We start from the raw sequence: 287,995 nt of genomic DNA, 5'->3' as shown, positions 1-287,995 counted from the left end.
TAGATAGATAGATAGATAGATAGATAGATAGATAGATAGATAGATAGATAGATAGATAGATAGAATGATGGACAGAACAATAGAATGAAAAACAGATAGATAGATGGATGATGGATAGAACGATAGAATGATAGAATGATAGAACGATAGAATGATAGAATGAAAGAATGATAGATAGATAGATAGATGGAAAATAGATAGAACAATAGATAGATAGATACATAGATGGATGATAGATAGAACGATTGAACGATAGAACAGAACGAAACAGATAGATAGATAGATACATAGATAGACAGATAGATAGATAGATAGATAGATAGAACGATAGAACAGAACAAAACAGATAAAAATAGATAGATAGATAGATAGATAGATAGATAGATAGAATAACAATTGTGAAAAACAATTTTTTAGTTACAAAAAATCAAGAAAGAGCAGCTACGGGCTGAAGAGTTTTCTAGAGATGTGAAGGTAAAGACGGAGCTGATAAGAGTGACTCTCAAAGACAAACCAATGTCAAATGAGAGCAGACTGGAACATCTGCACCTCAGACAGCAACTAATGAAAGCACTGTTTCTTCTCCCTACTTTGCTTTGCACTATCACCAACACACAGAGTGAGACAGAGAGAGAGCGCTCGACCTTTACTGTAGACAGCCAGAGTAAGTGCAAATTACAGCGGAATGATTTATGTTAGCTCCTCTCCCAAATCCCACAACATCAGCAAGTGCTCAACGTCCAGATGCAGCCGTACCTCTCCCTCCCTCTCGCTCGCTTCCTTCCACCGTTCCACCCAAGATGTCACAAGGACACATCGGCAGAGACATCCTCATTTCGTTCTGCTGGAGAATTGTGTCTCCTGGGTACCTATTTAATTACTTTGCGCTGTTTGATGACAAGAAACACGCACACACACCCACTACCTGATTGCAAGGTGATGACCTCTGTAAATGTTGAAGGTAATGGCAGAGACGGAGGGGAAACAGATAAAAAAACAATGCTCATGTAATTTATTCAACCTCAACCCCTTATTAATTCATTATTATAAGCTAGACACAACTATTTTCTCTATTTTTGTGACACACTGGGACACACTATGAGGCCAGAAACGTGTTCAGCATACTTTTACAAAAGCTACTCCTTCTCAGTGCTATACTCCAGTCTTAAGTGTCACATGATCCTTCAGAAATCATTCTAATATGCTGATTTGCTGTTCAAGAAACATTTTTTGTTATTATTATTATCAATATTTAAACCAGTTGCGCACATTTCTTTCACGATTCTTTGATGAATAGGAAAGATCCAAAGATCAGCATTTATATGAAATAAAAAGGTTTTGTAACATTATACACCATTCAAAAGCTTGGAGTCAGTGTAATTTTTGGGGAGGAGAAATTATAGAAATTAATAATTTTATTTAGCAAGGATGCTTTAAATTGATCAAAAGCGATGATAAAGACATTTACAGTATAACGATTTCTATTTCAGATAAATACTGTTCTGAACTTTCTATTCACAAAAAACCTGAAAAAACTATACTCAGCTGTTTTCAACGTAATAATAATAATAAATGTTTTTTGAGCAGCAAATCAGAATACTAAAATGATTTCTGAAGGATCATGAGACTGGAGGAATGATGCTAAAAATTCAGCTTTGAAATCACAGAAATAAATTATATTTTAAAATATATTCAAATAAAAAAGTTATTTTAAAAAGTAAAACTATTTCAAAAATGTAAAACATTAAAAATCTTACTGTTCAAAAACTTTTGACTGGTAGTGTATTTTTATTTGTTAATTTTTTTTTTTTTTTTAATTAAGCTTAGTAATTTAGTTTTGTATGTTTGTCATTTTTATTATTATTTTATGATTTTATTATTTAATTATTTGTAAATTTCTGTATAACATGATTTTTTAAAATTTAGTTTTAGTAGTTTTAGTATTTCAATTTAAACTTATTTCAGTTAATAGTCTAGTGAACATTTCCTACTTTTAAGTTTTCTAAGTTTTTTAAAAATGTTATTTCAGCTTTGAGATTTCAATTAACAATAACATTGTTATTACAGCAATACAGCAAATTCTATTACAGCAATACAGCAAATTCTGTATTTGTATACTCAATAGGCAATTTTTTGTCTATATTTTTCAATATTTACTACAATGTGTAGTTTATAACATGCAGGCTATGTGAAATAATCTATCCCTTCATACTTTCCAACGGAACCAATAATATCTACAATTTTTAAAATCTCTTCCTAGACTTATTACTGAAATAACCATTTTAAATGCCATTTGCTGAATTATAAATGCACGTAATGAGGTCATGTGACAGCCATGTAGTATGCTAATATTAATATGTTGCATCATGCAAACTGTTGTACATAGCATTTTTAAAACTGATTGAGTGCTATTTAGTGTATACTATGCAATATGTGGTAAGCAACAGGCAATTTAATTTTGAACATAATATACTAGCATACTCTATTTCTGACATATAAGATATGGCAGAAATAGTAATGGTATGCTATCCTCAATTCATGAAAAGCACTGAAATTCAACAAAACATATGGTACTTTCCAATTCTGAGTCTTGAATCTAAATTTACAGATCCAAAGTTCAAACGCAACATGAGAGTGAAGTTATTTTTTCACCTGACTTCACAAATGTGTTATCCACAGGAAGTGAGTAGCTGCTGCTGTCCTGCGGCGCAGTGGATCTCAGCGAGAGGCGCGCTGATTGCACATGTAAACACACACAGGTGGTCTGAGCCTATTTGGGAGCGACTCACATTAGAGCTTGATAAAGACTGATTTTGCTCAGCATTATGGCAGAACACTTCTGAACATTTCCAGACAGATCCACTCATATTACTACAGCAGTCCCAAAAATGAAACCTCTGTCATATTTTACTCACCCTCATGTCATTCTAAACCTGCATGACTTTGTTTTTTCTTGATATGTTTTAACTTTTGCAAACCAGATTTATTTTTTCAAGATGCATGGCTGGGCAGTTATCAGTTTTGTTGCACACACAAATGCACTCTCTGACTAACTTCCAGATGTGTTGTGTAACCCAGTCTTGAGTTCAGTGTAGGACGTGTTTAAATAGGCCGACACGAAGGGGACTCTCTCGTGTGTCTCTTGTGTGCCAACCGAAGGTAGTGTCCTAAAACCGGGAACGTTTTTAGAGCAGGAGCTGCTACACATTCACATCGAGTAAATCAACGCCTTTTATGACATGCCCAGCATTCAGACCATCAGTACCCTTGGAAACCACACAATAACAGACAGCAGAAGTAAACGGGCGAGATTACATCTGTGCGTGTTGCTCAACTCGCACAGCCATCAACATAACAAGATTAGAGAATTACCGTAAAAAATCAGGGTGAAGCCAACAGGATTGCGGATTAAGCAGTGTTTCGATAACTGAAATGATGCGGGTCTAAACAAAAAGCTGTTACATAATAAGCATTTGGCAAAGGATTTGATGGAATAACTGAATAGAACAACTAAAAAAGAACGATAAAGAACAATCTACGGATTTCAACTTTAACATTTTTTTATATGAAGTCGCATTTAACAGTTTAGTTTAGTTTTAGTTCATCATTTATATTTGCTCATTTTTAAATGTACATTTTATTTATTTATTTATTATTCTTGATCCAAACCCTTATAATCTTAAACTGAAAATCCATAATAAAAATATTAATACATGTCAAAAAATATATGATTATTTATTTATTTATTCCTAAAAAGAAAAGATACACACACACACACACACATACACATTTATTTTACTTAAATTTAAGTTTCAATACTTCTTATTTACATTTAGTGTATTTGTACTTTCATTTAATATTTGTATTTTTATTGATATTTTATTACATTTTTAAATTACATTTTTTTTTACAGTTTTAGTTTAAGTTAAAAAATAACATTTAAAGGTTTTCATCTAATATTTGTATTTTTATTTTCTCAGCTTTATTTTAAATAATAAAAACGTTTTAGTTTTAGTTCATCATTGCTCATTTTATAGTTTTTTGTTAATTAATTAATTTATTACTCTTGATCCAAACCCTTTCAATCTTAAACTTAAAATCCATAATAAAAATATTAATGCATGTTATAAAAATAAGATTTATTATTATGTATATATTTATTCACATTATTTGTAATTACTCATATTTTCTTCCTTTAAAAAAATTTTAAAATTAAAAAGATAGATAGATAGACAGATAGACAGATAGATAGATTTTTCATTTTAATTTATTTCATTTATTTTAATTCGTATTTTACTTAAACTCAATATTTTAATGTATTTGTACTTTCATTTAATATTTGTATTTTTATTGATATTTTATCAGCTTTATGTTTAATTTTTTAATTAATTCTTTTAAATAGTTTTAATTTAAGTTAAAAAATTATCAACATTTAAAGGTTTTCATCTAATATTTGTATTTTTTTTATATTTTCTCAGCTTTATTTTAAATAACAAAAACGTTTTAGTTTTAGTTCATCATTTATATTTGCAAATTTTTTTGTTTATATATTTATTACTCTTGATCCAAACCCTTTCAATCTTAAACTTAAAATCCATAATAAAAATATTAATGCATGTTAAAAAAATATGATTATTATTATTTATATATTTATTCAAAATATTTGTAATTACTCATACAATTTTTTCTTTAAAAAAAATTCTTAAAATTAGATAAATAGATAGATAGATAGATAGATAGATAGATAGATAGATAGATAGATAGATAGATAGATATTTCATTTTAATTTGTTAATTAGTATTTTACTTAAGTTTCAATACATTTAAAGCTTTTTATTTAATATTTGTATTTTTAATGGTATTTTATCAGCTTTATTTTACATTTTTAAACTAACAAAAATGTTTTAAATAGTTTAACATAACAGTAGTAAAAAATTTCATCCACAATAAAGGTATGAAAACATAAACTTGCTTATTTACTAAAAAGTTTCAGTAAATACCTTGAGATGAAACAAACAAAGAAAAATTCTCCTGTGAACACAATATTCTTATTTTTTTAAATCTTTATTTATTTATTCTACTTTTATTTAGAAGTCTGTGGCATAGACAACTAAGTAGTATTTATAACTGACAGCTTAAGAGGGTTTTATCTTTTAAGACTTTGGGATGCTGACAGCACAAAAAGGATTTTTATTTTAATGGCATGCCATTTACAAAAGAGCAGGTAATTTAAATGGAACCTGTCAAAATGTATCAGATTTGGTTTGATTTGGATTTTCGGGTCGTCAGAAAAACATCTTGGCATTTGGAAACTTTTTGAACTAAAATAACAGGACCTGGAGCTGCCATATGTTCAGTAGGCAGACTGGCTAAGAATAGCTGCAAATTTGGAAAATTTAGAAACCACGAATTGAGAACTGGTTCAGTTTGGCATCTCGAATGAGCTGATCTGTGACATTACACCTCCTGCCGAGCGCATATACATTAAACACCTGAAATTACTCGTGACTCATTGAACTAAACAGCTCTAAATGCCACACAGCCTGAGACTGTCTATCGGGGTTGGCCTCTTGCATCCACTTCCTGTGGAGAGCGCCCGTCTGTTTCATGTTTACGGGCATCAGTCAGCCACGGTCGTGATGGTGCGTTTATGTCTATCAAATCAACAGTTTCAGTTCATCAAAGTCTTTTTTTAGACAAACATGACTAATGCAAGTTTGGCTCACAAATATTTGGATTGAATCAATGATATTATAGTGATTCTATGTTGTGTGGGACACAAGGATGAATAAATGACAACAAAAAAGTCATTTTTTTGGACGAACTATCCCTTTAAGGTGGCAAATGCAGGCTCCCCATGCAGGGAATAACATAAATCTGTGGAATTAATCCCTGATCTTTCCTCAGCACTTGCATTTTCATGCATTTGTAAATCTGAAATTTTGTGGCGACCCACATGACTTTACAACAAACATGCTCTAATTGAAGTTAAACGCTAAAACGAGGAGCTTAAGTAACGGGAAGTTAGGAAAACAAGAGAAAGGGAGATAAACGTGTAGCACTATGTTGATATTAAAAGCTGTTAGAGGGATTGGCCCGTGGACACGGTGCTTCGTAAATCCGGTAAGTGGATTTTGCAATACTGCGATAGACTGAGCGCTTTTGCTTGGTTGGTAAAATGATGTGATCAAGCAAAGCTTCAATACGACACGCCCCCCGAAAAGAACCAGACCATCACTTGGGTTTGTGTGTGTGGCGCTTTTAACAGCGAGGGCCACTTTTTTAATCAAATAACCGTATATTTACTGTAATTACCTTTACTGAAGCACTATTAAGTAATTAAAGTATGAAAAGCTTTGGCAAACCGCGGGCAGCCGCTCTGAACGGAGATGCTGGTGGCTGAAAATGAGTCTGCAAATTTGAAAGTGTTTCCTGGCCCACATCAGCTTGACCTGGATGTCAGTTGAGCTCCACTTTCTCAAGTTGTTCTCAGAATAAGACAGTATGTTAATAAAAAATGCAGACAATTGGATCAGAAAATATAGGCCATCCACACTACGCTGCTCCACAGAGAAGAAATATCACAAATTAGATTTTTTTTTTACATCTCAGTTGTTTCTCTCAGGCAGCGATGAGGTTAAATAGCAGTCAAAGTTTCTGTATGTGGCCTGATTTTCTTCTTTTCTTTTCTTCTCTTTTTTCTTTTCTTTTCTTTTCTTTTTTCTTTTCTTTTTTTACTTTTTTACACACCAGTAATCTCAAATGTGTCTCAACAATAGATATCTCAACAACTTAACAATGTGCTCAAATTTACCAAGATACTAGTCTGCAATTAAAAGACTATGGAAACTTATTTCCACCACAGAATAAAAATATAACATGCTCTTCTTTTATATATCGCAACTTCTTATGTCACAATTCTGACTTTTTTCCCTCACAATTGGGAGTTTATATCTATATTAACTCATTATTTTGAGTTTACATCTCGTAATTCTGACATTTCTCCAAATTTATGAGTCTATATTATGCAATTCTTAGTTTATATCTTGCAATTCTGGTCTTTTTGAGTTTATATCTCGTAATTTTTAATTTATATTTTGCAGTTCCGTAATCTTGCAGTTCTGAACTTCTTCTTGTAATTTTGAGTTTATATTTCATAATTTTCACTTTCACCTTAAATCTTGCAATTCAGACTTTTTTTCTGAAATTCTAAATTTATATCTCACAATTTTGAGATTATATCTCGTAATTTTCTATTTATATTTTGCAATTCTGAGGTTATTTTTCACAATTCTGAATTTTTCTCACAATTTTGTCATTTGTATCTTGCAATTTTGAGTTTATATCTTGCAATTGACTTTTTTTTTTTTCACAGTTCCATAATTCATATCTTACAATTCTGACTTTATATTTTGCAATTTTGAGTTTATATCTTGCGATTCTCGCTTTTTCTCACAATTCCATAATTTATATCTTGCAATTCTGACCTTTTTCTTGCAATTTTGAGTGTATATCTTAAAAATTTCAGTATATATTTCACAATTCTGAGTTTATATTATAATTCAGACCTTTTATAGCTCATATATTTCGCAATTCTGAGTTTACATCTCATAATTCTCAAATTATATTTTATAATACTGAGTTTAAATCTTGCAGTTCTGACTTTATAGCTCACAATTTAGACTTATTTCTTGAAATTCTAAGTTTCTATTGTGCAATTCTGACATTTTTTTTTGTGCAATTTTGAGATTATATCGTAATTTTCAATTGCAATTCTGAGTTTATATCTTGCAATTCTGACCTTTTTGTTGCAATTCTGAGTTTATATCTCGTAAATTTCAGTATATATTTCGCAATTCTGAGTTTATATTATAATTCAGACCTTTTATAGCTCATAATTGTAAGAAAAAAGTCAGAATTGTAAGATATAAACAGAATTGCAATAAAAACATCTGAACTGTGAGATAAAAATTCACAACTATGTTTTACATATTTTTCTTCTGTGTCTGAAATCGGCTTCCATAATATAAACTGAAATATTTCTCATTAAATTCTTTTAAGACCAAATGATCTGACACGATATCTATACTCACATATTGCAAAGAGCTGCATGAAGCTTCTCCTTTCAGTTCCACAGAAAAATAAGAGCATACGGGTTTGGAAAGACATGAGGGTGAGTACATATTTTTTGGGTGAACTGTTGCTTTAATAGCATCAAACAATGCTTTCTGAGCCTTCACAAATGGACACTAAAACCTAAAAGTGTTGCCCTCTCATTCTCCACCATGCAACCCATAATTTCAATGCAGCTCATGTACGTGGAGCAACACATCCTCAACACGTGTGTCCGCATCTGTATCTCAGGCAGTCACGTGTTCAAACATCTCCCTGATGCAATGCAGTCACCTGAAATGATCCGTTCTGCAGCCCCACATCAAAGTTACCGCTGCTAGTAGAAAATCCAGGGCCTTGCAAATGGAAGATTATTTTGATTGTGACATTTCTCTACAGATTTTATTTCATTCATGGATTTGCTATATGAGTCACCTACTATTTCTTATTTTTGAGCTAAAAAAATATGTAAAAGTTCCAGATATATATTTCTATTTTACAGAGAGGATAATAGTGGAGGATGTGTTTGTACAGGAAGCCACTCAGATGAAAAAAATAAACCTGCGGTTGTCACCTGCTGTTATGTCTCTAATCCCATAGTGTGTGCTCTGCTAGCAGGAAAAGCTGTTGCTTCCACATGGATTGTGCAGACAGACATCAGCTGAAGAAAATAAAAACATATAAATATAATATATTGTGATCATGGCATCAAACGTCAACAATATTCCTGACCAGGTTAAAACATGTTCCTGAAAGAAACGTACTGCTGCTTTTTTTAGCCATATTAATACAAAATTAAAATAGACACAATTTTTACGCTCTCTACTGTTTAGATAATCAACATACCAACCGTCTATCTATATGTTAGGCTATATTCATCAGAAAGCAATGACAACTTGATTCAGCTCACGGATTCATCAGACTGATTCAAACGGTAACGTCTGAGTTCGTGAATCTTCTAAAGTCATTCATCCGGGTCATTTTCTCTTTTTTTGATCACATCACGTGACTCGTTCTGTTTGAATCTTGATTCAAAACTAAAGATTCATAAAGATTTTGAAGCTTCAAGCAGCCGTTGTAACATACCTCACTAGTAAACAGGTCGATTTTGGGATTTTTAAAAGCATAATTTCATCAGAATGTTCAACATAAGTTTACATTTATCATTTAAGGCACGTTTTTTGTAAGTGTATTATTTGGAATAGTTTTATTTAACTTATATAGTCGAAATTGAAATGAAATGAGGCTAAATTTGAAAGGTTTTAAACTACTGATCTTAAATGTTGTCTGTCATATAATAGTGTCAGAGGGTTTCTGGGCATCACAGAAAAGCATTACAATGTTCTTACCCTCTTTTGGAATATTTACAGCATGTATGGGTTTCTGCCATGGGCTTTGAACAGAAGGGGTGTCAACTGTTGCAAGTACATGTTGTTTGTTTCCAGAAGGGAGAGAAAAATCCTGCCCTAATTTGACCGTCTTTCTTCCTCCTGTATGTTCTCTCTTTCACACACACACCCAAAAACTTGTCTTCACTTTTACTCTCAGCATCTGTCAGGTTTCATTGGTGTCTCGCACTTAAGATGTCATCACCGTGAGACGGCCCCTTCCCCAGGGTCCCGCTGGTAGATGGAACGACATGGTAAAAGGTCAGTGAAGCAGTGAACAAGAACCAGCACATCTGCCATTGGCTACAGTGCAGTGAACAAGCCAACTTTAATACACACACACAATTTAAATAGACACCTTTATTGTTTTACTATTACAAACAACCACTCGGAACACCTTTGCAACCGCATAGCAATGTGCACTACTCAGATTCCTTCCAAGAATGTAAAAATCTAGTTAATCCTTTTTAAAAACGTGCATACAACCAAAGTGAGGGTTAGCATACAATTATGATGAACTCTGGTAAACCTGCTAAGGTTAAACTACATACAAAGACTAAATCTATACAAAAACTGACAGGATGCACTTTGAGAGAGACCGAGATTGTCAGCATCGGTTATGAGGCGTTCATAACTATGAGTGATGCTCCTGCGTTTGTTATTTGCAGTAGAGTTGTGATTGTTCATTGAGGTGGCACAGGTGACATTTTCAGCCCTCTCAGACATGCACACACACTCTCAGTCTCTCCTGCCAGACACACAGAAGACAAAATGCGTCTTTAACAGAAGATGACTGTTCTCAGCTAGAAGTGTCATTCTTTTATTCCGCTTCTTAAAGAAATATTGTGGGTTAAATACAGCTGAAGCCCACAGGTGCTGTCAATGGCTGTGTTTAAATTGCCAGTCATCAGAGATTATTCACTAAGAATGTGGTTTTACTGTCTTTTTGTTGCTCTTTACTTGTACTTTAATTCACAACATACAATGTTCGAATCAATTGCAATAGGCATGTTTGTTGATGCTGTTTCTATCTTTTCTCAGATTGAAAAAAAAAACATATAAATGTACATATAAAACAGGTAAACCTGGTAAATTCAATATGGTATATATCAAAGATACTAGAATGTGACATTAATATCCATAGGTTCATCTATTTTTATATTTTCAGTTTTCATATTAATTTAATTAAGATTTAATGTTCATTTTTTATTTAAAGTTTTCATCTAATATGTTCATTTTTTACATAATTTCAGCTTTATTTCACTTAACAAATCTTAATTTAAATTTGATTAAACAATTTTTAATAGTTTTAGTTAACAATAACAACACTATACAAATTACTTTAAAAAAAAGAAACACAAAAATACAGATTTCTTAGTTTAAGATTTATTTTGTATGCATTTTATCTTTATTATTTAGCTTTAGCTATATTAGCTTTATTTATGTATTTATTCATTTTTATGTATGTTAGAACTTCAACTTATTTTATTTCAGTTAATTGTGAACAACATTTCTGATTTAAATGTTTTGTCTAATATGTTAATTGTTTACATAATTTCAGCTTTATTTCACATAACAAATTTTGTATTTAAATTAAAATTTTATTAAACCATTTTTAATAGTTTTAGTTAACAATAACAACACTTTACAAACTACTTTAAAAAATGAAACAAAAATACAGGTTTCTTAGTTTAAGATGTATTGTTCATGCACTTGTATCATATTATTGAGCTTTAGCTATATTAGCTTTATTTAGTTTTATTTTTATTTTTAGTTAGTACTTCAGCTTATTTTATTTCAGTTAATTGTGGACAACATTTTTTATTTACATTTTTTTGTCTAATATTTTAATTTTTACGTCATTTCAGCTTTATTTCACTTAAATTTTTAATAAACAATTTTAATAGTTTTAGTTAACAATAACAACACTTTACAAATTACTTTTTAGCGTTAAAAAATGAAACACAAAAATACAGATTTCACGTTTATATTTCTAAAATTTATGAAATATCTTGCTTTATTTTTATTTAATTACTATATCATTTGTTCATTTATTTATTTATTTATTTTTTACAAACTGGTGCACAAGTTAAAATTTATCATTATTATTATTAATAAAAATACATTCAAAGGAAGTATTCACTAAAAGAAATGATTATAATTTAATTGAGAAAATTCTCTAAATCCTTTTTTTGGACGTGAGATGTCTAGTCTTTGTGATTGAGCTGATTAAATTAACTGATATGAACATTCACAACATTATTGATTTGATAGGTCTTAATATATAGCCAACTGTTGCAGTTTCTGGTGAATGTGTGTGATTTATTGTTACAATAATCAGGTTTGATTGCACAGAGAGAGGCAAAAACATACAGCAATCAAACCATGTCTGAAATCTATCAGCTTCCCAACGTTTCAAGATTCCCACTTCACCGTGTTAGCGGAGAGAGAGCGAGACGGTCGATGTCTGTGAAGGATGAAAGATATTCACAGCTATTGTGCCTGTAGACAGTGGCCACGCCCACATCCTGACATCCGGCCTTTGATTGGATAGTATCCTGAATCCCAGCAACAGCTCTCGGCTGTCTCCTCCCACTTTTTGTCTCCACAAAGAGCTCAGCGCTGAATGAAGTGAATCAGCCTCAGACTGCTAGAATAGTAAGAACCTTTTCTCCCCGTCTCTGTCTCTCTCTCTCTCTCCGTCTGTCTCTTCAATCCCATCTCTCCTCCTCTCTCCATTTCTCTTCTCACACACACACAGACAATCGGCATTATATACTGTCCGTCCATCCATCCATCTGTCCATCCATCCATCCCGGTGAGGGAACAGCTAGACAGGGGAAAGCAACAGATCATGTTCTCTGAAGCAGATCCAGCACAGCTTTGAGACATCAGCCTCTGAGATGAGACTCCATCCATCCTAATTTTCTGTCCTGAAGACCTGGATAGAAACAAGAAGACTTTGCAGACACCAAAAGAACTCTGGACATAAGGATTCTCGAACCCAAACCAGGTCCACCGGGACTTACGAGGGTGCTTTGGCGTTTGTTTTTCTGTCTTGTACGGGGCTGGCGAAGGGGCCGGTGAAAGTTAGCCAAGACGCCGCGTGCCGTGCTCCGCGTGAAGAATGCCCAGGCGCGCCTGCCCAAGCCGGCGGACACGGCGCCGGCACCTACGCCGGGCCTTTACATGGAGCGCTCGCAGAGTCGCATCAGCTTGTCCGCGTCTTTCGAGGCCCTGGCCATCTACTTCCCCTGCATGAACTCCTTCGATGAGGACGATGGCGGTGAGTGGACGCTTGGAGGTTAAGCTTGGTGACGTTTGGAAGTTAGAGTAGAAATAAGAGTTAGGGTTAAGAGGTTATTGGTGCTGGTTACCAAAATGTGGATTTGTGGGTCAAGATCTGGGCTGGAAGCCAAAAGGTTATGGGTTCGAGTCCCATAAGATGTATATGATGATGATAATGACAATTTCAGTTGTACAGAAACATACAAGCTGTGTCTCATTTCATAGGCTGCGCCCTCCAGAGGTTGCATACGAAGATCAAGGAGGTGTCATTTGAGAAAAGTAACCATTATAAAATGGTAAATCATTGTAATTTCTTTCTTACTTTGGAATTTGATGGTTACTGAAACGACATACGGTCATTAAGTGCGACCTACAGAAGGCGCAGCCTTTAAAAAGAGACACGGCAACAGTCTTTAGGGAAAAAGTAAGCATGAAGGTCCCTTAAAATAACCATTAGTCGGGCAGATTGTAAGATTACAAATTAGCCACCAATTGCGAATTGCCATGAGATTCGATGGTTGTCCCAAAAACTGCATATCTCGTCATCATTTTCTCACCCTTGTGTCATAATGACCCAAGTGGGTCCCAAACCCACAGGACAACCATTATTGTCTATGATATCTGAGTGAGAGACGCTTTTATCAAATGCAACTCCCTGGAGTAACCCAGGTGCTTTAAGAGATATTTTGCCTAAAATTGCATGTCATTTCAATCCTGTATGACTTCAAATAAGCTATGTTGCACCTGTTTTTCTCTATGCAATCAAAGCCAATTGGGTCCAAAGCAACACTGGACACTTTCACTGTATTGACAAATGACAGTTTGCGTGTGTTTAACAGAAGAAAGAAAGTCAAACAGGTTTGAAATTGCATCTATCTCTTTAGGCAAGTTACTCCAAGGAATATGCATTTGATAAAAGCATCTTACACTCAGATATCATAGATAATAATGGTTATCCTGTGGGTTTGGGACTCACTTGGGTCATTATTGCAGCAATTAATTGGTGCAAAATGATGCCTAGCTCCTTTCCCAGTCTTGGGGTTTTTGCAAGCCCCCAAACTCTTGAAAAATGGTGCCATGTGCGTGGCTCGGATGTAAAGGCCATGTCATACTGTTCATTTTGATGTGCGATAAAGAAAATGGTGTTAGAATGCATATCTGCAATTTAAAATGGTAAAACAATTGATCTTTATGATGAATACGTGCAGCCGGCATTCTAATCAGACAGACGTTTTTATTAATGAAGGCTTTTAATCACAGCGTTGACACTCAAATGCTAATATAGCTGTGATTTTCTCCAGGTACGGCTGTGGCTCATTTCAAACAACGTCTGATTGCAGGTTAATGTCTGTCTCGAATCCATCAGCAGACATCATGGCGTTAATTTAGCGCTCATTAGAAATATTCCGACCGCTCGGCGCGCTACTTGCTGAGTGTTTTCGAGCTGCAATTTTGCATAATTTCCCGAGTGCTTTTAGTCTAGGCATGCTATAAATCTCTCTCTCTGTCCCTGTGTGCTCTCTTCCTTTCTTGATCGGCCTCGTTTCCTTTTTTTCCCTGTCCACTCACCCAAAAAAACCTTTTACACAGCCACGTCTATCCGAGACATCCACACACCCGCCCACGCTCACACACACTCTCTCTACCCTTGGCCTGATTACAGACTTCTCTGCAGGAGAGAGACTAGTATTGAGAGGAAAAGATTGTGCCTGGCTGGTGATCTTCTTCGTTCAACATGTGTGCATCACAAACAAACATGCACTCGTAACAAAAACGATGCACACTTATACTACCTCATATGCATTTTTAATTTTCACTCTACTATTTAGTCTAGAAAATATTGCATATATTTGCATGACCATGCATTATTGCATGGTAATTAAGAATGTGGATGTGCATTCAAATATGTGCATTCGTACGGCCTGTGTTTGAATTTATAGCGCACGCAACTGCTTTTTAGACTTATAGGCCTGTCATTTAACTGATCAGCTCATCGCATCTTCTTTCTATGCTGATACATACTTGCATAAATCAACTTAATCAATGCAAATCACACTAATGAATATGCTAATTACTGGAACACAAACGAACACATCGCAAGTGCTTTAGTTAACACCTATTGCTGACTGTCAGATGACTGCAAATGCATTGGTGATTTAATAGCAAATATATTGTGCAAATTACAGTTTGCTTTCTTGGTTTTGATATTTGACTTAGTCTTTGAGATGGTTTGCAGCCATTTAAACCTGTCGTATGTGCACATGGACGAAAAGATTTTCTGCTGAACAACGCAGTAATAAATGAACTCGCCAGTGATTTCGTAATAACACCCATTACTCACTGCTCAAACCCCGGGACATTTCTGACCACAAATATAGAAGCAAAATTATCTCGTGGAAAAAAAATGAACTCCTGCATGATATTAATGCTTTTCGGACGGATCCATTCATCAGAAGAACGAGGGGAGTTAATGATGTCTTTGTCAGTCTATTTCAGACAAGAACTGCTGAATGTGAAGGTCCTTAGGTTGTGTTGTATGCACATCGCTAGGCACCTGCAACCGATCTGGTATTTTATTAGAAATGCTTGGGTGATATTGCAATGCATAGACATTATGTTTCTCAGAAGGCTCATACTGAAACAGAAGTATGAAATTGAAGCTTTCAGAGAGGCAACTGCAGCAGTCTGCAGGCTAATAGATGTATTAAATAAAGAGCCATTAATGGCTACAATTCACTTTTTAACAAGACAGCTGTGTTCTCATCTTTGTTCAAACATGATCTTTCTGGACGAACACATGTCCTAACCAGGCGCAACATAACAGATATTTTTTTGACATTACTGAAAGCGAAAATGTGAGCATGAATTTTATTTATTTATTTTTTTTTTGATATATATTTTATCAGCATTTTTTATGTATTTATTTATTTAGTATTAAATTATTTTATTTATATTTTTTATATTTGCATTTATCAAGATTATTATTTCTTAAATATTTTATTATTTTTATTTGTTTATTCATTATCATTAAATTATTTTATTTTATTTAGATTTTTTTATATTTATATTTTTCACGATTTTTAAATATTTTAAAATTATTTTTATAAATATTTTCATATATTTTATATATTTGTTTATTTACCATTAATTTGTTTTATTTATATTTTTCATAATTATATTTTTTTCACAATTCTTTTTTAAATATTTGATTTTTAAAAATTTTTTTTTTTTTAAATATTTGTAAATATTTGTATTTATTTATCATTAAATTACTCAATTTATATTTTTATATTTATATTTTTTTCAAGATTTTTATTTTAAAATATTTTATTTTTAAATCTATTTTTTATTTTTAAATATTTTATTTATTTATTTCATTTTATTTTATTTACATTTTTTTTTTTATTAAAACCCTGAAGGCTTTCTGGTATTTGATTTGTTGAATTTTGTGGTAGTCTATCTTACCATATTTCTCTTCACTGTTAATAAAATACTAGACCACTATTAAATGCAGTTCAATACATGGCATATAGGTGGCGCTTTTGAGTTATAAAGTGACAAACGATGACCCTACAGTTTCTGGCCTTAATGTTGTCATTTTACAGCTTTCATTGAGGGCAGAAAAACTTGCTGGAAACTTGTTGCATCCCATCTGGTTAGGAAATGGCGTCAAACGGCACTCATCTTGAAGAAATTATGCAGAACAACCTGTATATAAAAAAAACAAAACATATTTTTAGCCATATTTTTAATGCACTGAAAAAATCGTAACATCTAAGCTGACTGGTTTATTCAAGTCAAAAATATTGTTTAATATCACTGAATCAACCTAAATAAATCAATTTAAATCAACAAAACAAAATCTGATGGGCTCAATCGAGTAAATGCAACAGTTGCAGGTTATCATGTTTTACAGTGTTAAAAATACTAAATAAAAGCTAGAAAGACACATTTTGGGTGCTTAGTTAAAATACAAATATTAATGCTCTTTTATGACAGAAATAACTGAGAAACGACTTAATCCGGTACGTTTATTTTGCATATAGTCTTTTTGATTAGCGTCCTCTCAATTTTTAACAACTGAGTTAAGTTTCTCTGTTCAGACTGCTTTCATCCATTGCTTTTCCCTTCATTCTGTGTTAAGATTTAATCTAACAGCCACACAAGGGGTTTCAACACCTATATAACACACTCGCTCCCCAGCCACGTTGACGCGAAGGGCCCGGAGCCTTTGCGACACGCTTCAGACCCAACGTCGCCTCCCACCGCTTGTCTTGGCGCATTCAGACTTCATCTTTCATATCCTGTTTGCTGTTAGCGCTGTTTGATGCAACGTGTACTAAGAATCCCAAAGCACAACATGTCTCGGCTCCCCCCTCCACCGGCACAGGAACAAATCTCTGCCGAAGAAAAGCGAACGCTCTGAAGTCTCGAGGCTTATTAACCCTCCTACACTGACAGGTCCTGCATTGATGCTGCTGCTCAAAATAACTCGCAAACAAACACACGCACGGCATCAGTGAGATGTCATATGGCGGCAGGCGCGCATTCTGTGTTGCATAAGAGCGTAGTGAATCAAGGACAGAGGAAAAGATAGAAGGAGGTCAGGATGATTGATACTCGTAGCATCAGTGCGTCTGTGTGAGTGCATGTGTGTCTGTGTGCATCAGATTTAATGCTGACACTGATTATCAGCATGTGTTTATGGATATGGTTTTAAAAAGCTGCTGAAGAATGATGGGTGATGATATTTTTATTTTAATATCAGCTGCAAAAAATGTTCTGAAAAATCCTCGACTCGCCTTTTACATTTTCACCCTTTTATATAAAACTTACATTGTGTTGAATTAGTAATAAAATGTTGATAACCAGGAATCAACATCTCAAAATTACAATGCAGTATGAAGACTTTACATTCAGAGAATGTGTCTTGGAATCAATATTGTTTTTCCTTGAGTAACGTAAAGTGTTTTTTGTGAAAGAAATATGGTTGGGTGAATATCAACATAATATTTAATTAGAATTTTTTTTTAAAAAGACAGTTTTGATTAGTTGATTACATAAAAAAGTGATGCTGAAAATCAGCAAGATGTCACACATCGATTAAAAAAACATCTTCAGTGTCACATGATCCTTCAGAAATCATTCTAATATGCTGATTTGCTGTTTTGCAATTTTTTTGCAATTATAGAAATTAATACTTTATTAATTATTAAATAATACTATTTATATAAATCATTTATAATAAAATATTTACATTTACATTTATAATAAAAAAAATAATCTATTTCAGATAAATGCTGTTCTTCTGAACCTTCTATTCATCAATGAAACCTGAAAAATTATCCTCGGCTGTTTTCAACATAATAACAATAGTAAATGTTTTTTTGAGCAGCAAATCAGAATATAATTTCTGAAGGTTCACGTGATGATGCTAAAAATTCAGCTTTGAAATCACAGGAATAAAATATTTATTCCTATAAAATATTTCAAAATTGTACTGTTTTTTGCAGTCAAATAAACGCAGGCTTGGTGAACAGAAGAGACGTTAAAAATCTTACTGTTCGAAAACTTTTGCCTGTTAATATATACATGAATTGTTGGTGTCTGAACTTGAAAGTTTCCTCAGCAAAAATCCAAGTGATTAATTAGTATATCATGAAATCCATATAATTAAAATGTTTGCTCAAATGACAGCCCTGATTTTTCATTTAATTTCTTGTTTAAACATCAAAATATGCTTAATATGGGAAATCTGTTCAAAACACTCAACTTTTAAAACATAAAGACAAAATCGGTGATAAAATGACTATATTAGTTTGATTCAGATCTGTTAAAAAAAGTTATATATGTGTTTATTTTGGAAATCACCAGGTTTACAAATTTGCAAAATACTAAAACAACTCAAAATCTTTTCTAGCAAAGCGTTGTCAAATCTGTGCCTTAAATTTTTTATACTTCTTTCATTACAAAAAACAAATTTTAATTTAAAAAACAAAAACAGACAAAAATAGGTATACTACTAATAATGCTTATTTCATAAAGGACTTGTTTTAAAGTACACAATTTTGATGTATTATACATTACTGTAAAAAATCAATGTCACATTTGCAGTCGTGCTGGTGCTTGGTCGTGCGACGTTGCTTAACTATATCATATGTTATATAGAATATTTATCTTTTTTTTTGTACTGCAGCAGCCTATGTTGTTCATGTTTAGTTTTTTGCGTGTGCTGTTGCGCCTTTTAGTTTTGATTTTTCCATGCGTCAGATGATGCAACATTGATACTGTCCGTTATCAGTCACTGTTTACGCTAAAAGGAAAAAAATCTGAATTATTCTCACCAAAGTTTCAGTGCTGCCCTAGTTATTATTTGATATTGATGTTTTAATCAGGTTACTTGTCCGGTCAGGCAAGTGAAATTCTCCGGACAAGCATACAAGCGTTAATGTCCCTGCAATAGGTTCTAACTCAATCTGAATATTCACATCATTATTTATGTGGTGGAGCTGATTGGTTTCTTTTCACATCAGCAGCCAAAGAGCTTGCTACTCAACAGTCAAATACTTGGCTAGTGTTTGCTGTAGCAGTTGCACTGCGCTTCAGAAACCCTCCTCCCTCCCCAGCTCCACCTTTATAGATTTGGTTATTTCATATATGTTACATTTGCAGCAGCATGTCTGTGGATGCATTGGCAGCAGCAAGTCTCTTGCTCTTCCGTAGCAACGTACCAGATCTACTCGCCAACACTAAACACATTAACATATTACAATACTAAAACTTTTAGAGCGTTGCCATGACAGAACAACAAATTACACAGCTTATTAAACAGAGGTGTGCTATTAGTAGTGTTCCAATGTGTTTTCTGACAATTTTTTCTAAATGAAGGAGACAGAAAACCATAGAAATCACAGAGACTTGTGATAGAGCTGTTTTTCTTTTTATCTTAGCTAAGCATTACAAACCACCCTGAACACTTTAGCATCAGGGTGGCTAGTTTGGCACGCTCAAGCACCATTCACATTTCTTCATAAAATGTAAAAGTCAGGTTTATTTCTTATTTTCGACTGGCAAACATATCATCGGACTCAATCGGGACTCATTCAAATAGGTCTGGTTATGAAGTCCTATCATGAAAGACAACCTGAAGTGGCATCGCTTTATCAAATGTTACATTCTTTTGAAAATGTCACGAAACCATATTTTATCGTAGAGATTGCATATCTGTTTCCATTGCACAAGTTCCATTATTTAGAAAATGTCAGTGTGATAAGTGTGCAGTGGTCGATTCTCATCGGGCCGTATGAGCCGCTGTGTGTCTGTGTGCTGATCCTGAATCGATGGCCCCTCAAGTGCTGTTCGATTCCCAGCCATCAGGCACAGGTGAGAAAGCAATCTGTTGGGTTTTTTTCCCAAGTGGAAAAGAAAAAAAGTCAGCCAGGGTGAGAAATCTATCACATGATGCCAATGTGAAGACAACAGTCTGTCCAATCAGATAATGAAATTTCCTGTTTCACACTGATGCATAGTCTGACTCATCACATAATCATCATTCATTGTTCCTGTTAGAAGCATCTCTAAAATACAACATTTTTGTTCTAATACTGAACCTACATGGTGAAATGTTCAGTAGCACTACATAAAAGTATTTCATTGCATTAATTAAAAATAGCATTCATTTTGGAAATCACCAGGTTTACAAATTAGCAACAAATACTCAAACAACTCAAAATGTTTTTGAGCAAAGTGATGCCAGATCTGTGCCTTAAACTTCGCCTTAAATTTTTTATACTTCTTTTTTACATGAACAAACTATAATTGAAAAAAAAAGACAAAAATAACGCTTATTTCATGAATGACTTGTTTGTTCAATAGCACTTTATAGTGTTTTAAGTGTTTTAATGCATTAATTATGCCTTGTAATGCACCTTATAATGCATTATATGATCTCATGAATATTTTTAACCACAGTTACAATATATAACAATACTTAACTATTCATTTTTACACCTTTATAAAGTATGCTGCATTAAAAACACACTGTAAACAACCAATTTCAAATGTAACACAGAATATGCATTTTAACTTTGGCTACAATTAGTTCTGAAAAGATATATATATATATATATATATATATATATATATATATACATATTGCATTATGTTGTGCATTACAAATACCTTTATATGTTTTTATACACATAAAAGTATGAATTAAAATAATTTCAGCATATAAACAGAATAGTATAGACATAGAATGTATATAGAAATAGAATGTTTTTTTATTTTTAAAGGTTTTAATAAAGAAAATACTGTAGCATGTACCTGTATATATACATACAATATATATAATATATAAATGTTAATTAATCATATCTTTAGATTATTGTTTTATAACAAAATACTATTTCATACTTCATACTACTTTTTGTTTAATTCAATATATTTAATTCTGTAATGTTTTGTGAAATGTACTAGCAATTTCTGAGAAATTTTGTTCTACTTTTTTTATTGTAGAAAGAACATTTAAAGCATTGAAAAATTAGTGTATTTAATTAAAAATTACATTAAAAATGACATTAATTACATTTAATTTAAAAATTACAATATGTTTTTGAATAAATATAAATAGAATTTCATTACTGTGATACAGTATTTTGTAGGCTTAATTTTCCTTATGCAAAGTATAACCAACATATTTGTAAATATAATTTTAAATATAATATTATGTAATACAAATATATAAAAAATAACTAATTTACAACATTGACCTTTTTTACAGTCCATTATGTTTTTTTTTTTTTGCAATCTTGACATTTTAACTAGTCTGAATAATAAATAAAATTAACATCTTATTACTGTAATACAATAGTCTTAAGCTTAATTTTCTTTATACAAAAATAAAATAAAATTGTACATATTATTATATTATATTATTATATATTATTATATATTTATTGTACATATTTAAATATAAATAATGTTAGATATAAATATAAAACATTTTTACAAATATTAAGTTTCATTTGTCAGCGTTTAATATTAAAAAAATCTTTGAAACAGGGTCAACATTTTAAGATTGCACACAAATTGGCTGTTAGAAAATATAAAAGAAAAGTATAATCTGCAAATGCAACAAGACCAAATACACACTCTTCATTCTCTGAAAACATAATAGATGCCATTTCAGGTAAATTGATTGGATTTTAAGGACGCAAAAAGGACAGACAAAAAGATACTGACCAAGAATACTGATTTTATCACAGTGTAAAAGTATTTGCAAAAATGTGCCTTGTGCCTCAGATTAATGCACACACAAGACTGGCAAATGCAGCTCTGATTGATCTCTCTTTTCTGTCCCAGCGTGACCTCTGGTAGTGTAGCGTGCAGGTGCATTTGGTCTGCACCCTTTGTGTTGGCAAATGCAGTCGGAAAGCACAGCGATACAGTGACGCGCGGGAGCAAGAACAGATGGTTCTGCACAAATGCTCAGATTTACCTGCTGTCATGTCCTTTACTACAGTCTGGAAGTGAAAATAATGCCCTGGACTTTTATTTTGATCATCAATAATCATTACGGTTGTGAGTGAATGTCAAGGCCATATTTCACCCAAAAATAAAAAAGTAAAAGTAAAAAAAAAAAAAAAAAGAGAGAGAGAGAGAAACAATGAAGCCTACACATAAATTAAAAAAATAATAATATTTTGAAGACTATTTAAAAAATAAAAAATATTTCTAATTAATAAAAATAGAATAAATTCTTCTAAATAAGTATTTTAAAAAAATGTAGCCTATTTATTAATTTTTAGATTTATGAATTGTGATCAAATTGAGCATCAAACCTCAAAATGTGAACTTTACAGGATAAAATTTTTTTAATATTTTGAAGACTATTCTAATTTGACAGCAATATAAAAAGCTGACAGGGAATTGAGCATCAAACCTAAAAACCTTACAGGACAAAAACATAAAATAAAATAATATAAAATAAAATAAAATGAAATTTTTAAAGCAGAAAGACTGAAATAGTATGAAATAGACTGAAATAGTATTTTCTTGTAAAACATACTCATACTTACAACATTGAAAAATACTTTTTACAGTGCATAGTAACATTATTTTCTTCACATTTGAACTATTATGTATAATAAATGCAATTAAAATCTTACTAATGCAATACAGTATTTTTAGGCTTATTTTTTTTCTTTGTGCAAAATATAACTGAAATGTTTAGAAATAATTTTCAACATAATATAAAAGATATAAAAATAATATAACATTTTTTTTTTTCTTAAGCTTGGGGTGAAATATGATCCAGTTCTTGACAGTTTTTCATGAAATTCACCATCATTTATCTCTGGAACAAAATGATGATATTATGTACTAGCAGGGAGTGCATCCAATAACTTTAAGCCTTCATAATTAATTTATTCATTTAGAAGTGTGGTTAAATTGAAGAGTCAATACAATATTACAATGACAATTATATCTGCATAATGATGAAATAATGAAATAACAGGTGTGCACTAATGCTAATCATCCATTGTAACAAATTAAGATCATAATTGAAAATCCTAAGCAAACATGCATTTGTTTTTAATATGCCGCTTGGCAGAAGTGTTCAGCGGGCACATCAGTTTAAGCAGCAGTTGACTTGTGTAGTAAATCACAGCGTGGTTCATCTGTTTTATAGCATTTATATAAGCCACTCTGAGCAGATCTGCACAACGAGACTGTTTGAAGCTTCACACAATGTCGACACTCACTCGCTCAATTATTCCCGCCTACACGTTATGACTGAAGTAGTTGAAACAGCATCCGCTGGCACACATTTTGAATGGACGCATTGTTCTGAAAGGAAATCAATTCAGAGCTGTGACTTAGTGGTATAGCGGTGATCATGCAGGGAATATGAGTTTGAGGCTGGCTTGTGTGACTTTCTGATCTTGTTTACCTTGTCTCTACTCTCTTATATCATTTTCAATGTACTTTATTGTCATGATTGTTTTATATATTGATTCAGACAAGATGACTTTTTTCTCTGCAGAAAGCAATATTACATATATAGGACTTGTTTTTTTAGACAGATGCACTGATTTGAAGTGAAAAAGTCTTAATGATGGATTTGAACATCTTTTCACTTTACCAGATATTAACTGATGGACAAAAACATAAAATAAACTATATAGACTATTACAGAACAAAAACACAAAATTAAATAAATAAAAAAAAAAAAAAAAAAAAAAAATCAAAATAAGTATTTTGAAAAAAAAAAAAAAAAAAAAAAAAAAAAAAGGAGCCTATTTATTAATTTTAGTTTTTTTTATTATTAATTTTTGTAAATTACATTTGTAATCTTTTTTTTTTTTTTTTTCAATTTTTTTCAGTAGTTGTTCTCATTACTGAGAAAATAGTATAAAGGAGTATAAAATAAAATAAAATAAAATAAATAATTCTTCTAAATAAGTATTTTTGAAAAAAAGGAGTCTATTTATTAATTTTAGTTTGATTAAGATTTTTGAATTGTGATTGAATTGAGGGTTTTTTAAATTAAGTCTTGTAAATTACATTTGTAATCTTTTTTCTTTTCTTTTCTTTTTATTATTATTTTCAGTAGTTCGCATTACTGAGAAAATAGTAATAAAAAATAAAATAAAATAAATAATTCTTCTAAATAAGTACTTTGAAAAAAAATGGAGTCTATTTATTCATTTTAGTTTGATTAAGATTTTTGTCCATGTTATAAAAAAAATTAAAATATTTTGAAGACTATTTCTTGATTTTAATTAGACAATGTAATGTTGTATTGTCCATAATGCATATTTCTCATAATGCATCCGTAAATTACAGCTTTAAATTAATTTTTGAAAATTAAATTTGTCTTTTTTTATTATTATTATTTTCAGTAGTTGTTCTCATTACTGAGAAAATAGTATGGAGCCTATTTATAAATTTTAGTGATTTCTGAGATTTCTGAATTGTGACTGAATTTAGCATCAAACTTCAAAATGTGAACTTTATATGATAAAAACATGCCCAGGTTATACACAAAAAAAAAAAAAAAAAAAAAAAACTGTTTATTAATTTTAATTTGACAACATAATGCCCTGTTGTCCATAATATATTTTCCTCATAATGCTTAATTTAGCAAATTTTGCAAAATTTTTAATGCAATTTTTCTATTTTCTTTTCTTTTCTTTTTTTTTTTATTCCAGTAATTCAAATGTTAACTGATGGACTGGAGTGGTGTGGATTACTTGTGGATTATTGTGACGTTTTTATCAGCTGTTTGGACCCTCATTCTGATGGCACCCATTCACTGCAGAGGATCCATTTTGTGCATTTACTGCTAATTAAATAAGGAAAATATATAAATTATATGAATATAGATCAATTTAAACTAAAACAATTATAAAACACTCAAATTATAAGTCACAAGACAAATGTTTTAATCTCATCTCCGCCGTCTGCAGCTACTGAAGCGCCATTATGAAAAATCAAACTCATAAAAATCCCAGAAATATCTCAGGTATATTAATATAACTCTCGTATATTTGCTTCTGATAAATGACCTTCTGAGGTCATTTTTCCCCCTTGCATCCATTTATAGCTCAGATCAAAGCTTTGTTCTCTGTCTCCTGACTCCTGAAGCTCACTTCTCATTTAGCCTGTACGCAAAACATAGGAGCTGAATTAGGGCAGTATATGTGTAAATATTTGGCATGATTTTTGGCTGGGAACGATGCATCTGTGTATGATCAGATCCTCCACTGTGATTAAACAGATGGGCACTCATCTAACAACCAGCACATGCTAAACGCTTCTGTATTTGGGGTTTTTTAAAGGATTTTAACACATTCATATGTGGAGCTGACAGGGAACTGAGCATCAAATAAGTATCTTCTAAGTAAGTATTTTGAAAAAAAACTGGAGACTATTTATTAATTTTAGGTTGATTAAGATTTTTAAATTGTGATCGAATGGAGCATAAAACCTCAAAATGTGAACTTTACAGGATGAAAACATGTTATTTAAAAAAAGCCCTATTGTCCATAATGTATATTTCTCATAATGCATCTTAAATGAATTTTTGTAAATACATTTTTACATTCTTATCTTTATAATTCCAATTATTTTCAGTAGTGGTTCTCATTACTGAGAAAATAATATAAAGGAGCTGACAGGGAACTGAGCATCAAACCTCAAAACCTTACAGGACAAAAACATAAATAAAATAAAATAAATTCTTCTAAATAAGTATCTTGAAAAAAATTGAGCCTACTTATTAATTTTAGTTTAGTTTGAACTTGAGGATAAAAACATGTCCAGGTAAAAAAAAAAAAAAAAAAAAAAAGCATATTTTGAAGACTACTTATTAATTTTAATTAGAAAATGTAATGTTGTATTGTCCATAATGTAATGTAATAATGTAATTATTTTCCATAATTGTCCATAATTTCTCATAATGCATCTGTAAGTTCTAGCTTTGAGGGTTTTTGTAATAAATTTCTTTTAATTAAATGTGTAATTTTTTTTTTTTTCAATCATTTTCAGTAGTTGTTTTCATTACTGAGAAAATAGTATAAAGGAGCTGACAGGGAATTAAGCATCAAACCTAAAAACCTTACTGGACAAAAACATAACCAGGAAATTAAAATAAATAAATTAATTAATTAATTAAAATAAATTAAAATAAAATATTCTAAGTGAGTATTTTGAAAAATTGGAACCTATTTATAAGTTTTAGTTTAAGATTTCTAAATTGTGATTCGAATATAGCATCAAACCTTAAAACCATCAAACATGTCTAGGTTATAAAAATATATATATATATTTTGAAGACTATTTCTTAATTTTAATTTGACAAAATAATGACCTACTGTCAGTAATATATATTTTTTATAATGCTTCTGTTAGTTTTAAGTTGTTGTTTTTTAATTGTTGTAAATATTTTTTCTATATATAATTTTCCTTTTTTTAAAAAAATTCCAATAATTCATTTTTTTCAGTAGTGGTTCTCATTAAAAATAGTATAAAAAGGCTGACAAAAAGCTGATCAAACCTAAAAACCTTAAATCAAGCACAAAAATCAAATCAAATCAAATACTATTTTTGTACAATGAAGGCAATTAAAAAAAATATTATATGATGTACAAATAATAAAAAAAAAAGTTTTGCATTATAGTAATGAGAAGAAAATAAGACATTGACATGATTTGAGTATCAGCCACTAACAAGTGGTTATAGTAAAAGTTATTATAAAAACAGTGCTTTGTTTGGAAATATGGCAAGAAAGAAAGGTCTGGATATTTACTTCAAAAGCTCTAGCGGCGTTGGGTTTGGCATCTGATTAGGGAGCGCAGAGGTTATAGCCTCCAACCAGGCATCAATCAACATCACTGTAGATCAATAGGCCTCTAGTGCTACTGATTTATCAAAGAGTTAATAGGTAATTAAGGCAGGCTGGGGTAATGAGAGGTAATGGCATGATCGATAGCATGGACAAAACAGAAAACTGACATGCTCATTTAGATGACAATCAATGACCGGCCTAATGATCTTCAGCAAGCTATGTTTAAATCAGACCCAAGTTAAGAGCATCCTATTCCTGTTAACCTGGGATGTGCGCAGTCCATTAACGACACATCAAACACTGTGTTCTTAAAGAGGCAGTTCACACAAAAATTAAAATTATGTCGTTCATTTCTGCTGTGCATCACAAAAGAAAATGTTCTGGGTGCTTTTTTTACAGCTTTAAGCTCCAGAAGGAGATAAAAGTAGCACATAAATAGCATTTCCTGTCCTTTTTTGGAGCTTGAAAGCTCTTGATGGAAAAGACTTTCTCCTATTGTTAAATAAAATTAAATAAAATAGGTTTAGAACAACATGACGGATAGTAAATGACAAAAAAATTTATGGATGAAGCATTTAATTAAGTGAATTATGCATCTATTTGCATTTAAATTCATATAGGTCTTGTAGTCTTAAGTCTTATAATAGGTTTTTCTATAAGCCTCTTTGTTCTTGTAATCAAACTGATAGGAAATAAATTTGAACACCCTGACAAGTGACAAGCGTGGGTCATAAACCACAAACCAGATGAGATGGCAACTAAAAGGGCTTGTTAGAAAAGCCTCTCATTTCTTTCTTGTTCGTCGTAAATTCATGAATGTCACTTTGATTAATGAGTGTTGGCCATACTGATAAAATGAGATGCTTTATCTGTTGTCAAGGGATCTGCTTGGTGAGACCTATACTTGTGGTTGCACAATACTTGACAGAACAGAAACGCCGGTGAGATGTCCAGGGAACGGAGACATCACACTTACACAAGATATAATTACTGTCAAAATGGAGTATTTATAGAGCAAAATCATTATTGCTCAAAAAAAAAACAAAAAAACCAACAACTCTCTAGCAACCACTCAAGTAACTTGAGTAAAAATACAGATATCCTAATAAAATATTAGCCTACTCCAAGCAAGTATTATTTTTTATTTTTAATCAAGTACAAAAGTTTCAGATTTTTAATGTACTTAAGTATTACAAGTAAAAAGTACTGATCGATGAATGTTTATTTTGTAATTTATTAATTTTACATTATATATTTTATATAATCCTACTGCTTAAAATATCTGGGGAAAGAAGGCTTGTCATACACTATCAAAACAATAAACACCTGCAAAAATGTTAATTTTTAACAAGAATCAGCATTTTTTTTATGTATTTAAACCGCTCCAATGATGACTGTATGATTTTGACATCCATCTTTTAACATTGAGGACAACTGAGGGACTTATTCAACTATTACAGAAGGTTCAAATGCTCACTGATGCTACAGAAGGAAAAATTGTGCATTTAGAACCGGGGGGGTGAAAACTTTTTTAATTTAAAGATCAGGGTAAACTGAACTTATTTTGTCTTCTGGGAAGCATGTAAGTATCTTCTGTAGCTTCTGAAGCACAGTACTAAATATGAAAAAAATATTATGTTTAGGCAAAATAAGAAGAATGTACACATCTTCATTCTATTCAAAAATTTTCACCCCCGGCTCTTAATGCTTCGTTTTTCCTTCTGGAGCATCAGTGAGTGTTTGAACCTTCTGTAATAGTTGCATATGAGTCCCTCAGTTGTCCTCAGTGTGAACAGATGGATCTCAAAATCATAGTCATTGCTGGAAAGGTTTCAAATACACAAAAATGATGAAAAACCAAAGAATTTGTGGGACCTGAAGGATTTTTCTGAAGAACAGCAGGCAGTTTAACTGTTCAGGACAAACAAGGGACTCATGAACAACTAACTATAACTAAACAAACAACAGCTGTGTATAATAACAACACAGTATTGAGAATCAAGTGTATGTAAACTTTTGAACGGGGTAATTTTTATAAATTTAACTATTATTTTCTCTTGTGGACCATATGTATTCATCTTTTCTGTGAAATATCTCACTCAGGTCAGTACTAAAAAAAAAAATAACCATTTTGTATGATCCCTCTTATGTTGATAAAATAATAAACATTTTGCAGATTCTGCAAGGTGTACGTAAACTTTTGGCTAGTATTTGGATATATTTTAAACTGCTTCGGCAAAGGGGAAGATAAATGAGCATTAATTTGCGTTATTTTTAATAAGGTATTATGTTTTATTTTGACCAAAAACCTACCCTGTTGAGACGGTGACACACAAATGTGGACATGTTCGAATTCAAGCCCTTTTACAGCTGATTTAGTTCACAAACAACCCACAGTCATGACCTAAATTTTCATTTACAATAATAAATCCTAAAAGTCAACATTAGTAACTTACTTTTCATTCCCACTCCCGTTCTCCGCTCATTTTGAGTCAGACTTGTGAATTGACTGAATTATTTACTAGAGACTTGCTATGACTGAATCATTTGAATCACTGAGTTGCTGACTCGAGAACGGCTGCAATTCGGTCAAAATGGAGTATTTATAGAGCAAAGTCATTATTGCTCAAAAAAAAAAAAAAAAACAACAACTCTCTAACAACCACTCAAGTAACTTGAGTAAAAAGTTCAGTTCAGTTCGTGAATGAATCATTCAGTGCAGTTTGCAAACCGATTTAAAACGTTGATTCAAAAGAATTGGACTTGTTCGCGAATCGGGCACCACTAGCGTGCCTGGGAGCGAATGGCGATTTCTCCAGTAGAAAATAACGAGGTACGACATGTTTTTAAGAAATGCAGTGGAGTAAAAAGTACAATATTATCCTTTGGAATGTAGTGAAGTATAAGTTTCTCAAAATAATAATACTTCGATAACGTTTTGGCGCTCTAGTGGTTAATAAACAGAACTGCTTACATCTTGCGGAACAACATTGTAGCTGGAACTACTTCTCCCTGTTTATGACGAATCACGCAGGTACTGGTCTACTCCGCGACGATTCCTACCAGAACTTGTCGGAAATAGTCTGAATATAAAAACGTATTATAGATGTCCCATAGTGATTCACGATATCCTAAAACCTGGTTTGTAAAATGGATTATTATGTAAATTTTGTACATTTTGAACACAAAAAAGTTACGGACTGCAGTGCAGGCCTACTTAAGTACAGTATAACGAAGTGAAAATACTTAATACAATATGTCAACAAAATAAAATATGTCAGCAACCAATCAGAACATTTTATGAAAAACACATGGCAACACTCTGGAGAGAGACATGTAAAATTGAGCTTTTGCTGGGAATTTTTTTTTTTTTTTTTTTTTTTTTTGTGAAAAGGTTGAAATCACTTTTTCCGGCATGTTCACCCAACATAAAAAGGCCAAAGAGAGAGAGATGCAGTGAAGCACACACTGCTCTTGTCTCCCATGGCAACCCTGGCATTTCTAGTGCATTTCCTGATACATGATGTTCTGTTTTGGAAGGTTACACTGACATGCTAGTTAGCATGTGCCGAGTACACCAGAAAGGCAGGAAAAAACAAAAGAGGACTGTATTTTTAGTAATGGCCTAACTAGGTCATGTGCTTCACGGCCAGGAGAAAGCTGTGAAAATGGCTGCATTCCCATCACTGCAGAGAGCGTGGGCTTTTCATGTGGATCGGACGCATTTCAGTGGATAACGTGCAGCTTTCAGAAATGAAAATACGTATCAATCTTACTTGCTGTTGCATTATTAAAAAATGCAATTTTTTACATTAAGAAATGTATTGATTAGTCATAATAGAAAAAAGAATGATGATCAATGAATAAATAAAAATGTTTTTCCTTAATGAAGATTTCAAATCAATACGAAATCAAAGGTAACTTAATATATAAAATATTAATAATAATTATGATTAAAAAATAAAAAGAAATGTTTCTTGAGCAGCAAATCAGCATATTAAGAATGATTTCTGAAAGATCATGTAACACTAAAATCTGGAGTGATGATGCTGAAAAATTCAGCTTTGCATCACAGAAATAAATTACTTTTTAAAATATTTTCATATGGAAAACATTTATTTTAAATTGTAATAATATTTCACAATTTTACAGATTCTACTGTATTTTTTATCAGATACATGCAGCTTTGGTGAGCATAAGAAACTTTAAAGCAAACTTTTGCATCGTAGGATAGATATGTTAGTCTGTGGAAGCAAAATGGGTTGTGAACACTGTTATATGTTGATTTACATAAAGTCTGTGCAAAACCATTATGAGATAACATCCAGCTTTGAAATGACTGTGAAACTCATTCTCTGAATAGAAATTTATTCATGAGGTCATGGGCTAGTAAAGCGATCAGGCAGCGGCTGATCCCCTTCACCTTTACTAGGAAAAGTCCAGGCTTTGTGAATCTGTCCTCTAAGCCTTCTGAGTTCAGTAAGGCACCACTACATACTTGAATTATACAAGAAGATTATATTTTTCAAAGGATTTATTTTTAATACAACCAGTGCTCTACCTGGCGGCAATGTTATCGCAACTTTTTTATTCAGTCTGATATGGAGAGGATTTGATAGAACTTGCTTTTCCACTGCCTTGGCGCTCAGACAGAAATACAAGAGTAACACGGACATTCACAATAACCCTTCCAACACAGTTTGTGCTACAGACATGAATGATATCTTAAATCATGTGGCTTATAAAGAGATGTGTGAACATTCCCACAAAATTACACTGAAGTAAGGACTAAAATCAGAGGCTTGGTTCCAGTAAGAACCACCTAGCAAACATTTTATGAATTAAATGTTGGTTTGGTGAACTTAATTTTCTTTTTTTGTTTCAGACCCAGAGGGCCGCAGGTTAAAGGGCATCCAGAGGAGTACAGAGACAGGGCTGGCCGTAGAGATGCCCAGCCGTACGGTTCGGCAGGCGAGCCACGAGTCCATAGAGGACAGCATGAACAGCTACGGCTCGGAGGGAAAGTGAGTATTATAAATCTCAAAATGCTAATTCCTTTTAAAGAAAAAGTTCATCCAAAAATGAACATTTCCTTAAAATTTACTCACCCTCAGCCCATCTGAGATGTGGATGAGTTTGTTTCTTCATCAAAAGAGATTTGAAGAAATGTAACATCACTTGCTCACCAATGGATACTCTGCAGTGAATGGGTGCCGTCAGATTGAGAGTCCAAACAGCTGATAAAAACATCACAATGATTAACAAGTAATCCACACCATTCCAGTCCATCAATTAATGTCTTGTAAAGCAAAAAGCTGCATGTTTTTAATAAACTAATTAATCATTAAGACATTTTTAACTCTGAATTCTAAGTCCATAATCTATAATAAGCTTCCTTCAGTGAAAAAGTCCTTTTCAACATATTGTTTACAACTGTTTTGGACTGTTTCGCTTGGTGCTTGATCTGTGTATATTTCTCTCCTGATTCAGATGAGATTACTTTTTCACTGGAAAAAGCAATATTATGAATAGAAGACTTTTATTTTAGCTGGAAGTGATGGTTTGAAGTTAAAAACATCCTAATAATGAATTTGTTTCTTACAAACACAAAGCTTTTTATGTCATTAAAATGTTAATTTATGGTCTGGCGTCACGTAGATTACTTATGATGTTTTTATCAGCTGTTTAGACTCTCATTCTGATGGCACCCATTCACTTATATTATAAAAATAACCATTATGACAATGATGACTCACTTTAAACCTACAACAATCAATACTGATGGTGTAAAACAGACTGCTTCCTCTCAAACTGAAGAAATCTGACAAATATAGAATCTGTTATTTTGCAGCGACACTTAGTTTGTTATCAGGTTGATCGAGTGATATATTTGATGGGATAAATATAGGAAAGAGTGTTGCATTACTGTGGAAAAGTGCAGGTGAGAAGAGAAAATAGATTGAGAAATCTAACCTTAAGATATATTCAGCTACAAGTTTCATCCGGATAAATCTTCCTTTTTCTTTTTCTTCCTTTCCAACAAATCTACAAAAAACGAAGAGATATCTTTTGACAGGCTTGGTGTTTTAATTAAAAAATCATAGTTTTGGTATTATCAGTATAACAAAGCAAAATTAAAATTTGAAATCTACTTAAATACCCTCGGGTGCGAATCAAGGTTATATATGAATCACAGGTCTTCATTCCCATTTTATTGGTTTGGGATACATTGTATGTTATTGCATTACATTTCTCTAGAAACAGGGATGTTCATCCAATAACTCTCAGGAGATTGTGCTTATATCTCATATCAAGCAATAAATAAAAAGTGTTTGAGGTATTCCCATAAGTTACATAACCAACAAAATAAACCCCTCTTCTCAGTAATAAACCTTTTCTCTGTCTGCTCCATTTCTGAATGAAATCCAGGGTTCAGACCTTCTGTGTTGATGAACTGTAAACTCATTTCACATCTGGACACTGTCTCGTGTGTCACATCAAAGGGGCAGGTTTTGGGTTTTGCGTGTTGTAGACTTATTTTAGCTCTGTGGAGGACAAATACTGTTTAGCTTCAATTCCAATGTGCCAGAAAGTTGTGAAAGTTTGTATACATAAATGGAGAAGATATTTGCTGGTTTGGGCTAGTTGGAACCACGGCTATTATCATTATCTAAAACATGTTTTTAATGTTTAAACATTAACCCCAAAAAAATTATATAAATATATATATATATATATATATATATATTTTTCAGGTCAACAATTGTCATTTACAATTAGTCTGAAGCTGAGAAGTAAGCTAAAATAACTAAAACTAAATAAAATTTAAATAAAAAATAACTATAAATAGTATAATAGAAATTATTATATTAATATAAATTATTTATTTATTAGTATCAATTACTTATTTATTTTTATTTATAATAGAAATAAAAATAATAAATAAGAAAATAATAATTAGTAAATATAATATAGACGTTTAAAAAAGAAAACTGAATACAAATGAATAAAAATACACACAAAATTACTAAAACTACAAATTACTGTGAAAAACTAAATCTAATTTAAAATATTATTGAAAAAGATAATAGTATATCAATAACTAGCACAATATTGTAATTAATATTGCTCTTTTTTTATTGAACAAATTATTTTTTTTAATTATCAACCATTATTAGACATACTGTGGCCCAAAACTATTTGGACATGTAAGACACACTTAAAATGTATGAATGTCATTGTATTAGATAAGTAAGACCAAACGTATTGGAACAAAACCGGAAGAGAGGATGCAAGATGATATAAACTTTAAATAGATTCATCAAGATTTTTCAGGCAAAGCCATTAAAACAAGAACCACTCATTAACGACAAAACTTCTGAAATGTGCTTGCACTTCACTTCAAAACAGTATGTTCAGTTACATAATTATAACGATATGTTGTGCTCAACCGCCGGTCTATTCTGCATATATTTCCGCTCGAACTCTTTGTCCAATTCCCAGAGCTCCATTAGAAATTCACGAACAGACAAAAACTCCCCGCAAAACCTTACGTAATATAGTTGGATGTTCTTCCTGCGCAGATCCATCATGGGAGTAAAATCCAGCCCAATTCAGCGGGATTACTGCGCAGTTTATGGTGCACGGGGATTACAGTTTTGGCTGCCACCGCTGAGGATATTTTACCATATTACATTGCATCTTATGCATCTCATGAATACATAACGGAGTAAAACATATTTTACATAAACGCTCACTGCCAGTCTGGGCTTTGACAAACAACTGTGATAGAAAGTCATAACAAGGCTGATCTGATGCAGTGCCATTTCTTAGATATACTTGTTTTGGAAGTTTTTGTATAATATTTATTCAGTATCTAGTATTTATTTTATCTGTTTACATTGGATATTGTTTGTAACTTGCTGTTTAGGCAGGATAAAGTTGGGCCTTTTGCCTTTAGATACTTTAAATGTGTAAAACATTATGTAAAAAGTTATAAAACATTAATATATACACCACCAGCCAGGATTTTTTATGTTTTTAAAGAAGTCTCTTCTGCTCACCAAGCCTGCATTTATTTGATCCCAAGTACAACAAAAACATAAAAATTTGAAATATTTTTACTTTTTTAAATAACTGTTGAATTTTCTATTTGAATATATTTTAATATAAATGTAATTTATTCCTGTAATCAAAGCTAGATTTTCAGCATCATTACTCCAGTCTTTATTGTCAAACGATCCTTCAGAAATAATTCTAATATTCTAGATTTGCTGTTTAAGAAAAATGATTTTATTATTATCATCAATATTTTAAAAAGTAAAGTGATTTTTTTTGGATTCTCTGCTGTGATGAATAGAAAGATAGAAAGGGAAAAAATATAGAAATGAATACTTTTATTTAGCAGGGATGCTTTGAATTGTTCTTCTGAGCTTTCTATTCATCAAATAAACCTGAAAAAATTCTACTCAGCTGTTTTCAGCATAATAATAATTTTTTGAGCAGCAAATCAGATCATGTGACACTGAAGACTGGAGTAATGATGCTAAATATTCAGCTTTGAAATCACAGTAATAAATTACATTTGCAAATATATTCAAATAGAAAACAGTTATTTTAAATAGTGAAAATTTTACTGTTTTTGTTTTTCTTTCTACAGTACTTTGAACTTATGTATACTTATTTATTTACACAGCATTACAAGGAGCATTATTAAAACATTTACAAAAAATTAGGACTAAACATTATATAGAAAGTTATAAAATATTCTGAAGAGTACAATAAAAAAAAAAAACTGAACATTACAAGAATCATTATTATTCTTAATAAGAACATTATTTCTTCACAGTTGTCTCCTGCAAAACCTTGCATTTAAATTTAACTTATAGGCTACTAAGTCCAAAACAAATTGCAAATCTTATAAAGATTAATATACATCCTAAAATACGCAGTAGCATCATCTTGCTGCAGCTGTTATACAGATATATAAGCATAGAATTGTTTTATAGGTGCTTTTACAGTTTTAAAACAAAAATAGAATGAGTCTATCATTAAAGACCGATGCACTTTTTCCATTACATTTACAAAGATCTTGCATCTCTGATGGGCAGAACTCACACGCTTATTTGGGGAGCAAGAAGTACGAAAGAGGTCACATTAGTGATATTTATGTAATGGACCTGTCAAAATGCCCTAGAAAACGGAAAGCAGCAATCTAACGCCCTAATTATAACTCCAAAAGCAGAACTGCTCATGGTGCATGGACCAAAAATGTGATCATATTAGATGTCCTGAATAAAAATCATATTTCATTTTTTTTGAAAACTGCCAGGAATTGAAATGCACTGAAGTAAATATGTGCAAAAGTAAATGCCCTCAAGTTCACACAGTTGTCCTTGCAAAAAATAACCACGGGTTTGACATTTGATACCCAAAAGTGTCCAAATGAAACACGAAACAATGCAGTCAATGAATTTTTATGCAATGAAATTCATACATTTTTAAGTCCTGAAATACCCCCCAGGCCTCTGTAAAAAAAAAAAAAAATTATGACTCTAATGTTGAGATCTGTGTTCAATAAATTGATTAAAAAAAAATCTAGCTAAACTGAAAGATAGAAATCTAATTGAACAGCAGATCATCTTCATTTAAGGTTATTATAGTTAACTAAAATTAAAACCATAAAAAATATTTTCATTACTTCAAATTAAATATATAAATAAAATAAAACATTTAAAAACCCATTAAACTTATTTTATCTCAGCTAGATGCTGGGGCAACATCTCTCATTTTCATTATTTAACTTCAAATTAAAATCAATAAAAATTAGACACATTTAAAAACAGCAAAAACTAATAAAAAGACAAAAACACAACAAAATGATTAAAACTTTACCTTTAAAAAATAAAAATAAAAACTAATTCAAAATATTGATCAACCTAGGGCAGTATCTCACTGATACTAAAATAACACTGTCTCCGCCACATTTAAAAATAAGTCTGCACTCTATTTCAGACGTATAAACATTTCCTACATACCTTTCACTTTTTCCAGAAAACAATAACTCTTGTGCTTGCATGCAGGAATGGAGCATCTGTTTAAAAAAGTTTGCATGCAATGAATACCAAAACGGCAAAAGAACAGCACGGAGACAGTGATATATAAAGCAATTGAGAGCAGTGCGCTGAGACGCCATGATTAACACATAACACAGACAAATGTTTATTCGAGTGACATCAAGAATGTGGCGTGTAATATGTGGAGCAGTGATAGGTGTATTTGTCACTCTGCGAAGCGTTTGTAGTAATGCGTGTGTGTTTACTGATGGCTGCTGCTGACGCCAGTGCACGCAGGGGCCGGTGACTAATAATCACTCTCCGGTTTGCCAGATAGAATGATGAAACGTCACATGAGAGAGAGGAAGAGGTTGGAAGGAATAGTTTGTCCAAAAATGAACATTCTGTCATCATCTATACTCAAACCCAACCGTCATTCTTCTGGGGAACACAAACGGAGATGTTGTGAAGGAACTTCACGCAGCTCGTTCCACAAATGGCCGTTCATAGTGACCACAGCTGTCAAGTTTTGGTCCTAATGATGAAAAAACACAAAAAACCCTTAAAAGTCGTCTGACTTGTGTGCTTCATTTCCTTCTGAAGTCATGTGACATAACTTCTTGAGATGAACAGATTGAAAGTTGTTTTCAAAATCACTTGGCTGCCATCTTTCAGGAGCTATTTGTCATTGAAGTACAGCTCATTGTCTACTTGAATGGAAAAAAATCAAAACTTATGTCAAGATTATGATTCAAGAACACATTTTAAATCAGCAATAAAACCAGACAACAATAGTATCAGCCATTTTGCTTTTACAACAAATGTTTCAAATAAAAATGAGACAAACAAATATTGTATTTTTTTATTTATTTGTTTGTCTCATTTTTATTTAAAACATTTGGTGTCGGTAAGATGTTTTTGAACGTCTCAAGGCTTCATTTATTTGAAAATATACAATATATTTTACAATATATAAATACAACAAAAACAGTAATAATATTGTATTATTTTAATATATGTGTATTATATTATTATAATATTATTATTAAATGCCAATATATTATTCTGAAATATTAAAATAACATTTTTCTTTTTTAATATGTATATTTTTATTTATTTATTATTATATTTAATACATATTTTGTGAAAAATATTTAAAAGAAATTCATTTAAAGCATTTATTGAAATATAAAACATTTTTAATTTTATAAATGACTTTTCTCGTGCTTTAAAAGAAACTGTAGTTTTGGTTTAAAAAAATAATAAAAATAAAAAATATAAAAATATATAGTGTGGACATATATGTAGTATATCGAAACTATCAAAACATGTAAAAACTACAATAAAAACTATAATATTATTACTATAATGAAGTGTTATCGCAATTTAAAATACCCTTTTTCTATTTTAATGCTTAAACATTTTTTTTCAGGATTACTATGAAAAATGTTTTTTAAAAAGCATTTATTTGAAATATAAATCTTTTTTAACATTATAAATGACTTTTAATGCACCCTTTCTATATAAAAGTATTAGACCGTAGTGTATATATTGACGTCTAGAAATATTCAAAACAAGCTAAATTTATTAAAGATGCAGCACTGCATAAAATATTAAGTCTGCTTTTCAACATTGTTATTCAAATCATGAGAAAAAATGTCTTAATATCCTATGCAGTTTTGCACATCAAGAAAATGATTTGTTCCGATTTTAGCTGAAAAAAATGGAAAAGGCTTGGAAATAAGTTATATGAAGCTCTTTTCCGATTCTTCTGTGTTGATGCGGTTATATGGACTGTGTGACGATTCTCCGTTTGTGTTCCAAAAGGCTTCAGAATGACATCTTGGGAGAAAATAATGACTGTTCCTTGAAGAACAGAGAGACAAGCGGATAGAGACACCAGATGAGAGACTAAATGATGAACTAGATATTGACGTGGGACAAAGAGACAGGACGGAGTGAAAAACGAGCAAAAGAACGAGAAGGCGATGAAAATGGCATCTCTTGGGATGGCCAGTCTGAGTATTAGGCATCAGGATTGTCTGGACCCTCCCAAAAGCATTTTAAAAATAGACCTGTGTGGAGACGCCAAGCGAAAGAGACAGAACGGGGAACGGGTGGAGGAGCGCTGGAGAGAATCGAGGTCAGACCGCAGAAAGAAAATTAATTATGAATCCGTCCACATTAGTGTGGAGGATTATTGAGAACAAACACAGAGGAACGGGAGAGGAGAAAGGAGAAAGGAGAGATGGGTTTGAAAGGAGGACTGAAGGTGAATACTAGGAGAACGGACAGTCAAGGGTAGCTTTTTAAAATAAATATGCATTTTAAAAATGTATTAATAAAGCAGGAATGCAAAAATAATGACTATTTTCAAACAGGTTTCTTGAGCATTCACACCATCTGACATTGGTCAGTCGAAACAGATAATCCCGCCCCAAACTCACACCATTGGTTGAGCCAATGTTGATGTGTAGGAATGCTCAAATTAAACTTTTTTTCGGGGTAATCAACCTACAAATAGCTCGGAAGTAAAGAAGTTAAAATGAGTAGCATTTCTTATACAACAAGCCTCATTTGAACTTTTATGCACTGCATCTTCACACATGATGTAAAAATACCTTATGTCTGGATGGTTACGCTGGCTCAAACAAGCACCCGTTTGCCCTCTTTGGCCCCCTTTTTTGCTTGCAGAAACACACTTTTTTCCACCACCATCTGTTTCTGTATCTAAAATAAATCTCTTGTTACAAAAAAAAATTAGACCTAATTAATCTCATCCGAGCACAAGTGACTGCCTTCTGTTTGCTGAAAAAAAGTGAAATTGCTCACGATAAGCAATATGGGCTTCTTCACCTCTGTAGATAGCTGAAATTACATCAGTTTCCTTAAGAAGATCTACCTAAAGAGTACAAAAGAAATTATGTATAAAAAGAAAAATAAGAGGTTGCTAATGGAGCATTGCATCATAAGTGAGACAAGCTAGTAAATGGATAATATAATAAAAATGCATTATATTCATTATAATATACATTATAATATATATTTCAAAAGTATATTTTGCAGTCTATTTGCTTTAAATAGTTTAGATCATAATATTGGGATTAGCATTTAAGCTTTAATATAATATAATATAACGGCATAGATGAATATAATTAAGTAGGAATACTTAAACATGCCTTATACTATTAAAATATATTATATTTAACGTGAAATTATATTTTGGAGTCTTTTTTTCTTTAAACAGTTTAGTTTATAATATTGTGATTAGTATTTAAGCTTCAAAATATATAATGTAATGTAATATAATATAATAGATTAATGTAATTAATTAGTATTTAAAAATGCATTATACTATGAACATAAACTTGTATACATTATAATATATAATTTAAAAGTATATTTTGCAGTCTATTTGCTTTAAATAGTTTAGTTTATAATATTGTGATTAGCATTTAAACTTCAAAATATAATATAATATAATGGCACAGATTAATATAATTAATTAGGAATACTTAAACATGCATTATACTATTAAAATAAAATGATATAAATTATAATATATACTTTGAATAGTTTAGTTTATAATATAATGGCATAGATTAATATAATTAATTAGGAATACTTAAAATGCATTATACTATTAAAATCAAATGATACACATTTGAAAATATATTTTGCAGCCTTTTTGTTTTAAAGAGTTTTATTAATAATATTGTGATTAGTATGTAAGCTTCAAAATATATAATACTATATATGTATATATATAATTATTAATATATTAATATATATACTTAATACTAATTAAAATTAATACTCATTTGGTTTTATTAAAATTGGTACTCTTAATTTTGGTTCTTAAGTAAAGAGTTGTTTATTTTAATCACTCAGTCATAAAATACATCAAGCACACATTTTTTTTTTTATTTTCTGTCTTTTTGCTTTACGTTATATATAACTCACAATATTGTGATTAGTATTGGAGCTTCAAAATGATTATACAAAATGTAAGCTTATATATAACATATTAATATAATTATGAATGCTTAAGTGATATATAGTATTGTAAAAGTAATTTTATATATATACTGTAAAAATATATTTTATAGGCTAATATGTAATACTTTGACAGTATATATTACAATCAATGGTATACATTAAAATCAGTGGTTCTTAATAGTTTATTCGATCATAAAATACATAAAGAATACATTAGTCATGTAGGCTACCTTTGTGTTTTTGCTTTAAATATTGTTTATAATGTTATGTTAGTTTAGTTTAAAGCTTAGAATTCTGTATCGAAGATGTTTTAGGAGAAAATTACTCTGAAAAATATTTCCGGTACGCTGATGAAAAAGTGGGCAGTCACTGTTGTGCTATTAGATGAAGGCCAGACGTCCTATTTGAATAGGTCATGAGGGTGAATACGGAGCATGCGGTTCATCTCCTACAAACATATACTGAAGTAATGAATTTTTCGGCCGGATATGTCTCAAATCTGCCTATAGGAGCAGGAAAGCAGTGTGCTTATGTGTGTGTGTGCGTTGGCTTCGCTCCAGCGGAGCACTCGGCACTATCAAAGCTGAGCTTCACTGTCAGGCTTAAAGCTGTCTATCTTCATTACATAAAAGAGAAGTGCTTTCCGCCCATCGATCCCGTCTCATCACAGAGCCGTGCCGTTATCAGTCCAGCCATCGCGGAATAAAAGAAACCATCATAAAATCTGTCATACGTGCTCATCTAATGTGACTCTTCAAAGCCATCACAAGCAACACCCACATGCTTAGTTCAGACCGGCAGTACTCAAAACAATGAAATACATACTCGAAAACAATATTTTAATATGGCACTGTATATATTGTGTCCAGCAAATAAAAATGTGGTGGACAGAAAACAGCACTCAAACTGTATGAATAAGACGAATGCAAATTTTCACAGTAACACTGCCTGTTTTCTTCCCTTTAGTCTGAACTACAGTGGAATGTGTTTGGCATCAGACGCCCAGTTTAGTGACTTTCTGGATGGGATGGGACCTGCTCAGTTCGTGGGCAGACAGACATTAGCTACAACTTCAATGGGTGAGTGCACTTACAGTATATACATCAGACAACTGATGCTGTCTCTTAATGTAGTGCAAGTGAACAGACTAAATGATGTTTGTATTTTGTTGTAAATGATAATGAAAATCATGCATTATATTTTTAGATATGTATGTGTAACTAAAATGATGGAGATTTGGCAGAAACTGACATCCTTTTATATGCACAATAACTGGTTGGTAATTGTTAGAGCTGCTTGTCAGTTTGTATGACAAAATATTGAGAGTTGGTATGCATGAAAATAGATATGTTTCTATTTTGATGCTTTCAAAAATGATAATGAAAAATAATTTTCAAAAACCTGAATCAATGATATAATTACAGAAGCAAAATATGAAAAATAGGTTAATGAAACAACATATTGTGCAGAATTTAATTTAAAAGAAATGGACACTGAAAGTAGGAGCCTATGAAATGTGTTTTATTTTTTCCCAAATTTCGTTTTATTTTTTCATTAATTAAGTAATTTTTTCCATTTAATTTTTTCTAGACTCTGTTTTAATAGTTAAATAAAAATATTAAACAATATTAAACAAAAAGCATGTCTAATTAATGGAAATCATGAAACTTACACAATTTAACAGCAATTTATTAAACATTTAACAAAAAAAAAAAAAAAAAAAAAAAACATTTTTTAATTTTATTTTATAGGTTTATGAAACAACATATTGTGCAGAATTTAATTTTAAGAAATGGAGACTGCAAGTAGGGACCAATTAAATTTTTTAGGTTTTTTCCCTACATTTCTTTTTTTTTTTTTGAACATAAGATTAATAAATGTTGTAGTATTGTTCATTTTTAGTTCATGTTAACTAATGAACCTTATTGTAATGTGGGACCCAACTGTTAATTTAGTTCATGTTATCGCATGTCCATTAAATAATAAACAGATACAACATTTGATTTCAATAATGTATTAGTAAATATATTTTTCATTGTTAGTTCATGTTAACTAATGTAATTATCTAATGTTAACAAAGGGAACCTTATTTCCAAAATATTACCAACACAGTGCTATTAAAAAAGAAAGAAATAATGTCACTCACCTACACGTCACTTGACGCTCATTACCGTGTGTATTGATGTCTGCAGGAGATGTTGAGATCGGTCTGATGGAGAGGAACGGACAGCTGGAGGTGGAGATCATTCAGGCTCGAGGACTCATCATGAAGCCTGGATCTAAGGGCCCTCCAGGTGATTCTTCATCAGACAGAGGGATGAGCCTGACAGAGCGATTAGATTCATTTAGCCAGAGGACAAAACTGACTGCGAATGTTTATAGATTGGTTCTCAAATACACAAGTTTCTCTTAGATTGTTCCCCTCTTCTTATCTGAGCATTCATTATCCAAAAGCAAGCATTCGTGTGTGTTTTGAAAAAAGAGAGATTATTATATGTTTTTTGTTTCCTTCTTCCCTTTCAGCGGCCTACATTAAAGTCTACCTTCTGGAAAACGGCATCTGCATTGCCAAAAAGAAGACGAAGTCTGTTCGGAAATCATTAGATCCCCTTTACAATCAAGTCCTTGTGTTTTCAGAGAGCCCGCAGGGAAAGGTTGTACAGGTAAACACGATTTTTACTTTTTCTGAAGAAAATGAAGGCACTTGTGCAAAACTCGCTGCAATTATGCTACGGTCCATCATTGCTGTGCATTTGCATGGGTGGTTTCTCTCTCTTTTTTTTTTTTTTTTTTTTGACTTATTTGGTTGTTAGAAATGCCTTAAATTTTATTGTCCATCATGCAAAAGAAACTGTTGCTTTCTTTATAAAACTGCATCAAACTAGCAAACTAACTCAAGAATATTTGAATTTCTTGATGCATTTAACATCTGGATGTCAAGCACTTCAGATGCATCTGTTTGGTTATTTAAATGACAAAGAAAATAGGCTCTAATTCACAGCAAAGTTTGTCCACGTCTTTTCCAATTTGGTGTAATTTCTCTGTAGGTGAGGTGATGTCAGTGAATGATCATTTCTTATGCATATGCCCTCCATCATTTAGTTCGACTGCAGAGAGAACTGGCGGAGAAACAGCAATGCAGCGAGCGCTTTATTTTTAGCACCGGCAAAGGAATGGGGGAAACATTACATATCTCTCCGAATTATACATTTTTCTAAGAATAACATTTATGAAAGCCTGTCACAACAAACATTAAAGGTTAGAACAGACTGCAGGATGTTCAGGAACGTCGGGTGGAGGGAAAAACATCATTTGCATGTGTTTATTCGCTGATGCACGGTGTCCCTCCATCCAAACATCCGTCATTATTGTGTAATCATTCTAAGGGAACTTTCAGATTGATTTGTACTAAATTATTCTTCAAAATTTTCACACTTTCATTATCATTTGGAAATTTAAGTTATGCAGTTCGTGCTGTAAATGACGGATGAATCACACAAAACCTGTCAAGAACATGTCCGCATCATATTACATCAAAAAAAGGAAGAAATGAGAAATTTGTTTTGCTTAAAGCAAATGTAGTTTATTTTAAAGACCTTTTGCATTGTAACATTATTTTCATGACAATAAAGCACATTTCTCAAGACTGTAATGCAAAAACATTACATTTCCATTACTCTAATGCAGACAAAATTATGATATACTATTTAAATTGTAAAAAGAATGATGCATCATGAAAGAATTTATTGTGCTGGATTCAAAGCAGGATTTTTCACCAAAAAAAGCTCCCTTAATGCTCCTAAAATAAGTTTTTTTTTTTTTTATTTTTTTTTTTTATTTTGGGGTTATCTAGACAGGAAATTCATCCAGAATAATGAAACTTAAAAAAAAAATGAATTACTGTAAATTAAAAATTAAGAATTATGACTTTATGAATTATGAGGATGCCAGCAACATTATGAATTATGATCAGTTCAAAATATTGAATTATGAATGAATTAAATTCAAGGATTAGATGCACTGTGTGTGATTCACCCAGATTAAAGGAATTAACAGAGAACATTATGAATTATGGTAAATTCAAAATTGAGAATTATGAATTTAGGAATTACAAGTAATATATGCATTTCAAGTTGTGAGATTTATGCAGATTAATGGAACTAGCGAAAAACATTATGAATTATGATACATTTAAAATGGACAATTTTGAATTTAAAAATTAGAAGGATCATATACATTTCAAATTCCATTCTGAGATTTACCCAAAATAATGGAATTAACGAAAAAAATCGTTAGGGAAAAAATTGATCAAAATCGAGAATTCTGAAAATAATTATGAGGATTATATATATTATATAGATGATATAAAAATGTAAACTAGTATAATCAAAAGTACTTTTCATTATTCCATATTAACAATTTCCATTGTTAACATTTCCATTTTTATGAACAGGTCATTGTAAAATTATTGTTTTTTAAAAAACCCTAATAATTTGAAAATTGAGATTATGAATTATGATCAGTTCAAAATGCTGAATTATAAATTAATTTATTACAAGGATTATATGCATTTCAAATTGTGTGATTCACCCAGATTAATGTTATTAACACAAACATTATGAATTATGGTAAATTCAAAATTGAGAATTACTAATCTAGGAATTACAAGGAATATATTAATTTCAAATTGTTAGATTTATCCAGATTAATGGAACTAACAAAAAAATCATTATGAATTATGATACATTTAAAATAGACAATTTAAAATTTCAATTTATGAATTAGGAGGACTATATACATTTCAAATTCCATTCTGAGATTTACCCAAAATAATGGCAAATCATGGCAAAAGAAATATTAAAACTGAGAATTCTAAAACGAATTCTGGTTAAAAATGTAAAATACTATAGTCAAAAGTACTTTTGGTTATTTCATAGAAATAATAATTCCATTTTTCATGAACAGGTCATCGTTTGGGGAAACTACGGCCGGATGGATCGTAAATGCTTCATGGGCGTGGCCCGCATCCTTTTGGAGGAGCTGGATTTGACAAACATGGTGATTGGCTGGTACAAGCTTTTCCCCACCTCTTCCATGGTGGATCCCACGATGGCGCCGCTGATCCGCCACTCGTCGCAGCTCTCTCTGGAGAGCACCGTGGGGCCGTGCTGTGAACGCTCATAAGACATACAACTCCACTAGATTTATTTTTCTCTGGAAGGGCTCTCACAGCCCCCCGATCCTAAGAGCGCTGGTTGTGCATGACTGCTGCACCGGAACCCTCTGGAATGTTCTAGAATTTCTTCAGAACAAAAGACCTTTCTGCAATATTCCAGAATTGAGGAAATGCTCTTTTTCAGCCTCTGAGACAAAGAACGCAGACAAGACGTCTGGGCTTTATTTAGCTTTCAACACATTAGCTTGTATGAGGAAACGTCCTCGATTTAGAACCAACGTTTGTGCAGTCATCACGTTGGATGCTGCGACGGATCGGATGAAGCGGATGGGTTCGTGCAATATGACGTACAATAGAAAGAAGAATGTATCGGTAATAAAAGTGCGGGTTTGCATTCATTTTCTGGTGTAATTAACAATACAGGAATAGATATATGTCTTAAAAAGATTCAATATGTGTAGTTTTGAAAAGAGTCGATGTTTGTAGTTCACGATTTCGTTCGCACACGGATCTTTTTCTGTTCGTGTCTCTTCCGTTTCGTCTTTCTCATTACTGAACAGTGCCAATGCTGCCAGCAAGTGGCTTTATTTGTGGCTAGTGTCTATATTCAGTGACGACAAGCTTTATGAATCAATAATCTAAGCAGAAACATATTTTAAAAGACTAGTTTTCCCAAACTATGACAAATTCCAGATGAGGAATTTTTAATGTCATTTTACGTTTTCCCCACTAACAGTGTATGGAAAAAAAAACGATGCAAGATGCTGATGTAAAACAGATTATGACATAAATGTGAGTAAATGATACACAGATGAGGTTTTTAATGGTAGAAACCAATGTGTAGAGAGCAGAGTGATATAAACAGACATATATAATACAAATTTATGATAACAAATGACTTGTACATAAAATTAATGAATATACATTTAAATGAAATATTGAAAAAACAGCCAGCAGGCAGAATGACCACTTGTGTAAATCAAAAAAAAAATTGTCAAATATTGGTCAAATGAGTCGCCATGGCCAATATTTAAGTCTGTAATATTAAAAGATAATTTAGTTTTGCACTTTATAATCTTAAATGTCTTTCTTATAAGCAACTTCTAGTTTGGCATAAGCCAAAGGTCATTTTCTTCTTTACATTATGATATTATTTGTGACTTCGGGATGCAGAAACTTTAGTAGCAATGATAAGGTTGTAGCATTAGATAGTAGCATACGCATGAAAGGCATCTTAGTTTGCCACCATCTAATGAGATTTTGCATGGAATCGATTGATATGGGATTACAGAACGTTTTGGCTGGCGGTCGAGCAAACATGTAGCAGCGGACGAACAAACGAATACTGTTACTAGGGGTCGACCGATATGTGCTTTTCAGTGCCGATACCGATTATTACAGATCAAGTAAACCGATAACCGATATTTTTAACCGATACAGATAAGTCAAAACTTTACATACACCTTGCAGAATCAGCAAAATGTTAATTATTTTACCAAAATAAGAGGGATCATACAAAATGCACGTTATTTTTTATTTAGTACTGACCTTAATAAGATATTTCAGATACATTTCAGATTAGATATGGTCCATAAGAGAAAATAATAGTTGAATTTTTAAAATCGACCCTGTTTAAAAGTTTACATACACTTGATTCTTAATACTGTTTTGTTACCTGAATGATCCACAGCTGTGTTTTTTTTTTTTTTTTTGTTTAGTGGTAGTTGTTCAATTCTTTGGTTTTCAGCATTTTTGTGCATTTTACCCCTTTTTTCAACAATGACTATGATTTTGAGATCCATCTTTTCACACTGAGGTCAACTGAGGGACTCATATGCAACTATTACAGAAGGTTCAAACACTCACTGATGCTCCAGAAGGAAACACAAAGCATTAAGAGCCAGGGGGTGAAAACTTTTAAACAGGATGAAGATTCTACATTTTTCTTATTTTGCCTAAATATCATATTTTTTTCATTTATTACTGCTCTTAAGAAGCTACAGAAGATACTTACATGTTTCCCAGAAGACATAAGTTAAATTAACCCTGATCTTCAAATTCCAAAAGTTTTCACCCCCTGGCTCTTAATGCATTGTGTTTCCTTCAGGAGCATCGGTGAGCGTTTGAACCTTCTGTAATAGTTGCATATGAGTCCCTCAGTTGTCCTCAGGGGTAAAAAGATGGATCTCATCATACAGTCAAAATCATACATACAAAAAGGCTGAAAAATCAAAGAATTTGTGGGACCTGAAGGATTTTTCTGCAGTTTAACTGTTCAGGACAAAACAAGGGACTCATGAACAAATATCACTAAACAAAAAAGAACAGCTGTGTCAGGTAACAACACAGTATTAAGAATCAAGTGTACGTAAACTTATGAACGTGGTAATTTTTCACGATTAATTATGATATACTGTAAATGTCTTTTATGTGAAATATCTTATTAAGGTCAGTACTAAATAAAAAATAACATGCATTTTGTATGATCCCTCTTATTTTGGTAAACCAATAAACATTTAGCAAATTCTGCAAGGTGTATGTAAACTTTTGACTTCAACTGTATGTCTGGTGTAAAAATGAAAATGAATGTTAAAATTAAGAATAACAAGGGCTGTAATAAAAAAACTTTCTTTAAATGCTTTTAAATTATTTTATCGGCAAATCGGTTTTGAAAATGGCCGATACCGATATTCGGTCGACCCCTAACCGTGTGCCGTCCTGACGTGAGAATCAGCGTCTGGGATTAATAAATACCAGTACAAATGTTTTCATACATCCTGAAATGACGAAAAGCAAAACATTTCTACACGCTAGCACAGAACGGGAAGAAAACAGCATTCTGCATAGCCAAGAATTTTACAAATACGACTATTTGTGAAAATAGAAAAAACACTAGTTACCACTAGACAAACAGATTTTTTAAAGATATATTCCTCTTTGAGACGTTCAGGAGTGATTATTTCAATTAACGCTGAAAAACGTACCTCAAACACCCTCAACATGATCATGTTGTTAAGGCCATATAAAGCACTGCCACATTCTTTTTGAATACCTAAGTGTTCATTGTCTTAAAAAGCAATAACTAAATGAATTTTTGCTCACTTTATTTGTTACAGGGAGTAAAGCCAGATTGTCTCTGCATTACATTAGAAACTTCTGCATCCATGTAGCAATAGATACTCGGTTTTAAGCGCTGAATGTCTGAGATCCTCAAGAATTTAGTGCCATTTTAAAGGTGTTGATGGGTTAAAAAATAAAACGTGATTTAGAAAAACCTTTTTGAGCAATGATTAGCGTTGTATATTAATATAGACGATATATATTAATATACATCAATTTAATACATAACTTCAATGTTAAATCACTGTCTGAAGAACTACATATGATTCCTGTTTCATCTTTTTCAGTCTGTTTATTGTAAATAGACACCTTGGATTTAGTGGGCAAAACAATAAATCATCAAGGTTTTATTTTCTGACATTTCTCCTGTTTATATCAGCATGATGTTATTGCTGATATTTTAAAATGAATTGAATTGCTTTTAAACTCCAAATAAATTCCTGATGTTATAAAAGAATGTGATTTATAGAGTTTAAAATGAAATATCTCCATTCGACAGTAGTTTTTGTAAAGCCTTAACTTGTAAACCAGAGGTCTTAACACAATTCCAGTTGTGTGGCGGAGAAACGAGCATGCGAGAATGTCATTCTTAATTTTCTGTCTTTCTCTTTCTTTTTTGTATTTGCTATTACTTTAATCTGGTAAATAGTCATGGCCTTTTGTCATTGCATTTTTCACCAAACAATTTTGTAACTAATCTACCATATCAACTGTACTTGTTGAAGTTGATAGGGGCAAAATAATCAACCTATTCCTGAAAAATTGGATGCTGTGATATTTTTCTTTGTGGAGATACTTGTTTAAATCCTTATTACTATTCATTATATGTAAATCTGAATTCGTAAAAATAACGTCACTGTTGATTAATGCACAATTTAGTGTATTGTTACTCTGTTGAAAATGGTTATACAGAATAAAATAGCTCACTCTGATTTACAAAACATGCGTTTGGCTGATGATTGCCTGATGCTTCTTAGGTTTAGGAGGAGATTTACCCTGAAACCATCTGATAACCTTTGACAACTAATGTATAACGTTGAGCTTATTGCGCACGTCAGAGAGAATCAGATATTGAGTGTTATAGTTAGCCGGTCTGTCGACTGCACTCAAGTCTTTATCAGGAGACGAAATGGCTTTTTAAGAGTTAGATCAAGGAAAATTAGATCAAGCACTCTTGATTTGGGAATTGAGCTAGATGTTGGTATTTTGGGGATACGGTTTAGTTTTATTGTGTGTGTGTGTGTGTGTGTGGCCACTGCCACTAACAAAGGAACAGATGAATAATCTTGTCCCTGTTTGATGTAATTACAAAGAAAATAAGATCCCTCTTATACACATCATACAGTATGGATCCCACACACATATATATATTTTGAAAATATAGCTTTTTTTGCATTTTTCTAATAAAAAAAATCAATAGATAGATAGGTATCATATAATTATAAACTATACAAAGTATTATTAATATAGTCCCAATATTATTTATAACATACAAAGTATTTATATATATATATATATATATATATATATATATATATATACACACACACACACACATATACATTTATTTAATTATTATTTATATTTAATTATTTATAATATTTTAAAAAACTTTTTTTTAATTTGTATATAAATAATTTATATTTAATATAAAGTATTAATAGTCTCTATAATTATACTAATAAAATCTTTATAAATTATGCAAATATATATATATAGTTTTATTTAATTATAATTTCAAAATTATTCATAATATTTTAAAAAACTGTATTGTATTAAATGTTTATTTAAATGATTTATATTTAATAATTTATAATATATATATATATATATATATATATATATATACACACACATATATATGTGTGTGTATGTATATATACAATTATTTAATTATTTTGAAATGATTTATAATATTTTTAAAAACGCTATTAAATTTTTTTAAACAATTTATATTTAATAATTTATATATATATATATATATATATATATATATATATATATATATAGATCCACAGTGTATATATATATATATATATATGAATTTATAACGTTCATTGCTTCATTTATAACATTCATTGCTAATATAGTATTAATATTATATATTGTATATTTATATAGATTATTACTTTAAATATTATTTACATAATTATTTCAATATTACAATTTATTTAAATAGAGTTTAAAAATTTATTAGAATAGTATTTATATTTATATAACAATATTAATAGTATTAAAAGTTATTATTGTTATTAATATAATATCAATATTATATATAACATACATATTATATATATATATATATATAATATGTAATTTTCATTTTAGTAATAACTTTCTTTTAAATAATACAATTATATAATTTTTAAATATAAGAAATATTATTTTAAATATTATTTATATACTTAATAAAATATTAAATTATTTATTTATTTCAAATGTATTACTAATAACGCAAAATGTTTCATGTAATTAAATACTTCTTAGAAATATTCAAATTATATAATATTGTCATACTATATTCATATTACTACTATTAAAATTACTACTAATTACTATTAATATGTTTTGTCCCCAGCGGAAAGTAAACACAAAAATATTAGCCAAATTCAAACCTTTTACCTTCAAACGATCTACAAATAGTTTTGAAAAAGTGAGACTCTCATAAGGACAATGTTGTATTTTCTGACAAAATAGTGGTTTTATTTCATCCTTTTTTTAATTCACAGGAAAATAATTCCACATCAAATAAATAAATTTGTTTTTTTCTTACTACATATGATTATATATCTTCAAATATTTACAACAAATGCTTCTGTAAGAAGACTATCATGCTTTCATTTTGAAAGAGGATATTAAAATGATCCAAAAACACTGAACAATAAAACAAGAGCTAGTGTCTAAAACTAGATGCAAATTAACAAAACGTTCAGATGGGAAATGAATGAAACAGACCCTCCCCTATAATCTCACAAGACCGAACTGATTTGTCATTGAATTTCAAGCACGAAACATGAGATGATTTCCAAAACATGTCTAGACATCAAGGCTGGTGTGCTAAGCATTCAAAGGATGCCTGATGTTGGATGCGTGAGGAGACAAACATGAGATCCGTGTATATTCCCTTGTGTAAACTGTGAGTGAAGAGTCACCCTTTCACCATCTCAAATATGAAGCTCCACACTAAAACGAAATCCGCTTTCAAAACACATCACGCACACAGAAGAGCACATGTTCGTCTCAGAGAGTTCATGGGTTTTCTGGAACGTTCTCAAGGTTCTAACATTTCATGTTGCCAAATGAAATATAAATAGAGGGCTAATTTGAAACTAGATATCTAGAACCTAATTTAAAGTCGTTTAACTACACTCATGTTGAATGTAGCTAGTTTCTAGTGCAAAAAAGCATCAAAACATTTTTTTTTTATTTGTAATGTGTAAAAAACAGCAATGCACCATTTTGACCACTACTTTTTGGAAAAAAACGTTTTTTAATGAAAAAGCTACAGATTTATAAAGGTAAAATAAGTTAAATCAAATAAGTTAATTACTTCTTTTACATTGCAAGTTAGCTACTTTTCATAATGTTAAACTAGTAATGTGATTATAACATCATCATCCTGGCCTTTCCAGAGCATCTCGCCCTCAAAGTCCACCATTTTGTGTTTGCGACAGCGCAACAAAATTCCCACAACTTTATCTGAGATTTTAACGTAGCGGTCGAACAGGCGGCCGAAGGTGACGCGGATACGTCCCTCTTTATCCCGCTGGCCCATGTCGCGTATAATGAAGCACATCTCATCCATCTCGCGGTGGATGTGTTTCTGGGCCCGATCGGCACGCTGGGCTGTTTTGGATCCCTCTTTGGGTCGTCCGTATCCCGCGTCGCCCTTGTGGAGTCGAATAGCCATGGCATGACCATAGTCAAACTCTTCGCTGAAAGGGTTGAGCTTCTGACCTTCAATGTGGTCTTCAGCGAACCGCTGCCACTTGCTCCTCAGGTCGTTCATCGTGGCTATTTTAATCTGAAAGAACAAGATGCATGTGTTATTCAGGATCACATAGTCAAATGCATGTTTTAAAGTATTATATGCAAAAGGTGCTGCAATATAAGAAAGGAAGGATGGATTTGGTTCATGCATTTTGATGCAATAACATATATATTTATATATTTATGTGCATGCAAAAAAAAAAAAAAAGAAATATTGTAAAAAAAAAATATATATTTATATTTTTATACCTATATACATACATATACATATATATATATACATAAAATAAATAATAAATCAATTAATTAAATATTTATATAATTAAATATATATATATATATATATATATATATATATGCAAAGAAAGGAATGTCTATTAGGAAAGAAATATTTTAAAATTGGATTTTTTTGTTGATTTTAAAGTGTTTTTGTTTGCAATAATATATTATTCAGATCTTGTTTAAGGTGTAGACAAGCTGGCTTGTCATCGGACAGTCACATTACACTACTGTCTGTCTGACATGCCTGTGCATTACTGTTGAATATTTCTCATGATGTCTTCAAGGGGCATTTATTTCACATGGGTGCCATCTGAACCCGTGCAAATGCGTCCTGTGAAACGCGAGCGAGTGAATCAAATACCACGGTGACACAGCTGTGATGGATCTCACTCATCAAGTTGAGGGTGAGCATGCTGGTTTTTGAAGGTCAGATGTAAATGATCCATCACTGTTTTTATTTACATATATTCCATTGCGGCAGAACATGGAACATTGTGCTGCTGTGACAGTATAGTTGGACTGTAACTTGACCAAAGGTTCTAAAGCTTGGCTTGCCATTATTATTATTTATAGGAAAAAATCTAAATTAAAATAACACTCTTATATGGGCAAGAATTAATTTTGATCGTTTTGACTGAAGTCTGGAATGAAGAGTCCGTTCAGTTGCAGATTTTGTGAGTATTTTCAGTGTGGCAACCATTTTTAAACTAATCTTGCCTCCATCCAATCAACAATTGGTGGCTAGAACCAAGTCCCTGCCCTATTTTTTTTTACTGTTATTATTTTTCATTTTGATAATCCATTGCACATCACAATATGGAAGTGAAAATGTGACTGTCACTACCTAAACTTTTTAAGAGTGAATTCAGTTTTCACTCCCATAACAACTGAATTCAGTGTGAACAGAACAAGATTCTCTTATAAAAGGAGTGACAACTGAATTACATTCAAAATAAAACATATGGCTGTGCCTATTTACACTAGTGTAAAAAAAGTACTGTATTTTCTGGAATATGTCACCGATTTTTTGTTCTCTAAAACTTGCTACGAATTAAATTCCAAAGCAACTTATATAATGCATTTAACGGTGCAAGTTTGTCTGTATAGCGCATTTGCCACACAGAGGTAGTTTTGCTTTAAATAAATTAGTTTTCCATTTATAATAAACGCTGTTTATAATGAATGCCACTGTAATTTATTTTTGTTTTAAGCTGGTGTTGTCAAATCGATTAATCACAATTAATCGCATTCAAAATAAAAGTTTTTGTTTACATAATATATGTTTGTGTACGGTGTATATGTATAAATAAATACACACAAATACATGTATATATTTAAGAAATATTTATACACACATATATAAAATATTCAAATGTATTATATAAATAAACTTATTTTGGATGCGATTAATCGCGATTAATCGTTTTGAATACACTATTTTTAAACTTATATTTCTATTCTGTTATTTTCTGAATAATGTTAAATTTTGATAGATTTGTTGTGCAGAACTAAAACATGTTTATAGAATTTATGTTTGTAAATGTTTCATTGTGTGACTTCTATGTGTGATTTTTTTTTCTCTCGGCAATGCAATTTTCATCTGATCAACTAATAGTCAGTATAAAAATATCTAAAATAGTTGTTCACATTATTTTCTTATACGCTATATAAACTGAAGCTACAATTTCTAAGCAGTTGTGGGCGGAGTTAGCAAAAATAGCTTTAGCCAATAAGTCATTTGCACTCAATACATAGTTTGAATTGTACAGATAAACATACCTTGTGTCTGTTGACATGTTTCTTCGGTTCACTCTCATTCTGATCGCTGTTGTCGCTCAATGACGCTTCCTCCCCAAGACCACTGTCCTCAGCATCTGAACTGCTACCTCGAGATCCCGTAATTTTTTCATCCTTCTGTATGAGCGCCTTTGCCAAAGTCCCTGCTTTTCCACCACAGTAACGTCTCCTGGTAGGAGATTCATTGCCGAGAAAGTTTTTGGTGTCCTCTGATGTGAGCTGATTGGTGTTGATCTTCTCCTTGATGACGCTCACTAGGTCTTTTCCGTATTCGTTACATTTCGGCGTGATGGCTTTAGTCACCGTTACCGTCTTGATCTGGTTGTCCGCGCCGTCTTCGTTATTCACCGAAACTACGCGAGGCATAACCAAGAGTTTCATCTCACTCTTCTCCTTCTGCTTTTCTTTTGCATCCTCAATGATGGTGTCAGGCATCCATCCGCTCGGAATCGTGTCTTGTTTTTCAGTGTTTTTATTCGCCCAGCTTTGCCAGCTTTTGGCGAGGCTGTTGACCGTAGAAGCCACCTTGATCTTTCTGACGGCTCTGCTGAAAGGCCGGTTTTGCTGGACGGCAGCAGTGCTCATGGCTCTTGTTGTGTTTTTCCTGGTTGGCGAGGTTCAAATCTCAAGGTTCGTAATCCGTTTGGACGCTGCTGGTGGTCACCAAGGTCTTTTATATGAATGGAAAGAGGAAGTGTCCTCTAAAGTGGGCGGTGTGACATTCCTATGGATGCACATGGTGTCCACTGTGACCCCAAACATGCTAATGGAATTTCCCCAGTGAAATAACAGGTGGCCACGTAATGACCGCTTCGGTCCAACCATGCAACCATGCAAAAATCACCCCTGACATCACACCTGACTGCGTCTCTTGTTTTAGATGCACCCATGATCTCACCAGACCCTAAAACCACTCAAGGACGCCTATAGATTCTGATGAAACAGCTACAAATGCATGCTCTTCTCCACTGCCGTGGCATATTTTTGTACAACGTGCCAGAACTCAGTGTGATGATCTATTTTTGCAGACTGGGTGTTGAATTGTGCATGTGCGCGCTTCTGTTGATTGATACACAGGCCTGTTCTTAAACCGCAAGCCAAGCTATTTTAAGCAGGAGTCGTGCTGAGGGAAAACTTAGGATGAGCCTCGGATTTGCACATTGACTATGCTGCTTTGCTGATAAAATGGTGATTAGGCTTATTAGAGCATTAATCTGCTAGACATTTTCATAAGGCTAACCATTAAACAACTAGGTTACTGCAGAGATAATGCGTAAAGCAGTGGTTCATAACCGCTGTGCGACAACCCGAAAAATGGCTTGCAGATTTGTTCTAAGGTCACCTGCAGCTATGCTAAATTAAAATTATAAAATGCAACTAGCCATATAACAGCTAGTGCATAGGCAGAATAGTAAAATAAATGCTCTTCTTGACATTTAAATGGGGGGATAAAACCCTTCCCATATTTTTAATGTTGTTGGCTGTGCATTCAATCAAACTCTGCAATATTTTCCAGACAGAAATGGAAAGATAGGAAAGATTACTTGACATTTCCTCATGATTGTCAAAGAAAATGAACAAAACCACACTACCAGTCAAAAACAGTAAGATTTTTAATGTTTTTAAAGAAATCTCTTCTGCTCACCAAGCCTGCATTTATCTGATCCAAAATACAGCAAAAGCAGCATTATTATGAAATATTTTTATTAATTAAAATAAATGCTTTCTATTTGAATATATTTTAAAATATAATTTATACCTGTAATCAAAGCTAAATTTTCAGCATCATTACTCCAGTCTTGACATGTCACATGACCCTTCAGAAATATGCTGATTTGCTGTTCAAGAAACAATAGAATAGAAATTCACACTTATGTAGCAAGGATGCTTTAAATTGATCAAAAGTGATGATAAAGACATTTATAATGTTACAAAAGATTTGTATTTCAGATAAATGCTGTTCTTCTGAACTTTCTATTCATCAAAGAAACCTAAAAAAAAAAAAATAATACTCAACCTTTTTCAACATAATAATAATAATAATAATAATAATAAATGTTTTTTGAGCAGCAAATCAGAATATTACAAAGATTTCTGAAGGATCACGTGACTGGAGTAATAATGCTAAAAATTCAGCTTTGAAATAAACAGGAATAAATTACATTTAAAAATTTATTCCAATAGAAAACAGTTATTTTAAATAGTAAAAATATAATATATAATTATAAATAACACATTAAAAACTTTAACTGGTAGCATATGCGAAAAAACAAAACAAAATAATATCAAAATAGGTTCATTTGCAGCAAGAATAAACAATGTGTGTAAAAATCAAAAGTACATTTCTCTTATTCAGCCTTGCGATGTTAACAATTGTGCATACTGTTAGACCTATATGATGCAAAACAAATAGAGAACCACTGACTTATTCTTGATATTCTTGAAGGTCTGAATGAGTTAAGACAAAAACGAGTTCAAAAACAGTTCTTAACTTGTGCGCTGCAACGTTAATATTAAAACAATAAATAATGTTTCTAAAATCAAGATACATTTGCAAACCACAACTGACAATTTTCTTATTCAGCCTTGGTCATTATAACAATTTTGCATAATTCAAGGTAATGTTAAAAGTCTGATTTTAAACACACTTTTGTACAATAATTTTGGTCACCATTTGTAAAAATTCATGCAAACATCTTTTGCAATGCAAATCCAGTTACAAACCAGTTTAAGACTGCAGGTTGCACACAGATTATGTAACTAGTTGTTTTGTGTGTTGCAACCTTGATATGACCTGATAGGAGCTAAAATTAAACAGTAATAAAATACAACTAGCCATTTAGTCATGCATAGTTATAATAGCAATATTAAGATTTAAACATAACAACTGACTATTTTTAGCCAGCCTTGGTTATGATAATAACTTGGCATGATTTCTGATTTCTAAAGATATTTCTATTGACTTTGGTAACTTTGTTGGGTTGCCATTTGTATGCAACGTAAAAATCTAGGTTGTGACGCAAAACCACCCAAGACCTAGTTTGCACTGCCTTATACAACTTGCAAACATGAATCCTGCCCTACATAAGTGATGCTATACCTTAATTGCTCAAGGATTATCAGGAATCTGTGTGCGATAAATATATGTCCGCCTCTTAAATGTCTTTGCTTGTTTTTAGCTCCCACACAAGATCCCTGAATCTTTGGGGACAAAAATAAAACGACTGTCATTTTGGATGTTGTTCTCGTCTCTTCCTGCTTCCTCTGGCTTTCGGTGACTCACATACGGAGGAGTGTACCGAGGAAAGAAACCGTCACTTATATCACCGCTAACACCACCAGCTGGATGCACTTACCAGCTCACAATGCAGCTCAACACACTCACATTAATGCTCATTAAAAGCTTCACTGACTGGCCAATGCAGCATACTGTATCTGTAAAGGCAAGACATTCACAACCTCAGACAATTCACATTTAACTCGTTCAGAGATGAAAATGTCTTTCCTAGGAAGAACAAAGGAGATATATTGATCTCTCAATAATAGCTTTAATATTGCAAACGTTAATCTCAGAAATAAAATTATAAGGAGAACAAATGAGGACTTTTGTCTGTCTACTGTTTCAGATGACACGTTTCTTGCTCTTCCAAAGCTAAACGATCAGAAAATGTACAATAACATTGTTATTGAACAAAAATCTTGCCTTCCACTCAAAACTCATTTGTATCTTTGCATATTTACATATTTAAATACATAACTGAGAACTCTATTAAGACTCAATTGTCCTAGGCGCATACAACTCACACAACACCAAATGATTAAGCTATTAGCATCGGAAAACACATTACAGTAAACGTGCTTTATAATAAATGCAACGAGCTGACATTCAACTCTAATAACCTGAATGCATGTCTAATCTCAAGTTGGTCATTAGTGCAAAGATTGAACTGCATATAGAATCATTTCTTCTTTCACGCGGTCGTCTCATTAACAGACCATGAGTAATGAGCTAATCAACACTGTGCTAGGCTATGACGTTAGCGCGGCACAGTAGTCAGTCGTTTCATTGACAGTGCTACATGTCAGCGCGACTAGCTTTAGCGCACACAGCAGTAGTGGTTTGACAGCTTGGGTATCATTAGAAACCAGCTTGGATGAGACAATTAGTGTCCTCGCACTCCGTTTGGCCCTCGTAAACAAGCCAACCCTGCATTTTAGCACAGAGTTAGCACACAGCTGTATCGCTAATTGTCTCTGCTTATGCTAACCAGCAAAAACATGCTTGATTTTGTAGTATTTCATAAATGTAGGACAGCCTTTTGAAATGTTATTTATGTTCACACACTGTAATTAGCACTGGCTTACAAAAAAAGTGCCATGACATTACCACATTTTTTTTTTGGTCGTGGTCTCATCATAAGCCATTCCTGTCAGGATAGTTTTTCTTGTGGAAAGATGATGAATGGACTCTAATAATAATGGGTTACAACCTAGCAATGATATTAGAATGACATAAACCTGCTGAAGTCACTTTGTAGCTCGGTCTCTGTTCTATTAACAGACAAGCTGACCCACTAAGTACCCTTGAACTATATATATTCACCACTATATTTTTACCGTGCTTTGTCAGTAGCTTTGGTATGACATGCTTGTCGTGCTCTCACCATAACAGCTGAATTACTTATATTAATTCCTTCTTTATCTCTCTCAGTCGCCAACTATACCGTTTTTGCATATGACACACTGAATAGATTAACTGTAGTTTCACTAACAAAAAAAATATACCATGTAGTTTTGGTCAATGATATCAATGCAATGCAAATTGTAAATAAATAAATAATACTATATTATTAATACAGAACTCCAATGTCTTTCCAGAAAGTGGTATTCTTTATTTGCATGGCTACTCATTTTGTGGCATGATAAATTAAAGTATTGTGCTTTGATATGCTTACCTTTTTTAAAATACATACTGATATATATACAGTTGAGGTCAAAGATTTACATACACCTTGCAGAATCTGCAAAATGTTAATTATTTTAACAAAATAAGAGGGATCATACAAAATGCATGTTATTTTTATTTAGTACTGACCTGAATAAGATATTTCACATAAAAGATGTTTACATATAGTCCACAAGAGAAAATAATAGTTATAATAACATTTATAAAAATTACTGTTCAAAAGTTTCCATACATTTGATTCTTAATACTGTGTTGTTACCTGAATGATCCACAGCTAGTTGTTCATGAGTCCCTTGTTTGTCCTGAACAGTTAAACTGTGTGCTGTTCTTCAGAAAAATCCTTCAGGTCCCACAAATTCTTTGGTTTTTCAGCATTTTTGAACCCTTTCCAACAATGACTGTTGATTTTGAGATCCATCTTTTCACACTGAGGACAACTGAGGGACTCATATGCAACTATTACAGAAGGTTCAAACGCCCACTGATGCTTCAGAAGGAAAAACTATGCATTAAGAGCCGGGGGGGTGAAAACTTTTTGAATTTCAATATCAGGATAAATTTAACTTATTTAGTCTTCTGGGAAACATGTAAGCATCTTCTGTGACCTCTGAAGGGCAGTACTAAATAAAAAATATGATATTTAGGCAAAGTAAGAAAAATGTACACATCTTCATTCTGTTCAAAAGTTTTCACCCCCTGGCTCATAACGCATTGTTTTTCCTTCTGAAGCATCAGTGAGTGTTTGAACCTTCTGTAATAGTTGCATATGAGTCCCTCAGTTGTCCTCAGTGTGAAAAGATGGATCTCAAAACCATACAGTCATTGTTGGAGAGGGTTCAAATACACAACAATGCTGAAAAATCTAAGAATTTGTAGGACCTGAAGGATTTTTCTGAAGAACAGCAGGCAGTTTAACTGTTCAGGACAAGTAAGCAACTCATATTAACTATCACTAAACCAAAAAAAACACAGCTGTGGGTCATTCAGGTAACAACGAAGTATGAAGAATCAAGCATATGTAAACTTTTGAACTGGCTAATTTTTATAAATTAAACTTTTATTTTCTCTTGTGGACTATATGTAAACATCTTTTAAGTGAAAAAAATCTTATTCATGTCAGTACTACATAAAAAAATAACATGCATTTTGTATGATCCCTCTTATTTTGGTAAAATAATTAACAATCAATTTTGTAGATTCTGCAAGATTCTATCAACTTTTTTTGACTTCAACTGTTTGTGGCATTACTAATTTGTTCTGTAGTTTTTGTCCTATTGCTTGTAATTACTCTAATTCTTTTTAATCGCTGATTGTTTGTTTGTCTTTAGTGAATTCTTTTTTATTTAGGCTAGTATTAGTTATATATATATATATATATATATATATATATATATATATATATATATATATATATATATACACTGACACTGGTGAAAAGAAAAATTTTTGATATCATAACAGTACAAAGTAGATAGTGCCATCTGATATTGTTATTAAGTAAGGCTTGGCGTTTTGAATTACAGTTATATTATTAAAACAGAACTTCATTCTCAGAACGCTCAAGAAGTAGATGCCATTTTACCACATGGAGCACTTAATTTAGCCATCCAATAATTCTGAATGAACAAACCAGAAATACAAAGCTTACATAAGAGTCACCAGGTACTGAGAAAGGTGTCGAAAGACACCAAGACGTCCCTCCTCCCTGTCTCTCTCTTTCTATGTATGTTGATGAGGACTGGTGTGGTTTGTGAGTCATTTCTGTGTATGACTCAGATCAGATACTCAAACTGTCCTCAGACACTCTCAGCATGCAGCCAGCACCTGCTCAAGACGCACATGCTCTAAAATAAACCCTCCCTCTCCATTTTTCCTTCTTACCTCCCCATCTTCCCCCCCTCTGGTTTTGAATCTCAAATCCGTTTTCGTCTATTGCTTTCCTGCTTTTCTTTCTCATATCAATAGATGCAATCAGGTCTGAATCGCAAGCGTGTCGCGACCCCCGACCGTATGCAGACTGAAGTCACTGATTGTGCTTTGTTGAATACGTCTGATGAGATTTGACAGATTATCACGCATGCCATTTTTCTTTTTCACATACAGATTTATCCTTTTGCAACCAGTGCTTCCTGTGTAAAACTGAAGAAATTCTCTTGCGGAAAATCTGCAGTGTGCTGATCAGAAGCAATGTGTAGGAAAGAAAAAACAGGAGAACGCTACAAATAATTTGTCTTTTTAATGAACTACATCTAATGTCATGCTATATTTTATATGTTGGTGTTTTCATTTTCCTGAAGATCATCTAGAATAACATCCCGTTTAATAGCACAGCCATGTGAAGGAAACTCTATCGCCCCCATGAGGAGGGAGGTTTGTTACCGCCACACTTCCCAAGTGTTGGATTAAATATTATCAATTCACAAGCCAGATTTTACTTTCACTCATTTTCACAAAACAAAAATCACTTATTATACACAGAATAAAAATCTATTATTTTTTCATTTTTATGAAATGAAAAAAAAAAAATACACTTATGACTTATGAATACACTCAGGTCATTTTATTGTGTGATTTGGTCATTTTTATGTCTATATAGTTTTTATTAATTTTTTTGTTTTAGGTTTTGTTATTTTAGTACATCAACTAATTGTTGAAAAAAAGTTGCTAGTTGAAATATTTAATATTTTATTGTATTTCAGTTAATATTTGTTTTATTTCTAATAATGAAAATGTTTAATTCTATATACACTACCAGTCAAAAGTTTTTTAATGTTTTTTTAAGAAGTCTCTTCTGCTCACCAAGCCTGCATTTATTTGATCCAAAACACCAGTAATATTTTCAAAATGTTTTTACTATTTAAAATAATTTTTACTATCTGAATACATTTTAAAATGTAATTTATTCCTGTGATCAGAGCTACATTTACAGCATCATTACTCCAGTCTTCAGTGTCACATGATCCTACAGAAATCATTGTAATATGCTGATTTGCTGCTCAAAAAACATTTTTTATTATTATTTGTATCAATATTTAAAACCATTGAGTACTTTTTTTCAGGATTCTTTGATGAATAGAAAGATTCAAAGATCAACATTTATCTGAAATAAAAAGTAAAATTATACACTATACCATTTAAAAACTTGGAGTTAATATCATTTTTTATTATTTTTATTTTTTTTAGAAAGTAATACTAGCAAGGATGCTTTAAATTGATCAAAAGTGATGATTAAGACATTAATAATATTACAAAAGATTTCTATTTCAGATAAATGCTGTTCTTTTGAACTTTTTATTCAGCTGTTTTCAACAACAACAACAACAATAATAATAATAATAATAATAATACATGTTTTTTAGCAGCAACTCAGAATATTAGATTGATTTGAATATATTTAATATATTTTAATAAATTACATTTACAATATATTCAAAAAGAAAACAGTTATTTTTAATAATACAAAAAGTAAACATTTTACTGTTTTTGCTTTTGCTATTTTAGATCAAATAAATGCAGGCTTGGTGTGCAAAAGAGACTTTTTTAAAAAGATTAAAAATCTTACTGTTTAAAAACTTTTGACTTGTAGTGTATATATATACAAACAAACAAACAAACAAACAAACAAACAAATCTCATACAGCAGTGACTATGTTTTGTTTTTTTTTTTGTTATTTTTCACAGCAAGGTAATGATAATTTCACAACGTAAAAAAAAAAATAAAATAAAAAATAACTGACCTAAAAATAGGCTTAATTTTCTGTAAAATATACGTTGTTTTGATCAAACATGTTTTTGTCAGACGTGAGATTCACCTGTGTGTGAAATCACAAGGTCTGTGTTTGCATGACACGCTGTGAGTCTGTCACGTCAACCCACACAGGCCTCCACATAATCCGAATGATTTATCGATCTGCCTGTAATAGCCCCTGCATATATTTACTTTATAACCCTTTGGACAGCAGATTGGAAACATGTAATGAAAGGTGAGGTGGACAAATGCTAAATTTAAAAATAGCGTCATGTCTAGTATTACATCAGAAAACGTACAGACACTACTACAAAAATACAGTACAGTGTGAAATAATTTAATTAAAAAAAATCATTTGCTATTCATAACATATGTTTAATTCATCATGTTTAATTATATGTGTGCTCTCTTGCGCTATTTTCATTATCAAACAGTATGTACCAAGGTTATTAACATTACAACACTGTGTTTCAAATCAACACAGCCATTGCAAAATACAAATCTGCATGTTTGTTTGACCACATAAGTAAATATATGCAGAACGCATCTCTGTAATGTACACATCGTTCTGTCACTGTCATGGGGTTTGCATGCTTTAGACATCAGCACTATTTTTAATGCTTCTATTTATTCACCGTAGCATGCCATATAGTGTATATTCACTGGGAAATGAATTAGATTTTCCTATTCAGTTCTGAAGAAATCTGAAGACAGATAATGGCAAAAAATGTATTCAAATAACAGTGAGATATTCAACACTTTCATAATGACATTCGCCTGCATGGCTCATGTATAATCTAACCCTAATGAATCAGTTCGACAGTATTAAAGTACTAACAAATTATTGATTATAGACTGCAGTGACATCATAAACACAGTCTGATGGGTCAGTAACATCCATTTTTAAGAAAAAGTACATTTGTGGTATATTAGGCATGTACACATGTATTTCCAATCTATACTTTTTTTCTATAAAAAAAAAAAAAAGCACCATAATTCTACCATTTTATTTAGACATGATAGTGCCATGGTATTCTTTGGACCTTTTTATATAGGCTCAACATTACATTGCAAGCAAGATAAAAATATATGTACACATCATGCGTTAAATACTAAAATGAACGCATTTACATAAGCAGACAGTATACTAGACTTCAATTCAAAAATTATGCTTCAGCATGCTCGTGTGAATGCCTAAAAACAGATTAACATCAAAGCAGCTATGATACATTAAACCACACAGAAATAGATCCAAACAGCAGCATAGTCTCGGTATCTTCAGCCTCCCCTGAGTTAGAATGTTTACGATCAATCCAGAATAGCTAAAGCCGAGTGCATGTACAGACCCCCTGCGATAAGAATGATGGGACGGGACAGCTGCATTACCAACCACTGTTTTGGAAAAGTGTTTAGCATGCCAGCATTGCAGACAGTTTTCCATGTTAATGGCATATGGGACATCAGCGACAAGGTGCCCGGGGTGAATTGTGCCTACATTCATTTGCTAGTTGCTACCTGACTAAATTAAGGTTAAAGAAATATTCATCAGTCAATACCAGTTAAGCTCTATTAGCGGCAGGAAATCATTTACACTGGCTCCACAGTATGTAAACAAACAAGCATGATTCAAGTTTAAAGTTTGGCATCTAAAATAGAAGTTTATAGGAAAAATATTGCGCTGGCTTACATTTTAATATACAATAAATATTGAAAGTGTAGTCACAAAATTCAAACATGTAGGCCTAACTTAGAAAAGGTAAAACTGACTTATATAATCACTTACTTATATTTCCACCCCCACTATGACCATGTGAACCTCACAGCTCAAATAACACAATATTGTACGGAAGAATTAATATAAACACTTTAAGTACATATTTGAGCTGCACAAACCTATAATGTTATGCTATACAGAAGTTCTTTATGGCTTTCTTCGCTGCAAATTATCAAAATTATTGTACAATCTACTTAAGCTTTATTATTGAAACTTGATACACACACAATAGCAATAATAATAATAATTAATTTTGAAATTATCAACCTGATTTCTGTAATTTAATCAAACAGCATGGGATGTATTAGAGTGAAACAAAATAACTAACACCACTAAAAATCACAGAACTCATCAAATCAATCGCTAATACTCACTGTTTGCACTGTTGGTTTCCCTCCAAAATGATGTCACTTCCTGGAGGATGATGTCATTAGGAAATAGCTTTTGCTATTGAAAGAGATATTTAAAAAGACCATCAGGATGCGGAGAACAAAGGGAAAAAATATATTAAATAATTAGCAATTAAAAGAGTATTCACAGTGAAACAAGTTTTCCTTGAACAAGTTTGAGTAAAGAGAAAAACAAATGAAGAAACCTCTATTATTTTGGAAATATTGGAATTAGGGCTGCACAATTAATCAAATTTCTGAAACATTTCATGATTACAATTACAGATGCCACAATTATGTAATCGTTCAAAGGCACAATTACAAAAAAAAAAATCCACTTACATTATTCTGCTTTCTTAAGATTTTTGTCATAATTGTGCACCCCTAATTGGAATCGAGTGTTTTCACAATGCGTCATCAACTGGCCATATTGGCGGCACTGAACGTAAAACAGTGCCACTGAACTGAACTCAAATTTTGCTGTTGAAAATGGTCAGTTATTGTCATGTTTTGGGCTGTACTAATCAGCCGGGCAGTAGTACATCAGTATTCAGTAGTACATCAACCGTGCAATCCATGCTGTTGTTTACATCCGAGTATCTCCAATATGGCCAATATATCTAGAGGGTTTGCACTTACATCACGATTTGCTCAGTTACCCAGATGTGTGGCCATAGTGGAGATACTCGTATAGAGTAAATCATATAGAGAAGGACTTAGTAAGCAGGAAAGGGCGCAATATTTTGTCAAACTAAAGTTAATAGGTGGTAAAGATACTTACGAACAGTAGTAAGACATTAGCCTAATATTTCACCTACCTGACTGGAAATGATAAGAACGAACATGAATGTTGTCAAGATTCTCGCCCTGGAAATCCTGGTTCAGTTTGACCAAACACAAATGCCTTTTATTCCTTAAATAGTTTTTTTGCACTCTTCTCCTTGATTTGTTATAACTTTTGGCAGTCTATAGTACTTCATATGTTTTTCCCGGTCCGACCGATTAGTACAGCCCAAAACACAACAGTAACTGAACATTTTCAGCAGCAATAATCAGCAAAATATGCAAGTTTCGTTCAGTTCAGTGGCATTATTTACCTTCAGTGCCGCCCATATGGCCTACTGATGAAAATTAATTTGAAATTAATAACCTGATTTCTGCAACTTTATCAAACATCATGGGATGTATTGAAATGAAACAAAATAACAAAGACCACAAAACATCAATCAATCGCTAATACTCACTGATGTTTGCACTGCTGGTTTCCCTCCAAAATGATGTCACTTCCTGGAGAATGATGTCATTAGAAATTTTTTTTAAAAGACCTTCAGGATGTAAAGTAATCCTGAGAACACAGGAAAAAAAAAATATATATAATATAATTAGCAATTAAAACAATATTCACATTCAACATGTTTATTTTTTTGTTTAACCAGTTTGAGCAAAGAGGGAAACAAATATTATCTGCTCAAACTGACTGCTCAAGATTTAAAAAGTACATTGAAAGTTCATCCATGTTTAATCAGAAGTAAATCATATGATTTTCTATCTTTAACACTTGCATGTTTATGCATATTTTATTCTTTTCATTAAGACATATGATGGGCATATGAAAATGTATCTCATAACACCAGTGACCCGGGTAATCTTTGGTCATTTCACCTTTACTAATCAACCACTGTCACCATCTGCCCTCTACTGGTGAAATCTGACCGTCTGAACGTCATAACAGAATATCTTGATATCTTGTAAAATATATGTATTGTAAAGATAAATATTAGTCAAACACAACAGAAATGAACTGTGACTGTCTGCAGTAACCAAAGTTTCTGTTGTTTAGACATCATAACCTAGATTTCCCTCTAGCTTCTCCAGAGGAACAAGAGCCGGAGGGGCAGAGCAAAAAAAGAGACAGAATCGAGGTCGGAGCAGGAAGGGAGGGCGAGAAGGAGAGAGAAAAGGAACGAGAGAGAGAGAGTGAATGACATAAAAGAGCAAAGAAGGTTTTGAACAAAGCCAGTTTCAGTTCACATACAGTTCTGCTTTGACCTGAATGTGCAACCTACACATCTCTTCAACCAAAAAACAGTTGAAACTCATAGAAATATTTGTAAACATTTATTATAATCCATTATAGAGGTCATGCAGTAGTTCTGAGGCTTTCGAAGTGGCAGACGACGTGCTAAATTGATAACATACAATATTAATGCGACTGGTCTGGTCAGCAGATGGAGCTAGAGAATAACTGCTCATGAAAATAACAGCCAGCTTTGCTACCATACGTGTTTTAATGCTGTTGGCAAGGTTGAAGAAAGTCTAACATTTCCAGTTATTGTTTTGGTAGTACAGTGTGGGTTTTTTTGGACTGAATATAACATATTTTTATAGGCTTTCCCTGGTGAAAAAACCAGCATATGCTGGTAGGTATGTTTTGATGCTGGTTTAAGCTGGTCCTTTGCTGGTTTATGCTGGTCCTGTGCTGGTTTATGCTGGTCCTTTGCTGGTTCATGCTGGTCCTTTACCAGCAACATGACCAGCAAAAAGCAGCTTGATATTGCAAAATGGTGTGTCTTACCATATTATTTTAATATATTATCTTAATTCTGAACACACTGGTTTGTAATGCAAACAGTTTTACTGTTTTCTGCAACTTTGTTTTTCTTCTCATTATTTCGCATTGGCGGCGACTAATGAACCGGAAGTCTCGCTCATAGGCTTATTTCCGCGTTGAGGAATAAGGTGGTATTTTTGGTGGTAAATTTATTAATTTAACATAAATGTTCTAAGAGTGTTATGTAATAATAAATACTTTTTCAGACATGTTCCATGAATTACTTTATTTGTGAATAATGATTTTGTGATAATGTTTTTGATAACATTATTATTAAAGACCAGATAACTTCAAATTAATTTTCTATTAATGTTACCTTACAACGTTTTATTAATAACGAGAGAACCTTGTCAAAGCTGTTAGCATTTGACCTCTATGCTGTCTGATTGTTAATTAAAGATCAATCTTTATAGTGTATGCAATAAATACACTAATTGTCATGTATGTTACCAGGTTGGCTTCAGTGAAATATCAGATATGTTGCAGTATAAAACCCATTAAGACGCATGTGACCAAGAAATGCACCAAATATCTATATAGGAAGCACTTTATTGCTCATGTAGACCTCTTAAAACCAAAAAAAAAAAAAAAAAAAAAAATTGACATTTTTACAATCTGAATAAAGACTGATCAAGAGGGAATGTCTTCCATATGCCCCTGCTGTTCTTGGCAGAAAACTGGAATTCAGTTAAATAAAAACACTGTATGAACTAGGAAGCTCGAACCACAAAAATACAGGAAAGCCTTTGGCGTCTTCAACTTTTAGTTCAGGATAGTAAAATAAACCTCGACCTGTTGAAAAGCTGTTATCCAGTTTGACTCCAGAACTGATCTGCAGGGTTTACTATCAAACAGTCATGATATGTGATGAAAGGTTCTTGGTCAGAAAGTAATAATGCATGTTGAAAGGTTCACGGTCTAAGTATTAATGCATATACCGCAGCAGCAAATTATAGCATTGCTCATGCTGTACAACTGTAGGAACAGTCAGATCTAATCAGCGTATCTGCTGTATAACCACATGACCATCACACTGTGCTCCTTAAAGTGCATCCTCCTAAAAAAACATGACATGGGAACAACAGGTCACAAAGAACACATTTAAAAACATTAGTAAACAAAATATAGTATTTTTCTCTTTCATACAAAACACACAAATCTCACGGGTACAATTATGAGGCCAGAAACATACTTTATGCAAGTAGGCAAATGCAACTTTAAGAAGCATTTGCATTTGCTTCTGTAGCTTGCTCAGCAAGATTTTATTTCAAATGTTGCTCCATCAAGACCATAAACATGATAGTGTATGCAAAAGCCTGCTAAATAGCGCCCTACGGCAATGCTAAGAATGTGACACATTAAATGAACAGTATTTAGTCTCATTAAATGAATTTTGACACGTTGAAGTTAAAAGCATTTGCATTCACATACTTGTGCAGAGTACGTTTCGGGCCTAAAAAGGACTAAAGAAAGAAAGAGATGCAAAATATAAAAAAATATCCAGTTATTAAAAATATACATACAATTATGCAATATCTCAGTCTACTCAGCTGACTTGGTAAGCTACCATTCAAAAATGGGGTCAGTAAAAATTTCTGAAAGAAATGAATACTTTTATTCAGCAAAGATGCATTAAATTGATTAAAAGTCACAGTAAATATATTTATAATGCTATAAAAAAAAGCTGTTGGTCTACATATTTATTAAAGTATCCTAAAAAAATGCATTATGATTTCCACAAAAATATCAAGCAGCACAACTGTTTTCAGCAATGATAATAATAAGAAATGTTTCTTGAGCAGCAAATTGACATATTAGAATTATTTCTCAAGAATCATGTGACACTGAAGACTGAAGTAATGATGCTGAAAATTCAGCTTTTAAATGACATTTTCAAATATATTCAAATAGAAAACTGTTTTTTTAAATAATAATAATAATAATAATAATAATTCGGTTTTTACAGTATTTTTGATAACATAAATGCAGACTTGGTGTTAAGAATATAAAAAACTTCCAACCTCAGGTTTTTGAATGGTAGTGTAACTAGTCAGCTGCTTTGCTAAGTAGTTAACAGCTATTACATTTTACACAAGAGTATAAAACCTCAGACATGAAGGTTATTTCTGGAACATCCAGAACAGTTCTGGAATCTTGGAATCATTAAGTTCAAAAGGTTTTTCTTTGGAATTATTTCATGCTACATCGATCGCCTACATTCTGACACCATGAGAGTTGCCATCACTGAGAATGTTTTAGGTTGTAAGCCACACATGAACTCAGATGAAAGTAGTTGTGAAGGTAAAGCATGTTTGCATGTGTAAAAAAGAAAATTGTGGCATAGAAATGAATCTGAATGTTCGATCAGTCTGACGGATTTGTCCACTCCAGCTCTTGGATTTGCAGTAAAACTTTAGCGTTCATCCATTAAATGAAATCTTTATTTGTCTTCACCTCGTTGCTTCTATGTCCCAAAGCAAGGGCTTTAAGTCCTGTCATTGTCAGTGTGACAAGCTTGGGCAATGCTAATTTATTCAAGTCAGAAATCAGCTGGACGGATCATCATGGAAGTGGACTGGAGCGAATAGCTGGGTCCTCGGAAGTGATGCCACTTAATGCCATTGAGCTTGCGGATGTTGTGACCCACGGTGTAGTAGATTCCATTGAGGTTGGACAGACCGCAAGCATCAAACCACCAGCCTGAAAGAATGACAGATGAGAAGAGACTGAGATAAATGTGTTTATTTTGGGCCTTGAATAAGATTATTACTAATAACTAAAACCAAAACTATTAAAACATAATTGTAAAATAAAATAAAATATTAAAAATAAGAAATAAAATAAATAAAATAAATATTAGATGATATGAAAATAATAAATTTTGGCTTGGCAACTAACTGAAATAAGTGGAAGCACAAAAATTACTAACCCTAACTGGAAATAAATAAAAATTAAAACTGAACTGAAACAAAAATTAAACCTAAAAAGTAAAATAAAAAATTAAATTATATATAAAAATAACGAAAAAACACAAATATACTAAAAATTAAACTTAAATTTAAATAAAAAATGTAAAACATAAAGCTAATTCAAAATACTAATGAAAATATAACAGTATATAAATAACACTAAAATAACATTGATTTTGCATGCTTTTCTAATTAGAACTGAAACTAAAATAACAACAATATATATATATATATATATATATAGAAAATTACAAAAGCACATAAAATGACTAAAAATTACACTAAAATTAGAATAAATAAATGAACACATAAAGCTAATTCAAAATACCACTAAAACTATAATAGTAAATAAATAACACTAAAATAACATTGATTTTGAATTCATGTTGTTCTCATTAGAACTGAAACTAAAATAAAAGGAAATTAAACCTAAACAGTAAAATAAAAAAATATATAAAATATACAAATAAGAAAGCACATAATACTAAAATTAAAATAAAAATAAAACACTTACATAATTTTTTTTTTATAAAAATAACAAAAGCACATAAAATTACTAAAAATTAAACCAAAAATAAAATAAATAACTGAAAACATAAAGCTAATCTAAAATACCAATTAAAAACAATAATGGTATATAAATAACACTAAAATAACATTGATTTTGCATTTTTTCATTAGAACTGAAACTAAAATAAAAGTAAATTAAACCTAGTAAAATAAAAAATAATATTTATAAACAACAAAAGCACCTAAATTACTAACTAAATTATACTAAATAAAAATAAAAACATAAAATGAGCCAAAATTTTGTTATATTTTTCACATAAATAATATTGCTTTAGAAAACCTGTTGATATAGTGCATAATTTATATGGACTACTTTTATAGTGCTTCTTGGAGCTTGACAGACTTAAGTTACAACACACTTTCATTGAAAGAAAAAAAAAACTGAAAATGACACAAAATATTTTATTTTGCATTCCACGAAATAAAGTCATACTGGCTTTGGAAAGACATGAGGGTGAGCAAATGATGGCAGGCTTAAAAATTACATCTCCTCAAAACAATCAAAGCCCTTGATCCTTCTCTTTGCTCTATATTGTGTCTTTTTATTTTTCTCTCCGCAGTCCGTCAGTGTTTCAAAGGGTAAGTTATTCCCACTGTGCAGTCGATGTCTCAGCAAGAGCTGTCAAAGCAAACTGCGAATCTTCAATAAGAACCAGACTTTAACTCTTCCGAGAGGACACCGTCTATCTGACCCTGATTAAATCAGTATCACCTCCCTCAACGCGTGTTTAGTTTGGACAGGCCGCACAGATGGATCCATCTTTCCATCTTTTGATTACCATTTGAAATGCAAACACAAAGGGCACTCGAAGGTCTCCAGCCGGTTCGGCGGTAATTAACTAGAACAACTTTCAAAATCAATCGCAATGCATGCTATTAAAAGCTGTTTATCTTGGACCCCAGAGGTGTGTGATCTGCAGTCGAGTGCAGCCATAGAGTAAATTGTTTGCATAGCGGGCGCTGAACGTGCGTCTGAACTCTGGATGTTTTACATAATTCTGTGATTGGGTTGCGTTTTCTTCGATTAGAAGGGGATCAGAGGGATTTTATATGACCGTTTCGGCTTCACGTCCAGGCCACAGTCTGAGAGGACAAGAATGTAGATGGCTTGTGTTCAATAAGCGCTGGTGAGTGTCTATCTACAATTAGATTAGTCTTTACGTAACAAGTATTTTATGTCAAATGATCACAGATGTGACAAAACTGTTTATAATCTAATAATCTAAGGTCTTTGTTCGGTTCTGATGTTGAAATGAAAATTAAAGATGCAAAAAAGTATCTTAATTGACGGATGTTCATCTGTGTGAACAGCAGTATTTGAGTAAACACATTATTTTGCCAAATTATTGCAATAAATACTGTTCACCAATGGATCCTGAATGGGTGCCGTCAGAATGAGAGTCTAAACAGCTGATAAAAATAATGGTGTGGATTATTTGTGGATTATTGTGATGTTTTTATCAGATGTTTGGACTCTCCTGACGGCACCCATTCACTACAGAGGATTTATTGATGAGCAAGTGATAATGCTAAATTTCTCCAAATCTGTTCCTGTGAAGAAACAAACTCATCTACAATCAGATTAGTCTTTATGTAACAAGTATTTTATGTCAACTGATCACAGATGTTACAAGAATGTTTTTAATCTAAAATCAAGGTCTTTGTTCGATTCTGATGTTGGTTTAGTTAAAAGTATTAATGACAAATTAAATCTTAATTGACGGACATTCATCTGTGTGAATAGCCGTATTTGATTAAATGCATTATTTCTCAAAATGACTGCAATAAATATTGTTTACCAATGGATCCTGAATGGGTGCTGTCAGAATGAGAGTCCAAACAGATGATGAAAACATCACAAGAATCCACAAATAATCCACACCACTCCAGTCCATCAGTTAACATCTTGTCAAGCAACAAATCTACCATTAAGATGTTTTTAACTATTGTTTAACCATTTCTAATCATTCAAACAAGTCCTCTATCTATAATATTGCTTTCTCCAGTGAAAAAGACATTTTGTTGTGAGAGGACAACAAGGGATGAATTTTTTCTCTGGAAGAAGCATTATTATGGATTATGGACTGGTATTTTATTTCTTGTGAAAAGAAAAGGCTGGTATTAAGTAGGGGTCGACTAGTCATCGGCACCGATATTAAGCATTTTTATGGTTATTGATATCAGTCATTTTAAAAACAGATTTGCAGATGCAATAATTGAAAAGCATTTAAAGAAAGTATTTTGTCAATTTTGACATTAATTTTCATTTTTACACCAGACATATATAACAGTTCTAAATATCGGTTATTGGTCTACTTGATCTGTAATAATCATGATCAGCCCTGAAAAAAACACATATCGGTCAACCCCTAGTATTAGGCATGCAGCTTTTTCAGTTAACAAGATGTTAATTTATGGACTGAAGAGGTGTGGATTACTTGTGGATTATTGTAATGTTTTTATGAGCTGTTCGGACTCTATTTCTGATGGCACCTATTTATTGCAGAGGATTTATTGGTGAGCAATTGATATAATGCTAAATTTCTCCAAATCTGTTCCTATGAAGAAACAAATTAATCTACTTATGTATAGTAAAAAGTATTTTATGTCAAATAATCACAGATGTTACAAGAATGTTTTTAATCTAAGATCAAGGTCTTTGTTCGATTCTGATGATCTTGTTGTTAACAGGATTAATGAAAATTAAATCTTAATTGACAGAAATTCATTTGTGGGAACAGCAGTATTTGAGTAAATACATTTATTTTGCTAAATTATTGCAATAAATAATGTTTACCGATGGATCCTTAATGGGTGCCGTCAGAATGAGTGTCCAAACAGCTGATAAAAACATCACAATAATCCACAATGTCAAGTAACAAATGCAACATTTAGATATTTTTATCTATCGTTTTTAATCATTGAAACAAGTCCTCTATCCATAATATTGCTTTCTCCAGTGAAAAAGTTGTCTCATCTGAATCATTTTGATGTGAGAGCACAACAGGGGTGGACTTTTTCTCTGGTGGAAACATTATTATGGACTATGGACTGGTATAATGTTTCATGTGAAGAGAAAAAGCTAGTATTAAGTAGGGGTCGACTGATTATCGGCGCCGATATTGAGCATTTTTATGGTTATTGGTCTTTTCTGATAAAATAATTGAAAAGCATTTCAAGATTAAAATTAAAAGATAAAAGTTTTTGTCAAAGCCCTTGTCGTTCTTAATTTTGACATTGATTTTTATTTTTACACCAGACATAATTCAAAATATCGGTTATTGGTCTATTTGATCTGTAATAATTGGCCCTGAAAAACACATATCGGTCAACCCCTAGTATTAGACATGCAGCTTTTTTTGTTTACAAGATGTTAACTGATGGACTGGAGTGGTGTGGATTACAGGTGGATTACTGTGATGTTTTTATCAGCTGTTTGGACTCTCATTCTGACGGCACCCATTCACTGCAGAGGATCCATTGGTGAGCATGTAATGCTAAAATTCTCAAATCTATTCAGATTAAGAAACAAACTCCATATTGGATGGCATGAGTGTGAGTCCACTTTCAGTAAATTTTCATTTTTGAATGAACTATTGCAATGAGTAACTCACCTCCGGTCATCATGAGGGCGCACTTGCAAACGCACTTGTCATTGTCGGCGTCGCGAGTACTGAACCCAGTGCCGTTTGAAGCTAAGCTACTTTGCTGTCCTGCTGTTCCGCTGTAGCTCCCTAGCAAAAGTCTGGAGAAAGAGAAAACAAGAAGACGTTGCAAAATTCTGATAGACATATTGTTGAACATCGTTAATATCAGTCTTGGTCTTTACATTAACACTGATGATACCTGTACTGCTGTTTTTCACCAGCCAGCTGGAATTTGTCATACAAAGCATAGGCGCCGTTCTCCTCCCAGTCCTTAAGTTCAACTCGGAGAGAGTACTGGGCTTGATTGGTGAGCAGGTGAACTGCCTCATTACCCAACCAGTGCTCTCCACTAGGATCACCAAATCCCTGAGGAAAACATGTAATGAAACCAATGTTGCATTCCATTCATCTTGTGAAGTTGGGAACTCAAACTCCCTCTTTGGGAAAGCAATAAAACAGCACTTGAAGTTGAACTTTAAAACTTGGGTGGAAATCTTCAAACATAAGATTGTATATTTCTGATTATAAACACTTTAAAGGAGAAGTTCAATCCCAGAATGAAAATTTCCTGATCATTTACTCACCCCCACGTCATCCAAGATGTCTTTCTTTCTTTAGACGAAAAGAAATGAAGATTTTTGAGTAAAACATTCCAGGATTTTTCTACTTATAATGGACTTGTGATGGCCAACAGGTTGAAGGTCCAAATTGCAGCTTCAAAAAACTCAGTCCCGGCCGAGGAATAAGGGTCTTACCTAGCAAAATGATCTGTCATTTTCTTAAAAAAATATAAATTTATATACTTTTTAACCACAGATGCATCTTCACACATTAAGTAATCACATTGCAAAAGTCACACGCAGTTAATTCTTTGTCTGTGTACTCTCAAAAGGGTAGGGTGAATAACTCTCATTTTCTCCTCCCACTTCAAAATTGTTCAACATTGTTGTTTTACCTTTTTTTTGTTAAGGGCGTTTGACTTTCTTTGTAAACACTGGGTCGGTACTTCCGTGTTTATGTAATGCATGAGGTCAAGCTAGTGCGAGATGAGCATTTGTGGTTAAAAAGTATATAAATTTGTATTTTTCTTACCTATCGTTTTGCTAGATAAGACTCTTATTCCTCAGCTGGGATTGAGCCTTTTGAAGCCGCACGGAAACTGCAATTTGGACCTTCAACCCATTGGCCACCATTAAGGTCCATTATATGAAGAAAAATCCTGGACTGTTTTACTCAAAAACCTTAATTTCTTTTCGACTGAAGAAAGAAAGACATGAACATCTTAGATGACAAGGGGATGAGTAAAGGGATTTTCATTCTGGAAGTGAACTAATCCGTTAATTCAAATAAAAGTGAGTCAAATACAACACCTTAGATATCAAGCAGGAATACTGCATATCCAATTTTTAATGAAACTCAGTACAGACGCAAGACAGCTGTTTTGTTTCCTTGAATTACATAGGTACATTGTCTGTCTTTTGTTTTCCAGAAAAGAGACTCATCCTTTTCAGCTTTTTATAGAAAGGAAGGCTCACAATGACATTTGGCAAGATTATCAAAATGTAGAAAATTGCAGTATTGATTTTCACGGCTGCAGTTTCACAGAACTGCCAGTTTTCAATCTACTTCAGCATATTTAAGCACTTAAAATATCAGCAGAATGTGCCGCTATTAAATACAGAATGTACCAAACGGTTCATCTACTGCCAATGACGCCAATCTGTCACGTACAATTTTAGCCGCCGTGCTTCACATCCTGCTTTGGCTGGTTTTTAAATCTATGTCATCAGAATAATGCCAAACTTTTAATCACGTCTTCCCAGCACAGGCAGAAAAACAAATCTCACCGTTTTCTTTAAACACATTCAATAGGGATTTTTATCATTGTCTGCAAATGTAACTAGTTCTCTTTGTCTGATGCTAGAGTGGTTGCTGTATTCAAGTTCTGCAATTTTAAGCAATCTTGCAATGTTTATGCACACTCACCAGTTTGTATTCGTTCCAGCTTTTCTGGAAGTTCACACTTCCATTGGCCCTGCGCTGGAACACCGTCCAGCCACCTCCGCTTGTCACCATATCACAAAAGACCTGTCAGAAGCATATGAAACATCTCAGTCTCACCCTCTTACATTTGCGCTATTCCTCGTTCTGTATGTCACAGCCAAGATATATCACACTGATTCCTCATACTTGTGAAAGAACGCATCCCACACCTTGGTTGGCTCGGTCATGTCTCCGATGTAAATGTGGTAGACTCCGCTGGTGTTGTGACCGGATTTATAGGCCTCGGCACAGTCTCTGAAATGCTGCTCATTTGATGAGATGCCTGTAAGGGAAAAATACAGTAGATCTGGGGTTCAGAATTGATATGAATGCAAGGTAAAAAAAGATAATCAGTCAACAAAAGACCATTGCGGCATAGCCATTATATTAAAAACTTATTTTATTCAGCAAGTTGCCAAATGGAATGACTAAAACTGAAATAAACATTGATGAAAATAATATAAATAAAATAGAAACAGAAATAAAATGAAACTTGAAATGGAAAAAAATAAATAAATAAACTTTAACTGAAATAAAAAAAGAATAAATTATTTTTAAAAAAGTTTTATTTCAGCCAGTTGCCAAGACATTTAAAACTGAAATACAAATGAATAAAAACAATATAGACATAATTTAAAAAATAATATTAAAAACCTATTTTATTTCAGCTAGTTGCCAAACAGAATGACTAAAACTGAAATAAACATTAATAAAAATAATAGAAATAAAATTAACAAAATGAAAATAAATAGAAAATAAATAGAAATAAAATGAATCTTGAAATGGAAAATATATATAAAAAATATATTAAAATAAAAAACCCTTAACTGGAATTAAAAAATTACTGAAAAAATAAATAAATAAATAAATAATTTAAAGAATGTTTTATTTCAGTCAGTTGCCAAGATATTTAAAACTGAAATACAAATGAATAAAAACTATATAGACATAATTTAAAAATAGTATTAAAAACATATTTCAGCTAGTTGCCAAATAGAATGACTAAAACTGAAATAAACATTGATAAAAATAATAGAAATAAAATGAAAAAATGAAAATAAATAGAAATAAAATGAAACTTGAAATGGAAAATATAAATATATATATATAAAAAATTAAAAAAACTCTTGCCTGAAATAAGAAAAAAAAAAAAAAAATTTAAAAATGTTTTATTTCAGCCAGTTGCTAAGACATTTAAAACTACAAATGAATAAAAACTATACTGACATAATTAAAAAATAACATGAAAAACATATTTTATTTCAGCTAGTTGCCAAATATAATGACTAAAACTGAAATAAACATTAATAAAAATTAAATAGATATTACTAAAAACTGTAAATTAACAAAATTACTTAAACTTGAAATAGAAAATAAATAAAAATGTATGACAACAAAATAAACTTTAACTGAAATAAAATATAAAATAGTTTTAAAAATGTTTTATTTCAGCCAGTTGCCAAGACAACTAAATCTGAAATAATTAAACAAACTAAATAAAAAAAATTATGAAAACAAAATAATCTTTAACTAAAATCAGATATATAATAAAATATTTTTAGAAATGTTTTATTTCAGTCAGTTACTAAAACTGACACACAAATGAATAAAAACTATACAGACATAAATAAAAAATAAAAACTTATTTCAACTAGTTGCCAAATATAATGACTAAAACTGAAATAAACATTAATAAAAATTAAATAGACATTTAAAAAACCCTAAAAGTGACAAAATAACAAAATTACTTGAACTTGAAATAGAAAAGAAATAGAAAAGAAATAAATAAAAACTTTAACTAAAATAAAATATAATAAAATATATTTTTTAATATTTTATTTCAGATAGTTACCAAGACAACTAAAACTGAAATACAAATTTAATAAAAACTACATAGACATAATAATTAAAGAAGAACAAAATCACTAAAATGTCAACTTAATGTCAACCAGAAAACAAAAACTAATTCTAAATAAATTAGAAAAAAAAAAAAAACGCAATACTATCTGAATGATACTAAAATTACACTGATACATATGATGCAGGTTTTTGTGCTGAAACATCACATAAAGTCATTTTATAGATTTGCCACACAATGTGACAAAATATAACCATGTGGTTTCTGTTGTCAAAAGAGCAAGATTTATAATCTTTACATGGCCTCAACTTTCCAAATATAAAGTCCATAGTGGTCTAGTTTTGGGATGAGTCATTTAAACATTAAACACCACGTGTTTGTTTGTCAAACATCTGAAAGTTTATTTAGAAAATTTGGTACATTTAGTTCTTCGAGTGAACCTCCACGCAGACATTTATAAACTGACATGTCTTCTGTCCGTATAAAATGCTGCAGTCTTGATTTAGCTTATCAGTGCGTGTTGTGACGCATGTGAACTTCATCCAAGACACGAGAGCACGCTGCCAAAGACATCACTAGCAAGAGCTTATCCCCTCTCTCTCCATGAATCACGGCTGCTCAATTTATCATTAGTGTCACAGTTAATTAACCAGAACTTTCAGGTCATGTTAAGAATCTGCCACCAGATTTAAAAGCTGTTGCAAGCCCAAGAATCAGACATGTCTGTCATTCTCAGACAAGTAACCTTACATCGTACTCTAACCGGGCGTTGAGACATTTTTCTGTCCTCACAGACAGTGAAATGCTGCAGAGATGCAACAAATCTAATTGAAACATTGAAATGGCATTCGAAATGAATTTTTGCTTTCATAATATGATACTTTCAAGTAAAACAGGCCAACAGTATTTAACATCATGCACTTCTATGGTATGATAGTTAATCTAAGTTGTTGTACACTAATATTCAAAGCTAATATTCCACAATGAAGATAGATGATAATCAAAAAAAAAAAAAAAAAAAAAAAATCAGTTTGTGGATGTGTTTATCTAACAGTCCATGCAAAAATTAAAAACATGCTGAAAACTTGCTTAACCTCAGGCCCTCCAGATGTAATGTGAGTTTGTTTCTTCATCCGAACAGATTTGGAGATAAGTAGCGTTACATCACTTGCTCACCAACGGATCCTTTGAAGTGAATGGGTTCCGTCAGAGTCCAAACAGCTGATAAAAACATCACAAGTAATCCACACTCCAGTCCATCATAAACATCTTGTGAAATGAAAAGTTGCATGTTTGTAAGAAACAAGTCCATCATTGAAACATTTTTAACTTCAAACCTTTGATTCCAGCTAAAATACTATTCATAATATCACTTTCTCTAGTAAAATATGAATCAGGAGAGAAATATGCACAGGTCAAGTTCTGTTTATGAGCAAAAACCATTCTAAACAAATATTTCGGTGGATTTTGATGTGAAAGGTTTACAGAGGATGGACTTTTCTGCTTAGATTATGGACTCGTATTTTGGCAAAAGGGTTAAGGTTTGAAGTTAAAACATCTTAATGATGGATTTGTTTCTTACAAACATGCAGCATTCCACTTCACAAGATATTTATTGATGGACTGGAGTTGTGTGGATTACTTGTGATGTTTTTATCAGCTGTTTGGACTCTCAATCTTACGGCACCCATTCACCGCAGAGGATCCATTGGTGAGCAAGTGATTTAATGCTACATTTCTCCAAATCTGATGAAGAAACAAACTCATCTACATCTGGTCTGGCCTGAGTAAATTTGTAGCAAATTGTCATTTTTGGGTGAACTGTCACTTTAAAGGTGTGTATTCTTACCTGTCCCAGAAGACACCATGCCAATAAGCGTGTTTACGGACTTCATGAGCTGCTGATGTTGTCTCTGCAGGGCTGTGTTGTTGCTGCTGGCCGCTCTCAACTGTCTCTCCAGAGCCGTAATGGCGGCTGTCTGTCTCTTCACCAGGTCCTGCAGTCGCTCTTTCTCCTCCTTTATGTCCTCCAGCTCCGTCCGCTGCTTTGACTCCAGGACTAAGACTTTATTCTCCAAACGACTGGTGAAAACAATGTATAATGCAATAATTAAAGTCAAAAAGAAGCTTTTTGAAAACATCTCCAGATGTTTCTGAGAAATTCCTAGATAGAGCAGGAATGAATGGCAAATAGAGACCTGGGTCTCTACCTTGAGACTTTACAATAAGGTGAATAATGGTTAACTTATAAGGGTTTATTTTAAACATTTAGCCCTAAATATTAGGGACGCACAACATTATCAGACCAGTATCGGAATTGGCCAATAATGGCTTTAAGTGTAAATATCGGCATCTGCCTGATATGAAAAATTATGCCGATACGCATGTGCTCAGGGTGAGCAACAAATTATGAACTCTGGAAGAGTTTTTGCTTTAGACCATCTACAAATGTTAAATCTTAAAATAAAATGTTAAGGTTATCACTGCATTTATTTGAAAAAAGAAAAAAGCAGCAGCGATTGATATATAGTTTATTTATAGTTATTGTCAAACCTTCCATGTACTGTCATTATAAAATAACTTCATTATTGTTTATTTAATATTAACAAATAAGTTCTTGTTAAAAACTAACCAAAATTAAATATAATTTGCTTATAATTTCCACACAGGAGAGACTTGGTGTTGTTTCCAAACAAAAGGAAATATATCAATATAGACATCAGCCAAAATGAGTAGAAAAATATTGGCATATCTGCAAAAATACAATATTGTGCATCCATACCAAACATTAAACTTTGGCTCTTAAAGGCATTGGGAAGAAATTGTTGAATAAAGTCGTTATTTTTGTTTTCTTTGCGCATAAAAAGTATCCTCGTAGCTTTGTAGCACTAAGGTTGAACCGCTGATGTCACATGGACTATTTTATCACGTTCTTACTACCTTTCTGGGCCTTGAACGTGGTAGTACTGTTGCTGGGTCAGAAAGCTCTCGGATTTCATCAAAAATATCTTAATTTGTGTTCTGAAGATAAACAAAGGTCTTACAGGTTTGGAACACCATGAAGGTGAGTAATTAAAGACAGAAAGTTCATTTTTTGGGCGAACTTGCCGTTTAACCCACCTTAGAAATCTAAAAATGTAATACATGTCTTCAGTTTCTTAACCAACAACTTTTTGAGCATCTATTGTTAGATTGTTACTGCTAGGCTACAGTCTAGTGGCTTGCTGTGTCATGTGAAATAAGTCTGAACTCTGGGCCTTTAGGAAATAGAGATACAGTATTTCCATCAGCGCTATTCATGTAGGTTCACGATTTAGTGTCTGGATCAGAGGAGATGGCACTGAATCAGTCAAGCCTGCTGTCAAAACAATTTACAGCCCCACAACAATGAGCCACTGGTACAAAAACGAGTTTCTGAGGAGCTCCGCAAAATCCTGCCGGCTTCAATCTGTGTGTGATTTAGTGAGCGAGTGTGTGTGAGCGCTGAAAAATAACACCCCCCGAGGGTTTGAGGCCGAAAATAACTGGAAAGCGAATCAAAACTCCATCGAGCCATGTAACTGAACGCTTACTTTGTTAAATTACAGTAGATAGTCATTAAACATGCTTTGGTTGCTGGTGTGTTCTCGATGCTTATGTTTATAAGTTGTACATGATTGATTACACAAATAGTTTTCGCACAATCGATTGGCAAGGACTGTTGGAATCCCTTGCCAGAGTTTGCAATGTGTACGCAATGCTAAGCAATTGTTTGCTGCTATTATACTATGAAGCTGACCCTCGCTAAACCCACATCAATTCTGGGAGCAATTACGAACACTTTCGCTTGCACCGTTGTAAATCGTCTTGGAAAGGTCGAAAACTCTCTGTTCTCACTCATACGTGAAACATGAAATATTGAATCGTCTGTAACACGGCGGTCTTTTATAATTACATCTGATGCCCCCATGCAGCTACCAAAACATCTCTAGCAACACAGTTCAATTGGTCGTCAAAGTTGAATGACAACAAGCGTTATCTGTTTAATCTAGCGAGGGCTAAGTACAAAGCTTTCTGGGAAATCCTTTGTCCGGCTTTGTAAGTGTGCAAAGGAAACTTGCCTGGGGTCTGCTTTGTGTGCTGTGCTTACTCCGTAGTTATTAAACATTACAAACAATCAATTAAGTGGCTGATTATTTCCCTTTACAAAGCCTTTACCCCTGCTGTGCTCTCCGACTGGACGAGTATGGGAAAATAACACTTTGAGAATGACGAGACAGACAAAAGTTGCTGTGCACTGTGCAAACGGGCAGTTGTGGACACGATCTGACCCCCAAAAATGACTTGCACGGATCTTATTGCTCAGCGGTTGTTCAGAGTCGTAATGAGCACAATTACATAATGCAGTTCTGAGTTATGACTCATTTTAAGCATCTTTTTGACGGATGTTTCTCCTACAATATCATTGGAGAAATAAAACTGACACAAAAATACATTATGATTAACAGAGCTGTGAAATAAATTCAGAAGATGAAATGAATCTCATTGCTTCCTATGACAAACAATTAAGATGTTTTGTCATGTTTAGGTTGATACAGTCACATTGAATAATCCGTTTGACAGTTTTCTACTGATGTTAACATAGAAAGTACATTTAAGTTACCAGACGAAACACTATAGTGTAGGCTGCGTTTGAAACAGAATGAAATGTAAGAAATAAAGATTCATTTAAAAGTCTCACCTGTTCTTGTCTCGAAGTTTGGAGATTTCTGAAATCTGCGTTATAAGCTCCTTCTCCAGTTTGTTTGTTGACAATGAATTCTCTAATAACTGAATTGCAATTCTTGATGTCTGGTTTATAACCTTTTAAATGGAATACAATAAAATTAAGAATGGAATTCAGAAAACTATCATAAAAGTGTTATTATTTAATTTAAAATGTACCATTTTATTACAGATTATGTAATCAGCACAACATTTTTATATACAAACATGATTATACATTTTTAATTTTGTTTTAATGAAAACTAAATCAGCTATGAACAAAACATGATGTTTCCAAGAATTATTTAAAATCTTCCAAAAAACATCTCGAGCTTCAATGGAAGAAAGAAAATCTGACAGGCAAGCTAGTTTCTGCCACTCAATAAAAAAAAGGTCATTGCAACTTTTTATCTCACAATTCTGACTATTTTCTCAGGATTGTGAGATATAAACTTGTAATTGCAAGTTACAAAGTCAGAATTGTGAGATATAAACTTTCAATTTTGACTTTTTTTCTGTGAATTGCGTGACATAAACTCACAATAGCGAGTTTTAAAGAATTGCGAGATAAAAAAAATTCTGACTTTTTTCTCAGAAATGCATCATATAAACTCAGTTTTGACTTTTCTCTGAGAATTGTATGATATAGACAATCACAAGAAATAAAGTCAGAATTACAAATTAAAAACTTGCATTTCTGACCTGTTTTCTCGCAAATGCAAGTTTCCTTTTTCTCAGAAATGCGTGATATTAACACTCAATTTTGACTTTTTTTCTCAGAAATGCATGATATAAACTTAATTTTGACTTTTTTTCAGAGAATTGCATGATATAAACTCACAAAAAAGTCAGAATTGCAAAATAAAAACAATTCTGCCTTTTTTGGACAAATGCAAATTTGTATATCACAATTCTGACTCTTTTCTCGGAGTTGGGAGTTTATATCTTGCAATTCTGACTTTTTGTCTCAAAATTGTAAAATATAAATATATTTAGTTATAAAGTCCAATTTTGAGGGAAAAAAAAAACTTTGTTTTTATGTTTTCAGAATTGTGAGTTTGTATTCTACAATTTTAAGAAAAAAAGTCACATTGCGAGATAAAAAGTCACAATTACATTTTTTATATTTTACTCAGTGGCAGAAACTGGCTTCGATAGATTAGCGACCTAGATATTGCAGAATATCCCCCAAAAAAACAAAAAAAAAAAAACAAAACAAAACAAGAATTTCCTTTTATCCTTTTATTCCTTAATAACATTTCTATGTTTTAAATATTAAAGCATTCAACTACTTTGTTTATTCCAAATATAATATAAGGGTCTGTTTTTCAAAAATGAGATTTATACATCATCTGAAAGCTTCCCATTGATGTATGGTTTGTTAGGAAAGGACAATATTTGGCCCGAGACACAACTATTTGAAAATCTGGAATCTGACGGTGCAAAAAATCTCAGTATTGAGAAAATCACCTTTAAAGTTGTCCAAAAGAAGGTCTTAGCATATTTCTAATCAAAAATTAAGTTTTGATATTTTTACGGTAGGAAATTTACAAAATATCTTAATGGAACATGATCTTTACTTAATATCCTAAAGATTTCTGGCACAAAATAAAAATCAATCATTTTGACCCATTCAATGTATTGTTGGCTACTGCTACACATATGCTGTCACATATGCTGATTTGCAGCTCTAGAAATGTTTCCTATTCTTACCAACGAAAACAGCTGTGCTGCTTGATATTCTCATATTTAAAAACCCTGATGATGTATGCATTCATGCATTTCTATGATGTGAAATGAGATTACCTTGGCTTCAACCACATTGAGTTTCCTGGTTTGCTCTGCGGTTTGGGTGAGCAGGTTAGTACCGATCTCCAGCATAGTGGCTGTCTGGTTATGAACAGCATCAGCTTGAAAATGCACCATCCCCGTCTTCTGATTAATGTAGTTTTCTAACTGTTGAGCAAAGGAAAGAGGATTCTGATTTTAGTGATTAGCATTTGCATAATGTTGGATTGACACTCAAAGCACAATACATGACAGAAGGTCTTTTAGAAGAACCATTTTGGTTTCCCAAAGAACTTTCATTAATACATTCTTATCTTTGTGGTGAAATATATTATAAAAATCTGAAGACTCTTCTTTGACTTCCATGTATGTTAAAGCTTGTTCATGGAATTTACGTTTTTTAAGAATGTATGATAGTCATAATTAAAAGACGATGGTTGGTTTAGCAGTCCCATTTGTCATTTCACAATTCAGAAGGGTGTTTACGAGGGCCCCTTTTGCGGCTGTGATGTGTCCTCAGTGCTCCCTTCTGTGAGCACTCAACAGTATGGACTCAAGAGCTGGAAGGTTTATCAAACACAGTGTTTTTTTCCCTAGCCAATAGATTTGAAATCCACTGGGAGAAGATCCAGTGCCAGGCAAAGGTGCGGTATAGTGACCCCCTCAGTCTCAAAAGACTCTGAGCTCTGCAAAAATAAATATAGCATCACCAAGATCGCATGGACGCTGAGAGAAGGACTAATGAAGGATAATTTTATCACAATGGAAATAAACATGTTAAACCCTGAGGGAAAGCAATACACTTGATGTGGTCTGTCAGAACTTAGATGGAAAATGAAGACGCTTTTTGATGTAGAGACTGTGTGTTAGAAATATATAATAGTGATATTTCAATAGCAATCACGCTGAAATGCACTCAGTGTCCTGGCATTCGGATTAAACTCTTAAAAATTGTTCTAAAGTTCCAAAAAGTTCCAAAGAACCTTTTAAGAATTATTTCTTTCTTTGTGTAAAGAACATTTTCAAAATCGGAAGAACCATATTTGGAATGGAAGGAAGTTCTTTATGGAACCACAGATACCAATAAAGAACCTTAACTTTTAAGATAGTCATAATTAAAACATGATGGTTGGTTTACAAAAATTAATTAACATAAACAAGAATGCAAAGGTTGGCTTTTCTTCTGTTGTTGTTGATTCCCTAAAGACGCAGCGTGCCCTGACCGATTAATTGACCCGAGCTTCCTGCCTTGGATTAAAATCACATAGGACGAGTCCAGCTTGGGAACGCTGATCTGGATTCAGTTGGATCAGTTTTACGAGCACTAACCAAAACCAGATGTTTCATTTCATTTTGACTGGAGCTTCCTGGGACATCTCCTTACAGAATGTACTGTAAAACACCACGAATGTGAAGGTAATGCTCTTCCGAGATGTTTTCTGCTGAGTCACGGTAGAGTTTATAAGAGATCATGTCTGAACGGTTGTGTTGGGTTGTTCGCTTCCACGAAGATTCATGCAGATTACATCAGGTTCAAAAACGGCAGCATGAATGGCAGTTTCGTGATGGCCTCTCACAATGACAATCAATCATGGTTTTGTTTTAAAACTAGTTACTCTTGTGTCATTTAGCTGACAAAGTGATTAATACGACACTTACGGAGCAACCTGGGGTTAAGTGTTTAGCTCAAGGGAACATTGGTAATAGTTCATGGATCAACCCTTGGGGTTAAAACCTATAACTTTTCTGTTAACAACCCAGATTCTGAGAAGCTAGAATATATTTTCAACATTGTAAGGGTTAAATGAGGACAAATGGTTTTAAATCGACTATAGCTGTGTACCGAGTAAGATTTCCATTCGAAATGAAAGATTAAATCTATAGGCGCCGTTGGTTTAGAGCAAAACGTAAAAATATTCACTGACGTGCTTTAAAACTGACGACACATGTACTTACTTCCTGGAAACTCGCCAAAATAAAAGCCTAATGATTTTAGGTTTGAAAATATTCATATAAAAAAATAAAAAATTCAATAAATAAAATCAGTAAATGAAAAATAAATGAAATATTAGCATTGTATTTTTAACTGTACTATAAAATAATTATAAAAATATAATATAATATAATTATAATTTAATACTCACTTGTATGTATATATGTATGTATACAGACATATATATAAATCTCAAAAACATAACTGCTTAAATTTCAATAAGTGTTTACTGACGGCTTCTTATACTGAAAATCATTTTATTTTAAAACTAGTTACTGTTTTTTAAAAAAGGGGGATTTGGAGACTATATTATGTATATATATATATATATATGGAGTATCTATATTCTAAATATTATTATTTCGAATAATTTTATGAATAAATAAAAAAATAAAAGCTTGAGGGTTTTAGGTTTGAAAATATTCATATAAATAATTTTAAATAAAATAAATAAAATGTAATAAATAAAAAATAAATACTAGCATTGTATTTTAACTGTACTATTAAATAATTATAAAAATATAAATATTTTTAATTTAATACTCACTTTTTTATTACACATATATAAATTTCAAAAACATAACTGCTTGAAAATCATTTTATTTTAAAACTAGTTACTGTTTTTAAAAAGGGGGATTTGGAGTATATATATATATATACATATATATATATATATATATATATATATATATATATATATATATATATATTATTTTTCTAATAATTTTCTGAATAAATAAAAACAATGATTTTAGGTTTAAAAAAATATTCATATAAATTTTAAAATTAAATAAATAAAACTTAATAAATGAAAATGTAAATATTAGAATTGTCTTTTTAACTACTATAAAATAATTATAAAATATCTAAATATTTTTACTTAATACTCACTTTTTTATTTTATTTGAAATAGTATTATCACACTTTATTATTCTATAATATATATATATTAGAAATACGATTAATATCTAATAATTTTATGAATAAATAAAAAAATAATTCATAATAAATTCATAATAAAATTAATAACAATAATAACAATCACTAACAAAGTAAAAAAAAAACGCTACACTCTAAAGTCAACATGAAATCAAAATGGACTCTAATATTACATTCTTTAAACATGTTCCTGGTCTTATTGCATAAGATTCATCAGTGCATGTTATTTTAAAGAAAAAACTGTTTGTCTTCCTAATCTTTCATCAAAATGTAATAACTTGCCCTGACTCTGAAACAACTTTTTTATATCGGGTGACGTCAAAGTCCTACACACTCACATTCAGGCCTGGCTGGCACCACTTTTCATGATGCAAACCATTCCCAGTGGATAAAACAAAGTCCTGTATAACATTTTGTTATCGTTAAGAAAGTAAAATGGGTTGAGTGCCATTTTCTGTTGTCTTTCTAAACAAAAGAACCAGTTTAAGTCTATCTCTACGAGTAGAACTTCTCCAAAAAAGCCAGGGAGATTACTTGATTAACCTTCTCATTAAACCGGTAGCAAAGCAAATTCAAAAGCAAACATCCGAGCGTGTAGATCTTTCCCTGCAGGACGTCTACATCTCCACATCCACTAAATCTCCTCTAATCCAGATTCCGTCTCTGGGGTGCTCTGCCATCTCGGTCCCCTCATCCGACATCTACCGCACACCACGAGAAACTATCCAACCTACAAAACAATCAGTAGCTTCCTGCCGCCCGTTCTCTGATTTCGGCCCAGTGTAATGTTTAGTTTTTAATCTACTCTTCTTTTCTCATTTCTAGACACACTTAGCGAAGCCTCCCAAGATTTGTTTATGGCTGTCTGCTGGAATGCGGTGGATTATTGGAAAGGTTTCCCGTAGCTACAGCAAGGTATTCATTTCCTAACGAGGATTATTGAGCATAATAGATGAGAGGATTCTCAAATCTCTTTCTAAACACAGAGGGAGATATGCTAAGAAAAATGTTTGGTTAAAACTAATGGACTGTGGAATTTTGCTCAAAAGATACTGTAGAAACCCTCAAAAGCCAAGACAAATGTGATTAAAAGCAGAAAAATGTACATTTTTTAATAGATGCAGCCAAAACTCTGTCATCATTTACTCACTATGTCATTTTCAAACCTGTATAAATTTCTTTCTTCCATGGAATATGAAAAAAGCACTGTTATTTTAGTATCACTGAGACAGTATGTTAGTTTTTATTAAGATTTTGAACCAGTGTTTATTTTTATAGGCATATTTCTTTATTTTTATTTTTGCTGAAGTTTAAGTATTTTGTGTTAGGTCATTTTTTATTACTTTTTGAATATTATATATAGTTTTGTATATCATTTTTTATGCATTTATTTTTATTTTTAGTATTTTAGCTTTTATTAAGATTTTAAATGAATAATTATTTTTATATTTTCCATTTTAACTTTAATTTCAAGTTTAAGTATTTTGTGTTATTGTTGTTTTAGTAGTTTTTGGTTTATTATATATAAAGTTTTATATATATATATATTTTTAGTATTCTAGTTTTTATTAAGATTTTGAATCAGTGTTTATTTTTATAGGCCTATTTTCTTTATTTTCGTTTCCATGAAGTTTAAGTATTTTGTGTAATTTCTATTAATTTGTGTATATTATATATAATTCTGTGTATTATTTTTTATTCATTTTTTAGTATTTTTAGTATTTTTTAGTAAATCAATAATTATTTTTCCATTTTCCATTTTAATTTTTAATTTTAATTTAAAGTAATTTAAAGTATTTTGTGTTGTTGTTTTAGTAGTTTTTGGTTTATTATATATAAAGTTTTTTATATATATTTTTTAGTATTCTATTTTTTATTAAGAATTTGAATCAGAAATTATTTTTATATTTTTCATTTTTATTTTAATTTTTGCTAAAGCATTTTGTGTTATTGTTGTTTTAGTAGTTTTTGGTTTATTATATATAAAGTTTTTTATATATATTTTTTAGTATTCTATTTTTTATTAAGAATTTGAATCAGAAATTATTTTTATATTTTTCATTTTTATTTAAATTTTTGCTAAAGCATTTTGTGTTATTGTTGTTTTAGTAGTTTTTGTTTATTATGTATAGGTTTATATATAGTTTATTTTTGTAGTATTTTAGTTTTTATTAAGATTTTGAATCTGTATTTATTTTATATTTTCAGTATTTTGTGTTATTGTCATTTTTATAATTATTATTTGTATATTATATATAGTTTCATTTATTGTTTTTATTAAGTTTTTAGTATTTTGGTTTTTATTAAGATTTTTTCAGTATTTTTCCATTTTCATTTTTGCTAAAGTTGAAGTATTTTGTGTTATTGTTGTTTTAATAGTTTTTTGTATGTTATATATAGTTTTATATAAGGTTTTTTATTTTATTTTTATTCAAATTTTTATTTATTTATTTTATAGTTTCTATTTTCATTAAAATTTTTGCTAAGTTTGTTTTTTTTTATTATATATAGTTTATTTTTTTGTATTTTAGTTTTTATTAAAATTTTGAATCAGTACTTATTTTATATTTTAAGTTTCCATTTTCATTTTTGCTAAATTTACATATTTTGTGTTACTGCCATTTTTATTATCATTATTTTGTATATTATATATAGTTTTATATATAGTTTTTATTAATTTTTTAGTATTTTGGTTTTTATTAAGATTTTGAATCAGTTTTCATTTTTATATCTTCCGTTTTCATTTTAATTTTTGCTAAAGTATTTTGTGTCATTATCATTGTTATTAGCTTTTTTAAAAAAATAGCTTTATATATAGTTTTTATTCAGTTTTACTTTTAGTTTTGTTTACTTTAGTATATCAAGTTAAACTAAATTTACTCAATATAATGTCATTTTTAAAAACATTTTTTTCTTCTGTTAAACATAAAAGTTTTGAAGAATGTTCACGCTGCTCTTTACCATACAATGAATGAGAATGGCCACTAGGGGCTGACAAACTTCAAAAAGCATCATAAAAACATCATAAAATTAATCCGTATGATGTGTGCACTATATTTTAAGTCTATTTGAAGTCATACGACAGCTTCGTGTGAGGAACAGACTGACATTTTTCAATGAAAATCTTGCTTGACAGATGCGGTCAGCTTTCACTTTCACTAGCTGAACATTGTGCTATAAATTTCAGCTTTTTTATAGTCTTATGGGTTCGGAATGACAAGACAGTGAGTAAATGACAACATAATTTTCGTTTTTGCGAGAACTATCCCTTTTATGTAACTATAGCAGAGTAAAACAACTCAAATGTTTAGCCTTCTTAACACATTTGATTGTGTTCGCTCATCAAACCGTCTTGGAATCTGAGATTCGCATGTTTACATTACAAGAAAGTGGTTTGCGGTGTAGACAACTTCATGAATTATAATGGCAATGTTATAGTTTTATTGTGTCATGTTTCTCACTCTCATTATAAACAAAGTTTACAAATGTCAGAAATAGTCTGTGTCATTCTGCACGATCGGATTTTAGTGTCTGTGTAACTCGAGTTTTGTTTTCCCTCCTGTCAGGATTTGCTTGGACATCCACTGCTATAGGCCCGGAAACCCTAAAGATTATTTTTAATTCTAAGACCTCTGGAGACTTTAGTCTTAATACTATCTGTAATTAATTACAGACAATGGAGGGACATTACTGACAGGTTTCTGAACACAGGACTGGGAAGAAAGTTTGGCTCCAGATCAGCGTTCTGTTCAGAAAGTCGGGAATTCATCATACACTGAACAAAGTGTCAATCAAAGTGATATTGCCCAGTTTATCATCTGCAAGTAACAAATACTAGACCTGGTCGCTTTGAATGGAACCAATGATTTTTTTTGTGTTAGCAGTCATGTTCATAGAGCAAATGGTGCAAGACGGGCTGCACACTCAAGTTTAATACTTAAGGTACGACTCTGCCACAAGTCAATTATTTTGACTGTCTTTTGCTTTATTTATCTTGGCAGCTTTAGGATACGAGTTTTGAGAAAGGAAGAGCCATATTCATCCTTAACTGTAGTGCAAACGATTCACTTTTCAGTGCTTTTCAGGGTCACCGCACCAGATTTTACAACAAATCATGTCAAATTAGGTCTGACGGGGTAGACGACCGGCAGTGGAAAGCTGTTTTTCTTTATGAGGGTGAACGGGAACGTGTATCTTGGTTATTTTCATATTTTACATGATAATAGTGATACTGATCTTCTGTATTTGCTTTAGCAGGATATTCGGTTGAACGTGTCATAGAAATATTTCTGATGAGGGAAGCACCGGTTCTGTCTCGGGTCCTTCAGGAATCTTTTCCATAAAATCTGTGTGGTCTAAACAAGAAGGGTTTCCGCGCTTATAAAAAATATGTAAACTTACTGTTGTTTTGACAAGCTGAAAAACCCTGATTTAAGCACAGGTGGTCAGGGGTCTCTCTTCAGCTGTGACCTCACACATGCAGTACTGTAAATACTTGCGACCTACAGTATGCTAGCATATTAATATGCTACTTCTGCAGTGTATATACAGTATTGCGCACAATATGCAATATTTCAACAAAAAATACAATATGCATTTTTTCCATTTCCTGCATGGAATTCATGCATGCTGGCCACATTTAATGTGTAGAATGTGAAAAGTAGTGTAAACTTAATGCATACTTATTATACAGTACGCTATATACTACATACTTTATACGCTATATACTATATTTTCACTCTAAAAAATGCTGGGTTAAAAACAACCCAGCACTAGGTGAAATATGGACAAACCCAGTGATTGGGTTGTTTTGACCCAGCAGTTGGGTTAAAAGTTTAACCAACCTTTTGGGTGGTTTTATTTAACTCAACTATTGCTTAAAATTTTGTATATATCTTGCTTTAAATGAACCCAAAATAGGTTGGAAATTAACATATCTTCAAACACCAGTTGAATAAATAATAATTCATATATATATATATATATATATATTAACTGCTTATTAATAAATAAACATTTAACCCAAACGCTGGGTAAAAACAACCCAGTCACTGATTTGTTTATATTTTACCCAGGACTGGGTTGTATTTAACCCAGCATATTTTAGTGTTTATTATTATTTAATGTATTTTATTTTTTATTATATATGTATATTTTTACTAAATGTTAAACAGAAATGCAGTATGCAAGAAAAAATAATTTATCAGCTAAATGAGTCAAATTAATTTTCAGTGAAATAAGTAAATTAATCAAATTAATTTAATGAATAAATAAAAAATCGAGTTAATTAATAAAATAAATGAAATATTTAGCTTTTTAAAATTTTAGTTTGTGGTATCAATATAAAAATAAATATGGTTATTTTGCATTTTTAATACAATTTTACGTAAAAAGTTAATGAATAAGTAATAAAATTGCTGGTATAACTGTAGTTCTTTATTATTTATAAACCAACACATTGCTATGGAAGCCTGCTTCGACCACTGAATAAAAAACAATCAATAAATAAATAAATAAAAATGTATTTGCAAGTTTTTATCTGACAATTCTCACTGTTTTCTCACAATTCTGTTCAGGGGTCCACTGATATATGTTTTTCACAACCGATACAGATTATTATAGACCGATAACCGATATTTTGAACCAATGTATTTGTCTGGTGTAAAAATAAAAATGAATGTCAAAATTAAGAATAACAATGCCTCTGATAAAAGCTTTATTTAAATGCTTTTAAATTTTACCTGTAAAAATTGGTTTTGAAAACGACCGATACCGATAACCATAAAAATACTTAATGTTGGTGCCAATATTTTCCCTAATTGTGACTTTTCATATCACAAATCTGACTTTTTTCTCCCAATTTTGACTTTTCCTTACAATTCGGATATAAAACCACAATTTTGAGAAAAAAGTCTGACTTGAAAGAAGTAAACTTGCATTGTGAAGAAAAGTACAATGAGCTTTTTGTTTTTTAATCTGGGGTAGAAACAAGCTTCTGTACATTGCATTGTGAGATTCATTATATTTTGTGAAATTTAATTCAGATATTCTACACATACAGAAAATGTGCATACTATACAAACTTAGAAACTGGGGTCACTGGGTTGGATCCCTTTCAAAAGAGACTAATATGTATAATGGGGGTTAATAAGACACATTTTAGCTTTTGTAGCCTAGGGTACTAGAATAATGAGAGCTCCAGTCCTTTTTTCTGAGAGTGACAGTAAAAGTAATGTAATAATATGCGATTTCAAACTTAAGGTCAAAAATTGGATCTAAAAATGCAAAATAACCATTTTTATTTCCAAAATGATAACTGGAGGCCTTTCACTGAACATAATCTGGTCATGTGACAACTAGCATTCTAATGCAATAATCAGTATTCCATTCGGAACATAGCTAACGAAACTAAGCATTCAAATTTGCCATTGTTTTTAGCATTGCTCAACTTTACAACATCCCGTAACAAAAATGTGTTTATCCTGCGTCACTGCTATGTCTTCACAAATATAGCATCATTCTAAAAACATTTATTCCCCAAATATTATTTCATTCTGTTTATAATGTAGTGTTTAATGTTTGCAAATAAAGTCTGCTAGTTTTTACTGGCAAAAAAACTGAAAATATTCCAGCTACATAGGCTTTTTTTTCCTTTTACTTATTAATATTCTGGGATATTAAGTTTTGAACATCCTTTTATGGTTTTAATTTTGTGAATCTGTAGGTGTGAGAAATACGGCTCAGAAGACGAGATATTTATACAGACCCCTGTATGCTGCCTAGTTCAGTTTTATCTTGTTATCTTTCCACTTTAATACCCCAGCATGCTCCACTGCTGACCGGACAAACGTGACCTCTCATGCCTCAGCGTGACACTGTGTGCTAAGAAAGAAACTCTGGGTCAAAGAGCACAACAAATAACATGACTAACATGATTAACATGACTAGATTTGAGCTCAATTTAGCAGGTCTGCTTTAGTCACAAATACTTCCTGAGTTGAAGGTTTGTGTTAATACTTGGACCAACTGTACTAAACTGTGGCTTGAACAAGCCACAGCGAGCAGAAACAGGGCCGACCCATGGGGAATCATTCCTGCAATAATCATCTCACACATCTCGCTTTTAAACTAAAAGCAGATGGATAAAGTCTATGGTGTTGAGTCTATACTCGCTCTTCACAATTGTTCCATTTTTCTAAAGGCATATTGATTTTTCCACCTGCCTTTTTGCTTTGTCCACCCATTCATCATACACAAAGCAAAATTAAGTCATAAATGTCAGTCATTGATTATCTAAACAGATATAGAATGCGTACGCACTTTGTGTCCCATTCAATGCCAGGTGGAGTTTAGGCCTATATAAAAGATGATTATTGTGAGAATGGTTCACTTGACTTCACTCTTGCTTCTAAACTATCTACAAATGACGCTTGTATTACAGTATGTCAACTGTAGGCACAGACAGCTTGCACCTGCTCTGAATGCAGCTGAAATTGCACATACACAAGAACACTCATATGCAATTATTAGTAAATGAGACCCAATGGATTGTCACAGATCAGGACATAAAACAAAGGTCATGATGGGTACATCTGAGCATTCAGCTCACATTAGGTCTGTTACTGGGGAGCTATCAGTTAATTTTACTCACAGATCTCTGAGAAACATCTTAAATAGAAGGACAGGAATGTTTATTAAAGGAATTTCTAACCGAACGAGTACAGCATTCCTTTTGGAATTTCCATGATCCTAATCCTAAAGGAGCAGAATAAGATAAAATAGGAATCCTCTAAAAATGAAAGAAATTTGCTCTTCTTGTAGGTCAACTTGCAGACCATGACACTAAAAAAAAACCTAGATCATAGGTTCAATTCTGAGGAAATACATAAGTTAAATAAATATATTTATTTTATTTATTTATATAGATTTATTTTTATTTTTCATATTTTTAAAAAATATTTTTTGGATTTTTTTAAAAACAATTTTTATATTTAAAAAATATATAAATAACAGTTTTCAGTTAGAACATAATAAATTGATCAAAAGTGATAAAGACTTGAAATTTCTATTTCAATTTTACTTGTTTATTAAAAAATCCTCCACAAATATTAAGCAAAAATTTTCAACATTGATAATAAAAAGAAATGTTTCTTTGCTATCAGCGTATTACAATGATTTCTGAAGGATCATGTGACACTGAAGACTACACTGTAAAAAACATTTTGTTGAGTCAACTTAAAATAATTTGTAACCTGGCTGCCTTAAAATTTTAAGTTCAGTCAACTCAAAAAAGGTTTATTCAACTTGAAATGTTAAATTATACTAAGCGACAACTTAGATATTTGAGTTGAATCTTAAAACTTAAAATTTTAAGGCAGCTGGGTTACTTACCCATCTGTTAAGTTTAGCAAACACAAATATCTAAGTTGTTACCTAGTACAACTTAACATTTCAAGTTGACTAAACTTATCTTAGTTGACTGAACTTAAAATTTTAAGGCAGCAGGGTAACAAATTATTTTAAGCGGACGCAACAAATTGATTTTGAAAATTGAAATTTTTTTTATTTTTTACAGTGAAGACTAATGATGCTGAAAATTCAGCTTTGCATTACAAAAATAAATTACATTTTAAAATATATTCAAACAGAAAGCAGTTATTTTAAATTGTAATAATATTTAACAATATTTCCATTTTTACTGTAGCTTTAATAAAACAAATGCAGCCTTGGTGAGCAAAAGAGACTTCTTTCTAAAATAACACAGTAGTGCATAAACAAAAAGACTTTATTCAGAACCTTACAAAAATATTTCACCCCAAAATGTAAAAACTGTCATCATTTATTCTCCCTCATTTTAGGTTAAACCCTACTAGTACTGCGAAGTGTAGTTTAAAGTACTAGAATAAAGCTACAAGAAGTTTAAAGAAAAATACACAGGGTAAATGGGTTTAAAAATACAAAAACATTGCTTTCTAATTGTTCTACGGGAATATTTGATTCTATTCAGAAATCTAATACTCCTATTGGGAACTATGTGTCCAAAACAATCTAGTTTAGTTTTGTGCTACATTGAAACTCTTCAAGCAAAGTTCCTTTAGGATTAGTTCCAATTTATGATAAAAATCTCAACAGGCATCCTTGACTAGATCTTTTCAAAAGGGTCTCAAAATGTCAGCTTATTGTAAATGGGAAATTAACAGTGCATAAAAATGACTGTGTTGATGGTTGGGCTGTTTATGGTGGCATTGAGCCACTAATCCATTATGACAGTGTGCCGTTGACGGGACAGGAATGTGCACATAGAAAACAGACTGGACACAGGGATATTTCCAGCTTCATATGCTAAATTAATTTGTGAATAGCAATTAGATACTCATTTGTCATCAGTAATGCATCATGTGTTTTTGCACTATGATTAACATTCATCACACAGGCTGTGTCCAGAGAGAGTCCGGATACTCAGAAAAGGAAAGAGTGGGATGTTATGTGTTCCTCACTGGCTAAAGTGTTTAGCCTTATGTCAAAGGGAAAACCCTGTGTGTATGTTGTGGAGTCTGGAATATCTCCAGCGTTCTCTTTACGCTACAACCCAGTTGCTCAAACATGGGGGAGGTCAAACAGAATCTACACACACAAAAAACCCTGCAGAGAACACAAAGATCTAGTCTCTATTCTCTCGTACTGAATGCCCCAAAAATAGCCCCTGGTCTGAGAACATCCTATTGCTAATTCTATCAGCATGGTTACAGAGAGACGCCCCACTGTCACAGCCACTGGAGACTTCAGCAACACTGACGTTTGCATGCATTCTTCCCACTGACACACACTAAACCAGATACTGATGACTACAACAAAATTTCCAGACTGACACTATGTAAAGAGACTGGGGCTAGTTGTCACATGGAGAACAACCATATGTAACTGTGACTTATTAACATAGTAAATCTAGCAAACTTTTTCATATTTTTTACTTTTCCTAATGTAAAATTATAACAGTGAAGCTTGTGTCCTTACTTTTACACTAAATGACATAGAGCTAGTTAAGGATATAGGGTATTTCTAATGCAGCACCTTAGGGAGCGTCTACAAAATTGTAATCAATTTGTATTTTTTTCCCTCTTTTGGATAGGAACATAAAATTAGATTTGTATATTATATTTTACTTTAAGTTTAAGTTTACCCAACTGTGATGAGTTCTGCTTCTGAGAACTCTGTAAATGTTAATTCATTGTGTTAAGTGCATTTTTACTGTTTTCCTTTTTACCACACAAGCAGTGCACAAGTCCTGCATTTCTAAATAACAGTGTGTCAAAAATAAACCTGGCAATGTTTCTATAACGTTTTTGACCTTTGACCACAAAACGATTCTCAAGAAACAAAGGTATATTTGTGGCAATAGCCAAAAATACACTGAATGGGTCAAAATTATCATTTTTTTCATTAGGATATTAAGTAAAGATCATGTTCCATGAAGATATTTTGTAAATTTTCTACCGTAAATATATAAAACCTAAATTTTTGATTAGTAATTACTAAGAACTTCATTTGGACAACTTTAAAGTCGATTTTCTCAATATTTTGATTTTTTTTCACCCTCAGATTCCAGATTTTCAGATAGTGGTATCTCGGCCAAATATTGTCAAATAATTTTCAAAAATTTACCCTTATGACTGGTTTTGTGGTCCAGGGTCACATTTTAATATACTAGTAAGTTAAATTAAGTATCTTACATTTTTAGACAAAATACTTCTAATTAATTGTCTAATTTTTTGCGCCAAAAATCGGAATCGTTATGCGTCTCCGATCAACACGTAGTAGCAGCATTTTGTTCCTGACTCATTTGGAATGAATCGGCTCAATGAATGATTCAATGACTCACTCATAGCAACACTTTTTCGCTTATGAATGAATCATTGTTTTTGAACTAATCGAATTCAAAGATTCATTTACACCGTAATTTTTCGCCACCTGCCGGCGTATCATGTTGAAAGAAAGAAATAAATAAAAAGCCACACAAACTGTGACAAATTGTGGAAGCTCATGTGGCTTTGAAAAAGTAAACAAAATTTAAAAATAAATTGCGTCTTTCCTAAACCATAGCAATCGATATGAGCTTTTTTTGTAGTCAATATTTCATGTGCATGTGACAACTAGTGTGACGTGTCTTCTGTATAAATTCTTATAAAATGTCACGGTTCATCATTATATTTTAGAAATGACAGTTTTTTCCTATGAAACTGCCATTTTTATTGTGCGCTGTTGTAAATTGTTCCCTGATGGATTAGATACCAGAATTAGCTTCCGTCCGTAGTACTCATAAATAAGCCAAAGAGGATTGTGGTGAGTCAAATTTACGATTATACTGGGCTTTTGGTTATGGCTTTATCATCTGCAAACCCATCACAGCTGATGGAGCTTCAAAGATTACGGAAAACAAATATAAAATCCACAGCTGTGCTAAAAGATGTGAAATATATGGTTTGCCTGTCAAAGTAAATGTACGTTTTACAGCCAAATCTGATAATGCGATCTGCCAAACAGACCTTAAGGGAAGAAAGCAATCCATCATACTCACCAGAACATAAGCAGGGGAAATAGTGGATATCATATCATGTCATATTTTACACTTTTATTGTACAAAGTCACCATTTCTGGTAATGCTATCAGATAAGGTTGAAAATGATCCGCAGCTGGCACTAGAGATAACATCAGCGGAGTGACTTGAGAACGGCCGACTTGGGAATGAATCATTCGGCTTTCTGAACTGAATCAGCTGATTCACTGAGAAGATTAAACTCATTAAATTGGGATGTCACAGTTGATTATGATGCAATGCAGACTTAGCTCATTGTTAATTCTTGTTATTAGTTTTTAAATTACGTTGTGCAACTGTTTCTGTTATATTCAGGGGTGTATTTTCAATTTACAAGTTTGTTTGTGTAATGTCAAAGAATTGTTAGTGTTTTACTCGTTAATGTTAGTTAGTACTGATGAGAACCTTGTTTGTTTTAATAGCTTGAGGGTTGTTCCATTCATCATGTGAGTGTGAAGTGTATGATGTTCAGCTAAACAAATAAAACTTTGTTTGTGCAAAAGCTGACGCATCTTCATGGACCCAAGACTTGCACAGTATAATGGACTATTTTAGTAATATTTATTTATTGTTTTAGTTTTTTTTATTGATATTAAGAATTAGCTTTATTTTCATATATATATATATATATATATATGTTTTAACTTAAATTTGTTTCAAATTAACACATTAATTTACTGCATTTATATATATATATGTCAATTAAGTTGAACATAAATTATCTGACCATCAGACTATAAGCATATTACATAATTCTATTAAAATACCTAATGCCAGACTAGAGAAATCAAACAAACCACTCCAAAAACTGCAGCTTAATTAGTATTTTCTAATCTTGGGCCTATGATTATTCAGAGGTGGAAGGGTTAGGACTATATTTGATTGAGCCAGACTCTCCCATCAATTATGATTATCAAAGTTACTGCTCCTCTGGAAGACAACCATGTTTTCTTTGCAATTGAGATGGAGCTGCAGCCAATCAGAGAGTGGCTGTTGACCCTGTGGCGGACGGGAGTGCAGCTGTGCAGCGAGAACTGCGGTTCCTCTCTAACATAAACAAACAAACTGTGGGCTAACGCTCAGGGCCGAGGAACATCCACTGCCACGGACGACACGAGACAGAAGGCCGATTGGGTAATAAACGAGGCACTTACAGTCTTTTCCTTTGTGTAAACAGTTGAGATTAAAGGATTAAGAAATGGTGTTCAGTTATACACCAAATATTGTGCCAGGTACCCAAAAATGTGCTTTATGTGGTCTAAACATCTAGACCAACTGGATTTACTGAATGATGGAAATAAAGTGGTAGATGGACCTGAAAGTTATATGATGAGGAGCTTGAAGTGGATGTTTAGACAATTTCCTATTATCGATTTCTGTAATGTAATGAAACCGGTTGGATGTTTTACAGTGTCTAATATCACAAAACTGAAATTTTCAGCATCTTACTCCAGTCTTCAGTGTCACATGATCCTTCAGAAATCATTCTAATATGCTGATTTATTATCAATATTAAGTTGGAACCTGTGATACTTTTTTCAGGATTCTTTAATAAATAAGTTCAAAAGAACAGCATTTATTTAGAACAGAAATCTTTTGTAACAGTACAAACTACCATTTAAAAGTTTGTGGTCATGTAAATTTTTATTCTTTCTTTCTTTTGAAAGAAATTAATAGTTCTATTCACCAGTGATATATTAAATTGATAAGAAAGTGATAGCAAAGACATATATTGTTAGAAAAGATTTATATTTTGAATAAATGCTGTCCATTTTAACTTCTTATTCATCATAGAATCCTGAAGAAATAACCACAGGTTCCAAAAAAATATTAAGCAGCACAACTGTTTCCAACACTGATAATAAAAGTAATAAATCAGCATATTAGAATGATTTCTAAAGGATAATGTGACACTGAAAACTGGAGAAAATTCAGCTTTGTATCACAGGAATAATTTGATTTTAAAATATATTAAAATAGAAAAACAATATTTTAAACTGTAATAATATTACTGTTTTTCTGTATTTTTGATCAAGTAAATGCAGCCTTGATGAGCATAAGACAATTCTTTAAAAATATTACAAATCTTACTGAACAAATCCAAACTTTTGAATGACAATGTATGTCACTTACAGCATAATTAAAAAAAATCCATTTAAATGATCCTAAAGCTGTTTATTTGAAGGTTCAAAGATTTAAAATGCAAGATTAAGTGGTCTCATACTTTTAAACCAAACTTTACTTGATATAAAAACCTACTGCAGAGCTGAAGCTACCCTTTTAAGATAGATAGATAATGGGTAAGAGGTAATAGATGGAAAATCCATCTTACAGATGTGTTTATTATTGATGTGTAGCCATGGAAACGCATGAGTTTTAGAATGTTTGGAGAAAGTAAGTGTCCCATCTGTAGCATCTCTTGTAAAAGCATCACTTTTATTCCATATAATGGATTATTGCAATTGTGCAATGCGCCGTTGAAAATTCTGGCTGAGTCTGGCCAAACTGAAATTTTATACGAAAGTCCTTCATATCAGCAAGAAAAAAAGATCAGAAGTGTAAGACGACGCTGTAACTCAGCACAAGGAAAAGCACAACAGATGGTCCAGTACTTGAGGGTTTTCCTTTTTTGTGCTTGTTGAGGGTTGCAACACTAATGGCTTCTCAAGTGGGGACAGCATAGGTTGAACGCATCTATTTCCATGTGATCTCCATATCTGACCATAAAACAGGACGCACGTTTATTATATTGTGCTTTTTTTATTATTAGACAGCCTTTTTAAAGGAAATTGAGGAAGACGGTTAACACAGTTTTTAAAGACGTACTGCAAGCACGTGGTGGTGGTGGGGGTAAATTGCTGCTACCAGTTAGTATGACTTGACTTAGAAAAATGCCTTTGATCAACCCAAGACAAAACCCTGTGCCTCATAAGAACAAACAGCAAACCTCAAGACTCTAATCACTCATCTGTAATCTGCACAACTCAACTGGAGGAAGAACAATGAGCCAATCGTCTGGAATTAGATTCAGCAATAGTTCCAGGTGTGGGATCAGTCTTCAGTCTCACTGGAGGTTTTAACTTGAACTTGAACATATTAAAACATTTTCAAAACATTTTCATTCACTGCTCAATGCTGGTGAAATGAACTTCCTTACATGGTTGTCCAACTTAAATTTGAAGCGTGCAATTTCTGTGCAGTGTTTCCAACTGAAATTCCAAAAAAGTTTTTTTTTTTTTTTTTTTTTTTTTTTTTTTTAGCTTTTACATAAGGAGCATGATGTTGAACGTAGATGCATACACAAAACCAAAGAATTAGAAGTGCTGACTCAAGTGCTGACGCACATGCCTCGGGACACTTGTGATACTAGACAAAGAACAGAGTTTGGGTCTCTAAATCACTAAATGCAACCCATGCTTACTTGAACCATGTTTGCTTTTGGTCCCTTATCGTTACTATGACAAACTCCAGGATATAAGCAAGATTAGAACCTAGGATTATGATATTGTAGCATGTGTAATCAAATGCATGTCAAAAAACTCTGTAAATTAGAATAACATCAATACTTGCATAGCAAAATCAATGCGATACTGCATTTATCAAACATGTGGAAGGAAAAAGCTGCTAGAAGTCAACTAAAAAGAAGGTTAACAGGACAAAAGATGAATCATGGTTTAAAAAATGAGTTTTGTATTTGATGAAGGGCTTGTTTTGTTATTAAAGGCATCTGCTGTGCAAAAGGGAACTGTAAAAGTCAGGGTACATTCAAGGACGGACAAATGAAATCCTCTTGGCCAAGCCAAGAACACTGTGTTTTCAATTCTACAAAATGCTGTCGTTTGCATCCACATTCCATAATTGTTCCTAAAATCTTATATTGAGTCTGGAGACACACACTAGTTCAAACCATACACACACATTTACAAATGCAACACAAAATGGACTATATTTATATGACTTCCTTCTTTCAGACGAATCCAATCAGAGTTGCAAAAAAAATTATCCTGGCATTTCCAAGCTTTATCATTGCATGGGTGGGTGTTTCTCTTCATCAGTCCAAAACAAGTCCAATAACGTGCATTCATCCATAATAAGAAGTGCCTCACATGGCTGTGGGGGGTGAATAAAGGTCTCTTATAGCAAATCAATGTGTTTTTGTAACAAAAAAAATCCATGTTGACACAAGCTACATTAAAGTGATTCTTACGTTTTAAATATGGATATTTTTCTTACAAAAACACATGGATTCACTACAGGAGGCCTTTATTCTCTTTTTATGGATGGATGCACTTTATTGGACTTGTTTTGGACTGATGAGGAGTTTGGAAATGCCAGAATGATTTTTAATATAACTCTTAAATTATGGCTCGTAAACTCGTAATTATGGGCTAATTTTCATTTTTGGGTGAACTAACCCTTTAAAGGGATAGATAGTTCACATAAAAAAGAAAATTCTGTTTCAACATATTAACATCAAATGATAACTGCAAATCCATGTTTCGCTGCCTGGAGACCATTTGTTTCTTTGAATTGGAGCAATTAATTTGCTTCTCTTTTCAGTAGCTTTTGAGCAGTCTATAAAAACATACCTCAGGTTTCTTGTCAAAAATGTACAGTCAATCGCAAAGCTTGTTCTGGTTTTAGAGGTGTTTTGTGTGTTCTGTCGCAGCATTCACATTGAAACCAATGCTGCCACTCATCAGTCTTTTTGCCACTCAGTGGGCGGAGCCACAGCCACTTCAGCTGACGGTGAGGTCACATGCATACCCTCTATTCTCTTAATTAGTTGTGGGTGTGTTGTGGGCGTAACGTGCATTAAACCAGTCTCATCTCCCATTCCTTTTAAGAGCCAGTTGCACTTGCGCCATGGCGGATTCGTTATTTACATGGCGGAATTTGCGAGAACAAAGGCTGAACGATTGTCCAGAGAGCAGGGCCGGCTCAAAGGAGGGCATTCACAGGCCAAGCCCACTTAATTGAGTTACTGTTCACCCCCTTTCAAAACTCTCCCCTCCTTGCTGAACGTGATCATTTTCTAAAGCAAAAGTGATACCAAAAAACAGCTTGCATAAGCGACTGAATATCCATTATGACATGTAGGCATTTTTATATTTACGTACACAGTAATAATCTTTTACATTGTAATCCTTTCATTTTTAATATTTGGCATGTTTGTGTGCTGATGCTCGTCCCTGCATGTGTAATAAGCGTTGTGCACCTGCCTATAGGCGCATATTAGTAGCGTTATTAGTAGCATATTTAAATAACAAGAAAATAATAACAAGAAACATATTGTGCCATTGACTTAGACCAGGTTTTAGTTGGTCAATGGCGCAGTCTATTACAGTTGCCTTAAAATAGCAACGCGCCAACAGTGCGCCTGAACACACCTCGTTTTCAGACCGACATGCCCACGGGCACACAAACGGGCGCAAATGCATTTGCTATTTAAACAATGTGGCACGTGAAAATGATAACTGCGTGGACTGAAACTAGCAAAAATCAACTACATTGCGCATGGCGCTGCATTGCAACAAGTGCATGATAGGGCCCATCGTCTTGTAATTGTGATTTTATATCTCCCAGTGTGACTTCATTTCCTATAAAGTTTCAAATAAAAAAAATGAAATAAAAGTCACAATGGGAGATATAAAATCAAAATCATGAGAAATAAAGTTGTAAGAACAACACTATTTATGACGGTCTCCAACCGTGGCAGAATTTCAGTAATATTTCAGTGACAACTCAATGTGTTCAGTAGATACAGCGCTGGTGCCAAAGCGGCTGTGAAGTTCAGCTCTATCAGTGAGGCGGTTGTCGCTCTGTAGGAGTTCTGGCTCCAAGGGAGATCTCCTAATGTTGACTGATGTCAGTGAAAGCAACACAAGCGAGCCCACGTCCAGTTCTACCCTGCATCTCTCTTTGCTCTCAAAGACACTTCCCCAAGAATGATAAACATGAGCGTGATGTTTGTTTAACAAAGCGAAGCCTTCTGCTGTGATCTGAGCCAAACTCAATATACGAGCAGGCATAAATAGAGACGACATTTATAAGAGACAAGAACACACACATTTAACACATTGTGCGTATTATTCGAACTTGACGTCTTGCTGTGCCACCGGACTTCTGCAGAGATGCAGAGTTCAAAGCGGACATTGCAATACTTGCAATGCGATTTAAAGGCATTTGGCTTTAGGAATCCTTCACAGCTGTCAAAAATGTGCACAGATTTTTACAGAAAATGTAAGAGAACTAATCGAAAATGATTTTCCAGACTGAAAGTTATGTCACAACCAATTCTCAGGGATCCCGAACATATTTGTGAGTCTCCCACAAGGCTTCAACTTTTATTTCGAGCTCCCAGAGAACATTCTTCACAAAAACATTTGCGCTGAGTGAGCGTTTGATGTGTACAGCTCAGATTCGGCACGCTGATAGCGGGAGTAATCGGCAGTTCAGCTCTCGCTCCACTCCCAACGAAGCCCTGCAGCCGTGGCATTTTACGGGCTCATTAAAGACAGTGCCGAGACATCGTAAACTCAGCAGGCTTCGTGTTTTCCCATCCTCTGCTCCGCTTCGTCTATCTCTCAGTTCTCCACTGAGGAATGATATGCACAATAGGCCAGAGAACAAAAAACTATTAGCTGAGACACTGGAGGCTTGTTAATGTGATGTTGCATTAGGAGAAAAAGCATGTATTAAAACCAGTCACATGCTGAGAAGTTTTACTGATGTTGTCTTCTTTTAGTATTTACTTTCTAACTTTCATTTTCTAAGTGGCTCTTTTACGAAGTAATAATTGATCCACCTTTGCTCAAACAGTTTAAAGTAGACCTACATTTGGCTCTAAATGTTGTTTTTACAGCGCCCTTGGAAAAGAGCATTGATTGCCGAGTGATTAATGCATAGCTGTTACCAAATTGCAGGTCTTGTTTCAGTTACGAGGCCTGCTGACCATTGGCATTGTGCTGCATTGCCAATAATTAGGCAAGCATCACTATTATTATTGCTCAAACTCAGGGTTAGGGATTTGAACAAACCCCTAACGATAAGTATTAAACTTTTGTGCATGCTTGTCCTGCACAATTTGCACTACAGACGTGAATCATACCTCAAACCATGCAGCTTATTGGGGAGAGTTGGTATTTAAGCACTTGATTCAAGCATAAAACAAGACTAATTCGTCTTAAGATCATGCCAAGCACTTACTCCAACTTTATGTCCAAACTTTTAACTGGTAGTATATTACCAATTTTTTTTTAAACCATTTATTCATTTATATTTATTTATTTAATCTAGTAAAACATTTCTCAGGTGTGACGCTACCGAAAGAATCAGTGTTTTTTAACAAATCGGTTGAGTAAATGATTCAGTGACTCATTCCTAGTGTTATAATGTAACATGCAAAAAGAGTCACTGCAAAATCCCCATCACTAAAAAATAGTGCATGTTTACAATACTGGCTAAAAGAATAAAATAACTAATTTCGTAATGTATTTATTTATTTGTTTATTTATTTTAGCAAGCAGGACCTGTCTCAGGTATGACATTGCTAAAAGAATTAGTGTTTTAAACAAATCGGTTGAGTAAATGATTCAGTGACTATTATGACAGTAAATTGATTCTGTGATAAATGAATCATTTTGAATGCATCGGTTTATGAATGATTCAGTGATTCAACTGTTAATGACAGTCAATTTTTTTGGTGCTGATGAATCATTTTGAATGAATCGGTTGAGGAATGATTCAAAGAATTAGTCATAAATACAGTCACTTGTCACCAACTGGTGTTATTATGTAACATGCAAAAAGAGTCATTTTGGCAATGCATTTATTTGTTTTATTTTTTTTACTTATTTTAGCAAGTAAAATGCATCTACTTTGTGGCTTTACTGAAAGAATCAGTGTTTTTGAACAAATCGGTTGAGTAAATGATTCAGTGACTCACTCTTTATGACAGTCAGTTGTTTTGGTGCTGAATAAATCGTTTTGAATGAATCGGATGAATGACTCAATGACTCACTACTTATGACAGTCAGTTGTTGCGGTGCTGAATGAATTGTTCTGAATAAACCATTCTGAATGAATCAGTTGATGAATGATTCAATGATTCACTCTTTATGTGCTGAGTGAATCATTTTGAATTAACTGGTTGATGAATGATCCAAAGAATTACTAATAAATACAGTAACTTGTCACCACCTGGTGTTATGAACAGGCGGTGAACAGGCAAGAAGAGTCACAGTAAAACCCCCAACATTAATAAAACAGTGCATGTTTATAAAAATGTCTAAAAGAATAAAATACTGCATCGTAATGCATTTATTTGTATATATTTTTTTAATTTATCAAATAGTACGCATCTCAAGTTTTTGAAAGAATCAGTGTTTTGAACAAAATGGTTGAGTAAATGATTCAATGACTCACTCTTTATGACTGTCAATTGTTTCTGTGCTGAATGAATCGTTTTGAATGAATCGGATGATGAATGATTCATTGACACTATTTACAACAGTCAGTTGTTTTGGTGCTGAATGATGTTATGATGTAAACATGCAAAAAGAGTCACTGCAAAACCCCCATCACTAATAAAATAGTGCATGTTAATAAAAATGGCTAAAATGCTGTTAAATGATATTTGTTCACTGCCACATATTTAAGTGTGCTTTTGTTGTTGTTGTTGTTTGTTTATGTGGTTTTGGATCTTTTTGTATTCTTTTGTATTGTAATAAAAATGTATAAATAAAACTTGCAAAAAAATGCTGTTAAATGAAGACATTTTCTCAGCTTCACATTAACAATTGCTTCTTTTACTCAGCTCCAGTGTTTTTTTTTCTATGCCAATCAGAGCATTAAGCCAAAAAACCTTTGAATTGAAGTTGAGAAGGTTAAATTCAGAATTCAGTTTTTTGGCTTAATGCTCTGAAGGTTCTTTTCTAGTCTTTTTCTTGTTATTCAGCATCCAGTGAGGCTCGCACTTAAAGGGGTCTGGGGTTTTGCCATATCTCAAGCTGCTCTAAATGGGACGTACAATCACTAATCCCTTGGCCTTTGAAGAACTCTTTTCCAGGGAGATCTTTGGTCCACGGCCATTACACAAAAAATAAGCAAAGACTTCAAATGGCTCCTTGTGCTTTCCATACACTTATACTCCATATACCGCCCTCCTCCCCTCCCTTCTCTTTCCTGTTAATGAAGTCAGATACATGGCATGTCTCCATTGCTTGTGAATGCAGTTATCAGGTAAGGGGTGAGCAGCAGGAACAATCTAAGAGGGCATATCCGTTTAGTTTCAGTCATTTGCCAGTAAACTAAACACTCCTCCTCCATAAACATTTGGCCAATTATACACCCGGAGCAACACATGTGCCAGGCCCTCAAAGGATTTTAATTAGCTAACAGAATACCTAACATAAAAGTCAGCACATTCAGCCTGTTGCTTTACAGAAATAATGCTGAAGTTTTAAAAATATTTATACGACTCATAATTTTCTACCCTGCCCACTGTCTGCTAAAAAATGCTAGTCTCTAAATTCTGGACCTTACTGTGTGTAAATGCATAACTTTGAGAGCATTTTTATATTTGCATTGTGAGTAAACTGACTGATTTATTGAGTTGATCATATAGGCTTGTTTTTAAGTAATTCATGGTATATGTCATTTACCACCAATTTAATTAATAAAGGCATGAATGCAACGAGAGCAGCAAGTGTTTATAATTAAACGACTCTTATCGCAATCTGACCTCTTCTTAAACAGAGTCAAGGGTCGCGTCTCTTTCCTGTCGAGGTGCAAGCCGTCTCCCTTTGAGCCGTATTGATTGTCCACTTGGGTGGTGTACTGAATACTTAGAGACAGACGCAAAACATTCACACACTGCAAACTTTCACTCTACGGCACTTCATCTATTCATTAGCTCAATTAATGTCACCGAACAAAGTTCCCTTGAAGTGCCAATCAAAACTTGCATTCTTTGCATTTGAATGGAGTTATAAATCACTTATGCAGATCAAATGCTTCTCTGGTTTTGTCATCTGGCTCCTGTTTAATTGCCACTTCTGTATTATTATTGAAATTAGTGTTTCATCTATTTATTCAGATGTGAAAGTTCTTGCAAGCTCACTTTGATGTCTGAAATGGTACTTTGTCAATGCACTTAGCTGAAATTGCAAATAGGGTCCTGTTAATGGAAATCACACATGACAGCTCCAAAAGCATTGGAGGTCTTGGAATCCGTCAAATGGCCGAGTCGCTTTTCAACAGGTTGAGTTTTTGGAAACCATGCGGTATTGAGTATTCAACCAGAACTTCTTTCCATTCTATTTTGATTAATGTATTTGCTTCGCTCAGCCTCTCAAACCAGCTCAGCCAACATCTACATCTGGCCATTTGGCCAGCATTTGCACCCTAACAGTTCACCCATCTGAATATAAATGGGCTACAGGTCTTTACATCTGAAGTAGGGGTGTAAACGTTTGCGCTGACCGGTATTCAGTTTGATTGCGATAATTTGTTAAATGATGCAATGCATCATAAAATCTGCAGTTTGGTCATTATTTTAATTATTTTATTATGCTGAAGACCCACATTCAACTACAGGGACAATTTACTTTTAAATTTTTAAACTGACTTTTATTTAGACAATTAACTTTTCATCTTGTACAAGACATTATAGGCTAATAATTGTATTTTGGATAAGAAATTAATGCAGAATACATTATTATTGTTTTAATAATTATAATCGATAATTAAATTCTGATGCAGTTAATTTTCCTTGTCAGGCTGCAATGCATCCGTGCAGTTTTTAGAGTGCCTTCGAGGTAAGTTCTTAATCATGAGTTTAAAAGTCATAATTAGTGTTCAAGGTCTATAAATATTTAGAATATAGGTCAACGTTTTTTCAAAGACAAAGCATTTTGTGTGCAAAATATGTGCATTCGGTGAGTAATTTATGCATTTTAGTATGTAGTGTGGACAGAGAATGATGGAACGTGTAGTGTTCTTGCACAAGCCTGTCACCTCATAAACTGGCTAAATGAGTAGTATTTTATAACAAGCTTTTCCACTATTCTTCATCATTAGTACTCTAAATTGTGTACAAACTAAATTGCACAGTCAACATTAACACTTTAAAACTAATTATAAGAAATGCCAATTGTTTCCTGTGATTTTTTTAAAATCATCCTGCCTGTGACTTGAACAGTTGAGGTTTATAAAATGTGTTCGCAACTCATAAATACAATCATTCTCAACATGACGTGAAGCCAGCATTGTATTTTAGTATTCTAGTGTAGACAGAGAGAATGATGGGAAGTGTAGTTTTGTTGCACAAGCCTGTCACCTCATAAAACAGCTAAATGTTTAGTATTTTCTGACAAGCTTTTCCACTATTCTTCATCATTAGTATGCTAAATTGTGCACAAACTAAACTGAACCATCAACATGAACAATTTAACTTAATTATGATAAATACCAATTGCTTCTGCCATGAGTTTTTTCATCTGCATTCCTTTGACTTGAAAAAGTGTTTGCAACTCGTAAATACAATCATTCCCAACATGTCTTGAAGAAAACATTATACCTATGCTTAAAACACTGGCAGCATTACAGCCTAACTTCAAATTTACTAGCTTTTTTGGTGCTTTTGCACCAAAAGGATGTGCATTAGGTGAGTAATTTATGTATTATCTTGTATTTTAGCATTCTAGTGCTGCCATAGGGAATGATGGGAAGTGTAGTTTTGTTACACAAGCCTGTTGCCTCTTAAACCAGCTAGCATTTTCTGGAAAGCTTTTCCACTATTCTTCATCATCAGCATGCTAAATTGTGCAGCACTAACTAAACTGCACGTCAACATTAACAATTTAAACTTATGCCATGATGTTTTTAATCAGCATTTCTCAGAACTTAGGACTGAGAATTAAAAAAATGTGCGTGCAACTCGTAAATATCAATCCCGACATGACTTGAAGGCAGCATTACACCTCTACTGAAATACTGCCAGGTTTAAGGAAGTGAAGGACGTGATGACGCCAGTCACCTGTGTCTCATTATGAGGTCATTCTCACCTTCTGCAGCCACTGCGTGTTGTTTTCCATCGCCGACTCCAGATGCTGCAGCTTCTGAACGGACCACTCGCCGTCGGCCGGCGGGGAGTCCCGCTGAACCACGTTGGTCTTGCTCATCTGGTCCGCTCCTCCCTGACAGCTCTCCATCTCCGGCAGGATGAAGGTGTAGCTGCACTGGCCGTGCTGCACGCGGTGAAGCTTCCTCCGCCTCTCGCCTCCCCCACGTCTCCCTTGACCGTTCCCGTTTCCGGAACTCACCAGGCCAACGTACGCCAGCAGCAGTGCCAAATGCCATCCGCTTCTGGCAAACCTCATGGCAGCGGGAGCAAAAGCAAAGGCCACCTGCGGTGAAGAGAAGGTGCCAACTCACTAGTTCAAACTCTTTTGATGGAGGAACACATGGTTGGATGGAGATGAAGAGGCTTTTTTGACTCTTTTCTCTTCACAGTTGGATTGCAAGACGTTTGATGCTGGAGAAGTTCCTGGTTTTTACAAGAGTTTCCCTGAAGGAATGGGCATAGGCACTGAGCCTTGACTAACCACAACACACTCTCACGGATAGATAAGAAGGCAATGAAAGAATTCAAGGAGAAGCGGAGACAGCCCGCCTCAATGAGTCTCCCAATCTGCAGGCTCTTAACACGAGAGAAAAGTAAACAAAAGAGGAGAACTTTCCTTCCTATCCCAGAGCGGTGTGTGAAATGACCGGAGTGAGAGAGTTCTGCCCTCTTATCTGAGAGCGAGGGAGTGTGTGGAGGAGCGGGGGGAGGCTGAGGGAGGTCTATTAACACACGTTCTGTCTCTCGTCTCCTCTGCAGCATTTCCTCACCCCTGTGGCCTGGAGGATAGAGAGTTTCTTCTCCCCATTCAAGGCTGTTCTGAAATTGATTACGGGTCAGATTTTGCTCATTAATGAAAAATTCTCCACATAATTCTCTGTTAGGTGATAAAAGAGTTGTGCACCATTGAGATATGGACAAAGAATGTCTCTTAAATGTCTAATTACATTTCAGAATTTAAACTAAAGTAGAAAAATGCGTGCAGAATTGCACTTTGATCGTTAGGAAATACAATTAAAAATGAAGTGAATTTTAAAGAAATTAATTTACAGCAACTGCAATTTTAACAAGATAAGCACAGTTTCTATATAATAAAAAAATGTAAAGTTTGGCACAGATAAATAGATAAAATGATAGAACGATATATAGAACAATAGATAGATAAAATGACAGAACGATAGAACAATAGAACGATAGAATGATAGATAGATAGTCAGAATGATAAAAAACGATAGAATGATAGATATAATGATAGAACGATAGAACAATAGAACGATAGAATGATAGATAGATAGATAAATAGATAGATCATAGAATTATAGAAAAAATGACAGAACGATAGATAGATAGATAGATAGATAGATATAAAGATGATAGATAGAATGATAAAAAACTATAAAATGATAGATATAATGATAGAACGATAGATAGAACGATAGATATAAAGATGATAGATAGAACGATAGAACAATAGAATGATAGATAGATAGATCATAGAATTATAGAAAAAATGACAGAACGATAGATAGAAAGATAGATATAAAGATGATACATTGAGAGAAAGATAAAATGATAAATATACATAGATGATAGATAGCTAGATAGATAGATAGAAAAATTATAGAAAAAACAACAGAACAATAGATAGATTGATTGAACGGTAGATAGATATAGAATAATAGAATGAGAGAACGATAAACTGACAGCGATATAGATAGATAGATAGATAGATAGATAGATAGATAGATAAACGGTAGAATGCTAGAAAACGATAGAATGCTAGACAAAGATGGATGAGTAGATAGATAAAAATGATAGAACGCTAGAAAACTATAGAACGCTAGATAGAACAATAGAAAGATAGAAGTTTGTGGCTCAAATGTCATTTTTAGCTTACAGATAAGCTCTTTGCATGCTTATTTCAGGCTGCAGATTGATGTTACTTTTCATGAGACTTTTTAATGCACTATGCCCCTTACCCACTTGTTTATTTTTACATAATTCTTATTTTGGTTCAGTTTGTGGTGAGGCTGTGCTCTTGGGGATAGAGGTCAAACCGAGTGACTCTCTGCCCCGACTAAAATCATTCTCATGGGAAACATGAGAGCCAATGCCAGAATGAGAGCCAATGCCAGAATGCTCCTCACAGTTACCCAAACTTAAGGGCCCTTTTCTGAAGGTGAAACTTTACACGTAGCTATTCACCTTTCCTTTGGGAATACCACAGCCGGATTGATCCGATGTTTGTTTTCACACGCTGCGCATAGCTCTCCTCCACTCAAGGGTAGCTGTGTTTTATTGAACCTGCAACTTAGTTTTATGTGAAGTGCTTGGCAGGATTGACATAGCTCTTTAATGGTATGGATCAGGGGTTTTGAACCATTTCCAGCATCTATGTAATCCTGACCCTTTGATATTTACATGGATCAACTACATTTTAATGTCCAATAAATGTTATGTAGTTTAATGGGAGTAAACTGTGCGGCTGGCATGCAGTGTCCTGTCCATCTAAAACAGCACTTTTTAATAGTTAAAAAAAATCACGAATTTTTTTATGACATAAAATGTACCATTTGTGCATGTAAAAATTATTTTATTGTTATTTTCAAATAATTTGAAAGATTTTTATTATATATCATGGGGACACAAGCACACAAATGGCACTTGAGATTGACTTAGTGAACATTGTAAAGCAATGCACATGTAAAGCATGTTTTCCCTTACACATGCAGATGACTTTATCCTAAAATCAAAAAAATGTTATTTGTCAGCCGCCTACTTATTCTTCAATCAGGAAATGTCACATTATACAAAACAATAGCAGTGTTTATAAGCACTGCTTTGGCTGTCGGCCTGATTCGGTCAGGGCCGCTGGATTTAGTTACCTAATGTAGAATTTTGTTTTACAACAACAAAAAGAGCCTAATTCAGACCAGAAATGACCAGGGGAGAGAAAACAGCTCCCTGTCAGAAATCATCTGCCCTGATAATTCACTCAAGGTCATCTTTCTGGACAGTTCCAGTGTTGTCCTTTTATGGAGCCCCTGTCATCCCTCAAACTGTACGGTTTAATTGCATTAATGGTGTAGATTGTTTGCAATCTACGGAACGGTTATATAAGACATAAATGAATCATAGAGACCTGACTTTGTAGAAATAAACCTAATATTGTGTTTCACGCCCAGAAAATATATTCAATAAGTCTATTACAAGGCTGATGTACAGGTCAAGAATGATATAAAAGTCTAAATGAATACTCAAATGTGATTTGTCAGACATTGATCGAGCCCTGTGATTGGCTGGCGTCTCTGGTGACTGAGGACCTCTTGCCCTGCAGCTTTGTTCAGATGATGATGTAAGCCGTTTTCACCAATGTTCCTTTGCCATTTTTACGTCAAGTCCCTTATAAAGGTTGGACATCAGTTTCAAATATTTTTTGAATTTTATAGCTAAGATCATTTAATGTTTAATAATTTAATGTAAGAAATATCCCATATGATCTATTTGTGTGAGAAAAATTATTATTAAAATCTACACTTACAGTAATATGAAGACTTTTACTTAAAATTTATTTGCATTCTAAATTTGAGTAATTTTAATTAATTTTAGATTTTTTTAGGATTGTTTTTTTTTTTTTTTTTTTTTTTTTTTTACGCATTTTTATTGTTGTTTTAATTGTTTTTCCGTTCTCTGTGTTAAAAACTACACTTACTGAAGTTATATGGATTTAATTTCATTCTGATTTGTATTCTAAATTGGAATTTAAGTCAATTTAATTTAATCCTAGATTAAATTAATTTATTAAAGATTAAATATTACATTTTTTAAAGGACGGCTTTTATTTCATTTTATTTTATTGTTTTATTTTATTTTATTTTATTTTATTTTTCTCTTGCATGTTTATTTTTGTTTTAATTATTTTTCTGTTCTCTGTATAAGTATTTTGAGAAGCCCACTACAATATAAAATAAAAAAGAACTCTAAAATAAAAAAAATAAAATAATAATAATAATAATAATAATATAAAATTTTAGTAAATTATTAAAGATTAGATCTTACTATTATTAAGAATGGCTTTATGGCTTTTATTTTATTTTATCATTTAATTTAATTTAATTTAATTTAATTTTTTAATCTAATTTTAATTTATCATTTTATTTTTATTTTTATATTATTATTGTTTTTCACTTGCATGTTTATTTTTTGTTCTCTGGATTTTGTAAGTTTTTTGAGAAGCCCACTTCAAAGGTGCTATATAAAATAATAAAATAAAACAAACTAAAATAATAATATATAAAATTATAAAATAATAATAATAATAATTATAATGAATAATAATAATTAATAATATAATAATAATATAAATAATAATGTTTTTGTATATATAATATGACACTTCTGAGTGGCACACATAACCCTGCAAGTTGGTCCCACAATGTAAACTTTGAGGCATTGCCAAAACTACTCCCGCCCAAGGTAATTGTTGGGGGAAATGTTACGTTATGTTTTTTGTGGTTCTGACGTCTGACGGTGCAGCATTAACACTGCTGGTACTCATAATAAAAGCTCTTATCATGTCTAAAGGGACCGCCAGCTTCCAACTAGAAATTGGCTGCATAATTTATCAGTAAACCGCTGATTTATCATGCATGCGTTCATGGTTCCAAGTTACGACATTGTTTATAGTACAGATGATGATAATAGTTAATGATCCTAAAGGTTAATTTCACTCTTTCAGCCTCTGTTGAATCAAAGCACGCTTTGTTGAAACACAACAGTGATTTTGAGGCACATATGACATTTAGGTCATGTATGCATGTGCAAGGTTTGTTGTACCGATACTGGTTTCAAAGGAATAACCTCACAAATATATGGCTTAAAAGTTTGAGAAACTTCTTAAATTGCCACCATGTGTCAGAAACATACACACACACGTTTTTTCAGTTGAACTCCAAAGGTAATAAATGGTGAAATTTGAAAACTAATTAAGTAGATATTTAGTTACATATTGGCAACTTCTCTCCTACATAAAAATCTCTCTTTGAAAGATCAAACGTGTGAAGATTTATTCAGACAGCATTTATGTCTGTAAGATTAGAAGAACTGAAAACAATACCAGTGTTTAAAGCATAATTATACGCTTTTTGGCAATCCATGCTTTCTTTTTCACTCTTGTTCGTTCACATTTTCAAAGATTAGGTCAAGACGTGCCTCACTCTCTCAGTAATGTTCTCCACCTGCACAAACACACACACACTCACTCTTGAAGCCCTACAAAAATAAAAGCATCAGTACCGTATGACAACTTCTCAGTTTGGAGTGTCTGAGTGTGATGATAAGGATGATTAATTCACTTCCCCCATGATGATTCGGTAGCATTTATGATTGCCCATGGAAGTGCTTTAAAGACCTCATAAAAGCCTTCATTAGGCTGACAGAAATGTATATTTTGCTGAGCGGGCTTTAAAATGAGATCTTATTGAAGTGCTAGAATTACAGAGCTCAGTAAATAAATGAAAGGAATCTAGAAAATGAAATTTTGCTGAAAATGTACTCACCCTCAGGCCATCCAAGATGTAAATGAGTTTGTTTCTTCATTGGAACAGATGGAGAAATACAGTATTATATCACTTGCTCACCAATGGATCCTCTGTAGTGAATGGGTACCGTCAGAATGAGAGTCCAAACAGCTGATAAAACATTACAAGTAATCCACATGACTACAGTCCATCAATTAACATCTTGTAAAGCCAAAAGCTGCATATTCGCAATAAACAAATCCATCATTAAGATGTTTTTAACTTTGAACCATTGCTTCTGGCTAAAATACGACTCCATATTCCAAAATATTGCTTTCTACAGTTAAAACATTGCCTTGTCTGAATCAGGAGAGAAATATGCACAGATTTAACAAGCCAAAACGGTTCTAAACAAATATGTTTGATTGATTTTGATCTAAAAGAACAACAGGCAATGGACTTTTTTCCACTAGATGACGCATTGTAATGGATTATGGAGTTGTATTTTGACCAAAGGTGACAGTTTAAAGTTAAAATCCCTTAATGATGGATTTGCTTCTCACAAACAGGCAGCTTTTCACTTCACAAGACATTAATTGATGGACTGTAGTGGTGTGGATTACTTGTGGATTACTGTGGTGCCTTTATCAGCACTCGTTCTGACGGCACCCATTCACTACAGAGGATCCATTGGTGAGCTGATCGAAATGATGCCAAATTTCTCCAAATTTGAAGAAACAAATTTATCCACATCCTGGGTGGCCTGAGGGTGAGTTCATTTTCGGCAAATATTCATCTCCTATTTGCTATAATTTCATTTAAAATTGAAATATCTGTCATCATTTACTCACTTTCATGTTATACAAAACCCATATGACCTTTTTTCCATACGAGGCTTTCAAGCTTAAGGACAAAAGCAACATAATACTAATAATAATGTAGGTCCATCTGGCTCGCTCACTACAATCAAAGACTTCTGAAACCCATTCTGATCCCAATTTGTTTAAAAACATGAGAACCAATGAGCTTGAAATCATCAGGTCAAGTCTATTGTGATGAATCTTCATGCACTCTAAATATAAACAGATTTAGGCTTGGCAGCTGTAAACTGTTGAATATTTAGGTAAGACGATCCCAAAATGTGTAAAAAGAGGTCTAAAAGCTGAACTCTACCTTGTGATCGCATATCGTTATGCAAGTCCAATTTCACTGCCAACAGAAACCCTAACAATTATTCACCCAATACCCTGATGCATATCTCAGTTCTCAGAAAGTTCAATCAACTGGACGCTATTTGGCCCAATCATTCAGATATGATGAAATCTTGACAAATTGGCTGATATATTTTGAAACAGAGTAGCTATAGAGCTAATTGCTTTGGATTGCTTTTTAATCATTATCCTCAGCCCGAAGCTCGAAGCAAGTCAAGGTGATGATTGCAGCCAGAGAGCTAGAACGTGTTTTCAATCACATTTCCATGCTTGTTTAATCATGTATGTGATCTACAGCAGTCTAATTCTCCAGGGGAAGCCTTAGCACTGATTTTGACCTAAAACTTCTTCAGGGGCTTGGTGGCATTGCAATTAGGCTGGTTTTAGGCAGGTTTTTCACATATATGAGATATGAAATACATGAGAAACCTTATGCTTAAACCTTAAGAAATGTTTTGAGTTTTTTTTTTTTTTTGTCCTTGGAAAAGGTTTTTAATAAAACTCCCTGTAGTCTTGATGAATATTCTTGTGTTACAATATAAAGATAAATTACAATATAATTTAGGCTGGCTTTAAAATTAGATCTTATTGAAGTGCTAGAATTACAGTGCTCCAAGACGTAAATGAGTTTGTCTCTTCATTGGAACAGATGGAGAAATTTAGTGTTATATCACTTGCTCATCAATGGATCCTCTGTAGTGAATGGGTGCTGTCAGAATGAGAGTCCAAACAGTTAACATCTTGTAAAGCCAAAAGCTGCATATTTGCAATAAACAAATCCATCAAGATGTTTTTCACTTTAAACTATTGCTTCTGGCTAAAATACGACTCCATACTTCATAATGTTCTACAGTTAAAATGTTGCCTTGTCTGAATCAGGAGAGAAATATGCACAGATTTAACAAGCCAAAACAGTTCTAAACAAATATGTTTGATTGATTTTGATCTAAAAGAACAACAGGGAATGGACTTTTTCCCACTGGATGACGCATTGGATAAACTTCTTATGATTCTTACACATTTTGTTCATTATTATAATCCTCACAAATGAACACAACTTCAATGATTTTTAAGCTTAAATACAATTGTCATTAGTAAAAAGCTAAATGTAGGCTATGAACAAATTACACCTTCATAATCACCATCACTAAGCTTAAGACAATTGTTTTAGTCTTTATTCAAAAACACTTCAATAAAAGTTTGAGGTAGTTTGTAACAGTCCAATTACAAAAAATAATGCTGGGATAGTGACTAGTGTGTAGACGTAGATGAGTTTACCTGCTTGCCATGATGATATTTAATATCCTGACAGCCTCTGTAGTCTCATTTATCCACTTGTTAGCAACTGCAATTTCTGGGACAAGTTAAAAAAAAAAAAAAAATTACAAGGGGAAAATACTGATATATTTTGTGTCAGAGAATAAAACAGGAAAATATACTGAGCTTGTTTTAACCAGACCTTATTTCAGACATTAAAACCCATTCAGACATTAATTTCAGACATTAAAACCCAAAAACCCATTAAAAAAAACCCTTTGACTTCAGGATGATGGAACTGGAAGTGGTCAAATGTAAACTCATTTCTCAGTTCTGGACGACAAAAACGTATAATCCCCACAGTCCTCTTTATGATTTAGTCAAGCTCAGATACTTAAAATGTATTAATCACAGTGGAAAGGAAATTAACAGGATGCTAAACAGCATGATGTATGTGAGAATAACTTGAAGTTAATTTTAATATTATCAGAATGATTTGTGTAAATTTATTAAACAGATAAATGTTTTAGAGTCACACAATCAGCTCATAATTCATCAGATCACTTACTAATGTTTATGCTTTTAATTTCCCACTAAAATTTCCCACCATTAGCAACTGATTTGTGTTATTTGAAGTGATCTTACGGAAGATTAGCAAGACAGAAAAAGACTTTTTTTACATGAAAGTACAAATAGCAGCATCTGCCTGAATAAAACAAGTAAATTTATATGATCTTTTAAAGGAGACCTTTTATGCACCTTTTATTGTGAAATCTTAGGTGTCCTCAGAATGTGTCTGTGAATTTTCAGCTCAAAATACCCCATAGATCATTTATTATATCATTTTGAGTGGAAGCAGAAACATGCCGCTTTCGTGCATGTCTCTTTAAAAGCAAATGAACTGCTTCTCCCCACCCCCTTTTCCAGAATAGGGCTGTGCCTTTACAGCTCTTGCCTCAGATACTAAGAAACATCTGTTTGGTTTTGATTATCATGTCTATCACACTGAAATCATCTGTTTTAAACCATATTAGTTTAAACTTCTGGGTCCATATTCACAAAACATCTTAAGGCTAAAAGTAGCTTATAAATTGCAATTTAAGAAGAAAATCTTAAAAATAATAGGCGTGTCAATCCTAAATTTAAGACTCCTTAGGAGCCACAACTATCTCCTAAATCTGTAAAACATAAAGAGTAGTGAAGAGGAGTACTAAGTCACTTTGACCTAATCATAAACTATCCTCACTGTTGAAAAAAAACAACACAAACCATCACAAAAATTCTAATGTCTGCCAAATACCATTACAAACTTAACAAACCATTAACTTGTAACCATTAAAACTATGGTTAAATGGTTTCCTGTAATGTGTTTTGGGACATGTTCCATTAGAATTTAGTGGTTTTAACAAGCCAACAATAAAAGGCGACCAATTACCAGTAGAGACCAACAGGCGCCATCACAATTACCATTAAAACCAGTACGATTCACATTACACTCTGTGTATTCTGGCTCAAGACAGTTAGGGTATGTGGAAAAACTCTCCGTATTTTCTCCCTAAACTTCAAAAATCATTTCAAAATCAGAAGATCTGTCTTTGCAAAGTGAACATGCAAAGAAGATCAAACACCCTTAACGAAAAAGGTAAAACAGCGATATAGGACGATTTTGAAGTTTTGACATTAAAAGTATATAAATTGTATTGCTTTTATGAAAATAACAGATCATTTCGCTAGATAAGACCCTTCCTCGGCTGGGATTGTTTACAACCGCATTTGGGATCATTTGAAGCCGCATTTAAACTGCATTTTGGAAGTTCCAACTCGGGGCACCATAGAAGTCCATTATATGGAGAAAAATCCTGACATATTTTCCTCAAAAAACGTAATTTCTTTACGACTGAAGAAAGAAAGACTTGCACATCTTGAACATCTTGGATGACAAAGGGGTGAGTACATTATCTGTAAATTGTTGTTCTGGAAGTGGACTTCTCCTTTAAGCATGTTGACATCATCCATAGCAACGAGGTCAGCCCCGCCCATACTCTTATCTTAAGACTTCTCTCTATTCCTTACTAAAAGTTTGTCTCAGCAGCTTTGTGAATAGGTTTTAGGAGAAAACTCTTAGCTAAAAACTTTTACTGCTATTTAGGAGAACTCTTAGTGGTAAGATAAAATGTTTTGTGAATATGGGCCGTGATCTACAGTGTTCTGAGTGCACATGTCCAAAGCATGCGCACAGAAAGTGCCTGTCATACGGCATGTGAGTACTTAACTAAAAATACTTAAACTTAAAAACACAAAACAGTCAGTTATGTCTGTGAAGGTAAACAGCTGGGATAGAAATTGCATGTTTATATTAGATCTGTGTTGCTGCAGTGTAATATACAGTAAATAAATCAATAAAACCACAGCTCTGTTGTCTCCTCTGAGTCTGGGACTCTAAATAGTGTTCTGTGCTCATCTGTGCAGCCAACAACAGAACAGTTAGCATGCTTTGCTTGAATTTCGCCATGGCGTTAGAACCAAAAAGTTCTAATTGAAGTTTTTCTGGGCTGGTAGATGCACTGGGCACCCAATTATAGCACTTAAACATGACAAAATTCAGATTTTTATGATATGCCACCTTTAAAAATATGACTTTATTGTTTAATCCTATATACTGATGGGGAAATTAAAATATAATGCAATTACTCATATATACACTCTTAAAAGTAAAGGTACATCACAATGCCATAGAAGAACCTTCTGTCTAAATGGTTCCATAAAGAACCTTGAACATCTGAAGAACCTTTCTATTTCACAAAAGGTTCTTTGTGACAAAAGAAGGTTCTTCAGATTATAAAAAGGTAAGAAAGAGATGGTTCTTTAAAGAACCTTTGACTGATGGAAAAACCTTTTAAAGCACCTTTATTTTTAAGAGTGTACTTCAACAGAGTAGCACAGAAATAAGTTTTTTATTGTTATTTCACTTGTACTTTGTCCGTTCACTGTGTTTATTGGAACAGGTTTTTACCATAAAACATGCATATGGAAGAAATGAACTCCAGCCTGGACGTCTTGGTTTTTGGCAATAGCTAGACATTTTAACAGGGGCAACTTCAGAAGGTCATCAGCAAATGCCCGTGTCGTGCTTGACAATTTTAGAGTCTTCACATAAACACAATGCTCAGTTCCCATGACAACATGAACCCATTGAAATGTAATTGCAACCTCGGGCTTGTCTTCTTAATAACTCGTTTTGATTTTTCTGTTTATTTTAGCCTTTGGTGCTGTTTTATCAAGCAGTAGGTACTTGATTGTGAATCGCAATTATCTTCCGAAAGCCAACAATCAACATGTTACTGTTGCGATTCCATCAGGTCCTCTTAAACAAATTAAGGCCGGGGTGTTTAAACTACTCGTCGAGTGTTGCCATTTGGATTTCTGGCGGTGTTTAAGGTCTGCGTAAATCCTATCTTATCTCTGTTTTTCTTACGAGATTGGAGTCCGTTTCTACGAAATTAGAACCACTCGTAAACACATTCCCTACAAGCTTTGTTTCCTTTGGAGTGACCACTGGAGCTGGCAACACGGACCAGATTTGCAATCTCAAAAAGCGAGCCAGCGAGAAATGTGTTTAAGGTTTAAGGAATGACCTTCTAAATATACCAAGAGAGAAAATATAAACAGTTTCAACGAAAAAGCAATCAATCTTATCTGGAGGAGTGCACTATCAGCTATTTAAACGTGATGTTGTACACACTATATGTCCTTTAATATATCATTCAGCAAATCATTAATTTTATGTGGAAAAGCTACACTTACATGTGTTCTGTTGATCTGAAAACAATGGATGTGTCACAGTAATCAACATATGAGATAAATGTGTCCGGGAACGGCAGGACATGTTTAATATCTCTCATCTTGTGTTCAGCTACGATCAAATTGTGCAACTGGAGCATTTCAGTTTGTATGCTTAGATGTTTGAGAAAACAGATTATGACTAGATTTCCCTGATATTTAGTATAGACTGTGATTGCATTTGAATATGATAAAAAAATTAAACATCCAAATTAATCAGGTGAACGCTTTAAGGCATATACATTTAAAATCACTCGATTTCTTTTGAGGTAAAAAGGTTCCCTGTACAATAAAACATACTGCACCTTTAAGAACTAAAAACGTCCCAGCCCAAAAACATAATTTACTGAAACTAAACCGCAACAAAAAATACCTTGTTCTGACATTTTCATTTTTATGATGAATTTTCAATAATGATTGTATTGCAGATATCATTATATTAATATATTCAAATCATTCTGGTGAAATTTTCCTGTCAGAAAAACTATTAGTAATCATCACTGCTCATTTCACTTTTAAAGAGGTTAGCCAGTCAAAACACAGGTAATTTGCATGTTTACACAGTAGCCAAAAACATCTTTTTTAATGCTACGAGTCAAAAAGAGGCTGTAAAATGATCAGGAAAACTAGGGAACTCTGGTCCAGGGAAGCTTGACAAACACTATAAAGAGGCTTCAGGGAAAATAGGATAATTAAAAAGAAAGATGTGACCGCCAGTCAATACGTGATTTACAAAAAATGCCATGTTTGTATTGCATAGTATACGGCTTTCATTACACTATCAACAGAATCATGCAAAACAAATGAACAAAATGGCATGCTATTTGCATAACAGAATATAAGCTCGGCAGGACAACAGAGCTTGCATAAAAAGCAAGATTAATATTTATGCTGAAGAAAGTATAATTTTACATTTAGATGGAGTGGTGGGTGTAATGACAATTTAAACATGGTACTGAAGTAATTCCCAGTTCCAGCTCACAAAACACCAGGGAGGGATTTGTTTAGTTTATGCTGATTTATTTTGCTTTTGCTCTATTGGGACAGTGATGAAACGTATATAAAACTAAAGTCAATGTCAATAGGAGAAGAACTTTTTCACTGGAGGAAGCGTTATGGATTATGGATTTGTTTAGGCCAGAAGTGACAAGTTAAAGTTAAAACTTTTTGATGATGGATTTGTTTCTTATAAACACGCAGCTTTTTGTTTCACAAGATGTTAATTGATGGACTGGAGGTGTATGGATTACTTGTGGATGTTTTTATCAGTTGTTTGGACTCTCGTCCTGACGGCACCCATTCACAGCAGAGGTCTGCACTCATTGGTGAGTGATGAAATGCTAAGTTTCTCCAAATCTCTTCTGATAAAGAAACATCTTTAGATTTCTATGAATTCTGCCTTACACAAAGAGTCACAAAAATGTTGCTCGATCAGTCGCTTTAATAAAATATTTTACTTTTTGAAAATTGTATCAGTTCAATTTAAAATTGTCACTTTGAATTAAAAAAAGCTCTGCCAAATGACACATCAGCATAGTCAACACAGAAACCGAATCTGCCTCAGTCTCTTCAGAGAAGAGAGAGCATGCGAGGTTCGAAGGGACATGTTTAACTACGGTCAGAGTTTCTAAGGGTCTGGGGTCTGTGCAGTGTTCAAACTTCCCTCATTAATCCTCTTTTGAGTAGGAAACTTCCTGCAGCTAAGAGCACTGCTCCCTAGAGAGACGTAATTTACAGACTGCAGCACAATTGGTTCATGAACGCTGTCCATGGCATTCTCTCTTTCACATGCACACAAACATAAACACGTACACCGAAACGTCCTAACCCCCGAAAAAAGGGCAGCACGCGATTGATGTCTGTTCAGGTCAGAGCTGACACTGTCCCAGAGGGGTTGTTTCGCACTTTACATTTTGACAGTGGGAAAACATTTTCTAGAATGTTGCCCTAAAAGCAACACAAGGGTGAGCAATGATAATAATTTGTAAATGTCTATATTCCCATAGTTGAATAGAGGCTTTGCATTATTGCCTGTGTATGAGTGTTTTTATAGAGCTTATATGTGCTTGGATTTGCGCAATCTTCTACATGCCAAGGTTATATGTTTTCTAAATTTATACCTTACGATTTACATTTTCCACATTTGCCATAAGTACTTAAAGGCTACATAAATCTAGGTGATGTTTAAAAGATTTTTATATGTACAATTATGGTTCTTCAGGATTTTTAAATGTTTTTAAAGAAGTCTGCTATGCTGTACAAGCCTGCATTTATGTACAAGGTGACATTTATTAGTAAAAACTGTAATATTGTGAAATATTATTACAATAAAGTCAGTACTTTTATTGAGCAGTAAACATGCATTAAATGGATTAAAGGATCCTAAAAACAAATGTATCATGATTTCCACAAAAACATCAATATACAATGTTTTCATCATCTATATGAAATGTTTATATACAGTTGAAGTCAAAAGTTTACATACATCTGGCAGAATCTGCAAAATGTTAATTATTTTACCAAAATAAGAGGGATCATACAAAATTTCTTTAGGTCACTGATGCTCCAGATAGAAAAATTCTGCATTAAGAGCCGGGCAGTGAAAACATGTAAGTATCTTCTGTAATTTCTGAAATGCAGTACTAAATGAAAATGTACACATCTTCATTCTGTTCAAAAATGTATACCCCTGGCTCTTAATGCATGGTTTTTCATTCTGGAGCATCAGTGAGTGTTTGAACCTTCTGTAATAGTTGCATATGAGACCCTCAGTTGCCCTCAGTTGTCCTCAGTGTAAAAAGATGGATCTCAAAATCATACAGTCGTTGTTGGAAAGGGTTCAAATACACAAAAATGCTGAAAAACCAAAGAATTTGTGGGACCTGAAGGATTTTTCTGAAGAACAGCGGGCAGTTTAACTGTTCAGGACAACTATCACTAAACAAAACATTCAAGTAACAACACAGTATTAAGAATCAAGCGTATGTCAACTTCCGAACGGGGCAATTTTTTTTTATAAATTCAACTTTTAATTTGTCTTGTGGGCTGTATGTAAGCGTATTATATTTAAAATATTTTATTCAGAACAGTACTAAATAAAAAAATAACATGTACATATGGGTACTTTATAGTAAATTTCAGCGGCCTGTTTCTAAACTGTTACTAAGTACTTACTAAGTACTTTAACATTACTTACCTTGAGGTTCTCCCTTTCTAAAGCACCTCGTTTGTGAATCCTCATCGACTAAAAGAGAAACCGGAAAAATGATCATAAAACTGAATGTAAACTGAATGATTAAAATGACTCACTCATAACACACAAAAAGTCGTTGTTACCACCTACTGATGTAACGATATAATCGTCGTAAAGAGTCATTAAACAAATTAAGAGAATGAATCTGAATAAATCCTTTTCATGCTAAATGGGATGAATCTAAATACTCACAACAGTTAGCAAGCTAGAGCACCATGGCGGTTTTCAGCTTGAGTAACGTTAACTAGTGGAATTCGTACGTTAATGAAATGCTAGTTGTGTAAAATTGAAATATATATTTTTATAATAAACACAATATAACACTAAACAAACAAACAACACCAGAGAAAAGCTCTTTAAGGTATTGAGAAACCACATAGTAACTACAAAGAATATCTCAGAAACCAAATAGCAATGTCTACACCTAATTTAAAACATATTAAATTAAGGGGGTTATTAATAGCACTGTTTGTTGAAAGTTAACACATGGTGGGTGTGTGCATGTGTGTAGGGTTAAAAGGTTACAGGCATCCTATCAATTTACTGAAAGCACACGGAGACACCTGTGTAAACGCAACTTACAGACACTATCATTTATGTTCGTAGCCTAAAAGGTTTGACTAGACCTATGTAGGTGCAAAAGTGATGCTTCTCTTAGCAAACAGCACTAATAACAGTTCAGCCAGAGGTGCTTTAATAATATGGAGTGTGTTTGCATTCTTGAGAAGACATGTGTCAGGTTGGATGCTGTTCGCACAGCATCAAGCTCACAACACATCATATAATGTGTCACTCCACATTGTATTCAGCATGTTTTCTCCGAGACTCCCACTGAGAAGTTTAAGGTTTGTTGCGAAGTTTCATTGGGAGCTGGTGACCCTGCGCTGAGTGGATGACCTCTGAACTTGGTGCCTCTGTTGAGTTGTTGAATTGTAGCCCATATGATGTTCATTTCTAATGGAAGGCTCATTTAATGTAGTATATAAATAAATAGCAGGTGAACATTGCCATCTAGTGGCTGAATATGAAACAACAACACTCTGGGAGCAATCATTCTTTTGATCATTTGTAGAACGATGACAACTTCTTTATTTTATAAGCATTTCACTTAGACTGAATATGAAAAAGGCCCTTTTTAAAAACATGTCTATTTTGCTGAAAAATAAACACTTTCTTTCAAAGGCACAGTAACCCGGTCGATAATTATAAATGACCAAAAGCGATTTAGAAATTGGCCTAAACATACACATTTATGATTATTAACACGTATAAAGGGAGGCCGGGGTTAGTTGTCACAATTTTTTACTTTAACATATTTTCTATGAATACATATTGACCTTTTATAACCTGATAGCCACTGTAGGAGCCTGCTGTTTATTAACACAAATTTTAGAAAAATATATTTTAAAAATTAAAATAAAAATGAAATGCTATCTAAACTAAGCTTTAAAAAAAAAACTTCAATAACTTAAAGCTTGTGTCTATTTAATATGTACCTATTATACGGTACTTAATGGCTTTTCAAAAAAGAAAATTAAATATTAAAACAATTATGGATCACAAAACAGTTGATGAATCAAAAAAAAAAAAAAAAAAAAAAAGTAACTATTTTAAAATCAATTAGATATAAAAATATAGGACAACCTGGCACAAAAGAATAAATATGGTAAGAACTACCTTTGTCTTGTCAGTCAGCACAGATTTTGTTAAAGAGGATATAATTACCAAAAACATTTATTTGTTTGTTTGTTTATTTAACAAAATGTCATGTGATGGCACATCGATGGTAGCAAAAGTTACAAACATAAATTATATAAAAAAAAACGTTAACATCTGTAATCCACTTTTATTTTCAGTTCGCTTGGCACTCTTGTTTTAAACAACAAAGTTATTTCTCATCTGTATCATTTTCAGAGATTCTCATCTTGAGAAAAAAAGCAAATATTCCTTTGGGTCTAATTGCTTTAGTGAGCAAAACTGTGATTTTTTCCAGTAAATACAGTTCAGCCGCCTGAGACAATTCTTTGAAGGAAAGCACAAATAAATCACATTTAAATCAGTACATTCCCATCTTTCTCAAATCAAAAGCAGCATGTTGTAGAACATTTCAGTTTTCACAGGGGGACGATAATCAGTTACAAAAGAGAAAAAATGAGACAATGAGTTTAATGGTACAGTTGGGGCTCTAAGAAAATAATGCAATATAATACTTTCATTTAAGCTGTTTAGACAAAGTATGCACACTTTTAGCAAGTTAATTTAGAAATGTACATGAGAAACATTATTTAAGGACACATCTGTGCCAGTCACTGGATCACATGACATGTCCACAGCCAATCACATGGCTCGAGACTGCATAAGTGAAGTGCAAGGTCATGATCTTGGCATCGCTTTGCACAACTCTTTACATTGTTCTGTTTTTTTTTTTTTTTTTTTTTGTGTTCCTAATGTAATTATAGCAAAGAAGTGCAAATATAGGGAACGTATGTGGCTGAAAACACAGAACAGCCTGTGGAGATACAGCTCAAACCACATGAAGCTGTTCGTCTGTTATTCATCAGATGGAAATGTACAGTTTTATGAATCTTGTCTTTGTTAAACCACACTGTACTGGGGGTTTAAGTCATGCGGTAGCGTTGGGGAAAACCCTCCCGACTTGTCAATAAAATAAATGTATAAATACAGGTTAGGATGCACCATAATAACGTAAACAAAATGTAATACATCTGCATTAAAAAGGATGTGCAGTCTCTTGCTACATATTTATTAAAGGGGCAATATTACAATTATTTATACAAAATATTTTACTAAAAATTTGTTTATAAAAAACGTTTATATAAAATTGACTTCTGTTACACTCTCCATGGAGGTTCTGTGACGGTTTTGTTCCCAAAGAGCTTTAGCTTTTTCTGTGCATTTCTTCTTTCTTCTCTCCTTTCATTTTTCCTTTTATCTGTCAAGATAAAACCATGAAACCATATAAGACAGTGAATCATATTCAAGTGAAATAATGTAGGCAGTGGAACCCTATATGTTCTTTATTATTGATGTAAAGCATTAAAAATTCAGTTGGATCACTTCACTGTGTCCGTCACGTCTAGAATCTATAGCAAGAATGATATTTTTATTACATCAGCACTTACAGAAATGACATTCTCTGTGATGTTTTTGTTTATTGATGGTGTTTTGAACTTATTGACATGAAATCCAATTTTAGTGTCAAAGCAAAAGGCCATTCATTTGTTTTACTTTTTATATTTTGGGAGGACAGAAAGAACACTCATTTTGTCCATTAAAATCCACAGAAATGGCATTTTCTTTTTCCTTTTTTTTTTTTTTTTTTAAGAATTATACTGGTGATTGTCCTCATCTTCAACTGTGAAATATAAAAACATCAAAATGAATGGATAAAACGTGGATGGAAATACTGTTTAAATATTTTAACATTACCTAACTGGGCCTTATTAAAAAAAAAAAAAAAGCCATAAAAATACCTTTAAAAGCCTCAAAATATTACTTTGTCACCAGAGACTGAGTCATGTGGAATGACTCACAAAATCCATTTTAATGGGGAATCCCTAAAGAGATGTTCAGAAATAATAAGCAAAAATAAATTTGGAAACAATGAGTCAAAACCTGAATACCTCGAATAAAGAGTTGATTAAAAAAAAGAAAAGAAAAGAAAAGAAATAAAATAAAATAAAATAAAATAAAATAAAATAAAATAAAATAAAATAAAATAAAATAAAATAACAAATATTATAACTGTTAAAAATCCCTTTTAATGGGGAATCCTTAAAGGGATGTTCAGAAATAATAAGCAAAAATAAAGAGTTGATTAAAAAATCAGAAATGATGACCAGTGATACTCCTGGCAAAAATAAAATAAAATAAAATAAAATAAAATAACTGTTAAAAATAAATTTTTAATGGGGAATCCCTATAGAAAGATGTTCAGAAATAATAAACAAAAATATCTTCTAATGTTTTTTTTTTATATTTGCATAATTTGGGAGAACAGAATCCTGTCAGATATATATATATATATATACATATACAGTGCTGCTTGAAAGTTTGTAAACCCTTTAGAATGTTCTATAGTCCTGCATAAATATTACCAAAAAGTTCATCAGATTTTCACACAAGTTTTGAAAATTGACAATGAGAGCTCAATTAAACAAATGAGATGAAAATATATAAGTTGTCATTTATTTATTATGAAAAATTATTTAGCATTAAATATTTGTGAGTTGCAAAAGTATGTGAATATGTAGGATTAGCAGTTAATTTGAATGTGAAATTTAAGTCTATCTGTTCAGAAGTGTTTTCAGTCAATAGGATGACAACAGGGATCTATTAAAGTCTGATCATGTTTTTGAAAGTGAATCATGGCATAAACAAAGGAGATCTCTGAGGACCTCAGAAAAAGAGTTGTTGTTGCTCATCAGGCTGGAAAAGGTTACAAAACCATCTCTAAAGAGTTTGGACTTCACAAATCCACAGTCAGACAGATTGTGTACAAATGGAGGAAATTCTAGACCACAGTTACCCTCCCCAGAAGTGGTCAACCAACAAAAAAAAAGATGTATAATACCTTCTGAGGTTGCTAAGAACCCCAGGAGAACTTCTAAGCAACTAAAGGCCTTTCTCACATTGGTTAATGTTGAAGTTCATGCGTTCATCATCAGGAGAACAATGAACAACCATGGTGTGCATGCCAGGGTTGCAAGGAGAAAGCCACAACTCTCCAAAAAACACTGCTGCCTGTCTGCTGTTTGATAAAGATCATGTGGACAAGTCAGAAGGCTATTGGAGAAATGTTTTGTGGACAGATGAGACCAAAGCATAATTGTTGGTTTAAATAAAAAGTGTTATGTTTGAAGAAAAAAGAAGAAGAACCTTAACCCATCTGTGAAACATGGTGGTGGTAGTATCGTGGTTTGGGCCTGTTTTGCTGCATCTGGGCCGGGACGACTTGCCATCATTGATGGAACAATAAATTCTGAATTATACCAGCAAATTCTAAAGGAAAATGTCAGGACATCTGGGTCATGCAGCAAGACAACGACCCCAAGCGCACAAGTCATTCTACCAAAAAATGGTTAAACAAGAACAACGTTAATGTTTTGGAACGGCCGAGTCAAAGTCCGGACCTTAATCCAATTAAAATGTTACCTGCAGTTATTGCTTCAAAAAGGAGCCACAACAGGTACTGAAAGCAAAGATTCACATACTTTCGCAGCTCACAAATATTTAACACTGAATCATTTTTCTTAATAACTAAATGACAAAGTATATATTTTTGTCTTGTTTGTTTGATTGGATTCTGTTTTGTCAGCTTAAAGACTTGTGTGAACATCTGATGATGTTTTGCGTTATATTTATGCAGAAATATAGAAAATTCTAAAGGGGTCCGAATGCATATGACCCTGGACCACATTATACATTTTTACATTTCCTACCATAAATATAACAAAACTTAATTTTAGATTAGTAATATGCATTGCTAAGAACTTCATTTGGACAACTTCAAAGGTGATTTTCTCAATATTTAGTTTTTTTTTTTTGCACCCTCAGATTCCAGATTTTCAAATAGTTGTATCTCGGCCAAATATTGTCCTTTCCTAACAAACCATACATCAATGAAAAGCTTATTTATTCAGATGATACAAACTCAAAAAGGGAGCTGTTGACATCCAGTGCCTTAGTTTTAATTCTACATGCTGAAATTCTACATTATTTTTGTATAATTTTTGTGTTAGTGGTCAATTTCTTGCTTTCATGCAACGGACAGCTCATGACCTGAGAATGTTGTGTTGAGTTCCTTACAGTACTTCAGATGTTCATGTCTGGTTTGACTTTAAGATTCAAAATCAACAACAGAGGAGCTTCAGGGTGGTATGTGCTGTCGTCTTCAAAAAGGAGGCGAAAAATTTTCTGGAGCAAAAGCGGAACAAATAGTGTGCAGAGGTGGGTGCTTTGCAGTATTTATTTAACATTTTTGTTTGCTGAAACCAAATCATAATCCATTTTTGTCTTTTTAAAAGGGACATAATAAAAGCATCATAAAACTGGAGTAAACAGTCATTATGGCCTCAGGAATGGGGTCTGTGGTCTGGAAAACACTACGGCTTGGCAAGAATGCCACTTTCTCCATCATTTTTCCTGTTTTTCTCCTCTTGGTTCTCTCCAGGCTTTTTGATCTGTTGTTATTCTCTGCCCTACTTTTTACCTGCTGTGATTTAAGCTTCCTGTCATTTTCATTGTCTCTGATTATCGTGCACAAAAAGCACTAAAAGTTGATATTTATACCATGATTCATCAGGTTTAGGCCCACCCCTAACCTTTAATCTCAAAACCAACATAAATCTGCATGTTAAAATCAGAGGTTTGTGTGTTATGATTTAGTCAGGTAATTTGGGTCACCTGTAGGGTCGTAACAGAAACCACTGGTGAATCTTGTGTTGTGCGGCGTTCTGAGATGTGCTGCCTGACTTTCATTAGCTCTCAGGGATACACTTGAAGACAAGGAAACTTGAGGAGAAAGGAAATGATCTTGTGTTAATCTTGAGGACATCCTAGGACTAAATTAATTCATCGGGTTCACATTGGTCACACCACAAGTAAGTCTTTGAGGTGTCAACTTCAGAGATAAACCACAATGGTACTGATGGAGAACATCTGATGTGGATAGTAACAGTAGACATACTTTGTTATACTGTTTTTAAGTAGACTTTCTGTTGAATTCTGCTTCACTAAGATTTATCTCTGCCATTATATACAGTTGAGGTCAAAAGTTTGCATCCTCCTTTCAGAATCTTTAAAAATGTTAATTATTTTACCAAAATAAAAGGAATCACACAAATGTTTACATATAGTCCACAAGAGAAAATATTAGTATTTATAGTATAAAAATGACCCCATTCAAAAGTTTTCATCCTCTTAATGATTCTTAATACAGTGTTGTTACCTGAATGATCCTCAGCTGTGTTTTTCTGTTTAGTGATAGTTGTTCACAAGTCCCTTGTTTGTCCTGAACAGTTAAACTGCCTGTTTTTCTTCAGAAAAATCCTTCAAGTCCCACAAATTCTTTGGTTTTCCCAGCATTTTTGTGTATTTGAACTCTTTCCAACAATGACTGTATGATTTTGAGATCCGTCTTCTCACACTGAGGATATCTAAGGGGGTCATATTCAATTATTACTGAAGGTTCAAATGTTTACTGATGCTCCAGACGGAAACACCATACATTAAGAGGTGGGGGGTGAAAACTTTTGAACAGAATGGAGATGTGTACATTTTTCTTATTTTGCCTAAATATCAGAGTTAAAAATGTTAAATTCAATGCATCTTAATGCACTGTGTTTTCTCCTGAATTAAACTTTTGAACCGGGTCATTTTTATAAATTCAACTATTATTTTCTCTTGTAGACTATATGTAAACATCTTTTATGTAAAATGTCTTATTCAGATCAGTACTGAACATGCATTTTGTATGATCTCTCTTATTTTGTTAAAATAATTAACATTTTTAATGATTCTGAAAGGGGGATGCAAACTTTTGACCTCAACTGTACACCACGTTTTTAAAACTTTGGGGTTGGTAGGTATTTTTAAATGTTTTTGAAAGTCTCTTTTGCTCACCAAGGCTGCATTTATTTGATCAAAAATACAGTAAAAACCGTAATGTTGTGAAATATTACAATTTAAATGAACTGTTTTCAATTTGAATATATTTTGAAATGCAATTTATTTCTGTGATGCAACGCTGAATTTTCAGCATCATTATTCCAGTCTTCAATGTCACATGATCCTTCAGAAATCATTCTAATATGCTGATCAAATAAACATTTCTGATTATTATCAATCTTGAAAATAGTTAGCATAAACTGATTTAAAAACATAAAAACAGTTGATAAAAAGTATTGTTTGAAAAAAAACAATAATAAACCAAAATGTTTGAATGATAGTGTACTAAAATATTATTTAGCATTGATAATATTCAATATTATTAAAGTAAAATTTAGCATTAATGTACTTTTTACAATATTTTATAAATATTTTTTTGCTTTCTACCACCATTTATAATATTATAAATATTTAAAAAATGTTGTTAGTCCAGTAAGTTGCTAAAAAGTCACAGTTGATATTAATTTTCCCCAACCATACTAGAAATTTTATATCAAGTTGAGTGTGTTGCTTTGTTGGATATATCATTTCTATGCTGTGTACTTTATAGTGCACATACTGCATGCATGAAGAAAATCTGCATACTGTGCACCCACTGCACCTTATATTCTCCCATAAATAGTAGGCCTACTCATTATGCCATTCCTATGAAAATGACAGCAATGGAAATTATAATGATAGAAATAGAAGGCTATGTCATGCAGTCTTTCCATTACACGGGTGCCATTAAGGCAGACTGAAGGTGACAGAGAAAATATCACGCCTCATTTTCTTAATGCCACCAGACATTTGATCTGCCAGCGATAATGAAGATTGCTGCAAACAAATGATTTCCAGAAGAGCATCAAGTGGAAACAAAACACAATTTCCCAAATTTAGTCAAGGAACCATTTCAACTCTCAACTTGTCTAAGTGACAATGTTTGGATCTTGTGTTTCACCTAATATGTGAATCGTGTGGGCCGCTACAAGAAAGATGATATAAAGAGGCTTGTGAAATGAAATGAAAGAGGGTATATTAGCCAAAACACTGCTTGTCATTTAAAATAAACATAAAAAATATAAATCACCTTTTGGACACCTTTTCTTCATCCTGCACTTTCTGCTCTCAGTCTGTGGTGGGCAGAGCGATTCTGTCTCTTCAGGTGTGTTTCTGGACAGCTCACGGGTCCTGCTCTGATGCCCCCATCTGATGCCACAGCTCAGGCCGTTGTGCTGGCATGGGCTCCATTCACCCCAGAAACCAAAGATACTGAACACACAGCCTTCTGTACAAATAGATAAAGAATACTGAATCATAAAAACAAACTGCATTGCCATTGAACAGATTAATAATGACACTATTCCCTGGTGAAAAAAACAGCATATGCTGGTAGGTATGTTTTGATGCTGGGATGCTGGTTAGGTAGGTTTTGATGCTGGTTTAAGCTGGTCCTTTGCTGGTTCATGCTGGTCCTTGACCAGCAACATGACCAGCAAAAGCCAGCAAAAACCAGCAAAGGACCAGCTTAAACCAGCATCAAAACCTACCTACCAGCATATGCTGTTTTTTTCACCAGGGTAGTAATATGCTAATCATGCTAAAAACACGCCACTCTTGCTAGAATCATGCAATGAACTTGCTATTCTCAGTAGAAACATGTTAACAACATGCTAATCATGTTAGAATCATGCTAGCAACATGCTAATCATGCTATCAACCCGCTAATCATGTTATAAACAAGCTAGTAAGATGCTAGTAACTTGCTAATCATAGTAGCAACTTGCTAGGAGCATGTTAAATCATGCTAGCAACATGTTAATTCACATTAAGTCATGCTAGCAACATGCTATTTAATGCTAAATCATGCTAGCAACATGGTTAAACTGTGCTAAATTATGTTAGCAGCATGGTTAAATCATTCTAAATCATGGTTTCAACATGTTGATTCATGCTAGAAGCATGTGTGTTCCCACTCTGTCCTAAACTTCAATTTCAGCAAATCAAACTTTAAGTCAAATCAAAGTTATTTCAAACTTTCAGACAAGGCTTTCTCAAGCCAACTTTACTTATCTTGTTCAACATTGTCACTCTTACTAAACTAAACTAAATTGAGCTGAATAATAACACTTTGCAATATTAATACTGTTATTTCCTCATTTTTTTACTGTGAAACAACTTTGTATGGATACTTGTTTATACCATAAGATAAAAAAAATTCAAAAAGGAAATTGAAATTGACTTTTTATCCCACAGTTTAGACTTTTTTCCTCACTATTCTGAATTGGAAGATATAAAATCAGAAATGCAACATATAAACTCACAATTCTGAGAGGAAAAGTTGGAATGAAGAGATGTAACCTTGCAATTGCATGGAAAAAAACAGAATTGTGAGAAAATGTTAATGAGAACTCTGAATTGTGAGGGGAAACGGAATAACTGCAAGATATAAACTCGGAATTGAAAAATAAAAGTGAAAGAAAAAAAGTAAAAAAAAAATAATTCTTTCTCAAGAAAAGTCACAATTACTTTTTTTATTGTTTTTATCCCATGGTAAAAATAGACTTCCATAGCTTTGAAACAGCCTTTTTTTATTTAAAGTGCTATATAAATAAATGTGACTTGACTAATCTTTTTTTTTGTGTGTGTTAGTAAGCAAGTGAACTCTTTCCTCAGTATTTGCACAACATCAAATTAATGGCGTGTAAATACCATGGTAAATGCAACCAGAATTTTTTCCTTAAGTCCATATCTGCTGCTTTTCATTGCCACACATGAGAAAACATCTTGATGTAATTGTTCCAAATAAAAAATGACTGATAGGTTTCTTTCAGTATGGTAATGAGAGTTTTACGGCATCTGCCCATAAAGAAGGTCTGAAGCGACAGAAGCGAGTAAAGCGCTTACCAACACAGTCTGTGGACTGAGGAAATGTGCCCTCTGGACAGGTTTTGAAGCATTTGCCTTTGAAGAGCAGATATCCTCCCTTGCACTTGGTGCAAAAGTCTTTGTTGAAGCACCTCTCACACTCTGGAGCTTTGCATTCTGGGAGAAATATGGCTGAGGATTATAGTCTTATATAAGGTGCGTGGTACTGTTACAGGCTTTCTCAAGATATCAAGTTCTAAAGAGATGAAGCACTCCCCAAAAAAGTTATTTTAGAAAAGTTTTGGAACAACAAACAAACAAATACATAAATAAATAAGATTTTAGATTAGATTAGATTGTAGTGCTTTCATATATATATATATATTCACCATGTTTAAATTCAACTTCTTTTAAAAGTATTGGTAAGAATACTAAATAAAATATACATTTTAAATCCATCCCTCCAAATTTCTTTTTCTAAAAAAATGTAAGAATATTAAATAAAGTATGGATTTAAAAATGAACATAAAATAAACATAAAAAATTATACAAGACCTCCAAGATTTACATACGTTTCAGACGTTTAGATATCAGTGTAAACCTATTTGATATATTCTAGGGATAGTTCATCCAGAAATGAAAATTCTGTCTTTAATTACTCAACCTCATGTCCATCCAAACCCCGTAAGACTTTTGTTCATCTTCAAAACACAAATAAAGATATTTTTGATGAAATCTGAGAGCTTTCTGACCTTGCATGTGTAATGGTACTCTTGTGCACAGGATAAGTAATCAATAAGAGAATTTTCATTTTTGGGTGAACTATCCCTTTAACTATCATCAAGGATAGACTCACTCATGCAGCGGTTGAGATCTTTGCCTCGGAGGCCGAAGTGTCCAGAGGGGCAGGAGTGAAGACAAGAGCCGTGGTGACTCATGCCATCTCTGTTCAGGAACAGGAAGAGGCGCTCAGAGCAGCGCAGGCAGCCATTTTCCTTCGAACACTCCAGACAGCTCCTGCAGTCCTGTCGCCAGCTCTCTGAAAACATTTTAAATCATAATTCGCAAACAGGCAATGCAGCATCACAAGGTAGCGTGTCTAAGGGATTTATGTGCAGTCACATTATTTGACACATTACACTTTCTGCTGTGACATTTGAGGGTTTTGAGATGACATTCTAAAGGCCATAAGCTTGTATGTCATCTCTTTGGCTTCTTGAAAAGGGCTCGGCTTCTTTCTGTCACCTAACAAGAAAGTATACTGCAACGTGCATTTTAGCAAATTTGAATCTAGAAAACAGAATCTAAATTCTGCTAGAGACTCATCAGACTTAAAGGAGAAGTCCACTTCCAGAACAAAAATTTACGGATAATGTACTCACCCCCTTGTCATCCAAGATGTTCATGTCTTTCTTTCTTCAGCCGGAAAGAAATTATGTTTTTTGAGGGAAACATTTCAGGATTGTAAACGAGCCCAACCGAGGAAGAAGGGTCTTATCTAGTGAAACAATCAGTTATTTTCATTAAAAAAATAAAATTTTAATACTTTTTTATCTCCAGTCGTTTTTTCTCCCTCAACTTCAAAAATCATTTCAAAATCATACATCGCTGCAGAAGTACAGACTCATTCTTTGCAAAGTAAACATCAAACACCACAATTTTGAAGTTAAGGGGGAGAACATGAGATGGGAGTTTTTCAACATACCCTAACTGTCATGAACTGGAAAAAAACAGTTCAGGCAGAGCGAGACCAGAGCGTGTTTGACATTAAAAAGTATATAAATTGTACTATATTTATTAAAATAACTGACCGTTTCGCTAGATAAGTCCCTTCAACCGCATTTGGGATCGTTTGAGGCCGCATTTAAACTGAATTTTAGAAGTTCAAAATCAGGGCACCAGTCCATTATATGGAGAAAAATCTGAAATGTTTCCCTCAAAAAACATAATTTCTTTACGCCTGAAGAAAAAAAAGACATGAACATCTTGGATGACAAGGGGTGAGTACATTATCTGTCAACTTTTGTTCTGGAAGAGGTGTTCTCCTTCAAGCAACCACCTAGGAACCATCCAGAACAGCCTAGAAATCACATGACAACATCTTAGTATGATGCCAAGATTTGCATGAGTAATTCACAATGCAAAAAGGCACATATGGCAAGTCATAACTTTTAGCATCTGCTAAATAACTGTTTACTCTCTCAGCCTTTTTATTTTCGCAAAATGTGTTCTTAATGTACAGAGTGCATGCATGTTTACATCTGACCAATGCCAAAGCCAAAGACTAGCCTCTTGAAGCCTCTTGTCTGCGTGTGTTGTGTGACATTGAGCCACTGGAGAGGGTCTGCAGGGGGGAGATGTGAGGGAACTGCCAGATGGTTCTTATCTTCATATCCTTCATTAGAGACATAAAGAGAGACACCACTGTCTAAAAAGACGTCAGTAAGTTGAGCTGAGATGCTTCCGCTGTGTTTTCATCAATATATTGTTCACTATTTTTTGCATGGATGTCAGTCAAATGAAATTGAGAAAATATGGGGAACAACACAAATACGAAATGAAGGCCACATACTTCTATAATGCTAACGGGACTGAACATGCTCTGAGACCGAGTATTGAATTGAGAAAAGCCTGTGCTTTTCTGCTTTTTACATTTTATTTGTAGTTTGCAGGTTACAGGGGTTCAAGTGCTTTTTCAAGGCATTTAAGCACATGTGAAAAAAAGACATTATTTAGCAAGCTTGTAGCCACCTAAATCAGGGGTGGTGAACTCTGCTCCTGGAGAGCCGCAGTCAGAGTTCAGGTCCAACCCTAATAAAAACACCTGCCTGTAGCTTCCTAGTAACCCTTCAGACCTTAATTAGCTTGTTCAGGTGTATTTGATAAAGGTTGAAGCAAAACTCTGCAGGGCTGCAGCTCTCCAGGACCGACGGTCGCCACCCCTGAAATCAATGATTTGATAAAGCATTTTTTGGCAAACCCAGGTAATTTACCATGGAAATGTTATGTTTTTTTTTGTTGTTTTTTTACAGTTGTGACTGTTATAGCGCCAGCTGTGGTCCAATCACCTTAAAACTTTGCATGCCTATTTACAATCACCTGTCGCATGTGCTCAGCAGGTTTTGTGAAGTTTTGAGTTTTCCTTTAGGCTTTATAGGATTTTGGGTAAATTTGGACAGGCCCCTTAAATGAGACTTTTTTTGGATAATTATTGGCCTAGAGAGTCCAGAGAATTGTAGTGCAGTGTTTTTTTTCCAGATTGAGCGAAAACCCTAGGACTAGTTCACAAAAGTAGGTTTTTGACCAATGGTTGGCCAATGGCGGGCATGTTTTTTGGCATACAGAAATGCCCTTGTAGACGCTTGTGGCACTTCGGATCAAGACTGTACACACAACTTTTCATGTTGATAGGACAAATGGTTGCACAGTTGCACAACCATTTTAATGTTTTCCCCCCCCATCTCATAGTGCCACAAAGTGGCCAAACTCTGTGATTTTTTTTTCCTGTGACCTCAGCTTGAGCTCTTACATAAGTGTGCACAGTTTGGCAAAGATATCTCATTCCATACAGGAATTATAGGCATTTTACTAAAAGTGGCTGTGCCCCCTGGCACGTCCTGATTTTGCTGCATTAGATGTGTTCCTGGGTCCACATATTTTGTTGACCCTGGAACAACATTTTAATCCAAAAATTTAATCTTGACCACATCCCTACACCTAAACCTAACCTTACCCATGAGTAATCCCTAAAATCAGAGGAAATGATAGATTAATGGCACTGATGTACAAGCACCAAACACTGATTGTAAGCCTAAACTTCACAAAAACTCTAAACTGTTTTTTCAAATCTGATTGGTTAATCACCATGTTGTTCCAGGGTCAACAAAGATGTTGATCCAGGAACATGTCGTACTTGGTAAAATCAGGTTCTGCGTGCCCCCTTTGAACGTGTTGGCGTCCCTTTGCGACGGTGAGTCGAAAGTTCAACTTTTTTTGATAATTATTGATATTCACTCTCCAGAGAATCTTTCTGCACTGGTTTGATTCCAATCGGGCAAAAAACCTAGGACTAGTTCACAAAAGTAGGTTTTCAAAGAATGCAAAATACGCCAAAATTTTGCCATGCTCACAGTCAAATCTGAGGTGTCCATCAGGATTCCAACGACATAATGCACTTGCCCCAGGCCAATTGGGGCCTGTCTTGGTCACATTGTAAGCAGTGCAAGTACTACCATTACCTTCAAGTTTCAAGTCTCTACAACTTACGGTTTGATCTGCATGATCAAATTTTACGTGGAGATTGCTAATATGTGATCTTTCTAACAATGCTTGAACATGCTTGAACCCCTATGATATGACAGACAAACAGACAGACAGACAGAAAGGTAGATAGATAGATGATAGATAGATAGATAGACAGATGCACAACTGTATGTACATCATCTCAGATTTTATTTCATTTCAAGCTTAATATAACATAACAATTCAAAAAGCAATATCTTGAACCTCTACCTAAAGCAACGCATACTAAAGCCTCGATCAGCCACCATAAATTACATCTAAGGCTTCGTGACTATTCTGGAAAATCAGTGGTAAATAAACTGACTGATCTTGCCGCAGTGCATCAAGATTTATTACCAACCGGTCTATATTTCTGTCTCGTTCTGCAGGAAATATGCACATAAATAAGATCCACTCTGTGTACACTCCTGAAGCCAAATCATGGATATAATGCATTTTTGTTTTTCTATTTAGAGCTCAGCTATGAAGTTTCAGACTCTCTGTAACACTCTTCATACTAGTAAAGTCTTGAATATTTAGTAAAATATAATAACAAATATATGATATTATATACAATTACTACTACTTGGTAAAATATAATATAATTCCAAAATCATACACAAATCCATTATATACAATCATATACAAATGAACCCCCAGATGAACACTATACAGTAAATGAACCTTAGCTTTCATGCAGGATAAACTGAAACCTTAATAGTTAAAAACAAAATACCTAGGAGACAATGGGACCAAAGCACCACCAGTACTTTCCTAAAAACTAAATGCAGTGCTCTATTATATCACTGCATGAAATGACACGTTTTCTTTGCAGATTTGTATCAGTGGTGTAGATTTATGCATCTAATGACTATTTTGCTGTATATCAACAGTATTTTCAGATGGTGACAATCTCTATCCTCTTTATCTCTACACGCTCCAAATGGCCTTTAGGCCCAAGTGTGAGTTAAATGACATCTGTGATTTTTTTCACAAAATTTTTTTGCACACATTAGGTTGCACTAATTAATACTAAATAAAACATATTTTGTCTTGTCACAATATATAGGAGTATAAAAATGACTATCAATTACAGTAATTTATGAGAGAAGTCGTCTATATTTAGCAGCATTTAACTAATGCTGTAAGACCCTCATTTATATTACATATAAATTAATTAACACAGCACTATCAACTCCATTCAGCTGTTAGATCTGTATCCCCCCAATAAAAACATCAGGATTTAAACACAATCAGGACTTCACACAATGACTTTAATTTTTTAAAGTGAAATTATAAATTCTGCAGGTTACTAATTATCTTATTTCAACAGGATGCCAAATCACAACAGCTAGAACAGAAATGTGCCTTATTAAAATTATAAGCTTCAAATTACCGGAGAAAATCAGTCCAAAACTTAGCTTCAAGTAACTTATTACTGTCAATAAATGGTAACAACATGTTCAAAAAATATATATCAATGAATATTTAAAAATGATAAATTCTTTGCAAGCGAAAATATTGTTTCCTCACATTAATTTAGAGTTCAACTAATAATCACACCTGTCTGATCACATAAAACAGAGCTATTTAAAGGACTTTGAATCATCCAATCAGATCTGAGAGCTGGAACTATTCTTATTACAAAAACAAATAAACTTGTAAACATGCACATCTGTGTAAACATGCAGTGTTTGGTATTGGCACACATTACATTACATTACATTAAATTAGCATTACAAAAAAGTACCATGGCACATGAATTTCACTACCGTGGTGCATATAAAAGAAGTCGAAGAATACTATGGTACACTTTTGTGCCTTTTTACCCCTAAAGAATACATATTAGTAACGTAAAAACACAAATTAGTACCTAAATGGTAAATGTTAGTGGGTTTTAAAAAGGTACCGCCCCTTTTGTACCTTCTTTCTGAGTGTGCATGTCCATAAACTATAGTATTTGTTACTTTTTTTGTGTATAGTTGATTATTTTGCATATAAGCATTATCATTTAAATGCAGATGTGATCACAAACGATCAGTTAATAAAAATGTTCTTACCGCTTCGTTTTCTCACAGCCAACGTCAATATAAGTGTCTGACAAACAAGGAAGAGGAGAGCCAAAAGTTGCCAATGCATCTGGACAAGGAACAGGTTCCGTAACATCTGCCTGAAAGACTGCCTCTGAAAGAGAGCCGGCCTCCTCTCTGCCTCATGGAAACTCATGGTTAACAGCTTGATGCTCACCCTGCCCACGTCACCTGATCTCCACAAACATCTGTCCAATTTACCTTTCAGCTGTTGAGTAATTGTGCTCGTTTCAGGATGCTGTATTGCGTGTATTCCACCTTTAATGCCGCATACCTGAGGCAGAACTCCACTTTTGACCTTTCTGTCAACCCACAATTCTTAGTCTTACAATTTCATCCCTCTATATTTAGATGGTTTAGAAGACCTGGGTTTATTTTTCCAAACACAGTGGAACACAGAATGCAGTTTGCTGTGGTTGTGGTGCTCTGAATCGTGCAGATCTCCTTCCTGTTCTCCGGAGCTTTGAGGTCGGGTTTGTTTATTTTATCATATAAAGTTGAGGGTATCATTAAAAATCTGTGGAAAAAAAAGAAAGAAAAGAGTGAGCGTATATATATATATATATATATATATATATATATATATATATATGAAATACATCTTGTGACTGCCATCTGCAATTTTTAATGGGGCTGTCCTAACAAACAGCAAATGTTTCACAAATGCAGGAATTAGACTGAAAAGTGAGCAGATATAAACAAACAAACCAGTTAAAGCAGCTTTCGTGGGTAATTAGGCTACTGTTGCTTCCAAATATTAGTAAGAGGGCTGTTTACAACATGCTTTTAAGATCCATTTGTATGTAGTTAGATCTTTCTTAGGTTTTCTGCTTACTGCTTGCATGAGATCTCAAGTGCATTTATTGAGAAATTCTTGCCTTTTTAAATCAAAATTTGACAGATGAAAATGACAGGTGATATCAAGTAGTAATAGCGTGGTACTGTGGACATGGTACCATAGTACTACAATAGGAAAGAGAATACTAGTACTTTTAAGTACACCTTAGTACTAAAATTCATGTACCATGGTATTTTATAGAGTATTCCAAGAAGGTAATTGATTAAAAAAAAACATGGTACTAGGTAATAACACAATGGTACTACCATGGAAATGGGATACTATAATTCTTTAAAATATATTATGAATATAGTACCATAGTATATTTCAAAGTACTATAGTATATTTCAAATACCTCCTACATTACATCCTATGGTTTAGGACATTGTAAATATATTTTGAAAATAGTACCACAGTATATTTCAAAATACTACAGTATATTTCAAATACCTCCTATGTTACCTTCTATGGTTTAGGACATGGTACCATGATACTACAGTGGGAAAGGGGATACTACAGTACTATGGTATAGTGAAGTACATCATGGTACTAAAACTCAAGTATCACTGTACTTTATAGAGTATTCTAAGAGGTACTAGGTAAAATCACATTGGTACTACAATGGTAAGGGGATACTATAGTACTTTATACTATAGTACTCAGATGATGCCAACCCTGAAACAACATCCAGCACTACCAAATTTTGGCTACTAATCTATGGTGTTTTTGTCTGTTTGATTGCATCATTGATTGATCTTTACCATACATCTCTGCCATATGTACATCCACTTGACATAGTACCACTTGACATAGAATTCATGTACCATGGTATTTTGTATGGTACTCCAGGTGGGTATTTAAAAAAAAAAATGGTACTACTATTGCACATGTCCAGAAAACATACAGTAGTACTGGTATGTTTTGGTAAGTGATGTAAATTGCATTGTACATGAATACGGTAAACATTCAGTACCATGGTAAATGTCAAAGTAATAATCATAATCGCCAATCATAATTATACATACAAAACGTACTGTAGTGATGGTATATGTCAGCATATCATGATATTACCATCTAATACCAATACTGTACCATGGTATAGGTGTGACTTTCCACAAGTGAAATGATGTACTATTTGAGAGCAACCAAAACCTTGTGTCACGCACACATGCAGGCTGATATCACAAACTTAAGGTTGTGAACTCCCAAATCGACTCTGTGTTTGATAACCGGGCTGAAAGGGCATGGAGGGGGGATAGGCGCTGCTGCGCTCATGACAGCCCTCTAAATAAGCACCAGATGCGGTGGGTAAGATACTGGCCGTTCAGTGGCACGCCATGAGGCAGCGACACTACACATCTCTGTTGTGCTCTCTTCCAATCAGTGTAACTCCACTGGATTCAAAGCTCGCCGTCAGCCCTGGCTCTGCTGTGATGTCGGGGAGCCCACTTCCCTGCTGGTTCTCGTTTGCTGGATTGTCTCTCCGGTTTCCTTTGAGGCTGTTATGGATGTACTGAGAGGGGCAGCTCTCCTGCATGGCCTTGAAGTGCTTGGTACTCAATCTCATCAAAAGATAAAGACACAGACCTAAAGATACATAACTGATATTATATAGCTATCTTTCTTTTTTAAAAAAGGTTTTTAGATTTTAGCATATCTTTTGACATATGTAAGAAGTAAATCACTTTTCCCATTACCATTTCCTTTGACAGAGATCTTGTTTTACATAGGACTGTTATAATGCATGCATTAATTTAAAAGATAAGTTCATAAGATCAGAAATGAAAACTCCATCATTATCTACTCACCCTCATGTTGTTCCAATTCCTGCAGGATGAAACAAAATAAGATGTTTTGAAGAAATGCACAGCTCTTCCCCATGAAACGAATGCTTATTGTGACCTTCGCCTGCCAAGCTACAGAAAGGACAAAAAGGCATCAAAAGGAACTCTAGACGTCTAGAAGTTGTTAGGCAGATCACATACAGAAATATGAAAAATATATTTAATAAAGGTATATTTTCTAAAAACAAGTATAAAAAAACAAGCCATTTTGCTTTGCATAATATTTAATCTTGTTTTCATATATTTTTACTGGAAAACAAAAGACCAACCATGATTTTACACTGCAAGCTGTTATATACAAAAATATACAAAATATAAATAAATCCTTTTTTTATTTATTTTTCCCTTTAACCCTTTAATTTATCAGTTCACCTTCAAACACAAGACATACTGATGACTGACACTTTCTTTAACGTTTGCAGGTCTGGAGTGGAGAATGTACATGGAATGCATGAAACATTCCTTCAGCGTTTTACAGATGCAATGTGGGAGTGAATTTTGAAGGCATTATACTTCTGTCAAACTCTCTGAAGCTGAATAAAATGTGAAGTTTATTATTAATATCCTTATAATTATAATTTAATTCATAAAATTTAATCATAATTTAATTCCCATTCAGGGACCAATCCACACTCCTGTCAGACATTTCTAAACTGAACATTTACAGTCAAGTTTATTAGGCGGTTTAACAATGTTAGCTGATTGACAGGTTGAAGAGGTGTATGTAATGGTCTAGCAATATCTGTCTGTAAAAGAGAAAGACAAGAAGTGGAGACTCACGCAGAGGTGCAAAGAAAAGAAGTTCAAGTGTTCGCAGACATTAGCTCAGATATATAAAGTAGTAGGGCATCTCAAACAAGAACCATATGCTCCACCTGGACTGTGTGTAATGTGCTCAACAGGACAGGAGCAGCCAAAGCACGCTAACAACATTTATCTGTCTATTTATCTATCTATCTATTATTGTATTTTATAGTTGTGTGTGAATTTGCATGTGTATTTCAATGCTTTGAGGATTTCATGCATTCTTTGGTAATGTTTGATTTTACTACAATGCTACTTGCAACCACACTATTACAACTTTGTCATGCAGTAAAACCTTTGCTAAATAACCACAATTTAGGGTTATAGAAATGCTTTTGCAGCTAAACTGCTGCAGATGTAAGCCACAATGCTAAAAAACAAACTAATTAAAAAAGAAAAGTACATTTATTTAAATTAAAAATAATAAAATAAAATAAAATAAAATAAAATAAAATATGGAAGTACAAACAGTCAGATAAAACAGCTCATTTGGATGTTTCATCACGTGACTTGTTACTGTGTTGTAATATGTAGCTTCACAGAGCTGGTCTGACTTTGATGTGCAACTGAATAGCTCGTTTTTCATGATAATGAATGTCTGGACCTCATTAGGTAACCAGCTGAAAACCTTCACACATGGTGGCCTTATTCTCAGGCAAACCTGAACCTGTGTGGATCAACCTACTGAAACTGTAAACTACGCGGCCTTATTCTCTGTATGCGATCTGAAGTCAACATATGCCTTCAAGACAGCTGGCTCTAGTGCTTCATACCTATCAGGCTTACAGTAAATCCTCAAGTCTTTGAGAACTGAACTCATCTAATCTTTCCAAGCTGAAGACCTACAGTTTTTAACAGGGAAATGAAAACACCTGTTTCGGGTCTTCCTGCATGTTTGCTCACTGACAAATGCTAGAATGTTGTGGGTGGTGCCAATGACGTTACTATGCAGTTGATTTTAGCAATTTGCAATGATTCTACAGCATTTTTCAGCAAATGAAACAATGACAAAAGCAAATGCAGACCGTTCTTGGCTAAACTAGGCTAAAAAGTGGTCTAGTCAAAAGTCTACTTAGACATTATATACTGTTGTCATGATTTATCACTTTTGATCAAAGCAGATGCTTTTGAGTACACATAAGACACCAGTAAAGACTAATGTAGATTGGCAGTTCTGTACATTACTCTGTAGTAGTAAACCTTTTTAGAAGGGGAGCCATGAATCATGAACCTTTGACCTTTAAGTGCCATAATACAGTGACGACACCGAGCTGACGCACAGACTCTGGATTGCTGTTGGCATCAAACACACATCTGGAAGCCATGATGGCAAAAGGACACTTTTCAAAGCTCTCTTGAGAGCAAATGAGTAGATGGCATGAAATGTCAAGCTGTGACAGCAGTGTTTTGCATATAAACAGTGTTAAACTATATTTGTTTTAAATATAATTACTAGATACTCAACCATTCAAAATTTTGGGGTCAGTAGATTCTCTAAATGTTTGTGAAATAAGTATCTTATGCTCACCAAGGCTGATATCCAATAAAATAGTATGCAGTGAAATATTATTAAAATTTAAACCAAAGCTGAAGCATTACTTCAAAAACTTAAAAACTTAAAATATTTTATAAAAAGTTCAACAGCAAAAAAAAAAAAAAAAAAAAAAAAAAAAAAAATGTCTTCGATGACAATTTTGATTAATATAATGCATCCTAGTCATGTCAAACTGCATGACTATTTAGGCGAACTGCAAAAGTCTTGACACATTCATCTTCATTTGCACAAATCAGCAGTGCACTTCAGTGACCAGATTTTCAGTACAATGTGGTTTAGATTTATATGCACCATTTTGTTCAGTACGGTATTTATAGTTTACTAAAAGAGAAAGTCTCCGAAATTCTGTCAAAGCAGAAAATATCCAAGCAGTGAATGTAAATGTTCTTTAAACAAAAGTCAAAAGGTTCGTAGGGCTCTTGTAAGTCCTGTAACTGAATGTAAGCAACACTGAAGCATTGATTAAATGGCAGGCCTGCTCTCTGAAGTAGGCTTCTGTGCAATGTGTTTCCAATGCACTGTAAGTCAAACCAGATGCTGCTGTTATCGTTATTTTCAGCCATGAACAATGAACTTGAATCCTTGCATTCGGTCATGATTTTAAAGCACAACAAAGATTAAAATGCTCATTTGAAGGGATTGAATGCACTGCATTGTATTTAACTATCGTTAGGAATGTATCGTTTATGGTTTCCCAAACAACCAGGATTTTCAGGGCAAGAATCTTGACAACATGCGTGTTTGTTCTCATCATTTCCGGACAGGTAGGTGAACTAGTAGGCTAATATCTTAATTAATACTACTTGTACGTATCATTTCTACCTATTAACTTTAGTTTGACAAAATATTGCGCCCTTTCCTGCTTACTAAGTCCTTCTCTATATGATTTAGCAGCTTCCAGACATTCTTTCTGTGGTTTAGACAGCATAAATTAGCAGAACAATGTATTCAGTAGTACATTACCATGCAATCCATGCTGTTGTTTACATCCGAGTATCTCCAATATGGCCGCGCATCCGGGTAACTGACTAAACCGTGACATAAGTACGAACCCTCCATATGTAAATGAATATTGTAGATATTGTATTGTATTGCAGAAAGAAAGTATTTAAATGTTAAAAGAAAGTACTGTGAATAGTATCATAATGGATAAGGTAGTGTATAAATTAATTAAAAGCTGTAATACTTACTTTGTGATCTTTTATAGGGCAACACACAAAACTACACAGACAAAACGCCCGTTTCCACGTAAACAAACGACCGTAATAATTCGAATAAACTGTAAAATATTTCAGTTTCTGTTTGATTACTGTCAAAGCGTGTAATAAATCAGATTTTTCAAATTATTTGAAAAACTATTTTCCGAAAGTGTCCCGTCGCATTTAATCTCACCGGAATGAACGTTCAGTCAGTTGTTTCCAGTCGGGAACATTTGTGGTCGGACCGCTGCAGCATGACAAACAAAATTAGAAATAAACATTTATGAAATTCAAGTTTTAAGAAAAACTATAGACCTGCCAAAACACACGTAATATTACAGTTTAAACTAAATATTTAGTGTGGCAGCGTCCATACACCATGCATTCAGAGTGAAGTCGCTGTTTATTTTCACACGGCCAGCGGTTTGTTTTGGTTTCATTTCTTCTGAATATCACTGTGTTTAAAGATGGCAGGACTGGAGCTGCTCTTTAACTGCGTATCAAACTCTATAACCTGTTCTCAAGATGCTCTGATTTGTTTTGTACACTGGGAAATAGTAAAAAGTGGCTATAAATGTCTGGGCGTTGGAGATGAGGTATGTGAATGATAACTTTGAATGTTTATACGTGATAATCTGTTACAAAACCTAGCAGGCATGTTTGCTTATTTAAATGTCATACAAAAAGACGGTTAAGTTACACTTAATTCTGATTGTCATTGCATTATATATACATTTTTTATATTATATAAAACATCAAGCCAGCAGGCATCTACAGCAAATGCTGTACTAGTTTGTTTTGGTGCAAAGCATCACAAACATTTGTCTGATTTGAAATGATCGATATTCCACACAGCCTAAAGATGGAGAGAAGAAGTCTGAACTGCTTCCACCCAGCTGGAATGAAAGCAAGGAGCTGTATGCACTCAGATACAGATCAAATGATGACAAGTCAAACCTACTGCTCAAAGCCTTCACAGTGGATACAACCCTGATCTTCAATCTAATGGTAATTGAGTGAATTTCATGCAGTTCAGTCATTACTGCACAGCCTGTCATCACAGATGACAGAGTCATGTCAGACTTGATGTTTTTGACACTTTTTTTCCCACATCTTTGCAGGACTCCATGACTGAAAAAGTAACTGATCTCACAGTTACCGTCAGTGAGTATGTTGATGAAGCCAATCTGCAGACATTTGAAAGGTTTGTGAATTTATTTGGTGCAGTTTTAATGTTTTTTATGCTCTCCATTTTTACCTCGTCACTGAAAATTACGAATATGCTTTTATACCGTTTTCTGGCCTCTTTTTGACCTTTAAGACCAGACTCATGTTAATGGTGTGCTGTATGTCGCAAATTTATGTTCTTTTATTATAGGATGCATTTTTAACAACCCAGTCATGGGGTAGCGGGGAAGAATTACAACAATTATATGCATGTAATATGCAAAATATACCTAACAATGTTTATTTAGATTCATAAAATGAACATCAACATGTATACAATTGCATAAAAATTTGGAAATGTTTATATTTTTGAACGACTAAAATAGTTTTTATTTGCCAAGCATGACCTAAATTGATCAAAAACATTTATAATGTTACACATTTCATCTGAGAGTCTTCAGTGTTGGAAATCACTTACATCATGACATTTTTATAAAAGTTATTAATTTTTCTATAGTGTCCCATACACCAATATATATATATATATATACATAAAAATATATTTGTTAAAATATGTTTATGTACATATATTTTTTGCTAATATATTTTGGCCATATATAAATATGTTTTTAAAAAGCATTTAAAAAATATATTTTGACCTCTTTATATTTAAGTTCAATGCATTTTCTTGCCACAGAAATGCATTTAGGTATGTGATGGTTGAATCTAAATATATTTACTTTTTTAAATATATATTTAAATAAGCTTCACTGTTTGCAACATATATTTTGCATACATTTCAAATCTATTTTGGAAATAAAATATAAAATATATTTTTTTCCCATATGGGGTTCTGGGCATATTCAAGGTTTCTTTCAAATAAATGCTTAATGCCAAAATATGGGATGGATTTAATATCATGCATGTTTTCTAGTTGTTATAAATTTGAAGACATAACAATAAAATCTTTAAAAACATGTATAGATACATTACAAAAGAAATGTGTGCATTTTCTAACATATCTATTTTGCTCTTTCAGTGTGTTTAAGAACACAGATGAGCTATCAGCCAAGTTAAAGTCCTCACTGCTGCCTACTAAAAAGGAGGAGCGTCAAGGAAAGAAAGAAAAGAAGACAGAAAGTGAAAGACCCTCAAACTTAAGGGACCCTGACAGCGATCCTCTCCTGATCCCAACCAGAGGCCCTCCAAGGAGACACCCACCTGACTGGTAAACTTTCAGTGTCTCATTGCTTTCCTCATGCGAATTATACATTGATTTCAGGGCTGTTGACTTTTTAAGGGAATTTCTGGGTAATTTTGAGATGCAGTCTGTGGAGATTTGTATTGCCCTAACAGCACTAGAGCAGCCAGCTGTTGCTATGGTTACTGCCTCAGGTGATCCCAACTTCTGTTCGCAAACATCTGTTTGATGACAGGTGAAGGTACACTGAATAATTTGCAATTTCACTTTTGTGACCCGTGCTGTTTAAAAAGAGAATATTAAATAAGCATCTTATTTAGACAGGTCAGTGTTTATGTTTTCATGATCTGTACGTCTATAATTAAAGAAAAGCTAAAGTAAAAAGTGAAAAATATACAGTTAGTATGATGAAATAAGATTGGATAATTACCTGCAGAATTAAACTTTTCCACAATAGAGTGCATTAGTGCCCATCAGTGTGTTATTTTGTCCAATTATTTTTCCCATAACTTTGATTTAAAAAAAAAAAAAAAAAAAAAAGCATTGTTAAAAGCCATGAACCAAACCAACCAGCTATGAGGTGAATCGCAACATTACAAGCTTAATTTGAAGAAAAAAAGTAGTTGAAATCAGGCAAAAAGACAAAGGTACAAGACTGTGTACTTATTGCTTTAGTGAGGGAAAGAACTACAATCGCATGAAGCATTGCAAATGCATAATTACATATTTTTTAAGATTGTTTTAAGGTTTAATATGCATATACATATAAATATTTATACACTCATATAAGCATTCAGTGAAGGGAGACTAACCTGATTACATAATTACATACATAATCACGATTCATAGGTAATGTACTTTTTCACCACAAATGCTGCTATTAAATGATTATTTTAAAAAATAAGTTGAAATAATGCAAATAGATGCGTTCAACAAAAGCATGTCAGTTAAAAGAGAAGTCCACTTCCAAAACAAAGATTCACATACAATGTACTCACCCCCTTGTCATCCAAGATGTTCATGTCTTTCTTTCTTCAGTCATAAAGAAATAGTTTTTTGAGGAAAACATTTCAGCATTTTTCTCCATGTAATGGACTGATATGGTACCCTGATTTTGAACTTCCAAAATGCAGTTTAAATGTGGCTTCAAACGATCCCAAATGCAGTTGTAAATGATCCCAGCCAAGGAAGAAGGGTCTTGTATAGCGAAACGATCATTATGAAGTTTTTACTTTTGGATCCTAACATTTCATGAAAGAAAAACGCACATTTAAAGAAAGTGATATTTATTTATATCTATGTATTAGTTATTTGTTAGGAATGTAATATAAATACTATTAAGGTGACCCTGGACCACAAAACCAGTCATAAGGGTTATTTTTTTTAAACTGAGATTTATACATCATCTGAAAGCTGAATAAATAAGCTTTCCATTGATTTATGTTTGTTATGATAGGACAGTATTTGGCAGAGATACAACTATTTGAAAATCTGGAATCTGAGGGCGCAAAAAAATTTCAATATTGAGAAAATCGCCTTTGAAGTTGTCCAAATGAAGTTCTTAGCAATGCATATTACTAATCAGAAATTAAGTTTTGATATATTTATGGTGGGAAATTTACAAAATATCTTCATGGAACATGATCTTAATATTCTAATGATTTTTGGCATAAAAGAAAAGTCAATAATTTTGACCCATACAGTGTATTTTTGGCTCTTGCTGCAAATATACCAGTGCTACTTAAGACTGGTTTTGTGGTCCAGGGTCACATTTAATTGTTAGATGTTATAATATTTAAATGTGCAATTATTAGAACTAACACTTTAATTAAACTAAAGCTGTGATCTGATCTGAGAACAGCAAACTAGCACGATAAAACGTCTTTGTGCTGCATTGCCTCCATGTTTGTGAAGTTAGGGTTCATCTGTAAATGAAGGTGTTTATGTGTGAAGGACGTTATGGGCTGCTTTGGGACTTCCAGGGCGAGTTTTGTGCGTGTGTGTGTTATGTAGGTGTCAGCTCATGTCCTCGGTCTTATTTAATATTTACCAGCATGAGTCCTGCGAGAGCTCTGACTGCTGCGCTGTCTATTTTTTGAAGCACTGAGGGTTTTGTGTGTCTGGCGGCAGACTGTGGACTGAGAGACTTTGCTGGAAGCGCCAGCATCGCTTCCATCAAAAACAACCAGTTTGGGGATTTAGTGAAGTCTGTTTGGTTGAAACCCACTCAAACTGTATATTTACTAGGAAGGAGCCGTGGGAGATGCCAGCGTGCGTTCTGACCTGAGTCTCTCACCTTTACTTCCTGTTTTCTCTGCAGTCTCTATCAATAAAAATGAGATAGAATAGCAGGAAAGTAGAGAAAAGAGAGGGGAGAGACTGCACAGTGGTGTCCTTAAGGTCATGGCAGAAACTCAGAGATGGATTGAGGTGTTTGTCTTCCACTTCCCCTTCCTGGGTTCACGGTGACCCCTATCAGATTCTTTATGATGTCAGCGATTTATTGACCTGCTGTTGCTGCGGGCGTGATGTAATTCAGTCAAACGTGCTCTGCTGCCAGCTGCTGTCTCGAGCTGAAGCCAAAGAGTCTGTAGACTTTTAAAACACTGAGCTGAGTCATACTGGCATGGATGTGGAGATTCAAAGATTTGTCACTTATATACTAAAAAAATAACAATCAATCCAGTTAACAAAAATAAAATATTATTGATGTTGTTTAAAAAAATTGTGTTTGGCTTTTTGCATTATTCTGTCATTTTATGGCATTGAATAATGCCAAATGCTGTATTATATGCGTGTGTGTATGTATATGTATATGTGTGTGTGTATATATATACGCATTCAAAAGTATGTGGTCATGAAAGCTAAAAATTCAGCTTTATTTTCAGAAATAAAATAGATTTTAACATTTATAAAAAAATTAACATTGTAATAATATTTCACAATATTACAGATTTTACTGTATTTGTAATTAAATATATGCAGACTTGGTGAGCATAAGAAACTACTTTTAAAAACATAGAAAAAAAAAACAAAAACGTCTTACCGACCCCAAACTTTGAACAGTAGTTATTAGTTATATATATATATACAGTTGAGGTCAAAAGTTTATATATAAAATGCATGTTATTTTTTTATTTAGTACTGACCTGAATAAGATATTTCACATAAAAAATGTTTACATATAGTCCACAAGACAAATTAATAGATGCATTTATAAAAATGACCACTTTCAAAAGTTTACATACACTTGATTCTTAATACTGTGTTGTCACCTGAATGATCTACAGCTGTGTTTATATTTTTATTATTATTTTTATTATATTTTTTTTGTTTAGTGATTGTTGTTCATGAGTTCCTGTCGTGAACAGTTAAACTGCCTGCTGTTCTTCAGAAAAATCTTTCAGGTCCCACAAATTATTTGGTTTTTGTGGTAAAACTTGGTAAATGTAACTTATTTTGTCTTCTGGGGAACATGTAAGTGTCTTCTGTAGCTTCTGAAGGGCAGTACTAAATTAATAAAATATGATATTTAGGCAAAATAAGAAAAATGTACACATCTTCATTCTGTTCAAAAGTTTTCACCCCCCGGCTGTTAATGCATAGTTTTTCCTTCTGAAGCATCAGTGAGTGTTTGAAACTTCTGTAATAGCTGCGTATGAGTCCCTCAGTTGTCCTCGGTGTGAAAAAATGCTTCTGAAAATCACACAGTCACTGTTGGAAAGGGTTCAAATACACAAAAATCCTGCAAAAACCAAGGAATTTGTGGGACCTAAAGGATTTTTCTGAAGAACAGCAGGCAGTTTAACTGTTCAGAACAAACAAGGGACTCATGAACAACTATAAAAAACAAAAAAAAAAAAAACAGCTGTGGATCAAAGAATCAAGTGTATGTAAACTTTTTGAACGGATCATTTTTAAAAATGTAACTATTATTTTCTCTTGTGGACTTTATGTAAACATCTTTTATGTGAAATATCTTGTTCAGGTCAGTACTAAATAAAAACATAACATGGGTTTTGTATGATCCCTCTTAATTTGTGAAAATAATGAACATTTTGCAGAATCTGCATCACGTTCAACTAACCAGAAAATGAAATTTTGAAAATATTAAATGCAAAAGTAAAAATGTAAGACTTATTCTCATACAGTGTAACAGAACGCTTCTGCAATGACTTTTTGTGTTTTTTTCTCTTTAGGCCTGACCCAATGGCTCCATTTGCCGCAGGCGGTGCCGATCTGGACCCTTTCGGGTGAGAAATCCCATCAATTATTTGTAAAAACAGTCATCTGCAAATGCATCATGCATGTTGACCTGTAGTTTACAGATGTTTCTTGGTGATGCACCTAGTTTTCTTGGACCCCCCTTATGTAGAATAAAACAGCTTTGAAGGCACACTTGGTTTGCCTTTTTTAGAATAACAGATATCAAAGAGCATTTAAGAACTCAAATGAATAAGTACACCTTCAAGGAACGACCGCGCTCACTTAATTATTAATCGTTCTTGTTCTTGGTTCTTTCTCCAGGGGAAGAGCAGGAGGGATGATCGTCGATCCATTACGTGCCGGGTTTCCTCGCTCAGGGTTTGACCCCTCCTCTGGTATTCCTGGAGTCCTTCCCCCCGGCGCTGTGCCTCCTGGTGCCCGCTTTGACCCCTTTGGGCCGGTTGGGCGACACAGACCTGGGTAAGAGCTTTAATGGGATTATTTGCAGCCATTGCCTCATTTGACATCATATCCTCACCTCTGATGCCATTTGTTTTGCTCTACTTTTCAGGCCAGATCCAGATCACATGCCTCCGCCAGGATATGACGACATGTTCATGTAGATGCACTAACATCCAATAGTTTTCACTGGGCAGCAGTGATATGCACTTTGTGTCTGATTAAACTGGGTTGTGGTGATACATAATTGCTCTTAATAATTCTGTTATAGAATTATTATTAAAACAATAACATAATTGGTTTTCATTCTGATATTGACAAAAAAAATCACTGATAATTCCATTTTTTCTATTTGCTCTTTTTTTTGCTACCAACTCTGCATTGCTAAATTAAATTAATTAGTTTTTATTCTATCCCATTTTTCTGATGTGATTGATATTTTTCTGATATTAAAGACATTGTTAAAATGCTAGTCTTATTTCTGCTAAATTAAACAGTCAAATTTAATTCAGGTTTGCTGTTACTTTTCTTACCGACATATAATAAAACGTTTGAAAACAACCCATGAATTTTATTGAAAGAGGGACCCCAGCCATATACTATTACATATTATAGTTATTTGTAATATTTTTGATATTTAAAAATCTGTCAACTTTTGATATTTTTATTAAGTTGGCTTGAATGAGACAACTTACTGATATCCTATTTAAGCCTCTTATTATTCTTTTTAGACTAAAGTTCTGAATGTTGCTTCTCCTAGAGCTTTCAAACTACATCCACCAAACAGACTTAAAAATCCCATAGACTTACAATGACGGAATGTTCAAATGAGCCAACACTATTCAAACTGCAACTGTCAAAACTCCCAGAACTTCTTGAGAATCAAAAAAAAATCAAGCTTCCCTTCTATTTATGCTAGCAACAGACTAGAAACATGCTCATGCTAGCAATCAGGTTAACAACAAGTTTGTAACATGCTAATCATGCTAACAACATGCTAATCACGTTAGCAAGACGTTAGTAAACTTGCTAATCATGCTACCAACATGCTAGTAACATGCTAATCATGCTACCAACATGTTAATCATGCTAACAACATGCTGATCATGTTAACAATATGTTAGTAACTTGGTAATCATGCTAGAAACATGTTAATCATGATAACAACATACTAGTAACATGCTAATCATGCTAACAGCATGCTAATAACTTGTTAACCATGTTAACAACATGCTAGTAACAAGCTACTCATGCTAACAACATGGTAGTAACATGGTAATAATGCTAACAACATGCTAATCACGTTAGCAAGATGCTAGTAAACTTGCTAATCATGCTACCAACATGCTAGTAACATGCTAATCATGCTACCAACATGTTAATCGTGCTAACAACATGCTAATCATGCTAGCAATATGTTAGTAACTTGCTAATCATGTTAGAAACATGTTAATCAAGCTAGAAGCATGTTAACAACATGCTAGTAACATGCTACTTATGCTAACAACATGTTAGTAACATGCCGATCATGTTACCAACATGGTAATAACATGCTAATTATGCTAACAACATGTTAGTAACTTGCTAATCATGCTACTAACACGCTAGTAACATGTTTATCATGTTAGTAACTTGCTAATCATGCTAGTAACATGTTCATCATGCTAGAAACATGTTAACAACATGTTAGTAACTTGTTAATCATGCTAACAACATACTAGGAACATGCTAGTCATCTGTTTTTCTGATAGACTGTATTGCCTTCAAAACATTCAAACTTTGATCTTTCAAACTACTTCAAAATGAAAACCTTTAAAATTCAAGCTTTTGAAAGCTTTTTGTCAAGCTAACTTAAAGTGTCTACAAACGTTTCAATTGAGTTTTTATTATTAGATATATATAAATAAGTGAAAATTATTACTTTCTAAAATAATTTTTATTACTTTTAGTACTTCAAGTTAAACTAAATGTCTTGGCAACTAGCTAAAATGAAATAAGTTTTTTATTTAGGATTTTAAAATATTTTGTGATGTTTTAGTTAACATTTGTCTTATTTAAAAAAAAAAAAAAAAAAAAAAAATATATATATATATTTAATTAAACAATAATAATTTTTAAACAATAATAATTTTTGCTTTTTTGACCTTGACCACCCAGGCAAACCACCTACAAAACCCTAATGCACTTTTAAAATATAGTTTAAATGTGCTTTTCTCCTACATGCAACTGCACTGAACTTGCTCTCCAGTCTTTGTAAAGTATCAGTAGATGAAAGCAAAGCTTCTGGAGATGGTGGCTTCAGTGAGAAGGACGTGGTGAAAGCCACACCAGCAGCAGACATAGTGGAAATCAATGCCTGTAATGGCCACAGTGAGTCATGATGGCCGCAATGTCAATGTGACTGTCCTCTACTTCCAGAGATAAAGACACTCTTGAGTGTCCTCTAAACACTAAAACCACTGTGAGAATTAAGTGACAATTTGTTCTGGGACTTTAGAAGATATAGAACTGCGAGTCACGATAAAGAAAAATACCACGTGTACCACAAAGTGCTCAGATACACCATTTGAATCAAGTCAAACAGGTATAGCAACAAAAAGATTTATTTCACGCATGGAAACAGTATAAAAAGGTGACACGTTTGCCTTGAACATACATGAAGTGGTTACAGACTTCAAATGCACAGCTCACATTGTACACATGCAATTCAAACACCCCCGCTCTCTACATTAAAAAAAACAGAGTGATTGGCTCAAAAGTACTGTGGTACTGCATTTCATTTGAATACATAACAGTCTGTTTGGCCCACACAAGTATTATGCACATCATTAAGCCTCTGCAGTGTTAGAGAGCCACGCTTGTGTTTTCTAGGAGCTCTTTATAGCCTGACTTCATGATTAACCTTCACAGATTGTACAATGATGATAATTTAGTAACAAAGATGAGCAGCTGCTACTAATCAGCCCAAATGACTACAAGCCCCATTATTGTGCTCATTTGAATAGCGTACTGTTATACTAAACATACTATTTTTGTAATAAAAGCATTTTGTGTATGCATGGAATACTAGGATGACCTACTAGTTCGACATGTTATAAAATGTGCAGTACACAATTGGAAATGACGATATTACTTCCAAATGCCACTTGTTGATTTAATGTGGTTTTTCATAGAAGTCTCTTTTGCTCACCAAGGCTGCATTTATTTGATTAAAAGCACAGTAAGAGCTGTGAAATTGTGAAATATTATTACAATTTAAAATAACTCTTTTCTATCTAAATATATTTTAAAATGTAATTTATTCCTGTGATGCAAAGCTGAATTTTTAGCATCATTACTCCAGTCTTCAGTGTCACATCATCCTTCAGAAATCAGTCTAATATGCTGATTTGCTGCTTATCAATGTCTTTTCTGACACTTTTGATTAATTTAATGCATCCTTGCTGACCAAAAGTATTACATTTTTTAACAGATTTTGAATAGTGTAAGTATGCTAGTATTCCACTCTCAATACAGTGACTTGCTCAGATCAGGTTGTCATGATGAAAAAGCATTACAATATTTCATAATGTCTTTCAATGACACTGAAATTCATTTAGGGGCTTGTGCATGAGCAATGTGACCAACAGCACAGATTTAGTGTAGGATAAATGCTTAGTGTGCTCAATACTAGATCCTCTGTGCTTACAAGACAATATTTTACACAATTAAAGACGTGAAAGCAGTTTAGCACTTTCCCTTTTCCTTATACCTTTACATCACACCATAACCAACATCTTACAGTTAATAAATGACAGATATGTTTACTATAATTTAGATGGTATCAAAGAAACATTACAACTAGTCCATTTCACTTTAAACAGCACTTAAGTTAGTGATGCATCAAGCAGCACATGAGCGCATCACACTTTATACACCACTAAATATATAAGGACAGTATACAATAAAATTCAAACAATCTTTAGGCTTTCATTGCCATAGTAAATATATTATATAAAGAATATTTAATATGTGAAATAAATTTTGGGTACGTGACAATGCTGTCTCTCTGATATAATGTGCTCTCATTAACCATTGGGTTTAATGTAACAGTGAAAAAACTCATAATTTTGTGTTTTCGTTTTCTGAAGATTCAAGCTAAATACATTTCTATATGTAACAGAACAAAACAAGAAATCATAACTTGCTTTATTCTACAGTGATTCCAAATGCTCACTTGCATCCTGATTCCTGAAATCAAGTTTCAAGAAGTGCACTTTTGTAAACTCTATCAATGCAATGTGAATTTTGCGTTCCCTAGTTCTATATATTAGTAACCAGTTTCATTAAAGGAACAGTTCACCCAAAAATTTACATTTACTGACCCTAACAGTTTGTTTCTTCATAGGAACAGATTTGGAGATTTGCATTACATCACTTGCTCACCAATGGATCCACTGCAGTGAATGGGTGCCGTCAGAATAAGAGTCCAAACAGCTGATAAAAACATCACAATAATTCACAAGTAATCCACACCACTCCAGTCCATCAGTTAACATCTTGAGAACAAGAAACTGCATTTTTTATAATAAAGAAATACATCATTAAGGCGTTTTAACTTCAAATTGTCACTTTTGACCAAAATATGAGTTCATAATCCATAATAACACCTCCAGTGAAAAAGTCTATCCTCTATTTTGGACTGTTTTGGCTTGTACTTGATCTGTGCCTATTTCTCTCCTGATTCAGACATGACAATTTTTTTTATTGGAGAAAGCAATGTTATGAATAGGCAATTTGTATTTAAGCTGGAGACAACAGTCTGAAGTTAAGTGATTTGTTTCTTACAAACATGCAGCTTGTGGATTATTGTGATGTTTTTATCAGCTGTTTGGACCGTCATTCTGACGGCACCCATTTGCTGCAGAGGATCCACTGGTTTCTCCAAATCTGTTCTTATGAAGAAACAAACTCATGCACATCTTGGAAGGCCTCAGGGCGAGTACATTTTGCATTTTTGGGTAAACTTTTTTTTTCAATGCCATTATAAAGCTGTTCTAACACAGAGCAATATACTGGGTGGGTGTGTATTTTGGATACCTCACACCCGGAAGTATAACATTGCAGGGTAATCTTCACTACATCTAAGATGTGTAATACATCCACTGTTATTAGGTTTCTGCTTAGTTTTGCTTTTGAACAGTGTACTTATAGAAAACAACAGGAAAACCAAACCATGGACATGAACCTCTGCTTGTGTGCTATAACAATAGCTTTGTTTTAAAAGGGGCGATGAGCATATTCTTAAAGCATACAGTAGCATATATCTGTTGTGTCACTGAGAAGACAACAACCTCATAACCTGAACATTGATATGGAAATATATATTTCTCTACTGGAATCTAATGCATATTGCACCATGACAGTAAAACTTCACATTTTTGTTAATTGTTAGCACAAATCTACTAAATTACCATAATGATAGATATTGTAAAATAGATATCTTGTTTAAAACGTTAAGCATTCATATGTCTATTCCCTTGGTTGCGGTACATTGTCTTCTACTCCGAGAATGTGGGTTGATGACAACGAGTAAGTGTGTGACACAGATACAAAACACGAACAGTATACAAATACAAACAAGCCTAAATGTGTTCACGGTGAACATTTGTAATGTCTTAAGGCATATTGCATCCTTGGATAATAATAGCTTGTATATATTCCACTCATAGTGTCTTTAGTGATGTTATAGATTATATAGACATTTATTTCAAGTTTTGTAAAGTAGCTGATGGCGGTTTGTTCTGCAGCATGTTGAGTTATTATGACGCTTCACCGTTGTGCTTTCATTCAACAGTCTTTTGAGTTGTTAACATCTCTTTGCACCGTCACATTCTGTCTCTTTGCATGTTTGCCTACGCCTTGGTTAATATGATGATAGTGCTTGCAAGGCAGCATGAGCAGGTTACTGTATGTGAAAACATCATATTTCACCCCAGAATTGAGAGGAGAAAATAAGAATGAATATTTTGGCACAAATGAAAATGAAACCTGCTTTATAGAAGTGTCAAGACATTGCATTGTGACATAAAATTGTTTAGTGATGACAGAAAGTTTAAACCGAAGACTGTACAACCATTGCTACTATGATGTATGTTGATGATGTCCAACTATTATACGCAATTTGTGATTGTTTTTTGGTTAAGTTGCTATTTATGCTATGATCAGTGTTGCCATCTCCACCCATTATACGCAATTTGGGATTGTTTTTTGGATAAGTTGCTTTTTTATGCTATGATCAGTGTTGCCATCTCCACCCATTATACGCAATTTGGGATTGTTTTTTGGATAAGTTGCTTTTTTATGCTATGATCAGTGTTGCCATCTCCACCCATTATACACAATTTGGGATTGTTTTTTGGATAAGTTGCTTTTTTATGCTATGATCAGTGTTGCCATCTCCACCCATTATACGCAATTTGGGATTGTTTTTTGGATAAGTTGCTTTTTTTATGCTATGATCAGTGTTGCCATGTCCACCCATTATATGCAATTTGGGATTGTTTTCTGAATAAGCTGCTTTTTGAGATCTGGGTTGTTTTTTACACTATGATCAGTGTTGGCATGTCCACCTATTATACACAGTTTGGGGTTTTTTTTTGGATAAATTGCTTTTTGAGATCTGGGTTGCTTTTTATGCTATGATCAGTGTTACCATGACCACCTATTATACACAATTAGTTTTTTTTTTTTTTTGATAAATTGCTTTTTGAGACCTGGGTTGCTATTTATGCTTTGATCAGTGTTGCCATGTCCACCTATTATACACAATTTGGGATTGTTTTGTGGTTAAGTTGCTTTTTATGCTATGATCAGTGTTGCCATGTCCACCTGTTATATGCAATTTGGGATTGCTTTTTGCATAAATTGCTTTTTGAAATCTGGGTTGCTTTTTATGCTATGATCAGTATTGCCATGTCCATCTATTATACGCAATTCGAGAGTATTTTTTGGATAAGTTGCTTTTTCAGATCTGGCAACACAGCAGACAGATAAAGTCATGGCAACAGCAACTGTGGCTCTGATGAGGTGTTTTATCTTCAGATTATCAAAGCCAAAAACTTAAACTTATCTAAAACCTTTATTTAAGCTGCCTTGCAAGCACTATTTCCTTTTAGGACTGAAAATCTACAGGTTTTTAAATGTGATTCAGTTGTGCTACGTGTTTAGCGTTCCAGAAGGAACCTGATTACCGTTCGCGGCGTCTGCGGTGGCGTTCGGTTCACATTCCACAAGCGTCTCCCTCCCATCACCCTCAGCTAACTGCCTCATCCTCATATTAATGGATCCGTATGATTTCATGGGTCTCCTAGCGAAAGTCCTCCGGCGATACAGCTCCCCTTTGCATATAGACACCATTAATAAAATGGATAAGAGCATTCCTCCCAGAGTGAGCAAACCAAGTCCTGCAATAATACATTTGTCGAGGTGAGAACCGAGTTGTGCATAGTACATCTCCAGTTTCTCCATCTGCCGCGCTGTCACTTGGTCCGGGTTGACCTTAGCCTCTCTTGGGATGGTGTAGGCGATTACCACCAATATGATTCCGCTCACGAGAAAAATGAGCGCGAAAATGAACCCGTAATCCACCGATTGGCCGTTATACTCAAGCTCGGGTTCGTCTTCGGAGCGTGGTGATGGCACTTCTCTCTGAATAGGCAGCGGATTTGACTGAGAGTCAACGGACGTGAACTCAGGTCCAGATGTTTTGGAGGTAACACGGATCCTCGTTCCCTGATCCTCATCCTCGAATGATGCATTTTCAATGCCAGTGCGTCCTGAGGAGGCCTGAGGAGGTTCTCGCCTGCTCCCATCCCCCAGTTCACGGAGCTCCACGGCGTTCAGAGACTCCATCGACACTCAACGCTTGCACTCATGTTGAATCAAATGCCTCTTGTTTCACCTTATAAAAAAGAATATAGCATATATTACATTTTCCACCATGAAAGCATACAACAGATGTCTTTGAAATGTTTACAACATCAATTAACTCTCAGTTCAGATCCATTCCATTCCAATGAACATCACTTTTTTATAATACTTTTTTACTATTTTTTTCCCAGAAAGTAAGTCTATCACACAGTGCCACTCTTTGACAAAATAAGAACATCTTTTATGAAATAAAACATGACAGCCTAGTATATCACTGTAAGCAGAAGAACTGTACTACTGTAAAACTGCAGAATGTACAAATTACCATACAAACTGTGTCCAAAACTCAGTCAGATTATCTTCAGACCATGTCAGAAGTTATTAAATTGGTGTTTTTACATCAAAACCGAATGCTTGTGTAGCAACAACATTAGTAGGCGTTCACATTGCTTACAGACTGACATTCTATTTGTAGTCTGTTTCTCTTTGGAAACATGTTAAAGTTGGCATGTGTGGCACTGTTGTAAAATAAAACTTGTTACTAAAAGGATACAGGTTAGATTCTACAAAGGCAAATCCAAGAGCGGTCAACATCTACAATGTGCCCTTGAATGAGGAACATAAGCCCAGGTAACTCCAGGGGATTGTCCCTGCAGGAAGCACTTGGCTAGGGCATTTTAATGATCTTACTCCATTTTATAAGTGTTTACATTAAAGGATTAAAATGTTCCATCAGGAGCAGATGATCTTTCTAAACTCATCCTTAATGGTATTGATCTAGTGGTTTCATTAATGTATTAAATAATAACACTGAATTTAATCAACATCCAAACACTGCAAACTATTTTAAACAACTGTCAAATTAATTCTTAACATGTTTTTTAATTTCTTTGTAATCAATCACCTATCCATCTTTTTTTGTAAGAACAAAACGGGGAAATTCGTAAATTTTCTAGGTCTGGCTTCTGGTCTCATCAACGTCCAGCTATTTTTAGCTGTACAAAACAGCTCATTTTGCTGCTTGATATTGCAAATTGGTGTGCCTTAGCATATTATCTTATAGTATTATCTTAATTATGAACACACTGGTTTGTAGTGCAAACAGTATTACCATTTACTGCACTACTTTTTTACTTTACTTTTTTATCCTTCTCGTTATTTCCCAATAGCGGCTAATGAACTGGAAGTCTTAGCCATAGGCTTACTTCAGTGTTGAAGAAAAAGCTGGATAAGGTTATGCTTAAGGTAGGTTATGTCCAAGGTAGGTTATGTCCAATCGTTGCATTTAAACTGCATTTTGGAAGTTCAAACTTGGGGGCACCACTGAAGTCCACTATATGGAGTTAATTCCTGAAATGTTTTCCTCAAGAAACATAATTTCTTTACGACTGAAGAAAGAAAGACATGAACATCTTGGATGACAAAGGGGTCAATTTTCTGTAAATTGTTGTTGTGGAAGTGAACTTCTCCTTTAAAGATGACGTCAAAAAGAAAATGAGGGGGCAGTGTGAATTTATTATTTCTGCTTACAAATATATGGGATAAACAAATCTTTTAAAGGAGAACTCCACACAAAAGTTTGTGTAGCACAGGCTCTGGGATGCGCGTTCACGACACTACGTACTATTGCATTATGTCAAAAGGTCACGCTTAATGTAGGCGGAACCACAGACCCGTTGTTTACAAAGCGAAAGTGCAAAGACTAACAAAGTGCAAGTAAGTCAAACACTGTTTACAAACAAAAAGCTACAATGATGTCGGACGATTCTTAAGTTGTAGGAGAAAATAAGATGAAGTTTTTCGCCATTCTCTACCTTTTTGAGACGGAGTACACAGACAATGAACTTAGACATGATTCGTAGTAGTGATGGGAAGTTCAGTTCATTTTACCGACTCGGACCTATAAGTCTCGTTCAGCAAAATGAACTAATCTTTTTTCGAGTCATTTCATTCATTTTAGCAAAATATAATTAAAATGTTATGTGTTACTTCCCTAACACATCTACTGCTTACACAAACGTTGATTACACTACAAACAAGACAAAACTATAATGCTATAAGAAACAGAAAAGATTAATTCATTGTTTACCTGGGTCTTTAGTCTATGATTAGCTCACCTCACCTCTTATCTGACAAGTTTTCAGGTTTGAGTAGTTTGTTTATCACGTGACAGCCCCATAAGATGAACGAACGACTCGAAAGACCCGAAGACTCGAAACAGGTGAACTAATTCCAGTACAGAACCTGATAGACTGAACGAATCACTCCGCGAGACGACTCATTCTTTCCGAGTCACATTAAAGATCTGTTCAAAATGAATGAATCATTCAAGAACGCGCATCCCAGAGCCTGTGCTACACAAGCTTTTGTGCTTAAAAAGTATACAATTTTATTTTCCGAAAAAAAAAAATGACAGAAAAGAAAAAAGACCCTTCTTCCTTGGCTGGGATCGTTAGAGCCTTTTGAAGCTGCATTTAAACTGCATTTTGGAAGTTCAAAATCAGGGGCACAACTGAAGTCCATTATATGAAGAAAAATCCTGAAATGTTTTCCTCAAAAACCGTAATTTCTTTACGACTGAAGACAGAAAGACATGAACATCTTGGATGACAAGGGGGTGAGTAAATTATTTGTAAATTGTTGTTCTGGAAGTGGACTTCTCCTTTAAGTCTTTATATTATGATAACCGTTACATTACAAACTAAGCAGAGTATTTTTCACCTGTCACATAGACCCTTACAAACCAAAGTCGTGTTTACAGGTGAGGTAACCATAGCAAAACCACTTATTTAAAACAGATCTATCATCACAACTTGTAAAATCCTAAATTTACGTTCGGATTACTGCAAATAATTTGACTCTGGACCACAAAACCAGTCATAAGTCGCATGGGTATATTTATAGCAATAGCCAACAACACATTGTATGGGTCAAAATTATCGATTTTATGCTAAAACTCATTAGGATATCAAGTAAATATCATGTTCCATGAAGATATTTTGTAAATTTCCAACTGTAAATATATAAAAACTTATTTTTTGATTAGTAGTATGCATTGCTAAGAACTTTATTTGGACAACTTCAAAGCCAATTTTCTCAATATTTAGATTTTTTGCACCCTCAGATTCAGGATTTTCAAATAGTTGTATCTCAGGCAAATAACAAATACATATACATCAATGGAAAGCTTATTTATTCAGCTTTCATGGTCACCACTACCATTAATCAAATGCTTGATGTTTAATATTCCTTCAGTAAATCTGATATTTCACTCTCTATAAACATACACAACAAATCCACTTACTAAAGACAGCAATCGTCAGTTCAACTTTTATACATTCAAAATTACACTGTAAAGATCTCACACCCACATTCAGTCTCATCTCTCTCAAACCTCCTGCCTCACACATTTTAACATTTCTTGTAATGCCATGACATAAAAGATAAATTGTTACAAGTAACAGCATTTGTTTCTTTGATCAAAATGATGATTTACAGATTCTCTGTCCCGTTTTACCTAAACACAGTGTTGACAAAGATGAGGACTTCTGACATCTCAATAGCTCTGGAGCTTAAGCGGTGGTTTTCGCGACATATTTGTAACGAATACTGATAAAAGAGACCATAACGCACAAACAACGGTCTGGACGATGTGCAGAGACATTTTTATGCCCCTCCGATGATTTACCACAGAGTGGCCCGTTTTACCTGACTTCACCCTTCGCGTAAAATCGCATTTCTCGAGAGCGATAATAACTAGGAAACGTACCGACTTATTTATCCATGCACGCTCACATTAGCGCGCGTTTATACTTTCAGATGTGACCTTGTAACACCTCAAGCGTTTTATGTTGTTCTATGAATATTTAACAACCGGCGTAATTAAGATACAAATGTAGCGCGCCATCAAGCTTCCGTTGACTCGCACCTGCTAACGTTAATATGTTTTTTCGGTTCGTTAATGTTATTGGTTAGAGAAGGCGAGCTTACCTTCAGGCGCGATCGCTCCACAGATATCATAGTAACGGTGGGATGCTGCTGACAGGAAGACCTTTTCCACGGAGATCTCGAGGGGAGATTTAGCCATGCGCGATAGAAACACTATCATTTTTCAGAATTAAACGCAAATGCAACAACGTGTCAGATTATGCATCAGCCATAACGAAACAATCCACTGCTGTCCATGCACACATTGCGTTATGTATGGGTTAGTTATGAAGTGCACATTTAGTATGCACTAGATCAGCTTCAGTGATGTCTGCATGGTGGTGTCTGTAGGGATGTGGGTATATTTAATTAAATATTAAAAATTCAAATATTGGAATTGATTTTGCACTGTCAGGGCTTCTGGAAAACTGCTGGTGTTTTACTCTGTTTGTTAATATATTCATAATAATATAATTATATAATCATAAATGTAAATGATTAGAATCCACTGAAATCTAGTGCTGGAATTTAAACATGAACTGTATTATTTATTAATTAGTTCACACTAAAACACTGCTGTTTGTTCATGCATTTTTCCCGAAAATAATTTTACTGCTTTTGCTATCTATCTAAGTATATTTGTGTTTTGACAAGAGGCCATATAGGGAGGAAATATCCTTCATCTGCTATCTTAAATAATACTTCAGTCGTGTATTTCTTCTACAAATACAAGCATTACATTTCTTAAAGCTTTTCTAATTAGTTCACATCAGTTTGAATGGTGTGGGAAGCACAAATGGATGCTTTGTAAGCACTAAAAACCAGGTGGTGGACCAAGGGCATCAGTGTGTGTGGGCATATATGTCAGCAAAACACATTAGACAATATATTGCATTAGTATGCTTTATTAATAAAGATACACTTTTTTTTTTCTTTCAGCATTGCAGTTACATTAAGCACAGCTACATTCATGACAAACAATCTATATTCAATTTAGTAAATGGTGAAAAATATATTTTTGGACATGGAGCCACAGCAAAACCGCAATAATATTTTACACATAAATGGAAATGGAAAACCATGTAAATAATACGGTACATGCATTCAGCACCGAGCAATTTGACATCAGTGCCTTACTTTGATGAAAGGCCATGGATGAAATAACTGTAAGACTAAAAAACAATTTTAATCATTTGCATTTTTCAGAAAGAAACTGTGTATGATTTTTAATCAGGCATATGCGGAACACATGCCGTCGGTTGGGTCCTTAGAGTTCCACAAATCTACGCAATCACCTGAAGAGCTCAATGGCGACGGCTTATATGCGAGATCAGGATTGAATTTAAAGAATGGCAGGTCTGAACATGATTATTTCAGTCTTTTAAAGCTAGAAATCTTGCCTATTTGAGACTGCCACGATCGTATGTTTTCATACATGTGTTGGGAAGGTTTATTTTCGTGCTAACACCTAGCCACATGCTAACGCATGCTAGATATCCGGTTAGCCAACACGCTAACATCACAATGTTTTTATTGTTCATATCTGACCTGTTTTGATGACATACTTTAAAAACACAACCTGAAATGTGGGACAAATCCATAATTAATAACAATGTTAAACTAATTGCTAAATTTCCGTGCTATTTGTTGTCGATCATTCGTGTAAACAATGTTAGGAATGTCAGTTTAAATAAGGAAATTCAGCATAACGTTACATTTAAAACGTTCAGGGGTGTGGAAAGTACTAAAAAAATTCAAACCACAATCAGAAATGTTGAAAATGTCCTTAATTAATTAAAATGTAAAACTAATTAACGGATTCATGTATGTGTTTTGTAGTTTATTCTTGATTATTTGTGTAAACAGTGTACGGAGCGTCAATCTGCATAGGGAAACGTATTATTTTCCTAAAAACGACGGGTTTTTATTAGATATCTAAATGTTTTATTTTTTTTATAGCATACACACCCAAAAACCTTTTAAATACAAGTAAAGTTATTAAAAAACACAAGTTGAAATATTGTTCATGTCCGTAATTAATTATAATCACACACTAATTTCCAAGTGTTTACTTTTATTTGTAGTTTATTGATTTATTTATTATTGATGTAAACCGTGTAAGAAAGGTCAGCCTAAAAGACTTTTTCTTAAAAAGTTATTTTGATATCACAAATCTTTATGTTTAGCTGTTTTAAGACCATTTTAAATAAGTTTTTAAAATACCCTAAAACGTGTTTAAATTGAGTGTTTAACTAGTCAAACATGATTTAAATAACGGCACTGTCATGTTTTGTAGATCCAAATGAGCCTGTTGTCATGTGGAACTCAAGGCCAGTGACTAAAAATAGCACAGTTTCTTAAAATACACGCATGCTTTGACCTCAGCTCCTTGTAAGGCGGTGTAAGACCAGCTTGGAATTGTGCGTATTAAATGGTTTTCTCTTTCTCTCTCCTTTTCCAAAGGCCTCGCCTGGTATTTGGATAGCGCGTCTAATCCGTCACAGATACGCAAGGTATTTGCGATTGTGTAGCGTCACGTCGGATATCTGAGCTCATACAGGCGGCCCAACACGCAGAGACCATGTACTGCCTCCAGTGGTTACTCCCGGTCCTCCTGATCCCCAAACCCTTAAATCCGGCCCTGTGGTTCAACCACTCCATGTTCATGGGCTTCTACCTGCTCAGCTTCCTGTTGGAGAGGAAGCCGTGTACCATTTGTGCCTTAGTCTTCCTGGCGGCGTTGTTTCTCATCTGCTACAGCTGCTGGGGAAACTGCTTTCTGTACCACTGCCACGATTCTCCACTGCCGGACTCAGCACACGACCCCAACATTGTGGGCACCTAGACTCGGTTTTTCCGCACGGACAAATCCGGACTGTGAATACAAGAGCCGCCGGGAATGCTGGGAAGTCTCGGTTCTTTATACCCACGTCGACAACCGCTCTCCGCTGTAACCCGTAACAAACCCCGACTTGAATCTCCTCGCCGCGGCGCAGGGGCGTCTGAAGCTTGCATGGGTTCCATTCTCGTTGTGTTCGGTGCACATGCTTTCATTTCTGGATGCTGAATTTTTTTCCAAAGGGGTAGATGATAATGTGTGCGTGTTTGTATATTGCGATTTTGGGTTTCTGTTCATGTGTCAATAATCAGTATGAGTCCAAGTGTTAAGCGGATAGACGCCAGATGAATTTTGTCACGCAACTTGAGCTGAAGGCGTGCTTCTACACTGCTGAGTTAGCTCAAATGCTGTCTCCACTTTTAATTCAATAAAGTTTCTAATGATCAAAATCAAGCAGCTGTGTGTGTACAGGCGAAAAATCGTCTTCTGTTTGACTGTGTGATGCTATAAACTGCTTTGGAACAGCTGTGTGGATCAATCATGTTTTTCTTTTACCCGCCATGCAGATCCATTCTGTGCTGGAAAAACATTCATTTTTTGGAGGGGAATTGGTGGTTAAGCAAATACAGCAACCCGTAGTTGACTGTTTTACTTGACAGACATTTATTCATAGTTCTGTTCAAAAACAGATGTTTTTAAAAAAGTCCCACCAGGTTTACCAAGTTTAAAAATATCTGAAAAACATATAATTAAAATAGTTTGTTTTTTTAGAGTTTGATTATTTTTGTAACACGCTGTTAAAAAAAAGGTGAAATTTACGGAAAATGAGGATGGAAGTTAAATTGACAGTAAAAAAATAATCCATATAATATGTTTTTTCAGTCTAAATTATAAAGTGACTTTTCTTATTTTCATTTTTCTTTTCAACGGTACATTTAAATTTAACAGTATAAAATCTCCTGTTAGATTAGTAAAGATCTTACTGTTAACCAATTTCTAGGTTTTTAAAATAGCATTTTTGTAGTCTTTTTAACAGATGTTTTTAAATAAGTCTCACCAGGTTTACCAAGTTTAAAAGTATCTGACAAACATAAAACTTAAATAGTTTGTTTTATTTAGTTTGTTATTTTTGTCACACCGTAAAAAAAAAAGGTAACACATTTTATAGATTACATTTACAGTAAAAAAAATTCATTAATCCATATAATGTATGCAACTGTATATTTAATTTAACAGTATTTTAAATAAAATGTCCTGTTAGATTAGTAAATGATCTTACTGTTAACCAATTCATAAGTTTTAAAAATAGCATTTTTAGTTTTTTTAACAGATGATTTTAAAGAAGTCTCACCAGGTTTGCCAAGTTAAAAAAAAATATCAGACAAACATCAGATTTAAATAGTTTTTAGTTTGATTATTTTTGTCATACACTGTAAAAAAAAGTAACTGTAAATTAAATGTACAGTAAAAAACAAAAACTTTAACAATACTTACATTTTACATTTTAAACTTAAAATAAAATTAAAGTAAAAATGAAATGTCTTAAAAGTATTCTGGAAATTAAATAAATCAAAACAACTTCTCGTAGAAAGTGTAATTTATAGTTGTAATAAGGAAATGGCAAATTTGTTTAATTGCCATGAAATTAAAGGGTTACTTCACCCCAAAATGAAAATTATGTCATTAATGACTTACCCCCATGTTGTTCCAAACCTGTAAAAGCTTTGTTTGTCTTCGGAATTTAATTTAAGATATTTTGGATGAAAACCGGGAGGCTTGTAACTGTCCCATTGACTGCCAGGTAAATACCACTGTCAAGACCCAGAAAGGTATGAAAGACACCGTCAAAATAGTTCATCTACCATCAGTGGTTCAATCTGAATTTTATGAATTTTCCGAAGACGAAAGAAGCTTTTAAGGGTTTGAAACGACATGGGGGTAAGTGATTAATGACAAAATTTTCATTTCGGGGTGGAGTAACCCTTTAACAAAAGTCTTGAAAAATGTTTCATTTGCTTCATGCAGTGCTTTCTTGTAAAATATTTTAACATGTAGACATTCAGAGCTGCGAGTAAATGAATTTGATTTTGGCTTGCGTTATTGGTTTTAATGAACAAGTCAGAGTTCTCTTATTTACATTTATTGTCAATATATATTTCATGTTTACTCATTTTGATACATAAGAAATATAGAAGACAGTTTATTCATAAATATTTCACTTAAAATTAAAAGTTAAAATTACATAAAAGAAAATATAAAATCATAAAACGGCATATTAAATACTTGGCAATATGTATACACGCAGATGAAATGTGTTCAGTCAAAACCTCACAGTCTCTCAGCACCATCCAATACAGGACTGACTTTGTAGTCTTCCTATAAGATTGTGATTTCTGTTTCCAGGTTCTTGTAAACCTCGTCCTGTAGCTCATAGATCCGGTCCATACGCTGGAATGCCATGTGACCTTTCTTACCTAAGAAAGAACAATGTAAATCAGCTGTGACCAACACCTCTGTACTTTAGGTTATTTAACACCAAAGGCACTTGAGGTGAATATTAATGTTAATGAGGGAGGTGTCTGACAACCTGAAAAATGCTGCCTTATGTTAGTATGAATGCAAGACGCACCCAAATATAATGCTGATGACTTTTATTTAAGTTATAACAGACTATTCCAACATTTTTACTTAGGAGTAAGCATTGTAGTCATTAAATATTTGCTTTGTGATTTCTACAACTTGATACAGTGCTTTGGAAGACGTCTGAAACGCTTCATACAAAGACACCATCTGTTAGGACTGACAGACTAGACTGCCTTTGGATTGAGACACAGCCTATATTGGGATAAAACCAGCACATGACACAGATGCAGCAGTTACAGCTTAAGGGTCACGTACCAAAGGACAGTACGGTCTCCCGTGCGGCGTTCCTCAGGTCTTCATCTGTGGAGCGCCACAGTTCAGCCACCTGCTCTGCGCTCTCTGAGGCCTAAGAAACCACAAAATCACTTCATTACAACTGATCATCTCAAATATCTAAAACACAAAAGCCTATAAAGCTTTATTCCAGTCTTCACTGTCACATGATCATTCAGAAATCATTCCAATATGCTGATTTGCTGCTCAAGAAACATTTCTGATTATTATCAGTGTTGAAAACAGCTGTTGCATTATTTCATTGGAAACTGATTTTTTTTCTCTTATAAACAGAAAATTCAAAGGAACTGCATTTATTTAAAATAGAAACTGAAATAGAATACAAACAGAAAAGATGATAAGATTACACAATGTCATTTAAAATGTTTGAAATCAGTAAGATTTTTTGTGTTTTCTAAACAAGTCTCTTAGGCTAATCAAGGCTGCATTTATTTGTCAAAAATGCTGAAAAAAAAAATTGTGAAATATTATTACTATGTAAAACAACGGTTTTCTATTTTAATATACTTCAAAATATAATTTATTCCTGTGATGCATTACTTTATTACTTCAGTCTTCAGTGTCACATTATCCTTCAGAAATTATTCTAATATGCTGATTTATTATTATTATTGTCAATGTTTGAAACAGTTGTGCAGCTTAATATTTTTTCACCATTCTTTGTTGAGTAAAAAGATAAAAAGCATTTATTAAAAACAGAAATATTTTCTAACAATTTAAGTCTTTACTATCACTTTTTATCAATTTAACACATCCTTGCTGAATTAAAGTACATATTCTTTCCAAAGAAGAATAAATACAATTTTTCTGACCCCAATTTTTCAAAAGTGTAGTTTATATTGTTACCAAAGATTTCTATTTTAAACAAATGCTGTTCTTTTGAGCTTTTTATTCATCAAAAAACCCTGAAAAATGTATCACAGGTTCCAAATAAAATTTAAGCAGCACAACTGTTTCCAACATTGATAATAAATGTGACACTGAAGACTGGAGTAATGGTGCTGAATTCAGCTTTGCATCACAGGAATAAATATTTTTATGTATATTAAAAAATATAAAAGTTATTTTACATTGTAATAATATTTTACAATACTACATTTCTGTATTTTTGATCAAATAAATGCAGCCGTGATGAGCATAAGTAACATATTTAAAAACATTACAAATCTTACTGATCCCAAACTTTTGAACGGCAGTGAATGTCTTCACTCTCACCTTTGATCACATCATAAATATCAACAGCTGTAAAAGGTGAATACAAACTCATTCTGATTGAACAATTTATTGTTTGATGGCACAACATACCTTCAGACATTTCAGAGCCAGACAGGCCTCATGCTGCACATGTGTATTGTTGTTTCTCAGCAGATCTGTGTAATGAACCACTGCCTATAAAACACCCACACAACTACATCACACACAGAAAGCGCAGCTCACTTAAGCCACACTTAAACACTTGAATGTGACTATATTAGACAACAAAAGCAAAGACAGCTTTGTGAAAACCAAAGCGTTTCACAAAATCAAGCTATCTGGTGCTTAAAAGGGAATAGGAATCAAAACTGCTTGGTTAGCAACATTCTTTAAAATATTTTCTTTTGATTAAAGGACAAATGGATCCTCTGTAGTGAATGGGTGCCGGGGACAACAGCGGCATGGACTTTTTTTTTATTTTTACCCCAGGAAACGTTATTGTGGATTATGGATATTTTTGCCAGAAGCTATGATTTATCCTTAAAATGTCCAAATGACAGATTAGTTTCTTACAAACACGCAACTTTTGACTTTACAAGATGTTAACTGATGGACTTGAGTGGTGTGGATTACTTTTAGATTACTGTAATGTTTTTATCAGCTGTTTGGACTCTCATTCTGACGGCACCCATTCACTGCAGAGGATCCATTGGTGAGCATGTGATGTAATGCTACATTTCTCCAAATCTGTTCCAAAAACCAAACAAACCGGATGAACAATTCCTTTAAATGACGACAGAATTTTGGATGGACTATCCCTTTAATTGTTCGGTATGCAAAGTATTTGTTTTTGATAGCAAGTTAGTCCCTTTCTACCTTTGCCCTGAAGGATTTGGAGCATGAGGCCCTGCTGAGGCAGGACGTGGCCGCTGAAGCCACCTTGTGATTGGCGTCTGTCTGTAGCTTGGCCAGGAGCTGCAGGGTGCGTCCAGTCGGCTGCAGCTCAGAGATGCGCTTCCCTTTCAGCTTTTTCAGAGCTCGCCTCCTCTTGGGACTCTCCAGACTGGCTATCAGATACACTGCAGCAAACCGATCCGAGGGAGAAACACAGAGGGAAGTCTCTTAATGAGATCTGTTGGGAAGAATCCCTGAGGGTGACTGATTGATGCTGAAAGCAGTAAACTCACAGCGAACCGATAAGGACAAAAGCATCTGTACTGGTTTGCTACTGAACTGTTTACTCTGTCACACTAGTTTTTCTGACGTTTGCATCCTGAAGTGACTCTGTGAATAGTATGTGCTGTTACCTTCTTTAGAGAGGAGTGAGATGTGCTCCCCAAAGTCAGTGATACTCCATCTGTTGAGGTAGACTAACAGCTGAAACACAGTCACTCGGTCTGTAGTGCACTGAGTCACAGACGCCATCATACAGCTGCACTGCACCTGATGCAGCAACTGACTGAAAACTGCAGGACAAAAGAAAACACTCATCAGGTATCAGAAAAAAAAAACAGACATTTGCCAATCTGTAAAATGATTTCAGTAGTGCAATAAAAGCTATTTTTGAAAATGACATATTAAATTCTAAAGGAAGAATAGAATGGACATATTTTTTCACGCAAATCTTATTCGACTGTTTCAAAAGCAGCTATTATTTTGAAGATAAAATAATGCTGATTAAAATGAATTTAATACAAATATCCTTAAAATATACATTAATCATAGTAATATAATAATTAAAAATATAACATAGTACTTGTATTTTAAATAAAATACAATTATTTATATATAAAATATTAGATAATTCTATAATTCAATATATATTAAGATATTAGGTATTTGCTGGATTTTAGTAAGAGAGAAACTAATTCTTAGCAATAATGAATAGAAATATCCTTCAGACAAATAATAAAAATAACAATAATAATAATAATAATAATACAGTAAATTATAATGTAAAGTTATATACCATTATTCTATATATAATAATATATTGTTAGATATTTATTTACTAATTCCTGGATTTTAGTTGTTTGGAAATTAAATATTAAATTCTAAAGACATTTTTATTTAATTACACAAGGATTATTCGATTATTTTAAAGACAATTAAGTATTGTTTTAAAAAGAAAAAATGTATAGAAATATCCTTCAGACAAATAATAATAAAGTAAATAATGTAAATTATTAGATATTTATTTACAAATTGCTGGATTTTAGTAAAAGAGAAAATAATTCTTAGCAATAATGAATAGAAATATCCTTCAGACAAATAATAATAATAATATAGTGAATTATAATGCAAAATTATATACCATTATTCTATATATAATAAAATATTATTAGATATTAATTTATAAATTGCTGGATTTTAGTTGTTTGGAAATTAAATAATAAATTCTAAAGAACAAACAGAATAGACGTTTATTTTATTAAGCCTATTCAATTATTTAAAAGACAATTACTATTTAAAAGAGAAAAAATATTCTGAACATAGAACTGAAATAGAAATATCTTGCAGAAGTAAATACATAAATATTTAAGTAGTTTGAATTCTCAAGGTAGAAGAGAATATAAGAAAACGTATTCTAAAATGTATTCTTTTATTTTATTCTATTCTGTTGGATACATTATTTCAGTGGTTTGTGGATTTATTGAGAACAGAACAGAGCATCCCACCTGCATCAGCCTGGCCTGGCTGTTTGGCTTTGACTTTGTGGATGTAATGTTTGCGCAGTGTCCTGAGAAACCCATCCGTGGAGCAGCAAAAAGGCGAGTCACTCTCGCAGCACTCCTTCCAAAATACTTCAATCCCCTTAGGAGCTCTGGCCAACACTGAGACACATCCACACACGACTAATGCATCTAAAGCGCTTCACACTGACACAGGAAAGAGCCTGCGACCGCTGACAGTATAAAGTAACAGTCACGGCACATAATTGCATTTTCTAGTGTTACCTTAAATGGCATGGGAAATAAAATCTGTTGTAATCAATCATAAAAGTTAGCATTTGTAGGAAGTCTATAAATCTTAATTATTAAGATCTAAGGAGAGATTTCTCCGTGGTTTATTTACTCATTCAAGGCCTGGGATGTTGCTGTACTTACGTTCTGTCACTGAAATCTCCTCTATCATCCTCTGCGACACAGTGGCGATTTTTTCCAGCACGTCAACTTGCCGCGAGAGCTCCTCCATGATGTCTTTGTACACAAGATCGGAGTCAGAACACTTCAGAGCCTGGAATGACATAAGAAGTGAATAGACACAAAGTAACAATATATGTTGATAAGTGTCTGATAATTCGGTTTGATTGGCTGCTCACCTTCAGCAGCACTGCACAGACACTTAGGTGGGTTTCAAGAGCTTGATCCAGACTGTAGACCTCTGTGCTGAGTGACGGCTTTACTGCACCGTCTCCTGTCTGTCTGACCTGTCCTTCACCCGTGTCTTCTGAGGAGGGAGAGGTCTTATCCTGAGATAACAGACCCATGCTTTTCAGGGTGTTCTCGTTAAATGAACCAATCCTGGGGAGGAAAAATAAGTAAGCAAGAAAATAAATAAATAAATAAATACAATAAGTAAAATAAAATAAATCTATAATTCATGAATTCAATAAATAAATAAAACTCTTTTATTTTGAAATATATATATATATAAATATATTTATATTTATATACTGTTGTTCAAAAGTTTGGGAATATTACAATATAAAATCATGGTTTCTATTTCAGTATACTTAAAAATACAATTTATTCCTGTGATGCAATGCTGAATTTTCATCAGGCATTACTCCAGTCTTCAATGTCACATGATTCTTCAGAAATAAATTTTTTTGCAACCTGTGATACTTTTGTCAGGATTCTTTGATTAATAAACAGTTAAAAAGAACATTTAAAAATAATTATTTAAAATATAAGTCTTTGCCATCACTTTTTTTTTTTTTTTTTAATCAATTTCACATATCCTTGCTGAATGACGGTATTAATTTATTTAAAAAAAAAAAGAAAGAATACAAATTTACTGCCCCCAAACTTTTGAACGGTAGTGTATATTGGAAAGATTTCTATTTTAAATGTTGTTCTTTTTAAATTTTAATTCATCAAAGAATCCTGAAAAAGTATCACAGGTTCCAAAAAATATTAAGCAGCACAACTTTTTTTTAGCACTGATAATAAATCAGCATTAGAATGATTTCTGAAGGATCATGTGACAGTAATGATGCTGAAAATGTAGCTTTAATCACAGAAATAAATTAGTTTTTATTGTATTTTAAAATAGAAAACTGTTATTTTACATCATAATAATATTTCACAATTGTTATTTTTTTCTGTGTTTTTGATCAAATAAACAAATATTTTATTATCATAATAAATACTTTAAATATAGCAAATACAATTCTTAAAATCTTACATTTTAATCTGAACCGATATTTGCTATACACTTTATCCATGTTATCCATTTATATTTTTATATGCAAAAACTGTGTAATATCACATCCATGCAAAGGCAATTAAATATCATGTATTATTTAGATATCAGTTTACTAAATACATTAAATAAAATAATATGGAGAGGCAACTGACCTTGACCTGACAAATAAATGAGAGATGCATTACTCCACATTATCCACAAGATGGCACTTTAAGCCTTCATTTAATTTGTTATTACTGCAACTTGCCTTTTGTTGCATGGAGTGACTTTGCATGAATACAGACTTCTATTCATCAGCCCAAATGATTGGATCAAAGCTAAATTCACACATCTTCCTTTTTTACTACTGGATTTATAAATAAACCTCAGAAAAAAAGAAAATGACACCCCAAAACCAAACAATCCAGAAAAGTAGGGGAAATTAAGCCAGTTTTTTGGATTGCTATTTTATTTATTGTGATTTAACTGCAATATATATATGTATATATATTTATTTTTTGACATTTCGTTGACACACCAACTAAAAATGAGCTGACTTACCCAGTGTACCCGAGTCTGATGCTGCCCATATTTGATATTTCATCTTCATTACAATCTACAGAGAGGAAGTCGAAGCTGCCCAGCACTTCCTCTTCCTCTACTGCTAGTGTTTGAGATGAGGCCATCTGTTGGGGTTCGAGGTCCTTCTAACAACAGGAAATATGCAAATGAAGAACTAAGTCAATAAAACAACAGCAAACACCCATTTATCCACGCTAAGAGGAAAAACAGTGAAACACTGTGTGGAGAACCCCATGAAAACAAGTTCAGATCAATTTCACCCGAAAAATTAAATGAAAAGAAATAAAAATGTATATTTTACACAAAGAAAAATACACAAATATATACATGTTAAAAATAACTAAGTAAAGAGAATGTGGGGTACAAATGTATTTAATGGTCATAAAATAATTTCAAAACCATATCACTGGTCCTAATATATGCTTCATTTTCTTTAAGCCTTAAAAAATCTAAGAAATTGTTTCTTTGTTTTGATTTTGGGGTGAAATACGTCCTGGACAAGTTCTTGAACTCTTTTCAAACAGTGATTGTTAATTTCTTTTACGCATCCATGTATAAATCTTTTAAATTGCTCTAGTAGTCCATCGATTCATCTCACCTTCAAGATCTCGTTCAGTTGGCGTATCTGCAGATCTAGTTTCTTTAACGTCTCTACGTTGCTCGTTTCCTCCAGCTCTGTATTCATATCCTCTAGCAGTGAACTGATTCTCTTAGCCACGGCTCTCTTCTGAGCTCTGCTCGCTTTTTTGTCCTTCATCCGGAGTCTGTCTTCAATTGCCTGCTTGAACGAGGTCTCCTCTTCAGGGGCCTCATCCAGGGCCGTCGTCTCTTGTGTGTCTCCTTCACCTGTGCTGGGGGTCGCCTCTCCATTTTGCTTGAGGATGTCAGGCGTGCTGTAGCGGTGGAAGAGGAATATGGAGTCTCGCTTGCTGCCCGCAGGACTGGGGGAAGCTGTGTCAGTCTCTGATGGCCATTCCACACTCTCCTCAGCCTAGGGTTACATGCAATTTGAAGTGATTATTTATTTTTTGTTATTTAATCTTAACAGATGGTTTCTTAAAATATGTTAATATAATGGTAACACTTTACAATAAGGTTCCATGTAAAGTACTGACATGAACAAACAATGAACAATACATTTATTACAGTATTTATTCATCTTTGTTAATGTTAGCTAATGAAAATACAGCCATTCATTGTTAGGTCATGTTTTTAATAATGCATTAGTAAATGTTGAAATTAACAGTAAGATTAATAAATGCTGTAGAAGTATTGTTCATTCTTAGTTTATGTTAGGTGAAGTAGTTAACTAATGAACCTTTTTGTAAAGTATTACCAACATTTCACTCAAAACAACATAATAAATACATGAATAATTTTTATATATATATATATATATATATATATATATATATATATATACACACACACACACACACACACATATATAAATTTTATTATAAAAGTGGTTATTGCTTTTAATAGTAAAAATACAAAAGAATATAATAATAAGAAATGTAATTTTTTGTATTATTATTATGCATTTTAAACATTTTGGTAACATTTTATTTTAAGGTGTCCTTGTTACACCTTGTACTTGTTATTATTATAATAACAATAAGTTATGCATAATTACATGCAAGTAACCCTAAACCAAACCCTAATCCTAACCCTAACCATATTTTAATATTACTCAGTACTTAAATATATAATTACACTGTAACAAGGACACCTTAAAATGAAGTGTAACCAACATTTTTATATTTAAAATATTTATATTTTTTAAAAAACCCACATAAAGCAAAATACTCTTAACTGATTATTTGAAATATAATGTTCAAAACAAATAAATTATATAAAATAAATTATAAGTATTTTATTATAATTATTTCATATACTAAAATGATTATTATCAGTGTATTTTAAAGATTTTTTTAAAAATGTTAAATATTTAGGTTTTTTAAAAAATGCCATATAAAAAATTAACTAAATAAATAAATATTTACAAATACTATTAAATATATATATATATATATATATATATATATATATATATAATTTTTCTAATAAAAATGTTTAATGCTTTTAATAAGAAGAATAAAAATACAAATAAAATTTTTAATTTTTTATAATATATTTATATTTAAAAATGTTATATTTCAAAAATCCCACTAAAGCAAGAAAATTACTTCAGTATAAAGTACTTTAGTATTTATAGTATAAAAATATAAAAAAATGAACAGTTTCATACAGTTTTTAAAAATCGCAAACCAAAAAAAATAAATAAATAACTGATGGTTTCTTAATATATTAAAATAAAATAATGTTTAACTACAAAAATAAATAAAGAAATTAAGATAAATAAGTATACATAATAACGTAATAATTATTTTTCTATTTTTATAATAAAATTGTTTAATACTTTTAATAAAAAGAAATAAAAATTACTAAAAAAGTATTTACTGTTATGCATTTTAATTTTTTTAAAATATATATTTATATTTAACATTTTTATATTTCAAAAATTGCACTAAACCAACAAAATTACTTAAGTATAAAGTACTTTAGTATTTATAGTATACAAAAACACAGTTTCATACATCTTCTGTGGGCGTCTTCAGTAGATCATCATCTTGTAACTTAGTGTCTATAACGGGATGGTGTGCGGTTGGTGGGTCGCTTGTCTTCTCATAGGCAGGAGGACTGAGTGCTTGGGTGGAGTCAGCCAGATAGCTGAGTAAGGACACGCCCCTTGATTCACGTGAGCCAATGGAGAAAGAGCTATCTGCATCCTGTATCTGACGCATCATCGACTACAGAATTAAAGGAAAGATGACATCATGCAATGACACACTTCAGACTCTCAAAAACCTTGCCAACATCAGAACAAATTCTGTGTAGCACTATTTTGCATGCCCAAATGGGGATATTAGAAAGATTTTCCTAAATCATTTTTGTTGCTGTCTGTTGGCTTTTACCCAAGATCTCACTGGGAACACATCGTACAATCACGTAACAATCCTGAAGTACAGATAAAATCTCATGGTGCACACCCAGCTTCACTTATACTTGTCTCTGCACATTAACCCAGGATAGGAGAATGTATTTCAGCATCAGAAATTACACACTTCACCTTTAAATGATTGTGAGTGGTCATGCTGGGAGTGTGTGTGGATGTAGGTCACAAACTCACCAGAAAGTATTTCTCAGTGAAACTGGGTGTGTTGGGAGGCGTCCAGCTATATACGGATCCCTTTCTGCTGTGGATGGACTGGCGGCTGGCGGACGCTGTGAGAGGCCTCACCTCACAGCTATCAAATGGACTAAAGGAAGAAAAAGTGAAGGAACAAGAAACTGTGAAGAAAAATGGACCAAAATAACAATTTTATGAAGAGACACAGACAGTAAACACAATAAAGCACAGGACTAGTGTCTACGGATTAAATATATATGGGTGTTTAAACTGGAACATCTATTGTGCTTAGAGATAACCACAGATCTAACTAGCTGTTACCCATATATTGTCACAATTGTAGGTGTAACATCACCTCCCACCTTAACCATAGCCCTACACATAACAACACCCTTAAATCTTAAACATAACCTTACCCATAAACCCATTCCTAACCCTGAGCATTATTCCGAGTGTCCCTGAGTCTCCTATACTTACTGTTACCCTACAATAAACTACCACCCAATGTTTAAAATGACCTTCAAGTTAAGTTTTTTCAAACTTGTAATAAAACAAAGGCTTTTTTTTTTAAAGAAATTAAATTTATATTCAGCAAAAAATTAGCAAGGATGCATTGAATTCATCAAAAAGTGACAGTAAATACATTTATAATGTTACAAAAAAAATGCAGTTTTTTTCAATTAATTACAGAATCCTGGAAAAAAAAGAGATAATTATAAATAGAAAACACTTAATTTAAATTGCAGTCATATTTTATAATATTACTGGTTTACTGTATTCAATAAATGCAGTTTTTATGAGGACAAGAAAATGTTTTAAAAATATTTTAATTATTTTATTTATTTATTTTTCATTACATACTTTATTATCTTTAGGTGTGTTATTTGTAAACTGGTTTGCTGTATTTTTTTTTATTTTTTTTTTTTTTCAATAAATCCAGTTTTGGGGAGTATAAGAAAATCTATATATTAATTAATTTTTTTTTAATTATTTATATATGTATTTTTAATTAAATAATGTATAATCTTTAGGTGTGTTATTTATATTATTTGAATTTTTTAATGAATTAAATTCAATTAATTAATTTATTTATTTTTTGTATTTGTACATTTTACCAGTTATTTTTTTACTCAATAAATGCAGGTTTTTTTAATTAATATTTTTTAATTATTTTATTTATTTATTTTTTAATTAAATAATTATTAGCCATATTATTTGTAAATTATATTTTCAATTAAAAAATATTTTTGTTTTTATTTAATTTATTTTTTTGCATTTATTTTTATTAAATAATGAATTATTTTTATGTTTACTTCTTGTAAATTTTATACATAATACATTTAATATTTAATAATTTCCCATTAACCTGATGTTAAAATGTGTAACACAAAATCTAACCTTCACTGTAATTTAACTTTCAACTTCAATTTTAACTAAATTGTTTTTATGGATTTATTTGCATACTAAATTAAAATTGTTGTTATATATATCTAAAGTCTTCATGAAACAGCATCCACATGATTTAATTTTTTTTCCTAAACCATGTCTTTTTTTTAGCATATACTTGCTGACATTTATTGTTTTACTCAATAACTCAAGAGCGATATCACAGATAGTATGGATAAAACAGGTTTTGATCGATGTTTGGAGAGCCAGTGTGTGTTTGTCATCACTGCTTGATGAAGAGTGACACTGCTAACAGAGACTAAGCAGAACCAGAGGAAATGAGGTGACGCTGTGAACCAACACACACACACACACACACACACACACACACACACACACACACGGTCACAGCAGAGCATGGAGATGCTGACCAGACTGTGAGATGTGTTTAATTTAGTGATGCTGTAAAAAGAGGCTATGAAAAATCTTTTCCACCTGGACTGTGTAAAGAGCAGTGTTATTGGATCGGTGTGTGTGAGAGGGACGGGGCAGCGACGGACTATTTATCTATCTCTCTGCAGTCAGCTGCTCTTCCACAGCTGGTGCGTGTTAGCCGATAGCAGCGGTGCACTTACAGGGGGTGTGTTTGTGTGTGAGATCAGTGTCATGTCTACTCAATTACAGGAAAAAATCTTAAAATATGCTGTGAATAGCACTCGTACTGTTTATTTCATGTTTGCGAAATCCAGATGTTAAAACTTTAAACTGTCAAGCATACTGTCACGACATCTGAGCTTTTCCTACAAACTCTATCCTCGCTGTAACCATTTAGTGCCTTTCTGTACAAAAAAGAACCATAAAAATGTCCATATTTGCAGTAAGAATTTTAAAAAATGTTTTTGAAAGACGTCTCTCATGCTCACTAAGGCTGCATTTATTTGATTAGAAATACTGTAAAAATCTGTAAAATTCAAAAATATTATTAGCTTTTAAAATAACTGATTTCTATCTGAATATATTTTAAAATGTAATTTATTCCTGTGATGCAAAGCTGAATTTCCGTATCATTACTCCAGTCTTCAGTGTCACATGATCCTTCAGAATCATTCTAATATGCTGATTTGCTGCAAAAACATTTCTTATATGTTCACTTACTTCCAAACCACCTCTAGCTGCAGCTTGATGGTTCCCAGTTCTGTGATGTCCACGACCATCATCTGCGGCCGCACTGTGAAAAAATCCGCACTCCTGCACGTTACCATGCCGACCAGGATAGAGCTCAACCCCTTGACCTCTGTTACCTGCAGGATGTTTAAGAAAACCCTTCAGACTGTGCAGATGTTGTTGGCTTGACTAGAGTTTTTGAGGGAAATTTGTTTAGGCTTCTGTTTGATCATGCAAGGTGGGCCAAAGGTCTCTCAGTTTGAGCTGTACTGTTGGCACAAACAAAAAAGTTGATTCCATCATTATGCTGCGGTGGGTGGTTGCCAGGGCATTCCTATCTAGTTGCTAAGGTGTTCGGAGTAGTTGTTAACTCATTGCTGTGTGGTTGGTATTTTTGGTGGTTGCTAGAGTGTAACTGTGGTTGCTAGGGTATTTTTGGTGGTTGCTAGATTGTTGCTATGTGTTTGCTATGGTGTTGCTATATGGTTGCTATGGTATTTTTTGGTTGTTGCTAGAGTGTTGCTATATTGTTGCTAGAATATTGCTATGTGGTTGTTAGAGTGTTGCTATGTGGTTGCTATGCGGTTGCTGGGGTATTTTTTGGTGGTTGTTAAAGTGTTGCTATGTTGTTAGAATGTTGGTTGCTAAGGTGTTGCTATGTGGTTGCTAGGGTATTTTTTGGTGGTTGCAAGAGTGTTGCTAGAATGTTGCTATGTGGCTGTTAGAGTGTTGCTATGTGGTTGCTAAAGTATTTTTTGGTGGTTACTAGAGTGTTACTATGTTGTTGCTAGAATATTGCTATGTGGTTGTTAGATTGTTATTATGTGGTTGCTAGGGTGTTGCTATGTGTTCGTTTGGGAATTTTTGGTGGTTGTTAGTGTTGCTGCTAGAGTGTTGTGATGCGATTGCTGGGATGTTACCGGTAGATGTTAGAGTGTTGCTATGTAGTTGCAAGGATTTTGTTGGTGGTTGCTAGTGTTGCTATGTTGTTGCTAGAATATTGCTATGTGGTTGCTAGGGTGTAGCTATGCAGTTGTTGGGATGTTTAGTTGCTAGAATGTTGCTATGTGGTTGTCATAGTATTTTTAATGATTGCTGTGGTGTTTTTGGTGTTTACTAGAGCAAGAATGTTGCTTTGCTATATGGTTGCTAGGGTGTTCTGGGTGTTTGCTGGGATGTTGCTGTTAGTAGTGTGTTGCTATGTGGTTGCTATGGTCTTTTTGACGGTTGCTATGGTGTTTTTGGTGGTTGCTAGGGTGTTCTGGCTGTGTAACCAATTTGGAATTTTATATCTGAGATCTAATTTTGAATGACAGGGCTTTAAGAAAGAAGAAAAAGGACAGATCATTTTCATCTGTAGTAGTTTGGCTCAATCTCTATATTTTCAGGGATGGAATCAATTTCAGACAATCAAACCTTTCATAAGCATTATTCCACTGGTCCAAAAGCTTCAGACAGTCTGTTAAACATCTCTATCATTTTCTCTCAGGGGTTTGTGGGTGGTTTATTGTGTCATGTGACAATCTATTCAGATCTAACAAACAGTATAAGCACAAAAGGCCTGGAATCTTCTGTCATCACAACCCCCACAGGTGACCTCGACAGGAAGTGGTATTTGCGCAGGTGTGTGTGTGTGAGTATAGGTGGACGAGCTCACCTTAATCTCAAAGTTTCCGTGGATGTGAGGAAGGAAAACCATCTCTTCTTCATCCCACAGCTGTCGGTCATCAGTCTGAATTCGCCCTCTGATTCTCCACCGTTGTCGGCCCAGACGAATCAACACCTACACAAAATGAAACATTCGATGAGTGTGTGTGTGTGTATGTGTGTGAGTAAAATGTACAATGACCCCAAATAGTCATTTACAGTAAAAGTTGTTTGCTGTTCGCGAAAACGCGCTTTGATAATTTTGCCTGATAACCTTTCGATGGTTATAGCGCCACTTAGCAGAAAAAGGCAGCAAATACACATTCCTAACACTGTCATGGTATTGTTTTGGTTGAGTACCATCTGTACTTGAAAAAATCCGTAGTTATTGCAATGAACATCATACAACCACTTAAAATCACTTTGGGTTAAATGTAATAAAAACAGTTCTGAGAAAAGGTCTAGCAAAATGTTTGCATATATTTTTATACTGACTGCAATGAAATTCATTTACTTTTTGGGGTCACTGTATGTGAATGTGTGGTCCCGTGCATGAGCCGGCTGATGCCTCCTGAGACCGCATTCCACTGTGCATGAAGTCATTGGAAACCTGGCCTTAAAAATGTAATCTGAATAGCTGGTGAAATATGCGATTTCTGCCTAATATTTTCACATAAAAGAGCCATCATGCATTTGTGTCCTTCATAGGCTGATAGAACAGTGAGTCTGGACTAAACTTGATGTTTTGGGGTCGAATGCCTTCATGTCTTTATTACTTTCATGTATTAAATGGATAGTTCTGTCATCCTTTATTCACTCTCATGTCATTCCAAACTAGGGATGTTAACCGATGACCGTTTGACCGGTGGTTGACCGTATCAACGTTAACCGGTCAAAGTTGTCGGTAGTCGGTTAAAAAAAAAAGTGATATCTTAATTAGGCTATTATAGACAGTGAACTATACGCTACTACAGTTAGCCATCTCATTCCTCATCTTTTTGTGTTAAGTGAACAAATTATCCCTCACACTCAATTTTTCATAACTCGCCTGTTTGTACTTAATAAACCAATAAAAACATTTGGCTCGAGGTCACAGCGTTTGGGTTCGCGCGCTCACAAGGTTTGCGAAAAGTAAAGGCAACAGGCTAAAACACTCGAGGTTAGAGCGGCGTCTCTTCGGAGCTGTCATTTTCTTAAATGAGCCGTGGCAATGTTTCAAATGAGCTTCTAACCTAGACAAACGCCTTTATTTTCAAAGCGATCACCTTGTACCCAAACCATTTGAAACTAAGGAGCCATTTGTCCTACGATTACATACAACAAGCTCTTCGGCGCCGCGTTTGCGGGACTCATGTTTCGCGCTGTAGGGGATTTTAAAAAAGTGACGTGAGTGGCAGTGTGTGTGTGTGTGTGCGGGAGGCAGAGCGGCAGAGAGATGCGACAGAGTTGCGAAATTGCAGGCGCGGCTCGAAATGGCTGTTATTTCAAATAGCGTACCATATTTTAAACTAATCGGTTAACCGGTTTCAACCGGCTAATGAGGCTCGGTGGTCGGTCAAGAAATTTTTTAGTTTTCGCCATCCCTATTCCAAACCCATATGGCTTTATTTCTTCCAGTCATGTGTGCTGCTTTTTGTCATCACCATCAATTTTCATCCTCATTCACTTTCACTAGAAAGCAGTAGTACAAACATTCTGCTAAACATCTCCCTTTGTGTTACACAGAATACAGAAAGACATACAGGCTTGAAGCACCATAAAGGTGAGTGTATGATGACAAAAGTTTCATTTTTGGGTGAACTATCTCTTTAAGTGTAAAAGTTGGGTTAAACCTCCTCACCTCATACTGATCTCCAGGACAGAGCCGAGCAAAGCCTATCAACCCTGCCTCATACAAAGAGAGAAAATATTAGCTGGAGAAGGATGTTTAGGAGACAAATGTTCCTCTGAAACTCAAACCCCTACGTATGTAAGTTGCTGTGTACCTTTCATTTTGATTTGCAGCTCTCCCAGCAGGATTTCCAGTTCTCCTTCCATTGCACACATGTCCTGCAGGTAGAGATGAGTGTTAAACAAGTGAGACGTTTGAATTTACATTATAGGCTCTTTTTATCAGTGCACTGACTAGATATCATGTGTTAACAAAAGAGAAGTGTGGTTACAAAGTGTTGGGATGTTTTGAAAAAGCCATCGAGCCACAGTGTTTACGCTTTTTGGGAAAACGACCACACAAATAACTTACTTATTGTTTGTTGTGTGTGTGTATGTTGTCCAAAAGAGAGTTTACCTCCAGGCTGTGTCTGTGGTTGCGGTTCAGCTCCAGCAGACTCTCTCTAGACTGTCGTGAAGACGGGGACAGAGAGAATGCTCTCTTCATGTTTAAAGCTCCTTGGCACAGCCGCCACTGGATACAATAGGACTCATACAGCTCTTCAACCTGTTAGCAACCACATTCACATGATACAGGTTTATTCTTGGTTAAAGTGAACAGTGTTCCTACATAACCAAATTAAAGTATTTTCAAGTTGTGTTACCTTACTAATTTGAAACTCAAGGCGCCGTATGTATCTCTCTAAGGCTCGTATCTCCTGTTGTCAGCAAGCAGGATATGAAATAGCATTAGATTTTGTTACCTTTGGCTTTACGTGCAATTTTTAATCAACTAAATGGTTACAAATACTAACATAAAAGTCTCAAAAACACGTTTTTGTAAAGGAAACAACACTCAAATGATTAAATATCAGCATTTGTTGACAACTTACCTTTTCCAGGTCGTAGAAAAAAGCCTGAGGAATGAAAAACAGATTTCTGTATTTATTATATTTAATTTAACAAATAATGCAAGAAATAAAATTAAATAAAATTAAAAAATAAAACCAAATTAAATTACATAAAAAAAGCATAAAATAAAATAAAATAATTATGGATTAGGACTAGCTCAGACTAAGACTAAAGTTATTCTCTGTACCAAGTCTTACCAGTCTTGAGTTCCTCTTTGTGTCTCTCTGCTGGGATGACAGGAAGTCCAGCTCTGTTTGATGGTTTTCCAAGTAGTCCCTATACAAAACAAGATGTCATTAAAATTCACAAGACTGGTGTGTGTGGTTCACAAGTTGATTCATTACTCGACTACAATGACTGCACATACTTGAGCCCTTTCCTCAAAGCCTGAAAGATTCTGTCCACTTGCTCCGGCTGTTGCCCCCAGATGCTGCTGCCCACCCGACTCGAAGAGGGAATTCTGGGAGATTTCCCTGCTACAACTTTTGTGCGGAGAGAGCTACGAGCCGAGGAAAGTCTGTGTAGTGAGATGGAATATTAGAAAGAGGGGAGAAAAAAAACAAATATATATAAATACTTTTGTAAAAGCTTCATAAAATTGCAGTTGAACCACTGACATCTCTATTTTATCGATGTCCTTACTTCCTTTCTGGACCTTTTCTTCCTATGCAGGGTCAGAAAGGTATATGATTTTGTTAAAGATGAATGAAGGTCTTATGGGTTTGGAATGACATGAGGGTGAGTAATTAATGACAGAATTTTAATTTTTGGGTGAACTATCCCTTTAAGTTTTTTTAAAAGAAATTAATACTTTTGCTAAACATGGACACATTAAATTAATCAAAAGTGACAACAAAGACAGTTAAAATGTTACAAAACATTTCAGTTTCAAAGAAATGCTTTTCTTTTGAACGTTCTATTCATCAAATAATCCTGAAAATAATGTATAATGGTTTCCACAAGCAATTTGAAATCACTATCAAGTCACTATGAAATTAATCAAAAATGACAGCACACTCAACAACACTCTTCATCTCTTCAAACAACCAAATAATATGTTCACAGCGAAAGCTGTTTTCTTTTGGCCTTTTCTGAACCCAAAATTGAATTTCACAAGTGTATGCAATAATTCTGACATTGCAAGACATCACAATTTCCACACTTCATTCATTCAAGTAGTACACAGCGGTTTTCAGCTGGTCAGGAGAATAAGAACAGTTTATCTATTACAAAATTAGCACATTATAATGCTGTCCCAAAAGTGTATTTTCTCATAGTAATGGCTGTTGAAATTGGTGGTTCTCAAGATCACATTGCAGTTATTTCAAACTACAATAATCGTTTTGAACACTAATAATGTTTTTGAATGTATTTTTGGTAAATTAAATACTACCTTGTTCAACAAAAGTATCAATCTCTTTCCAAAACCAACATTTGTTTTAGCAATTCCAAACTTTCAAACAGTAGCGTTTTATATTCTGAATTTAATCCTCATATCCCATTTTAGTTACACCCACAATATAATCTACATATTTCGGACATGTTCTGACAGTGTATGCTTACACAGCATAACAAACCCAATGACTCTGCAATGTAAATAAACTGTTCTCTTAGGGAAGGCATTCCTCAGCGCTGCTCTGGGGTCACTAATAACACAAGCTCTGGCTTTCACATCGCTATATTCCTTCCTGTCTCCATCACAGACATCTCCGTTGTAACTCAAGGTCCCTCAGTGGACAATGACACATGCAACGCCCTTTTTCTCAGGAATAAAGAGCTTGATTTTCTATAGTCGTCACTCTGCGTGCTTTCAGTGTATTAGAAGCATTGTAAAAGTATTTACCAATGGAAAACAACTTACAATGAAAAACAACTTAATTGACTGTAACAATTCATGTTTTTCGCTTGGATGAATTAGTCACTAACCAATAAGACTGTACACAGTCACGACATGACTAATCTGGAATTTTTTAGTGCAAACAGACATTAAATTGTTGATATACAATGCTCATTTGACTACACCCAACCGCACAAAAAGGTTAATCAAAATGGGTTACAAAAGTAGGAGAAAATACAGAAATTAATCTATTAAACATGTTCAGAGGTATGAATTAATCTCAGAGGATTTTGTTTTGATGCAACCTCATGCTTCTTCCAAAAAGTTAGTTACAAAAATGACCTTCTACATTAAGAAGTCAGTCAGCCCTCATCATGAAAACAAAAAGAGTTTTCATAATTATTTGGCAGAGTTGACTATCGTAGAGATAAACTAACCTTTTCCAATCAACTTAATCTACAAAACTCAAAAGAGCGGTTGAAATCTGTTTCTTTATAACTGTAAATCCATGATCTTAAGAGATCCTGGCTGACAGTGATGATTAATGTGCAGTTTGCTAAGCGATTAAATGCTTAAAAAGCATTTTCTCACAATGCAGTTTTGTGAAGCTTTTGCCATATAATAAAGAGTTTACAAATTGGAAGCAGGCGGATACGCCTCTGAAGTTGTTTTGGCCTTTGTCTGCAATCATTTAGTTTCAATCTTTTACTTGGATGGGAATGCAGGAATGCAGTGCTGTTGTGACAAATAAAATAAAAATTTGCACAATTGCACACACACATATACACACAGAGGCAGCTGTGTTTACTTATGTAAGCTGTCACACTGCTCAGATGATGCTTGTGCTCGAATCCGAACCGTGCATCCTCTCAGGACCTTTGGTTCTTGAAATAACTGCTGCCATTACATAATAACCAATGCTTGTTTACGTTACATATTGTGTGGAATGGTGAATTAGAACTGTACGCAATATATATATAAACATTAATACTGTCAAATGTTATACCAATATAAAACAATGTTTTTTGTTTTAATATACTTTAAAATATAATTTATTCCTGTGATGCAAACCAGAATTTTCATCAGCTGTTACTGCAGTCTTAAGTGTGTCACATGATCCTTCAGAAATCATTTAAATATACTGATTTATCACCAGTGCTGCTTAATATTTTTTTGAAACCTGTGATAATTTTGATTCTTTGATCGATAAAAGGTTAAAAAGAACAGCATTTATTTAAAATAGGTTAAAAAAAGGTTTTCTGTCAATAGACACACAAGTGTTCAAAAGTTTGGGGTCAGTACATTTTTATTCTTTCTTTTTTTTTAAAAAAAATGAATACTTTTATTCACCAAGGATGTGTTAAATAAAAAAAAGTGATAGCATAGACTTAGAAAATAGAAAATTAGAAAATAATTATATTTTGAATAAATTCTGTTATTTTTAACTTATTTATCATTCTGAAAAAAAAGAATCACAGATTCCAAAAAAAAAAAATATTTGGCAGCACAACGGATTTCAACATTGATAATTCTAGTAATAAATTAGCATATTAGAATGATTTCTAAAGAATCACTTAAGACTGGAGTAACAGCTGATGAAAATTCAGCTTTGCATCACAGGAATAAATTATATTTTAAAGTATATTAAAATAAAAACCATTATTTTATATTGTAATAACATTTTGCAATATTAAGGTTTTTTTCTGTATTTTTGACCAAATTAATGCAGCCTTGATGAGCATAAGAGACTTTACAAAAAACATTACAAGTCTTACTGATCCCAAACTTTTGAGCGGCAGTGTATATATAAGAAAAATTAGTTTTTACTCTAATATTTAGATTTTAGTTAGCTTTTTTTCCTTTTTTTTTTTAAGAAAAAATAGTTCCCTTTCGAGGAACTCGAACTGCGTCCTCTAGGGGGCGCTAGGGGGGGAACGCCGTCAGCGTGACCCGTGTCTGAAGTATATATACAAAACAACAACAAAGTTGGCCGGCGACAGCCTATGACGTCACTGCCGGCGCGACTCGTCGCTGCCGGCGCGTCACTACCGGTGCGACCACAGTATAAAAGGACACCGGTAGAGCAGGACGGCCTCTTCTTCGTCTTCATTGACTCTTTGTCTGGAGTGTGTAGCAAAACGGTAAGAGACCCCTTTTCTTTGGAAAAATATGGCTAGCACTAGTAAGGCGTTTAGAAAGTGCGTGGATCCGTGTCCTCGTTATTTGACACCCGATGACACGCACGATCTTTGCGTCTTTTGTTTGGGCGAGGAGCATGCACGCGACGTCCTCGAGAGGGCAGTCTGCGTGCACTGTGAGCTTTTTCCCATGAGAAAGCTCCGTTCTCGTCTGTCTCTCTTCTCGAGGGAAGAGGGACAGCCACCTGTTCCCCGTGGCTCAGGACCCTCCGCTGCTGAGGCACGGAGAAAAATGAGCTCATGGGGATCCCAGGTGGACCTCGCTGACGAGCTAAAAGGGACTTTCCCTTTCACGCGCGTCAGTCGCGGGCGAGGACGAACTGCTGGCTGACGATGATGTTGTTTCTCTTACATCATCCGATCCAGCAGCTAGTGCTCTGTTGGGTCCTTCCCAAGAAGAGCAGGAGATGTTGGAAGATGAGGAAGCTGAGGCTGAACCCTTTCTAATCTCCTGCCCTGCATACGAGGAGCTGTTGGAGGTTATGGATCGCGCCACGGTAAGGCTTGACTTGCCGTGGAAGCGAGCCAGAGAGGTGGCGCCTCGGGGTCGTCTCGATGAGCGCTATCTTTCTGATCATAACCTCCCGGCCCAGGTGAGTCTTCCATTCCTTCCCGATCTGCATACGGAGATCGAGAAGGTATGGAAGAGGCCGTTTTCCTCACGCATCCATAATTTTCCGCACTCTAATTATGCGAATATTGAGGGGATGCGTGAGCACGGCTATCAGAGGATGCCACCTGTAGAAGAGACGCTGGCCAGCTATCTCTCTGTAGGTAAGGCATCTTCCCTGAAGACTCCCTCCCTGCCATCCATTCCCCTTCAAGTAACATCTCGTTTGAATGGCAGGGCGTATGCAGCAGCAGGTCAGGCTGTGGGTGCGTTGCACACTATGGCGGTGCTTCAAGCCTACCAGGCTGACTTGCTGAAAGATCTGGATAAGGGTCAGGGTCTTTCCCCTGACGAGGTTGCTGAGCTGCGCCGCACCACGGATCTCGCTCTCCGTGCCACCAAGCAGGCCGCCACTGCCATGGGCAGGTCTATGGGGGCCATGGTGGTTACGGAGAGACATCTGTGGGTGAACTTGGCTGACCTCGGGAAGAAAGAGAGGGGCTTTCTTCTCGACGCACCAGTCTCGCCTTCCGAACTTTTGGTACCTCCGTTGAGACGGTGGTTGAGAAGTTCAGGGAGGCGAGGGCGCGCTCAGCGGCCTTCAAAACCTTCATTCCACGAAGGTCCAGATCTGAGCCCGAACAGTATGGGGGTCCTGGCCCGTCTCGTTCTGAGGGACGAAGACAGGCCCAGAAGACTAGTGTGGCCACTCGCGCCCCTCCCCCACCTGCGGGTGGTTCCGGGAGGAAGCGTGGGTCTAGAGGAGGTAGACAGGACCTGAGGGAAGTGATCCAGACGAGACAGCGTGCTCGCCGGGGTCAGAGTAGAAGATAGCTTCTGCTTATCTTCCTTTGGGGGCTCCTGTCTCCCTCCTCTTAATTCCCCCTTCATATTAGTCTCTCCACCTGACTGAGGTTTGGTGGTACTTTTCCTGCGCACCCCTGCCGGACCTATGATGTTTTAGGTTGGCTTTTTTGTTAAAAAGCAACTTTTACTTTGGTCTGGCTCGGCCTTTCGGCCTCCTCTCAGGAACCATGGATGGGTGAGTTCGATCCATTTTTCATGTCTAACTATGAATCATATTTCTAGCTCAGTGGTCGCTCCCCTTTTTAGGGTTTCTAATAAGCGATCTCTTTGAGGTAACCAGGTGAGTGCTGTCTTCCCCTACGAAAAATGAAAGCAGGGTAGACAGCCCATTTTTTATGATTTGCTGTACTCCCCTATAACCTGGTCTCTTCTTAATCTCTCCCGACAGGTCATAGTAATGGTCTAGATGGTTTCTCAGAAGGATTTTCTGAGTCTTCTGGAGTTATGCGCAGGAACCATGGTGGGGTGAGTACGACTCATGTTTAATGTGTCTACCATGCTGTATACAATTGGGTCCTGTTTTTGTGCCTTCCTTGGTAGGTCCTCTTCGAGCACCCCCCTCTGATCTTCAATCATGGTTATGGGCTGCTTGCCTGGGTCTGCCTCCCGTTTTCGAATAGGAAGCTTTCAGGTTCCCTTTACAGCACTGAGAAAAACTAGGACTTCGGTCCTACGTCTGGGTAAGCTCTTCAGAATCTCTTTTCACAGGGAGCTCCTGGACATTTTGGATAGACACATTGACCACCGGGTTAAGACCCTCTGTCTTCATCCTGCCCTGAGGGGCTTCGGTTGCGGGGTTTCCGCCCTTCACACAGACCTCCTACCTATGCCATCTGGTGATCTAGCGGTCGCCCCTCCGAGGAGTGGGCTTGGTCACGCTATTTCACTGTTTCTCAAGTCAGAGCTGTTTCTGTGGAAACCCTCTGAGTGCTCCGAGGAGCCTTCAGCTAAGCATTCTTGGCCCTTGGTCCCAAGGCTCTGCGGGTCTTGGTAGAGCAGGGCCCGTGCTTTCCATCGAGGAGGTAAGCATAGGTCTGTGTGGGGTGAGAAGGGCTTATGCCCCTTGAGAGGTTACCCACAGAACAGCCTGAGGGCTGGGGATGTGACTGCTTTCTGTGCAGTCTTGTAGAGGTGGCTCCCCGTCATTTCTGATCCCCGTATCTCTTCCTGGGAGTGTGCGACGATGCTCCCCTTTCTGCGGAAAGAGTTTTTGCTAGAGTTCGTCTTCCTTGGAGAGATCAGGTGTCCCTCCCATGTCTCGGGAGTGGAACCCGGTCTCGATACACTACCTTTCCTTGGTACGTATATCAGCTTCAGGGCAGTATTATTAGACAGTTAGCTGCGGCTACTGCATAGGGTGCTCCCCCTCCCATCGAGGGTTTACCTGAGCACTGCCCCATTGGGCAACTGAGGTTCACCCTTACTGCCTTCCCCAGGCCAAAGGGAACTTTCGCGGGTCAGATCTCATCCAAGGCTTCTGTACAGGGCACGGTGATGCTCCCCTTTCTACGGAAAGGGTCTCTGAGCTCGTCCCCCTGGGGGATCAGTGGCTCCTCCTGTCCATGGGAGTAGAAGCCTGTCGCGATACACTGCCTTGTCCTGTGTGGCTAAGTGTATCGGCTCTTGGCAGTTTTAGTGGATAGATAGCCGCGGCCTCTATCTGCTTGGCATCTTTGTGCTCCCCTCTCCTTGAGGGTTTTGCTTTGAGCTTTGCCTAATTGGGCGGCTAGATGCGCCCTACTGCCTTCCCCTTAGAGCCTTGTTAAGCCGGCAGTGCTCCCCTCACCCTGAGGGTCTTCTTATTCCACCGTTTCTCAACGGTACGTCTAAAAATAGGCCCACATGTTTGTGGGCGCTTTCTCAAATCCATGTATATGGTAAGTGCACACGTTAACCTTTGGGCACTTTTCTAAAATCCACGCTGTGGTATGGAAGGCACCGGTGTTCTGCGTCCATTCTAAAATCCTTTATGGTAGGGATTCACGCGCTATTGCCCGTACCCTTTCTCGAGGTGGTCTAAAACCCGGTCGTCTCGGGTCCATCTCCAGAGCTTCTGCCAGGCTAAAAGAACGGTTTTTACGCGCCCTAGTTCCGGTGCGCATTTTATGCTCGCTCAACCGGGTTGAGCAGGGAGTTACCACTTGCGTTCTGTGTACGACTTCTGAGGGAGTCGTGCAGGGCTGCAGTAGCCCCTGTGTGACAGGCCAACCTGGGTATCCTAGGCTTCTGGCCGTATCCCCTTAAAGGAATACTTTGTTTCCAAGCTTGGGCTCTACCCGGGCCGATATCTGCCCTACAGGTAAGTTGGGTATGCAGCCTAAGCTCTGGCCGTAGGGGATATGTCACTGACAGCCATCACTTTATCCTAGGGGCGACTCCCTTAAGGCCTAGGGAGTTGGTACTTAGTGCCTGTCTCTCCGGAAGTCAGGCACTCCCCTCAGCATGGCAGCGTGGGTATAACCGTTCCCCTAGCGCCCCTAGAGGACGCAGTTCGAGTTCCTCGAAAGGGAACGTCTCAGGTTACGTATGTAACCTTGGTTCCCTGAGAAGGGAACGAGACACTGCGTCCTCTAGGCTCGGGGCCATGCTTCGGGATGTGAGCTTCAGACGAAGAAGCGGCCGTCCTGCTCTACCGGTGTCCTTTTATACTGTGGTCGCACCGGTAGTGACGCGCCCGGCAGCGACGAGTCGCGCCGGCAGTGACGTCATAGGCTGTCGCCGGCCAACTTTGTTGTTGTTTTGTATATATACTTCAGACACGGGTCACGCTGACGGCGTTCCCCCCCTAGCGCCCCCTAGAGGACGCAGTGTCTCGTTCCCTTCTCAGGGAACCAAGGTTACATACGTAACCTGAGACGTTTTCAGGAATGAGCCAGACTCCTCCCAAATGTTTTTGTGCCTAATTCTAAAACAAGACCTCCCTGAGATATCCTCATGGCATAAATTCCAGCAACCAAAAGTCATGCTTTCCATGGGATTCCATGACCCCTGCTTTGAGGACATTTATCTTAATAAAAGTGCAAGTAATGCCATCTGACGCACATGGAAACACATCATCCTCTCTCAAACACAAACCATACTTGCTTACCTTCTCCGGCCACCGAGTGTGTTTACACCAGTGAAGGAGCGGCTCCGCTGCACCATGCTGCCGTCAGCCGGACAATCAAACTTCAGCTTTACCGACATCTCGCCTCCACCTACACAAACACAAGAAATTTAGAACAGAAATGAGCTTTTTGTAAGAGTCACAGCCTACATTTAGCAACTGAAGTGCAATGGCAGCCATTCACAACTTCAAAACAATGTTAAAAAGCACTCATGTTAGCATCTTAAAAACTAGAAGGATCAGGACAAATTATTGTCACTGTCACATCTGCAAACACATCTGCTCAACATAAAGCTCCTCTTCACAAACCCTCGGTCGCTCATTTATCAACTAAACGGCTACAACTTCAGTGACAATCCTCAGTGACAAATGTCCATGTCTCTGTTTCATTTCTCCACATCCCATAATTCCGTTCTCCTTTGTTTTCGTACACAGTTTTTAAACAAGATGCAGAGGCCCCCAAATACCTACAGCGGCCCCTAAAAGACACTAAAAGTTGTCATGAAATGAATATTCACCCCATCTATTTTCTTAATGCATGTAAAAATCTTAAACAACTTATCTGTGCATGTTTCATTTTTGCATTTTTGGACCTTGCAATGTTCAATCAAATTGCCAAGATTGGATCTTCAAGTGAAAAGGCCAGACTGCAACATATCTGGCATTAGTTAAAGAAAAAACAAACGGAATTTGTGTGCAGATGACACTTTGTAAATGTTTTTAAATGTGACTAAGGTGTCCAATTGCTGTTGGCTGTAAAATTCACTTATAGTTTTTGCACCTGTTTGGCTCAAGGAAACGTTTCTTGTTGACAGTGGCACACGAGAGAGACAGAGCGGAGAAAGTGAGAGGAAGACAGGATGAAGAGGAGAGACAGAGGACAGGAAAGAGACAGGAAGATGTCTTGATTGCAAACGCAGAGGCGGTTATCATTCTCTACAGGACTGTAACTCATGTTCCTTTTCCTACAAGAGGAAGAGAGAGATCTGTGGGGTAGATGAAGAACTCTGGGGGGTAGATGGGCAGGGAGTTTCAGACAACCATGTTTTGTAAGAACCATGGAAACAGTGTTATGACAGCTGCTATCACTATGACAAGTGCAGTTAAGGAAAATTTAAAACGACGAGAGTACGTTTTTCATTTTTAGAAGAAAATGAGCGGTGGCTGTCTCCAAAAAAAAAAGTTCCAGCCGTTTCCGGGTGGTTGCTGTTTACCTCAATTCTATGAGATGACCCCCCATTCAATTTAAGGCTATTTATTATTTCCAGAGCTAGATATAAATACAGATTTTCTAATTAATCTCGATCATTATTTAAATAATCTCCATATGCTTCCACATCGATACAAACTTTTTTTTTGTCATTGTTTCCTGCACAGCTTTTAAAAAGGCGGCAAACCGCCGCTGTTAAATCTAACGTTACAGCTACACGGCAAAATAAGTTATATCTTACCAGAGATTACTGTCTGAATTAAATGTAATAAGTTTTAAAAAGATGTTTACCACGAAATAAAGACAAAACACGCATTTCCATCCAGTTGTCCTCGCTGGTTACACGTTTACTGCGTGACCAACACAGCCAAGCAGTTCGATTCGCGAACTATGAATCATTGAATCATTCAAAATGAATTTAGTTACCGTTTGAATCAGTCTGACTGAATCAATTAAAGCTTTTACCAAATCAACACCAAAATATAAAGATACCACTGACTGAGTATTTTAATATATTACAAGAAGGATGCATTCATCCTTACGTTACATTTTTTATTAATAAAATATTTAGCTCCGGTCCTCGAATTTGAGTGATAGCATCGATAGCCCAGTAGGTGGCGACAAGGAACTGTTTTTATGACCGATATGAAGCAGTTCTATTCGTCCAAAACACTGATTCGTTCAGAAGTGAAACAAGAGTCTATACGAGTGAGTCAGTGAATCATTCGCTCGTTCGATTCGTTCAAAACACTCATTCATTCTGAAACAAATGGCCACTGCTACTGTGTTGCAACAGAAAATTCTAAACTTGGAATGTTGGCGCGGCAAAATTATCATCTGCCAGGCAAAAATCGTAAGTGTGAACGTTTAGAAAAGTGCTAACACATGTTTCATGAACAAGCCCATTTGTAAATGTTATGGGTGTGGCTTCCAGTCTCATCCAGCTATTTTTCGCTCGTTTTTCTGCCTGATATTGCAAATCGTTGTGTTTTACAACATTATTTTAATGTATTATCTTATTTATGAACACGATTTATAATGCAAACAGTTAGTTTACTGCACATTGTTATTCTTCTTATTTCCCTATAAAGTGTTTTTACAATGCATCATCAATTGGCCATATTGGCTGCACTGAATGTAAAGAATGCCATGAACAAAACTGGCATATTTTGCTGATTATTCCTGCCGTAAAATGATCTATTATTGTCCAGTTTTAGGCTGTACTAATCGCTGGACCGGAAAAATATTTGGAATACTATAGACTGCCAAAAATTATAACAAATCAAGGAGAAGCATGCAAAAAAACTTGGAAGAGAAGGTGTTTGTGGTTGGCCAAACTGAACCAGGATTTCCAGGGCGAAAATATTGACAACATTTGTGTTTGTTCTTATAATTTCTGGTCAGGTAGGTGAAATATAAGGCTAATAAGTTTGTCAAAATATTGCACCCTTTTTCTGCTTACTAATTCCTTCTCGTAGTACATTAACCATACAATCCATGCTGTTGTTTACATCCGAGTATCACCAGTATGGCTGCACATTCGGGTAACTGACCAAATCGTGATGTAAGTGCAAACCCTCTATAGCGGCTAATGAACTGAAAGTCTCACCTATAGGCTTACTTCTGCATATAAGAATAAGGTGGATATTGTTCATTTCTATCGAACACATGTTGGGCGTAGTACTAATACTATGTTTCTATGGACATGATAGTGTCAGGATTGACGGAGAGGCTGTCAGTTTGTTTCAAAAAAAGTAATTCTAAAGAAATCTGAACAAGTGTTGTTAGTATTTGCCAGGAAACACAAGTGTTGAAACGCTGAACCTCCTCCGAGCAAATGACACAGAGGTTAACCAAAAAACAGCACTATGTTGTAATTAACCCAGCCCATCTGTGTTTTAAATTGTTTTTCCCCAAACCACACTCAGAAGAAGTTTTCATTCTCTAAGAGATGCTAGAAAACTAAGGAATTCAATACATCCTTGAAAAAATAAACACCAGACACAATGTGCCCATCCCAGAGTAGAAGAGAGAATATTGTAAATGTTTGGGTTTACATGTTTACAGATCACAGAGAGGAACAACAATAGATTACGACACCATTTTAATTACATTTACACAAAGAGTTAAAGGGATAGTTCAACCATCATACTCACTCTCTGGTGAGTAAATAATGTCAATGTTTCATTTTGGGTGAACTTTACCTTTAAGACCTTAATAATAATATACTTATTTGCAATTGACATCTCTTGTCCTGTGCCCATAGTGAATATGCATTTATTTATTTATATATACACACAAACACACACACACATCATTCTCAGTGAGACACACAGTAAGACTTCTGAGGTTTGGCCAATCAAAATATTAGCACAAGGATCATGTCTAGCATGAGAAACTGCCATACTAAAACTTTTTTTCCATTTGTTTTTTGGCAGGAGGAAGAAAAACAGAAGGGTGTAGAGGGGAGGTATTGTGGATTGACTGGCTTGAACCGTGATTCAGAGTATGATTGCTGTCATGCCAAAAAAACACACAAAAATTTGGCTTGAACATATGCAGCCATGTGGGATAATTGAACATGGCGTATGCATTAACACTTACCGATAACACTAAGCAGTCAAGTATGTGAATCTTCTTGGAAACAGTCTGATTGTCATCGATCATTTGTACAGGGGACACATGGGATTGCACGCCAAAGGGAATAGATAGTTAGTCCAGAGCACACAAAGTTGCGGATCAAGAAAAGCACGGGGTAATGATGGCATCGAAGGGGGGAAGGTTCACAGTCTAGGTCATTCGGGTGGGATGGATTTTGTAGGATGGAACAGGACATAACATATGTAATTTGACATGAAAGCTTTTGTAGTTTTACAGGTAATCCAGTGAAAACCAGATACATGTAAAAACGAAATCCAACAATAGCCAAACCTTTATGGCTTTCTTCTGCGGATCCAAAAAGTCCTAACAACAGTTGACCCCATTGACTCTCATTGTACGAATAAAAAAACAGACATTTTTCAAAATATCATGTTTTGTGTTGTTTAGAAGAAACAACATGAGGTTGAATAAATGATGACAGAGTTTTCAATTTTTGGATGAAATATCCTTTTAAGATCATTAACCATGAAACTACCACCTCATGTGAGACAACCCATTTGAAACTTGAGCCTCAGCATCTTTTGAAGTCCCTCAGCATCTTCTCTCATAAACGTTTGAAATAGAAATGAGTTTTTAATGACACTCATTAACATGCTGATACATAAGCTGCCTATTTCCATGACCCAAATGGAAGTTCAACCTTGATGGCCTACGCACAAATAGACTGCAACCGTCAATGTCATACGCATTAACGCATAGAACAAGAAACAGACCTATTATTCAAATATCCATACAGACAAGAGCTAGCTTGGTATGTAGCTTAGTCAGGGTCAGGCCATTGCTTGAATACCAGAGTCTTGCTCCAAAAACTCTCAAACGTGAGAAATTCGAAAGCATTTCCATGTGCACTCTAGCGTATGTTGTATATTAAGAGTGATTTGTGAACTCCTTGATTGCACAATTTTCGTTCTGCCTTTTGTTTCTCATGCTTTATGATTCTGCTGTTATCTGGAACTGAATCTCTGCTGAATAGTGCCTGAGTCATAGATTTTAGTCTTAAATAACGTTCAAGAACGAGATCTCAGGGGGTCTTGGCTGTAAATGAACTCTGCCCCCTTTAGTGCGAACCACATCGAGCTTGTACACACCCACACACAAACAAATCACCCCATCAATCCATACTGGAACAAAGCTGCGGATGACAGCACTCAGAACATTAATTAAATAATGTTGAGTTGAAGCTTTCTTGTGAAAAATCGTCACCTTTATTGTGCTGTTTAATATAATATTACCCAAAACCAACACAAACCACAAAGCAGAGCTGATGTGTATTGGGAATTTTATGTAGTGCTTAGTACTAAGGCAAAGATCACTGTAAATATTGCTCATACTTGGGGATTGGGACCTCTAAATGTGAATATGACAATAATGTAAATACTAGAAACATGAATGATGCTTCAAATTGTCCTGATGTTAAGAGATGTTAATTCAGCAATCTGTCTAATGGTTTTTGCTTGTCAGATGATAAACAGGTGGGGATAAAATTGTAGATTTGTACTGCATTTAGCTATAATTTAAAATTTAATTTATAAAATAGCACAGAAAATATCACATTCTGCAGCAACCTACAACTCTCTGGAAATCAGCAGCAACTTCTGCACTAGTAAGCCCACTGTTCTTGAGAAAGTATAAAATGTTCTAGTTTCCTCTAGCAGTTAATAGGACTAATGAGATACTATGTGCTGGTCACGAATTAGCAAACGTGCTAAATAAGCTTGCATTTCAGGGATCTTGTGCAGAGATTTACAGGGGAGTTGCACACATCAATCCTGTAAGTTATTATGAGTGCACACACATTACACATGCTGCAAGTTTGGCCGTATTAGATGACAGAAACATGTTTTTATTGCAGTAATGAAAAAGAGAGCAACATGTGAGTGGAAAGAGAGGGTTGCCTTGGGAGAAAGAGGAATTTGACAGACTAGCAAAAGAAAAATCACAAAACATTTATTTATTCATTTTTTGTAAACACAGCCCTACCACAAAAAGGGAGCATAGCAATCTAAATTCCATATGATGCACATGCTGCTAAAATCCAGTTTACTAGTAACTGATCCAGTTTACTAGACCAGATGCAGTAGATAAACCTTGTTATGCCCTGTTGACAAAAAAAAAAAACAGCAAATGCTGGTTAGGTATGTTTTAAAGCATAGCAGCTGGTTTAAGCTGGTCCTTAGTTGGTCATGAGCTGTTTTTAAGATGGTTATGAGCTGGATTAAGCTGGTCATGTGCTGGTCCTAACAAACCTGTTCAGGACCAGCTTATAACCAGCTCAAACCAGTTGCTATACTTCAAAGCATAATGCTGTATATGCTGTTTTTTTCAACAGGGTGCTCAACATAAAAACTAAAACTGACGGTCATTATCAAGTTATAGAGTGTTAAGGCTAGATTATGTAAAGACCTCATTAAATGGTTTGACCAAAGCAATTTTCATTCCTGTGTTTACATATTTTAGTTAACAGCTTCACAGCTAAGCAAAATCGTGGCTGTGTTCATAAAAGCATGCTACCATACTATCGTTTTTGCAGTATGTATACTGTTCTCAGTATTCATTTTATTTGTATGCACAGAAAACCCAGATGTGCAACTACTGCAGGAATATTGTATCCCATTGTGCAAGGATCACTTAGTCCAACAGGCAGTGGATGCCAATATAACGTCAGGTTGATGCTGTCCTCTAACATTGGACAGATGTTGCATTTTGGCTGAGAATGAAAATCGAATTGACGTCAGAATTTGAATTTCAACGACAGCTGAAGTCGGTATTAGACATCAAATTGTCAAATGTTGACAATAGACATTAATTTGATGTTGAATTTTGTTCATCCAATGTCACAACCAAAATTTAACCAAATATCAACATCGTATAACATTGTGTGCCTGCTGGGAGGGTATAGGTATCAATGGAAATGACTTAAAACACTGCATGCTACGCCAGTAGTTGGCGATGTTACTTTGTAAAGAAACAGGTCAGACATGTATAAAATGTATGTGCATATGCATCACGTTTTTTCATACAATAATGGTATTGTTTTCAAAAACTTGCACTTTGAAACCCTTTTTAAAAAGCATGCATTTTCAGACCTCTGAAATGCTGTTGTCATGTTAACCAACGACCAAAACACTAGGGTTAAATCGATGCATCACGAATCGAGAAATGATTCTGCATCAATTCTGAGACTTTCCGAATGCATTGTGATTCTCTCTGGAATCGATTCTGAGCTTAGTTTTTAACAGCCACTGCAATGCTTTAGAAACAGTCATACTCTGCTTGAAATACATCATTGAAATCTGTTCTATCCTCTGCTGGTCAGGTGCAGTATCAGTTGTAGTGCACATGTGATAAAATCTTGTGGTGTATGACATAAACTTGCATGTTTTTTGATCAAAACATGAAGGCAGCTAGAAATTGCAGGCTTTCTCAATTTTGATGCATTTGAATGGACAAAAAAAACATAGGCCATATACCTCTGTAAATAATATGTCCTCATCAGTAGTTAAACTTACCAGTACACTAACTTAGCTACACCTGTAAAATCAGCATAAAGTGGGTAAAAACAGTGTGTAAACACATGTGCATGTGAAAGGAAACAGGGTCGTCTGCTCACGTGGCTTTGTTTATGTTTTCTGAGGGACGTTTGGCCCCTCTGTTCTTCGGTGATGTATATGGTGTTGTGTGTGATATATGAGTGAGTGAGCGTGCATGCTTTAGAAAGGCCGTATAAATCTCAGAGAGGTCAGGCGTAATTGTTAAGAATGCTTTTTTCCACAGCATCACACTGCGACCCCAGAGGCCCCTACACATACTCATGTGCTTTCACTCACAATTGAGCACGATCGCATTAGTATTCATAGCTATTTGTATGTAAAATGTAGTCATTTATTTTTATTGCAAAATATCATTGTGGGCAGCTACTAAAATGTAATTTAAGGTATCTTTACATAGACTTAAGGCTGCCCTGTGCCTGCTCAAATGCAGTGTAAAAACTCAATGTTGCACAAAAGCTAAATTCAATGATGCCTGCTCAGAGCCACCTCAGCCCTGAAGATAAAAGTACACAGTTGTAATTGCAGTGTAAATGCATTCATGCCAATTCTGAGCTGCATTAAACAGTGTGTAAAGACATAAATGCCACTTCAGAAGCACGTCAGTTCCTCCTTTACAGTGTAAATGTGGCATTATGGCTGAGATGGGTCTGAGCAGGCATACTTATTCTGCATTGCATCCTTACACAGAATTTCAAGCAGGTACAGAGCAGCCTCAAATTAAGCATTTAAGTTTAAATGGCTATGAACGATAACATTGCGTTGTGCATTTTCCCCCATCACTGCTGTCTGTTTTCCATCTTTTCTTTGTCTCAAACATGCACAGGCATAAATGTTAACAGTCCTCAGTTGAAGGCAGATGAGAGGGAGTAAGAATGTGGGTAGGTTGTAAACCTGTGTTAATTTGGTAACCTAAAACCACATGTTTCACTATTAAAACAAACTTGCTCATAATTCCTGCTTAAACCCGAAATGTGGCAAAGCTTTGCATGTTCGTGGCTAATGGAGATGATCTTTATATAAGGATTCCTGATGTTTGGTGGTTGAGTGGAATGTTTTCGCCAGATGTTGCATCTTCCCCTTTTTCCTTCTTTCGGTCCTAAGATGATTCATGACCTTGTCTCTCAATAATCAGTTCCTGATTTCTGTCCCATATTTCCACTACGCCAAAAGAGGTCCCTATGTATTCTCATGATAGTAATACTGAACGATCGGCTATCTCGTGATTAGCGTAATTTATGTGGTTGTTTTTCTTATCCAAGTGGATCTAGGAATATAAAAGCCTAGTTGGTAATAGCAATACTGTTGTTCACTGAGGTTGGCTTTATGCAGACATGCCTCTAGATAGCTTGTTAGCAAGTTTTTAAGCTTAGCTTTCATTCACACACTGGCAATAAGTCTAATAGATTTCTTATGCGTGCACTTATGTGACGTTTAGTGTTATTTGAAAAGAGCATCCAAGAATTGAGACTAGACAGACGTTTTTTCCATGTGCTTGTGAAGTTGGTTAAATACCAGGAGTAAAGCACGGATTTGGTATCTGAGCCCATCTGGCAGGTTGCGACAGCCACGAAAATTGGTTAGCGCCTCGAGAGTTTAAGGTCACCAGACGTCTAAATCTTTTCTGAATTGTAGCTTAGTAGCTGAAAGTTTCGTATTTTTTCACTTCAGTCTATGGATTATTTTGTCTAGTAATTTGGAGAGGGTGCTTTGTGTTTCTATAACGACTATGAAAAATAGTGATATAAAAAAGATTTTGAGACTGTAGCTTGTTTCCAGAGGATGTGGGCTAACATTTCATCCAGTATTTCTCTATGAGGCATTGTCTCCATTTTACCTAAACCACTTTGAACTCCTTCACCTCCTTGGCTGGATTCTGGTGAAGATTGAACGTTGGCTTGAAAGTTTTCTTGGATGGCATGAAGTAGGCAAGAGAATGGAGAAGCAGCTGTCCAATCCAAACTGTCTATGAGGTTTTGGATTATACAGCAGATGCACACCAGATTTAGGTGGAAGAGATTGTGGCAGGATGGTTTGTTCCATTTGTAAACTGTCATTAGGTCAAAAAGGGTTTAATGTTGCATGGCCACATCCTTTACTGATCGTTTTGTACAATTATGGATTTTGATTCTAGATCAAAGATATATAGTTGGCCCTTTTTGAATAAAAAATCTTCTGTTTTCAGTTATTTGAATCTGTATTTTTTCATGTAAGGCTTAGGTCCATAACAATCTGTAGAAGTATTATGTCAAAAAATGATTAATAATGCTTTTCCACAAAGGCGTTCTATCCACCTCTTTCTTCCCGTAAGAGTGGGCATGGCCATTTGTACATTTGTGACCCTGGACCACAAAAGCAGTTGTAAGTAGCACAGGTATATTTGTAGCAATAGACAACAATACATTGTATGAGTCAAAATTACTGCCAAAAATCATTAGGATATTATGTAAAGATCATGTTCCATGAAGATATTCTGTAAATTTCCTACCATAAATATATCAAAACTTAATTTTTGGTTAGTAATATGCATTGCTAAGAACTTAATTTGGACAACTTTAAAGGTGATTTTCTCAATATTTAGATTTTTTTGCACCCTCAGATTACAGATTTTCAAATAATTGTATCTTGGCCAAATACTGTCATATCATAACAAACCATACATCAGTTGAAATCTTATTCTTTCAGATTTTGGATGATGTATAAATCTAAATTTCTAAATATTGGCCCTTACGACGTCACATTTTGCATTTGTTCATATTTTTAGCTGTACAAAACAGTTCACCCAAAAATGGAAATTCCGTCATTAATTACATTTTTCCAAACCTTCATTCCAAGACCTCTGTTCATCTTTAGTACACAAATGAAGATATTTTTGATGAAATCCAAAAGTTTTCTGACCCTGTATAGACAGGAGCCAGTGTTTTGATGTTATTTTTGATTTCTTTGTGCACAAAATTATTATTAAATTATCTCATAGTTTCATAAAATTACGGTTGAGCCAACACACTAATTTAATGATGCTCTTACTACCTTTCTGGGCCTTGAATTAATTTGTATTCTAAAGATAAATAAAGGTCTTTAAAATATTTTACTACTTCTAATAATAATTCTTATTAAAATATTTTTTTGAATTAAATATTTACTAATCATTTTTTAAAGAATTTTTATTATTATTAGTGAAAATATTTGCAATTATTTTTATTATATGTAATTAATTGTAATAATTATAGTTTTAATGTATATTATATTCTAATTATAATAATTATATTATATTAGACATTAATATAAATAATACATTTTAAAATATTTTTTATTTATTACATTTTTAGCATTAATGTAGTTTATTATTATTATTATTATTTAATATTTTAATTATTATTTAATTATTAATATAATAGACATTATTATATCAGACATGAATGAAAATAATAAATGTTTAAGTATTTTGTTTTTTATTTATTTTTTATCATTAATGTAGTAGTATTTTATTATTATTATTATTATTATTATTATTTTATTAAACATACATTTTCTGACCCTGCATAGACAGGAGCTGGCGTTTTGATGTTATTTTTGTTTTCTTCGCGCACAAAATCATTCTCAAAGCTTCATAAAATTACGGTTGAGCCACTGTCTTTCTAGGCCTTGAACATGGTAGTTGCTTTGCTGTCTATGCATGCTCAGAAAGCTATCGGATTTCATCAAAAATATCTGAATTTGTGTTCTGAAGATGAACAAAGGTCTTGCTGGTTTGGAATGACATGAAGGTGAGTAATTAATGAGAATTTTCATTTTTAGGTGAACTGTCCCTTTAAGGCCTGTAAGTAACCACCTTACCTGAACACTCTAGCATAGCAACAGCTTGGCAGCCACCTACATCACCCTAACATGATGGGTGAAAATATAAATCTTCTACTTTGTTTAGGTGGCATTTGTCTTATTTTGAGACGCCCAAAATTCACTTCACAGACTAAAATGACTGTCCTCAAATGCAGAACAGCATAAGTGCTTTCAGATCTCATGAATTATGTGATTAACAGAGGAAATGCATTGCGTGGTTAGAGCGCTGAAGGTCTTCAGCTCTGCTTTTTGCATGTAAACAAGTCCAAATGACTACCTTGCATCTCGGCGGCAAACCAGTGGCCACTTTAAAGTGTGAGGGAGTCTTCAAAGCAGACAGTGGGAATGCCAACAAAAGGTTCAATTAAGGCTTCTTGGATTTTATTTATTTATTTTTTGCTCGGGCTGAATGTGAGTTGGGTTTTAATAGATCCCAGAGCTTTAGGGGGTTGTGCATCCTGTTTTTGTGTGCCATATGGGTTGAAGTGTGTAAGAAGCCAGTCAGTAAAGCAGGCCATGAACAGTGTAAGCATAATTACTCTTCGCTCTCTGTCTGCTCTCGTTTCTCTCTCTCTTTCAGTACCCTTCTTTTTCTTTCCACTGTAATAGTTTACAGAGATGTTCCTAATGCACTTCCAAGTCATGTCATTATTCAAAAAGTCAGACTTGCTCTGTGGTTTTAAGGTCACGTTTTAAAGTTCTAAAATGTTGTTTTCACGCAGATTTTGTATGTAATTGAATTGAAAGTAATTCATTACAATTTCAGAAGAAATTGCAAGAGCAGAATTTTTGCTATTAACAATGCAGTTGCAAGGAAAGTTATGCATTGAGGTTAAAGCAATAATAAAGACTTTCAACAGTTAATGAGACTGACTAGTTTATATTGATGTGTTTTTTCTATGAATTTTTTTAATGATGGTGTTTTGAATGTAAAGACAGGTTTTAGCATACTGATAGCACTAATAAATAAAAAATATAAAATAAAAAATATTTAAAATATTTTAGTTCTAATAGTAATTGTTAATAAAATAATTATTACAGTTAAATAATTAATACAAATAATAATTTTATTAAGAATTATTATTATTATTAGTGAAAATATTTGTAATTATTTTTATTATGTCATTAATTGTAATAATTATAGTTTAATGTATATGTGTTATTATTAATTACTATTGTTGATCAATTATTATTTTATTAGACATTAATTAAAATAGTACATTTTAAAATAATTATTTTTATTTATAATTTTTTATCATTAATGTAGTAGTTTATTATTATTATTATTATACTATTAAATAATATACAGTTATTAAAAATAATACAGTTTTAAGTAATTATTTGTATTTGTTTTTTTTAGCATTAATGTTGTGGTAGTATTTGTTATTATTATTAATAATAATTATTTTATATTTTAATTTTTACATTATACATTAATTAAAATAATATGTTCAAGTAATTATTTTTATTTATTTAGTTTATTTATATATTTTATTTGTATTTATTATTGTATGTATTATTATATTAGACATTACTTTAAATAATAAATGTTTAAGTGATTATTTTATTTATTTATTTTGTATATTTTATTTATATATTATTTCTATTTTTATTTGTATTTATTATTATTATTATTATTCTGTTATTCATTATTTAAAATAATACATGTTAAAAGAATAGAAAAAATATTTTTATTTATGATTTTTTAATCACTAATGTAACAGCTGTAACAGTCCGACCTCCATTGTTTCGATACGGGAGTAGGGATGTAAGTTAGACAAGAATATCTCTGATTGTGCAATTGAGGTGTTGTGTTGCTGGATATAATAATGAACATAGTGGTCGTCATTTACGCCCGACATCTGAGCCACTGAAGATGCAGTGGTTTACGTTTGTTTGTGAAGGGAATGCACCTTCCGATCCAAATAAATGTGTGATCCCTCTTCACCTACAGCAGAAGTGAGTATAAGGGTTTTTTTGATGAATCTCTGCATTCACCTTTCCTAATAACGTGCTACTTAGCAAGTTTCGCAGCTAAACGCGCTAAAGTAAACAGGCTCGTCACTCCACAGAGAGAAGAGAGGGGTGGGGCGAGCAGAGCTCATTTGCATTTAAAGGAACAACCCCTCAGAATGGGCTGATTTTTGCAGAGCTCATTTTTAAGGTGAAAAGGGTGTTGTTTTACACAACCATTGAGAATTTTTAACCAAAGTATATTATAGACTTTTCATTAAGACCCTAAAGAATCATATCAATCCGATGACCCCTTCAAAGGACCTCTTTTCAGTACTGAAAAACTGGTTAAACCAGCCTAAGCTGGTTTGCTGCTCTCCACCCTGGTCAAGCTGGTTGTAGACTGTTTTAAAGGGATGTTCGGTCCTTTTCAAAACCAGTTTGCTGACCAGCTAAACACCAACTTGACCAGGCAGTGCGGTCACCTTAAACTAGCTAAAATTAGCTTAGGTTGGATTAAGCTGGTTATTTAAAAGAAACTCACAGGAGATTTCAAGACAAATACATGCCAGGCTTCCTAATGATTGCTGTGAGCAATGCAGTATTGTTTATGTTTATTGAATATCTGTAAGGGAGTCTTATCATATATGCTTAAGAGTAGGAAATGTGTATGAGCTAAGCAGGAGCATCTTTGCCAAACCTAAGATGTCATAGAATACCAATGAAGAACCTTTTGAACCTTCTGGACTTCTGCTATCATGATATGACCTCTCTCACAATTAGTATCCCTTCATTCTTGCGGATGGATCTGCTTGTGGCGGTGTGTTTTTACAAAGTGGGGCTTTCCGCTCTGGCTTGGCTCCACCTGGGTCCACCTCGCTTTAAGTTCTTCCACCAGAGCGATTGTACTTTTGGCTGCATGTTTGATGTGCAAATCCCTCCTTTTTCTGCACTTCCTACACTTCTCTCCTTTTGTTTTTCTTGTGTAAACGAATAAAGCATTGCAGAAATGGAGTGAAAAAAGAGAGGGTTCATCGGGGATGAGAGCGTATTGGATATGTGGGTATCTCAGCAGGGTGTACCACCACTGAAGTCAGTGACTAGATGTTACAAAAACACTGTTCTTCTCGCTTCTCTCGCACATACGCGCTCGTTTTTTGTACGTACCCATGCAACACCTTTTAACAATGCAATCTGCTCACATTCCAGTACTTATATAAACATTTGGAAATTGCATTTCATATCAGATTGAAGACAAACATCTCAACTTCCAACTCTCCCGCTTGGCATACATGTATTTTTTCGTTGAACTAACCCCGTAAGTTCCTGATTGAGCTGGTGAGTGAGTGATAAAGGTTTCTGTGTTTTTGTGGCTGGTCGTGTGTTATCTGAAGCGGACCACCAGCTGACTTTTAGAGTTGTCATCTCTGTGCATGAGTGTAGATAGTGTGAGGCATGATTGCATATACACATATGGTCATATATAAACAGGATGGAAGAGTTTTGACCAGTAATGAAATGGGAATCTTTGTATAGTGTCTGTTTGTCGAACAGGAAGTCAATGGATTTACGGAGCATTTGATGAATTAGAAGGTTTATGTTGAGGGCTCAAATTAGATTAAACGGGTGTGTTCAATTCTCACGGGCGACACCGAAGACAACATGAGTTCTGAGATGATCACTTCTTGGGAAAGCCCCACCAACACACACACAGATGTTGAAGAATCAGTTATGGCTGTTTTGAGAACACACGTTCTTACTAATCAACCGCAGAAAATTTGATTCTTGTTCATTGTGTCTTCCAGTGTTTGCAATACAGACAGGTCAAATAGTCATGCATTTGCCATAGCAATGCACTCATTCAGGTTTTTTTTTTTTTTTTTCAGTATTATGCTTGGGTCACATAGCACAAAATACCACTGATAACATAAGTTACCCATGGTATTATAAAATATTTATTGCATATTTAATTAGGTAATATAATAGTAATTAATAAGTAATAATAATTGTATTAATTATTATTAATATCATCAGTGGCAGACATATTTTGTTTCATAATTGTAATAATATCACATTTATAAAAATTCTTGTTTTATATAATTAAAAAATTGTCTATTTTTTTATAGTTATTAATGAATTAATATTAGTAGTAGTAAATATTATTTATAAATGTTTACTATGGTTTTATATATGTATATATTTATAATTTATATAATTAATTATGTAACTTTTTATTTTACTACTATTACTACTAATAAATAATATATAGTTATTAGTTTTTTAAATAATTATGTTAGGATTAATAATTAGTATTTTTTATAATTACTAATTAATGTATATGTATAATTACTGTATAATTACTAATTAATTATTTGAATTATTAATGAATTATAAATATTTACTATTGTTATTATTTATATTATTATTTATTATGCTATTTATATTTTTATTAATTTTATTTCATATTATATTTATCATTATTATAAATAGAAAAAATGTTAAATTGTTTTTCTTTTACTACTGCTACTACTACTACTTCTACTAATATTATTATATATATTTTTTTATAATTATTTTCTATAATTTATAATTATTTTAATTGTATAATAATTAATTAATAATTTTAATGGATTATAAATATTTACTATTGGTATTATTTATAATATTATTTATATTTTTTAGTAATTGTATTTAAATCATATTGTATTTATCATTATTATAAATAGAAAATGTATTTTAATTGTTTTTATTTTACTATTATTTTTGGTTTATTATTATATTATTATTTTAAATAATTACTTTAGATGATTAATATATTTTCTAATTTGTGTAATTATTAGTGTTATTTGGAGAGAACTATTCATTAGCATATTTTTTAAATATTTGATTTATTATTATTGTTGTTGTTGTTGTTGTACCAAAAACAATAATATACAATACAAAAAATAGAGTTTATCCATGAATGCTTGTTTGTAATATATGCAATAAAATGCCTCTATGAAAGAATGCAACTTGTTTTGCCTTGTTTTATTTCCTTATTTAAAGTGACCCATTGCAAACCTCCCCACTCTCTCTGATATATAACATGAGCACAGCTAGCACGTCTTCAGATCTTTGACAAGTTTCTTAATTTACAATGACAATCCTATATAGCATGGCCTTCAATGCCTGTCAGCTTACTTGCCTTTATAAGAAGCAACTGGTGTTTTTAATTGGAATTCTAGATTCCCAGATTCCTTCTAAGGGTGTTGTATCCATTCAAAACGAAACAAAGCCAATGAAGGGAGACAAGAGCAAGAAACAAAAGAAACTGAAAGAAAGAGAGGGAGAATCTGCATTTTGGGATGGATCGATTTTCATACTCTCACGGTTTTTGGGCCAGTCTTGTAACGGGGAATTGAGTTTCAGATTCCCACACAGGGGCATCAGGGAGGTGGGGAAGTCAGGAGAGCGAAGGGATGAGCTAAGCAGAACTGTGAAGGAGTGTAAATTGAAAAACATGAGGAGCCTCTCTGTGAACTCATTCTTCGAGGGCAGTGCAACCTGTCTGAGGGTTTTTTCCACAACCACTGGTTTGAATTAAAGCATGACAAAGAGCTGCATTAAACATCATTTGTCTTCATGGAAATGCTCACCGGCTCTTTCATTGTCTTTAAAACAGTGTTGCAGGTTAAATGCAGGTTAAACCCTATCATCAGCATCTCATGCTGTCAGTTTCTACAGAAAAAAATTTCAGCTCTTCACTCAGTTCATAAAAAGAAACAAAAAGGTGTTTACAGTAATCTGCTTGCCGTGAAAGTCTATGGGGCAAGACGCTGCACCACAATAAATGTTAAAAAGCATTACATTCCTAAACCATTGCCATGAGACCAATGAGATAAATCTAATGTCCAAAATGCAGTCCTGTCAACTCAATTTTTGTGCATTTTTGTTTGCTACAGACTGAGGTTTTGAGTCATAATCTATGTTCAAAAGTTTGGGATCCGTAAGATTTTTAATGTTTTTTTTTTTAAGTTTCTTATGGTCTTCAAGGCTGCATTTATTTGATCAGAAAATACAGACAAAACAGCAAAATTGTGAAATATTATTGAAATTCAAAATAATGGTTTTCTATTGTAATATACTTTAAATTATAATTTATTTCTGTGATACAATGCTGAATTTTCTTCAGTCATTACTTCAGTCTTCAGGGCCACATGATCCTTCAGAAATCATTCTAATATGCTTATTTATTATCAATGTTGGAAACATCTGTGCTGCTTATTTTTTTTATTTTTGGAAACTGATACTTGTTTCAGGATCCTTTTATGCTGTTTAAAAATAACAGCATTTATTTAACATTTATAAAAAGAATTGTAACAGTATACACTACCGTACAAAGTTTGGGGTCAGTAATTTTCTTTCTTTCTTTTTTTGATAGAAATTAATACTTTCACTTAGCAAGGATGTGTTAAATTGATAAAACGTGATAGTAAAGAAATTTTTAAAATAAATGCTGTACTTTTGAACCTTTTGTTGATCAAAGAATCCTGAAAAAAGTACAGGTTCCAAAAAAATATTAAGCAGCACAAATGCTTCCAACATTAATAATAGATCAGCATATTAGAATGATTTCTGAAAGATCATGTGACACTGAAGACTGGAGTAATGATGCTGAAAATTCGTCTTTTCATCACAAAAATAAATGATATTTTAAAGTATATTAAAACACAAAACCGTTCTTTTGAATTGTAATATTATTTCGCAATATTACTGTTTTTTTCTGTATTTTTGATCAAATAAATGCAGCTTTTATGAGCAGAAGAGATTCCTTTAAAAAACGTTAAAAATCTTGCCAATCTTAAACTTTTGAACAGCAGTGTATTTTAACTTATATAGACTTATATTTTATTTTAACTTACTTATATTAACTTTTATTAGAATCCTTTTCACATTTTGAAGTTAACAATGCCAAATATATCTATCTGTCTATCTATGTATAGCATGTCTGTTACATTTGTATTCTTCCAAAGGCTAATCATGTGAATACATCCCCACTTTTCTCTCACACTAACATAGAGATCTATTATTACTTCCCATTTTTCCGAGAACACGTGCCAGCAGCTGCAAAAATAAACACAAACTCTGGACTGAGAGAAAAGAGCATCCAACTCATAGCCTGAGGTGTTTTTCTTTCAGCCAACCTCATCCCTGTCCGAACGCCACAGATGATTTACAAAGACGTCTGTTTGGGGTTAATTTAGCGAAACAGAAAGGCAGGGCAGCATGGGAGATTCTGACAGCCTTGACCCAGGTGTCTTTTGACAGCTGACATGGCACTGGCACGAACAAATCGTTCATAAAACACCAGGAACGTGCTTTAGGAAAGTAAACAAGGTCCATGTGTTCAAAAAATGACTGTTTTCAAACAGGTTTCCCTCTGTGCACCATTGGTTGGCCAAACAGTCCAGCAACAAACACATGATATGCAATAGTAAAAATGTGAATATGTTTTTAGCAACCTACTTTTTGTCCTACTCTCAAAAACTCAATAATTATTCACCTTTTCAGTGAAAACAAAGCAGGACAGCTCAAAATACGCATGCAGAAACATCTGTAGTTATAATACTTCATCCTACCTTCTTCAGAGCTCTTCTATTCCAGAGCCAGGTTACGTCTGACAACTAAGCAAAAGCACATTTGTGCTCATCTCTGCTGCAGCGTGCATGCGTGTGTGTGTTGCAGCAGCAGATGTCTGTTGACTCCTGATAGCGCGTGTTTCTCCAACAGCCAGAAATGACACCTGATTCTGAGAAGCCGCTTGTACAGAGCGAAAGCAAAGCGACTGAATGCATCAAATGCAACTGTGGCTTTCTCTTACTTGAGCCGGTCTCACAATGCTCCCTCGTTGGCTTTAACTTTTCTCCCTCTCTTCTTTTCTCCTCCCATTTTTGTTCATTGGAGTCTCGCATACACTCCCTTGTCATTTCTCTCCTCTGTCACACCAGGCAGGAAACACATCAAAGCTGTAAATTCAGAATTCTTCCATATTTTTTTGGCCGCTCGGCACTTTTGGCAGCGCGGACGGACTGAAAAACTTGGAACTGTTTCCGTGCAAACTGTACAAGTCCATTAAATATCCTGTGAATATGCTTGTGGGACGCTTGGCCAAGACCCCCAATGGCTCATCTGAATTCAGCTATACTGCTTTCCACATATTTTCAAACGCAGTCTGGTGTTGAAAGAGGAATAATTCCTTTTTATGGGGCAGTGGGGTCTGCGTACTGGCAAATAGTTGGTTGTAATTTTGGAATTCTGTCCTCCAAACTAAAATTCAAGATCATATTTTTTGTAATGTTGGATAAAAGTGAACATTCATACAAGTCAAAGTGTCTCTTATATGACAGGTTGTCACATTTATATTGGGGCAAGTTGTCACAAAGAGTTCACAAGTTTAAGGGTTGGAATTTATTTATTTTATTATTATTTTTTTAAATAAAGCCTTCTGCTGATTGAGGCTGTTTTCTATCTGAATATATTTTAAAATGCCATTTATTTATGTGATGGCAAAGCTGAACTTTCGAAAACATTTCAAGAAAATATTTGTTATTATTACTGATGCTGATTTATAAGTATATATATATATATATATATACACACACACACACACGCACACATTTCTTTAATGAATAGAAAGTTAAAAAACGTTTATTTGAAACAGAAATACTTTTACATTATAAATGTCTTTACTGTTAGTTTTGATGCAGCACTGTTGAATAATTATTTCTTAAGAAAAGAAAAGATCTTACTGAATTTTTTTTTTTTTTTTTTGCTAAAATAAGGATTTGATTTTTTCCCTCTTAAAATTATTCTTTGTTTCATTATTATTTGACTGTCTATTTATTTATTTATTTATTTATTTATATATTTTTGTTTTTAAATGAAGTCTCTTCTGCTCACTGAGGCTGCATTTATTTGTTTAAAAATACATTAAAAATGCTAATATTGTGAAATATTACAGTGTCACTGTTTTCTATCTGAATATATTTTAAAATGCCATTTATTCATGTGATGGCAAAGCTGAATTTTCTAAAACATTTCAAGAAAATATTTATTATTATTATTAAACTTTTTTACTTTATTTTTTTTTTCATTATTTCTATTTTTGCTGAAAGCAGACTATGTATCATTTCATTCATAAACATTGTAGAAAATATCTTTTGTACTTTTAGATAGTATATGTGAAATCATGCCATTATGCATGTCACAAAAGGTGTTAGTTCAATGAACTGTATATTTTTTACTCCAGACAGAAATGATGGAAATATTCATTAACTTTACAAGCAGTCAAGTCCTTAAGGATTGTATATAGAACGTTACTTTAAAAAATAAACCTTCCTTTGAGAAATATTCACCAAAGTAGTTTGACAACTAACTCAACTTGCTAAAATTATGCCACATCTGCCCCCTGCTGGTTATACATCACTATCACACCTGTGTCTGATTCCAGATGTTTTAAAGCGGTTGAATATGAGGGTGAAGCTTGAAAACTCAAAGAAAGAAAGATAAAATGTAGTTTGTTGTATGGTGAGATGAACTGCAGGAGTGTTTATGGTTTGAATATTCTTGAAGCGATGAACTTCTTAAACTCCTGCCAGAGGCACTCTGGGCTCAGAGCCAATGAAGGAGCAGAAGGGGAGAAAAGGAGAGGCAGGGAGCTTTAGGGATTTGTTATGCGCTCCTAAACAGATGCCCTGATAATTTTCTTCATGTATGTCATCTTACCTTCACATTCTCAACCTCCCTGCCGGTGAAAAAATATGCATATAAACATGAACAGAGCTGCACCTGACCCCAAAATTATTTGAACCCCTAAGTCACATTTAAAATTCATTAATTCATTAATCCTTCTTCGTCATGTTTTCTTTATGTCAGCAGGTGTTTTGGTGATTTTTAGAGGATATATAAAGTCAGTTATTCAAGTTAGGAGAGGTGTAGCCATTTTACTATCAGCTTTTTTGAAGTTGTAAAAAAAAAAAAAAAAAAAAAAAGATTATTTGCATATATTTTCCAAAAAAAGCAATTCTACTTCAAAATTGCATGCTTAATTCAATGTGTTGCTTGTCACGTCTTTGTAATTAATTGTGTAATGCAGCATTTCTTTCTTTCTTTGCATCTCTTTAAGTCAGTTTACCATATGTGCAGGGATGGAGCAGATGGTTTGGAAATCAGCTGCTGTGAGGAACCTCAATCAGTGTGACAGTGAGACGTGTGCAGGTGAACACACACGAGGGGAACATCCTTTCACTGCAGAGCCGAATGAACAATCTCTTTAAAAACAGGCTCAACAGAGGTATTCCCTATATTTGTCCCTGATATTACAAACCTACACCTATGTGCATTTGCATCAGTGAAAGTGAAGGGTTCCTTTATAGGGGGTAGTGTGATGTTCTAAAGATAAAACGCAGGGCTTTGATCCTTTGAGCCATGAGCATCACTTTTCCAGCCCTGAATGAGACACTTAACCCCAGGTTGCTTCAGATGGATTGTCTTTGACTATATTGCATGCTGTGAAATTTCTTCACATTCTTTTTATTCAGGTTATCTTATATGTTTCATCCCATTTTGTGTAAAAAATGTCAGATAAGAGGCTAAGAGGTCAAGATTGTGATGCACACACTGTGTGAATACTGTTGCATTCTGCACTTATTTAGCAAGTGCACTTCATTTATGACAAAAATAGCTTCTATTTTGAGCTACTTGTGAAAGTTGTGGCATGAGATATGCACGTTCCGTAGTAAGAACGCATCTGCCAGGCATAAAAGTGTCAATTGCATTTAAAAAAAAAGTTTAGAAAATGAATTATTTATGAATTAACAATTGCTGAGAGCTGAAGGTCTCTTTATAGTGTGCTCCTCAAAGTCCCAGAGTCATTTCAGCAGAGTTTATCTACAATGCTCTTTGGCGGAGTTTTATAAATAAGGTTGTTTGGCTCAGCAGTCCACATGTAACTCAGCCGCGGCAAGAATACGATTACAAGCCAAAATGACTGCCAAAAACCTTTAACGTAAGATGCAAAATTCAGCTTTTCTGTCATCCTCTGGAAAGTTTAGCAAAGTTGCAAACTTCTGAAATTGTAAATATTCCATATTGATGTATATGGGATGGGGATTTGTCTGGAATAACAATAAAGTGTGACAGCGCTTAGTTTGTGCCGGTTTGTGCTCAGGATTGGCAGATCATAAAAAAGTAATTTATTTGAGGGCCTTGATGAGACTTTAAGTCAAATCAAAGTCATCCTCAACTGTTTGATGCAGTAAAAACAGTAATATTGAGAAATATTATTAACATTTAAAACTACTGTTTTCTATTTGAATATCGTTTGTGATGCAAAACTGAATTTTCAGCATCATTACTCCAGTCTTTATTGTTACATGGTCCTTCAGAAATCATTGTAATATGCTGATTTGCTGCTCAACAAATATTTCTTATCATCAATTTTATGGTAGCACTTTATTTTACAGTCCTGTTATTCATGTACATACTATGTACCTAAAATAATTGCAATAACTAGGTTATAACTAACCCTGAACCTTCCACTAAACCTAACCTTAACCCATGTAGTTACCTTATATTATCAGAACTTTCTTAGATAGACTACCTGTCAAAGGTTTTTGAACAGTAACATTTTTAATGCTTTTTAAAAAAAGTCTCTTCTACTTGCGGCTAAGCCTGCATTTATTTGATCCAAAATACAGCAGTAAAAACAGTAATATTGTGAAATATTTTTACTATTTGAAATACATGCTTTCTATTTGAATATATTTTAAAATGTAATTTATTCCTGTTATCAAAGCTAAATTTCCAGCATCACAAGTCCAGTCTTCGGTGTCACATGATCCTTCTAAAATCATTCTAATATGCTGATTTGCTGCTCAAGAAACAGTTTTATTAATATCAATATTTAAAACACTCTTTAATAGAAAGATCCAAATAATAGCATTTATCTGAAATAAAAAGCTTTTGTAACATTATACACTATACCATTCAAAAGCTTGGAGTCAGTGTAATTTTTCTTTGTTTTTTGGAAAGAAATGATTACTTTTATTTCGCAAGGATGCTTTAAATTGATGAAAAGTTATGATAAAGACATTTATAATGTTACAAAAGATTTCTGTTCAGATGAATGCTGTTCCTATGAACTTTCCTTACATCAAAGAAACCTGAAAAAAAATCTACTCTGTTATTTTCAACATCATAATAATAATAAATGTTTTTTGAGCAGCAAATCAGAATATTAGAATGATTTCTGAAGGAACATATGACTGAAGAAATTGATGCATTTTAAATTGCATTTTAAAATAATATCCAAATAGAAAACAGTTATTTTAAATAGTAAAAATATTTCAAAATGTTACTGTTTTTGCTGTACTTTGGAACAAATAAATGCAGGCTTGGTGAGCAAAAGAAAAAAAATTACTGTTCAAAAAGTTTTGACTGGTAATGTAGGTACACTGTAAGTACACGTACTGTAAAATAAAGTGCAACCAATATTATGATGCTTTTTGTAGAAACCATGACACATCTCTTTCAGGATGAGTAGGAAATTTGAAGGAATCTTTTGTAACATTAAGTTTTTACCATCACTTTTAATCAATTTAATGTGTCCATGCTGAATACAAGTATTAATTTCTTTAAAAACAAAAAAGGAACTTTTAAAAATAGCATTTTTGTTATTGCTTACAAATACAAGTATTGTGGTGGTGGTATTATCACTTATAAAAAAAAAAGTATCATGCAACTACTAGGGTTTTGTACAGTGTTTCACGTATTATTACAAAGCTATAAGACATACTATGGTGTATTTCAAAGTACCACATGATAACACAGTCGTGCACCATGCTATTTACCGTACATGGTACTCAAAGTATATGTAGTACAAGTCTCTGACCAATGACAATGGTGCTATGTGGAAACAACGGTAATACCATGGTACTTTTTGGTTAGTGCAAAACAAGTCCGCCCAATTTACAGCAATCCCACGTCCTAGACTGTTTGATGCACAACGTGAATTTCTGTACAAGTCAAACACAGCTTCGCATTACTCAAAAGAGCTTCAGGAAACGCAACACATCACAAGGACATATGCAGCTTCACCCACACGCTTTATTATAACCCCTGCTATTCTCACATCCGGGATATGAAACATGAGCAAAGACGTGGAATGTTACATTTTTTTCCCTCTCTCACAGGCGCCGTAATGATGGAGTAAAAAGCATCATGATTGGTGGATGCGGCGAGAAGAAACATAAAACCCACAGCGTAGCTTTTGCACTCCGGACGCGACGCGACAAACGCGGATGAATCCAGCGCGGGCTTTCGGTCATCGGCGAAGAACTGAAACAGAAAAACCTCTTGAATTGCAGCAAAAACATCCACATCCACACAAGGGGCTAAAAGTACACAATGGTCGCTGGCGATATGTGTCTCTCAGACAAGCTTAGCGCAGCGTCGCTTGCGTGACAGCTCGCCGGCCAATAGGAAGCTCCAGCGGCCCAGCTGCGCTCAGACGCGTCCAATGGCGAACGGCAGAATACGGGCCTAAACGCAAGTTAGGCTGTTGTTGCAGGCGGCCAGCGCTAAACTTCACCAAATAATAGCTGTTTGTATTTTGGCTGCCGCAGTAGCCATTTTAGGTAAGCACATCTTTAAACTTTTTAATTTTAACGCGTTGCCCGCAAAAGCGCATGGAGTAGGTGGTGCGCGGACGCGTCAAACTCTCGCATCCCCTCATGAATGAACTGCTCTTGTGCGTTAGGATTAAAGAAATTGCTCTGAGTTTTTTTCCCTTCCCCGACTCCCACCCCCTCTAATTTTTTATGCATTTTTCTAAACTGTCATGGCGTTTAGTGTCCTTGGAAATAAATGCGGAGAGAGGAACGCGTAGGTTTTCACGCTAACTGATGTCCGGAGCCGGCGTGTCCAGGTAGGTGAGGTCGCGTTTGATGGTCCCTCCGCGGAGTTTGAGAGGCTCTTCACGCGTGTAACGCCTGAAATATAGAGCACCGTTGCCGTGACATTACAGTTAGCACGCTGGCTAGCGCCCTACAGGGGCTAATGTATATGGGACACGATGTTAGGCTTTTTATAAGAGTGTTTTATGAGGCAAGTTTGGCATCTGTTGAGGCACAAAGCATCCCATGACTGCTATCAAGTACTGGGAACAATGTAACTTCTAGCACTCATGTGGTTTACTTCCACTCCTGGTTTGAGCTATATCCCTGTTGAAATTAACCTGGTATTTATTGATTTTTCTCACTAATAACAAAGCATTTCTGTCACAAATTTATGCTTTTTCTTTTTTTATATGCAATGAAAATGCCTCAGTTATATTGACACCTGTCTTAACTCAAGTAATGGATTAGTTAGTATCAAGGGGCCCACATGGTTTATAATGTAACCCTTTAAAAATGAACGTGTTCATCTGAAATTATTTAACTAATGATGCTACCTTAGTGTCATCACTAACACTTTATGCTTTTCTTTTTTATACAGTAGTAATGCATGACAGGTAGTTTCACACCTGTCTTACTTCATGCAATAGGTTAGTTAGGATTTGGGCTCCCACTTGATTTATGATGTCATTTTGTGATTATTACAGATTTGTATCACAAACTTTATTGCATTACTGTGGCAACTTAATATTTTTATTTGCAATTCACTTACAGTGAACCACAGGTAGATTGACACCTGTCTTAAATCAAGGAATGGGTTAGTTAGTATCAAGGGGCCCATTTGGTTTATAATGTAACCCTTTAAAAATGAACGTGTTCATCTGAAATTATTTAACTAATGATGTTACGTTAGTGTCATCACTAACACTTTATGCTTTTCTTTTTTATACAGTAATAGTGCATGACAGGTAGTTTCACACCTGTCCTGCTTCATGCAATAGGTTAGTTAGGATTTGGGCTCCCACTTGATTTATGATGATCATTTTGTGATTTGTATCACAAACTTTATTGCATTACTGTGGCATCTTAATATTTTATTTGCAATTCACTTACAGTGAACCACAGGTAGATTGACACCTGTCTTAAATCAAGGAATGGGTTAGTTAGTATCAAGGGGCCCATTTGGTTTGTACTGTAAACCTTTTGAAAAGTATGAGTTTATATGGATTTTATATCACCATTGATGTTCCATTCATGTTAAAATGTAATGCTTTTCTTTTTATATAGTTAAAAAGTAGATTGACACCTGTCTTACCTCAAGCAATGGGTTTGCTAGTATCAGGAGTCTCACCTAGTTTAGGGTGAAACGTTTGTGATGTTATGGATTTATGTCACTAATAATGTTTTCTTTGTGTCAAAACTTTATATTTTTCTTTTTAATATAATTATAGAGCATCACAGGTAGTTTCACACCTGTCTTGCTTCATGCAATAGGTTAGTTAGTATTTCGGCTCCCACCTGGTTTATGATGTAATTATGTGATTATTACAGATTTATATTGCAAACAATATTGCATTATTGTGACAACTTATTTTTTTATTTGCAATTCAATGACAGTGAACCACAGGTAGATTGACACCTGTCTTAGGTCAAGTAATGGGTTAGTTAGTATCAAGAGACCCATTTGGTTTATAATGTAGATCTTTGAAATGTATGTGTTCATATGGATTTATATCACCATTGACGTTGCTTTTATGTCAAAATGTTATGCTTTATTTTCACAGTTAAAGAATGTATAAATTGCATAACAAGTAGATTAACACCTGTCTTACCTCAAGCAATGGGTTAGTTAGCATCAAAGGTCTCACCTAGTTTATGGTGAAAATTATGTTATGGATTTATGCCACTAGTAATGTTGTGTTTGTGTCAAAACACTTTATATTTGTTTTTAATATAATTATAGAGCATCACAGGTAGATTAATAGAAGAATGACCTCAAGCAATGGGTTAGTTACTATGATGTAATTATGTGATTATTACAGATTTATATCACAAATAATGCTGCATTACTGTAAGATCTTAATGTTTTAAATTTTAATTCAACAACAGTGCATCACAGGTAGAGTGACACCTTTTTTAATCTTAAGTAGAACAGCTTAAGTAATGGGTTAGTATCTAATGGCCTTTGTTTTAGTGAATGTTTTCACTAAACTATTACAAATTGTTTCAATTGTTTCAAGTTAGTTCAACAGCTTGCAATAGTAGGAGAAGTTTATGTGCTCATAACCTGTTATTAATGCAAGTCATTCATTTGAAAAATACACTCTTTTGTTGTCATGAAGTTATGTCCTGTGATGGGTGGTGAGTGTTTAAAGCTGGTTATGGTAAAGCTAACTTATTACTTGTGGTTTTGCACTAAATGCAATATAAAATGACCTTGAACAACGGAATAAGAATATGTCAATATAATATTTACTGATGTGACATCTTGAATTATTAATGTCTACTGCAGTCTCTTTCATAAAAAGGAAGTATTTCACTATATATTTTTCCTACTATTCATTCATTTGCATTTATTTACTTAATGCTGATGAATGCAGTGATGAGAAATTAGATTGAACTTCCTTTTAAATTTTATTGTACAATCTGAATTGAACCACATTGTAAATGGATTTGTTTTCAAAATTAATTTTTAAAAAGTTTTTTTTAATGCTTTGCATAGTTTCTGTATTCATGACTCCTTGTATCTCTGTATTCCAGACGCAGACACAAAGATCAAGAAAAAATGAAAATACAAAAGAAGGACAAGCAGGTCGGTGTATCACATGTGTTTCTATCAGACACTGTGTGAGAGTTCCCTCTATCTCCCTCTCTCTGTTTCTCTCACACCGTCTCTCACACTTTCATCGTCATTGCAAAATTAGCATAAGTTTTAGTCCTTGCACTATAGCTGTGCTTCAAAAAGATTCTCAGATAAGCCTACTTTTTGTCTTTAATATTTAAAGTGTTGTTTGCCATTTTTTTCTAAGCTTCTAAGGTAGTTACACTTACCCTGATGCTAAATTTCCCTAAGTGCAGTACTTTAAAAATGTAGGTTTACGATTAGGATTTGAGTTGTATGCAAAATATGCAAATAGCTTCTGAAACTACTTTAATAACACTGTTTTTATATTATCCCAGAAGGTCGTTTTGGTTCACAGAAGTTGTTTTTTCGCAGTCCAGGGCATTTAAATTAGTTCTCATTTATGTTGCATTGCAATATCAACTTTGTTACAACAATTCTTAATAAAAATAGAAACAAATGAAAAACATTTTGACATATAATAATTGTATGGATCTATAAAAGTAATGTGGATAGCATAACTAAGATTATCTGCTCCTAGAAGAACATGGATGGCCTAAGCTTTTCTGAAACTTCTTCTGAGACTCATGTGAGATTACAACGATATGTTTTTCTCAGTAGAAGACATTTGTTTGCTCTCCTTCGAGTTTCTGAGCTTCTTTCAGGCTTTTTGTGTATCGTTTTCCTAGGTAATGCATATTTTACTCTTTAATTCGATGTAGTTGTTTTCAGTATTAAAATCAGAGATGTGTAAAAGACTCCAGCCAAATTCTAATCTCAATTTTAATGACTTTGACTTGATAAATTCAAGCTTACGCTGTGAAAGGCCTTGCATTGCAGTGATTTTAGTGATTGCAGCGTGGGTAAGGTGTGTTGTTAAATAAACACTTCTGTCGGCTGCAGCATGTTTATGGTTGCCAAGCATCAAATCAGCTTGCTGTGTTATATAGAATATACACTTGTGTGCATATTTTGTATGCTTTTGAATGTGGCTCATCCAATCAGAATTTGTTGTTGTAACTATCCGTTTTATAAACATGGATACTCTGTTACAGTCACTGGTGACTTTTGACTTTTAACAGATCATTTCTTCATAGCCTAAGCTAATAAATAGCTGTGATTTGTTAGGAAAGCATCAAATCTATGAAAACAGTGGAGGTAAATTTAGAAGATTTCCTTTCAAGAAGTATCAGAGTTTTTATAATGACAGTGAACAACCAGGAAGTTGAGCATCTGTTTTGAGTATCTGTTTGACCAAGCTAGCCACAGCGTCTCTGTTACTCTTGCTTTGAGTTGATGCTTGAGTCAGACGCTCTCAAGAAGTGTAGGTACTGTCTGTGCAGGCTGGCTGGTGCAATCATTGCTGTCCTACCGGTAAATGTTAAAATTTTGAATATAATATGTGTTGGCATATGGTACGAATATGCTGTCTCCAGCACCTACACTGTATGACTTAAACCAGGCGTAAACTCCGCACACAAAGTTGCATGAAGTTTAATTTTGGCAATACAGTCACATTGGCATTTAGTTGACATTACTGCTACATGTCTAATTAATGTGCGCCATCTGTGCCTCTTATATTACAGCTTTAGCATATAGCTCTGCTGTTAATTATTGGCTCGGTGTACAACGTTTCAGGTGATCTAATCACTAGTGGTCAGTCAAGACCTGGTATTAACATGCATCTCAAAAACAGCTCCTCTGTCCAGCTGGATTCATTGCGGGATGGCATGATTTTTATCAGTTGCAACGTCAATGCATATTGATGTCAAACATACAAAACAAAATGTATTTGCACAAGCTTTTCCACTTTTTATTGATGAACAGTTTTAAAACCTAATTTATACATTGTTGACACTCTTCGAGGTTGTTTTTTTTTATTTATGCTCGTTTAAACCTATCAGAAGACAATCAGTTTAGAAAAACAATAAATTAACAGCGAAACCATTGCAATTCGTCTTCTTAGAAATCTACTAAAACACTAAGTTAAGGTCTTATGGAAATTACTGAATTATAAACGAATGTCTAATGCTTTCCGGCAACTCCTAAACATTTAATATTATTCACAGTTTTTCTGTAGCATTTTTGGATATGTATGAATATTTTATTATTTTACAGATGAACGTTAAATAATCCATGGATATTTGTACAGAAATGACTCGAATCATCTTAATATTGGCATTTATGCTTGAAGCGAAATGTTCTGTGTCGTGAAAATGGCAGTAAAAATAATTTAATGCAACATTAAGATATAAAGTTGCATTAGCAGAATTTACATTTCTAAATCTGCGTTATCAAGTAGTGTGTTCTTTTTCCTTAGATCTGAGAAAGTTACATAAAAAATGATGCATAATTCTGAAGTCTTCAAGACTGGCTGTCATGCTTTATGTGTGTTTATTGAAATCCGTGGAAATTATCTAAACATAATAAAGTGTGCTAAACTGAGCTAAGAGAGATCAGTATCTTAGCAAGTGCAGAACTCTGTTAGTACTCGGCTAATGTGGTTATTTACTCGATACACACTTCTTACTTCTAAATCAGGATGTAGAGATGATGATAATGTTTAACTGTGTTTAAAGTTTTGCTTTGTTAATGTTTGATTAGGAATCAATGAAATTCCCTAGCAATTTCCTATGAAATCCAACAGGAGTGCTTGTAAAGATGGTGTGAGGTGTAGCGTTGTATAGAAAGATATTCACTGTGCAGTTTGCATGATGTGCCGTATATATTCCTATGCAATCTCTTCCAGCTTGTTTTTTTTTAGACTGGCGAACACCCACCTAATCATGCTAATTGTCTTGCAATCATTGGCTGCGCTTCGAAACGTCAGGGGAAAACGAGGTCAAAGTTGAACATCACCGCAATATGCTGTTGGTCTGTGGGGTTCAATGCATTTGAGCATGAAATCAGTATTTAAATATGCCTTAATGTGTATTCATCTGAGTGGTAAATTTTAATTAGTCAACATTTAGGAGGCTTGAAGAGTTCACTTGATGAAAATGTATTAACAGTACAGTATTTTAAACATTTTTATGAAACATTTTTCTGTGTGCCTGTCTGTTTTAGCACTTTTGAGACCATAGTAATTAGTACAAAGAATCAGTTGTGACATTTATGAGTTGTGAATAAATCCCAGCAAGTGTTGTGATCATGCACCAGTTAGATTGAACATAAATCAATGTCAGCATCACTCAAACTCCTTCTGTCTCTCATGCTTCCCCCTCGATCACTATTGCTGCATCACTAAATAAATGTCAGCGTTAGACTTGGTGTGTTGTAGCAAGTCTTTCCCGCTTTCAAGAAATGTACAGTATTTTTCACCTTTATGTGGAAAACCACCCGAGGACTCTTCTGTGAAGCTGTCGGATTGTCAGCCGGATCAGGGAGGCTTTTGGTCTGCTGTCAGGCGCAGAGGATCTAGACTCGGTGCTGGGATTTCTTGAAGTGAAGAACGATTGTGTGTCAGTAGTAAGAACAGCAATGAAGCGGTTAACGTGGATAGGATTGTCTGTTCAGTGGGGTTCATGTGTTTGTTGCTTACACAGTGTGGCCACCTTTTGGAAGCAGTTTCACACCCAGGCTCTCTTCTGGTAGTTTCATGTCACTCTCATGCAAATATTCTGATTTGAATTTGAATTTTGGTGGTGTCAAAATCAAACTAGCCCAATTTAGTTTTTCATTCACGCACTGCGAGACCAGTGATTCAAAGGGCACTTCCTAAGCGCCCTGAGAGCTTCATTGTCAGGCCTTTCTGAAGAACCAGCAGGGATTCACACCAGCTTAAACTCAGTGATTTGAAATCACTGCAGGTTTATAAAGTGATTAACAAGGCAAAGGAGGCTTTACAATTGAGATTGATATTTTCTGCCTGTTGTTATTAATCTTGAAGAAAAACAACCATTGTTCCAATCACTGTGTGCGTGAAATATGATACGCACTCAAAATATACAATGCACACTACCATTGAATTAATTCATATTTCTCGTGGTCCTTTGGCCTAAATACTTATATAAATTTATTTACGAAATGAAGAACAACTATTTTATTATTGTGCACTACCATTCAATGTTTGAGGTCAGTCTCAACTGTTTTCAACATTGGTAATATTAAGAAATGTTTCTTGAACGGCAGATCAGCTTATCGAATCATGTGACAGTGAAGACTGGAGTAATAATGCTAAAAAAATCAGTTTTGCATCACAGGTATTAAATTACATTTTAAAATATATTAAAAAAGAAAATACTTATTTTGGATTGCAATAATATTTCACATTTTTAATATATTTTTGATGAATTAAATGCAGCCTCGGTGAGCTTATGAGACTTCTTTCAAAAACATACAATTTTACTAACCCCAAACTGTTGAATGGTAGTGTAACATCTCAATGCTTTCTCTGTTTCTTATTTCCCTCCCTGTTCTAGCCAGTACTCCTTTAGATAATCTTTAAAACTTTGTATTTTTATCACTTCTCATGTTCTTAGGATGAATCGCTTTGTTGTATTCATATTGAACAAAAATGCTAAAATAATAAATGTAAATGCAGAGGTTGACTAGTCGATTAATCAGACTTTTTTTTGCCTTCATTTGAGGCAAGTTTATAGTGCTGTGATTATACGTAGCTGTTAGTTTACGCTGTAAAACTCTTGTTTTTTAAAGACATGAGCACACATGTTGTAGATGACATGTCGGGTTAAAAATAGTCCAACTTTTCTTAAGACCCCTGCCTTCTGTTTTTCTCTGTCTAGGTGTTTTGAACACATCTTTTTGTTTTCACTGAATAGACGCTGTCCTACGCATCTGTCTGTGATCATCCAAGTATGCAATTCATTTTCAGTTTTTTGTCTGAAACCATGAGCAAAACGATACAGACTTTATATAGGGAGGTTTACAGTTGCATGGAGTAGTTCACAAACCAAAACATTGAATTCTTTCATTATTATGCTTTTCGTTATTGCAGTTAGCAAGACCGCATCGTGCATTTGATGGAAAGGTGGATGCATGCTAGCTCGAGCGATGTGTGTGCATGTTTTATAAAGCACGTTTGAGCAAGGTGTGTTCGGGTTTAGAGCTGGCATTGACTGAACTGCAGCTGTCGCGTTTGGGAGTTGGGAGTTGGTATTGATTCATAGGGAATTTGATTGCAACGCGTGTATGTGTGTGCGCTCGCGGTTGGCAGATTTGCCTGGCAAGCATGCATACTGCAGCACGTCACGGGAATAGTCTGCAGTGTTTGCGCATGCTTATGCGAGAGAATGTATGCACGCTTCCATGCACTCGTACGTACGCGTGCGACGCATAGAGAAAGCATTCGACAAAAAGGTCAGCGTAAGGGCAAAAGTGAAAAGAGTAGTTGCAGGAAGTTGTGTTTTACTCTTCCTGTCTTTATTCAGTGAAGCTAAGTACAAAAAGTTGTGTTTTTACCCATACAGATATCACTAATGTTACCTTCAAGAACAATGAGGTCGGTGCTTTTGTAGTCCCCAGAAAGGAAAGGGTTACCACGGAGACTGCGTGTTTACGTTCCCGCTTCCCACAGCTTGGTCCCGAGCCTGTTGCCATGACGACGGCCCTGATTCCAGCCCGCTTGCTTTGGAAAGCATGTGATTCATTGACATTATCCCCATACCTGCCTGCAGTCGCATGCTCTGTCGGGGAGCGCGTGTGTATGTGTGTGTGTGTGTCTGCACATGCGCGCACTGTTCCACATGTGTACTGCAACACTAGGCGCAGTTAAAAATAAACGTGCTTTGCGGAATAAGAGGTGCAAAGCTAAATGTGTACCAGAAACACAGTGAATTCTGTTTACTTCATACATGTGTTTTCTTTTAGAAGGAGGAAATGTTCTTTAATGTCTCATTGCTTGTCTCAGTAGAGTGAAGAGATTTTTCCATAGCTTATTTATGATTGGGCACACGTAAATAGGGTTTCGGATGAAGTGGGAGTGAACGAGGATTGAATACATTATAACGCTCATTCACTTTGTGCCATAAAATTGCCTGTATTACATGCATTGCCCTGCTTAGGGCATTTAAAAACTTGAGTGCTCTTTAAAAGAGCTGTAAGTGGATTTAAAAGTGAGGAGTATGAAAAAGAAGACAGTTAATTTTGCATTGACACTGTCTTTGGCCTTGAAAGTTGACAAGGATATCTTTTTTTTTTTTTTTTAACCAATTTTAAATTCAGTTCGGGGTCTTACTTACCCACATGTCATCCAAGATGTTCATGTGTTTCTTTCTTTCTTCAGTCAAATAGAAATTAAGGTTTTTAAGGAAAACATTCCAGGACATTCCAGTTTTCTCCATATAGTGGACTTCAGTGGGAGCCAATGGGTTGAAGGTCCAAATTGCAGTTTTAATGCAGCTTCAAAGGGCTCTACCGAGGAATAAGGGTCTTATCTAGCGAAACGATTGGTCATTTTCTAAAAAAAAATGTATGTATATTTTAACCACAAATTCTCATCTTGCACTAGCTTGACCTCACACATTACGTAGTGACTTTGGAAAGATCATGCGTAATGTAGGTGGGGCAGTACTGACCACGTGTTTACTAACTGAACAGGCAAGGAAAGCCCTTTACAAAAAAAGTAGGGCTCTATGAAACTGTTTTATTTGTTTGAAAAATTCTTTTTATTTTTTTTCCAAATTCCATTTGTTCCGTTTAAATTTTTCTGGACTTTTTTTTTTTTTTTTTTTTTTTTTTTTTAATTGTTAAATTACATTTTATTACTCAAAAAGTAATCTAATTAATTATGAAACTTATACAATTTTATATAAATATCTTAAAAGTTGAACAAAAATTACTTGTTTAGGGCCCTTTGAAATGTTTTTTTAAATTTTTTTCTCACCTTCTGTTTTATTGTTACCGAATTCTGTTTAGGCAAGTCTAATTATTTGAATGCCTAAAACAACTTAATTGATTAATTTTTTTTTTTGCACTATTTTTACAATATTTACATTTTTCTGGTTATCAAATGAAGGCATAAAATATTAATTGAATTAATCTTTTAATCAAATGAAAATTAAACTTTATTTTTTGGCAAACAGTTACACAATGAAAGTTTTAAAATAAAGTTTAAAATAAAGTTTTTACAAAATTTTAATCATCATAGTAGTACTACTATTATGTACATTCTACTAAACAATAGTAATATATGTCTTCAAGTTAAACTGAACTTTTATTTTGACGGGTTGCTGTGATACCTTTAAATTTCTGTGTGTATATGATATGACGATAGTTTCCCTCAAAAGAAATGGTAAAATGCTCATGAAGAAACTTCAGAGCAGTTCTGGAATGTTGTTCCTGTATTTATGTCCTCATTTGGCGAGACGGCAGACACTGAAATCACCATAAGCGTCACGCACACTTCAGTCTGTGTGTAGTAAACGAAACCGCATGTCTGTGCCATTCACACACACACACATGAAGACAAGCAGAACATGAATAATGCAATCTTTTTGCTTAATATTTAGAGATACTATTCCATATTGCGATTTGATTTAAGTGTAATGACCTACTTTTGAATAATTCTAAATTTTGACAAATTCTGTGACATTCCGGGTTATACAGTAAATTCTGTTTTTATTCAACCCACTGACCCATTGAAGTCCACTGTATAGAGGAAAATCCTGGAATGTTTTCCTCAAAAACCTTAATTTCTTTTCGACTGAAGAAAGAAAGACATGAACATCTTTAAAGTCATGGGGTTGAATAAATGATCCAGAATTTTTTATTCTGGAAGTGAGCTAATCCCTTAACTAGTCACATCTGTCTGTTTTAAACAACACGAATGGTGTTTAATTAGAGGAATCATTTTAATCAAACTGTTTTGTTTTTCCAGATGTCTGCCGCTCATGTACTAAAGCACACTCCATCCGCTGCTGCCTCGAATGCCTCTGACCAAAACGCACAAACTACATTTCCCATCGGCCACTTGGGCAAAGAACAGTTACGGATCATCGGAGGGCCGCCCAATCACTGCATGGCTCACCCAAAGCACTCTGGGTTACGGGAGGCGGGGTCTGCGGCCAGCAGTCACAGTCTCCGCCCTTTATCAATCAACAGCGAGGAGGACGATGGAGGGGGCGGGACCAGGGTGAAGAAGAAACGAAGGAAAAAAGACAAGAAGGAGTCAGAGTGGCACAAAGGTGAAGAGAGCAATGCTAAACCAAAGAGAAGGGAGCAAAAGGAAGGGAAAGAGCTTCTTCCCAGAAAGTCAAAAGCGGTGAAGGAACAAAAGGTGCATAAGAAGAGGGAGACGAAAGCCCAAAAAGAGGTCAAAAAAGTCAAGAAAGGTCAAGATGTGAAAGCGAAAACACAGGCCAAGAACACTGCAACACATCCACCCTCCAAACGAGGGAGGAAGCCAAAGTGAGTTTTCCTTTAAGTGTACTAACGCTGAAAGACGTCCGTTATGCTCACCGAGGCTGTGTTTATTTGATTAAAAATACAGTAAAAAACGTAATATATATTTACAATTTAAAATAACTGCTTTCTTTTAATATCTTTTAAAATATAATTTATTCCTGTGATGCAAAGCTGAATTTTCAGCATCATTGCTCCAGTCTTCAGTGTCACATGATTCTTCAGAAATCATTCTAATATACTGATTTGCTTCTCAAGAAATATTTCTTACTATTATCAATGTTTTGATCAATTTAATGATCAACTGAATGCATCCTTGCTGAATAATTACTGTATGTGCTTTATGGCAAGACCATAATGACTGGCATATTTAGTACACTTGGAACCTAAGAGAGCAAAAATAATTTTATTCGCCGACTAACAAATGACAACTGACAAAACAGTCTCATTTCTGTAAATTGCATCCTTTGCATGTGACAATTTTGCATGTATTGTCTCAGCCCTGTGCTAAGCTCAATCACAGACCTTTTCATATGTTGATTGGGTGAAATGGGATACAGGGATTGTGGGCGTTACAAGGTGAATGTAAGTACTCATGGGTTTCCAATTTGAAACCAAGATCAGAAATGAAACCTGCATCCTTGTAAAGGGCTTTTTGACCTTTTTTCTAACATATTTGTAGATATAAATACACATTTTATACATGCATTAATAAGATACTCAAATGCATAATCTTCTCCAGGGTTGTATTAAACAGTTCATTGCCACAATGACAGCACTTAAAAATGGCCTTATGAGCACAAAGTTTATTCCAGTCATCTTTGATTAAATACATTCCCTTTTTAAACTTCCTTATCCACTTTGTTCCCTCTCACTGCTTGTTTTTCCAAGTTTTGAAATGCAATTTTATTTAAGTGCTGCACTCCAGCAGAGCTGTTGTGCTACTTGTCTGCTTATAAACCAAAAAACGTCTGCACAGCAGATGTCAGTATTTTGTACCATTATATTGCCTGATATTTGTCAGTCAAACAAGTCCTTGGGTGATTTGCGCTAAGATTTGTCAACCTGTGCAAAACTGGAGGTAAGATGGATTTTAAGAGTGTTTTGTCATTGTGTTATGCAGAGAGCAGGGTGCCATGCCTCCAGAGAAGAAGAAGAAGGGAAAGAGGAAAAGTGATGCTGTACTTGAGATGGTGGAGAGCGATGACACGACCTCTCTCAGCACGCTCGCCACCGGCGAGGAAAGCATCGACCCTATGGATAACACTGTGAGTTCTCCTAAACCAATCAACATCTGGCATATGGGTTTCTCCTGAGCAGAATGATTATGGAAATCTCATGCTCAAAGTTCTGACAGATTTAATAGAACTTTCCTAAAAGTATTTTCCTGGTTTTATACAAATGACAGGCATGTTATCAATTACCAAAAACTAGGGATTTTTTTGGTTGATATTGTATATATAATTTAATGTTTTTTTTTCCTGCTATTTTTACATTTAGTTTAACTTTGCACTCAATTAATGTTTAATAACTTGAAATTGTTAAACGTAACTTTAAAAACTCTTAAAGTAAATGTTTTAGTCATTCAAAAACGCCTACATTTATTTCAGCATTTAAGATAATAAAATATATATTTATTTATTCTTATATACTACCAGTCAAAAGTTTATGAACAGTAAGATTTTTCTTTTTTTTTTTTAAAGAAGTCTCTTCTGCTCACCAAGCCTGCATTTATTTGAAAGTACAGCAAAAACAGTACAATTTGAAAATATTTTTGCTGTTTGAAATAACCGTTTTCTATTAAACTATATTTCAAATTGTAATTTATTCCTGTGATTTCAATGCTGAATTTTAAGTATCATTACTCCAGTCTCATGATCCTTCAGAAATCATTCTAATATTCTGATTTGCTGCTCAAAAAACATTTTTTATTACTATTGTGTTAAAAGCAGTGTTTCTGTAGAAATTTTTCATGTTTCTTGGATGAATAGACAGTTCAGAAGAACAGCATTTAAAATGCTGATCTTTGAATCTTTCTATTCATCAAAGAATCCTGAAAAAAAATGTGTTTAAATTTAAATATTGATATTAATAATAAAAAATTTAAAAAGTGTATTGAACAGCAAATCAGCATATTAGAACGATTTCTAAAGAATGGAAGTAATGATGCTGAAAATTTAGTTTTGATCACAAAAATAAATTACGTTTTAAAATATATTCAAATAGAAAGCAGTTATTTTAAATAGTAAAAGTATTTCACAGTATTACTGCTTTTGCTGTATTTTGGTAATTTAATTTAGTTTGTAAAATATAAAAAATTCACAATTTTTTAAAAAGTGTATCCAAAAAACAAACTAAATTTGTTTGATTTTGTTTTGTTTTTTTCCCCTTACTTTTTTTTTTTTTTTTTTGCATTGTTTTCATAAACACATTTTCTCATCCTGAGTATTACCACATTGAATGCATTTTTTTATTTTATTTATTTATTTATTTTTGTAAATATTTTTTGGTAATTATTTTGTTAATAAATGTAATGTTTAAATACATGACTTTCTTTCCTTCTCTGTCTATGCAGAAGAGGCGATCAGGGCGTCAAGTGAAGCGACGGAAGTATAACGAAGATCTTGATTTCAAGGTCGTGGATGACGACGGGGAGACCATCGCCGTGTTGGGCACGGGCCGGATTGCCGCCATGTCTTCCTCTACCCTCGCCTGGCAGGCTGAGGTAACCGTGGCAACATCTGCCGTTATGCCACACCACAGACCTGCCCTACTTCTGGAGGGGCGGAGCAAACACACACTGGAATAATTCCCACCTTCTTTCTCCCCAGGAACCCCCTGAGGATGAGGCTAATATCATTGAGAAAATACTCGCAGTACGAACGGTCAAGAAAGAGGTAACTGGGTCGGATTACATGTTACATTTATAAATAATAGATTACTTATTTGCATCAAGGTGCAAGTTATATAATTAAAAAGCAACAGTGTTTCTTATGTGGCCATGAATTCTATAGAGTGTGTATTAAGAATAGTGGTCGATCAGTATGTGGTGTTCAATTATTGATTCTTAAACCCTAAATATTTGAATAAATTCTTTATTTATGCCATGATACAAAAAGATCAGAATGCTGAGTGCATATACTACACTTTACACTGTGGTGCAAGAAACATCTGCCTAAAAAGGAAAATCATTTTCACGTAGACATCCCCTGACGAACCACCAGAAGACATGGAGGAGTTTTACGTCAAGTACAGAAATTTGTAAGTGTACTCATGCGACTCAAACTGCTGTTACCTTTTTGTGCTCACAAACTCTCAAACACTCAGCTTGTCAAACTGTCAGAGCAAACACATAACTCACATTTATTGTGTAATGCATTACGTAAAATCATTTATGCATTAAATTATCCATCTGCTAGAGTGGTAATACACCCTGCCTCATGGAATAATTTGCTGAATCAACAATGGTGTGATTTACACTAATATCTTTTTCTGGTGTAATTCTGGAAATTGTGCTACTGCAAATAGGAACAATTTACTGGATCACATTTAACCTTATTGCTTAATTGCTTAAAGACTATTGCTTAAATCAATGATTATTTTTCTTTTATATTGTTTTCATGATAATTAAGCATATTTCCCCCAAAACCTTGGATTCTTTTATTATATATATATATATATATATATATATATATACTTTTGTGTATATGAACTGCAATGTGTGTGTGTGTGTGTGTGTGTGTGTGTATATATATATATATATATATATATATACAATACCGCTCAAAAGTTTGGGATCAGTAACTCTTGTAATGTTTTTTTAAAGTTTCTTATGCTCATCAAGACTGCATTTATTTGATTAAAAACACAGAAAAAACTATAATACTGCAAAATGTTATTACAATATAAAATAGTGTTTTTTAATATACTTTAAAATATAATTTATTCCTGTGATGCAAAGCTGAATTTTCATCAGCTGTTACTCCAGTTGTAAATGTCACATGAGCCTTCAGAAATCATTCTAATATGCTGATTTATTATTACAATTATCAGTGATGGAAACTGTTGCGCTACCAAATATTTTTTTGGAACCTGTGATTCTTTTTTTCAGAATTCTTTGATGAATAACAAGGTAAAAAGAACAGTGTTTATTCAAAATATAAATCTTTTCTAAACATGTAAATCTATGCAATCACTTTTTATTAATTGAACACATCCTTGGTGAATAAAAGTATTAATTTCTATCAAAAAAAGCAAGAATAAAAATTTGCCGACCACAAAGACTGGAGTAACAGCTGATGAAAATTCAGCCTTTTTTTTATATATATATATATTTTTGATCAAATAGATGCAGTCTTAATGAGCATAATAGACTTCTTTAAAAAAAACATTACAAGTCTTACTGATCCCAAACTTTTAAGCGATATATATATCAGTAGTAGTATAAATATATCTGTTTACATTACAGTAGTAAGGGCGTCATGTGCGTCATTTTCATGTCGGTAATACTTCCGTACATAAAATTGATGCTAATGATTCTAAAAAGCAGAATACAGTTTCTTATTTCTGTCTTTTGATTTTGAATTGAATGTGACTTAGACATGTTCTTGACAAGTTTAGTATTAAAGGAGAAAGAAAGATATACTGTAAACAAATTACTATTTTAAATCAAACACATGGATGCTAGTTGAAAGGTAAAGCACACAGTGTTGTTATTGCACATTGTCAGCTATGAAATGATTTTCTCATTGGCAGCTCCTATCTGCACTGTAAATGGGCGACCTTGGAGGAACTGGAGAAGGACCCACGCATTCACCAAAAAATCAAGCGCTTCAGAAACAAGCAGGCGCAAATGAAGCACATTTTCACAGAGGTGCGTCTGCCAAAACGTGATGCAGTTTGGTTGTGGTTCATTTAAAGTTATAACCAGGAAATGCATGAGGATGTAAAAGCTAAGATGCATGTGGAAAATTCAAAAATTTTGGATTTTCTTTTCAACCTGCTTTTGTGCATGTGTATTATTTGCCTAAATCTGCTTGAGGTGATGTTGTGTTTTTCCTCAGCCGGATGAAGACCTGTTTAATCCAGATTATATTGAGGTCGATCGGGTTTTAGAGATTGCTATCACCACAGATACAGAAACGGGAGAGGTGAGGTGCTCTTCAAATTACCTCTTTAAAACAAAGCTGTTATATGTATTTGCGGTGCCAGTCTTTTGATGTGTGGTTTGTTTGCATGTTAACAGGAAGTTACACACTACCTGGTGAAATGGTGCTCTTTGTCATATGAAGAGAGCACTTGGGAGCTTCAGGAAGATGTTGACCCTGTGAAAATCAGGGAGTTTGAAGACCTCAAGCAAATTCCAGAAATCAAGCATGTGGTAAGTTTTAAATGCAAATGACTGTTTTATCATACAGTCCAAAACATTTTTATTCTGTTTTGCTTTTTAGCATATATCTCACACTAGCAAAAGAAGTGGCACTTCTCTTTATCTTCTTACAGGAAAGGCCTCTCCCCGAACAGTGGCAAAAACTGGAGAAGTCCAGAGAATACAGGAATGGGAACCAGCTGCGAGAATACCAGTTAGAGGGAATGAATTGGCTCCTTTTCAACTGGTACAACAGGTGAAACAAGCTTTTAATATCAGCACTTCTAAAGTCTATCCTATTTTAAAATGTAAGGTCACTACTTAAATGTAAACTAAGGCTAATAATTATTACAGTGACAAAATGTATGTTTTATTTAATGGATTTAATGGTTTATTTAAATTGATTTGTAAAATAAATCAGCTAAATTAATAATGATTCATCTGTTTGTTTTACTGAGTAATTCATCTTACCTTCAGTTTGATGAATTTCAACATGTTAATTTAGTGTGATCTAATTATAAAAATAAATAAATAAATAAAAGCAATTTTCTCATGTTTTTTCAGTGGTTTAGTCTGACAGTTTCTTTTAATCATCTTTTATGATTAATTTTTTTTTTTCTCTGCACACATTATATTATACTTTAAATTGTATCATTTTAAATATATTTTAATAAAATAATATTAATAAATATATCATATTGCAATGTAATTACATAATTATGTTAATTATAGTATTATTTAATATATCAATTATAATTAATTTAATTAATTACTTCATGTAATTTAATTAACAAAGCAAATGTTATAATAATAATAAGACATTTAATTAATCCCATAGTATGTTCCTTAATAAAATGCCTGGTAATTATGTAAAAAACAAATATGGATAGTGATAATGATCACAATTTCATACAACAGAAAGGTGCCCAAAAATGCAAGATGACATAATTAAACCTCTTAACACATGAACGTGTTTCTCTTGATGTAGGAAGAACTGTATTCTGGCTGATGAGATGGGACTGGGAAAGACCATCCAATCCATCACATTCCTCTATGAGATTTTCCTTATGGGTCTGAGGGGACCTTTCCTTATCATCGCCCCGCTGTCCACCATCACCAACTGGGAGAGAGAGTTCCGCACATGGACTGAAATGAACGTCATCGTCTATCACGGCAGCCAGATCAGTCGACAGATGATCCTGCAATATGAGATGTACCATCGAGATGAACAGGTGGGTCAATGAGAGGGATTTTTATTTTGGTTGACAGAAGCACAGTGTAATTAGATTAACCTACGAAGCCAAAGCACAGTTTACACCTTTTTTTTTTCTTTTTTTTTCTTTTTTTTACTGTAATTGCTATCTGTGTGTGTCTAGATTTTAAAAAAATCTTCATAAAATAGATTTTTCTGGTTTAAAAATATAATTAGATGAGTCATATAATCATTAAACCCATCACTATACAGTCTTACTAATAGCATATCATTACTTTTTAAGGTTTTAATACTTTTATACAGCAAGGATGCATTAAATTGATTAAAAGTGAAGACATTTATATTTCAAATAAATGCTTTTCTTTTGAACTATCCATAAAAGAATCCTAAAAAAAACATTCCACAAAAATATTACACAACTGTTTTCAACATTGATAATATGAAATGTTTGCTAAGCAGTAAATCATCATATTAGAATGATTTCTGAAGGATCATGTGACATTGAAACCTGGAATAATGATGCAGCTTTGCATCACAAGAATAAATTACATTTTCAAATAAAGTATTTTCAAATAGAAAACAGAAATTGTAATAATACTTAATGATATTACTGTTTTTACATTGAGTACAAGAAGCTTTTTTCAGAAACATTAAAAAGTCTTTAAACAGTAGTGTAAAAAAAATCTGTGATTTACTATGTGGCACATTTTACCTCACATAAATATGTAGGGCGTTCATATCATTTTGGTGGGTTTTTTTTGCCCAAACTCTGGTTAGTGTGTAACCTTACTTTACACCTATTTTACCACAGTGCAGTGGTGTTGTAGGCACAACTTATATTTGAAGAGTTCATTTGCAAAAACAGATAACTCAAAAATCATGTTTTTTCATTCCAATTAAACTGCAGTTGGGTTTTTTTGATTAAGTAAAAATAACTAAAAAATACAGCTAATACAATAAAACACAATAAAAACATGATTTTTGAACATTTAAAAAAAACCTGAATTATCTGTTTTTGCAAATAAACTCTACATTTGTTATTACGGTGTATACAATCAGTCTTTCTCTTGCTCCTTCAGGGAAACATCGTGTCTGGTCAGTTTAAGTTTCATGGCATCATCACTACATTTGAAATGATAATGGCTGACTGTCCAGAGCTGAAGAAGCTTAACTGGCGCTGTGTGGTGATCGACGAGGCCCATCGCCTGAAAAATCGCAACTGTAAACTGCTGGAGGGACTCAAACTCATGAACCTGGTAATTTTTGTTGCTCATATAACATATGCAGACGTTTTTGTCATGGGATGTATGTGTCATGTGTCATTTATAATATCAGCTGCTCTACAACTGATTCAAAGAGCTCAGGTCTAAATGCAGAAAAGGAGAAGTGAAGCCATCTGCGAGCTAAACTACAGCGCTATCTCTTATGCACACATCTCATTTATCTGCCGAGTTCTGCTTCGCTGCATTTACATACGCACGTCCTCTCTGGGCACCGAATGAGTAATCTCATCTCTTTCACTTTACATATTACTGCAGCTATGGACAGCGTTTGCAAACCGAGTCACAGCTGACGCAGTGCTGTTTAATTCAAGAAAATAATTTCTCACAGTCTACCGATTATATATAGTGGGCTAAAAAGTATTTGCACACTTAAGCCAATTTGCAATAGTGAATGACATTCAGAAAGTGTCTAAATAGTGTGTTTGCACTATATTTAAAATTGTAAATAAATGCCATTTAGCTGAATGTTTTGTATCTAAGTTAGATTTCAGTGTCCAAGTACTTGTTTTGGTCCACAGTACAGAAATGAATCCTCTTGTTGTAGTCTAAATGGGTGAGACTATGTTCATGTTCCTTCATCTTCATCCAGAGAGAGCTGGAATAGATATCTTAAAAGTGTACATACATTTTAGTGAATCACCAGGCTGAACTTAATGTTTCTGTGTGTCTTCTTTCTCAAGGAACATAAAGTTCTTCTCACAGGAACCCCTTTGCAGAACTCGGTCGAGGAACTCTTCAGTCTGCTTAACTTTCTCGAACCCTCACAGTTTCCTTCTGAGACTACTTTCCTGGAGGAGTTTGGAGACCTGAAGACGGAAGAACAGGTGAGAGCTAACCCTCAAATGCTTGATAGGAAGCTTGTTATCTTTCCTTATGGACTAGATAAACATCTACACACCTTTACCTTCAATTATCTGCACTATCTAGAGGGTAGTAGGTAATATCCGTGCTAAAATCCTAAGTGGCCAAGGCAGATAAACTCAAATTAGCCAAATAAAGTGGTGCAGTGTTGGAGTATTTCTGCAGGCCAACCCACAAGTCAGCATCCCCCTGGTTCCCTTGACAAAACGCCAGTTGAATTTTTACATTTGCTTTTGGATTTTTGCAGAAAATACACTAGCAGTCAAAAGTTTTTGGACAGTACGAAGTCTCTTCTGCTCACCAAGTCTAAATTTGCATATTTGATCCAAAGTACATCAAAAACTACAAAATTGGTAAATATTTTTACTATTTAAAATAACTGTTTTCTATTTGAATATATTTTAAAATGTAATTTATTCCAGTGATCAAAGCTGAATTTTTAGCATTATTATAGATTATAGAAATTAATACGTTTATTTAGCAAGGATGCTTTAAATTGATCAAAAGTGATAATAAAGACATTTATAATGTTACAAAAGATTTCTATTTCAGATGTATGCTGTTCTTCTTTGTTTATCAGAAAAAACCTGAAAAAATTACTCCGCTGTTTTCAGCATAATAATAATAATAATAAATGTTTTTTGAGCAGCAAATCAGAATATTAGAATGATTTCTATGTGATTGGAGTAATGATGCTAAAAATTCAGCTTTGAAATCAGGAATAAGTTACATTTTAAAATATTTTCAAGTAGAAAACCGTTACTTTAAATAGTAAAAATGTTTCAGTATTTTACTGATTTTGCTGTACTATGGATAAAATAAAGGCAGGCTTGGTGAGCAGAAGAGACTTCATTAAAAAAACATTTAAAAAAAATTTACTGTTCAAAAACTTTTGACTGCTAGTGTAAGCTTGGTGACCAACAAAGATGTACAATTCTTTCAATATAATTTTCACAAATAAACAACCTTATGAATTTTGAAACCTAAATATAATTGAAGGAAGTAAAAAGCTCACATTAGGCTACAAATTGGGCATTTAACCAAAAACCTAAAAAAAATATATAATAATTAAAAAAAAATAAAAAACTGAGTTTGGGTAGACAGAAGTGGAAATGCTAATTACTTCCAGGTTTTGGGACTCAGTATTAGGCAATATGGCCTGAATATTGTTGACTGATTATGTGCCCTGTTTTAACCCCTGAAATATCATCATACCCACAGGTAAAGAAACTGCAAGCCATTCTGAAGCCCATGATGTTGAGGAGATTGAAGGATGATGTGGAGAAGAATCTGGCCCCTAAAGAGGAGACAATCATTGAGGTGGAGCTCACTAACATTCAGAAGAAATACTACCGTGCAATTCTGGAGAAAAACTTTGCCTTCCTTGCCAAGGGAGCAAACCAGCACAACATGCCCAACCTCATTAACACAATGATGGAGCTTCGCAAGTGCTGCAATCACCCATACCTCATTACAGGTGACATCTGCCGTTTAGATCAAGTGTGAATATGAAAAATTTTGGTTGCAGTTCTCTACATCTCAGTAGCCACATTGACATAGTCTCACATCTTCCTTTTGTCAGGTGCTGAAGAAAAGATCCTTGAGAGCTTCAAGAAAACCTACAGTTCTGAGGCTGCAGATTTTCAGCTGCAGGCAATGATTCAGGCTGCTGGTAAACTAGTGCTTATTGACAAGTTGCTGCCCAAACTGCTGGCCGGAGGACATAAAGTGCTGGTGTTTTCCCAGATGGTCCGGTGCCTGGATATACTGGAGGACTACCTCATTCAGAGGAGGTGAGACAGCTGCTTATCATACAGTGCTATTAGTCATAATTCAGCTGTTTTTTAAACTGTAGGTGAATGAGGAAATAGACTCAGAATATCAACATGAAATCAAACCTGGTTTACTTCACTTGTTGCTAAATATGATATTTAGGCAAAATAAGAAAAAATGTACACATCATCATCCTGTGTAAAAGTTTACACCCCTGACTCTTAATGCATCATTTTTCCTTCTGGAGCATCAGTGAGTGTTTGAACCTTCTGTAATAGTTGCATATGAGTCCCTCAGTTGTCCTCAGTGTGAAAAGATGGATCTCAGAATCATACAGTCATTGTTGGAAAGGGTTCAAATACACAAAAATGCTGAAAAACTAAAGAATTTGTGCCACCTGAAGGATTAAAAAAAAATAAAAACAGAGCTGTGGATCATTCTGATGACAACACAGTGTTAAGAATCAAGCATATATAAACTTTTGAATGGGCTCATTTTTATAAATTCAACTATTATTTTCTCTTGTGGACTATATGTAAACATCTTTTATGTGAAATATCTTATTCAGATCAGTACTAAATAAAAAAACAGCATCCATTTTGCAAAATTAACAGTAAAGACAATTTTAGAAAAGATTTCCATTTCAAATATATTTTTAACTTTCTATTTATCAAAGAAATCCTGAAACAATGATCACTGTTCACACAAAAAAATTAAGCAATGCTGTTTTCAACATTGATAATAATAATAAATGTTTCTTGAGCAGCAAATCAGCATATTAGAATATTTTTTAATGGATCATGTGACGCTGAAGACTGGAGTAATGATGCTGAAAATTCAGCTTTGGCAACTCAGGAATAAATTACATTTTAAAATGAATAAAGTAGAAAATTTTCACGCATAAATAACATTGATGTGAAAAGCAAATGTCTTCTTATCTGAAATCTGTATAATACATGTAGGTATACGTACGAGCGCATTGATGGGAGAGTTCGAGGGAATCTACGACAGGCTGCCATCGATCGCTTCAGTAAGGTGGACTCTGACCGCTTCGTGTTCCTCCTCTGTACACGAGCAGGAGGTCTGGGCATCAACCTCACCGCCGCCGACACCTGCATTATATTCGACTCAGACTGGAACCCGCAGAACGACTTGCAGGTGAACACGTAGATCTTTTATGTGTGGTATCACCGACTCTTTCTCCCTTTAGCAATTTCCATCCCAAATATAAAAACACTTTTGAGCAGCTCAGGCCTTTCCAAAAAACACAAATATTATGTTTGTTATAAACATGCTTTGAATTCCACAGGCTCAAGCGCGCTGCCACCGGATCGGTCAAAGCAAAGCGGTGAAAGTATATCGCCTTATTACACGAAACTCATACGAGAGGGAGATGTTTGACAAGGCCAGTTTGAAACTGGGATTGGACAAGGCTGTTCTGCAGGACATCAACCGCAAAGGCAGTCTCAACGGGGTGAGTGACACAACATTTAACTGAATGAGAAAATGCATCAGCCAAATGTGAAATAGCATATCCTTATGGCATATAACTTGGTCTTAAAGGGATAGTTAACTCAAAAATGCAAGCTCTGTCATCATTTATTCAACTACATGTTGTTTTAACCCTGTGGAACATTATTGACTAATTACTGTTTCTTCCTCTTTCAGGTTCAGCAGCTGTCTAAGATGGAGGTGGAAGATCTTCTCAGGAAGGGAGCGTACGGGGCGCTTATGGACGAGGAAGATGAGGGCTCAAAATTTTGTGAGGAGGATATTGATCAGATCCTGCAGCGACGCACACAGACCATCACAATTCAGTCTGAGGGGAAGGGATCAACTTTTGCCAAGGTATGCAACTCAGTATACACTACTGTTAAAGTTTGGCATCCGTAATTTTTTTTTTTTATGTTTTTGAAAGTGATAGATATTTTCCAAGATTGTTTAATGCATAAAAAGTTTAAAATGGAAAACTTAAAATAATTATCAAAAGCAAATGACTGACACCAACCTTTTGTGGTAATATGAGGTTTGTAAAAATGTTTTCTGAGACCTGGAGTGGATCAAATCCAATTGCCAGTGTTTGTTTCTCTGTTCATGTTCTTGTATTCACCGCTTTAGGTCAAAAATATGGTGAATGAGTGGGAATAGTCATGTGAATGAACAAGATGGCTTTAACGTGATCTCTATTTTGAAAAAGTGCTCATAATGCTTTATTTTTACCAATTCCAGGCTAGCTTTGTGTCTTCAGGGAACCGTACAGACATCTCTCTGGACGATCCAAACTTTTGGCAGAAGTGGGCCAAAATTGCTGAACTGGAAATTGACTCCAAGGCAGAAAAGGTAAAAATTATAATGGCTTAAAAGCCAAAGCTTTGCATATATGAGCTCACTGTGACTCAGGTGATGTAGTGCAAGAGAATCAGCTCATAGACTAGAGAGAGAATGGGGTCATTTGAATATCTGCGGAATCAAAACAGATGGGTTGCATTAATGTGTGATCATTCTAGGCGGTTTGCATATTGGTGGCATTTAAGAAGTAAAATATTGAGTCTGCCACACTTTCTGACTCATATCTTTGTCTCTGCCAGGAGAGTCTGGTGATCGACACCCCTCGCGTACGGAAGCAGACGCGTCACTACAACTCTTTTGAGGACGATGAACTGATGGAGTTCTCCGAACTGGACAGCGACTCAGAGGAACGACCCTGTCGCACAAGACGTCTCAGCGATCGCAACAGACGCTACCTCCGAGCGGAGTGCTTCAGAGTGGAGAAGAACCTTCTCATTTTCGGGTCAGTGCTTCATTTGCTTTCGGCTGCCGACTCATTTCTTCTGGGTCACCTTCTGTTGCCCTACAACCGGCTGTTAATAAAGTATCTGTGTCCAAACAAGGGAGCACAAACTAAAGGAAATAATCTAAGACCATTTTTTGCAGATCAAGCAGATGGTATAAATATTAGAACCATAAATTAGACCATATGCAGGTTGCACATCTCAGAAATGTTTGCTGTGTGTACAGGTGGGGTCGCTGGAAGGATATTCTCAATCATGGGCGTTTTAAATGGCACCTGACGGAGAGAGACATGGAGGTGCTGTGCAGAGCTCTTCTGGTCTACTGTGTTCGCCATTATAAGGGCGACGACAAAATTAAGAGCTTCATCTGGGATCTGATCACACCCACTAAAGACGGACACAATCAAGCACTACAAAACCACTCAGGTTGTTAATGATTTGGTTCACACCATCAGTTATTTTTTTTAATAAGTTAATTAATTCTTTTTGAGATGATTTTATTCAGGACTAATTGTCATTTAAATAAAAAAAAATAGAATGAATCCATTAGCCATTGACACTAATATTGCATCATGCATACCATGCAGGTTTAAAGAATTTGCTACATTTTCAAATTTAAAAAATGGAAAGAATGTAATTAAATGTAATTAATTAATTGATCACTAAATAATCAGTTTATTTTGAATATTTGAATATTACATTTAAATTTGATTTTAAGTTTAATTTGTTTGCCACTAATTCAATTAATAATTAAGCTGATGATCAGTTTAATTTAGTTTAAATTTATTGTTAAATTTATTGTAAATTATAAAGTTTATTACTTATTTTATCTACTTTTGTAAGTGTTTAAATTTACCAATCGTTATTTATAACAGTTAATAAGAATTTTTTCTTTAAATGTCCATATATATCAGTAAATACGTGCACAATTTTTTTTTTCTTGCTTAAACTTTGAACAGGTTACATCAGAATGCTTTCACTGCTTGAATAAACTGTAAAAGCTTTTGTGCTGAGATTGATTGGCAGTCAATATATGACCCTGGACCACAAAACTAGTCATAATGGTCAATTTTTTTGAAATTGAGATTTATACATCACAAATCTCAAATAAATAAGCTTTACATTAATGTATGGTTTGTTAGGACAGGACAGTATTTGGCTGAGGTACAACTATTTGAAAATCTAGAATCTTAGGGTGCAAAAAAATCTAAATATTGAGAAAATCGGCTTTAAAATTGTCCAAATGGTCAGCGCCGAAGGCCTTGTGGTTAGTGCGCCATCATATACAGCGCAACTGCGCTCACGGCGACCCGAGTTAAATTCCCGTCTCAAAGTCCTATGTCGGTCCCGCTCCCCTCTCTCTACCCAATGCTAATACAATACCCAAAAAGACGTTTTGATATATTTACGGTAGAAAATTTACTAAATATCTTCAGTGAGCATGATCTTTACTTAATATCGTAATGAATTTTGGCATAAAAGAAACATTTTGACCCATATAGTGTATTTTTGGCTATTGCTACAAATACATCCGTGGTACTTAAGACTGTTTTTTTGGTCCAGGATTACATTTATTTAAACAATAAAATGATTCAGTACAATCCATTGAATGTCAGTTAACCATAAGCATCCATAGTTTTTAGTTATTTGTGAGTTTAAATAGAATGCAATGGCTGTTCTTTGTACAACTGAAAAAACTTAATGAAAAACTTGTGTTTTACCCATCCAGGTCTGTCTGCTCCTGTCCCGCGGGGTCGTAAAGGCAAGAAGCTGAAGAACCAGTTGAGTCCACCTGAGCTGAAGAATGCAGACTGGCTGGCCCACTGTAACCCAGAGGTTGTGCTTCAAGATGACAGCTACAAGAAACACCTCAAACAGCACTGCAACAAGTAAGACTTGTGTATATTGCGCAACATGAACAAGCATTTGCAAAGTGTAGCAAAAGTAAATTTTGCACTTTGATTATACTACATAAATAGCAAGTACTTTAATCAGTGTGCATAATTAAAATGTTCATACATCCTACCAGTCATAAAACTAGATTTGTTGCTATTTCAGTTAAATAGTATGCGGTCAAAGTAGTGTAATTTTTATATATATATTCTCATTATGTGTTTTAAAAGTGTGATCATCATGCATGTCATAAACAGGGTGTTACTGAGGGTTCGGATGCTGTACTATCTGAAGGTCGAAGTGCTGGGGGAGGCTGCTAATCAGTCTCTTGAAGGGATCCCAGCCAGGTATCACATGGACCACAATCTATCTTAACCTCATGCATACTCCATGAATTCTGTATCAAACTGTTGTCATTGTAGAGTGGCTTAATATGTAAGGATTTCTGTGTTTTCAACAGTAAACTGGAGGTAACACTCCCTGATATCGACTATATTGAGATCCCTACTATATGGTGGGATGCTGAAGCGGATAAATCGCTGCTTATTGGAGTTCACAAACATGGTGAGACATCATCAGAGAAGAATGAGTGCAACTGTCACGCCCAGTTTTCTGATGCAATACTTGTGCATTTGCAGTATAGCAATGGAAATCTGTGCAGGGACAAATACATTAGAAATGTAATGCATTTGAATGATTTTTATGTGATTTAAATGATAACATTGATTTCCTCTTGCTTTCATCATGTGCATTAACTTCTCTGTGTCCCATGTAGGGTATGAGCGGTATAACGCCATGCGTGCAGACCCTGCTCTGTGTTTCCTGGAGCGAGTGGGTATGCCCGATGTCACTGCATTGACGGTAGAACAAGGGGGAGTTGAAACTGCTTCAGATGCACCTGATAGGTAATGTGCTTTGAAATGAGCAGCAGAGATATAACAGTCTCACCGCTTGGCTCTTACAACCATAAACACGTTTCTTCTTTTGCAGTATCAGCAAGAGTGATGAAATCAAAGAGGAGAGCGATGTGAAGTCTGAGGACTTAGAAGAGAAAATAGATATCAAGGTAATAATAGGAAGTCGAATGAATTTTGCTAAGCGTTTTAACCATATGCTCAGACTGTTCATTTAAGTAAAACTTTCTTTTACAAAGGAGGAACCCATGTCAGAGGAAACAGGGAAAAATGACAATACAGTGACAGGTATCGAAACCTTCTTTATATGTTTATAAAGTTTTATCATCCCTGCCAGTGCTAGAGAAGTTGAGGAAATTTACTAGCCAACACTATTTTTGTTATACATATCTGATATTTGTCAAATTGCATTGGCAGCCATATAGATGTGACACAAATCCTAAGCTGACCACCTCTAATATGAACTTACTTTAGGTTGAGTTTAAAGTAGCATTTCTTTTAAAGGGGGATTTATAGGATCTCTCGCAGGAGACCTTGTTGCAGAAGTGATGGAGCAGGGACGGATACAGTGGCCGGCAGGCTCGTCTCTCACAGCACGTCTACGGCGCCTCATTACTGCCTATCAGCGTTATACGCGCCGTGAGCCACTTCGGCATGATTTCCTCTTACACGAGGGAATTGCACCTGTGGCCTGGCAAATAGGAGAGTTTAGGCATTGCACTACTGAGCCTGACCCACTCTTTTTGGAGTGGCAACGAAGGTGAGTGATGTTTGTTTGATGAGTGATTAGTGGTTTTATTGTTTACAGTCTTTTTCTTAAAAGATAAAATCCGAAACTGTAATGCTTTTTTCAAAATATGCAAATGGAAACCAGCCTTTTTAGATAAAGTTATAGTTGAAAATTGTATTCTTGCTGCCTTCAAGTCATGTCGAAGTGATCGTGAACACTAAATATTAAACAAAAAATTAGAACAAAGACAAAAGCAACAGTTAAAAGCGAAATATAATTATTGGCTAGCATAAAATATTTGGGGACAGTATAAACATTAGAAGGAAACATTGGAAAGGTCATTATGAACATTAGAATAATAGTATTTTGGTAGTGCATTGGATAAGAGATGAAAAGGTGTGGTAAAAATCAGTTAATTAAATTTTTTTAGTAAAATCAATTGAATTTTTGAGTTAAAGGACACCTATTATGCCCCTTTTTATAATATGTAATATAAGTCTCAGGTGTCTCTAGAACAGGGGTGCCCAAACTTGGTCCTAGAGGGCCGGTGTTCCGCAGAGTTTAGCTCCAAACCCAATTAGACATACCTGAACCAGCCAATCAAGCTCTTACTAGGCACACTAGAAACTTCCCAGCAGGTGTGTTTAGGCAAGTTGGAGCTAAACTCTGGGCACCCCTGCCCTAGAATCTCTGTGAAGTTTCAGCTCAAAATAATCAGATAATTTATTATATTATTTTGAAAATGCTTATTTTGAGCAGAAACAGGCTGTTTTTGTGCATGTCTCTTTAAATGCAAATAGCTGCTGCATGTGAGTACTAAACTAAGTCCTCTTTCATGTCTTATTGTGCTTAAACTGTCAAATGCACACAAATTTATGTTAAAAACTCACGAGTTACAAAAAAAAGTCTGCTGTGTCTGTGGAGGTAAACAGCTTTGTGGCAGCAGCTTAATATACAGTAAATGAATGAATAAATCCACTGCTCTATTGTCTCCTCTGATTCAAGGAATCTAAATAGTGTTCTGTGCTTGTCTGTGCAGTCAACAACAGAGCAGTTAGCATGCTTTGCAATGGCAGTGCTGTGGGTGGAAATGTGCAAATTAAGGGGTGGTAATATTATAATAAGATCCCCTTTCTATGTCACAGGGAAGAGAAATCTGAGCAGCTTGTTTTTTCACAAGCTTGCAGAGAAAGGCTTACCAAACAAAAATTTACTAGGTTGTTCTTTTTCACATTTTCTGTGTTTGTAGATGCACCAGGGTCCCGATTATAGCGCTTAAACATGCGAAAGGTCAGATTTTAATGAAATGTCTCCTTTAAAACAGGTGGACACGTCGAGAGCAGGCTGACTTCTATCGCACAGTGTCCTCGTTTGGAGTAGTGTATGATCCAGAGAAGAAGACCTTTGACTGGAACCAGTTCCGTGCCCTTGCTCGATTGGAGAGGAAGACGGATGAAAGCTTAGAGAGATATTTCCACAGCTTTGTTTCAATGTGTCGAACTGCATGTAGACTGCCGCCCAGAAAAGATGAAGGTAAAATGGATATTACAGTTGATAGTTTGGTGGGAAGATTAATAGAAGCTAAGTCTGTCATAATGTAAACACAACCCTTCTTGTCTCATGTAGGTAGCGTGGATCCTTCACTGTTTGTGGAGCCTATTACAGAAGAACGAGCTGCTCGAACATTATATCGTATCGAGCTTTTGAGAAAGGTGCGTGAGCAAGTATTGCGCCATCCGCTTCTGGGAGCACGGCTGCAGCTTTGTCGCCCAAGTCTGTACTTGCCCGTCTGGTGGGAATGTGGCAAACATGACCGTGATCTTCTTATTGGGGTTGCCAAGCATGGCTTAAGTCGAACTGATTTCTACATCCTCAATGACCCCCAATTATCCTTCCTGGAGGCCCACCGGAACTATGTTCATAAAGAAAACCACAGATATCCGGTCCCAGGGTTGCCCCACCACCATTGCTGCTTGTATGATGCCAGCCTTGGGCATTGTCATTCCCCACAACCTCCAGAATATCACCCCTCACCTTCACACCACACGCCAACACAACTTGTCCATACTCATGGGCATCACCAGTCCACAGAAGTGGTGGCATCAGAGTCTGGAAGTTCCCTTGGGATAGTTACAGGAAACAGGGAGGGATATTTGGATTGCCCTCCACTGGATGACTCTCTGGAGTTGGGGTCTTTACAACATGAAGGGTTGACGTCAGATACACTACATGGCAAGTCTGGTAAAGAGGCCTTCAATGGATTCCCCTTCAATTCTGCAACCGGTGGACAGAATATGCTAAATTCATACGGTGTGCAAGGGGAGCTAAATGGGTCTCAAGGAGACATGGCGGACTCCATAGCTGGGAAACTTCGCAGCGATGTTCTAGTGGGAGAGCAAGGCTCCTCAGAGGAGACTGGCTTAATGGCTCCTTCTGTGGAACTTGATGAACTTCAAACTCCTTGGGAAAGCTCAGACCATGCTGAAACCTCTGACATGTTCAACGAGACTGATCCCATCTTGGGAGCGCAAACTTTGGAGCCCAGCTTTCTCGATGCTCCTCAACCTGAAGATGGACGGGAGGGTGATGAAACGCTCACAGACTGTTTGAGCATGCCTAGTTCAGACTCTCAAAGCAACCCTGTCGAACCACTGGCGCCAAGCTTTATGTTATTCAAAGACCTTAACGTTGGAGAGACTTCTGTGGATCAGACAGATCTATCAGCCAGTCTTCCAGAATATGTTCCACCACCACCTCTCGGACTCCCGGATGTGAGTCTTGACCAGACAGATCCCATTAGCGAGGAGCAAGAGGACAAGCTTAGTGATTCCAACATCACACATGGCGTTCCCAGTCCAGAAGAAGGAGCTGAAAGCGTAGGCTTTCATTTTGAGAAGGAAGACCTTTCTCCAGACAGTCCAAAGACAAAGGATACTCAAGATGAGATTGACAAGATGCCTTCAATAGAGTCTCCAAGAAACAATTGTCTCGAGGAATCCCAGAAAGTGGAGTGCAAGGTGCAATTTGACGATTCCAATGGAGATCCTTGTGAAGTGGCCTTGGAAGAACCTTACGAAAAGCCTCTAACAGAGCCGGAAAAAGTGCCTTTAGAGGAGGCTTATGATTTGACTTGTGACGAAACCTTGCAGGAGCCTTGCGAAGGGTTTCAGCAAGACACAGAGGAACAGCAATTGGTGGAAGAACCCTCCAAGGAACCGTCAGAGCCAATGGAAGAGTGCAATTTAACTAACACTACCCTCTCAACAGATTACCCTATGCCTTCTTCACTCCCATCATCTCCAACTACCTTACCTGACACCTCTGCATCCCCGGGTCTTGACACAGTCCCAAAACAAGATTTTCTTGTAGATCCAGTGGTGTCAGAAGTGAAACCTGAGCCAGATAGCACTACGCAGACCCCTCACCTTGAGCAGACTGAGGTTTTGGAAGTAAAGGACAAGATAAAAGATGAAGGTGCAAAGGCACCAGGTACTGTGGCTGTAGATTTTAGCTTTCTAACTTTTATGTTTTGTTTTTGATTGTGTTAGTCGTATGTAGTAGTTGTAAATCTGTTTAATTTCTTAATACATCACTACCCTGTTTACCCTGCTAGAGAAAAACTTCTTTAACCAGCCTTAGATAGTTTGCTGGTCTTAGCTTGTGTAAGGTAGTCTAGCTGGTCTCCTAGCTTGGCCAAGTTTGTGTTTAGCTTGTTAGACAGCTGTTCTCCAAGTTAGCCCACTTGATAAGTGTCTAAAACTGGCAAACTAGATCAACTTGAACAGGTTGCAGACTGGCAAACTAATTTAGGCTGTTTTAGGCTCACTTTATTTGTACCAGAAGGATGTACACACCAATTTTAGGAATGAAACTATTTTAGAAGAAAAAGACTATGATATATGTGGAATAATATTTTATTTATATTTAGTGATGATTTTTTATGTTGTTTCCATATAACTTTAGTGTGGATTAAATAATTCAACAGTCTCTAATCAGTTATTTGTAATTGCTGACAAACACTAGTTAGATTTGCTTGATGGAATCACTTAGTATTTTATGTATTGTGTTACTAGGCCAACTTTTTAGATGCTAGATGCAAAACCAGTCGTAAGTTGCACGGGTATATTTGTATCAGTAGCCAACAATACATTGTATGGGTCATAGTAATCGATATGCCAAAATCATTTGTATATGAAGTAAAGATCACGTTCCATGAAGATATTTTGTAATTTTTTTTACCGTAAATATATCAAAACCTAGTTTTTGATTAGTAATATGCATTGCTAAGAATTTCATTTGAACTTTAAAGGCAGTTTTCTCAATGTTTTGATTCTTTTTTGCACCCTCAGATTCCAGATTTTCAAATAGTTGTATCTCAGCCAAATATTGTCCTATCCTAACAGACTATACATCAATGAAAAGCATTTTTATTAAAAAACTGACCCTTATGACTGGTTTGATTTAGTCTCTTTCTCTCGCAGCATGCTTTGAATAATAATTCTTTCTTGTTTTATTTTGTTTTTTTAGCGTTATTGGGAGATGTTGATGGACCACGTTTTGCATTGCCTATATGTGAGATAGCAGACAGTGTCCATGAAATAAGGGAGCCAACCATTGCTCAGCTTCTACAAGAGAAAGCACTCTTTTCCTTCTCAGAGTGGCCTAAGGTATTGTCTTGTTGGTGACCATTTGACATCAATTAGCTATAATGAAAAGATATTGGATATTTTACATATTCTGCTGAAAATGTGAAAGTCTTCTCTGAAAATGAGTTCAAAATCAGTTAAAAATCAAATCAGTTAGACCCATTTCATACCCTGTTTTGTCTTCTTGCTCCTTACAGGACAGAGTGATCATCAACCGCATTGACAGTATCTGCCACACTATCTTAAAGGGGAAGTGGCCTTCCTCTAGTCAACAGTTTGAGTCTCCCACCTCATTGGCTAACACCTGTGTGCCCAGCAGTGCCCAGCAGAGGGCAGGATTTCTGCCTACCAGAATGCCTATATCTCAGAGCCTTAACTTCAACCTCCCACACACAGTATCCCACTTACCAAAGGTAGGTGTAAGATCACGTCATTAGACAGGAGGTTTTTTAAGTTGTTTGCAAATGAATTTTATGAATGAAAAAACGGGTGATTTTGAGGCCTGGAAGCCATGGAAACTAATTAGTTCTTGAAATGTCTTGTGTCTAAATTGTGGTTCCTTTGAAAAAAGGACTGAAATAGATTGTTTTAGTCCATCTCACAAATGCAAAAATAATCAAACGGCTAATAAATATCATAATTGCATTTGTTTATAGCCTAGAATTTAATATCAATCATACAGTTAAAGTGATCACAGATGTTTAAAGCTGTAGTTTTGGTAAAACCATGCTGTTTACTTTTTGCAAAAATGGTTGCAAAACCTTTTAGATTTAAATAACTGAAACATGGAGATATCCTAGTTTTACTCAACTGTTGTTACAACTGTTGTCCCAACAGGAGCGGTTAGTGGCCCCGGCGTTTCTCCCTGAGCTCAAACGTCCTAGACGTGGGTTTGAATTCGAGGCAGAAGTCCTTGCCAAACCAAGCCATCTTGGTGAAAAGATCCAAGTTGGCGTGCCTCATCGTGCTAACGCTCTTCTCCTTAATGGCTGGCAGGACGCCGCTATTGACCTCTCCAAACCAACAGAGCTAACAGTTGGTGGCGACAGTGGGCCAATCGGTCAGATGAGCCACACTGTCCAGTCAGCGCCCCATAAAATAACTGGGATAGGCTCCATACAAAGCTCACTGGGATTGGATATGGCTGGGATTTTGCAGGCTGGCCTGATTCACCCTGTCACGGGGCAAATTGTCAACGGCGGTCTTCGTCGTGATGATTCAATGTTGAGACGGAGAAGAGGACGAAGAAGAAATGTGGAGACTCCTGATCTCAGCTTTATTAAGGGACGAAGTGTGAACTTGCCTGAACAACAGGTTTGTGCAACCACACATCAGTGGATACAATAGTACACCCAAAAATCACAATGGCTCCTTGCCATTCTAACATTGTACTATTTGTTTTGTGAAGCATAAAAGGAGATGCTTGGCAAATGTACTCTTCTTTTCTGTACAAAGTAAGTTTGTGATGATTTATCCCGCCAAGCTCAAAAAAGTAAAAAAAGCACCATCAAAGATTGAAGTATTCATCAGAAGTGGTATGGGGTACTTTTTTGATGTTACTTTTTTGGGGTACTTTTTGAATCTAATTTGATGTTTTTAAAACATCAGATTTACCACGAAAATGTAAAATATTAATATGAACGATCTTACATAGTCTCTTTTGTGATGTTGAAAGCAGCTTATTTTGAAAGCCTTTATTTCTTGGATCTTGGATCTTGCCACGAAAATAGCCTTTGATGCTGATATGGCACTAAAATAAACAAATAAATACTACTATGAAATCAATATAACTGGCAAGTGTTGTGTTTATCTTTGTATACTCCACAGAGCGGGTCTGAGAGTATCAGCCACCCTGTTGTGTCCTCCACATCCTCCCAGTCCGAAGGCCCTCCAGCCACCCCGACTACACTTTCGTCTCACCCTCCGTCAGCCTCTCCAGCTCCTCCTCCAGTCGCAGAAACCCTGAATGTGAGCATGGACAGGGAAACGGCAAATAAAGGCCTAATGGAATGGCTCCGACAAAACCCCAACTACAACATGGAGCTGTCTGCTTTCCCGGTAAGTTAGAAACAAAACATAGTTTTATTTTATTAGAATAAATGTGATATTTTATTTTGAGAATTATAAACGTTTATAAAATTCCCCTAGATTTCCCATAGATTTTTGTTTTACATTTTAAAATTCCAGTGTCACTTGTGTGTCACATTACTACTAAAACAGATGCATATTGACATTAATAGTAATGTCTCCTTATTTGCATGTATTTTTAAGGTGCTTTTAAAAAAGTAGCAAGGTTAATAACACAATTTTTTCCATCCAAAAAGATAAATGTTTGGTGTATACATTTTACATACGCCTTGATATCTGATAGAGTACTATAACCTAGTCTAACCTAATATTATATTACACATCTTTCTAAGTCTCAGAATGCAAGCATGTTGCACAGTTTCTTGGAGCGTCCAAAGCAGAGAAGGCATCGCTGCAAAGACCCATCCAAGCTCGACATCAACTCTTTAACTGGGGAGGAGAGAGTCCCAGTAGTGCACAGAAACACAGGCCGCAGGGTAACAAAAACATGCATATATATTCATATCTGCTTTCTTGTTTGTTTGTTTCATTTAATTTTAATGCCACAATTCCTCTGGTTGCAGCTTGGTGGCGCTATGGCTCCAGCCATTAAAGAGCTCTCCCGATGGCTGGATGCAAACTCAGAATACTCTGTGGCTCCTGATTGGGCAGATGTGGTGAAGCACTCGGTGAGTCATATGTGTTCTGTCTAGAAAGAGGCTGGAAATTGCAAGAAACGGAGCAGAGATTGTTCTGCTGAAGCCGCTTGTAAATATGTAGTAATCTGAACATATGTGACCCTGGACTACAAAACCAGTCTTAAGTAGCATGGGTATATTTGTAGTAATAGCCAAAAATACATTGTAAGTGTCGAAATAATTTTTTTATGCCAAAAATCATTACCAAATTAAGTAAAGATAATGTTCTATGAAGATATTTTGTAAATTTCCTACCGTAAATATATCAAAATTGAATTTTTGATTACTAATATGCATTGCTAACAGTTTCATTTGGAGAACCTTAAAGGCAATTTTTCTCTATTTCTATTTTTTTTTTTTTTGCACCCTCAGATTCCAGATTTTCAAATAGTTGTATCTCGGCCAAATTTTGTTCTGTTCTAACGAACCATGCATCAATGGAAGACTTATTTTTTTCAGCTTTCAAATTTATAAATCTCATTTTCAAAAAATTGACCCTTGTGACATATGTGGAGGAAAGACAGAAATATAATAAGATAATTATTATTATGGTTGGTAGAGTAAGTCTGAATTTGTTTATATTTGTTTATATTAATATATTATTTTATAAATTAAAATGTATATATATTTGTTTCACTAAAATCTGTTCTATTGAAATCCATTCCAAGTTTATGAGTTTGACAAATGGAGTTGTGTGATAATTAATGATTTTGAATGAAATTACTTTAAACTTTATATTGTAAAAATGAAACGTATATGTCCTATACATTAATAATAGTCTTTGACTTCATAGATACTAAATGAAATTGTTCCTTGTAAACAACATTAAGTTTTGGTATCCCACTATCCCAGGGTTTCCTCCCAGAGGGCAAATTCACACGCATCCTCTCTGCACCCGTGTGTCGGGATCCCGGCCCACGTAGGAGAGGCAGACGACCCCGCACCGAGATGCCCAAAGCCCCCGAGCTCCCCGCTGGCATGGGTCCGCTCTTCATGAATGGTGGGCTCATTGGCAGCATGGATCTGGTTAGCTTACCCAATCTCCGCAACGTCCCTGGCATCCCGCTAACCGGTATCATGGGCTTTCCTCACGGTTTTGCAACCGCCGTACCGTCAGGAGAAGATGGCAAGAATGGCCTCAGCATGCTGCCCATGATGCTTCACAGCATGGCGGCCGTACAGCCGCCCATGTACAGCGCTCACATGAGTGGAATGATGACTCAACCGCTGTCCACCGCGACGTCCACGACGTCCACTGCAACCGCGTCCTCCACAACAGCGAGCGTGACTTCTACGAACTCTGCAACCGTAACCTCAACCTCCAGCCCGGCCGATAGTTCGGATTCTGCGCCTCAGCGTGAAAACGCAAGCTCTCCGATGAGCACAGAGAACGGGAATAAGGAGGACGCAAAGCAAGCAGGGGAAGAGAAGAAAGTGTCCGCTTCGGTGTCTACAGCTGCGGCCACTAGCAGCAGTAGTAGTAGCATCACAAGCACCGGCAGCCATTTGACCTTTAACCCCTTTCTTATCCCGGGAATGTCGCATAGTCTGTTGTATCCGCATATGTTCTTGCCACCGGGCAGTATAATGGCTCTACCCGCTATGCCCGCAGCAGACAGCACGGGCAGCCCCAAGAGGAAGAGGAAGAAGGTTAGGGAGGAAGGACCAGAGGAGGGAAGCACCAATGTTGGTGTGCATATAGATGGTGTGGAATCAAAAGACGAACAGACACCCGAACAAAAGAGCCAAGAGGGCGGGATGGAAGAAGGCAGACCTGAGGTAAATTTAGCTCAGGTTAAAGATCCTTCTGACCCTATAAAAGATCCTTCCAAGGATAGAAGTACTGAGGAAAAGGACAAAAACGAGTTAGGAGAGGAACCTGAGCTAAACACTCAAGGCTCATGTGACGGTGAAGACTAGAATGCATCCTCACGTTTGGGCCGCAGTACTTTTGTTTGTGTCGTGTCGGTAAAAGTTTGTGTATAGAACTTTGATTATCAGCGTATTGTTTATAGATTTGCCCTTGTAATTTCACTGACATCTACTCTGGCTTCTGGGTGTGTGCTAAAGAATAGACACTTGAAGCATGCAAACACTCAGAGGTCTCGAATCCTAAAAAAGGGACATTGTCATTGGTGTTAGCGTGTTCCTTTTGCATCATGGGAATGGATACTCAGACGATTCTGTCTATTGACGGAGAACGCTCTTAGTGACCCCAGCGTTTTTTCCCCTTCGATTAGGTGGTATTCACTAGCATCTTTCACAGATTCTCAGAAAGCGGTAGGATGTTGGTATTGTGCAAAAAAAAACAGACGGCGGTCTCACTTCATAATGGTGTTTCGGATCACGCTCTTATAGCTGCATAAGACCTAGGTTCGTGTTTTGAAACATAATGTAAAGAAAACACTCATCCCATTGGTAGATTACCAGCAGAGCTGCATCCGATGGACCACAGTATTTTGTTCTTAGTTGCTTGCTGCTATGTATTCATTTTAGTGAAGATTTTAACCTAAATCTCTTACAAAGCTATAGGTGGCATGAGTGCAACATGGTGAGTGCAATGGAAACTCAAAAAGAGCAAGGCTTGAAATTGATGGCAAAGAACAATCCTGAGATTGATTTATCTTTTGTTTTGTTTGTCTTGTTGTTTTGATGTCATTTCCACGTGATAAATGCCCCCGTTGGGATACTGCTAGTCATTTATAGAGATGGCTGTATACAGTTGAGGTTAAAAACTTACATCCCCCTTTCAGAATCTGCAAAATGTTAATTATTTTACCAAAATAAGAGGAATCATACAAAATGCATGTTATTTTTTATTTAGTACTGACCTGAATAAGATATCTCGCATAAAAGATGTTTACATATAGTCCACAAGAGAAAATAATAGTTGAATTTATAAATTGACCCTGTTCAAAAGTTTGTTTTTGTTTAGTGATAGTTCATGAGTCCTTTGTTTGTCCTGAACAGTTAAACTGCCTACTGTTCTTCAGAGAAAAAGCCTTCAGGTCCCACAAATTCTTTGGTTTTCCAGCATTTTTGTGTATTTGAACCCTTTTCGACAATGTATGATTTTGAGATCCATCTTTTCACACTGAGGACAACTGAGGGACTCATATGCAACTATTACAAATGGTTCAAATGCTCACTGATGCTCTAGAAGGAAAAACCATGCATTAAGAGCCGGGGGTGAAAAATTTTGGAATTTGAAGATCAAGGTAAATTTAGCTTATTTTGTCTCCTAGGAAACATGTAAGTATTTTCTGTAGCCTCTAAGGGGCAGTACTACATGAAAAATAAGATATTTAGGCAAAATAAGAAAAATCTCCATTCTGTTCAAAAGTTTTCACCCTCTTAATTTTTTTTTTTCCTTTTGGAGCATCGGTGAGCATTTAAACCTTCTGTAATAGTTGCATATGAGTCCCTCAGTTGTCCTTAGTCTTAACAAATGGATCTCAAAATCATACAGTTATTGTTAGAAAGGATTCAAATACACAAAAATGCTGGAAAACCAAAGAATTTGTGGGACCTGAAGGGTTTTTCTGAAAAACAGTGGGCATGTTCAGGATAAACAAGGGACTCATGAACAACTATCACTAAACAAATTAAAAAAAAAACAACAAAAAAACAGCTGTGGATCATTCAGGTAACAACACCGTATTAAGAATCAAGGGATGTATACTTCTAAACGGGGTCATTTTTATAAATGTAACTATTATTTTCTCTTGTGGACTATATGTAAACATTTTCTGTGAAATATATTATTCAGGTCAGTACTAAATACACATAAACATGCATTTTGTATGATCCCTCTTATTTTGGTAAAATAATTTACATTTTGCAGATTCTGAAAGGGGGATGTAAACTTTTGACCTCAACTGTATATACTTAGGGGTGTTGTAAGAGCGATACGAAATAAGTCTGATGCAAAGCAGATGGTTAAAAAAATGGCAAGAACTGTGTTTTTTAGTTAATCTAAAGGGATAATTCACCACAAAATTAAAGTTCTGTCATCATTTCACACGTCATGTCATTCAAACCTGTTTGAATTTCTTCTGTGGAGCACAAAAGCAGTATGCTTACAATAAGAACTGGCTGTCAAGCCTCAAATATGATCATTAAACTACTCCATATGACTACTTTTCCTCATGCAAAGCTACCTTGTGTCTTTAAAAGACTTGGAATATAGTGCATAATTCATCTGGGCTACTTTTACAGTGCATTCATTTTTGCTTTTGTATCCCACCGAAGCAAAGCAAGTAATACAGGTTTGGAACAACATAAGGGTGAATAATTATGCCAGAAAGTTATCCTTTGGTGAAATACTCCTTCACCCAAAATAAGATGCTCAAATATCTTTGCAAATCCCCATTTTTTTGCCTTCACTAAAGCCCTTTGGTTGATGTGGTTGACAGGAAGACGTCAGAGCGTCTCGTTCTCCTCATGAGTTACATTGCTCTTATTTTCTCTGGTGCATTTGAAAATACTGTAGAGTAAAACCTACCGAGATTTTTGAAAACATGTAAATCTATCTAGCTGTATATTGCTGTTACTTTTGTTTACAAGCACACAGTTATTTTTGTCCTCGCCGGTATGTCTCATATTGGGAGGATGTGTAAAAAAAAAAAATCGGCACTAGTGTTTCTTTTATTTGAAATACTTTACACTAGTTGATAACCAGAGCTAATTTAACTCATTTTCTTCTCCCCCAGTCTCAACAGGGTCTCTCTTTTGTGGGAGTATTCATTTTCCACCTTCTCATCTTACTTGTTTTTGTTTTCAGATGTGAAAACGTTTTTGCACAGTCTTTTTGGTGAATGTTTACCTGTAATTGTGTTCCGTCTTGTTTGTTTATGTGTGTTCGTGTGGACGCATGCGCACGCTTGCACATGTCACTTCCTGTACATTTTGACTTATGTAAACCTGTACTGTAAATCTTGTCTAAACAAACAAACAAACGAAAAAAAATCATGGTCACCTTCAGAAAAAAAAAAACATGCTGTTGTTGCCTTGTCACATTATTTGTGACACCATGATGTAATTTATTTTGCTTTTATTTCTCTTTGCCAAATTCACCAAATACGACATTTCCCCTTTCTCATCACGTGTTTTATTATGTTCACTTTGCAATGCCTTATTTAGCGGTTTATATATGGATGTTTGTTACATCTTTATGTTGGAAAATATATATCAAAGTACTTGTGTACAGTGTCAACGTTTTGGGAAGCAGTCTCGGTCATACTAGTTAAAATCCAGTTGTACAGATACTGGCCTTCTTGTGCATTTTTTTTTGTCTAAAACTACATCATAAAACTCTATCAACTCATTCAGAGCAGTATTGCAAAGCACAAAGTCTTCTTGACTTTCAAAAATGTCTCGTTGTTAGTCTGAAAGCGTACCTCAGATCTATTGTCCCTACACTGCTTTCTCAGAAACATCTGGTGAACAAAAACTCACAGACCTCGTCTAGACGTCTGGCTGATTATGTTATCCTCGCTTTTGATGTTCGTAACTCCATTAAAGGCCTTCAACATTTCAGGAGAAGCACAGCCAATATATGTACGACTGGAGAATTCAGACTGTTAGACTGAGAATGCTGCGTTGCTGGTTGTAAGTGTATTGATTTTATAAATGTACTGTTTGTTGGAAATGTACAGTTTGAAAACGCAACAATGTTGTTGGAAAAACACTCCAGTTTAATTCAGTTTGCATCACGGTGTTTGAAAAGAAAGTCTCCCCGGTGCAGTATCTGGGTTCATGTAGAGATCAACGAATATATGTTCAATTCTACATCCTAGTAACACTCCAGATACCTATTTTTGTCTTTCTCCCTAGCTGAAACGGTTTGGTAGTTCATCCAAAAGTCTGATCGATTTCAATTTTTACCTGTATTTATTGTTTTACTGTCTCAGCGTTGTCTCCCTGTGTATTGCAACATGTACATAAACTTGCTGTCTCCAGGTTTTGGATGTTTTCCTATATGGGATGTCTACACTGCTCCATTTTACTTTTCATAAAAGCAGAACTGTTCTGAACACGGTAATGTTGACTGTATCTGTGTGTATAAATACGTCTCTGGATAGTTGCTCCCAAAAGCCTTCCCACTGGCCCCCTACCTCCGTTTTTCATCAAAGGGAGATCATCGTAGTAGCTTTGCATAGTGCATTTCCAATGCAAAATGAAAATTGGGAAATTTGTGGTACCACATTGCCAGTGTCATTTTGATCAGACTCTGTCAGCATTCAATATTTCCGACGCTTTCAAATATGCACGTAGTAGGAGACTGGATTTTGCTTTGCCAGTGTCAGTGTTTGCATGTCAGGACCTGCTAAAAAGACCCAGTCACAACATCTGAGGCAGAGCAACATCCCATACTATGGAGTGTTATATATGGAGTGTATAACAGCTGCTTAGCCAAACAGAATAAAATCCGGACTCAAGTCCTTAGTGTTCATGGCACATCAGTGCATCACGTACCACGCAGAACTGCGCTTACGTCTCTATTGAGCCTACGCTGGAGGTTCTGTTCTTTAAGATCTTGTAGAATAACATTGAATCAATTTGATACAACTAACAATGGTCAGTGTTCATGACAAGGAAGTACTGTAAGTTCGTAGTTACATTGAAGCAAGTGCACTATATTGGGATGATTACTCGACAAAAAGTGAACTTATACTCTTGGTATGAAATCTGCAACAATGCTGAGAGTCGTGGGTGTTTTTATTATTTTATTTTATTTTTTTATTTTGGGATATTTTGTTTTTGTTCAAATAGCTCCTGTACACCGATGTGGACCAATCATATAATTCAAACCATGGTATGTGATCTTTTATTGTGCAATAAAAGATGACTTTCAACTTTCAAGTCAATATGTCTGATGTTGATCAGTTAGTTGTCTGCCAACAATTTTTAAATGTGCAGGTTTTTATCTAGATCTAATTTCTTGACTGATATTGATTGTTGCATAAATCAGTGATTGAGCAAATAATGAACGTAGGTTTGAAAAAAAAAATGTAGATACTTTATAAATTTGTCTTTAATGCTTTAAAGAGTTCATTTAAAGTATGGTGTATGTGGAGTGTTTTAATTAGTGTTATAATTTATAATTACATGTATAACAAATAATATGTACATTACTAGTAAAAAGTTTTTGAACAGTACTTTTTAAAGAATTCTCTTCTGCTTATCAAGCCTGTATTTATTTGATCAAAACACAGCAAAAGCAGTAATATATAACATTTATAATGTTACAAAAGATTTTTATTTCACATAAATGCTGTTCTTTTGAACTATCTATTCAGTGAAGAAACTGGAAAAAAATCTGTTTTCAACATAATAATTATTATTATTATTACTGAGCAAATCAGAACATTAGAATGATTTCTGAAGAATCATGTGACTGGAGTAAATTCAGATTTGAAATCACAGGAATAAATTACATTTTAAAATATATTCAAATAGAAAACAGTTATTTTAAATAGTAAAAACATTTCAAAATTGTACTGTTTTTGCTGTACTTTGGATCAAATACATGCAGGCTTGATGAGCAGAAGAGACTTCTTTAAAAAAAAACATTAAAAATCTTACTGTTCAAAATTTTTTTGACTGGTAGTGTAAATATAATTACTAATAATTGTAACTGAGTAGCATATAAGTATAATATATAAAATAAATAAGATTTAAAAAACAACAAAACGAGCGTTGCATAGACAATTCTCATGAATACATTTGTTTTAGCTGTTACAGATTAAGTCCCGGAATAAAGACCAAAACGGGCGACTTTAGTTTAAAGTCGAAGCGTATATATTGTATTTATATTCTTTATATTTTATAGAATGGTTTGGTAAACACCGTGAGGAAGTTTAAATCCTCCATGCTGCTTCGCTGTCGTCTTTGTTGTTGTAATGACGCCATCTACTCCTGTTCTGCCATTGGCTGAGAGGCGCCCGTTTTCGCGCCATTCGTATGTCTCGGCATTGTGGGATAGCATTAGGAGGTCAGACAGCGGCGCTCCAGGTCAACTCCGTGTTTCACCCAAACACTTTTCTTTGGACATTAAAGGATTTTAACGGATTCCAGCAATGCGTGGAGATGAAACGGATACGGAGTCCGTTAAATCAGCCGATGGTTCGATTCGGAGTAATTTCGAAGCGCTTTGCCAGGAGCTCAATATGGACGAAGAGACGGCAGCAGAAGCGCTTCAGAACTTCAGGTCCATCTGGAACACCTACACGCTGGAGGTTCGACTGTAATTCATATTCAAACAACAACTAAATGACAGGAACTAAATGACTTCTGCCTGCCTTTACCTCATCTGTGTATTCATGCAGAATAGTCAAGATAACCAGTAGTAGTTAGTAAATATTTCTTTACCAGTCCCTAACTATGAGGCAGCAACAAGTACGACATTCACACTGTTTTTTTCTAAAGTACCACGGTAGAAATACCATGATACTATCATATTAAATATCCAATATACCATGGTTATACCATGGTGCTATGCTACACGAATTCCAAAGTACCACGGTCAGCGTCCAAAGATATCTCAACGTAATTTAAAAACGCATTTTTATTTCTGCTTCTGAAATAACTGAGGACTCCCTGATATGTCACATGACATAAACACAACGAGAAGATGAGGAAGTCATTTAAAGGGAATGCTGGGAAACATACATATTTCCACACATTTCTTACTGGTTGCTAGATCTTTGATAGTAGACGGTTGTTAGATCTGTCAGATTGTAGACGTCTGTAGATTAAGGATATTAGTGGTGTTCATTTTATTCAATCTTAACCCTGTAAAAACTGACATATGAAATAATCTGATTAGTTAAAAATACAACCTTTAGACAGACTGTTTTTTTTTTTTTTTTTTTGCATATGTTTTATATAATATTTGATACGTCAGGCTTCCATGGCTTTTATATACATTTTTTTAACGTATTCTCTTCTGCTCACCAAGCCTGTATTTATTTGATCAAACATACAGCAAAAACAGTAAAATTGTGAAATATTTTTACTGTTTAAAATAACTGCTTTGTGTTTGAATATGCTTTTAAATGTAATTTGTGACCCTGGATCACAAAACCAGTCATAAGTGTCATTTTTTCAAAATTGAGATTTATACGTCATATTAAAGCTGGATAAATAAGCTTTTTTTATTAATGTATAGTTTGTTAGGATGGGACAATATTTGAGATACAACTATTTAAAAATCAGGAATCTGAGGGTGCAAAAAAATCTAAATATTGAGAAAATTGCCTTTATGTTAATGTTCTTAACAATGTATATTACTAATCAAAAATTAATTTTTCATACATTTACAGTAGGAATTTTACAAAATATCTTCATGGAACATGATCTTTACTTAATTTCCTAATGATTTTTGCCATAAAAGAAAAATCAATAATTTTGACCCATACCATGTATTTTTGGCTATTGCTACAAATAAACCCCAGCGACTTAAGACTGGTTTTGTGGTCCAGGGTCACATTTATTCCTGTGATCAAAGCTAAATTTTTAACATCATTACTCCAGTCTTCAGTGTCACATGGTCCTTCATAAGTCATTCTAATACACTGATTTGCTGTTCAAGAAACATTTTATTATTATTATTTTCAGTATTTAAAACAGATTAATATAATTTTCAGGATTCTTTGATAAATAGAAAGATCCAAAGATCAGCATTTATCTGAAATAAAAAGCTTTTGTAACATTATACAATATACCATTCAAAAGCTTGGAGACAGTATAATTTTTACAATTTTAATTCTAATTTTTTGTGAAAGAAATTATAGAATACTTTTATTTAGCATGGATGCTTTTAGTTGATCGAAAGTGATGATAAAGACATTAATGATGTTACAAAAGATTTGTATTTCAGATAAATGCGGTTCTTCTGGACTGGAGTAATGATGCTAAAGTCAGCTTTGAAATCACAGGAATAAGTAACATTTTAAAAAATACTCAAATAGACAGTTATTTTAAATGGTAAAAATATTTCAGAATTTTACTGTTTTTGCTGTACTTTGAATCAAATAAATGCAGGCTTGGTGAGCAGAAGAGACTTTTAAAGAAAAAAAAATCGTACTCAATCTTAAAAACTTTTGAATATAGTGACCCGGAGGTTGTCATTTTTACAATTATGCTAAAAAGCCTGAAAAAGTATAAACTATCTATCATATGACACAAGGCATGTAGTAGATTGTGTATAACATGTTCTCTTGATAATTTAGGCCCTTGAAATGTATGCATCTCATATGACAGTAGGCTGTGTGATTATATGTGTTTATTTGTGTCATGTGTTTGGTTGCCTCAGGGTGATGTCATTCACTGGCTGGCCTGCTCTCTGTATGCTGCCTGTAGGAAGAGCTCCATCCCCACTGTGGGACGGGGTGTGATGGAAGGAAACGGCGTTTCCCTTACAAGGATCCTGCGTTCGGCAAAGCTCAGGTAATATCTCAAACAGACATAAACAGATACCTGTAGGATGGGCGGCATCTCCTGTAATTTCTGTTTGTATTATGAAAAAGTTTGAGTTTTAAAAGTAAGAAGAGAAACGATATGCTCAATGGCAAGAGCGTTTATTTCATGCTTCCAAGGATTTTCTTTTCTAATAAATGGAGGTGTTTGTATTAAAATGTGTGTTATGCTTTCTTTCCTCTAGTTTGATCCAGTTCTTCAGCAAGATGAAGAAATGGTCAGACATGTCGAACCTCTCTCAGGATTTCCGCAGCCGCATAGGTCGCCTGGAGCGCAATTTTGAAGTGTCAACAGTGATTTTTCGTAAATTTGAGCCAATATTTCTGGACATGTTTCAGAATCCTCAGGGCGAACCTCCCAGGATGCCTAGAAGCCGCAAACACCGGTAAATCTACCCGCTTTTCTCTCCATTCTTGCTTTGTTTGGAAAGAGAAAAGGGTGTAACATACATTTATTTCTTTTGTAGGCGTCTTCCATGTCACATCAGTGATGTCTTCAAGTTTTGTTGGACTCTCTTTGTGTATACAAAAGGTAATTAGCCTGAAAGAAGCCTTCCCTGTTTGAACTATAGGCTGTCAGTGGGGTTTAGATAAGACTACTTGCACACTTTGCATCCAATAATACTATTAACTATGTAAAATAAAATATCTTTTAATTATTTCACAGCCATAGTAAATGAATAAATTGTGAAGGTTTGCAGTCAAACAAGTAAAAACACTATGTTTTTAAAAGTTTGGGATTTGGTAAAGCAAGCTCATGACGTGATTTCTGCTTTATTTCAGGTAATTTCCGTATGATTGGAGATGATCTGGTCAACTCCTACCACCTCCTGCTCTGCTGTCTGGACCTTGTGTTTTGCAACGCCCTCATGTGTTCCAACAAAAAAGATCTCATCAATCAATATTTCAGAGGTAAAACTCCCTTCAGCTCGCTGTGAGAGAATGTTTCCTTGATTAATTGTTGATTTTATGTTTACAAGTCATTATCCTTAAGAAGGCAGACAGAGTTACAAGTGAGTCCATTGATTGCATTAGAGGATTTACTTGCAAGGTAGTGCACTTAGTTTTGAAATATTGACTGAATATGTGAATTCGTTGTGCATTTGGAACACAACAACTTCTAACTACTAATTAATGGCCCTATAAAATGGCTTGTGATTTGTTTTCTTTCCTGTATTATCTGTTGAATCAGAAACCTAGGGCAGACCACAGAACATCACGGTTGTATCACAATAACACGTTTTCTTTGTTTCTTTGTCTTTGTCGTTTAATCAGGCTTCAGGAGTGTCCTAGCATACAGATGCTGCAATTTAGGATTGAAACATAAACTAAAAACTTAAAAGATTAATTTATGGTCAAGTGAGTAGGTTGCTTTGTTGTAATTGCTTCATTTATAGTCTGTTGCTCACCTCTTTTTAGGACTGCCAAAGGACACAGAAAACTTGGAGGAAATGCCCTGCGTCATGGACAAGTTGTGTGAGCTACATGATGGGTTGGTGGTGGAGGCCAAAGGCATAAAGGAGCACTACTTCAAACCCTACATAAAGACACTGTTTGAGAAAAGAGTGAGGAACACATAAACACTTATACAACCAATCTACACTGCAAGAACAATATGATTGTTTACAGCCATGTCATGTGTGCCACATTCTCAAATGATTGACTTATTTTCCTCAGATATTAAAAGGTGATGCTGAGAGTCTGACTGAGTTACTGGATACCCCGAATTTCCAAGACAACAAGTAAGCATGTGCTATGAAATTTTTGTATAAATTTTTTGGCTGTTTTTAGCATTTCAAAGCAAATTTGTATTTAAACATAAAATAAAATGCCTTATTTCAATATCTACTTGTATATGATTTTTTTTTTTCTCAGTAAAGCCATAAATCGTGAGTATGAGGAATATGTATTGACTGTGGGTGATTTCGATGAGCGAGTGTTTTTGGGGGCTGACGCAGATGAGGAGATTGGCACACCTCGCAAGGCCACCGCTGAGCCTCCATCAGGTCAACTGTCCGCCCGCATGCAGGTGGAGAACAACCTTCAACAGCACTTTGAGAAGGTACTGAAGATTTCTTTCACTGCTGCCACATTAGAGTAACGTCCATGATGCTGCTGATTGCCAATCTTAGTTGAAATCTCAGTCTTTATGATTAGTGTATATATGTGTGTGTGTGTGTGTGTGTGTGTGTGTGTGTGTGTATATATGTTTTTTATATATATATATATATATGTATATGTATATGTGTATATATATATATATATATATATATATATATATATGTATGTATATGTATACATGTATATGTGTGTTCACAACTTTTGGTGCACTTGGAATAGAATTTCCTTTAACTAGAGGATTTATAAAGAAAAAGTTATTTGAATCATGTTGTAGTTACATTTTCAAGTTGACTAGGTAAAAATTGTAAAAAAAAAAAATAAATAAATAAAAATCGAGAATTGGTTAAACGGTCTTATTTTTTTATTTTTTATTTTTTGCCATATTGCCCAGCCCTACTTTTTGCAATACTAAATATGTTAAAATGGTTTTTAAGATGTCTCTTATGCTCATCAAGTCTTTTATTTGAGGAAAAGAATGCAGTAGAAACAATAACATTGTGAAATATTCAAATTTAGTTTTCAATATTCAAATTTTAAGATGCTGTTATTCCTATGATGCAAGGCTGAATTATCAGCATCATTACTCCAGTCTTCAGTGTCACATGATCCTTCAGAATATGCTAATTGCTGCTTAAGAAAAATGTATTTTTATCACCATTAATGTTGAAAAGAGTTGTGCAGCTTAAAATATCTGTGCAGCATGATACATTTTTTAACATGTCCTTGCTGAAAAGTTTTTTTTTTAAATAAAAGTCTTACTAACCTCAAGCTTTTGCTCCTTCCTGCTGTGTTTTTGCATAGACACGCTCTCTTGCTCCCTCTACGCCTCTAACGGGTCGACGATATCTGAAGGAGAAAGAGGTGCTGGTCACCCCCGTTTCTTCAGCTACCCAAAGTGTGAGTCGACTGCAGAGCATGGTGTCCGGCCTCCGAAATGCTCCAAGTGATGCTCTGGTCCAAATTTTTAAGTAAGTATCTGCCAAAATCAAACGACACTCAAATAGTTCATTTTGGTTAGTTTTAAATTGGACATGGTATGCATGTACATTTAACTATACATAACCATCATGAATGCCATCAGTCTTAAGTTTTTGTGTTTTTTCACCATGTTTTTATAGTTCCTGCTCTCGAAATCCCACTGAGTCCGTTCTGAACCGAGTGAAGACTATGGGAGAGAGGTTTAAACAGGCCTACACCAAACCCACAGATGACCTGCCAGGAGCACATATGGGTCAGATATACTGCACATCTTAAAGATGTTTGATAGAGATGACTGTTATGAAAGCCTCATATTTTATCATGTAAGTAAGTGCAGGTTCTTGTGTGTAGATTTCGCAGAGAATCGTCTGAAGCTGGCGGAGATCTTGTACTTTAAGATCCTGGAGAATATCATGACTCAAGAGATGAAGAGATTACAAGGGAAAGACATGGCGGTAAGTCAGTGTAACTGCTAAACTTGATAAATACACTAGTAAAAACCATTCGCCCCTAATACCAAATAATGTGTATTTATCACCAAACACAAAGACGAAAATGGATTTTTGCCAGATGATCTTTTTGTTTTATATCTTCAGATCTTACTTTCTGCTTTTTTTATAAGATTGCAACCTCTTCCTCTCTTCTCCTGATCTCTATCAGGTCCTGTTGGAGCAGGAGGTGCTCCATTGCTCCCTGTTGGCATGTTGTCTGGAGGTGGTGCTGTTTGCATACAGCTCTCAAAGAACCTTCCCTTGGATACTGGAAGTTTTTCAGATTCCGCCTTTCTACTTTTACAAGGTAAAGAATGGTGTACTATTGCATCATTTTGCAGTTGATATTGATGTCTGTAGAAAAAAAAAAATCACAAACTGTTAAAAAAAATAGTTTAAATTGAAGTACTAAAGCAAATGTACATGTGTATGTGTAGGTGATTGAGGTGTTCATCCGCTCTGAGGAGGGTTTGTCCCGAGACATGGTGAAGCATTTGAACAGTATAGAGGAGCAGGTGCTGGAAAGCAAAGCCTGGACAAGAGACTCGGCCCTGTGGACAGCACTCAACAACGCTAACAATAAAGTCCCCACTGTAGAAGAGGTACATGCATACACTGTCAAACCACTTTTGTAGGGTGAACAGATTGTCAGGAATTAAATTACAGATATAACCTGTTTTTTTTGTGTGTTTCGTAGGTGAATTTTCCCAGTAATTTTGACACGGGCAACAATGCAGGTGGTCCCACTCACCTCCCTTTGGTGGCGCTATCCCCCATCATCCACCCTCGCATCAGGGAGGTCCGCACAGGCCTGGGCTCCAGTGCACGCAAAGGTAACACGTGTCTTAAAATGAGAGGCTGAGCTCTATGAGATGCCATGCATGTGTATAATTAAACCTGCTAAAGAGCATTTGATTGGAAAAAAATTACTAGGAATATTTTTGGACTGTTCACCATTTTAAAGTGCCTAGATAAATGCATATATGAAATATTACTGTATATTTAGTTAGGTAACACTTTACAATGAGGTCCTTTAGTTAATGTTAATAAATGCATTAACTAACAATGAGCAAAACATTGTTATAGTATTTATTAATCTTTGTTAAAGGTAATTTAAAAAAGTATAAATGTACATTGTTAGTTCATTTTAGCTCATTAAAAAAGATGTACTCATAATTTTTTTTTAATTTCTCTCTTAGACATCCCTCAGTCTCCCATCTCTCTCCATGACCGCTACAGCTCACCTGCAGCTGGCAGTGCCAAGAGACGCTTGTTTGGTGACGACCCTCCACCACAGTCCCCAATTAAAAGAATCTCAGTCACTCCCATCAAAATCATTCCCAGCATCTCGGATAACAACCAGAACACTACCACCACAACGACTGTCCTCTCAATGGCAACCGGAAACGGCCAGCAGCTAACTATTCCACTGCCAGGTATACCAAATCTGTCTCTTCCCCTTCTTCTTACATTTATTTGACAAAGCGTTTGTTGACATGATGGTTCCTCATCCTTTAGTGGTAAAGAACGATACAGGCGGCATCACAGTCATCCAGCTTCAAGCCAATGACATGAACCCCCTTACCGCTCAAGTCTTACTGACCGCCTCCCCCAGCCGAGCTGCAGCACCACCCGCCAGCTCCGACACACAGCCGCTGGCCGTCAACAAACCCCGCCGCACAGGATCCCTCGCCCTATTCTTCAGGAAGGTGAGAAAACGCATTCTTCGACTTCCACCATGTACTGTTGAATGAAGATCTTTGTTGGCTGCGTTGCATATGTTTTGTTGGGTTTTTTTTCAGGTGTATCATTTAGCTAGTGTGCGTCTGCGAGACCTGTGTTTGAAGCTGGATATCTCATCAGAGCTGCGAGGGAAGATTTGGACGTGTTTTGAGCACTCGCTACTGCACTGCACTGACCTGATGAAAGACAGACACCTGGACCAGCTGCTGCTCTGTGCAGTCTACATTATATCAAAGGTATGCCTTTTGAAATGTGGAAAAAAGTGCTATGGCAACATTGTTGTGCCATGGTACAGCAGTTCACTAGAGGTAATAAACTACACTACCGTTCAAAAGTTTGATGTCTGTTCAGATTTGTTTTAAAGTGATTTTCAAATAAATTTCTCTCACCAAGGCATGTATGCATGCATTTATTTGCTTATTTTTAGTAAAAATACAAAAATATTGTGAAATGTTATTACAATCGAAAATAACTGATTTCTGTTTGAATATATTTTAAATGTAATTTATTTCTGTGATGCAATGCTGAATTTTCAGCATCATTACTCCAGTCTTCAGTGTCACATGATCCTTCAGAAATCATTCTAATATGTGACCCTGGGCCACAAAACCAGTCTTAAGTAGCACAGGTATATTAGTAGCAATAGCCAAAATTACATTGTACAGGTAAAAAATATCGATTTTTTTCTTTTATGCAAAATATAATTAAGATATGGTGATTTTTTTTTTTTTTTTTTTTTTTTTTTTTTTTTTTTTTTTTTGCACCCTCAGATTCCAGATATTCAACTAGTTGTATCTTGGCTTATCCTAACAAAACCATACATCAATGCAAAGTTTATTTATTCATTTTTAAGCTGATGTATATCTGAATTTTGAAAAATTGACACTTATGACTGGTGTTGTGGTCCAGGATCACATATGCTGATTTGTTACTCAAGAAACATGTCTTGTTATTATCGTTGTTCTAATAATTCTTATCAACAGTTGGGTTAGGAAACTTTTTTTTTTCCCCTCAAGGATTCTTTGAATAAAAAGTTCAAAAGAACTTTTTTTTTTTTTTTGAAACAGAAATATTTTATAATATTCTAAATGTCTTACCTTTTATCAAATGTATGCATCCTTGATAAATGACAGTAACTACTTAAAAAAAAAAAAAAAAAAATCTTGACTCAACTTTTGTTTGTACATATTACTGAAACATTATTTTTGAGTGTAGGGGGAAAATATGAAATGAAAATATAACATGAAACATTTTAATTAAATTTTTTTTTACTTGCTTTGTTCTTCTGCAGATCACAAAAGAAGAGCACACTTTTCAGGACATTATGAAATGCTACAGAACCCAACCTCAGGCCAACAGTCATGTGAGTATTAATAGTCTTAGTCTTTCCAAACCCGTTACTAGCTGCTACTGTTTTATATTTATTTTGTGTGTGCTTAGTGTGAAAATATCATTTGAAAAAGGTTAAAAAAAAATGTCTGGTTGCTCCAGCTTCCTAATGTCAAAAGCCTTGGAATTTGAGCTGTGATGACAGCACATAGGAGGCTTTGATGCATCAGCATCCACAGCATCTTGTTGGTGTGTTTGTAGGTGTACCGCAGTGTTTTACTGAAGAGGCGTCCCAGAGAGCAGCAGACAGATGAGAACATGGAAGTGGATCCGCCAGCAGACCAATGTAAGGATGAAGTGGGCAAAGTCCTCCAAGTCTGTCTTTTTTGTTGTTGTTTTGTTTAATGTAATGTTAATACATAAACCAGGGGTGCAAACTTGTCACCTTTCAGACAAAATTCACCGCTTTCACCTTGAAATAGGTCATTCACTTGAATCGTGTAGATCTATAAAAAGGAAATGCAAAAAGATGATCAGCTCATATGCCGCTTTTTCTGAGGGGCAGATATAGACAACAAATAAATGCATAGGCAACAAATATATGTATAGGCAACAAATATATGCATCCTTGGTGAGCGTATATATATGCATTCATGTGTATATATTATTATTTTTGTGTGTGTGTGTTCACAGCCAATGAGAGGACAGAACAGACTGACAGAACAGAGGCTGACAGCGAATCAGAGGAAAGAGGAGACCTCATTCAATTCTACAACTCTGTTTATGTGCTAAAGATGAAATCATTCGCTCTCAAATATGCACATTCCACGCTTGATAACAAGGTTGGTGTATTGCTTTACTTAAAGAAGTCATCCACTTCCAGAACAACAATTTACAAATAATTTACTCACCCCCTTGTCATCCAAGATGTTCATGTCTTTCTTTCTTCAGTTGTGAAGAAATTATGGTTTTTGAGGAAAACATTTCAGGACTTTTCTCCATATAATGGACTTCATTGGTGCCCCGATTTTGAACTTCCAAAATGCAGTTTAAATGCGGCTTTAAAGCGCTCTAAATGATCCCAGCCGAGGAAGAAGGGTCTTATCTAGCGAAACGATCTGCCATTTTTTTTCGGAAAATAAATATATGTATACTTTTTAAGCACAAAAGCTCATGTAGCACTAGCTCTGGCATGTGCATCCACGACGCTACGTACTATTAAATCAGGTCAAAAGGTCTCGCGGAACATAGGCGGAACTACAGACCCAGTATTCACAAAGTGAACGTGCAAAGACTAAGGAAGTGCAATTAAGTCAAATGCTGTTTACAAACAAAAAGGTACAATGATGTCTGACGATTCTGAAGTTGTAGGAGAAAATGAGATGGATTTTTTTGCCATACTCTACCTTTTTGAGCTGGAGTACACAGACGATGAACTTGGACATGATTTGTAGCATCATGGATGCGCATCCCAGAGCCTGTGCTGCACAAGCTTTTGTGCTAAAGTATACAGATATTTTTTATTTATTTTTTTTTTTTTTTTTTTTTTTATTTATTTTTTTTTTTAAACAAATGACCACTCGTTTCACTAGGTAAGACCCTTCTTTCTCAGCTGGGATCGTTTAGAGCCCTTTGAAGCTGCATTTAAACTGCATTTTGGAAGTTCAAAATCGGGGCACCAATGAAGTCCATTATATGGAGAAAAATCCTGATGCTTTCCTCAAAATCATAATTCTTTACGACTGAAGACAGAAAGACAAGAACATCTTGGATGACAAGGGGGTGAGTAAATTATTTGTGAATTGTTCTGGAAGTGGACTTCTCCTTTAATTTGAAAAGGTAAAATCAGCTTTTAGTAACTGTTGGTTTTTTGAGACCATTTGCAAGTATTTGACTCTTTCTCTCTCTGTTTCTCTATCAAGATGGAAGCTCCTCCGTTATCTCCATTCCCGTCGGTTCGGGCTCAGCCTCTCTCTCCTCGCCGTGTATCTCAGAGACATTCCATCTTTGTCTCTCCTCATAAAAACGGCTCAAGTCTCACTCCCAGTACTGCATACACGTACAAGTTTACTGGCAGCCCATCAAAGGTTAGTCAAACTACAGGTAGTCACAATAAGCATCAACAGTGCATGAAACAGCATCTGAAACTGTGGATCACAAGATATTTTAAAAAAACATTGAAATACACACAATGCACATGGGCATTATTATAGTATGATAACTTATTACAATTTTAATAAATTAAAAATGCAGTTTACATGCTTTTTTTTTCTTCTACTGACTTCCATAATAATATAGATGTTGCAGTGGGTTTTTCCAGTTATAGTTGTGGCACTAACAGCCTTCTGCTCCCTGTTTCTCTTCAGGAGCTGAGTGACATAAACCAGATGATCCGTCAGGGTGGGGTGAGCAAGAAGCGGGCGTTCACCATGGAAGGCGACGAGACCGAGTCTCCATCTAAATGCCTGCGGCAAGAGAGCGACGACGTGCTGCTCAAACGCCTGCAGGATGTGGTGAGCGAGAGAGCGAGTCTGTGAGCTGTGAGGATGCCCAGTCTCCTTACAGACCCAATATGAAGCCAAAAACTCTTCTCATGTGCTGCTCAACAACTCCAGAATGTAGAGAGAGATGCGACAACAATCAGTCTCTTATCTGTTTAAAATCAAGCACATCAATTATGTCACAGAACAATAGCAAAGCCAAAAACATCACGTTACCATGACCTTTTTTTCTTTATTTACACCAGGATTTCAGAATATCAGGGAGATCGGTATAAACTTAATCGATTTATACCAAATCAAAGAATCACGTATCATGTTTTTTTCATGATGCTCATCATGCTTTGATTATGAATTGTTACTTGCGTTATTACAGTATTCTGTAGCTGTTGTTTTCTCAATCAAGTGTCATGTGACCATTTTTGTAGTAGAATCTCCCAATTTTTTATTTTATTTGAATCAAGTTATTTAATGTACTGGGCAAATGTAATCTTTTAAATAGTTTTGTTTTTATTTTTTTTGTGTGTTTTTGGTTTTCGATTACCAGCGGTCATATCAAAGTTTTGCAACCATCCTGCAAATCCTCTGTGGAGCTTTATGTTCAGATGTGTGGTATCTACACCTCTCAATTATGTAATATTTCTTTTCTGAGGTTCATTTATTTTCTCAGAACACTGTTTTCTGGTCATGTTTACAGTGCATTTAACATTTTAGATGTTAAATATGGTGGATTTTTTTCATCGCTTTGTTTATGTGGTGTACAATAGCTTGTTTAACACTGTTTGTGTAACAGTGATGCAAAAGTATTAATTGGTTCCACTCATGCTATTTTAGTAACATTTATTGGTCACATGCTCAGTGGGGTGGAAATGTGTTTTCTTCAAATCAAGTGATCTGTATTTCTCAGTTTTGTCGGTTAATTTGGGATTGAAATTTTATTCCTGTACAAATGTTGTTTATTTTATCCATTATGTTCATTTGCATTCATCTAATGCAATTTCTGATATCTTTGCAGTTGGTGCTTTGTATTATAGCTCTGGAATATTCTCCTGTAATATTTCTTGTATGTTTGTTTATAAAAACTCCATATTTCAGCTTAGAAATAGTTCTCTCCATTGTAAGTTTTTCCAGTGACTGTAATTTAGCTTTATTCTAAATGTTGGTTTGACCAGTCAGCTGTTGGTCTGTTCTACAGTCAGTGCCTTAGCTTGTACATAACAATAAAACATTTTATCAATTCTCGGAAGTTTTTTTTTCTGTATTACATCTTATCTTGAATCTGAAGATAATATGTGACACTATTTTTACAATCATTTCTCTAGGTCTGACCTAACAGTGTAGGATATTTTTGTTATGGAGAAATCAGATCAAACTATAAACCCAGGTTGGATAAGAAAGTTTATTATTGAATGTTTTTATTCTGCATAATGACCCTGAGATAGGATATCATTTGATTTATTTATTTATTGACCACTAAAGCTCATCTTAACACTTTTATTAAATAGCTCTGGTTGTAATTTTACTGAAATATACACTACCAAAGATCTTTAATGTTTTTTGTTTTTATATATAATATTTTTTATATAATAATAATTAAATTCTGCTCACCAAGCCTGCATTTATTTGATCCAAAATAAAGCAAAAGCAGCAATATTGTGAAATATTTGTACTATTTAAACTAATTAATTTAAACATTTAAACTACTATTTTTTGTCATGATGCTAAAAATTCAGCTTTGAACTCACAGGAATAAATCAAATTTTAAAATATATTTAAATAGAAAGCAATTTTTAACTATTTTAAATAGTAAAAAAAATCCATGTTACTGTTTGGATCAAATAAATGCAGGCTTGAAGAGAAATGCAAAGCAGAAGAGATTTAAAAAAAAAAAAAAAAAAAAAAAAAAAAAAACACTAAAAGTCTTATTGTTGACTGGTAGTGTATCTATTAGGTTGTAATTCAGAATCAGTATAAAAACCATGACTGTTTGTAAATTTCTCCTTTTTTCCATAAAGTGCATGATGTACCATTTATTATATATGGAAAAATAATCATTTTGTGACATTTGAAGTTTCGGGACGGATTGACGCTAGAGGGCTGCCGCGGCCCGCGAGTGTGAGCCAATCACAAAGTTCAGAAGGACTGACGCACATACGTCATGCACTCACAGGCCTACGTGACGCGCGAGTCGTGAATCAACTGATGTTTTGAGTAAATGAACTCTTTACGTGATTTCCCAAGATTTCCACGCCGCGAAATGTATGAGGAAATGTCAGTCGAGAGAAACTGGACGGACACCGAGACGAGGGCGCTGCTGTACATCCGACAGGACGAAGAAATCAGTAGGCAAATCAGTGGAACGGTGCGCGATTCTCTTATTTACGCTGAGATATCAAGGCTCCTCCGGGCGCAAGGGATCCACAGAACCAAGCGGCAGGTCACCACCAAACTGAAAACACTCAAGCAGAAGTTCCTGAAAATACACGAGCATCACAAAAACAGCGGGCACGGCAGGGTGTACTGGAATTACTATGATCTCTGCAAGTCCATCTGGGGCAGCAACCGCCCCACAGACGCTTTGACACTTCATAATAACGTGAAACTCGAAGAGCCCCAGAGTACATCCATCGAGGATGCGCGAAATGAGAGCAGATCCACTGACATCGAGGTGTCAATCAGTCACGACGAGGAGACGGATGACATGACAGATGGTGCGTCGCTGCATACTACTAAAACAGCGCGTCAAAAAGATAGACGATATTGTGCTGATTTACGGTCACATGACTTCACTTGCATCTTTAATTGAGCGACACTGCGCATTTCGCGTCATACAAATATGTGGAAAACTGTGTGAACTATGCAAATAGTGTGCAATGGTAAACATGTCAAAAGTATTTTCTTCTCACCAAGCCTGCATTTGATCCAAAGTACAGCAAAAACAGTACAATTTAGAAATATTTTTACTATTTAAAATAACTGCTTTCTATTTGATTATATTTTAAAATGTAATTTATTCCTGTGATTTCAAAGCTGAATTTTAAGCATCATTACTTCAGTCACATGATGCCTCAAAATCATTCTAACATTCTGATTGGCTTTTTAAAAAAAAGCATTTATTATTATTAGTATGTTGAAAACAGCTGAGTAGATTTTTTTTCCGGTTTCTTTGATGAATAGAGAGTTCAGAAGACCAGCATTTAACTGGAATAGAAATCTTTTGTAACATTATAAATGTCTTTGCATCACTTTCGATCAATTTGAAGAATCCTTGCTAAATAAAAGTATTAATTTCTATAACCCCCCACACCCCCCCCCCCCCCCGAAAAAAAAAATAAATAAAAAAATAAACTATATATATATATATATATAAGTTAAAAATGTATATAAATAACTGTTGTACATTCTGTCTTATAATATATAGTATGTCATGTTACCTACTGCCTCATTTACATTTGTTTAATTTAAATGTGTTTAAAAAAAAAGTTTAAAAAAAATATTTCCAATCTGTTTGAGTTAATAATTCAAAAGATCTGATTCAAAATCATTAATTTGCAAATTAATTTTTGCAATTTTTGCTTTAACTGAAGGTGTCCTAAACTGTGGTTCATAAGTTGATAAAAAAAAATCTAATTTAAAAAAAAAAAAAAAAAAAAAGTCAAACACTCAGCAGTTTTTAAATTTTTAACAATAAAGTTTAAATATTTTAGTTGTTTATCTGCATGTGACCATTAAATGTGTTTTGAAATATTGTTGAATTATTGAAATATAAAAAAAAAAAAAAAAAAAAAAATGACAGGGTGGAATTTAATAAATTAGTTTAGGTCAAAGTGGATGGACTAATGGAAAAAAGGGGGAATCCCTACTTTACCTGAACTTGAGTAATATATTTAATCTTTGAGTAAAATAAAATTGTTTCACACTATTATAATTATGACATGGAATAAAACACACATTTTACTAATTTATTTTGTGTTTTATATATATTTAGCTGGTTTTAAATAGGTTAACCTTCACACATTTCTTTCCATTAACTTGAACAATGTACAACAAAGTGCTATAACATAATATACTAAGAATAAACAAATGAAGCATACCAATAATAATACCAATAATAAACAATACTGACAGTGATGATGTGCATAACCGAGTATTATGTGTTCATATTTTTAGTTGTCGTTCAGCCTGTGAGGAAGAAGGCCAGAAAACATCCAATTACTGACTCTGTGAGAGATCCAGAACCTCTCCACGTGCAGAACCAGAGGGAGTATGAGGAACGCTTGCGAAGGGAAGCCAGAGAAGAGCAGAAGGAGGAACGGGCGAGTTTGATGGCCATGTGGAAAGAGATGATGGAGTTTCAAGGGAACCTCTTAAAGGAATTTATTCACCGCCCGTCTCTGCCTTCACATCCATCTTATCACAGACATGCTCTTCACAACCAAGGACGCTCTAGTTTTCCAAGCACTAGCTACATGGCACTGTACGACTCACCAGGGTATGAGCACATACCTCTCGTGACCTCTTTATTTCCTAGTTTCATTTCTAATCATTACGTGTCAAGCCTGGCATGATAATGTAGTCAAAAGTTATTTTAGTATTATTATGATTGAAAACTACATTAGTGTATAAATTAAAATTTTAAATTAGGTTTAATTTTATATTTAAATCTTGTTATTTATTTTTTTATTTGTGACCTTGGACCACAAAATCAGTCATAAGGGTCATTTTTTTTTTAAATAGAGATTTATATATCATCTGAAAGCTGAATAAATAGGCTTTCCATTGATGTATGATTTGTCAGGCTATAATTAAACTAATATTTGAAAATCTGGAATCTGAGGGTGCCAAAAATCTAAATATTGAGAAAATCGCCTTTAAAGTTGTTAATTAAGTTTTGATTTATTTACGATAGGAAATTTACAAAATATCTTCATGAAACACGATCTTTACTTAATATCCTAATGATTTTAATAGAAAAATCTATAATTTTACCCATACAGTGTATTTTTGGCTCTTGCTATTATGTTTTGTGGTTCAGGGTCACATTTATTTATTTTTATTCCACCCAAACATCACCATCATTTTAATTTATCAATGATATTCAAATATCATTTAGGGTTAATTTGTTTTTTGTTTGTTTGTTTTGTTTTATTTCAGGTTAAGTCAAATTTAACTTTATTTGTTTTTAGTGCTCTAAACTTATTTCAGTTTAAACTTATTTCTGTCTAATTTTCATTTAATTTCATGTTTTATTTTCTTTCAGCTTTAATTCAATAAATTTTGTAAATACTTTGAATTACCAAAATAGTCTTGAATAAGTAATAGTAACATGAACAACATTGTGGACATTTAGTATTTCCCTTTTTTTGATGCTTTTGGGGAAAAAATTGGTGTAATTTTGCAGAATGGATTCAAACATAATATGTGATGGGCATTTTGACATAATTTTGTGTGTATTTGATCATTCAAGCAAAATAAGCCATGAAAGAGAACTGAATTTGGCTTCATGTATAGGAAAAACAACAATTGCAATAAATGCATTTATTATAACCTGAGGTTGACTGAATTTTCATATGTGTAATATATTTGCCAATCACCATTTTGCTAATTTAACAATTTTGCCCTTTCACAGAGTTGAAACTGAGAATGAAAGTGCAGTCTCACACGAGGAAGAGGAGGAGGAAGAAGAGGAGAAATACGCTATTCCAGCTGAGATTGCACCCGTGTTGGACGTTCAACCTGTTAACCGTGCAAACGACAGCCAATCAAACACAGCGGAGACTGTTTCACCCCCGCCTACGCAATCAGCAGGAAAGAGCGATCTGGAGATGTGTGTGCTACGCAGACAGGAAAGAGTCTTACAGCTTCAGGAAGAATACTATTCACTCAAAATCAAGTATCTGAAACACAAGATGGCCATGGATCCATGATAGAACGCTAAAGAATAGCGTTAACTGTTTTGTCCTGTCAAGATGTGAAAATATGCTTTGCAGATGTAGATGTTCTCAGCTGGACTGTGGAAAATATAAATGTGTATGTGTCTGTGTACTTAAGCGCACATCATATTCCTTGTTATTGGTATTACATATTTTGACCAGTAGATGGCAAGGTGGTTATTTCATATTTTTTCCAAGAGAGATTTACAGGTAGGTATAGGTTTTTCTTTAAATATATGAATAGTTATAAATATTTGCAAACTTTTATGGCAGTTATTTTGCTAAAAATGTTTCCCATTTTCTTCACTACATGTTACTGGTGTTATTATACACTACGTCAAAAGTTCTTGAACAGTAAGATTTTGAATGTTTTTTAAAGAAGTCTCTTCTGCTCACCAAACCTGCATTTATTTGATCCAACGTACAGGAAAAACAGTCAAATTTTTAAGTTTGAATATATTTTTCAAACTTCAAAGTTTGAATATAAAGTTTTAAATTTGAATATGTTTTAAAATGTAATTTATTCCTGTGATTTCAAAGCTGAATTTTTAGCATCATTACTCCAGTCACATGATCCTTCAGAAATCATTCTACTATTCTGATTTGCTGCTCAAAAAACATTTTTAATTATTATTATGTTGGAAACAGCTGAGTAGAATTTTTTCAGGT

The 287,995-nt window shown here is 34.4% G+C and overlaps 11 protein-coding genes across 14 annotated transcripts; 6 read left to right on the top strand and 5 right to left on the bottom strand.

Annotated features, from left to right (window-relative positions):
* The first annotated feature begins 12,103 nt into the window (after positions 1–12,103).
* Positions 12,104–49,700, top strand: rims4 (regulating synaptic membrane exocytosis 4). Its single transcript, XM_051112098.1, has 6 exons — positions 12,104–12,785; positions 32,026–32,164; positions 42,161–42,273; positions 43,387–43,488; positions 43,718–43,857; positions 46,160–49,700. The coding sequence occupies exons 1-6, from the start codon at positions 12,689–12,691 to the stop codon at positions 46,376–46,378; spliced, it is 810 nt and encodes a 269-aa protein (XP_050968055.1). The 5' UTR covers positions 12,104–12,688; the 3' UTR covers positions 46,379–49,700.
* A 2,473-nt stretch (positions 49,701–52,173) lies between these two features.
* abraa (actin binding Rho activating protein a) lies at positions 52,174–56,201 on the bottom strand. Its single transcript, XM_051112097.1, has 2 exons — positions 55,542–56,201; positions 52,174–53,514 (listed from the first exon to the last, which is right to left on the bottom strand). The coding sequence occupies exons 1-2, from the start codon at positions 56,142–56,144 to the stop codon at positions 53,077–53,079; spliced, it is 1,041 nt and encodes a 346-aa protein (XP_050968054.1). The 5' UTR covers positions 56,145–56,201; the 3' UTR covers positions 52,174–53,076.
* Positions 56,202–69,576: 13,375 nt separating this feature from the next.
* angpt4 (angiopoietin 4) lies at positions 69,577–113,970 on the bottom strand. Its single transcript, XM_051112953.1, has 9 exons — positions 113,259–113,970; positions 86,684–86,833; positions 84,855–84,976; positions 81,984–82,216; positions 78,447–78,559; positions 78,220–78,321; positions 76,433–76,599; positions 76,201–76,331; positions 69,577–71,747 (listed from the first exon to the last, which is right to left on the bottom strand). Exons 1-9 carry the CDS (start codon positions 113,571–113,573, stop codon positions 71,587–71,589), a joined length of 1,494 nt encoding a protein of 497 aa, XP_050968910.1. The 5' UTR covers positions 113,574–113,970; the 3' UTR covers positions 69,577–71,586.
* Positions 113,971–130,815: 16,845 nt separating this feature from the next.
* Positions 130,816–151,714, bottom strand: rspo4 (R-spondin 4). Its single transcript, XM_051112945.1, has 8 exons — positions 151,536–151,714; positions 147,951–148,058; positions 147,235–147,729; positions 145,275–145,821; positions 139,790–139,972; positions 138,973–139,110; positions 137,156–137,353; positions 130,816–131,350 (listed from the first exon to the last, which is right to left on the bottom strand). Exons 4-8 carry the CDS (start codon positions 145,438–145,440, stop codon positions 131,250–131,252), a joined length of 786 nt encoding a protein of 261 aa, XP_050968902.1. The 5' UTR covers positions 145,441–145,821; positions 147,235–147,729; positions 147,951–148,058; positions 151,536–151,714; the 3' UTR covers positions 130,816–131,249.
* A 60-nt stretch (positions 151,715–151,774) lies between these two features.
* psmf1 (proteasome inhibitor subunit 1) lies at positions 151,775–159,138 on the top strand. Its single transcript, XM_051111408.1, has 7 exons — positions 151,775–152,140; positions 152,400–152,552; positions 152,666–152,748; positions 153,751–153,939; positions 158,112–158,165; positions 158,440–158,598; positions 158,690–159,138. Exons 1-7 carry the CDS (start codon positions 152,012–152,014, stop codon positions 158,739–158,741), a joined length of 819 nt encoding a protein of 272 aa, XP_050967365.1. The 5' UTR covers positions 151,775–152,011; the 3' UTR covers positions 158,742–159,138.
* Positions 159,139–161,162: 2,024 nt separating this feature from the next.
* tmem74b (transmembrane protein 74B) lies at positions 161,163–170,752 on the bottom strand. Its single transcript, XM_051111400.1, has 2 exons — positions 170,479–170,752; positions 161,163–166,519 (listed from the first exon to the last, which is right to left on the bottom strand). Exon 2 carries the CDS (start codon positions 166,468–166,470, stop codon positions 165,775–165,777), a length of 696 nt encoding a protein of 231 aa, XP_050967357.1. The 5' UTR covers positions 166,471–166,519; positions 170,479–170,752; the 3' UTR covers positions 161,163–165,774.
* A 904-nt stretch (positions 170,753–171,656) lies between these two features.
* On the top strand, positions 171,657–173,707 carry blcap (bladder cancer associated protein). The gene is made up of 2 exons (XM_051113469.1): positions 171,657–171,771; positions 172,879–173,707. Exon 2 carries the CDS (start codon positions 172,997–172,999, stop codon positions 173,258–173,260), a length of 264 nt encoding a protein of 87 aa, XP_050969426.1. The 5' UTR covers positions 171,657–171,771; positions 172,879–172,996; the 3' UTR covers positions 173,261–173,707.
* Positions 173,708–175,378: 1,671 nt separating this feature from the next.
* On the bottom strand, positions 175,379–220,252 carry ripor3 (RIPOR family member 3). 2 transcript variants are annotated; one of them, XM_051111590.1, is made up of 23 exons: positions 219,997–220,252; positions 201,149–201,257; positions 192,916–193,065; positions 192,746–192,824; positions 192,530–192,553; positions 192,302–192,355; positions 192,055–192,204; positions 191,753–191,816; positions 191,608–191,651; positions 189,778–189,903; positions 188,112–188,257; positions 185,571–185,700; positions 184,978–185,190; positions 182,976–183,368; positions 182,357–182,502; positions 180,708–180,909; positions 180,493–180,622; positions 180,064–180,219; positions 178,693–178,851; positions 178,262–178,464; positions 177,497–177,580; positions 176,153–176,243; positions 175,379–175,728 (listed from the first exon to the last, which is right to left on the bottom strand). In XM_051111590.1, exons 2-23 carry the CDS (start codon positions 201,244–201,246, stop codon positions 175,631–175,633), a joined length of 2,940 nt encoding a protein of 979 aa, XP_050967547.1. In that variant the 5' UTR covers positions 201,247–201,257; positions 219,997–220,252; the 3' UTR covers positions 175,379–175,630. The 2 variants fall into 2 exon arrangements, with proteins under 2 accessions (XP_050967547.1, XP_050967546.1); XM_051111589.1 differs by lacking the exon at positions 219,997–220,252 and adding an exon at positions 202,668–202,757.
* chd6 (chromodomain helicase DNA binding protein 6) lies at positions 203,209–268,621 on the top strand. 3 transcript variants are annotated; one of them, XM_051111588.1, is made up of 38 exons: positions 203,209–203,229; positions 229,072–229,123; positions 236,991–237,520; positions 238,638–238,782; positions 240,090–240,239; positions 240,346–240,411; positions 240,717–240,775; positions 242,270–242,387; positions 242,578–242,664; positions 242,760–242,894; positions 243,017–243,138; positions 243,871–244,114; positions 245,175–245,351; positions 246,059–246,202; positions 247,461–247,716; positions 247,822–248,032; positions 248,975–249,170; positions 249,322–249,486; positions 249,681–249,860; positions 250,242–250,352; positions 250,601–250,803; positions 251,031–251,230; positions 252,534–252,693; positions 252,955–253,044; positions 253,158–253,261; positions 253,473–253,602; positions 253,688–253,763; positions 253,851–253,899; positions 254,116–254,371; positions 255,666–255,874; positions 255,968–257,830; positions 258,869–259,008; positions 259,185–259,400; positions 259,825–260,301; positions 260,815–261,045; positions 261,408–261,551; positions 261,639–261,743; positions 262,605–268,621. In XM_051111588.1, the coding sequence occupies exons 2-38, from the start codon at positions 229,097–229,099 to the stop codon at positions 263,670–263,672; spliced, it is 8,844 nt and encodes a 2,947-aa protein (XP_050967545.1). In that variant the 5' UTR covers positions 203,209–203,229; positions 229,072–229,096; the 3' UTR covers positions 263,673–268,621. The 3 variants fall into 3 exon arrangements, with proteins under 3 accessions (XP_050967545.1, XP_050967544.1, XP_050967543.1); XM_051111587.1 differs by lacking the exon at positions 203,209–203,229 and adding an exon at positions 224,779–226,053; XM_051111586.1 differs by lacking the exon at positions 203,209–203,229 and adding an exon at positions 226,065–226,343.
* A 1,125-nt stretch (positions 268,622–269,746) lies between these two features.
* rbl1 (retinoblastoma-like 1 (p107)) lies at positions 269,747–282,633 on the top strand. The gene is made up of 22 exons (XM_051113361.1): positions 269,747–269,992; positions 272,071–272,204; positions 272,419–272,619; positions 272,701–272,765; positions 273,017–273,145; positions 273,653–273,798; positions 273,911–273,975; positions 274,109–274,295; positions 275,156–275,322; positions 275,473–275,585; positions 275,684–275,787; positions 275,993–276,130; positions 276,261–276,425; positions 276,521–276,656; positions 277,023–277,259; positions 277,342–277,532; positions 277,626–277,802; positions 278,858–278,929; positions 279,157–279,241; positions 279,589–279,737; positions 280,818–280,982; positions 281,262–282,633. The coding sequence occupies exons 1-22, from the start codon at positions 269,834–269,836 to the stop codon at positions 281,430–281,432; spliced, it is 3,156 nt and encodes a 1,051-aa protein (XP_050969318.1). The 5' UTR covers positions 269,747–269,833; the 3' UTR covers positions 281,433–282,633.
* A 762-nt stretch (positions 282,634–283,395) lies between these two features.
* si:dkey-6e2.2 (uncharacterized) lies at positions 283,396–287,490 on the top strand. The gene is made up of 3 exons (XM_051113385.1): positions 283,396–284,104; positions 285,564–285,885; positions 287,023–287,490. The coding sequence occupies exons 1-3, from the start codon at positions 283,609–283,611 to the stop codon at positions 287,318–287,320; spliced, it is 1,116 nt and encodes a 371-aa protein (XP_050969342.1). The 5' UTR covers positions 283,396–283,608; the 3' UTR covers positions 287,321–287,490.
* Positions 287,491–287,995: the final 505 nt, after the last annotated feature.

The sequence above is a fragment of the Labeo rohita genome, chromosome 6 (genome assembly GCF_022985175.1).
Source record: "Labeo rohita strain BAU-BD-2019 chromosome 6, IGBB_LRoh.1.0, whole genome shotgun sequence".
Lineage (NCBI taxonomy): Eukaryota > Metazoa > Chordata > Actinopteri > Cypriniformes > Cyprinidae > Labeo > Labeo rohita.
The sequence above is the reverse complement of the archived record's forward strand: the minus strand, read 5'-3'. Positions and strand labels throughout refer to the sequence as shown.

Coding starts and splice junctions, on each gene's coding strand:
- rims4 (XM_051112098.1), top strand. CDS start 12,689: ATGGAGCGCTCGCAGAGTCGCATCAGCTTGTCCGCGTCTTTCGAGGCC. Junction 32,165..42,160: donor AGCTACGGCTCGGAGGGAAA/GTGAGTATTATA, acceptor TCTTCCCTTTAG/TCTGAACTACAGTGGAATGT. Junction 43,489..43,717: donor TGGATCTAAGGGCCCTCCAG/GTGATTCTTCAT, acceptor CTTCCCTTTCAG/CGGCCTACATTAAAGTCTAC.
- abraa (XM_051112097.1), bottom strand. CDS start 56,144: ATGAGCACTGCTGCCGTCCAGCAAAACCGGCCTTTCAGCAGAGCCGTC. Junction 53,515..55,541: donor AACATGTCAACAGACACAAG/GTATGTTTATCT, acceptor TTGTTCTTTCAG/ATTAAAATAGCCACGATGAA.
- angpt4 (XM_051112953.1), bottom strand. CDS start 113,573: ATGAGGTTTGCCAGAAGCGGATGGCATTTGGCACTGCTGCTGGCGTAC. Junction 86,834..113,258: donor ACACGCAGTGGCTGCAGAAG/GTGAGAATGACC, acceptor TTTGCTCAACAG/TTAGAAAACTACATTAATCA. Junction 78,322..78,446: donor ACATGACCGAGCCAACCAAG/GTGTGGGATGCG, acceptor TGCTTCTGACAG/GTCTTTTGTGATATGGTGAC.
- rspo4 (XM_051112945.1), bottom strand. CDS start 145,440: ATGAGTTTCCATGAGGCAGAGAGGAGGCCGGCTCTCTTTCAGAGGCAG. Junction 139,973..145,274: donor GGCTGTGAGAAAACGAAGCG/GTAAGAACATTT, acceptor AAATGTTTTCAG/AGAGCTGGCGACAGGACTGC. Junction 131,351..137,155: donor GAAGAAAAGGTGTCCAAAAG/GTGATTTATATT, acceptor TTATCTTGACAG/ATAAAAGGAAAAATGAAAGG.
- psmf1 (XM_051111408.1), top strand. CDS start 152,012: ATGGCAGGACTGGAGCTGCTCTTTAACTGCGTATCAAACTCTATAACC. Junction 152,749..153,750: donor AATCTGCAGACATTTGAAAG/GTTTGTGAATTT, acceptor TTGCTCTTTCAG/TGTGTTTAAGAACACAGATG. Junction 153,940..158,111: donor AGGAGACACCCACCTGACTG/GTAAACTTTCAG, acceptor TTTTCTCTTTAG/GCCTGACCCAATGGCTCCAT.
- tmem74b (XM_051111400.1), bottom strand. CDS start 166,470: ATGGAGTCTCTGAACGCCGTGGAGCTCCGTGAACTGGGGGATGGGAGC.
- blcap (XM_051113469.1), top strand. CDS start 172,997: ATGTACTGCCTCCAGTGGTTACTCCCGGTCCTCCTGATCCCCAAACCC.
- ripor3 (XM_051111589.1), bottom strand. CDS start 202,698: ATGGAAATGCGTGTTTTGTCTTTATTTCGTG. Junction 193,066..201,148: donor ACACTCGGTGGCCGGAGAAG/GTAAGCAAGTAT, acceptor CTCACTACACAG/ACTTTCCTCGGCTCGTAGCT. Junction 185,191..185,570: donor TCACTGAGAAATACTTTCTG/GTGAGTTTGTGA, acceptor TTAATTCTGTAG/TCGATGATGCGTCAGATACA.
- chd6 (XM_051111586.1), top strand. CDS start 226,321: ATGTCCGGAGCCGGCGTGTCCAG. Junction 242,388..242,577: donor TGAAGCACATTTTCACAGAG/GTGCGTCTGCCA, acceptor GTTTTTCCTCAG/CCGGATGAAGACCTGTTTAA. Junction 255,875..255,967: donor GCCGCCCAGAAAAGATGAAG/GTAAAATGGATA, acceptor TGTCTCATGTAG/GTAGCGTGGATCCTTCACTG.
- rbl1 (XM_051113361.1), top strand. CDS start 269,834: ATGCGTGGAGATGAAACGGATACGGAGTCCGTTAAATCAGCCGATGGT. Junction 273,799..273,910: donor AGACACTGTTTGAGAAAAGA/GTGAGGAACACA, acceptor TATTTTCCTCAG/ATATTAAAAGGTGATGCTGA. Junction 276,131..276,260: donor CGCCTTTCTACTTTTACAAG/GTAAAGAATGGT, acceptor GTGTATGTGTAG/GTGATTGAGGTGTTCATCCG.
- si:dkey-6e2.2 (XM_051113385.1), top strand. CDS start 283,609: ATGAACTCTTTACGTGATTTCCCAAGATTTCCACGCCGCGAAATGTAT. Junction 284,105..285,563: donor GACGGATGACATGACAGATG/GTGCGTCGCTGC, acceptor TCATATTTTTAG/TTGTCGTTCAGCCTGTGAGG. Junction 285,886..287,022: donor GCACTGTACGACTCACCAGG/GTATGAGCACAT, acceptor GCCCTTTCACAG/AGTTGAAACTGAGAATGAAA.